At 39.0% G+C, this 283,414-nt stretch overlaps 4 protein-coding genes and 1 pseudogene across 5 annotated transcripts; 3 read left to right on the top strand and 2 right to left on the bottom strand.

The window, feature by feature from the left end:
* Positions 1-40,103: 40,103 nt before the first annotated feature.
* Positions 40,104-48,243, bottom strand: ndufa10 (NADH:ubiquinone oxidoreductase subunit A10). Its single transcript, XM_042494795.1, has 10 exons — positions 48,107-48,243; positions 46,028-46,196; positions 45,602-45,817; positions 45,313-45,399; positions 44,679-44,800; positions 43,485-43,564; positions 43,343-43,397; positions 43,143-43,228; positions 42,758-42,866; positions 40,104-40,306 (listed from the first exon to the last, which is right to left on the bottom strand). The coding sequence occupies exons 1-10, from the start codon at positions 48,179-48,181 to the stop codon at positions 40,238-40,240; spliced, it is 1,068 nt and encodes a 355-aa protein (XP_042350729.1). The 5' UTR covers positions 48,182-48,243; the 3' UTR covers positions 40,104-40,237.
* A 14,760-nt stretch (positions 48,244-63,003) lies between these two features.
* ahr2 (aryl hydrocarbon receptor 2) lies at positions 63,004-108,687 on the top strand. Of its 2 annotated transcripts, none has more exons than XM_042495063.1 (11): positions 63,004-63,448; positions 76,648-76,838; positions 94,196-94,305; positions 96,537-96,626; positions 98,041-98,155; positions 98,316-98,443; positions 99,652-99,854; positions 100,045-100,154; positions 100,826-100,967; positions 102,910-104,686; positions 106,322-108,687. In XM_042495063.1, the coding sequence occupies exons 1-11, from the start codon at positions 63,360-63,362 to the stop codon at positions 106,400-106,402; spliced, it is 3,036 nt and encodes a 1,011-aa protein (XP_042350997.1). In that variant the 5' UTR covers positions 63,004-63,359; the 3' UTR covers positions 106,403-108,687. The 2 variants fall into 2 exon arrangements, with proteins under 2 accessions (XP_042350997.1, XP_042350998.1); XM_042495064.1 differs by having other exon boundaries at positions 63,006-63,448; positions 106,325-108,687.
* A 2,038-nt stretch (positions 108,688-110,725) lies between these two features.
* Positions 110,726-163,672, top strand: LOC121949302 (aryl hydrocarbon receptor-like). The gene is made up of 11 exons (XM_042494957.1): positions 110,726-111,088; positions 122,698-122,885; positions 140,568-140,668; positions 146,518-146,607; positions 150,345-150,477; positions 152,525-152,658; positions 153,849-154,051; positions 154,306-154,415; positions 156,830-156,971; positions 157,680-159,288; positions 163,410-163,672. Exons 1-11 carry the CDS (start codon positions 110,919-110,921, stop codon positions 163,557-163,559), a joined length of 3,030 nt encoding a protein of 1,009 aa, XP_042350891.1. The 5' UTR covers positions 110,726-110,918; the 3' UTR covers positions 163,560-163,672.
* A 16,457-nt stretch (positions 163,673-180,129) lies between these two features.
* Positions 180,130-279,576, top strand: LOC121948647 (kalirin-like). The gene is made up of 37 exons (XM_042494046.1): positions 180,130-180,434; positions 227,215-227,289; positions 232,853-232,967; positions 235,276-235,468; positions 239,452-239,625; positions 239,752-239,835; positions 240,037-240,168; positions 241,525-241,647; positions 245,330-245,452; positions 246,440-246,631; positions 248,860-248,991; positions 251,602-251,700; positions 251,844-251,975; positions 256,743-256,865; positions 260,866-261,057; positions 262,420-262,589; positions 263,206-263,380; positions 264,459-264,711; positions 266,071-266,237; positions 268,340-268,459; positions 270,517-270,585; positions 270,806-270,955; positions 271,063-271,212; positions 271,932-272,046; positions 272,273-272,388; positions 272,637-272,759; positions 274,157-274,330; positions 274,458-274,579; positions 274,911-274,977; positions 275,064-275,173; positions 276,734-276,803; positions 276,939-277,028; positions 277,797-277,889; positions 278,483-278,591; positions 278,889-279,079; positions 279,200-279,301; positions 279,424-279,576. Exons 1-37 carry the CDS (start codon positions 180,368-180,370, stop codon positions 279,574-279,576), a joined length of 4,845 nt encoding a protein of 1,614 aa, XP_042349980.1. The 5' UTR covers positions 180,130-180,367.
* Positions 279,577-281,758: 2,182 nt separating this feature from the next.
* The window catches only part of LOC121948646, a 23,687-nt pseudogene continuing 22,031 nt past the window's right edge, over positions 281,759-283,414 (bottom strand).

Below are 283,414 nucleotides of genomic sequence, written 5' to 3'. Positions count from 1 at the left end.
ATCTTTGGCGTTCTTTGGCAAACGGGCAGCAGTTTGGTGTGTACAGGAAGTGTTGAGCTCAGCAACTTAGAGAAATTGGTTTAACCAGCATGCGAGTCGTTTGCAGTAGTATGGAACAATCACAGCAGCAAGTATATGGGTGCTTGTGCAGCAACAGCAAGCTCCAGGGTCAATGTGTCAGTCAACCTTCTCTACTACACTTTGTCACAGTACTCGAGAGAATTTGTACCACTGTTTAGGGTTGTAACGTGTCAGTTGCTAGCTTATTGCAGGCTGTTCTCATGTACTGTTTGTATGTTGTCCTCCAAAAAGTAATGCAGGACAATGCGAATATAACCTACAAGACCATGAGCCAGTAATTTGTGTTTAATGCACGTAATCATGTAGGCTGCAATCATTTGATCAATGTGACAGCAGGGAAGAAGGAAAGAAGTCGCTAAATAAAGAGTCGCTTAAGAAAGCAGATTGGGGTGGGAAATGGGTCAAACAAACACAGGACTTTCATCCAGGAGACTGGTGTCCTGTGTTTTATTTTAGGTTACATCGTTACCTTCGTAACTTAACTTTCCTATCCCTAGCCTACGTAACTTTCCGAGTACATAACTTCACGTAAAGCACATACAGTGCTGACGCTCAACTGTGTTTTGTTTTCTAGACCTAAACTATGTAATTTTGCATTAAGTACATACATTTACATTATGTACACAGCGTGACAACGCCCATCCATGTTTCTTCTTCTAAACCCAAATCATATATCTTTCTTTTTCTTTATGTAACCTATGTAACTTACCATTACGTACCTTTATGTTAAGTACATAACTTTGCGTTTCGGTCCATACAGTGACATACAACCATGTTTCTTTTCCACAACCTAACTTTACGTAAAGTACGTACTATGCTGACGCCTAACTGTTCGTCTTTTCCTAACCTACACAATTTTGCGTTAAGAACATAACATTGTGTAAAATATATACCATAATGACGCCCAACATTGTGTCACTTTTCCTAAATCTAACCTATGTAATGTCACATTAAGTGCATAATTGTACGCAAAGTACGTAACTTTGCGTTAAGTACAGCACATGACGCCCAACCATGTCTCTCCTCCTAAACCTAACCTTCCCAACTTTACTTTCCTAAACCCAACTTTTGGAACTGTACTTTAACTTACGTGACTTTACTTCAAGTACTTACTGTGACGATCTCACATTGTTTCTTTTCTTCACCCTAACCTTTATAACTTCACATAAAGTACATAACGTGATTACGCCATTTGTGGGACACATATTTGTTGGATATCATACAAACTGCTGGATGAGAAAACGTTGCCTGTTGTTGAAAAACCCAAGTTGGCGGCAGATGGTCAGACTTTAATTATAGAGCATCGCAGTGTAGACCCCGTGTGTACCAAACTCAAGAAGTACTGAGACAAAAGTTTAGTTTAGTCCATTTTTTTGCAGCGCTAGCCAGTAGTGCTTAGAGCTTTTTGCAACCAAGAAAAAGACCACTGTGTCACCTGACATAATTTTATTTATTAATTTATTATCTGGATTACAGGGATACGTGGTGTTTTCTATATTTCAAGCAGAAAACTTTTTTATGAACACCGTACACTGGTTGATCCTAAGGAAAAAAAAAATCCATACACACACACACACACACACACAACAAAGGCAAAAAGTCCAGAGCCAAACTAGTGGACCTATAATACACATCAAAAAACAAGAATTAAAGCATGGATGAAAAATGGAGCTTTTTTAAAGATCCTTACCACTAGTAGTTTGACCTGCAGGTGGTCAAACAAATGTCAGAATCAGCTCTACAGATTTAGCTTATTGGCTTCAGCTGCTCTTTTCGGCAGGTTAGCTGCCTGTGTCAGCGTCAGTTGTGCTTTGAGCTTAACATGCGAAACATAAGCCCAAAGAAAAGCTGAATCTGAGGCTGACCGGACTGGGTAATTGTTGTTTTTTTTTCCTTAAATATCCTTTCATGAATGAATGAAATCATTATAATTCATCTTCTTGGGATCATAAATGTCTGTAAAAATTCAAGGAAAGCGATCCAACAGTAGTGAAGATATTTCACTCTGATTCCAAGTTTTGGACCAATGCACTGATGGACTGACGGATGGAAAGATGGACGGAAAGACTGACGAACAATACCGCTCTTCCTGGAGCTCCACCGCTTCCATCTGGCTTAAGATTATGTGACTGAAAGCGATGCGGGAAAGCGGCATGGTCTTAAGATGGGGTCTCCGGGCCCCGTCTGTGCATGTCCTTGTTATCTAAGTATGTCTCATGATGTGATAGTCTGCAGATCTCCAGTTACCAGTGAATGAATACATACCTCCCAGAGTGTTTTGGTTTTCTTGCAATGGGTAATATCGCGTGGTTACTTCTTAATGATTTGTATAGCTGCAGTTTTATTAAGGATCTATTGTATAGATGTATAATTTAATAATAAAAGTGAATATATTGATTAATGTTCTGCTGTTAAATGGTTTGACTTCAACAACAGGCATTATGGTATACCAGGGTATTTAGTAATGCAGAAGGCATTTTGGTTGTATATTGATTAGATTTTGAGAGAAAAACAAATTTTAGATTGTGATTTCGGTTAACTATGAACGGTATCACCATATTTTTATTTTATTTTATTTTGGAGCAATGCTATTGGTAATTACTTCCTTTCAGCACTTAAGAACGTTCTTAATTGCAAATGAACAAATGACTGCAATTTCATACATCATTTTCCAGACCCCTCTTAAGGTAAGTTATAATAATGAGGTGCACTCTGTTATTTAGTAAAAACAGCTACGGTTGTCACAATCTACACTGTTTCTGCTCTAAAGTCATGTTTTCTTTGGTTCTCATCATTTTTTCTTAGTTTCTGTTTGTGTGTTTCCACTTCTGTGACTGTCCGCCCTGATGTGTTTCACCTGTTCATCATCAGCCCTGCTGTCTCCTGTCCCTCGTTATCACCTCCCTCCCTGGTGTATTTAGTGTGTGCGCTCCTCTTTGTCTGTGTCAGTTCATCGTTTCACCCAGTGAGACATGTTTCAGCCTTTGTTTCCTCGACGTTTAGTTTCTCTCAGTGTTTAGGATTTACCTGCCACCCACCATCTGCTGCCTTCCCTTGTGTTCTCAGCTTGTAAACCATTTTTGCATCAAATCATTGAACTTTTTCTGCATTCTCATCATTTCTTTGGCAAACCTGCTATTTCTGAAACCTGACATACAACTCCTTTACCACATTCAGTAGCTTAAAACCAGAGGTGTGGACTCAATTTGGCAAAATCAAGACTTGCACTTGTTATTCCCTGCAAGTCGACACTTGATCCTCCAGATCCGCATTGTTTGAACCAATCAGACAGCATCCAGACAAGCTGCAGGAGACAATCGTGAAGCAAATTGCTGAACGCCAGTTGGAAAAAGTGATATTAAAGATAATTTCACCCCCCAGTCAGTGAGTCACCCCTCGATCCTCCACAGTGCCTCCGTCTCACCAAAATATGGCCACTTCTGGCTCCATAAAACAAGATTGCAATGGCTAAAAGGCCAATCTTGAGGCTTCAAAACAGCAATCCACAAACCAGCAGTTTATATAGCATGTAACAGTATATTCGTCCATTATTTTTGCAGTCTATGAAATAAATACAATTTTTAAAAGCATCGTGTGCATTGAAAGTGCATTTAAGAATCAACACTAGTTGTAAATAAATCAGGGAATTTGCTGAAATAATATGAGTTCAAAGAAAAAAGTGAGATAGGGATTTATATGTTTTATTTCTACCTACTCCTTTTCGGACACTGTACATTTATTAATCAGTTCCTTTATTCATGAAAACTCAAAGTTCATGACATAGGACTTGTCTGTCTTGGGACTTGAATGCAAATACTTGAGACTTACTTGCAGCTAACTTGCAAAACAATGGCTTGGTTCCACCTCTGCTTATAATTTTAACAAATCTAAAATACCATATAACCAACCAGTCCCCTCTAAATACAAAAGCCCAGTGAATGAATTAACAACCTTTAAAAATCAGCTGTCATGAGCGTTTGTTTACACACTGTGTCTCCTCTGCTGCATGTGAGGAGTGTAACATACAGAGGGACTTTGAAAAGCATCTGGCAGACTAAACCAGGCACAATTTGTAGCTTATGTAAATGTATTCATTTTGTACTGCTTATCAATTCAAAACTGCCTGTGCAGATATTTTCAAAGAAAGCTATTCGGTATGTGGTGCCCCTGAGTATCTGCTACTCCAAGCTTCCCTTTTATGTTGTGTATGCCTCCCAGAGCCTCTGCTGCGTGCACAAACAAAAGCAAATAAAATTTCACACTTTTTTTTTTTTTTTTTTTTTTTTTGCATTTAATGGCTTTTTTGGGTTTTTTTCTGAAGTTGACCTACTTTTCCTGTTTTTGTATCTGGTCTCTGGTCTTTCAGGTTTTGAGCCGTGTCATGTTTTGCTCAGCATTACCTTTCAGTTTGAGGCACATGTTCACAGACGTCTGACATGAGCACATTTTCAAACTGCCTCTGATAAGAAATGATCACTCTGAATGATGTTGGATTCAGTCTGTTAGAATACTGATGCATAAAAAGTTTCAATAATCAATGATACCATTCTGGTGTAGTCACAAAGCTCTGGTTTGTCCGTCAAGGTTTTTACATCAATAAACAGAGAAAGCTGTTTTCTTTTTTGAACTCTGAAACCGAATTTGATGAAGAATTTCATGGTAAAAACCTCAAACTCAATCACCACAAAAAAGTTTGGAATTGTATTGAATTGAATCGGAATTGTGCAAACTATATTTACATTACATTTGTACGTTATTTTGTAGTAGATACCTCAAGATTTTATGTTTCAACCTTAACTGAGGTTTATTTGTGTATGTTAAGGTATAAAAACCACTTGGTTACGGTTAGGAAGAGATTATTTTTTGACTTAAAACACGTTGTTTTAAGGGGGCAAAATCTTGTCAGGAAATGCAGCAATGATTCAGTAAAAATTAACTGGTAGCCGTCGTACTATCCAGGCAAGGATTGAGTGATGTTTCAGTAAAGAACGTACTTTCTCGTGGCACTATCCGGGCAAGAAACGCCATAATATCTTAGTAAAACATGACCGTTATTCATTGTACTATCCCAGCAAAGATCGCAAAGATGTCTCAGTAAAAGACAACTGCTTTTCTTCGTGCTATTCTGGCTATAGGCACGACAACGTCTCAGTAAAAAGGAAAACGCTGTTGGTTGCACGATCTCAGCAGGAAACACAGCAATGTCTCATTAAAAAAACTACACGTTTGGTGGTTCTATCCCAGCAGCTTTTTGTAGCACTACAAAAAACTGCTTCCCTGCTCCCCATGCTTTTACATCTCAGCTCCTGTAGAAGATTGACTCCTCTCCTCACAGCTTGCCATCACTTTCTCATGTGTCACATGGAAGCATCATTATTTCCTGGGTTATACAATCCACAATCATTATAAAGACAATGGCAAAAAAACGATATTACCTGGTGACATCTCTAAAGATGAGAATTCAAAAAAAGTAGGTGTCCACACCTGATTTTAAGCCCATGTAAAGGTGAAGGAAGGACAGATCTTTTCATTTAAAAAAAAGTAATAACCGCATGTGACCTTCTGTTGATGCACTGCAGCACGAAACTGCCTATTGGTGCTATAGGCGTCACGTTACACATGGCATATGATGAGCTGCTGCGGCTGTATGTTTCCAGCTTTAGTGGACATTATTTGGGATTGTTTTTCCAAATTAAATGACAAAATAGTAATAGTTTTTCCCTCTAGAATAAAAGATAGATGCTTCACTGATGTGTGGGTTTATTGGATTGTGTGCGCTGCACTCTGGGACATGACAAAGCTCTCCAAGGTATTGCATTATGGACACTTTGCATGTGCCTCCTTGCCACGTTATTAATTATTCATGTAAGTTTTTCAGAGCTGCAAAAAGCAAAACTATGCACGTCACAGAATTTTTCAATATTTATTGATCTGAGGTCTCGATCCGCAGCTTTTAGCCCTCAAGACAAGCTGAGCCTTCAGGTTTTTCAAAGCAACATTTTCACAACCTGAGTCCAGCAGCATAAATATTCTGATGGTATTATTGTGACAAACACTGCAGCCCGTCTGTGACACTATGTTATATGCAATTATACATTTTCACTTTCTTTGACGGCTTTCTGTAAACAGGTTAGCACATGTAGGTGTGAGAGGGCTTTCACCTGCTGCACTACACATGTTGATGGGCTGTGAGGCTCAACTGTCGGCTAACAGTTTCTCTCACAGTGTCTAACAGGTTTCCCCTTTTGGCCCAGAGTTCATTAAAATGCTGTGGATACAGAAAAACTCTGTGCCCGGTGACTTAACGCAGCTCGACTCTATTAGCAATTATATTTATTGTGGCAACATCCGGCCGGGTGTGAAAGTGGAGTCAAGTTTGTGTCCAATATCCAATCATAAAGATGTCACTGTTGACGGTAAATAGGAGTATGCACCCACATCCGAACCAAAGATGGCAGGCGCTGAAAGGAATCACACTTTAGGGCTCCAACGTCCACTTATTTATGACACTGCGGTGACATTTCAAGCACTACCGCTCATCATCAGACACTGTGTCACTGCCGACAGTATCATTATTTGAAGGCATCGTAGCTATAACTTTATACCGGTATTTATTATTTTTATAGCCAATGGATGAACAGAACATGACATGTACTCCTTTTTTTACCACAATTAGCGCCTGTACGCAGGTTATTTTAAACACGGCTCTGCAGCACACGAGTTTGCCACATTTGCTTCGGTGTAGTTTCACAGATGGTGACCCTTCAAGATCCCGTCTTTGCAAAATCTTTTAGTGTATGACTAAACCCTGTCATTGTTTTAGATGCAAGAGGCTGTCAGACTTTAGTCTTTTAACCCTTTGAAACTTGGATCAACATCAGCTTTCTTGTGTTGTACTTTTTTCAGAAACATGGGAAAAAAGGGGGGCGCCCAGTACAGAGTCCCTGACCCCATGTGCAGAGACTATGTCCTCGCTGCAGCGGCTGTGGGTTTGATTGCAACCTCGGCCCTTTGCTGCATGTCATCCTCTCTCTCCTCCTTCTCACGCTTAAGCTGTACTATCTCTAATAAAGACAAAGACACATTTTCTCAGGTAATTTCTTTTCTTTTACTTTTCCTACTTTTTCTTTTGTTATTTTCAGTTTTTTTGTACCTTTTTTTAAACTAATTTCTTGCCATTTTTTTGGTCATTAATTGATTTGCTTATTGCCTTCTTTCCATGTTTTTGAAAGAAATCAATTTACCCCTGTTTTTTTTTCCAGGTTAAAAGTATTTTCAAAGTATTTTAAGTTGCTGATTTACCCATGTTTTAAAGGGTTATTAAAATTTTTTATTCAAAGTATTTTAAGTTACCTATCCAGCTGCAAATAAAGGAGCAGACAGGTAATGGTCGCACATCAAAAGAGAAGATAATTAGACAACATTGGTTATTTTAGCACAGCATAAATGCTGTTAAGTTATTTTCAGCTTCTTTCCTGTCACAGCAGATCCAGCCACTCCCTCTCCACCCACCTGCTCCTGATTCCCCTGATTAGCCCAGCAGCAGTATATATACCCACACATCTCTTCTCCGAATCTCCGCGATTGTCTAGTTTGCATTCACCTAGTTTTCAGCCGTCATTCTGCCTGCCTCAGCCACAGTTTGATGATTCTCTGCTCTGCCTCTTATTTGCCTGATCTGACTGTGGTTTCTTTGCCTTTTAACAAACACAAACATGAACTTTCATCTTTCACTGAGGTTTAACTTGTGGCCTTGAAGTCAAGACAGTCATGCTACAAATGCAATCTTTTGTTATGCGTGTTAATTTTAACCTTCATCTTTGCGAAAGAAGAGCTGTGCAGACTGTAGAGCTCAATGAGAGGGCTCCATCTGCGCATACAGAGGTTACCCTGAATAATTATCCAAACCAATCACGCTAAATTGGGCAGAAAATATACAGTACCAGACACAAGCCGTGATAAGTGAGCCTCTATCAGTTTGATGTTAATGAAATGATAGAAGTAAAGTAATGACTCCATGTTGGTAACGGCCTCACAGCTGCTGCTCATTTTAAATCACCACAGATGGATTCACATGTATCCCATTCACCAACTGTCGCCCTCCATGTTGCTGAATCTCTCCCCACCTTTTGTCTCTGAGACGCTGACGCGCGCACACACACACAGACACACACACACACACACACACAGACACACACACACACACACACACAGACACACACACACACACACACACACTTGTCTAACAAACCAGAGAAATGAGATGAAGTGGTTAGAATCACCTCCACTGCTTATTCATTAGATTCGTTACTTTCTGTTTTGACTTCAGGGCCACCTACACAAACTCCTGGGAACACATGGAACTGTTTTTAGCATTAAGAAAAAGTTGGAGACAAAGTTTCTTTGCACCAAACTTCTGAGTTAATGAGCTGTGCTGTATGGGATGCTCTTTTAAGGACACTTTTAACTTCCTGCATGAGAGCTGCTTGAATGAAACTGAAATATTCGAAGATTCAATATGAACACGTGTTATAATGCTGCTTGTGAAATAATCAATTTTACATCACGAAGCTGGTATGAGCACATATATAATGCAGCTGCACTTTATATATATGCACTGGTTCATGGAGAGGTTCGTGACTCATTCAGGCAAGGAATATTTCGGGGATTGCTGCTGTTGAACAATTATTTCAGGTGCTCATTGTGTTTCTAATGACAGGCTGCAAAAACTGAGCCAGCAGGGCTAAGACGGAGGCAGACTTTTGAAATAAGACTACATAAAAAAACATGCAACAGCGAGTACAATGCAGGCTAATTTAGGCTTCAAGGCAGAAAACCACGGGAACTTATTCCAGCTTTTCAGTAAGAATGACAAAAGAAAGCGCCTCATGCAGGTGGAGCCGAGTCTAACCGAGTGACAGGGTGGGACTCCAGTACTTTTCTACCAAGTCTGCCCGCAGTCATCCACTGATGAGTTGCCTCCACACTTGGGGTAGAAATATACAGAACGCAGCGAGGCCGCCATGAACCTACGACAACTCCCACATTTGGCTGCCTGTGGGCAGATCCATCGAGCTGTCAGTCCAAATGCAGCTCGCTGCTTCTTCCACTGTTGTTTTTTTCCAGCTCGCAGTGAAAATAGACGAATGCAGGAGCTGCATCTGATTAAGGAGTAAAAAGCAAAGCCCAAATTACATTTATTCATGCTGAATTATATGAGACTCTTCTGCCCTCATTTTGTGTGCAGGCGCAAAATATGAGACGCCAACAAGAGAATAAATATTTTTTAGGTTGCCTTCATGCCGAAAAGAAGTATCACAAGAAATGATTAAGTCCCAAAGCGAAACCCAACAGAGTAGCAATACACGTCGGCAGGGCTTCCATGGTCATGGAAAACATGGACAAGACATGGAATTCCAAAGTCATGTTTTCCAGGCCTGGAAAAGTTATGTACTTCTGTTCTGCATAATAAAAGTGGTTGTTACAGTAAATATCTGCAGATAACCTTCCACGTAATGTAAATAACGGTACATTTGTTTTCTCTAACTGTTCATGTAATGGAGTTGATCTGTGGCGTTTTGTTTACCATGTTTGTTTTTTCATTTTCTCCTCATGTTCTGTTTCTCCCTCCATGTTTGACAGCTAGATGAAATTATGTGTAAATAGAGTTTGAATCTGATCGAAGCTGGCGCCTGATGTCAATACGACATCAGAAATATGTTTGTTGGACTTTTATGTTGAACAGACATTAAATTTTGGTTGCAATGAAAATATAAATTAGAATTTTACAGTGTTTGGATGTTAACATCATTTGATTTTGTTTTTCATACTCTACAACTAAATGGGTTTAGTCTACATCAAGCTGATGCTGGCATCAGACATTTGGCAGATGTTTTACCAACACAACTTCAAACCAACAAAATGTCAGCGTCATCTGTCGCCAGTAGGCTACATCAAATTGACGTTTGCATTAGACGTTGTCCTGACGTTGAATTTTGGTCACCTGATGTCACAACCTGAATTCAACTAAATATCAACATCTAACAATGTTGGTAGTTGGCTGGGATGTTTGAATAACGCCTGGCAAGTTGGGCATAAAAAATAAGGTTGTGTCAATGTGATTTAACATGTAGGGTCATGAAAACAAAGTTTCCAAATCGATGCACCATTACTTAAAAAAAGGGGCCACATTTTAGCAATTGAGCAATCTGAGCAAATGATTGAGTAACTGATATGGGCATGCTAGTTTAATTGTAGCTCAGAGCGCAAATGTTCACTTTGTTTTTGTTTTCATTGCTCTGAAATCGCAGTAGTTGTCACTCCGCCTCTGCTCCATGTCAGCGGATTACCGATAATAATATAATTAACACTGTGCTGTACAAACCATACAGTTCTGGTTGTGTTGTGACTAGTGATGGACATGTTCATTATGGGTCCTTAAAAAGTCATGGAAAAGTTTTGAAATTTCGTCTATGAAAATTTGCAGGAAACCTGCATAGAGTGAAAACACAAGAGTTTCATACCTTAGCCCAAAAGACTGAATCACAGTGTTGGAAAACCCTGCGTCACATGCAGAAAATCAAGCACTGAGCAAATGCCTCCTCAGCTGTTTGGTTAAAAGAAAATTCAAAATCTCTCTTGTGTTCGCTATATGTAGAATATTTTTACCACTTTACTTGCTGTCAGACAGCCCTTTCAGACTAGAAATGAAGCCATTGTATCACTTACTTCAAATCCACTGGACTTTATTGACAAAAACAGCAATGTCAGTACTTTAACAGTCTCAGTTGGTTAGTTAGTTGGTGTTATTGTGTTACTTTGGTCTGTGAAAGGGTTGGTTAAAATGCATCAGTCACAAAAACATGAACAGATTAACTGATCAAGGTTGTTAAACTGATAATGGTAACTTTAAGTTGCAAAATACGTTTTGCTGCTGCAGCTGTCCATAGCAGCAGACGCTAAGCTTCTGTGGCGGTACTCCTGTCTGCTTCTGTAAAATGGGAGCATGCCGACCCTCATCTATTGTAGGTAATGCACTGACTATGGATAATCACTACAAAAAAAAAAAAAATCTGAACTATCCCTTTAATGGTTCTGGCTCTCTAACCTGCTTTTTCTCACATTCACATCAACCTCCAATCAACTCCATCACTGTAATGATAGTAATTACAAGTACAGTGTGGACAGCAATTATAATTAGCATATACTAAGACAAATACTAATGGATCTGGTACGTGTGTGTGTGTGTGTGTGTGTGTGTGTGTGTGTGTGTGTGTGTGTGTGTGTGTTTGTGTGCGCCCTGCCCCTGTCACTGTCCGACATGTCTCCTCTTGCTGGCCAAGGAAAAAAAAATTCCAATTAACCAACGCCGTGCTCTCAAGTGGAAGTGAGAGATTGAGAAACTCAGACAAAAGCATCGGCAGAGAAGTGACTGGAATAACAATAGTGCAGCTAAAACACATTTCAGTAACAACTACCGCTATTTACTCAGGATGGACTCTAAAAATAAAAATAAAAAACTGTACCAATATGGTCGAGCCTAGAAGAAAATGCTGCCATTGTATGTTTCTGCAAAAAATGGATATGTTAGATTTATACGTTTCATATGTATCATGTCAGCGTTTCTAAAGTGACGTATTTCAGATCACATGTATATGAGCTGAGTTTTTCATCAAGTGGAGGGTATGGTGGATGGCATGACAGTTAGCGAGATGATTTCAAGATTATTTGTCCCTAAAGAAATTGTCCACCACACAAAAACACATATATAGTGCAAAAACAGACAAAAGGTGCACAGCACAGACAAATACAACATGAAGTGTGTTCAAATACACACGACACTGCCCCTCGTTTTACACCCTCATTTTCTGAGCTCAGGAGAATGATGGAAAAAGAAATATACCTGCTCAGGTGTCTCCTCTTGTATTTAATAGGAACTCTTTAACGTCTACCTGATGGGGGCACTTGGTATTCTGAGTGCAGGATATGAGAGGGGTCTGCAGTGTTTTTCCGAGCCTTTTTAAACTCTGGATACATGTGCATGATCAGAAAATAACATGTTGGAACACACCTGTTTTTAACAACAACAAAAAAATGCCTGGTATAATAAGTTGCTTAGGAAAAGTTAATGTAGACAAAAATTAATTTGTAAATCTAAAATATCTAAATGCAACTTTCTACAAACTTTCAACAAACTTCATCAGGTTTTGCCTGAATTCGAAGTACAAAACCAGTTTTTTTCTGGCTTTTTCTTTTTAAATTCTGGTATATTCATTATTCATTACCAGGAATATTAAATGTAAAGTTGTGACTGAACCTTGAGGTTCTCCTGAATCTGATGATGTGATGATGTGGTATTTGATGCTTACTGCTAGAATGGGTTAGGAAATCAAAATAAATACAGCAAAGACCCGCACCCCCAAAACTGCTCAGTCTTTAAGATGGTTAACAGCAGTCTTTTCGAAGAGCATTTGGGCAGGAAAAACACTTCATGGTTCATGTGATCTAATTTCAAAGGCCTCACCACCTTCACACCTTCCAGCGTTGGCTGGAAGACAAAATGATGCACCTCAAAATTAAACAACTTAGATACACCACTGGTGTGTTTACACATTAAAACACCCAAAAAGTCAGAACAAAATGGCTTTTTCAGACTGAAGTAAACATTTAGTGTGAAACATGGAATTACACAACCATTCAAAAGGTAGCTCAAACAAATAATATTGAACTTTATTTTTTTTAATTTTCTGTTCCAAAAGAAAATTAAAGCATTGATGGCAGAAGACATTTGTTCCACATCTACAATAGTTTCTTTTTTTTCACCATAGACATGGTAAGAAAAACACAGATGTCACTAATAAAAACAGCTCTGTGCTGTTCAGGTGTCCCAGTAAGCAATGACAGTGTGACAGTACACTTGCATGCAAAATATTGTGAAACTGAGGAAGACTAATGGAATTCAGCCGTCATTAATTTTATTTTTTACACCTGCACTTGTCCGACTGTGACATGTCAAAATATCTGCTGTGTAAAGAAACCATTGTTTGCATCTGACAGTTGGTGTATTTCAAGTCATGCAGGAATCAGCGACAGCATAATGCAAATAGTAACAGTGAGCTCAGCTTGGGCCTGAATAGATTTTTTTTGCATATCCAGTTTTTGGCCACGTGTCCCAGGCAATTGAAATGCCATTTTTATTCTATTTTTAATTAAATAATTTGCTTTATTCAGTATATTGTCTTTAGATAATTTGTGTCTCTGGTGTTTTGTTTGCTTTTATTTTTAACCACTACCTCTTTTGAGTTTCACCGCCTACTTGAGAATGGTGCTGTTATAAATGTGCACACATGAATTCCTCAAAGGAAAAAAAATGTTTCTTTTCCTAAAACTAACCAAAGTAACTTTATATGTCAAACCACTGTATGTGCATCATCATAGGAAATCATACAAACGGTTGTATGAGGATACATTGGATATACATGTTCTTGTCCCAACTCTTCAAATAGCATCACTTCGTCTGTGGACTTTTATGTCCACACATGACCCGCCAGGTGTCCTCCTGTGTCTATTGTTGACGTTCCAGGACGCCGTGTCACATGCATTGTGTCTTTTAAAGATACACCTCAATTTTCACAGAAGTTTGTTACATGCATATAGTGTTTTTCAAAATACTCCTTGAACGTTGATAAAGCTAACATGTTCTCATCCCAACTCCTCACACAGTGCTGCTCTGTCAGTAACCTTCCACGTTTTTGATATCCGTCTGCGTTAGCTGTTTATACTTTGCGATGCTGTTTTGGTGATGTCAACAAATGCATTTCACAGGAAATGTGCTATTTCTGCTGGTTACATGCATATTCTTTTTCAAAATGCACTGAGATCGTCAGTAAAACATCTCATATTTCTTGCGAATCAAAAGCGTGTGTTTAGAAAAAACATCATGGTTTGGCTTTACATTTACATGGGTGGCAAACAGGGAGCTCCCGGGTGAATCTCTGGGGTTTGTTGGACCCATCTGCCACCTTTCTCACCTGCCCTACAAGGACTTCCAGCTCCTTTTATTACTTTGTTCTTGGGGAGTCAAACTGACGCCGTCCAGTGGTGTTATAACTGGCGTCACCCTGCAATGTATCATTCCAACCTAAAAGGAGAATTTTTTGCATATCTCTAACAAAGCAGTGGTATTTGATGAGTTGGCAGCGAGAACAGGCTGTATATGCTTCACTTTGGCTACGTTATCAGCAAACATAACACCAGCTACCATAATTATGTAGATGACACACCGCTTCTCATCTCACTATCCAAAAACAACCTTAACACATAAACTCCCTTGTCAGCTGCTGGGAAGAAATCAACAACTGGACTGCATAAAAATTCTTTTTTAGAGAGGAAAAATTAGAGTTTGGTTTTGGGTGCTAGAGCCCAGAGACAGCTGGTCGGCAAGTACCCGGAGTCCAAGATCACTAAAAATATGTGACCAGATTACAAACTGAGGAGTAAATCAGTTTTAGGAATCATATCAGCAGCATCACCAGGGCTGCCTTTTCCCAATTCAGAATCATTTCCAGGATCAGAAACTTTCTGAAACTGACTCAAAAAGAAATCTCATGCTTTTCTTATGAGCAGGTTACATTATTGCAGGTCTGCTTATTGGTTTTTCAAACAAACTAACAAACTTATCCAGAACTCAGCCGCATTAGTTCTGACCAGCACCAAAAGATCAGACCATATAACTCCAGTCCTCTTAAAACCTTCATTGATTACCTATATTTTCTCAGAATACAACTGAACATCTTCCTTTTGGTTCACAAAGCACTCGCAGGTCTGGTTACGCAGTACATTTCTCAGACATGCTGTCACTTTATAACCCCAGCAGATCTCTCCAGTCACAAAGTGGAAGTCTTCTCCATGTGCCTCGAGCGCTTTTCGAAGCCTGGTGAGATAGCATACAGTATTTATGCTCCAACAGAATGAAACACTTTGGCCTGCTGATCTTAGACTTCCTCTGACACTCTGTTCTTTTAAAACCAAACTAAAGACCTTTTTTTGTCACTCGAGCATTTCCTAAGATGAACACTGTATTTGTGCAGTGGGTTTGTCTGTGTTTGTCTGTGTTTGTATGTGTGTGTACGTCCATGTGTTTATATATATATGTATATATATATATGCATGCACAGACTTCTATTATTTGCAGTTTTATTTTCGTTTTAATGTAAATCACTCTAAACTGTTTTTGCATGATTTGATTCTTTACTAATTTATTTGAATTGAACTGATTTTTCACAAAAAAAGCAACTCTTAAATCTGCATGTTTCATTAATTTACATGAGAAACAAGACACAAATACACTAGTCACTACTGATAGGTTGCGCAAAAATAAAACTGTGACCAAAACAGAAACTGACACACAAAAAGAGAACATTATGACCAAAATAATGAAGTAAATAAATGATTATTAGTAGAAGTAGCAGTAGCTGCAGTATTAGTAGTAAACATCCGATTATCAGGGCAAGACTGTGCAGTTGAATCTGGAGTTTGTTTTTTTTGTTTCTGTAATATTTTGTTGTTTTGATTATCACGTCATGTTAGAGTTACTACTAATTATCCCCTACCTTTAATGCATAGCAGGTAGCTCATTCCCAGCTTTATGCTGGAGTTTTGTTGGTATGTTTATTTCTGCCAAAATATGCTCACAAGACACGCAGGTTTTCTTTCACAGTTTGGTTGCTAACTTTAGACAGGAAAATAATTATTCTGTGATTAACATAATTTAAAGCTGTAAAGCTGTTTTTTGTGATCATGAAAAGCCTTATTTTTCCTCAAAGTAACACCAGACTGTTATGGTAGCCCAATTATGATGCAACACCAAACAAAGTCAAAATGTCAAACTGTTCCTTAAAACATTCAGTATGTTATCTTAAGAATATCTTTGTTACTCTGTTGACTGTGCTCGTGCCATGGATGTAATAAGAGACCTGGATACAGCGTTGAGGCGAGACCGCATCCATGCTTTTGAAAGCTGCTCAGTGGTGCATAAAGCTTTATTTTTGCAGTATGAAAAATCCCCGGATGATTGGCACTGCTTCTACATGATTAGGCCCATAGAGTGGGCACAATAGAAACTTTCACTAGTCAGTTTGCGAGGGTTGTGACACTCACGCAGTGTGATTTACAGACAGAATCAGTGACAGACTCTAAAGTTGTAATTTCACTTTTTGGCAACGTTAAAAATTGGCTTCAAATCGCAATGCTCTTCCTGGGGGCCTAATTGTGGCACGCTGTTAGCTGTAGTGGTGCTGAAGAGAGGCAAGGTACAAATTCATTAGTCCAACAGCTGTTTTATGCAACCAAGAAAGTCAGCAAAGGTCTCTTTTTTTTTTTTTTTTAATTATCTTACAATCCATTAACACATTGGCAAAAAAGAGAACAATAAATGGTCTACATGGAAAAAGTTACATACAGCACCTTAAATGCCAATCTGGCACTGTATGTTAAAATGACATCAGGAAGACTTTTAATTATTACGTTGGACAAATGCTAAATTCTGTCTGGAATGAAAATGACCTTGACGATATTTGAATGTGAATGTCAGAATTTTCACGCTGTGTGGATGCTAATTTTATGATGTTTTCATATGCTAGGTTTTGTTCTCCATACATCACGACTAAATGTTGTTCTACATAAAGATGACAACTTTCGAAGATGATAGATTTTGGTTACTTAGCAACACAACTTCACCCTTTGAATCCTGGAGCAGTACCACTTTTCTTGTGCTGCTACATATGCCTTTTACAAGTATATAAAACTTTACACCCTGAAAGAATGTGTGCAATTTCATTCAAAACCATGGAGAAAAAAGGCCATGAGCAACTTGGTAAGAATTTTCCACAAACTGTAAGACACATTTAGAAAAGTACATTAAAAAATAATAATTTTGTAAAATTACTTTAAAATATGCAATTATATGCAATTAATAATTAGTTCTAATTAATAATTGATAATTATTTAATTTAATTATTTGTTTGTTTATTGTTTTTGTTTTTTTCCCCCAGATAATTATCTTAAACTTTTTTCAGATTTCTTGCTAATGTTATAGGTCATTTTTTCTTTCGCAGCTCATTGCCTTCTTCCCATTTATTTGAAAGAAATCAAGCAAATTTTCTCTTGTTTCAAAGGGTTAAAACCAAAAAAATATCAATGTTATCTGTCCTCTGTAAGATTTTTCTACCTCAAAATGACACTTGTGGGGCACCCACTAGCTCACCTGGTCAAGCAGGCACCCCATTGTACAAAGACCGGCCCTCGCTGCAGCAGCTGCAGGTTTGATTTCACCCTTGGCTCTTTGCTACATGTCATCTTCTCTTTCTCCCCCTTTCATGCTGAAGCCGGCCTGTTAAATAAAGGCAAACAACAGATTATGTTTGCAGTAGCCATTATCGTGATATTGGCTATTGCAATTTGCCAGTATTTTGGTCACCTGATGTGACAACCTAAATTCAACCAAATAACAACTTCTAACAATGTCGGTGGCCAACTGGGACAATGTTATAATTTTCATAACCATTGCAGTGTGTTTGGCCTCGGTTTAGTTCACCAGTTCATCTTGATTGGGTTTCTCGTTTGCTTGATGACCTCTACTTCCCACCCCAATTTCCCCCAGGAAGCTATTATCCCTTCTCCTTTATCTAATTGAATTGTTCACGTTTGGATTGAATTTAGATTGGATGAAATCGTAGGCAAATTTAACCCAACTTTGTCATATAGACGAATGAGATTTCACCTAAAATTCTTCCCCTGTGCAGCTTAAACATGATGAGGCACGTCCTTACGCTGTCTAATTCCCAAACTTGACTTCTTATTCTTAGTGAAAGGGCAGTAGGTCCAGCAAGATAATTCCTGCACTCGCAGGGGAAGATTAACAACCCCACAGAGGGCTCGGCTGTAGCTTGTCAATCAGGAAACTCACTGCTCCTTTTCACTGCTTTGTTCTTTGAGCTGATGCAAAGGGCACCTAGTCATGTCCATCACTTGAAACTCCTTGAGAATATCCTTGCTGAAATGCTCCAAGAGAAAGAGTTGTGGATGAAGAAAAAAAAACTGCCACAATTGTAAGATGAAACAAACGGATAGTTGTCATTCATCTCATGATCTTATTGCGCCACAAGTATGAGAAACAATGCTTTTGTAAGGGAATGCAAGGCAAAGATAAGGAAATGGCTTGGAAATTACATTTGCTATGCAACCATTTGTACCAGTCACAAGATAACGAAGGAAATTTCTATTCACATTATCGTCCTCTGCAGACTTATCAAGAACCAATTGCAAATGTATCCTGCAAGCCTGTTTCACGCACATTAATTAGCAGACGATTCCAACACATGCACTGTGTGTATAGGACCATTTGTTAGATATATGCTGTGCAACTAATGCAATGAAAATTTCTCATCTTCAGCTGTTAAAGGTTCTCTATGTGACATTCAGAATGTTAATACAGCAGCAAACAACTATTAGCTATGTAAAGATATAATAGCGTAATGGTGTCGTGAGCAGAGAAAAGTCACACTCCTCTGGGTGTGTTGAACTTCTGTGTTCTTTGTTGTGATAGTTGGCAGTGTGTCTGGAGTACTAAACTGCAGGTTAATAAACTACATTTTGCAGTAACTTGCTGGTAGTTTAACCACATTCATATTTGCACATGATTCAAGTTGTTAAATGACTTTTTTTTTGTAATATTGTCTGAAGTTAACTACTAAAATTACAACCAATTTTGAGTTATAAATGGAAAGCAATGTTGTTGCTTCTCTACTCTATTTGAACCCCCTGTGACCACAATTAGTCATAAGTATTGATTATTTCCTTTCAGTCACAAATATTCAAAGAAGGATGGATGGATCCATCCACCCCAGACTTTCATGCAGGAGTTGGTGCTCATTTCATGTCTGATTTCTTTTCCTCTACACCTTATCATGTGCCACCTTCTCATAATCTTAACCATCTGTGCAAGGATGTGTGTTTGTTGACATTCAAGTGTTGGTTGCCATGTGCACATAACCACATGCAGTGTCATCCCACCACATGTTTGTGTTGACATCACGAGTCAACGTCAACAGCCGAAGCAGAAGGACACCTACAGCATAATATGTAGATGCTCAAGTCCACTGCAAAGCTGTAACATGTGATGACTTTGGATGAGAACATGTTGAAAATACTTGTTCTGTTCATAATTTTTCAAGTTATCAGTTTACCAGTCATTCTGAAAAAACACTTCTGAAAAATCATGATGAAAAAAACTGAAGCCGACAAAGAGGAGACAGTTTACACTTGAGCCAAAGATTCTTTGAGAATACCAGATGACATATCGTCGAGTTATCGTCTTGAAATTGTGTCCAAAGAGGTTTCACAATGCAGTGACTGAAGCAGCTCAGGGACGGGCGGCACAGGAGGCGTGGACACTCAATTACAGTTTGAAAATGGCACACAATGGTGGTGTTTTGCACAAAGGACTAGCTACATTTAGTCCATTCTTCTTCTCATGTACTGTGGGCTGCATCCAGAGCCATTTGGACACTCTGTTTGTCCCCTGCCAACACACATACACAGTTACACAGCAGGCAGGAAGTTGGCAATTGTGACACATACAAAAAGAAAAGTATTGCAACACTTCTTAATTTATGGTCTTGGCTTAAATGTTTTCCAGGAATTGGCAGCAATTGCCCACAGGAGAAATCATCGATTTTGGGAAAATACTCTCCTTATAACATTGCCATTTTGACAAGGAGACAATAAAAGCCAGTATACAACATAGCAGCTCTGGTTTTTATTCAGATCAACAGCAAAGAAGCTAAAGGCTCCCTGCATACCTGATTTTAGCTCTTTTTTTTTGACTGATGCTGCCTGGCCTGGTAGCTGGCCTTGTTTTTAGATATCAAAACCAAACCCACACAGCTCTTCAGGCACGTATTTCGGTGAAAAATATTGGTAACACTTTTGGAAATCAGACGGGATGAAAATAACAGGTCAGATCAATGGTGCACAGCTTCCAAAAAGTATGTAATGCCGGTGGAAACATCCACGAGTGCTGGAGGCACTTCCACTCAAATCTCACACTTGAACCACAGCAACACATAAAGTACAGGAGGTGACAGATTGTCAATAACCCTATTATATGACCTGTCAGAGGGTGTGACAGAGAACTCTGTCACCTTGTCACATCACATCATCCCACAAACATGCTTTTTCTTTGTTAGTTCTTTTACAGATTGCAATCCAAACCAATGGTGTTACATTCACACATTCAGTGTTAGCTGAATGTGTGGATTGTGTTTCTGTGACAGCAACGTGAAGCAGGAAGCTTTCAACCGAGAGCAGGCGCCTTCAGCACATCAAAAATAGAGTCCAAATACAGATGTTAAGTGGGAGGTGTTTTTTCGGGCAGCAGGAGACTGTAAGTTCATTCATTTGCTGCTTCAACAATAGGTTCTTTCTCACAGCAGACATTTTGACTTGTCACTGCAGGGGAAGCACCGGTGTAAATGATGAAATGAATGATGGCTGAATTTAGCTGCTTTGGTTTCAGGGTCCTGGTATTGTGCACGCTGACTTGCCATCACTGGAACACTTGAATAGGAAGGAGCCATCAGTAGTTTTATTAGTCACATCTGTGCATTTCCTTCTTTGACATGTCAAAATGTCAGCTGTGAAAAAGCTCCATTGTTTGTGCTTTAGCACTCCAAAGGCAAAACTCATCAGTACAAATGTAAAGAAAAGGCTAATAAGTATGCTAAAGGTAGCCTATTATTTGTTTACCTAAGGCCTGATAAAGCTCGGTCCTCTCTGTCATTGATTAAATTATTGTCCAAAAAATAAGCATAAACCTCTGAGGCTGAAAAATGAAACCAATACAGTTGTGCCAAAAACTACATTTCAGAGACAGTCACTTGAGGCTGCCTCCAAAACAGAGTCAGTCCTAATCAAGGTTCAAGGTTACTTTATTTGTCTCACTTGGGAGAAAATTATAAAGGGAAATTTCTGCTTCAAACCCAACATTACATTACAAAACATTAACTAAAAATAACAAACAACACAGTAAAAACATTAAATATTAAATAGGACATGTGCAAAACATTTGCTTGTGATAAAATAGACACTGCAAATTGGAATTACAGGGCTTACTACTTCTACCTGGGTACTCAGACACAATTAGCATGTGTACTTACATATTCACACATTCTCAACCATAATTAAATACTGTAGCTCACATTCAACTGTACGTACTAATGGACTATGCACAGTATGAATCATTATGTAAATATGTGCAAGTGAGTCCCTGAGTAAACCCCCATGTTAAAATGTCCAACTTTACAGCAGAAATAGTCATGTTTACAGCCTGGTAAAAAAGTTTTTTTGTCTCTATGTCAACTTTCAGCATTTATCACAAGTGCTGTTGTTATATATAACTCACCCATTCACATTTCATTAAGGCTTAAAGTTAAGCATATGTTTGGGCGAGGCTGCTTGACTGACAGTCTTTCTGCAAGTCGCACCACTCTGTGAGTCAGATCCACCTCTCACTCCTTCACAACTCCAACCTCTCTTTGAAAATCGTCACCTTTGGCTCCAAAAAACAAGATAACGAAGGCCGAATGCAGAACTCAAGACTTCACAATGGTAGTCCACAAACCAATGGGTGACGTCACGGTTGCTATGTCCATTATTTTTCTCTTATGTTCTCTTATTTTTGCCAAAAACACACAATAAATTGTATTGTTATACTTTGTGTCGAGTATTCATAATCATGAACATGGGTAAGGTAGTTTATGTTTTAAACATTTGCAAATGGCCTGCATCATCCTGTTGCTCAGGACTGCAGTATGTATGAGTATGTATTCTTGTTAAATCAGTCAATGTATATGTATAAATATCTATCTCTATCTATACATGAGCAATATCCTCAGTACTTGCTACTGAATTACACGTTTGCTGATGTTCAGCACATTAGCATGACCTCAAGTGTGATATTTATTTGATACAACAGCTCCACAAGAGTCATTTATTAGATATTTATTACAGAAACCCTAAGCGTAAAAACATTAACACACTATTTTTCCTCTGTTTTCCCGAGGTAATGGGATAATTTACTCGAGATCTCGAGATGACAAAACTGTGTTTTCCCGAGATAACGACATAATTAATTTTAGATCTTGTGAAAACAACTTAAATGTAATAGGCATGAGATTTCTGTCAAACGTCATGATGATGGATGCCCTGCACGCTGATGCAGATAAGCCATTTGTTGCATGTTTTTATGCTGTTTATTCTAAAATATTTTTTAAACAAAAGAATGAGTGAAGGCTACAACACAAATATTAACATTACAGCAGCTGTCGGTCAAGCTAACTTGATGGCTCGGGACCTCATGATGCTTATCAGTCTGCTCCTCTCACTCAATTTGTCAAAACTGGACAAAAATAGCAATCCCCTTGTCACCTCCATGTGATGCGGTGGTGAACATTTTCCTGCTCCTCTGACACTGTTACTCTGTGTGATGTTTTAAATAGATTCTTTGGATGAATTGCTTACTGTTTCAATATTGTTTTGTTATCTCCAGATCTCAGATTAATTATGTAGTTATCTCGGGATAATACACTTTTGTTGTCACAAGATCTCCAGAAAATTATTCCATTATCTCAGGAAAATGAGAAAAAAAAGACAAAACAAAGTTTGGCTGCTTAGGGCTTCCATAAATTTTTATGATTATTATAATTTCTTTATTTTATCTTCTTTGGCTTCATCATCACAAATAGTTCCACAACTGGACACTTAAATATTGCTGCACACTAGCTTGCTACTTTGTTTATGTCTACACGTTACTGTAGGCCAGTTATTTTGTATCATGTACATTTATCTGTATGTTTTCATTTATCGTGCAGCCAGTAAAATAAAAGTCTGTTGACTCTTGCTCTGATGGCATACGTGTGATTCAGATGAGTGAACAGCTTGATCAGATGGTACGTTGCAACATCAGTTGATGTGAGCACACCAGGAGGTTTCCTCAAATTGATCAGAGAGAACCACATTTCCATAAAAAAAACAGATAAAGATTCCTCTTCATTCATGACTTTTTATTGCCAAACCATATGTGTGTATGTGTAATTGCACCATGAGAAATGTCTTGATGAAATAATCAAAAGGCAGGGCAGAGGGGGAATATTATGTGTGGGGAATTTTACTTTGTTTTTGATGAGCGAGCATAAAGGCTACAAAGAAACACCAAGGGGCTTAAATCAAAGTAACCATCTTTATTCAACACTACTTTTTTGCACAGGCAGTTTAGTGATATCCCTGCAGTTGTGGTCTTAAATGGTCTTGAAATAAAATCCTCTTTGTCTGTGACCAAGAAAAGAAGTAAAAGCAGTAAAAATATGGTTCAAAAAGTGGTCTTCTTGAGACTGGTCTTGAGAGCAAGATCGACCAATATATTGATCTATGGTGAGTGCGGTTTATTTCCAAACCATTCAGCTGTAGCAACTGTAGATGTTGACTGAAGTGATGAGAAGGTTGTTCCAAAGAAATGGTACTCTATATTTCAATGAATATTGATTAAATAAATTAAACTTTAAATGCTGGGTACATTTCCAGCCCAGTCGTAAGAAGAAAAGACTGTTATTGTATGTTCCTGCAAACCCCAGATAAGTTACATTTGTACATTTTATATGTATCTATTCAACATTTCCAAAGCAATGTAGCGAATGAGCTGACTTTGTAATCGGGAGGAGGAGATGGTGGATAGCATGTCGCTTAGGCTCAATGCATGCAAAGCTGCAGACCCATAGCCGTGTTTTCAGCCAGAATAGTGCACAAAAAAGCTTTTTTTTTTTTACCAAGACACCACTGTATTTCTTGTTGGAATAGTTCCTATAGAGGCAGTCAGGATTTACTGAGAAATCGCTGCATTACCTGCCAAGATATTACAGCCCAAATTTGGTATTTCGAGGGAAAATATGATCTTTTCCTAACTATAACCAAGTAGTTTTTTTCCTTAGACATAACCACACCACCACCACCTGCTTTATCAAATATGATGTGGGGAAACTGCAAAAGGGGATCTAACGTAGCATACGGAGATGACAAACCTCCTCAGGACCCTTCATAGTGTAGAGGACGAGAGAAAAAAGAGAAGAACGGGACAGGAGGGAGGGTCTCAGTCACGGTTTCAAATTATGTCATGTTATTGGGGTATGCGCAGTGAAACCTTGTCTGCAGCTGCTGAAAGGCTCACTAACTGGCGTGGTATTTTAGAACAAAAAAGTCTGTAATGAAAGACCATAAACAAATACTGTCTATAAAAACACTCCATTGTATATCAGCCACAGTCAATTTGTGCGCACCTAAGGAAGTTAGGAACCCAGGAAGTTAGCATCGCACTGGTTCCCTCGTCAAAAACCTTAAGGGATTTTTGAATGGGATCTTCAATTATCGCCAAAAATAAGCTTTGATTTTATGAGACTTACACATTTTGTTTAGCATGATAATCTTTACAGATGAACACCACTTCTGTGTGTTTAGAAGCATAAATTAAATTGCCAGAAGCAAAAAGCTATTGCTAGGCTTTACACGAACTACATCGCGGTTGCATGACTTAAACGTCACAACTACAAACACTGTAAAAATATATTTAAACACAATCAAAAAATATTATAAACAGATAAATCTACAAGTTCGAGTGCGACTTGTTTTCATAAAATGGTTCGACTAAAGCTGTGGGTTTAATGAGTTTGTGATGACGTGTAATGTCCCCGACAAACACTGTAGTCCCATTTAGCCACTTGTTAGCAACCACCTTTTTTAAGACGAGTAAAACCTTAAAAGTTCAAAAATTGTGTTTAAGTGGACGTATTTTATGTTGCAGAACAAAAAGTCTAAATATCTTTAGCCTGCGTTAACCACAGGCCTTATTAAAGGCATTTTACCAAAAGCCCATTCAAAGAACCCAGAGACTTTAAGACGATGAAACCAGAAGTGCTAAAATGCTAATGGAAAAGGCTAATTTAGGACTCATTACTTGACCACTCTATTTCTAGCCCCGTCTGCTGTAACCCTCTGACACGGCAGCTCCAGATACACTGCACGTGTCATACCCCATAGCTCCCAGGGGGTCACAGAGTGTGTCACAGCCTTCGAGCACAATTTAGGCGGGAATTTATGCAGGAAGTGACACGGTTGAGGTGTTATCCTGCTCCTGATATTCTTCTAGAAGGCTTCAATCAATGAAAAGAAATGTAAAATTTCAACGTATCCACTAAAAAACTAATGTACAAATGTTTGGTTTGTAGAAACGTTCAATGCCAATATTTAGTCTGGTAATCGGGTTGCAATTTTGGCAGAGGGCAGCAACTGTGGTGCAGTCTTTACTTACAAATTGAGAAAACAAAGCACACTGAAGTTGCCAAACCTCTGATTTCACAGATGTCTGGCTGCTTCTCCATAGCAACAGCTGCCAAGGTTCATGGGTATTGTATTATTTAGAGCCATCTGCCATGAGAAACTCTTTAAAAAAAGATGATTTCTCAGAATCATGGTTTTAATAATTCAGACTGATGAACATACAGTATATACATATCTATAGTATGGGTAATTATCCAGGAGCCCCCGTATGTTTCTGTCTATCCATCCATCCCTTTTCTATATCCACTAATTCTGTGTCTCTATGAATATTGAGTATATCAGTAAAAGAAAATATTACAATGGGAATATGCAGTGGGGAGAAAATATTTCAGTTGCCAGGGGCTCCGCTCACACCCTGACTCTACACACCTGTCTTCCAAACAACAGCTAAAGTGAGGAGAGAAAGGCATTTCACCCAAAGACTCAGGATTCTGTGAGCATGTGTTACACCATTCACTGGTGTTACTCAGAGGCACATATGCCCAGAGCATCATACACACTGTCTCATTGACACTGTCGTCACACTGTGTGCATCCAGATAGCAACACTGCCATCTGCTGCCCTCAGACTAAAGCCTGATGCGTTATCATCAGACCAGCTTCATTTTTAGCCTTTGACATATGAACAGACACCCTGAGAAAGACATGAAGAAATGATTTCAGTAAGCAGTCATGTTGAGGTGCTTAATGGTAATTAGGCTTGTTGATTACAGTGACTTAACCTCCCGTTGCCTCCTGCTTTGGACCTCTGTTCAAGCTCAGGGGCTCCCATGATACCGTGCAGCAGGCACAGCTCACTGCGGCTGAGAAATGAACCCCGGCACCAATAATCTTCCCTCAGCTTCATCACTGAGTCATTGCAGGGACTTCCCAGGGCATTTCTATGGAGCCAAATTTGCTTTCTGGTGCAACACGTTCAATATCAGCCTGCTGTATAGCGTTAAATTAGTTTTAATCCTGGAAGCTGTGAGTTTTAGATGAAAGTTTAAAGTCGGCTTTTAGTGAAGTGCTCCGCAGGGATGGGAGATTCCCAAATCCTTAACACATGACAAAGCTCCAAAAGCCATCATTTGCCTCCAAAAGCCAGAAAATCATTCAGTGTGTTGGTCAGGTCACTGAGTAATGACAGGATCCTTTTTTAAAAAACACCCAAATTCTAAATTATATTTAACTGTATATTCCTCAATCTCTTGTGCCAAGGCAGGGCAGGAAGGGCTAGATAAAGTACAATAAATTAAATACAGTGCATATGTTTAGATTTTGATCTAAAAAAAATAATAAATGAACACTGGCAGGCATTTGTTCAAATAAAAAAAATCTATGTTTCTAAGCTCTATATAGCACATAATGGGAACTTGAAAAAAGATGTTCACCAGCTTTGAATTTGCTTAACTGGGATGGACATCGCTTTTCTTGTGATGCATTAAGATGCCTTTTACAAGTATTTAAACCTCTGAACCCCTGAGCAAATTGATGTAATTTTTTTCAAAAACATGGGGAAAAAGGCAATATACAACTTGGCAAGAAATTTCCCACAAATTGTAAAAAAATAGTTGATTTAGAAAAATTATTTCAATGGCCTGACAACTATATTTATAATTATCATGACTATATATTTCATATTAATTTTTACTGAATTAGGCCTACTATAATTTCAAAGTGTTTTTCAGATCATGTCTTTTTTTGTTCCTTTACTTTCACACTTCTTTTTTTGTTTCTTTGTTTTTTGTTAAATTACAGGTAATTTTCTAGGAACTTTTTTACTAATTTCTTTCTAATTTCTGGGTCATTTCTTCTTAAGTTTGCTAATTGCCTTCTTCCCATGTTTTTGAAAGAAACCAAGCCAATTTGCTAAAGTTTCAAAGGGTTAATATGACATGGCTTATGCTAGGGGACTAAAATAATGACTCTGAAAATGATTCAAATTGTTCCAGCACAGGCCTTTGTCTAAATATAGTTGATCTTTCTGTGAGAAGAAGAGATCCTAAATTAATTGCAGCCCAAGAAATGAAAAAAAAAACTATGACAAGTATGAATTTATTGAAATAAAAACCAACCAAAAGAATGAAAAATGACTAATTAAGGAGTAAAAAAGAGGTCTAGCGTCAGGCTTAATTCACATTTCTTAACATGTTAAGGTTAGGGAAAAGGTCAAAGGTCATGTTAAGGTATAATACCCATAACAACTAATTAATCCCAACTCCAAACAGATTAAGTTTAGGAAAATATTTTTGATCATCACTCCTCAGTATCTCATGTAAATATATCTGCAGGGAGAGATGACACTGTGGCTTAATTCCCCAAACTAACTTTGTTCTGCAGCTGAAATAAACATTTCAAACATGAATTGTGTAACTGAAATCTATTTATGGCTCGTTCTCAGATATGTCTTATGCATTGATATGCAGAGTGAACCAAAGTTATTTTAGGGAAAGAGAGAGACAAGAAAGTGGCATGAACACAACGGCAGATTGAACACTGAAAAGGGGCACATAAGATCTTGAGGTACATGCGTTGTATAGTATGTAAAGTAGTAGTGTTTAAATAGCATTAAGTAGTACTGGAAAAAGAATTGGATCTGCATGATGGTTTAAACCAGTGCAGTAAGAAATGATTTAAACCCTAATGTATCAATCAAAATCAATCAAAATTACCCAAAAATTTGCAAGAAAACTGCACCAAAATTAGCAACAAAAAGGACTGAAAAGGTAAATAAATTAATAAATATTAAATATTCTGTAAAATATTTTGAATATATAATTTCGAGAAATATATAATTTCTAGAAATTCCTTTTAATTAATTATCTATCTCCCCACTTTTTATCACTGATTTGTTTTTGCCAATTTCTTGCAATTTGCTCATTGCCTTTCCCCAGTGTTTCTGAAGAGAATTAAAAAGCAAAAGTATGCATGCACATCCAATCCAAACTTGGAGCAGATGTTCAACCAAACATAAGTAAAGGATAAAAAGGCAAAAAAAATGTTTTAAAGGAAAAATACTTGTGAAGGCATCTAAAAGCAGTACAAGAAAAAATTATATACATCCAGGTTTCAAATGGTTAAACCAGGATGCAATGGTGACTCTCAGAACCCGTGACTAACAGGGTCCCCCCAAAAAATATTTGAACATGAAAAAAAAATCAATGGCAAATTATTAACCTTTCATCATTAACATTTTATTAGGAATGCGCTCATACTAATGCTTTTTTTTCTTCTTCTTTTGTTTTCCATAAAAAGTAAACATCCAGAGAGCCTTAGCACTCCCCCACCCCCTTTGTTTTCATAAAATGGTTCAGTCCGGCCGGTTCACCTGGCGCAATTAACGGCTGTTGCTAGCAGAGAGTGAAGCGAGGAGTGCAGGTGAAGCTGAGCCAAAAAAGAAAGCTTTTGAAAGAAAAGTCTGGCTCCTAGAAACCGGACAAAGACGAGAAAGTGTGGGAGTGTTTCACCCAATTCAACACAGACAGGTGAGTCTCCGCGAGTGGAGGAAACGAACCTGTTTATTAGTTTATAGTGACATCGGCTACGTTTGCTCCTCTAACATTACTCAACATATCTTGACAGACAGTTCAGTGACTTTGCTGCTCTTTAAACCGTCATTAAGTTAATAGTCGCAGACGATTAGCAAGCTAATCATATCAGAATCCGGTTTTAGAATCACAATCCGGATTATTGCCAAGACTTTTACATATACAGGAGTTTGACTTGGTGATTTGGTGCAACACAATTAACAAAAATGAAGAATGGAAATATTGAATTTAAATAGTATAAGACAGAAAAAAGTATATTATATTTAATAAATACCAATACGAACTGAAATAAATATTAAATCAGTTGTCTTGTACTTCCCTTTTACCAGGTTACCAAAGTACAGATGCAGCTTCAGCCTCAGCAGCCCCCCCACCACTGAACCAGCCAGACTCCCACCTGAGGAGCAGGTGAGCAAATGCCCTGTTACGTAATCAACCATATTTTGATTTTGATGTTTTTACAATAGTGGAAGAAACGCTCTGATGTCTTACTAAAGTAAAAGTAAAAAATAACAGTCTCAAAAATGCTCAATTACAAGAAAAAGTTCTGGATTCAAAATGTTTCTTAAATAAAAGTTCATAGGTATTATCTGCAATATGTAGCTTATTAGAGTATCGAAAATAAAAAGTACTTCTCATGCAGAATCACTTTCAAAGTATCATAACCATAGAAATGTTATTTCTATAATCAAAACATGAGCTCCTTAGGTTATAATAGAGTATTATGTAATTCTGTTTGCGCGTTAATGTTGTATTTTTTCAATGTGAAGCCAATTTTAAATTCTTTGCAAATTACCGGGAGATTAATAGTATAAAACTGCATCATATCACATGAGCAGAATATACAGTTTAAATTAGGCTTGAGTGGTTTGTAATATTTCATATCTTCATACCTGCCTGAAATTTCATTGGAGTATATAATAGTATGCAGCGCCTACATCCCAGACCCCCAGACAGTGAGTTCGCTACTTACTTTAAGCTTTTCAGTTTTGTAAATGCACAATGGAAACCCACAAAATAAAAAAAATGAAAAATGTCGCACTTATTTTACAATTAAACAGAAAAATACAACTATACACTGTTTTTGCTTCAACTTTCTCTCAGTCACGGAAGACTGACAAGGCTTAATTTTTGCCTTAGCTCACTTAAAAAACAAAAAATTACAAGTGTAAAATAAATGTAGTGATGCTGTGTGGTTACAGTATTTGTGCAGGATTTGCGTGGCCTGTGGTGGTGTGGCCCAGTGTGATCTCTTTTCATGGGGCCCAAAATCACTAGCAACACACCTGGCAGGATGTAATAATAAGGAGTTAAAGGAGCTGTTGAAGAAAACTTTATCTTGAATGCCTTCAAGGTGCACGAAGAATCTAAAAACTGAGAAAATTCTTCATGGATTGAAGTGAACAGGGACCTTGTTTAAAAACAGCAAAATTATATCCAAACATCTGTTTACAAACTCTCACAGAACTTGTGCAGTATCCAAGTCTGATTTATCCATTTGTATGCTCAGTACCTCCCAAACACATGCATTTTTGCTAAAACATTGCTAAACACTCCTGTGCATGTAGCTTTTTTTTCTGATTCTCCATTCACCATGGAGGCATGCAAGAAAAACACATTTTCGCCCATAAATTCGAGGCAACATATGGTTAGTAACTGATATATAAATGGTCATCTTGCAAGTGAAGTATTCCTTTAAAGACATGGAGTGTAGCTTTTTGGTATCTCACCCTGTTACAGTTGGCCAGTTGCGTCCTCTCCTCAATATCCCCCGACATCACTGATGTTGCATTAATTTTCTCTTCAGCCTGTAGGTTTCACTCCACCAATATGTTGTTCCTGCTTCCAGGTCTGTCCCATGTCTGAAATGTGACCTTTTCCCCGACCCGATAAGACCTCTGTGTCACATTATACCAGACAGGATAGTGCGCCAGCCTCCCCTCTCCAGACTTCATGTTTTTCATCCTCCATTAGTTCAATGTGACTGCACTGGGCTGCTGTGCTGTCAATTATTCACACCGCCTTTGTCTGAGTAGCCCTGGTGCTCTGGCACCGGGACCACAAGTAGACAACCTCTTTTCAGCTCCTGGCAGGCGTCTGGCCTCCTCTGTCTGCTGACTGTCCAGACTTGATTTCTTTCTTTGTTACACTCTGAGTGACCTGTGAAGTGCTCTTTTTTTGTTTTGTTCATACTTAAAGTCCAAGTGAAATGCCATTTGGAGGGTGTCTAGCTTCAGTATTTTGAAGTATTGCAGAAAAAGGAAACAGGATAGGCAGGCAGGATGTAACATTTGGAGGAATTTGATTTGATCACAGGGAGGCTCCAACATTGTAATGTCGACGAGATAGTATCCAGAGAAAGAGAGATGAAGCACACTGTGTGCTCCATGTGTCTGCTGAGCAGTCCACTTAAAAATGCATTTGTCATAGTCTCGAGCGGACACAGATACCACTTTCCTCAGAGTGAGGATTCAGATTCAGAAAACTTTATTGTCGGTCGTGACAGAAAATCGTCTAAGACGTGGCTCAACATGCAGTGCAAAACAAGCTCGGACAATAAACACACAGCACGTTTTCCTGAAAAACACAGTAGATACCTAATAAAATAATTTGGACAGAATAGAAATGACAATATGCTACTGTGTGCAAAGTGTTTGTGTAGACGTGTGGATCATTACCTTTTATTTAAGATGTGTATGGCAGTTAATTTAGGAGTTTTTCTTGGCCAAGGGACGTTATAGCGGCAACCTGATGATAATAGTTAGAAAGACTTACGTAGAGGGTGAGGAGGATGTCTTGTAATGTGATTACTTTCCTTTCAGCTGCTTGGATATGAAGCACTGACGATGGAGTTTGAGTTGCTTTTTCCAGCTAACTTAATCTTAACTCTGTGCAGCTAAAAGCTGCAGACTGTCATGATATTAATGGTTGAAACTGTTTGGTACTAGTTTACGTAAGCACACATTGTATTTTGTTTTCTGGAAAGTAAACATGATTGAATTTTGATATGATTTTGTAATGTTTTTGGCATGCATTGTTAAATAGTAGCACAATACTGTATTGCCGGGGATGTGATCTGAGCTGTCGTGTTAATGTTTGACATAAGACTGCATTTCCCATGAGCACCACCGTCTCGAAAGATTCAAATTACTTTTAATATGACCTTTCTTTTTTAGACACAGCTTCGTTATCATAGATTTAGAACAGGAATATGATGACGTTAAAACAAAATAAATGTTTTTTTAGTAATGTAACCGTCTGTTACAGTAATGTTCATACACCTATATGTTTAGGACGTGTACAGAGATGCAATTATCGATATCTGTTCAACCAACATAATTAGAAATTGAAAAAAAAAGTTTTTAAATTGAAAGATTCTGTTTCGCATGTAAGTAGAAACTGTTTACAGTAAAGATAGAAATTCAGTTGAAGGGAATAATCTTAAATTCCAATAATGCTGCATTTACCTTTATTTATTAATTTTTTAATAAAAGGAGAAAATTAACACTTATTACAGCTAAAAACTACAAGCTCTAAAGCTTCATTTTGTTGTACAGGTCACGAGGTGTGAAAGAAATCCAGCCGCCAAATGAGATTTTTTGTCTTACTACTCTTGAGTTTAGAATTATGTGATGTGTGTCGACCCAACAGTGGCTTTAAAAAGCTTTTTAGAAAATAACACTGGTGTGGTTAGGTTTGTCAAAAAGTGCAATAGTCCACACTTTCCACATTCTTAATTATCCCTTTAAGGCCTCTTACAATGTTCAAATGAGGAAAAATTACAATTTACAACCCGTGATAAGTGGGTCTTGTAGTCATCCAGAGTGATGTGAATCCATTTGAAGAAAGGTGATGGCGCACAAACATGTCAATCATGATTTTTCCCCTCGAATAATAACAACAAAAGTTTGGATAGAATTAATATCTGAAGAATTTAAGTCGTATTTGAAGGTGACTTGTGTTTTTCCCGTGCACCATGGCTGTCCCTGATAGCTTTTCTGTACTTAGCTGAATTAATTTCTCTCTCTGAGAGAGTATAAACAGACATTTCTTGTCTGTGTGCCATAAATTGTTTTCATCGGATTTGGCAGGAAATTAGACCCGAGGACAGGAATCAGTGATGCCAGATGTACGGTAATTATCGTATTTGTACGATAATGTTTGCCCTCTGTAAGGTGTAGGATCAGTAATTCCAAAACTGCAGTAATGTACGAGAACTTAACCATTGTGACACTTAGAATAAGCACTTAGTTTAGTGTACACGCCTCATTTTAACTCATTTCCTGGCATCTGCATCTGTGTTTACTCATCACTTCTCAAATCATCTCCTTACACCTGATCACGTTTGGTTTAGGCCATGACGACATAAACAAGCACGTAAACACTCCACGTTAAAACGCTCGGCTGCTGACATGACGTCAGCTGTGTAGAGCTGTGTAGATTGAGAAATAGCAGGCAGTGGGTATGGGTAGATTTGTCAAAAAGTCATTTAAATACTTGTTTATTAAAGTTATTTAACCTATTCCTTCTTGTGATGGTGACTGGCGTCCGATAATTTTTCTCAAAAAACGATAATTTCGAGCCTCTGGTACGACAGTTTAACACTTCCAATCTGGCAACGCTGACAGGCATTAAGAATAACTACATGGAAATACCAGTTTTGTTGATGATGCTCTTGTTTGCGTGTTGGTCATTTAAACCAGATTAAAACTGAGATTGTTTCATAACCCTTCAAAACTCCTTGTAGCTGCTTTAACTCTTATTTGCAAAACAATGTTCAGCAATTGTGGTCTTAAAATACATATAGCGTTTAAAAAAATATATTATTGCATGTTAAGTGACAATATAAGAGATTTGGGGACTTTGTAACAAGCGCATTTATTTCTATTTTACTTCTGCCTTTAGGTTACCTTTCCCTCACTATCATTCCTCGCTTCTTCACTTCCTCGGGCAGTGTGAGCTTGTTATAAGGGATGTAACTGTCTCCCAGACCTGAAATATAGCAACTGCTTCGACAGAAATGTCTCCACTGCTCTAAGCAACTTCCCATTGAAGACAGAGTATTTGGATTCGTCCAGGAACCCTCTGACAGAGCTCCCCCTGGGCTCCTTTGGGGCACTTCGGGGTCTGAAGTGTTGGAAAGAGAATAACATCATTTCTGTGGCAGGCAGAACTTTCATCAACCTCCAAGGTTTACAGAGGCTGAACCAGCTCTCTGTCCCGGGGGAGACTTCTTTCTCTGGGAGTGGAAGTCCTCACAGAGCTCGCACTCGCTCCAAACTTGCTCACTATCTTTGGAAGCAGAACTTCTGAGAACCTGGATCCTCTTGTGAAGCTGGACTTAAGTGCCTTTGTCATGCAGCATATCAAGCCCACAGGTCTGAGCAGCATGTTACGTGTCGGAGGAAGTGTTGGGCTGGAGGCTTGCTGTGATAAGTAGGAAGCGGTCATTTATATGACAGGATAATGAGAGGTTGAAGTTTATCACTGTTTCTTCTCAGTCCATGGCTGCTCTTTGAATATTTTGAGGCCTATTATCATAATAGCAGATCTCTGTCGTTGAGGACTTATATATGGGGAGATAATGGATATAATTTCCAGTGAATGAACTACAGGTGGCAGGGATTTGTTTCATACTGCAATCATTATTGCAGTAATGAGCATGACACTCTGGTGAGTGGTTGCTATGCAGGAACGTACAGGAATTCAAAGAAATACACTTGTGATTTCTCAAAGAAGCTCACCAGATTCAGAGTCTTTTTGATGATAAGGAGGTGGACTGTCTGGGCAGCACATACTATCTTACATAGCTTTTGTCTGTTCCTGTGAGCATGATACGGATGGGTGATCGTGACAGGAGCTTTCTTCATGCTGGAGAAAATTGGGATTCTGGATTTAGAAAAACTCAAAAAAATAAAAATCCCCAGAAGAAATCGCAAAAGTAATATCTTAGAGTTTATATTGGTTTTACAGTAACACGGTCTTGATTAAATGGTGACTTTTGGTGTTTTTCTTTCTGAAGTTTTTGGGGTCAATCTTTGCGATTAAACACTTTTTCAGAGGACTTTCTATTGTGTTTTACCTGGATTTGGGGTACTACTACCTAACAACCAGTTTTTCCCCTAATATTCCACATACAGTTTGCACCACACCACTCTTACGTGTGTAACCACATCTAAACTGGGTATATGTTCCTTACAGACATATGTTTAGCATTTATAATATCATCATTCAACATAGGTCTGACATGTAGGGGATAATTATAATAATAACAATAATAATAATCTTAATTTGTATAGCACCTTTCATACAAGAAATGCAGCCCAACGTGCTTTACAAGAAAGAAATTAAATGCATCAAGTGCTTCACATTAAGACACATAAAAACAAAAAGACATAATAACACCTGCATGTAAAAATAAAATAAAATCAGAATAGAATACACAGAATGCATTTTCAAATGGATAAAATCCACTTGATAATACTAGTAAAAGTAAGATAAAATAAGGATAAAGATTTAGTGCACAGAATGCATAATATACAATGGAAAAGAAAATAAAAACATAACAAACTGACATTATTAATAAAATAAGCATAAAAACAGAGTATATAAAATGCGTAAAGTCAAGGGAAATACAGCATTTTAAAGATGTGCAGCAGTATGCAAGTGTAAAGCAGAATGCAAGGCAGCTGAATCAGCACTCGTTAAAGGCTAAAGTGAAGAGATAAGTTTTTAGTTTTCTTTTAAAAACAAATAGCGTGGGGGTGCAGGTTTGGTGTAGCATGAGGTCCTGTTGGTCTTCAAACAGCTCCTTGTATAAAATAGGCACATCCACTGTGACTGGCTTATGGACAGTGTGAAGCCTTGAGATTGGCTTTTAAATTCTTGAATTTTTGGGGCCAAATTACTATATTTGGACCAGAGGGTGGCGATAACCCTTACACTGACTGCTAGGTTGCACAGCATTGCATGTACAGTTATTTTGTGAAAAAAGTACTGCTTTTTGTAGTACTATCCTGGCAGTAAATGCAGCAACATCTCAGTAAAAAACGAAAAAAGGAAGAAGAACTGCAGTTTTTGACACTTGTGTGGCCAGATACTTGCCCACAATACTACAGGTAGAGACAGGTAGAAATGCCATTTTCACTGTTAAAATACTCGACACAGACTATGAGGTTTTGAGCATTTTCCTACCACTCTCCTCATAACATATTAAGCCCTGTTCAATAATAATAAAAGCAGTATGCAAACTGCTTCCACTGCATGACAAAGAAAAGTGCACTCAAAATCTCTCTGTATGTGTCTCTTCATGTGCTCTGGGCTTTTGATGTCCTGAGCGGCAGCCTCGCATTTGCATCTTATCAACTATCATGTGCCCAAAAACCGAGCAGAGCGTCATAATTCAGCCTCGGGTTAGCAGGTGTTGAGTAATTCCTCTTCAGTTCACATCTCATAATAAAGTGTGATCCTGTGTGTATGTGCTTAACAACATTCCCCATATTTTACTCCTCCTTCATCATCGGGGACCTGGAGGTTGTATGTGTCTCCAGCTCTCAGAGGCCGTTGATATGTGGGGTTTTGGATATACTGCAACCTGTTCACTATCCACTGGTGTGCAATTTAATATAGCTAGATTAGATTGTACAGTCTGGGGCACTGTATCGGACTGTTGTGGTGAAGAGGGAGCTGAGATCTGGCAGCAGGAAGAGTTATTGGAGATTTCCCCGCCTCTCTTCTGTATACTCTGCTGCTGAGCCTGGTTATCACTGTATCTGTGCTGGTGATCAATTCTTGATTAGAACAAAAGCCTCCTACAGCAAACAGAAACTAATAATGTTTCTGAGAAAGGGGGGAGCTCTGGCCCCAGTTCGTCTGAACGAAACTCAAGACCCAACAACAGAAGCGAGACGCTGTAGAGCTTTGAAGCTTTGGAGATGAGGCTGTGTTTGGCTGTGTGATAAGGGACGGAGATTGGTTAAACCAGATGTGTTTTCTGAAGATGTCACTTGTGTATTACAGCCAATTAAAAGCCAGAATAACAGTGTTGTCAGGGCTGACCTTTGACAGTTGTGTATGAGCACTGTGAGCTCACTAGCTGTTGCGTGCTTTGAGGAGATTCATATTTAAACATCCTGACACTTTGGTGAAGTACAAAAAATGGCAGCTAAGTTAAATAATGAACACGTTGAATATAGGGAGGATGAAAGATGATTTACGTATCAATAAATAAATAAATACAGGAATGAATAAATACTGAAATACATAAATAAATACACTTTTTTTAAATCAAAAAAGAATAAATGCATGAATAAATAAGAATCCATAAATGTAAAAATAAATATATATATATATATATATATATGTATAAAACAGAATACACTGCAATACATATATATAATACAGAAATAAACAAATGCACATATAGACCTTTAAATGTATTTCTAGATTTACAGGACCTGCTACTACATAAGCACACAAACAGAAATAAATAAATATAAGTGGGGGAAAAAAATTAAGTAGATTTAAAGCTTTTGTTTATGTCCTATTTAGTTTTAAACGTTTGTATATTTATTAATGCATTTATAGATTTATTTTTTATTGTTGCATTTATTTTCTTATTTATTTTTCTCAGCTGTGGGTCTAATAACATTTTATCTTATGTTATTTCTGTATTTTTTTTAAATACCTGTATTTATTAATACCTTTATTTATGCATTTATTTGTATATTTACTCACACTTTATTCCTTTCTCCTCGAGCAGTGGTTTCTTGTTGTGGAGGATGTAAAATTACAAAATTTAAACAAAACACATGAGGATTTGGCTCGTTCAGATGAAATTAACATTGAGAAGAAACTGCTGGTTTGACAGGCGCGATCACAGCTCCGGCAAGCTCACACAAGTCTGCTTCCACTGAGACGCTATATCGCAAAATAAAATCAGGATCTAATCTTTCATCATGGATGTTATTGACAGCTGCCCCTAAGATTTTTTTCCCTGAATATAAATTTATTCCTTTGGGTAATCACAGAGCTTGTAATGAAATCTTACAGTGTGGACAGATTGTTTTCTTCAACAAACAGGATTAAAAACCAAAGACCAGACTTCAGCTGGAAGATTTATTGCATTACGATGAAATCCTCAGTATATCCAAATGCAGCCTCACAGCATGCACCTCGATATAAGCTGAGCAGCCTCCCCCACAAGCCACCCATTAGATAAAGCACCACTTTTATGTTTGTGTCAACATGTGCGCCCCGTGTTGATTTTGCTTTCAGAGCGGTTAAATTAACCTGCTTCTACAAAGATGTGAGAATGTAAGCTGCTTGATGTTGTTTTTTTGTTTTTAGGTTTAGGTCTGATTGGTTTTCCTTTAGCTTTGTTGTTCAGGTCTTTAGATCTCAGCAACTCTGAGAGCTCGTACAGTTAATATACTGTAGGCATACCAAGTGCATTATAGAGAAATATTCATAAATAAATATATTTTTAAGAAATATAGTTTATTTTGGCATCCCCTTGGAAAATGGAAACTCTGGAAAAACAACACAAAATATAGCCCCCCCCCCCCCCCCCCACACAACATATTCTTATTCTCTCCTTCCCCCCCCCAGGTCTAGGGCGTCCGCGTGAGCAAACAGGAAAAGTGCTATCAGGAAATAAAAAAAAATAAATACATAAACATGACTACTCAATGAAAAAGAGAGAATTTAACTTTGGCCATTGGGATTAAAAATACTAAAACTTTACCTAATATTAGTATTCCTTGTACTTAGCTCTTCATTGGACCATGTCTGTGCTTTTAATTCAATATCTTAAGTTATTCACTTTTGGCTATTTTGGACTACAAGCTAATACAGCAGTTTTGGAAACAAAAACTACCTGAAATACAAAAAAACTACCTGAAAAATAGCTTTGTTTCAACACAGCTGGAATATAACTTTCCACGGCTGTGTTCATTTTAAAGTAACTGATATCACCTTAGATTCTGGATATTATAACATCCTAAGTGTTGTCTTTTCCTGATTTTAAAGGCTGCATTACAGCAATTTGACATAATTTTCTGAATTTACCAGAATTTTCTAGCTGTAACATTATTTGCCCTTTACCAACTAAATCATATTATTCCTATTACTGATTATTATTTATCAATAATTTCATTGTTTAACTATATTGTGAAAGCACCAACAGTCAACCCTACAGTGTTATAATAATGTTAATATTCTGGTATTTCATCAAAATATCATTTTATTTTGTTAATGTCTCTAAGTAGGGGTCGACAGATTATCAGGGCTGACATTTGGGCATTTTGCCGATTATCTGTATTGGTGTTTATTTGAATCATCACTGATAAAACTGATTAATGAAAAAGTGTGTGTTTTACCATAAACCAAAACCAATGACGTCAGTCTGCAATACATGCAAATAAAGTGTCAGCATGAGAGGGGCTTTTACTTGTTAAACCTCAGGGAGCTATTTTTACTTTCTTACATTTCTATTTAAACTTTCACCAAACTTCATTAAAAAAAAGTTGCTGGGAACTTGCTGTATGTGATGTTGAAAGTCTCAGTTTTCATTAAACATTTGCTAAAGGCATTCAAACAAAGTTTTGTGTTGGAGTTTGTTATACTCCAAATTTTAAATTTCAGCAGAAATATTTTCATGTTTTATTGTAAATGCATATGTGGGGTTTACCCGGTGGCTCAGTGGATGGAGTGGGTGCCCCATGTATGGAGGCTGTGTCCTTGCTGCAGCGGCCGCAGGTTCGATTCCAGTCTTGACCCTTTGCTGCATGTCATCACCTCTCTCTCTCCCCCCTTTCACACTTAAACTGTCCCATTGAACAAAGGCATAAAAAGCCCAAAAACTAATCTTTTAAAAAAAGAAAATGCATATCGGTTATCGGTCTCATTATGTACTAATAATCGGTATCGGCCCCGAAAAATCAATATTGGTCGACCTCTGTCTCTGAGTTCTAGTTTAAGCTGTTTCCCAGTCACAAATGCATAAAAATCTTTCCATCCTGCTCAGCATGCAGAGTCAGAAAGAAAGACATTTTGTAGATTCAAAATTTATTCTTTTAATACATACATATTATTTAAGATGTACAACAGGAGATAATTGGATCAATAACGGACGAGTGGTCCAGACTTCGCTCAGTTTGAATTAGTGACGAAATTTGAACTCAATCACTTCAGCCAGATGTATTTGTCCCCGACATCTTCGTTATAACCGGGAGCGTACTTCTTCCCAGGGAGCTACAAGGACAAAACAAATTGACAATTAAACCAAAGAGCTAAACATTAAAACAAAGTCATGTACAAAACAGCTTGTTGAAAAATGACTTTTTTTCCTGATGCATTAGTATAATTTAGTGTTTCAAATTCACTTGTCCTAATTGAAACCGCTGAAAGCATCTAATCAAGATAAGTGGGTTGCCTGCAGAGTTAAATTTGATACTTTTAACACTGAATATAAATATATTTAATTTAAAAGTAATGCAGGAGGGTTGTGAATGTGATTAGCAGAAAAATCCTCAGTTTTGATAACTGATTAATCAGGGAACCCTTTTAAACCTGGATCAACATCACTTTTCTTGTGCTGCTTTCAGACACCTTTCGCAAGCATTTAAACCTTTGAAATTAAGCAAATTCGTTTGATTACTTTCAAAACCATGAGAAAAAAAGCTAATGAGCAAATAGATAGGTAACGTCCCTCAAAATGCAGGTAATAAGGTTAAAAAAAACTAAAAACTAGAGGAAAATTTCCAGAGAACTACACTTCTAATTATCATAACTATTTATTTAAAACTATTTTACAGAGTTATTGTAATTTTCAGCAGTTTTTTCAGGTCATTTTCCTTTTTGGTAATTCTCAGATCATTTTCTTGTATTTGTACTAATTTATTTCGAAATTTTGAGTCATTTCTTCTTAAGTTGCTAACTGCCTTATTCTCATGTTTTTGAAATAAATCAAACTAACCTCCCCAGGTTTTTAAGGGTTAAATCATGCAAGCAAAAAACAAACAAAAATCAACCCTTTACTTGTTACAATTAGAACACCTTCAGGTTTTTTGAGTGCAAAAAACAACGATTTTTTCATAAATTTAATTGAAGCTGTAATACATCAGTGTTGCAAACATCTATCCATGTATTTTCTTTGTCAACTCAAGTGTGCTGAGGGAGATTACGCCACCACGTGTCACAGTTCTCATTCTCTCCACTGAGATCCGAGCTAAGAACTAAATGTCAGGTCACAGCCTCCTGTAGCATTACGCAGCCTGATTTTTGCAGCAAGGGGGGACAAAAAAGTCTCCAGTCAATAAACAGAAAAGGTCATATCCAAATGTTTCCCTGCAAGACTGATGATACCAAAAGCCCTGTAGAATATTCCACATCTGGCATTTGCCTTCTTGTAACCGCGAGTCGTTCGATATTTCAGCGGAAGGAAATTAGTTCCATCACGCTGCCGGCGCTGCATGAGTTTCACGTGGCAAAGGGCCTGAGACAAAGGCAGGGCTCCTCAATGTGATTTTCAATAAAGTGCTCGTCGCAAGATAATGTGAATTATCCTCAGATAATGACAAAACATAAAAGAAAAGGGCAAGTCATACTCCTGCATCAACGCTAATTAATGTTACCAGTCAACAGCAGCCAGCGTCTCATTAATCCCTAATGATCAGCTGGAACATCCCGTTCCAGCTGATCTGCGGCATCAGCATAAAGGCAGAACGACCTCTTTTAAAAATTGATTGGTGCTTTTCTGATCTTTTTTTTTTTAACTTGTTTGTTGTGAATTAGAGGCAGTAAACAGGTCGATATAAGCTTATACGATACAGTGCAGCTATATTTGTGAATGTCCGATAGGGATAGGCAATATATTGATTTTATATTGATGTTGTGATATGGCTAGATCTTAGAATTTGGATATTGTAAAATAATAAGTATTGTCTGTCTGCAGTCGATAACAATATTTATTTTTTTATTACATGACAATGGTGGTATTTTCATCAGCAAAAAAAACTTCTTCTTTTTTTGTCTTTTTTTGTCTCTAAATTTGGACGTTTTGGCAGCCCTGAGCGGCAAAAGTCATCATGAGTTGTTTTATCCCTTGGCAGCTGTTTGAGTTGCGGCGTGGATAACTGATCAGTTGCTCTGGTCAGAACTGATCAGATCAGTGGATGAGAGGAGAAGCAGAGTGAGTGAATTCAAACTTTTAGACCGGACACAATGAACATTTCACTTTGACTGCAATTTGTGATCTACTGCTCAGTTTGTGACAACAGTATGCTCAGAGCTCCGAGAGTGTGTTGCAATGATAACTTAACAGTATATACATTTCAGTAGCGCTAGAAAATTTTAATTGTGGCAGCCTGCCACAAAAAAATGCATGTGTGATGATTTCTACAGATAAAATAAACAAAGAATTTGCTAGCACTCTCATGCTGACCTTTATATCGCTAAAAAATAGTTCTCTGAATAGCCTGGTTGCTGAATTGTTCTGCATAAACTCGACTTGCTTTAAATTTAAACCAGTAGTCTTATTAGATGACGACACCAAAGAGACTAAAATAAAAGCCAGGAATGAGGTTCCTTGTATAAATATACGGTGTGCATATAGACAGATACAAGGTGGAGAGTGAGAATGGTAAAGACGTGCAGCAGAGTTAAAGGTCAGACTGTAAGACTGAGCATCTCGTCTCTACGTACCGATCTGTAGGCATAGTATTTTTCATCGTAGTCGTGTGCTCCGATGGTTATTTCTGGAAGAAACTTGGGTATGTGGGTCAGGGTGGCCACCCTCTGTTTGTCTTCCACGCTGTAAAACACAGACAAAAAGAGCAAAAAAAAAAAAAATCAGCTCACATGAAAGTTTGATGAATGCTGATGTATGAGCAGAGTACAGCATATAAAAGGCAATCAGGATGAATCTGCATTTTAAGTTATCCGCGTGATTCGTTTCAGGTGCTTTGCATATTTATCCATAATGAGAGTGACAAACGGAGGCTGAGAATCTGACTTCACCTGGTGCAGATCTTCCTCTGTGTAATTTGCATTTAAATGTGGGAACCTGTGACATTAATCAAGAACTCACAGCATCCTCATGTGGTGGTAGGTGACATCATCCTGCTCCAGCCACGGCCCCTTCTCAAACTTCAAATACTCGATATCCTCTGCCACCTGTGGACAGCACACCATCAATAAGCTGTCTATGCTAAATAATGAATATATCTTTAGGGATCAAAACAACATCTGAAATAAAATGCAGCTTGCTCCTGTCTACTGTAATCTTACCTTTTCAACATCTTGAGCTTGAGTTGCATCATAAGCAAGCAGTTCAGATGTTTTACTAAAGGAAAGAACATACACAGTCATGTGAACTGAGTGTGATTCATGTATAGTGTGACATTTGTTCTGCATAAGATAAAATACTCACCTGATTTCAGGGAGGAAAGATTTCTTGTAGCTGTTCTCGATGCCCTTCAGATATGTCAGGGGCACATTCTGAAGATAGGACTGGGAGTAAAGAGATTACATTTGGATTAATGGTTATCGAAAACACACACCTTTGCACTATCCCACTTTATACCAGGGTTCGACATTCACTATGGCCTCATGGCCCGTGGCCACAAAGAGTTACTCTGTGGCCACTAAATTTTATCGCGTCTTTTAGGTGTCTTTATGCTTTGTCACTGGGAGGAGAGCTGGTGAGCTGTTAGCAGAAGGTGGGCACCTATAAGAGCTAACCGGGCTAATAGAGACAGAGCACATTTAATAGATCTCTCCAAGACAGAAAACAATCCATCACTCTACAATGTGTTTATTTTGTGTAAAGGTTCCTCCTTCTCATTAGGGCTGGGTGATATGGCTTTAAAATATTATCCTGATATATTTAAATGTCCTTTAAACTGATGTTACTAAAATAAAAAAAAGTGCTAAATGAACTGCAGTTACACTAAAATTAAAGTACCATAAATTTAAGTAAAGTAGCTACTGTCGAATAATAAAGTTTACAACTGTTAAAATAACACTTCAGAAAATACGGTTATAATGAAGTTAAATAAAGTACTTTTCTAATCAAATTTTAAAAAGTATTGTTCTAATTAAATTAATCAAAGTGGGACCCATTATGCTTTTATTATGAAGGACCCTGCTTGTCTAAGGCTGGAAGTGTTGATGTTTTTTGCTATGAAGCTTTAGTAGACAGTTTAACAGATACTGCAGCGCCTTTAACTGTAAGAATTAATTCACTGTCAGCTGGCAACAAACAAACAGTTCTCCAGTATATATATATATACACACTATATATTTATTACTACTACTAAAAAAATGTGACTAACTAGTCGCTTAAATTGACATCTCTGTAGGCTATTTTTTTAAATACTCTTAGATTTGAATACGTAAAAAATATAGTATTCATATTAACAATGCTCGCATCTACCCCGGAATACTGGAAACATTTAATGTTAATCCGTGTATCCGATCCTCTGAGGTTTTAATTTTCCGATTGACAACTCAATGTTGCGATCTCTATTGAAAGTTAATGAGTGAAACTGAAATGTTTTGACATAATTACAGTTTCCTGCAGAGATGACAACATCCTGTGGTGTCAGTGACTGCGTCTGAATACCTTGCCGCTCTGTTTCAGCTTCTTCTGCACCTCCTCAGCTGCCACATCGATGTAGATGACGAGGTGTGGAGGCAGGAACTCACAGAGGCTGATGCCTTTAATCTCGTTGTAGTGGTGCACACCTGCAAGCCGCGGGACATTTCTGTGAGTAATGTGAAATCTGTCGACCACGTTTGTTTGTGCACCACAAATCATGACTAAATTTTACATCTGAAAACAGACTTGAGAAATCCCTGTCAATACTTTTTTTTTCACAAACCTGTACATTAACACATGATGTGTTCAAGGACCGTCAAATATTGGAATATCCACTTGTGTTTCACTGTGATATACAGTGTCATTTTGGAGATTTTTACAGAAAACATGCCGCCGTTGGTTTCAAAGGCATGTTTTCTTAAAAAATACAACTAGACAAAACATAGGTAACAGATATTTTAAAAAGCTGTTTATATTAGTAATGAAAAAGAACCAATAAGGAGTATCAATGGTTGTTTCAGGGATTGTATAGTGTTGAAAATCTGCCTCAAATTTGTGGAAAAGTTGTGGAAATTTATTGGTAAAAATGTGCATGAAGCAATGGTTTAATCAAGAACATCTGCTGGCATCTTTGTTGTTAGTGACAATGAATACTCACACTCCTTCCTGATGTATCCCTCTTTGGCCATGGCCTCTAGGAAGACCATGTCACTGAAGGGAGAACGCTCCAGGATCACTCCTTGACCTTAAACACAGAATATCAGCATGATTAAATACGCTATAACTCCAGTCACACATACACCAATGTCTGCTACTGAAATCAATCCGATATCCCAAAATGAATTGTATAACTGCATATGACAATTACAAACACAGTTTTGGCTGTTTGCCCTGTAAATGACCTGACAGGACACTTGGCTGAGTGCAGGACAATGCAGTCGTGATACCTGTGGTGAGCAGGTGTTCGAGGGCGTCAGCGTACTGAAGCAGCCTCATGGTGTACATCCACAGCTGCAGTCTGTAGCTGTTTCCGTCAGCAGCTTTGGGGTCCGTGTAGAACTTCTCCAAGCTGCACATGCCGTTAAAGTCAACAGAAAGTGGCTCCTTCTCCCCCGTCATCTTGTCCAAGTAGAAAGTGTCGGCCTCAGGCATGTAGAGCATCCCTGTTCAGACAGAGATATGAGTTACTGTTTTCAACACAGACACTGTCGACTTTGTCTTTGCATAGAAATACTGAAGCCATCTGGTCAATGGCTAAGTTTACATGTATTGAGGAAAAGGAGGAGTAACTCGTGGAGGTGTAGAGTGAACCTTCATGGTTACACCTTCATGGTGTAAACTCCAGTGAAGGATCCGTCCAGTGAGATAGTTACCCAGATTGTCAGCCAGCTTCTGAGCCAGTGCTCCTTTCCCCGAGGCCAAGTTGCCATCCAAGGTGATGATTTTACTGTATTGCTGAAACCGTGGTGTTGTCCTCTCGCCCAGCGCATAGGCCCACCAGCCGTACTGTAGGCTTCTCACGGAGCTCGTGTGAACGCCTGCCTGGATGACGAAAAAAACACAGCCGTTGACTAATTAATAACATGAGGTTAACAGAAACCAAAGACGGATTTCCTTCAACCCATTTTGCCCAAAGTCCGTACACGTCTGTACACGGTGCAGTTGGTATTCCTGCCTTTACAAAGGCAAGACAACAGAATACACAGCTTCTTTTCGTTAGTGTTGTAACACTGTGCTGGTTTGTAGTTTTAAACATTAGTGAGGTGGCTGTTGCATTTCTTAACACCAGCTGTAGTTTACAGCAGTGTTTTTGAGTTCTTGTCTCCCATGCTGCTTCTCACAATATGAATTGATTTGTACAAACAGAAATGTCAATCCTGAATAATAATGAGCAACTCCTGATAGCAGAAATATCTTATTTCATCAAATTATTTATGCTCTCCTGAATAACGTATTCTGATATTCCCTGTTAGCAACAAACCATACGCCACAGAGCTCACTGATAATGCAGTGAATTCCAATAAGCAGCAGTAAGGTGCTGGTTTCCCAGGTGCACCAAGCCAACAATAATGCAGTGCAACATTACTGCAATAAATCATATCTTCATTAAAGTTATAATTCAAAGTATAAAAGATGCGTTGATTCAACTTGAAGTTGTTTAGTTTGAATTTTGCACAATTTAAAATGCACAAAATGACAAGAATAATATAGCACACAGTGTAGGAAGAGGCAAAAAAACAAGTGGGTTTATTTGAAGCTTGGTTAAAATTGGTTAAAAAGGTTGAAATTTTGCAATGTTTTTCAACAACTTACTGCTTATTCTGCAGTTTGTGATACTGTTTAGTTACATTAAATCATAATGACAAGTGTTTAATGTTTCCTACTATAACAATTACCACTATTTATTTCATCCTATACCTGCACTGTCCGCTTTTGTCCATCATTTGTATTGTACATATCTAGTGTATTTATGCCCCTTACTGATTATTCCACATTATATTTATTCTTTTTTATATTCTGCACATTACTGCATTTTACATGAATCATTACATGCTAAACTGCATTTCAAAAAAAGTGCAATAAATTCCATTAAATTTAAACTGCTATAATTTATTATTGGTCCATCTCATCCTATCAACGAGAGTAGACCAGTTGCTACTTAACAACCAACTCAGTATAATTATATTTAACCACAATCACAGTTCAGTTCAAATTCTTTATCATTTGCACAACAACATTAATTAAATATGAATAAAGAAAAGCTCACAGATGTAAAAACGGCATAAGAATCTAAACATTATTAATGTGCAACAAAAAGGAAAGTTGTAAGCCAGTAGTTAAAAGTATGAAATATATAAAGTGACAATGTGACATGACACATTTTCTACATGTGTCTGCGGTGGTGTTGTGAGTATACAGTATATATGTAAATAGCTGTATATAATTTGTCCTGCATGGTTTTGTCTTTTTTTTTTTTGTTTGCAGTATCCTATTTCCTATTTGTTTCATAACTGGATTGGAAAAATGCTTGAGCTATGTATGGAATAACTAAACGACTAATACAAAAATAATAATAATTTAATTTTAAAAAAGAAAAAGGAGAAAAACATGAAACTTAAGTCCGCAAATTTATGGTTGAAACTTAACATTTGGTAGTCTGGAGACTGGCTAGCTTAACTTAAAGGTACAAACACAAGGCAATTATCGATGTGCTTGACTGAGTGTCATGTATGCATCCATAAAAACAACAGACATTACGTTAGATGTACTGACAGCTTATTTTCTCATCTGTCGACTGTCAAACTACACGATAAACAGCAGCAGCCTGCAGCTCGTTTAGCTTGTGATGCTAGCGGCTAGGAAGCTAGTTAGCAAAGTTAGCATGTCCTTGTAAACTTGACACGTTTTCCAGAAGAAACTAAAGTCAAACTCCGTGTATTTTCTGTCCGTACCTTCTGAGCAAAGTTCACAGATTTAAATGCAGCTGCTCCCGATGGGATGACCAGTCGGATCACCCTCAGGGCCATGATTAACCGTCCTCCAAAAACCCTCCGATCTGACCCGAGAAATCACCGCTACCCGGCGACTGAATTACACGTCAGAGGGACTAAGGACCTTTGCTTAATGTAGTCTCTACGCCTGAGTATGTCTAGTCGTTGCCTGATTTTATTTTCATTGATGAACAAAACATGTATGAAACTGCAAGAATTAAGTATTTCAGTTGGATCTTAAAAACATATTTATACGGGAATTTTCCTGGCTTCCTAACTTCTCCGACAATAGGTTATGTTATTATGTTGCTGATTATTTAAGCCTAATTTTACATCCATAAAACCAATTTATTGAAGAAATTACCAATTTATATTGCATTCAAACAAACAGAGAAGCATTTATTTTCGAACATTATCACCTCTAATTTATTCCAATAAAAATAGACACAACTATTAATTTATGGAAATTATCTTAATTTATACCTAATTAAGTAAACACTTGCTTAAAATGTAATTTTATATGATAAACCACTATGAAATTCATTCTGGTAATTTGATTCGCGTCATGGACCTCACCCTTACCCTTAGTATCCTTGTGAGGGTCTACTGTGACTACAACAGTTTATTTTATTTTATTTTTTTTGGGCGGGGGGGCTGTGACAGTAGATGAAATAGATCATACCTGGTGTTTTGTCTTTTCACCAGCAGGTGGCAGTATAAATTTGTTTTAAGCAAACCTGACTCCACTGATGTCAGTCAATCCCAAACTGACCACACATAAAATAAATAAATAAATACCCGAAAATAATAATAATAAAAGACAAAGAGGATTCATGGCAATGTCACTGTCAGCAAAAAGAAAAAAGCAAACAAAAAGGCAGGAATCAGTTGTGGAAAGTGACTACATTTAAATAAATAACCTAATCCTAAATTATATTTTGATGCTGATACTTATGTACTTTTACTTTAGTAAAATTATGAACACAGCACTTTTACTTAAAATAGTTCAGTTCAGTTCAGTTTTCTGTTGCAGCAAGTGTTAAAAAGCATAATAAAAAAACACATAAAGCAAAAACAATATGAGACAGAAACATCAATCTGTCCACACAGTGACTTTCAAACTCCACAGTAGCAAATTAATAAGAGTCCACCATAACTCCATAGAGCCAATAATAATTCAGTGAGCATTAATCTGACAAACAGCTAATAACGCTGAACGTTTCTATACCGTAGCATCTGAGTGCTTCTTCCACCACCGGCAGAAATACAAATCAGCTCCTCCTGTGAGCTGCACTCAGGTTTTTTTATCGGCACAGCTAAAGCTGGAGCCCTGGCGTGTATGAGGCTCATGAGACAGATGGGACAAAAAATTTAGGACTGACTTCCCACAAGAAATGTAAACAGTCATAGCATTACACTGAGCGACCTCTCTGAGGTTTTGCATGTGATGGTGTGAACAGCAGGATTTATACCACATAACCCTGTCGGATACAAACACAGTGTATGTGTGTGTGTGTGTGTGTGTGTGTGTGTGTGTGTGTGTGTGTGTGTGTGTGTGTGGGAGCTAAAGCCCCCTCATGGCCTCCTTTATGGAGCCTGAAGTGACGAGATTTTTCTTCTGTTGCCACCACGTCGATGTACATGTAATTGCACCTGAGTTAACGATGTTAACCCTGGAGTGACGTGACTTTTCTGGTGCTGCGTTCAGAACCCCCCAAACCCTGAGCAAAGTGGCTTGGTTTTTTTTTTTCAAACACGTGGGGGAAAAAAGGCAAAAAAGCAACTTGGCAAGAAGTGTTCTGCAAATTGCAAGAAATCAGTAGATTTAGAAAAGAATTTTTTCGGAAAGCTAAGGAAATTGTCCAAAAAGCTATATTTATAACCATCTTAATTATATATTTACAAATATTTTATAGAATTATTATTACTTTTTTACTTTTTTAGTTTTTACTTTTTCTTTGTTTTTATTTATTTATTTCCTTATTTATGCTATTTTTGGTATATTTCTTGTACTTTTTTTCTTTCTAATTTTTGGGTAATTTCTTCCTTACTTGCTCTGTAAGAAATCAGGCCGATTTGTACAGGTTTTTAAATGGTTAATAGGCATCCTAAAATAATTCAGCATCACATCTAAGTGAGTAATTAGACAAATGCTTCTGATTCAGCATGAAAATATGTTTTTAATCTTCATGATCTGGACTGGAATTTACATAATGTAGGTCGAAACAATGCTTGACGTGAGATCTTTGCAGCACAGAGGTGACTCACAGGTGTGGGACAGGTGCAGGGTGAGAAGAGATGTGAGGGAGATGCTGTTGGTTAGATTGTGGTAAACTAACTCTGATGATAGTAATGACTTCACATAACCACTTCATGATTTGGTCATAGACTTGTTTTTTTACTGCACTTAGCCTCACAGTGACCAGCTCTTTATGTTCACACCTGCATTCTCAGGACTTTACATAACACCTCCAGTCTGTCAGCATACAAGTGTGACTCACTGACTGTTTCCTCTGTAGGCTAGGAAACCACCAATGTAAACATGGCTGACAGTCATCTGCACCGCTTCATATTTCAGAGGCCATTCAGTACGAGCACTATGTGTTTCAGCTCTGCACAGTCGAGTCTGCTCACACCGAATCCACTGAACTGCAGATCTAAACTCAATTAAATCAGCGAGGACACACCGACAATACATCTCTTTCTCCGTTTTCCAGCTTTTTTTCTCTTCCTACTCCTCTGTAGATTTTGATAAACACACTCTTTGGATGCTGAATCATGTAGGAGTATCATGTATCATGTATTTCTGATTATTTTGAGACATAATATGTTTTAGATTAACCATCCTCACAATGTAGTGCAGGGGCGGCACGGTGGCTTTGTGGTTAGCACTGTTGCCTCACAGCAAGAGGGTCCCTGGTTCAAATCCCTGTTGGAACGGGGTTCAGTCCAGGCAGGGGCCCCCCTGTGTGGAGCTTGCATGTTCTCCCCATATCTGCATGGGTTCTCTCCAGGGTCTCCAGCTTCCTCCCACAGTCCAAAGACATGCAGCTCAGGTTAATTGGTGACTCTAAATTGCCCTTAGGTGTGACTGTGAGTGTGTATGGTTGTTCGTCTATATGTGTCAGCCCTGCAATAGCCTGGCGAACTGTCCAGGGTGTACCCCACCTTCCACCCGATGACAGCTGGGATTGGCTCCTTACAAGGACAAGCAGTTACAGAAAATGACTGACTGACAATGTAGTGCAATTTTACTAAGAAAACTAAAGCCTCAGCAGGGACCCCAAGAGGCTACAGTGTTTATTACACCTCACAACAAATACGGAGAATGAAAAAAATGAATAAATAAATATTAAATAAATAAATAGAGAAATACATTAAAAAATAATACCATAATAGTTGCATACATTAATAAATACAGGAACAAATAAATATTGAAATAAATAAATACAGAAATATATTTTACATAGTAATACTGGCAAAAAATTAAATACATGCACGAATAATTAAAATGATTACTAAACAGGACATAAATAAATAAATGTGTTTCTACCTTTAGAATGAAATTAGGACCTCCTGCCTCATTAGCATATACACACAGAAATACAGAAATAAATTAATGTAAGTGAACAAGAATGTAGAAATACATATAAAGCCTTTATTTATTTGTTTTTGTTTATTCTTGTCCTCTTTAATTATCAGTGTTTGTATGTGTATCTAGCATTCATTCATTATTTATTTACGTTTATTTACATATTTATGATTTATTTCCCTGCATTTATTTATTTTTTCCTGTATTTATTTATCTATCTATTTATTTATACTTGATACATTTTCTGTCCTCCATACTCAATTTATTTTTAAGCTATTCTAAAATGTTACCATCAGTGGGGTTAATCTGCTTTTTGGAGGATGGAGGGGGAGATAAGATCACTGGGCAACCCTGTCTCCCTAAAATGAAATTTAATATATTTTTATAAATGTAATAAGGAAATATTTTTAATGACCTGCAGTGTTGCATTACGTTCATATGGAATTGATCTATGAAACGTTTGTTTTCCCAACCATATCCACTTGTGGTAACCAAAGCATGATTAACTTTTTAAGGTTATGTTTAGGAAACTTTAAGTGCTCGGTTAAAGTTTGGGGAAAGTTTGTGGTGTTTGTTGGACATGACACAGGATGTGTTTTCTTTTTCAATATTTAACCGAAATCGTCATATTTCCCAAACCGTAACCAAAGTGTTTCCATTGTCAAAGCCCTGTTCTTTGTACCATGCACCCAGCCACCTCTCTATGACGTCTGTGCGGTACAAGTTTGTGGACTGGGAAAACTTTCCATGCAGGAATAACATTTTCTCTAAAACTACATTTGATAAAACTATTTAGCTGTACGTAAACATACATTTTAGGAGACAGGGTTGCGCAGGGGTCATCATAATCAAAAGCGTTTATCCTCTAGGGAGTGAAAAATACTTGTCATCAAATTTTCATTAATATCTTTGAGATATCTTTTGTGAGCAGAAATTAATTTGACACTACAGGAACAGTCAGGGGGATCAGCGAAAACACTGGCATTAATCTTCTAAGGACTATTATTATATCTAAAATAGCAGTTAAGCCAATAGCTGTCAAGATTTATCTTGTTTGGGACTGACAGATAGATTGATAAACAGTCCAATTTCTTATTTTTGCCAACAAATTTTGAATACCATTTTGTTTTTTAAATTCCACCGATGAAATAGAATTGGGAAAAACAGTTTACTTTAACAGACGACACAGCCAAAGCAACCACCATAAAAAAAAAAGGTTGGCATTGTACGTCTCTGCAAACCACGGATACTTTACATATGCATGATATTTTGTAGTGTATATGTTAAAACTTTCAACCATGCTGTGGTTAACGTGTGGTAAGGTTTTAGGCACAAAAATACTTTATTATGGTTGGATGAGGATCATGTTAGGGTTTAAAAAATAACTTTTGGTGGCAAAATAACAGCTGGAGAAGATGTTTATATTTTCGCAAAAAAACAACTGCTCCTCATGGCACTATCCCAGCTGGAAACACAGCAATGTCTCAGTAAAAAAAAACCAAACAAAACAAAAAAACTTTCATTGCACTTTCTTGCAGTGATGTATCAGTTAAAAAAGCCTTTCTTGGCTTAATCCTGGCTAGAAATGCAGCAATGTCTCAACAGAAAACAACTGCTTTTAATGACTCCCAGAAAAAAAAGGTTTTGTTGCCTGCTGGTCTCAGAAAGTGGTCTGCAGCTTGCTGCTTCTCACCTTGGTGTCACACCATCCATCATCCCCTCTTCTGATGACCAAGTCAGTTCATAAACTGCAGCACTTTAAAATCATTGATATCATACGTATGAAATGTACAAATGTAATGTAGCTATTTGTGGTTTGGAAATAACTTTGCAGGTAAAGGACGGAAATGTGTGCGGGCAGTAGATCTTTGCAGCCAACGCCGAGAGATGAATTCATTCAACACACACTCATACACATGTGTGACTGTGTGTATATGTGCTTGTAGATTACATACACACAGTTACGGTACAGTACCAACACTTTCCTGTGTACACATCCTGACACACAGGCACTCACACATACACACAGGAACCGGAGTAATTAGTCAACAGTAAAATAACAATACTCCGCATTCAGGTCTCACGGCTGAAGCCCTGTGAGGCCAGCTGAGGGGTTTGGCAAATCTATTGGTGCCAAATTTCCGCTGGTTTTACAGCAGGTTTTATTTCACTCCTCTGCAGTTTGGCCTGGCTTTTACAGTGCCAGCAGGGAGGAGGCTTGCCTGCATTGTTTATCATTAAAACAACTCAAAAGCATGGCAACCGAAAGAGTGGCTCACATTTTCTGCTCTATTCCACACCTGCCTTAAACCATACAGAGACGCATATATACGACAGCAGGCGTCAACTTTACTTCATGAAATGTGCGTTTCAGTGTTTTTATGGTGTTTTGCATCTATATTGCGTCTCACAATTGAAAAAAAGGACTAAATAACAATAACTATTTTCTGAAATGTATTTTACCATTTGAGCATTAACATTTAAAATTTCCAGCAGTGTCCAAGCTATAGCTTGGATGACAGACACTGGCTCACACCTTGTATCATTTCCTGCTCGACATTTCCAGATATTTCTGGTACACTAACTGCTATAATAGTGAACCGTCAACGTGCACTGTCAACACATAGTTACGTAAAGTGTTCGTGTGAAAGTGAACAACACAGGGGAACGACTGCAGGGTGTTTAATATGAAATCATTTTGCAGAGTTGTGCAATTTACCTGGTATGTGCGGCTGTTGCTGCCACAAAGGCATCACAGCGTTTTGCAACAGTCTTTGATATGTGAGTCATATTAACCAGAGCTCGACGATTCATCTATTATTAGTCCACTAGCAGAAAATAATTGGCAGTTATTTTGATGGTGGATTCATTGTTTAAGAGATTATTAAGCAAAAATGTCAAACATTCTCTGGCTCAGCTTCTCTGTTTCACATATCAGCTGTTTTTCATTGTCTTTAAAGCAAATGGAGTATTTTAAGGTTCTGAAGTACAATATTACATACTTTTCTAGGAGGAAAAAGGCAAATTTAGGAATTGAATTCTTTTATATCCCACAGTTACCTCCATTTGTTGAATATGGGCCAAAGGAGGACTCTATCTATCACTGGCTCTTGTACCTTTCCTTTTGTTCTTTGGCCAATTCTTTTCTTTTTTTATCTTTGCTGATTCTCCTGCAGTATTTGCCGTAATCACCAAATATAACATTAAAAATAAAATTCCCCAGAGAAAATGCTTCTCTGCTTTCTTTTGATTAGCTAACATACTACTCAATGCGAAACTCTGCCTCAGAAGATGTAAACATAGGCTCTTCCGGTCTGCCTGCCATCAGTTGTTTTGTCTTATTTTGCAGAGAATCAGACTTGTGGACAAGCCTTAGAATAAAAAAGAAATAGTAAGTCTTCTGGCTGATCATCTCCTCTGCCTCTTCAAGTCAAATAGAGGCATCGGTATTGAATTTAGACTGTTTCATAATGAGTTAAAAACTCCCTGTAGCTGCTTTAATGTAGATTTTAATAGGATACAGATGAAAATCAGTGACACATATATACTTACTATTGTATAGTATCTGCTCCAGTGACAAGATTTTCTACTCAGAAAAAGAGCATTTCTGTGAGGTCTCTCCCTCTGGCTGCCAACCAACAACACAGTAGTAACTTCCATACCAAACTAATAACATCACACATGAAACTAATTGCCCACACAAGTGCGAATGAACAGAAATCATGACACTCACAGGGTGCTTTATACGACCCTCTGTTCATTTTAAGGGCGCTGTGGTTGAGGGTATAATGGATCTCAGTTACATCTCACTGTGTTAAAACTGCCCTCCTGTCCTTCACACGCGATTCTTCCCTTCCCAGAGGGCAGCAGTCCTGCTTCTTGTCAAGACTCTGCCTGTTTGAAAAGGACTCTGCAGCTCACAGAGTGCTGATGGCCAACAGAGAAACTGACACTCGATGCTTTTTTTTCCTTACTTCAGCTGCAGCATCACATCAAAACAAACACACTAAAACAGTTAGAAGGGTTAACATGTACTCTCTTGAGTGTGTTTGTTATAGTAAATCAGAATTTATATTTAAAGAACATTGAATACCACATTAATTTTATTAATGTAAAAATAACAACTCTTAAATGGGTAAACACGTACAAATATTTTGTTGCTATTTTCTAATTTATCCAAGCTATAATAACAGATTTTTTTTTTTCAATTTCAAAATATGACCTTTAGTTTCCAAATTACAGTGCTCATTGTTGCCAAAATAAAACTGCTTACCCCACCTTTAATATCTATCAGTTATGATATTGACATCTGATTATCATGGATGTTATTATTGTAATCAAAACTCACTAATTATGACGACAAAATTCTTACATACCATAATTTCTCCTTGTCGTATGTCACAATCATAGATTAACCCCTATTTATTTATATTGAAACTATGATTATGTGTTTGCATATGTATTTGATACAGTCTTAAAATGAAATATATGTGATAAATTTGACTTAGAAAGTAATCAAGAAATACTTTTGACTTTGATATCCAATTTTGTTTAATGAGATTTTGTGATTCCATCGTTGATCACTCTGTACAAGTATTTACTTGGTTTGATGAGCTTCCATAAACGTTGCTTAGAGCAAAGGAAAGACTTAATCACAGAAGATTTTAACACTTCCCTCAAAGTGCGCACGGCTCATTACCTCGGCTTTAAATACTTTATCTCTGAGTGCAACAGACCCCGGGACAAGACCGAACCGTTCGAAATGATGAAATCAAAACAGTAAAAACACAGTGTTGTAATAAGTTTGAGGGAAGTTATGCAGTGGGTGGAGAACAATAAAAGGGCAGTGAGGTAGCTCAGCCTTTCCTGAATGGAAACCACAGCTGGGCAGAATAAAACATTGCTCTAAAGTTAGTGTGAAATAAAGACATTGAGCCGGGTGTTGATGGCTGTGCACCGGTGGCTGTCACACAGGAATGCACCGGGGCCAAATAAACAAGCACACACAGCGGATTAAACGCATGGGAACAGTTGCACGGCGCTCACCAGCAACCACACGTGAAATTCGGTGGCACGGCAGCTGCCATGTTCACATTTCCCAGTTTCCTCAGTGCCTTGTTATCCTGCTCAGTGTGGGGGTCTGTCACAGCATGTGGGTGGGTAGGCTAGCTTGAAATAGCTCTCAGGGGGGCGACCGGATGGAGATAGACATGGCAGCATTTTGATAGCGCTAAAACCCTTTAACTCGATTTATTGAGGTTTTTTTTCAGGTTTTCAGTGTTAGAAAAGCAAGATATTTCATAAATTATAACAGCATTATTAATTACTTTATGTTACAGTTATGATCACTGCTGTGTTTGAAATTTTCGTGACATTTGGTGATTCTGCATTACACATTTTCTGTGCTTCTGACTCTTTACTTCTCCTAATCTGACCTTAACTTGTTTTAAAGGTGCCGGTTTCACAGAGACTGATTCTGACTGTGGTTAAAATCGAACTAACAGTCATCTGTTCAGCAATGTTGTTGAGTCCTTAAGTATCTTAAAGGAACGGTGTGTAAGATAAAGGGGGATTTAATGGTAGTATATAGCCAGTGAGAATTGCAGATTGCAACCAGCTGAAATTTTTCCCAGTTAGAATTATGTAGGGGTTCAAAGTTCAGGAGGTTTTTATTGGGGGCCAAATGATCTGCGGAGGTTTCTTCCACTCCAAAACAAGCAGACCAGGTGATTAAAACCAGTGAAAACTATCTAAAGCAGTTTCATGTTACAAATCAGTGTTTCTCCTACGCTGTTGAGCATGTCGGGGACTGACTGCTAATCCAGCACCTGCTAATGTGTGCTCACCTATTTTCTCTGATAAGTTAATGTGTGCTCACCTATTTTCTCTGATAAGTTAATATGTGCTCCCCTCATGTCTGCTCCACATATTCAGTAGGTTTTTACCGGGAGCAGGATTATCTGCAGAGGTCTCTTCCGCTCGAAAAAAAAAAAAGAACAGGTGATTTAAAACTAAAAACATGAAATAAAGCCATTGCACATTTTTAAAAAATTGTATTTTTCTGCGGCTCTCGCAGAGGAGCTACAAACAATGGTGGCCAAGGCAAAATCATGAATGGCTCTATTTAGAGCCAGTATTTGGTTTGTCCATTCTGGGCTATTGTTGAAACATGACAGTGCAACATGACGATCTCTGTAGACAAGGACAAACTACCTATATGTAGATATGAAGAGCTCATTCAAAGGTAACAAAAACAGCAGTTCTTATTTTAAGGTGGATTTACATTAAACAAAACCTACTCATTATGTTATATTCTATTTCTGCCGTTCCATTTCTAAATCCTATACACTAGACATTTAGGTAGGGCCAATTTTTTCACGAATTCTTGGTAAATGTCCATAAGCAATACTGTGCGAAGTCATAACAAAACAACTGGTAATATCTTTTAGCTGCCCCTGGACTCACAATTTGTCACTATTATACCACAGCAGCAGGATGTCGCTCTTTTCCCGTCATCGTGAGCATGTTTTTGGATTGTTTGCTTACGAATGAGTTCATTACCTGTGATCAGAGCAGCATACCAACAAACAAACAAATGAACAAAAAACAATAACTTTAAAGCAAGAGTTTGCCCACCGTTTACACAATATAATGTCTGCAGTTGGTACCAGACCTCAAAATTAGGAGAATGTAACTATGACTCTGAACGTGTCCTTTTAGAGACCTTTATCAGACAAAAAGTATCCTTCCTCAGAGACAGAGACATGGCAGAGCTCCCATGTCAAAACCTCCACCCCAGGCAGCTCTCCGTCAAACTGTCAGAGATACACTACAAACACAGCTGAAGCTCCCGATCAAAGCATGACATGTCGGCTCCTCTCTCTTTTCTTTTTTTCTTTTTCTTCTTCTTTTTTTTCTGGATGTTTTGCACTTTTGACATTTGTTGCCTTGCGTTTTTCTCTTTATTGAGATGTAAATTAGGAAACAGCAGTGCGTGTTTTGACAATAGTGGCACAAACAATAAAGCTGTGTCTGTAAAAACACTCACTCACTAAAGACAGCAAAACAAGAAACAACCCTCGAATCAAGAAATTGCATTTGGAGGTGAATTCAATCGGCTGTGACACAAAAGTTAGTACACTTTGTCACTGCAGAGATAATGTGTGTGTCAACAATGTCATGATAAAGAGTAAGAGTGCTTTCTTTGGCGCCATCAAGGAAACAGTTTAATATTTGAAACAGTGACAAACTTCAAGTGGGGAATGTGAACATGACTGACGGCTGTTATGAGGAAATACAGTGTACCCAAGATAAACAGGGCTGTTTACAGAGGAACGCTGTGGAGAGCTTTGGGGCGTGAATGGTCTCCATAGCAACTGTTGGGATCACATCCTTAACCATCACTGATGTGTGGCGAGGTGAGGTCTCAGGCTGCTTTTCAAACAACTGGGGAAATCAAAACATCAAACAACTATAAAGAGAGGTGTTTCTGTGTTTGGTCTACCGTAGCGATCTTAACGGGGTGGACAAAATAACAGAAACGCCCGTCAGTATACAAACCACCCACAAAGTGATTATAAAGTTAAATCAACAACTCTCCAAAATAGTTTTAGCTAAAACTGAATATTGTAACCCTCAGAGCTGCCGGGCTGCCGTTTTAAAGATTATTGTTTTATTATATTTATTGTTTTTTTAAAGATAACAGCTTTATAGGCATCCAATGTGGGTGTTTGTGCCTACCCATCAGTGTGTTTCCAGCAACTTTTTAGGCACCAAATGTTGGTGTTTTGTCACGACCTGTTGATTTTTTTGACTACGTTTTAGACACCAAAAGTGAGCATTTTGTAGCGACCCTTTGCTGTATTTCCAACTACTTTTCAGGCTCACAACATGAGTGTTTTGTAATGGCTTATTACTGCTTTACCAGCAGATTTTCAGGCATCAACTGTGGGTGTTTTGCTGCAGCCCTTTACTGTTATTTCAGTGGCTTTTGAGGTACCAAACATGGGTGATTTGTTACACTGTTTTCAGCAGCTTTTCAGATACCAGATGTAGATGTTATGTAGCGACCTAACACTGTTTTTTTACTTAGAAGCACTGTTTTTTAGGCACCAAATGTGGTTGTTTTGTAGAAAGCTGTCTGTCAGGCACCAAATGTGTTTTGTAGCGCCCCATTGCTGTTTATTCCAATGGGTTTTTTAAATTTTAAGCCCCAAACATGGATGTTTTGTAGCAACCCATTGCTGTTTACAGCAGCTTTGAGGTACCAGACATGGGTGTTTTGTTTTGACTTGTAGCTGTATTTCTGGTGGCTGTTGAGGCACTAAACATGGGTGTTTTATAGCCACATGTCGCTGTGTTTCAAGCGGCTTTTTAGGCACCACACTTGGCTATTTTATAGCGACCCATGACTGTTTTTCAGCGGCTTTTGAGGCACCAAACATAGGTGATTTGTAGTGTGTCTCTCTAGCAGATATAATGACACGAAAAGAGGGTATTTAAGCCAAAAAGATGTTTCTTTAACCATAAGTGGGCTCTCAGCCTCAACCCTTTCATGTGTTTACGACGGCATTGTTGAAACATAATGTTTAAGTGTATTTGCTGCATGATACCACGTAAATGAAACATATCCACATTTAGCAGAAATGTACATTGCCAACATTTTTTTGGCTTTTGGGTTGTGTGAAACACAGTTGTAATAATATAAAATGTATCCTTATATCAGAAGATGTAGCCATTGACAAATACTTTACACAAATAAACACTACAGATGTCTAATAAAAAACATTAAATGTTTAAATACTGCTCATAGATACTAAATCAGGGCACTTACAGTGTTAACTAACAGTGTCCATCACCAGCACATAAAGATACCAATAATGCATATGCATATTAAATAACTTATGTGAACACACTGCATACTGTACTCAAAACCTGCTTAAAAATTCATTTTGTGGCCAAATGTATGTGGACACATCTGTGAGTACTTTTGGTCTGGGGCTGTTCTCCATGGTTTGGGCTTGGCTCCTTATTTCCATGAAATTAAAAGGGAGTTTTAATGCTACAGCATACTCTGCTAATTTAGACAATAGTGTGCTTCCAGTGTCGTGGCGGCAGTTTGGGAAAGGCCCTTTCCTGTTTCAACATGACAATACCCCTATGCGCAAAGCCAGGTCCGTAAAGAAATGGTATTGCAGTTTGGCGTGCAGAGATTTAGATCTCACTCACAAATGTTCTTGCGGCTGAATGGGAGCAAATCCAAAATCTTGAAGAAGGCCTCTCTAGAGGAGTGGAGGCTGATATTAGCATGTTATTGCCCTTTGTTTTTGAATGAGAATCTAAATCACATATGTATGTAACATTTGTGTGTCCACATAGTTTGTTTGAGTGATAACAGAGCTTTGGCCATGTTATAAGGTATGTATCCAGCTAGTAGCCATACGGGACATTGTCTTGCTTGTGCTGAAATGTAAATCATTAAAAGACCGTTCTTTACCTATCAGAGGAGGGGGACAGCTGGGGTGTGACTTTTTATTTTTTAAATTTTTTTATCTTCACCCTCTCCAAAGCTTCAAATATTTTTCCTTGAGCCAACCTAAGTGATTTTGGTGACTTATAAGGAAAAATGCATTTCAAACCAGCAGTCAGGGTGTTGTTTCTTTTATTAGTTCATATAAATCAGTCATCATAGATGCATTTATATTATTTAAGAAGCGAATAATGTCCATTTGAGTATATAGAAGATGAATTAAAGCATACAAAAGAATACAATAAAAAAGTGGGGAAATGATACTAATGTCAGGTTGTGAGTTACAAAAACAAGATATTTGTGCATCAAATGTTAAGATCAGATAAAAATGTAGTTATCCAGAGGAAAATTGCTGTGCAGCATTTTCAATAGTGCAGATAAAAAAGCGTGCAATAATAAAAGGATTAAAACAACAACAGAAAGAGCCAGTGTTTGGCCAATAAAAATTACATTAGGTATATAATAATTCAGAGTAAATGTAAAAACTAGCTAACAGTAAGGTGCAAACAGTAAAGTCAGATAATATGGATACTTTTTGGTACTCGTATAAAACACTGTCCCATTAACAGTATATTGTGAAAATATTTTGATAATAATTCAAAGACTGAATAAAATGCAACATCCTATAACCATTTTGTTGTTATACCCTTATTGTTTTAACTGCAAAACTCTTTTCACCAAAAAGAGAAAATCAACTACACATAGTTTTCCTTACAAGTGCTTGGACCAGTGATTTTTGACTCTTTGCTCTGCCCATTCTTGTTTTCTCAGACCAATAAAACTAATTGTTTCATTTAAAGCACATTTGTGGAAACAATGCAATAACATGTTTGGGTTCTGGCTGCTAATATGTAAAGAGCCCAAGATGTAAAACCTTTTTTGTCTAATTTTACCTTATGTCCCACATTACCTTATTTCACCATATACACAAAAAAGTTAATATTAAGGTGCAAAATATCATTAAAATGGCTAGCTGTAAGATGCAAACAGTTACATACAAATAGGTGCAAACCAATATATACACAATATAATAATAATGATAAGTATAGTATAGTTGCTTATAAATATGTTTACACTGTGTCAGATCTAGGGGTCAACAGATACTGTTTTTTCAGGGCCGATACAGATTATTAGTAGGCCTAGTTAATGAGACCGATAAGCAATATGCATTTACAATAAAAATGAAACTCTTTCTGACAATATTTAGAATTTGGAATATAACAAACTCCAACACAAAACTTTGTGTAAATGCCTTTAGCAAACGTTTAATCAAAACTGAAGCGTTCAACATCATATACAGCAAGTTTCTGGCATCTTTTTTAAAAAATAAAACTATCTTCCTGAGGTTTTACACAGTCAAAGTTCCTCCCATGCTGACATTTTCTTTGCATTTTTAAATTAATTTATTTTATCGGCGATCATTAAAATAAAATGCCTGTACAGAAAATCTGTCAACCCTTATTCAGACATGTGGTGTAAGAATGCAAGAGTGTGTGGTAAATGGAGTGGAAGTTATTTTGGAAAACTTCTCTGCTTTGGTCTGAAATCCTAGCCACAAAACATATTTTCCCAACTGAGTCAAAAAATCACAGCACACTCTGGATGTTACAAAAAAATAACCGAGCATGCCTGACAGTCACAGAGTCCAGTCCACCTTAAAACACAGCTCTGACAGACTGTTCATATACATTTCCTGAAAACGCCCCGTGCGCGGAGAGGGAGGGGAAAAGGAAAACTCAAGTGACTCTGAATAATAATAATAAGGCTGCCGTGTTTATCCAACGAAGGGGGGCTGGACTTCTGCTGAATTCTGCAAATAACTTTTTTTTAAATTTCCCTTTTCCTCCCCCCTCACAAAACTTCACCGCTTTGCATTCAGTCTGCTGCCTGAACCGCACCGCCGACCAAGGTCAGCGTCAGTGACCGCCAACGGGAGCTGGTAGCGCGGCATCGAACCTCCGCGCACCCGGCAGCTTTTTTTACGGAACATGGGGGTTTGACTCACAGCCTGAGTAAACTACGGACTAACCGGCCGCGGATGGAGGAAGCGTCGGTAACGAAGGAGTGAATTAGCTTATCAAACGTTTGTGAACATGTTTGAGAGCGTTAAACGAAGTGACACCATGTTGGGAAACCCAGGGTCTTACGCTAACAAGAAGAGGAAGAAGCCTGTTCTCAAACAGTAAGAGCTGTCAGAAACCACTGTGTGACTGAGGAGCTTCCCCCTCTGCTGCGGTCACTCAGTTTTGGGGATTATTTCGTTTACGAGCGAAACTACAGGCAAATATTTTTGAAGTTAAAGTTAAATGCGTAAACGCACCATGTAACATTAGAGAGCCTAACTTTTAGTTAACCCTTCGAAGCCTGAAGCTACATCACTTTTGTGCTGCTGCTTTCAGGCGCCTTTTATAAGAATTTCAACCTGTCAACTTTGAGCAAATTGGTGCCATTTCTTTGAAAACTATCTTTTTTGAAAAGATAGGGAAAAGAAGAAAGGGATAATTAGACTATCGTAATTAAATATTTGAAATTATGTTAGAATTATTATAACCAATAATACGAGTCTTGATTGCGTTGTTATTTGTTTTGTTTAATTTGTTTTATTTTTACAAATTTTCAGGTAAATTACTCGTACTTTTTACTGTTTTTTGCAATTTTTTTCATTTCTTTAATTTCTCCTTAAATATTTTAAAATTTTCTGCATTTTGGGGGTAATTTTCTTTATTGGTATTGCTTCTTTTTTCTTGCTTCTTTTCAAGTATTGTTTAGTGGATACCTTTTTGTTAAAGTAATTTCTTGCTCATTTTGGTTCATTTCTTATGTTGCGCATTACATTTTTTCCATGCTTTTGAAAGAAATCAACCAACTTGATGTTTCATGTTTCAAAGTGTTAACTCAACAGTCAACACAACTTGACCTAAGTGATGCGCGTTACACGGACGGACTGGCGTTATCAGAGTCAGAGAGTGAATGTGTGCTTTGTTTTAAAAAGCTGTAAATGAAATCAGCTCATGTTAAATCAAACTAACGTTAGACATCGTTAACATATAAAATGAAGATAAACCGAGTTAAGGTGGACCACATCCTCGTGTAAATTTCTACCATCAGCATGTCAATGATATATACATTTTTAGATTAACGTGTAACTCTCGGTAAATGTTGTCACGGTTAGGGTTACGTTACGGTCTCCTCCGGTGCTGTTTCCCGTTTCCTCTGGACCACCTTAAGAATGTGTCTAGCTTGGATCTGGCATGGATATCTTGCCCTCGCGCATTAATCACAATCAAGTTGGAGAGTCGGCTGCTGCTCTCACGCGATGCTCCGAGGAGGGCGGAGGGGGAGGAGGGCGAGGGCTCGCGGGCCCCGAGTATGTTATTGTAATCTGATACGGCCTCGCGCTCCATCTTTGTGGGATCAACTGCTGGCTGTGGTGTGTGTGTGGTGTGTATATGTGTGTGCGGTAGTGCCTGTTGCTCTCTTTTTTACCTCTCCTTTTACAAGTTTATTTCACAGCAAACTTTGACATTACACTGGGTAAACCTGCACAGTTTTGAAGTTCAAGATATGTTTGAAAGTATAGTCCAGTTTTTAGATTGCTACTTTATCAAAGTGGTCTCTTTTATCAACTGAAGCTGTTTTCAGAGTTAAATTGTTTATACTTTGACTTACAAGCAGTATTTTGATGTTGGAGTGTGTCCAGGTGTAGCCTGTGTATTGCATTACAGTATTTTGTGAGGCTTTTTTGTACGAAAGTGGACCAAATCGTTGTTTTGCAAGCCTCAATTAATGCTAGTCTCAAGTCTTTGCACTCAAGTCCAAGTCAAGACAAACATGTCACAAGTCAAGTGCCAACTTCTAAACTTTAAATATAGATTTATGATTAGGGTTGCAGTGATATACAGGTTTCCAGGTACACCATAGTAGGATAAACTGACAGTTGTCATACCATCTACATTTGCTTATTTATGATATTGGAAAAAAGATCGATACAACATAGTATTGTGATAGTATCTGTAATATTGAATTGAAATACAGATGCCAAGTATCAATTTTAAAAAAAAAAATGTATAGAAATCATTAATATTTCAAATACAAATTTAACTTTTTGTGGCCCACTAGCATTAAAAGATAAATTAATTCCTCTATCAGTCCATTAGAAAAAAATGCTGGACTAAAAATGATTGAAATGAGAAACTTTGTCTTTAAAACTTTGTTACAGATAAAATAGATGTCCTATCCTCAGTTTGTATGTGAACAAAATAATCTTTGGCATCATTTTAGATAAGTTTTTAATGCATTTCTTCATGGTTTGAGTCTAAAGTAATAAAATCTGTGACTCAAGTCTGACTTGAGTCTGAGTCATGTAACTCAAGTCCACATGTCTGCATTTTAATAATGCAGTGCATTTGGGGTTGCAACAGTTTTCTTGCTATTGAAAAATGTCCATCACATTCACAAAGGACATGTTGACAAATTCATCTGATAAACTCACTGAACCGGTAAGGCCAGATTGTTTTTTTTTTTTTTTTTTTTTTTTTTTTTTTTTTGAGGAGTTGGTGGAGACCAAAATAGAGTTAAACGGAGACCTAAGTATGAAATTTGAGTATACGGTTTCATCACAGACATTGCCCTCATGTAAAAATTCGAAACACTGCGTACAGATATTACTTTTAAATGTACTGGTTTAACGGGATTAACAACAGATTACCTAAACAGACAAACTAAATCCATGTCGTGGTTTGTTTACATATGTAATATTTGTAAACATGTGGCGGCACTTTTTAAAATCGTATTGTCAAACGCAGACACACTGTGAGTCAACAGAGTGCAGATACGTGTCCTTATAGTGATCTGGCTGTTTGGCTGTTCCCAGTGTAAATCCCAAAATAAAAAGGTGGCCTGTGTGCAGACGTCTGTGTCTCTGAAGATGTGGGGCTGAGCAGCGAGGACTGAGGTTTCCTGGACAGCCAGCTGGGCTCAGCTGCACAAAGGCACCATTGAGCCCGACTGTAAAAAGCTGTGGTCACTACACAGGGGCATTCCACGGCAGATCTGGCCGTCCAAATTCTCTGTTTTTCATGACCGTGGACGCCCTTCTGTGTATGCGGCCAGTCTCCTTCACTGTGCATCCTGCTACATTATCAAAATATAATGTTTTCTATGCATTAAGTCTTTCATTCTCACATCAGCCATTTTGACTTAATTTGCAGTTTATTCATGCATTTATCTACGTAAACACTTAAAGCTGGAGTGCAGACCTTTTTACTGTGAGAGTAATTGCATCAATACACTTAACACATGATTATAACATCGGCCTGCAGATTAGCATTATCTTCAAGATTTTTTTTGTTTTTTAATTTTTTTTTAACTTAAGTCCTTCCTCTGAATGCTTGCAGATACTTTTCTTGGATGCTTCTGAGGATTTAACCGTAGCGTCCGCCATTCCAGCCTGCACCGGACATCAGAAAGGCATTTGATTTTTACCTCGGAAACATACTAAATTTCAACTGGATTGCAAATTTGGTTGACAATATTTTAAATCTAAGGACATACGAATTTCAAGTTGTTGGCTTCAACATTATGATGTTTTTCTCGACGTTGAGTTTTGGTCTCCATACCTCAAGAATAAATGTCGTTATTCTGCGTTAAGATGATGTCTGCATGAGACGTTTGAAACACGGTGGAGTTTGGTTACTTAACAAGACAACTTAAAACTAACAAAGTATAAGTGTCATCTGTCGTCAGTGTTGTAAGTTGATTGATATTGGCATCAGACGTTCTGCTGGGATATTCCTGGCTGCTGATCCTATATGCTATAGTCTATTCTCCCTTCCTTAAAAAAAAAATTGAATAAATAATATTATAATATAATATTATAATATCAGGAGAGAACAACAGAATCAGGCACATAAACCACAATGAAATGCAGTGCTAAACAGAAAAAGGCAACAAAACAATCGTAAAATAAATCTAATAATTTCTCTCCCCTTCTGCTCTGGGTAGTTGACCTCAATTTCATTGCGCATGCCCGTGAAAATCACAGAAACCTGACACCAAAACTCTGGCATAATGTGAAATACAGAGAGCTTTTGCTCAATCAGCATTGTGTGAACTTGTTTGACATATAAAAGTCCCACAATCCAGCTTTAACTTCCAATGTCATAACACTAACTAACAAGCTCCAAACAGGCGACTTTCATGTTGTCACAAGACCATAAAATGATGAGAACTGACGCTGATTTATTGCTGTGCTTTTGCTCCAATGTCTTTACACAGTATACCTGCAGTGCAGCACTGCTGAAGTAATACAAACTAGCAACAGATAAATTAATTAGGAATCTGTCCTTTTGCTAGCCTTTGACTGTATTGTTTTCAACAGCAGCAGCACTCCTGCAAGTTTCTGTGAAAATATTAGTTAATTATAGTGCATAAGGCTCATTAAAGCCCCCCGAGAGAATACAGTGGCAATGTGGACTTAACACTGAGTAAGCAGATTATAAATTAGACGCTTTATAGTGTGACTATGCATTTATTTTAGCAAACAATGGTAGCCTTAATCAGAAGGGATAATGTGCTTCACCAGTGCAAATGTTTTTTTGCACAGTAATCTAAAGGGATTGTGAGAAACACACACACAGGCAGACATGCAGATAAGAGGTTTGGAAGGACGCCAAAACACTACTGGTGAACAGCAACAAAGTTGCCCTTTGTTCTTTGCCCTTTGTTTCATTTCAAAGAGGAGTCTTCACAAACAGCAGCTAAACACTTTTGTTTTTATCATCGTCTAACACTCCTACAGGAAAAATGTCTCCATTTAAGTCAGAAATAGAACCTATAAGCACAGCTAAAATAATATGGTAAAGCTGTGTTAGAATACCAAACAATGTGGCTTAAAGGGACAGTTCACCCCAAAGTAAAAAAAAAAACCATTGTTTTCCTCTTACCTGTACTGCTGTTAACCCTTTAACACCTGGGTCTACGCCAGTGTTCTTGCGCTGCCCAAAAAAAAAACAAGGGAAAATGTCCAGATAGCTATGTAATTCTCTTAATTGTATATTTAAAATTATCTTTCAGAAAAAAATGAATTGAATCATGTAATATTTAACCAGTTTCAGGTATTTTTTTGTAACTTTTTAGTAATTTCTTGCTAATTTTGGACCATTTCTCGTTGCTCATTGCCCCCTTTCCATGTTTTTCAAAGAAATCAAGCCAATAGATTTAATCAGTCTAGATTGTTTTGGAGTCAGTTGCCAAATGAAGATACTGGCAGCATAGATGTCTGCCTTTTCTCCAATATAATGGAACTAGATGGCTTGTGGTGCTTAAAGCACCAAAAAATTACTTTTGAAAACCTCAGCAGCAATGTCTCTTTCCAGAAATAATGACGCACTTACTCAAGATAATCCTTGTTGCAAACAGTTTCATTTGGGAGCTATTTTCTTTCAGCATGCAACTACACATTGGCAAGAGGCTTGTGCTCGTGACAGTGTGAGATGTAAACATCAATGGCGTCCACTTCAGCTGAGCTGTATTAACGAGCTCAGCGGTGATCGGTGAGCTAACAGTGATGCGGTTGGTGGGTGTAGTTTGGCAGAAAGAAGATTGGTTCTTACATGAAACTGCTCACAACAAGGTCTGTGGATTATCTTGAGTAACTTGAGGTCATGATTTCTGGAATGAGACATTGTTGAGTTTTTCAAATGTTTTTTTTCTTTTGGCACTTTGAGCATCACAAGCAGAGTGCTATCTAGTTGCATTATATTGGAGAGAAGGCAGACATCTCTACAGCTGAAATCTCCAACACTTAGAAACCCACACCAAAACCATCTAGACTGATAAACAGCACTTTGGGTAAAAGAAAAAATGTTTATTTGGGAGTTTCTGTTTCTTTAAAGTCAAATTCGTACATTATAATTTTCTCAATAAAATTTGAAAGCTGTTGTGTTTCTCAGTCAGTCTAACATATCAGGTTGTCAAAACAAATGAGGCAGGTGGGAAAGCTAGTAGGTCTAACAGTGTTGGAGATTTGATCCCTGGCTTCTTGTCCACATGTTGAAATGCCTTAAAGGAAAACAGAAACCCAAATTGCTGCTGGTGTCTGAAGGTGAGGGGAAAATGTGTCCTTTTGTACAGAAGTGTTTGCCAAAGTGATGTAATGTAAACAATGGCTCAAACAAGGGATTTTTTCTCCTGATGTACATAAGTACTGTCCGTGCAGAATCTCTAAAATAAAAAATAAAAAGTTGCATGCGTGACACTAAGACAGAAACAACCAGCGTGCCTCGCTCTGTTCCCCATTGGACAACAAAATAGACAGCTTTCCAGAGCACTACTCTAGCCAGAAAGTTCAGCCCAAACCAGTCCCAGCCCAAGAGCTTTGGGTGCAAACCTGACCTGACGCCAGTGTTCGAAAGTTCAAAAAACTCTAAAAAGGCTCTAAACAGTTTGTGGCTTGCTCCCTTCCTGACGATGGCACTTATAATGATCTCCAACGGTTCCCCCCCAAGAGTCACAGCCAAAAACTCCCCATGTAAAACATCTATAGAAAACGTCTGCATCCAATTCTCCACTGTGTATCCACATGTTTCGAACACTTTCCGAGGTTTCTCCAGAACATAGCTGAATACATTACTTCTGTGTCACGCTATTGCCTCCGCAGATCTCTGAAGCTTCTCTACAGATTTAGAAGTCTATTGGCAAAGTGATGCCTCAGATTGTATCTGTCCTTGATTTTTGTATGCATTCATGCCGCTCCATAATTTTGTTTTGTGCCACATGATGCAACCAGAAACGGGCATTTACCACATTTTCTGTGGTGTAAACAAGAGTGGTTTTGGTCTCAGCGTGAGCATAAAGTAACAAAAAACCTAAAGTTTGGATTGATTTCAGAATGCCGCTCTGTAGGATGTTGTTAAAAAGAGCTGCCGTCCATGTTACCCATTCATCATCCTTGTTCTTGTGCATTTATGTGCAACATATGTTATTTTGTGTGAGTTCTCGATTCTATTTTTTACCTCTCTGTCTGGAGAGCCCTTTGTAGGCTAAGGCCTAATATTGTAAACTATTCTACTTCCAAATTTGCAGTCTGTGTTTTCCAGCAGCCAAACATGTGTATAGAAAGCACGCTTTTCCTACTTTTGAGCCACTGAGTCATCCCTCTGGATCTGGCAGTAGCTCCGCCTGTTTTGAGCAGACAAATGTGTGTCAGTGTCATTACAGCAGACTGAGAGCAACATGGGCTGCCTTGACTCAGAGACAGAGGTGACTGGGTTCACATCTCTGCTCTTTTGCTCTGGAGATAAGGAAATGAAATAGAAACAGAGGGATGAGGTACAACATCTGCCTCCCGTACAATGAACGTCGTGATGTCTGCTGCTCAACCCCGTGATCCATAGCAAATCAAGGTGGAAAAAATGGTTCTGAATGTTGGCTTTTGTCTGCTCTCGGCATTTCTTGAGAGTGAGATCAGTCCTGCTCCATTTCTGAGAAGGTACAGCTTGGGTCTGAAGCCAGCAATCAAATTCAGGCTGCATTCCCTGCAGACTATTCAGTGGCAGCGGAGGAAACTTTATAGCCTATCATTAACCAAAGTTTCGGTAAAGAGAAAAATTTAGGGAGGAATTTGGTTAGGGAATTTGCAGCCTGAAACTGCAAAAATGCTTTGTTTAGAACAGACCTGGATAAGTTGTTGCTGCTGTGTTTTAGGGTTGAAACCAACTGATTTTATTGATTAGATTTGCAGAGTCTGATGCAGATCACAGATTTGTCCTTTTGATAAATCTTTGCAGAGAAAACCCTCGCACAAGGACATGTCAAAGAGCCACGGCTTATTTCTAAGAATTAACCACAAGGCTTTGCAGTACATTGATAACAATCACGTCTCATCTATTACACATTCCTATCTCCACGCAGTCAAGTGTAATGATCAATTACACAAAGTGACATGTGATTTTGTTTACCTAAACTAATTACATTATTGAGTAATCGTATGACACATGCACATGACCCCATTCATCTTACTGACCTCCATATTGCCCATCGTGTTTACACGTGTATGCATACACAAGAATTAGCCAACTTAATGCCAGCATAAACAGCATGGTTTCTCTCAACCATTATCAGACATAAGTGCAACGATTATCCCTTTTTTCTCCACCCCTTCCTTCAAAGACGACACAGCGTAGCTTACCGGTAGCCTGCAGCTGCAGTTTAAGAGTGGAAGAAGCACAGTCCTGATTGTTATTTAGCTTGCCAGCCTCTGGCGATGAGCTTAAAAGTAAGTCTTTTGTAGTTTTACCCTCCAACAACTTCATCCTCCATCCTTCATTTTGTATACCACCGCCCATCTCCCAGGCCACCCACCCCCCTGAGCTGACTTTAGTGAACACCAGCTGCTAACTGTGGTGTGCCTGGTGCTTCTAAGTCAGTCTAATAGTTGCAAAAAGCATCACTTAGTTTTTTATTGTTGACCATATTTTGAATTAAGTCAGTTAAACTGAGACATAGTTGTGGATTACACCTACGAAGGTACTATAATTTTATATATACATTTTTATATATTGTTTATTTTATATGTTATTTACTTTTTTAAAAGATATGTTAATATTTTTTCGTATTCCAAAGTCTACTTTCAGGTCTATGTAACTTGGCCAGTATACCGCAGTTGTCTCTCAAGAAGAGTGTGTGGCTTTACGGCACTACACGCACGCACGCACGCACGCACGCACGCGCACACACACACACACACACACACACACACACACACACACTAGCCTTTAGCTAAAAAGAAGCCAGTTAGCTCGTCTGTCCTTGTCGATCCTTATAAGTAAGCCTTATAAGTTTGCAACCTACCAAACCTTTCTCACTCGCATGTAATAAATTACAATTTCCAAAGTGGCCATTTAGCCAAAGCCCGTAGACTTCATGGCAACAGTTTGCTTGAATATTTACATACTGATGAGCTGTAGACGCTAGCAGAGTCGTGTCTATGTGAAGTCACTGTAGCTTGTAAGGCGGTTCTGGCGGACATGGTTCTTCATCCTCTCACGTCTTTTCTGGCACTGCATCCCTCACCTTGTTAACAAATGCAAGTTTTCTATGACAGGAAGGCGTGTGTGTTTTACGACAGTGGTCTTGCAGTCAGAGACCTTTGATGTCCAATACGTCAGACAGTGCTGTCCACCACCCTCTCCATGTGACCAAATGATGTATAAACGTTCATCTACTAATCTACTTGGTGATGTCTGTGGTTGTCTTTGATGCCATATGTCCCTCTTGTTATGTCTGGCAACGTTTGCTTTTCTCTTTGTTAGCTGCACTCAGGTCTCTCTTGCAAAAGAGATATTGATCTCAGTGCATACTGAGACATGCATGTTGGTTTTTCCTTTAATCTGTCAGTGTCAGCATCTGAAAACCTGCCCGATCATCAGTTAGAGAACGGCAGCCATTACAGATAAGGCAATGAAAACACTATTTGAGGGTTTTTTATTTACTTGCCAACCAGTGTTTGTAATAAAAACGAGCATTCGATCAGAGCATGCTTAGTTGACACCCTGCTGTTCAGTATGCATACATTTAATACCACCAATAATCATTTTAAAGTGCAAAGGTCTTTGATAAAAACAGATTAAATCAAATATATACAGATTTATTCTTGTTAGGTCTTGACCGTCATTGCTTGCTATTCTTAGAGGGATGCAATGATTTGGTGTCCACTCCATGTACATGTATGGGATAGGACAAAACACAGCAACAGTCCACAGCAGGGATTCACTACTTGCGTTGCTCAGGGGCCACTTCTGTAAAATGAGAGGAGGCCGGGGGCCAGTTTCCAGGATTTGAGGACATTCAGGGCTAAGCCTGGAACTCAGTCTGGCTTTATGGAGGATCCTCCCCTGGCACTTTTTAATAAACAAGCCCTATTTTGGTGCTTTTTTGTGCTCTCTGGCACCCTTTTTTTACATTCACAGTTCCAAAAGAAATTCGATGTCAAGTCAAATCAACTTTATTTATATAGAACATTTCGTACAATGTAAGCTCAATGTGCTTCACAAACAGCAAATATGCACAAAATAGAATAAAATAGGCCGTTGACTGCAAATTGAAATACATATACAGAGAAGAGAAAAGAAAAAAGTAATTGTGATATTCATAAAAGAAATACACATTGTTCAGTCCCTGCCCATCCTCCAACACAGAGAGATAGAAGGAAAGAGAGACGGACGGAGAGATTAATGCACTATTTAACCATTTGCCTGAGAGAACAAGTAGGTCTTAAACTTGCTTTTTTAAAAGATAAGACAGTGACATGATGTGATTCAGTATTTTCATCATGGCTTGGAAAATGGTTGGTGGGCCAGCTGGTAACCCATTGTGGGCCACGGACCGTAACTTGAGTATCACTGATCTAGAGTCAGCCTGCTGCTGTCAGCTGGGTCTCAGTTAAAATCAGATGTTGACGCTTGAATAATAACAAAACTGTGACTAGAGTCTGAAATCAGTCTCACACCCAGGATTGTCATGGTGGCCTAGTAAAGATACGGTCAGACCATAAAATTACGACCACAGTTACCAATTAAGTTGTTAAGTTCAATTAATTTTATTGATAATTTCTATTCCACAATGTTAATGGTGTTCACAGTGCACACAAAGACGCTTTTGTCTTTATGGAGATTAAAGACATGTTTTTGGCCGTTTGGCACTTGTCAAGATTCAGTGATTAAATGTGGTTAAACTAAACAACAAATTACGCTTATTAACATTACTTTCATCTCTTTTGGTAAATAATCTCGTTAGGCTCTATTCATCTGCACAATGCGACCTCAGAGCTGTATATCAGCGATGCTGGTCTGGTAGAGCAGCTCAGTTGGCAGGAGAAAATGTTGGCATTGTACGTTTCTGCAAAGCAATGATACATTAAATTTGGACATTTCATACATATATCAATATTTCTAATATGGCGAAATGTATGACCTCACTTTGTCATCAGGAGGTGCAGAGGATGGTGGATGGCATGACACCTGCCAAGCTGCAGATCACTGTTTGAGACCAACAAACAAAATGTGTTGTTTAAAGTGAGTCATTGTTGCGTATCCTGAATGTGGGTGTTTTCAGGGACATTTTGCTCTTTTTCCACAGAGGATAGTAGCACAAAAAGTGGTTATTTTTTTTATCAGGACAGATTTTTTTTTTTTTTAATCCCCAGCTGGGATTCTGCCACCAAAAGCAAATTTTTAATGTCAAAATATGATCTGTTCCTAACCTTAACAAAGCGTTTTGTTGTCCCTTAACCAAACCACATGTTAACCTCAACTGTTGAAACATGAAACATTAAGTTTCAATTTATCTGCTACATGATAATGTACAAATGTAATGTGTCTGAGGTGTGCAGAAATGTACAATGCCATAATTTAATCTGTTGATTAGGTTGGGCAAAGGCAAATAGATGCTAACTAAGCTGCCAGCTGGTGCTTTTATAGAGCTTTACATTTGCCAGACTGGACTGAGTAAAAAAAAAAAAAAAGAAAGAAAAAAAGTTCAACAATTACAGAAATGACACTATAAAATTCTAATTTTGACCTAAGAAGTAAAAAATGTTAGATACTAGGATTCAATACACTATAATTATGCTATCATGGTTTTGGTTTACTATGTAATAACAGATGTGTATCATACTCTTGAGACTTATCTTTTCCTGGCAGGACTGAGCTTCCATACATCAGCTGTGGTGTTTTTCCTCAGCAGGTGTGTAGCGGAGGAATGACAACAGTGGTGTTGTGTGTCGTCCCGTTGCACCCTTTCACTCAGACTTGGGTTCACTCCCGGTGTAGCATGTGTGTCTGATTTGTGAGTAATGACATGTATCTCCAGCGAGCATGGGTGGTCTCAAACCTTGTCGACCTTAAAGTGAAAGTCAAGCAGAGTAAACAAAGCTGCTGTCGTGGTAAAAAAAAATGGTTTCCATTTTGATAAACTACACAAGTAGTCGATGGAATGACTTGTGGTAACTCTGTATATTTTGCATGTTGGGATCTGTGCTGTTTAGTCTAGTCCGAGGATTGTGTCCTTGAGGAAAAAAACCTGCTCTGTATTGTTTTTGTGTTTGGAAAGATAGACAGTGGACTGGATCTTTTTGCTGCTCTGAAACTGATACATTTTTCTCATGCTCAATGTCCACTTGATATCCTGTACACCACCGCAAAGACAAGGCGAGGGGTTTCATTCCTCTTACTCTAGCTTGGTGGTGCAATTAGAGGCCCTTTAAAAAAAATTCAGTTGTCAAAAAAGTTGCCAAATCTTAGGTTGAACCATCGTCTTTAACAATAAATCTTTGAATGTCACAGTTACGGCTAAAAATGACGACAGACAAAAACAAGTTTTCTGATTTCACATACCTCTGAATCGAAATCAAATGCCCAGTATTGACTATTGTTGTTGTTAGCACTTAGTCACACTGATCTGCTCGATACAACAGTTCTACAAGCGCCATTTATTAGTCAACAGTGAAGTGACACAGATTATGATTGGTTTGTTTATTTAATCATTTATTTGGCTCCACTAGTGCAAATGGTTCCAGAAATAGACCGGTACTGGTTTGTTCCCAAGCACATTAACATTCCTGAACACTAAGTACTGCTTAACCCTTTAAAACTTGAGCAAATCTTCCAAAAACATGGAAAACAGGTAATAAGAAACTTTAAAAAAATGACTAAAAATTTGTAAAAAGGAAAATTAACCAAAAAAAAGGAAAAGTAAAAGAACAAAAAAACCCACATATGTGTGTGTGTGTGTGTGTGTGTGTGTGTGTGTGTGTGTGTGTATATGTGTGTGTTTAGTGTTCTTGGTACTTACCAATTAGAAAATTTTCTTATGATTCATTTTTTAACAGATTTATTTTGATGAATTTCTTCAGATAAGATTTATGAACGCTTCCATTGTTTTTACCAAGGTCTAAAAGCCAGATATAGTAAACGAATAAGTAGAACACTGGCTCAAAAATATTTTTGATAAAGGATAGAGTACAGTTTAAAACAGGAACATGAACAGTTCTTGTTCCTTAAAAAAAAAACAACACTTTTTATACTCACATTTCTTACACTCATCATGGAGACAGATGTTTAGTTGACTCACCTAACCTGCAGTGTTTATTAGTCACATTTTCGGCTGCGTCTGTATTCCCTTAGTTGGTTTGAAGCTGTTGCAGCATTGCTAAAAGTTGCTATGTCTCATGTTTAATTGGCTTGTGTCACCATGCACACCCCCTACAGGTGGCATGCTCTGGCAGGGCCGGTTCGTCAGGCCTGATCTGAATCAGTCCTGGTTCATAGTCTTAATCACAGGCTGCATATTTAACAACTATATGTTTTTCTTTTTACTCTGCAGGAAGAAGCCCGCTGATGGCAATGAAGTTGTCAAATCAAACCCTTCAAAGCGCCACCGGGATCGGCTGAATGGGGAGCTGGACCGGCTGACCGACCTCCTGCCCTTTCCCGCGGAGGTCCGCTCACGTCTGGACAAACTGTCGGTCCTTCGCCTCAGCGTGGGTTACCTGAGGGTCAAAAGCTACTTCAAAGGTGAGGATGAGTCTGGATCAGATAGCAGCCAGTGCTAACAGTCGGTGAAACTGGAACTGATTTGAGAGAACATATGCAAATGTACCGGCAGTGACAGCCAAGGCAGGAATGAGAAGCATGCAGGAATCTGGTTTTAGGAAACAACACATCCTCAGTACTTGTAACCTTACTCCACCCTCTCTGTTAGCAACACCTACAATAGTACCTATGAAAAAAAATGTTTTTAAGATTCAAGTCTGCACTGTAAGTTGATTAAACTTACAGGCACCCTGGCTTTGAAAACATGACGAGTCATGTGTGAGTCAATTATATGTGAGTCACGCATATAACATCTCCACCACCCGCAGATGATAGTTTTCTTTGAGTTAAACAGACATTTTAGCCGAGGTGTTGGCAGACGGGCTGCTGAGTAAGTTGCCTGGTCGCCTCGGGCTGCACTGATGTTGTTAGAATTTATGCGTCTTGTCTCCGTTGCTTTGTGGTACATTTTCTGTGCATTGTTTTGCTTGTATGATCTTGTAGTTGGACCCGTTGCTCTGAATCTCTCTGCCAACAAAACCCGACTGACTCTGAACTGAATATTATCAGTATAAGATATCTTTATAGTTTATCCATTTTCATTTTTGAGTAGAGCTGGGTTTGGCAGAAGTCTTGAAAAGGCAAAAAACAGTACACCCTCCTCCTGCAGCTCTCTTCTCTCTGTCCTAAGCCCCTTTGTGACGACCACAGGCAAATGCACACACAGACACATACAGTAACCCAGTGTTTTCTATATACTTTTAATAATTTAATCTCATTTCATTAAGTTGCCTGCAGTGTATTAAGTCAGCCCCTTCTTGCCTTGCTCTCTCTCTCTCTCTCTCTCTGTCTCAGACCACAAAAGAGATAAGAGCCGCTTTTTCTCTGATAGTGCTCACAACAACCCGCATCAGCGTCCCACCTTTATACTGCCTTTGCTTTTTTTTCTCCAGTGTGTGATTATACACTGCATCGTGGCATCCAGCAATCAAAAGAGGCATGACAGGGATGACATTAAACACACATGCGTCTGCCTCTAGTATGACATATAATGTAGGTGTGGGCAGCGCAATAACAAAGGCGTAATATGTCAATCACAGTTATTTACCGTCTCTATTATATGACAGCTGATCTCCTCTTCTCGGAGGGCATTGAGCTCCTGAATCTCATTGTTTTTCCAGTTTGCGGACATTTGCACCCGCTGTTTTTCTTCTTTGTATTAGCCGTTATGCAAACAGCTGCTATTTAAATTTCCTGCAGTGGGTCGCATGCATAAACATCAATCGTTGTCAAGATGTCACACTCGTGCCACCCATGGTCACAGCTTTCCGATTTAAACAGACTTTGTTTTACTACCTCTGTTCCCCGCTCAGAGGCGAGACCACTTTGTCCCCCCTTTGTCCATGATCGGACATTATACACAGAAGGGTGAGCCAGCATAGCGGCGTGATATTCCGCCTTGAACAGGCAATGTAAATGCGGCTAAGAATTAGCTGCTAAGCACCCCACGGTCCCTCTTCCTTGCTCCCCCGGCTGCGGACTGCAGCTCTGGAGAAGCACCCTTGCTTGGTGACTATTGTATTCAGCCGGCTCCAACCCCCCCAGCACCAGGTGTCAGTGGTGGCCAGCAGCATCACCAGGTCTAACCTGTGTAACGACAGCAACTGAAAGTTCGTTGATCTGGCGGAGAGACGGGGCTGTCCATTCTGTATGTTCCCCAGAAACTGAGGTTTGCACTGGCTGGATTTGGGTTGCTACTACTGCTGATTGGAGGTCATTCTGCGGAGTTGCTGCCGGCTGAACTGCATTTGTAGAGTAGCCAATAAAAACATGCTCTTTCTAAAATGATCTGTGATTGGCTGAAGTCTCTTTCACTGGCCAGAATTTCTAAAGCCTGAAAACAGAGCCAAGAGGAAGCGCAAAAGTCTAGTTTTCGTACGGTAAACTTGAATTACAATATTCTCAAAGTTCATAATGGGACTTTTTGAGGGTTCTTCTGAATAATGTATTTTGTGCAACCTGTTATTACACAACTTGTTTATGTATACAGTAGCTCACATTGTTCACCCAGTGAAATGATGAATGAAATGAAAGGAAGACCTAAAAGAGCCAGAATACAAAACGTTTGTAGTTGCAGACTGTAATTAGCACAGTGGTTTGCAGTGTGAACATCCAGTATGAATGGACGTGTTTCATGCAGACAGAGGAGTTGTGACATTCCAACGCTGCTTGTTCTCACACCCTTTTGCCTACTTTCTTTCGCTATGCAGGCGAGATAGGCTGAAGAGCTGTAGTTGCACCATTGTGTAATCATTTCAAGTAGCAGTTTCCATAAAGTTGCTCACCTGCATTAACAACTTGACATTTTTAACCTTTGATAAACTTTCCCCAGCTTTGTTTATGTGCTTAAATTCCATCTGTTTTTCTACTTATAGACATTTTTCTTAGGATGTTTTCTCGATGTCTCAGAAATTCTTTATGCCAATTATCTTATTGTGTTAACCCCAGCGTTTGTAACTAATGACATATGGCTAGAAGTTTAGAAGTGGAACTCGGGCTTGTAAACTTTGGTTCTGAATTACGTGCATCCAAAGAGATTTTGATCTGAATTGGACTACCTAAAATATAGGTGAAATTAAGTCAATCAGTCTACATACGGTGTATTATTTGTGTGGCTGTGTGCACCAGACAGTGGCATTCTGTCCACCACAAACCACTACAGCCCTAAAAGGTGCATCCTCTCTGGTACAGGTTCTGTCATGCAGTTAAAGAAATGTTTTTCTAGTCTTCCATGCAAGACGGCTTCTATGTACATGGTTTCCCTCCACTGTATTTATACATGGACAGACAGCACATGTAGAATATCAGCAGTCACGTCAAACTCCTATGAAACACCTGGGACCAGATGCTTTATTGTTTAAACTCGTAAGCTATGCACATGTCATTTCTTAACATAAACTGGTGCTGATAAACGAAGAACATGCAGAGCGAATATGCGCACCTCACGCCTCACCGGATGAGGTTCATAAAGCTGACATGAAGAATTGACATGCATTTTTCTGGTGTTATGCATTGTTGCCTTGAATACTATTGAATGTTTTCTTTTGCAGTCCTTTACCAGTCACTGTTGTCCTTATCTATCTCCGATTTTTCATGTACTGTCCTAATTTTAACCCACAGCACTCTCTAGTCAAAGGTCAGCCAAGTCACTGCACCAAAGTAACATTTGCAGACACATACAACCACAGAAAGCAGAAATGAAACTTTTTCTCTCTGCAGCACTGGGTGGACTAAGTGTGTAAACAGCAGCGCAGTTGCTATATGAAAATGTTGGCATTGCACATTTCTGCAAATCATACATAGGTTGCATTTGCCTACCTATTTTATCAAAGTTTCTAAAGTGATGTAGTATAAGAGCTAACTTTGTAACTGGGAGGCGGAGGGGGCGTTGGATGCCGTATCATATAGGCAAGATGCCTGAAAAACTCCACACCACTGTTTCAAACCAACAAACAACAAAACTGGTTGTATTGAGGGATCCGTCAATGTTTTTACTGTGGCTTTTAAAGCAGCAAGCGTGGGTCTTCTTAGGAGACCTGCTGATGTTTTTTCAGTGAAGATAGTTCCACGAAAAGTGATTGCTTTCCACGAGACATTGCTTCGTTTCCAGAGGGGATAGTGGCGCCCAAAATAGGTATTTTGAGCCAAAACATGATCTTTCCTGAAGTAATTGGTTCTTTTTTTTGCCTAAATTTAACCACAGCGCTCTTGAATACTAAAGTTTCATTTTAGCCGTTACACAATAAAATAATGTAATGTATCTGTGGTTTGCAATGCCAATATTTTTTCTCAGTCGACTAGGTTGCAGACAGCCTTTCTATAATTACTCCTTCCCCACCTACATTTTTTTTTAAGTTTATTTCACATCCAAAATATATAATTGCTGTTGAAAGTGTCAGGGCTCCTGCAGTCAAATAAAACCCAGAAAAGTAATATAATTAGTAAAAATCATTTGAAATTTTGGAAAAGTTACGAAAATATGTTGTGTTATGAAACTTCCACATAATGTAACAGCAAATGCATTTTCTTTGGCTGTCAACTAACATAAAATGCATCAATTTGTGACTTTTTATTTACCATCATGTACGTGATGGTAAATAAACGCCCCTAATGCATGCCAGCTAGCTGAAATCATGTCAGAATAAAGTTTGAATCTAATCTGTTTGAAAAATGTCGAGGGCAAGTGAGGCAAGAAAAAAAATGATATTATGGGTCCTTGAAAAGTTATGGAAAAGTTTTAAAATTTTATCTACGCAAATGTGTGGGAACCCTGAGGTGTGTGCTGATTTAAAAGTCCCTGGTAATGATGCATTCTTGTGCAGCCATTTTGGAAAAACATTACTTCTCTAATCAGTTTTGGTCGTGAATGCAGTGCTGCTCTCCTGCTGACTGAGTCGAGTGTTTTGACCACAAATAAACTTTAAACTGTGGGAAACGCTAACAACTGCACATTGGAAATATCCAGTGGTTCGTTGGAGAACATTGAACTTTACTGAAAACCTTAAAACTACCAATATAGTATATAGTAATAGTAAAAAACTCAAAATTAGTAATTCTCATGGAGAATTTATGTCTCTGTGCAGCTGTGCACACCGCAGACATCTTCCTCTCTGTGTTTATGCCTCTGCTCGTCTGCTTGACACTGCCTTACTCTTCACCCGTCTCCTTCAGTTGATTTGACATCAGCAGCAGTCAGACACACTGAAAAGACAGTCTGTGCCCTGTAGCAACTGAGGGCAGGATCAAAATCACATGTCACAACACACTACCCATGTGCAACCCATCACCCCATAAATACTGCTGCTCTGTCACTATAGATATACACTTAGTGTAGTTCACTTTGCTGTCTCAGTAATAACAAATAATCTTTGACCTTAGTTATTCATTCAATGGTCTGTTAATGATCGGTTTGTGCTGATGCACATAAAATAATCCAGCATGGCTCATAATCAGACAGGGTTACTGTGGGTGAGATGAGTTGTTTACAGAATCATCCATTAGTACTTATCAGTGCTTGGAGCCTGTCAGTCTGTGGGATATTGGCCTCCATTTCAAGATAGTCTTTGTTTGCTGAGGGGAAAGATTCACCACTCAGTAAATAGCTGTTAGCAGGCTGTTAGCTGGAAGAACAGGAAGTTTGTTGCAGCCTTGAGAGCATTTAGAAAAATGAGAAAACAATGGATGAGACAAGTTTGAAGGATGTCATTAGCAGAGCATCTTTGGTATGTTTACATTTACCGTGTGAAAGCTGATAGAGAGTCAAAGATGGTTCGGTGTGTTCGCAGGCCCTTTCATGACTCTGACATCTGAGTTCTGCACGCTGTGTTTGGTGCATTACATGTCAGAATATGGGCTGCACTTCACTCACATTGCTGCCGTACAAATTTTACACATAAAGGTCAGTTTAGCAGTCAGAAGGCGTGTTGCACAGCCTGCAGTATAATGTCCTCTGTTGATCTGGAGTTTGTCAAGACTAATAAAATGATCTCAGCTTCAACAGAACATTTTAGTTACTAAGTGGGAACATGGAGTTATAAAGCTGTTGGCGTTTTCCTGGCAGTACATAGATGCTATTGATGATAACATTTTGAAAAATGTACGGTCCAGTGTTTTTGAAGTCTGACCCACACGAGGTAATATGAAGGATAGACAGGCCTCTGCTGCTTTAGGTTTTGCTGTTGTGTCTACTATAGGTTTGTCACAATAATTAAGTTATGTTAAGGATGTATGGGCATGACCTTGATATTTTGCAGATCGTTGTGTTGACTTGTGTGCTTGTTTGCTCATGGATATCGTCAACATTTAACCAAAATGATGCAAGAATAAACAGCGGGGTTTTCCTGGTGGTTATAGGACTTGGACACAGCCATTGCCTTTTTATTTTCTCTCCACACCCGCCTATTTAAACAAATCAAAAGAAAAATAAAACTTTGAGGAGACACAGTCACTAGCTTACCAACCCCTTCAAACAAGCCAAAAATGCTGTCATTTGTAGTTTTAGTTTCTAATAACTTCATTCTCCACTCTGTAAAACCACCAGAAAACCATCTGTTTCTCAGGCCGACTATAACACACCTGCCGTATTATAGTGGTAAGCTTGTCTATTGGCCAATTTGTATTGTCTGACTGAGTAATTTTTGGCCTCTCCTGTTAAGGTACTATAATGTTATATGTACTTTTTTGTATGTACAAAACCATGTTAAATATTTCCAATGTCTAAAAACAGTAGAAGTATATATATATATATATATATATATATATTCCAATAGCACTCCTAATGAAGGTCCATCTCTAAAAATAAAAAATCTGTACTTGGTGACAGATGTTATAATTGCCACTGCCGCAAATAAATGGATGTTTGAGAAACCATGAATGCTATTACATTACTTTATACCAATGGCATGAAATAGTCTAAAAATGACCATAATATCATTTATCACTATCATTTTTTTAAACCAATTATTTCTCAACAAGAGTAGTAATTGTGACAGGCCTTTTACACGTTTCTCTCTAAGTTTCTGAAGATCTAAATCAATGGACTGCACCTGTAAACGTATTATCTTTGATGTGTACGTGACGGTTGCTTCTCATTGCTGACAGTGTGATGTGGGTCAAATCTGGGTCAACACATAATCAGCTGACACTTCCTCATTAAATTCCTCCTGACCTGGTTGAAAGTTGGTGGTAACCAGTGTTGACCAGGCTTCTTAATTAAATCAATAATAATGATGTTAAAAGTAGTTTTAAACTTGAAGAGACTAAGAGAGGGGAAGAATACATGCGTGAGAAAGAAGAAGAGAAAGGAAATTCAACTGGTAGTTATGTAATGTAAATTGTGCATAATTTCATGGTTTAGCAGTAAATTGTAGTAAACTGCAGACTGGTGTCTCGCTACTAACAGTTAACATAGATTATACATTCAATAGTCGTCCCATATTAACATTAACAACGCCTGTCCTGTGTAAAAGTGGTATTGAGGTGTGAATTAAAACAGACCGCCCCTGAACGCTTTCACAGGCATCAGACACGTTCACATAGACAGACACTCATTCTTTACCTGTTGGCACTGGCATGGATGTGAGATGTGATACGTCTGTAATGACATGGAGTGTCAGCCAACTTTCTCCTTATGTGACACGGCTGGTTGATTAGTGCCCAATCGAAGCCAAAAAAACTGTGTTGTTCATTATTAGGAAAGATATCAGATTGCAGCATGGAGGATCTCAGCGTTGCGTTTGTCTACTTTTAATAAAGTCATCAATCTTCTTCAGTATCACCTTTAGATGGCCACATACAAGTAAAGTTTGGACTAGACCCTTTGTTGTGTAATAGAGCTAATTTTAATAATTGAAAAGAAAGCGCATTGTTAGCATGAGTGCAACTCACTGCATGTTTACTCATGAGTGTAAGCTTCCTTTTTTATTCTGAAACAAGCATTTACATCTTAAAGAGGGTATTCAGAGCATATTAAACACGGGTCTTAACATGGAATTGGTAGGATTGTAATGATGCATCAAATCTGGATCAATACAGGGTTTCCCACATTCTTTAACTTGTGGCAACCCGCCACGTATTGATTCTGTACTTTCGGAGCAGGACCTACGTTAGAAGTGCTATTTCTCCACACTCTTGTAGCAAAGAGGATACTCTGGGCACAGATGGAGCAGCAGGACATCAGATGCATTGAAAGTGAAACTTAACTGTTCAGTGCGCTGGGTCTTAAGGTTTGCATTCACTCTCTTCTGCAGCAGCTGCTCCTCTCATCCATCAATCTGGTCTGATCAGCACTGATTGGATCGAAGGATTAATTGTCCAACCCACAATGCAAACTTCAGTGGAGTAAAAAAAATAACTCATGAAGAGTTCTGCCTGTGCCGCGTTCATGGACCTGTGTAAATATTTGAATTTAGAGAGGGGATATAGAATGATAGCACAAATGGAATTACTGCATTATATATCAATTAAATGATCAATGATCCAATATTATTGATACAAAGTGAAAAATCATTATATATTTTTGTCTTTTAAACCAAATTTATTTTGAAATTCCTGTTGCACGTCTATGTCACCATTTCCATCCACCTCCTTCTGAATCATTCAGACTGTGCTGACAGTCTAGCACCAGGCAGATCGTGGTAAGCAGCCAAAAAAGAAGACCCCTAGGAAGAGTATCGTGGCAGACTTTGTGATATAAGAAAATATCTTATCAAAGAATCAATGTAATATCGTATTATGTTAAAACTTCTCCTAGCGACTCCTAGGAGGTAACTGAGCAAGCTGCTACCATGTAACGACACTAACTTTATAGCAGTTTTAAACAATGGCAACAGTGCTAACAGAGTTAAAAGTTACAATGCATACAATGCAGTCTTGATCAGTGGTAACCACTTTAGTGTAGTGCAAAGTGGCGTCAATAAGCTAGCCGGTAGGATACAGACATTCACTAACATTAGAAGTATCACTGGCCCAGTTTACCACAACAAACCACAGATAAACTCAGATTACAGCATACTAGGGTAGCAAGACTTTATTCTCTACCCAGGATACTGTTACTCTTTTGTATCTTTACATCGCAAATAGTGTTTTCCTGCTATATTAAAGAAATACTGTTTCACAGAGATAATGGCCCCAGTCACTGTTTGAATCTTGTGAGAAAATGTTTTATAGCTGAAAGGTTTTGTAAAATGTTTAAAGACCTCTGCATAATGTTAAGTTAAAAACACCGGGTCAATGCTGTGTTGTACCATTTCACCCAAAAATAAGCTCTTGAAAGAAAGTGTAGAAAGCAAACACACATTTCCAGATATACACACATAGACAGCTGTGCAGTCTGATAAGCTCTAAACTTCCTCTATTTAGGAAACTCTGTAGAGTTAAATAACTTAAAGCCAGCCTTAGTTTCAGATGAGCTGAATTTGCACAACACATTTAGACAGAAAATGGTTTTATGCAGTGATAGATTTTTCTTTGCTGAACGAGATCACCGTGGTTGCCTCTCAGGGGTTATCCCAGTCAAAACATCAGCCTAGGACGTGTATTCAAGTGGGGACATGCCCAGAACTTAAGATAATGATCCCATAAATTGTAAGGTAAAAGAAAAGGCTTTAGAGAAAAGAACAAACATAAGCAATTTCAGGGGATACGAGTGAGATTTAAAGAGCTGATAATGAAACTAGCTATTTATGGCTGCCTTGAAAACGGCAGATCTTTTTTGGAGAAAGCTGGACTGTTCGCCTCATCGCGTGACTTTATGAGGCAGTACTGGATATTTTGAAAGGCTTGTGGCTCGCTGCTGCTGAAAAATGTGGATTTGCTTTCCAAGTTCATTGAAAACATCCAGGGCCTGTTAGCAATCATAGTTGATGTGGTAACACCGTATCATGTGCTATAATTTGATATAATTTGGTATTCGGGATATCTGAACCATGTACACAGAAACCCATACACATGACACAAGTGTAACAGAGGGAATAAAGAGGTAAGAAGAACGTTTTAAGTCCTGGCAGACGTTTGCAGCTCGGAGGAGAGAAAGTATCAGAACGGGGAAGCCCAGTCTTGTTTGTTATTGAATCCTGATGGGCTCATTATGAGGATTTTTTTTTTTGAACGACGTGTGTTTTACTTATACATGCCCTTAAAACCTCAGCATAATTCACCTGTCATCTCCATATCATAATATGTGAGAGGAGGACATCTCACTGAGGTGACAGCAGTTGCCTGTTGGCTCTTGATTCATGACTCGCCTTTCAGTATGTCGTGAGAATGCAAGCAACCGCTGGGAGACAGATTTAATCATGTTTTCATTTTTTCCAATTTCCATTCTCTGGAAGGTTTGTTCTCAGTCTCTCCTCCAGCTTTAAAACCACAGCGCTACATCTCCCTTCATACCCAAACCTTTTCCTTTTTTTTCCTGTTGGCCGGAGCTGAGCTCGCCCACCAACGCTTTCTGTGACATTTAGAGTCTTCCAAAACTGCTCGTGTTTGTTTATGTGTCGAAACAAAATCAGCTGTCGTCCCACTCAGAGTTTGGTTGGGGGATCAGAGACACAGAAGATGTATTATTTCATTTATTTAAGGGCCTTGATTAAAATCTGTCAGGATTCGGAAGGAATCTGAAAACATAAACAGTGATTTTTATCCAGGATTGTGGTATATTAGCTTTTAGTGTTGATTGTAATTTGCATATATTTACAGGATTCAGACATTCATATTGCAAGTACTCACTATATGTGGGCTAAATTTAGCAGGCAAAGTTGGTATTTGTGCCTCAGACTGTTGCCTTACATGATTCCTTCCCTCTGAGAGCTTTGATGAGCGCCTGGAGACTGATAAGAATCATTTTTGCGATATGATATGTGAGGCACGCCTAACACAGCGACCTAAATTTTGCTTCTTTTTTTTTTTCTGTGTCTGTGCCCAGTACCAAACCGATGACAATACTTATCAAGCAGATAAAAAGAGTCCAGACAGCCAAAAATAACTGAGCGGGTGTTGATTAAAAAAACAGATGCCCTCAGACTCCACTACCACCAGCACTACCAGCAGCAGCAAAACAGACATTGTGTCTTGAATGGTATATAATCACTGTTTATTTTGATCATCAAGGCCTGCTTGTGGGTTCTGTGCTGCAGCACACAAACCTTTTTAAACCTGCAGTACAACCCTGGCTCAAGAAAGCTTTTGAAGGCCATAAACACAACTAAATGGCCAGAACAAATGTTTGCATTGTTCGTCTCTGCAAACCACTGATATGTTTCATTTGTACGTTGTTAAATAACACATAGGTTGAAAGTTTACATTTCTCTATGTTTCAGTAACACTAAGGTTAACATGGCTAGGTTAAAGCACAAAAAACACTTATGATTTGGAAAAGATTATGTCTTGTCTTACAATGCCTGCTATTTGTGGCACTATCGCGGCAAGAAGTGCAGTATCGATATCTTGGTAAAACACAACTGCTTTTTGTCGCACTATGACGTCTGGAAACACAGCAATATCTCAGTTTACAACAACTGCTTTTTGTTGTACTATCTCGGCGAGGAATGCAGCCGTGTCTCCATTAAAAACAATGATTTCAGGGCATCCGGTGGCTCAGTGGATAGAGCAGGCACCCCATGTATGAAGGCAATGTCCTTGCCGCAGTGGCTGTGGGTTCAACTCCAGCTCACGGCCCTTTGCTGCATGCCGTCCCCTCTCTCTCCCCCTTACATGCTGTCACTCTGTTCTATCAAGTGAAGGCAAAAATGGCAAAAAAAAAAAAGTTTTTTCGTGGCAAAATTTCACCAGTATCTAGGCAGGAAAAGCAGCAATATCTCAGTAAACAATCGCTTTTTCATGGCACTATCCTGGCTGGAAACGCAACAATGCAAAAAAACAAATGCTTTTTTATGGCACTATGTAAGCTGGGAACACTGTGTTGTCTCTGTGCATAATAACCACTTTCCATGGCAACCACGTCTTGGAAAAAAATAATCTTTCTCGTTGCACTATCTTGGCTTGAAATGCTGCAATGTCTCTGTAAAAACAACTGCTTATTGTGGCACTCTCCCAACAGGAAGCGCAGCGATGTCTCGTTAAAAAAAAAACAACTGCTTTTCGTGGCACTATCCTGACTGGAAATGCATCAGTGTCAACAATCGGTTTTCGTAGCAGTTTCCTGAGCAATTATTTGCTTAATCATAGCCGGTTTTGTTGTTTGTTGGTCTTGAACAGTGGTCTGCAGCTTGGCAGGCGTCTGGTCCTAGGTGTCACGACATCCACCATCCCCTCCGCCTCCTGATGAGAAAGCTCATGTTCCAGGTCACTTTTGAAAGGTTGATATGATCGGTATAAAACCTTCAAAATGTTAAATGTATTCGTGTTTTGCAGAAACATACAAACACTGCAAAATGTACATGGACTTTTAACATACACACACACCCCCCACCCCCAACTTTGTAATAACACTTCAAAATCCAAAAATTTGTAATATAAATTATTTTATTACAAAATAGCACCTCCATAGCCATAATAAGCATGTGCAAACCTCTGTTTTTCATCCAAAGCTGCTCTTTACTTCCGTTGCTTGACATATGAGATGACACTCTTGTCTGATCATGGAAAAAAAAAACATGAGGCTGTTTCCTTCCCCTAAAGTCATGGAAGTAAACGGGGACATTAATCAAAAGACTAATGGGAGGTTGAACCTGTGGACTGAGTGATCCAGCTGATTGGCTGCTAGTTGTTGCAAGCACTGCCCTTTCCTGCACATCTGCGTGAGAACACAGATCTCTGTACAGGATCTACTGGAACTAAATGTTTTCAAATCAAGATAATATTCCCCTATGCATTGCTGGCATGCTTTATTCTCTCTCTGAACCTGGCAGTCTTCCAACGCGTGACAGCATTTCCTTTTTCTCTCTTTAGTTTCAGTGTGTCCTAACTACTCCGTGCCACATGCTAATACTTTAAAGTAGAAACTGTAGTTTTTCTAGTTCAGCTTCAAGCATTTCAAGATTTAGTTTCTGTTTTATTTTCCATTGTTTGAACACGACCCCAAATATATGACTTAAGCCAGTTATGTCTGTGTTTTATTCTCACTATTCAGGGCTTCGAGCTTCACTGACACTACTTTGTACTTTGACTTGTTTTTCTTTGCTTTAACTTGTTTCCCCGAAAAACTCCTCCTCGGCTCCTCACAGTTCTTTGGATTTCACTTAATTACCCCATGATGAAAAGACGTCAAATCCGTTAAAGGCTACCTCATCCCCTGAGTGACAGGGATGTTTGCCTGGAGTGAATCTCGCATCAAAAGCATGCTCCACATTTCACAAATCCCATAATGGCCTGTTTTCTCTGAAAGAGGAAGCGACAGTTTGATGCTGAGAAGTGACCTCTCGTGGTGTCAAATTACACTTTGGCCTGAAAAAGTTTTTAAAGTATTGGAAAAAGCTTTTAGGGCAGCAGTAAAATGTTTTGTATGAGTGCGTAACATCACAGCTGGATATGGTATATGCTTTAGTGACTGTTTTGCCAACAGCCATAAAATGTGAATTTCCCAACTTTGTTTTTTAGATATCAGATGTCAAAAGCAAATCTAACCACTATTACATTACTATTCTTACATTAGACTTTTTTTTTTGAGAATACCTCAGTAATCCATAATAATGTAATGTGAGAACTAGAAAATGGACATAACTGTAAGTGTCTATTCACACCATCAGATGTCATCAATTTATAAAAAGTATCGAAAAATTATTGTGCAACAATATTTGGCTCATATATGAAAACCCCTCTCCTGCTCTGTGAGGGCATTGTGTGTGTGCGTGTGTGTGTGTGTGTGTGTGTGTGTGTGTGTGTGTGTGTGTGTGTGTGTGTGTGTTTGATGTTAGTGGGAATCTGTGTTTCTGTTCCTTCACTACCTCCCACAAACTTACAGGAATGTCTTTCCAACTTCTGGTCAAGCTCTGGCCAGGAATCATCAAACATGTTTCTCCTGCAGCCGCACGGAGAACTGTAAGTGCACACGAACAACTCCGCAGCGCCATTAAGTGTTGAGCCGTTCGCAGAAAAAGAAAGGGAGGGAGAACATGATGCAGAGTCGACCACTGGGGAAGAAAAGCCTAATGAAAACAAACAGACGGCCACAATGAGGCCCACTTACTCACGCAAACACTGAATTAAGGAAAAAAAATCAAAACATGAGCGATGTGGCGGATAATCCAGATTTGGACTTCATGAGGCAGGGTCTACGCTTGCTTGTGTATGTTTGGCTGAATGTGTGCATGCCTGTTGATTGACGTGATTTTAATTTTCGTCTACGTGGCTGCACATGTAACTCAAATTTTATTCCGATTGTTGTTGTGTGCATAGATTACATTGTGTGTCAGAACGGCAGCTTTTTGTGGTGCAGACTTGTGATTGTCAGGCTGTGCAGGTCTGGATGTTGTTGTAAACACTGTGTGAGTTCTCGCTAAAGGGTGGGGAGTGTCTACTGTATGTGTCTGTGTTTGAGGGGGAGTGTTCAGGGGCCCCTTCCCTACTTAAAGGAGTTGCGTGACAGGACTGGACAAACGGGTTGGGAGAGGCCATATCCTGGGATTTTCCTGTAGTGGCCGTCCAGATAAGGGAAGCGCTCTTGTCGGCTATTGCTTACAACAAACCCCCAGGGACAGATGCAAGAGGACACAGTGTGTTTGTGTGTGTTATGTCTGTGTATGTGTTATGTGTGTGCAGATATGCAGGCTGCCAGATCAGTTCACCGGCAATGAGAAAACCTGTCTTTTGGCGGGGGATCAACAATTGAAGCTCAACTCGAGCCAGACAGCTGATCCAGCACACTCATGATCCTGCAGTCCGATTTTATATTGATCCCAAAAGAGTACACTGTGTGGCCACATGGGTGTATCAGTGAAAGGAACAGTATGTTATTTAATACGCCATATAATGTGGATATACCCTCTAAATCAAACATATCATAAGAATTCAGCATAAATCCTAAAGTTACATTATGCAAAAACTGTCGGTCACGGTTTGTAAACGGTATCATTAGCTAAAGTAAAAATGAAAGCCAACTCCATATTCAGTCTTCTTGCAGAACAAGCTTTGTCTGTTTGCTGTTTTCTACGCTATATTGTTTTTGGCGCTGTGTCCGCTATAGGGTTGCAAATTGTAAGCACTTTCCTTAATCAGTTATTGGTTAAATTGACGATCGACTAATCAATTAATCATTACTTGAAAACATAAAAAGTTTGCTCATTTCAAACAAAATACCTTTTTTTATCCTCAAGTAAAGCCTATAGAACATATTGCATATACTTTTTAGTTAACTGATTAAATGCCACATGTTCAATTAAATTCTTAAGGAGCGATTAATAAATCTTCAGTTATTTGTTTTTCCTGGATGCGTGCTACTTACAGTGTGGCACCTGGTCACTTTGGTAAAGTTACGAATTCGCCTGCACACTTTGCCCAGGAACAGCCTAAACACAGAGAAAAAGAAGAATGATACCTTGGCAGTTAACCGCTGTCAAAACTCTGTTTTTTGGCTTGCTGTGCCACATCTAACTTATACTTTAGTCGACTTCTGCATCGTATCCAGCCTTAAAGCTTGCAGCTTCAGCATGTTCAACCACTTGGGACCTTAAACCTGCAGAATTATTCCAATGTTAACATCTCTCAGAACAATAGCATGACTCTTCTGAATGTGAGAAGCATTTTAAACATGACATGACATGTCGGGGCTGCTCAGAGAACAATGACGAACAGTGAGACGACTTTCAGCAGGGACTGAGTGACTTTACCCAGATGCCAAGGTAAAGCCAAAACAAACAGCGGGGCTTGTTTGTGCACTTGGTGAAGGCCGTCGTTCCATTTGGACATGCACACTGCCTTTTACAAAGTGATGCAACTCCTGCTCACACTGGGGGTTTGATTATGTGTCTGCACCAAAGGTACCCAGGCTCCTCACACATCTCACTATTATAAAAAACACAACAGAGACGTTGCCAAGTTTTCGTAATCCCATACCTGGAAATGGTTGTCTAAACTGGCTTTGTTCTCTAGCTGACATGTTTTCAACACTCAGCGGCTCTAATGAATGTCAGCAGTGTCCTGTTACTTCAGATTCTTTCAGTCTGAGGACCTCTGAAATAATGCTGATGAAGGTGGGGATCAGTCGACAACTTCGAGTACAGTCACATATGTGATGGGTGGACAGACCTCTTAAGTGGCTTCATTATATTAACAGAAGAGTGTGTATCTATAGCCTCAGAGAAGAGACCCATTGTGCCATTCTCATCCTTCAACATGCCGAGGCAATGAAACCGTTTCTCAGACATCAAATAAACCTTTTACTTCAAAATGAATAATCAATCAAGCTACATGCTGTGCATCTGGAATGTGTATGAGAGACTACAAACAGTATGTCTTCAGGCAAGATGCAAGATTTGATGCTGTTGCCATATGATATTTTGCCAAGTGCACTATATAAAAGGCCCATTATCTGCTCCCCTGCACAATGCTGTGTATACAGTGACAGTTTTGAACCCAGAGACCCCGACTACTGCCATTTGTTACAACCAACAAACTTGCTTGCGTGCATGGTTTGTGCTTAAATACCTGTCAAATAGAACGTCCATAACTTTTCCACAGTGCTTTAGGACTTAAATGATTCCAAAACATATAATTTATTTCAGTGGAATGGTAATAAAGTCATATTTCAGACTTTATTGTTTGTCTTACTCTCTGTATGTGGTTATGGCTCTCTACTTTATTAAAAAGTCAGTGATGATTGATAAGAAGCCGCTCTAAGAAAAAACTTTAGAGTAGAAGAGATAAAAACACTTTTCCATTTACTTTATTGAAATTACAGGGAGTCCTGTATAAGGGATGGTTGGGATTTTTTGAAGTGGGGTTGTATGAGGTACTTATCCATATTCAGTATATTACATACAGCAGATGTCTGTTGGCACGCCCCCAGTTTGGAGCTGTAGTGCTGACACGGAAGCTAAGCAATGTACTGCTGTGGACGGAGGCAGCAACATAATGTCCTCCCTTAAAACATCTATAAGCGTACGTTATGTTGAGAGTATTTTTACTGCTTTACCTTTCTGTCGGATAGCTTGTTTTTACAGAGATGCTGTTAAAGGCTTAAGTTCCCCATCTACGCTCTAGTCAAAGCCACCAGACTCCATTGAGAAAAACACTAATTTAAAATTAAGGAACATGGACTACTACTGATGATTCGATCAACGAATTACTTTGTGTTATTGTGTGACTTGGTAAATCCAAACCAACGCTTTTAAATGCCAAAGTCACACAATAACACAAACAAAATAGCCGGTTGAGGCAGCTGCAGACCAGCATCTCCTGCATTCAGAGATGTTAAATCATTGTTTTTCTCAATGGAGTCTGTCTCAAGAGAGTGATATAAAGTCTGTAGTTCCCCACTGGGAAATAGCAATCCGAAAGTAAGGTAAAGCAATGAAAATACTGTAAGTTGATGTTGAATTTTCTTAATATGTGGCTAAAATATGTCTTGCTCCTCACCCATCCACAACAAGAGGTCCTATGTTGCTTAGCTTTTGTGGCAGTACTTCTGCCAAACTGGGGGTGTGTAGACTACCATCTACTGTAGGTAATACACTGACTATGGATAAGTACCTCAAACAATTGTACTACAAAAATTGTCAATATTCCCTTTAAACCAATAGTTTTTGAAAGAATAGTGTTGTAGAAGTGAACTGAACTGAATTAAAATGTTTAAGATGTTAATGTAACCTCTCCTTTGTTTTGTGCAGGGGCCATGAAGAACACTAACAACAGTCTGATGTTTCCTGGAGTGAACGGGCAGAACGGGAACAACAACGTGGACACCGCAGACTTCTCTGAGGGGGACCTGCTGCTTCAGGTAAAACACTGACAAGTTCTTGGTGAATTAAATAGTGAATATAAACTATTCCCTTTTCTCCCGGGGACCTCCATGAACTCTCTCAAGGACCCCTGAGGGTCTCCAGACCTCTGATTGACAACCACTGCTATGGAGGACAACATGGAGAACAGCAGTCTGAGACATACGCTGAATTAAAACGGTCTGCTGGCGGGTGTTACAGAGGAGTCCTTGACTTGATTTCACAGCGCGATTGTTTGGAGGACAGAATGATTGACTTCTATTTCTCATGCTTTATTCATTAACCCTTAAAAACCTGTTTCGTCATCAGTTTTCTTGTGCTGCTGATGTCAAACTGACCTCTTACAGCCATTTAACCCATTGAAACGTGAAAAACTGGTTTGATTTCTTTTGAAAACATGGTGGAAAAGGCAATGAGCAACTTGGTAAAAAATGTCTTACAAATTGCAAGACATTAGTGAAAGGTGACAAAGAAAATATATTTATATTTCTATATAATTATTCTAATTTTATATTTTAAATACTGGAAAAATACTCTAAAAAAAGATTTCTGCAGTTTTTTCTTGTTTTCTCTTTGTTTTTACTTTTTGTGTACTTTTTACTCTTTTTTTGTAGGGATGCACAATAATATCAGTATGTCATCAGTATCAGCAGATATTGGCTTTAGAATGAAATATTGAATATTCACGCTGATTTTTGTTGATATCACAAACCAGTATTTCTGTTTTTTTTTTTTTTAAGAATTATCGTTAACCATAAGTGTAAGTATTTTTTTAATTTTGCACAATGAATGAATATTACATACACTGAAAAGCTGAAAAGCATTGTATTTTACATCTCCATCTGCTGATGCACCACTGTGATAAGAGTATGTATAATATGTTAATATTCTAAAGTTTGGTGGGAAAAAAGTCGACATTTTGATATCTGTATTGTATATCTATTAAATGAGTTGTTATATATCGGCATATGAGATATCAGCAAAAAAATCCAATATCATGCATCCTTTTTTTGGCTTATTTTTGATAATTTTCTTGTAATTTTTTTATTCATTTCATGTTATTTTTGGGGATATGTGTTGTTACGTTACTCACTGCCTTCTCCCCAGGTTTTGAAAGAAATCAAACCAATTAGCTCAGGTTTCAAAGGGTTTAAAAGCATCGCCAACGTAGCTACATAATTACTTACACCTATGTTGATCACTGTTCACTTGTGAAAATAACGTGTGGACAGTCTGTCTGATCTGAGAAGCAAATCTGATTTGCCTGTAGCATAGCATAAATGTCATTTATTTGCAAAAAACAACAGATAAACGCGCTATCCCTGTAAGAAATACCTATTCTTACATACTGCCCAATTTTAACTGACGGCAGGAGGAGCAGGGTCATGAGGCCAGCACAAACTCAAACACAACAAATTAAATCCAGTAACTTTAAAATAGTATAAATACACCTTTAAACACTTTGATTGAATGCTATTACTGTGCGTTGAAGAAAAAGTCCTACAGCCAGATTGATAACTAAACCGCCTGAGGCTAGCAGGTGCATTAATGCACAGTCAGACTTTGTTTATTTGTGCGCTAGTCGTGTTGTATAGAGCTAATCCAGATCTCTCCATGCAGGAGGAAGTTTTGACAGGTGAGGCTGCTCCTCTCGGCGACTCTTGCCAAAGCTCGGCCACGCTTTGTGGCTCATAACAAAACCTGCGCATTGTCATGTGCTCTGCACCTTGTTTACTGAGCTCACCTGTACATTTTCACACTTTGTTCTACATAATGAGCACAACGGGCAGTGATTGTGTAATACAAAGGGCTGTTGAAAATCCGCAGCTGGTGGCGTTATTTGGATTTGTTCTCTGTACAGCTATCACTCAGCAATTATTATCATTATGAATGATAATAATTATATAGTTCTTTTAATTATTTATTTATATTTTTTTGACCGAATGTCTGACAGCATCTCACATCTAAAGACAAAGACAAATAAAGATGAACTGTGTTTGCTTACAAACTTTAAATTATGGACTTTGTCGCCTCAACTCGCTACCAGCCTCAGTTGGTTAGCTGTGCTATTTTAGTGAGACGAGATGCTGGATATGAGAGGCGAAGTGTTGCATAAATTAAGATATCTCACTAAAATAAGGTTTATCTGTGAGTGTGTCAGAAACATACCTGACATGTGTACGTGCATTTTAAAGGAACCTCTGAGTGCTGACTGACTGTTCCTCTGCAGGCGCTGAACGGGTTTGTGATCGTGGTCACGGCGGAGGGGTTGGTGTTTTATGTCTCGCCCACAATCAAGGACTACCTGGGCTTTCATCAGGTAAGATGCTGGCCTTTATAACTAGTAATACTACACACTTATATATATATATATTTTAAATACTTGAAGTGTGACTGTTAAAGGATTTGCATTTTCCTCCTTGAGATTCATTCACTTTCATGCCTCTTTCACACTGGACAAAAATCCCACTGACAGCCGCCAACATCTGATTTTGTCTATAGTGGGGAAGGTTACAATCAGCATTCGTTCCCGGAACAAATTATTCTGACGTCACGTCATTGAGCTGTTCGACTGCTGGAAATCACCTGTTTTTACAGTGTTTTCCCATGTGTAAAACGCCTGCATATCTGTGCTAATTTTTGATATAGTCAAAGCAGGGGTGACAAATTAAAAGAGAGAGTGTGTTGTGTAACACTTTGGTCCAAAAATATACCATAGAAATGGTTCCAATTATTTATCAAACCATTTATTGATCCTTTGCTCCCTGTTTAAAGAAGCATGTATTTGTTGTATTTTTCTGTTTAGTCATTTTGTCACCCAACACCAGTCCTGCATTACAAACCAATCCTGAGCTTTCATTTCGTGTGATCATTGTCCTCTAAACCAGTTATTTTCCATTAGTCAGCCATGGCTTACTGGTGAACCTCAGAGCGCCATCTAGTGAGCCACGGAGGTATTGCTAAAATTATATAAAAATGTATGGTAATTTATAAGGATGTTTTTTTTTTAAGACTGCAAGGATTCACATCCATAATTTCAATAACTAGTTACATTTGAATATCACCACACTACTCACAAAATCATTGGATAGAGACAAATCAGAGTTGGGCCTTAATTACAACAGGTTGAAAAATCCCTGTTAAAAAAACACTGCTCCTATGAAGGCTTTAAAGGGTTGGTAGCTCTCTGGAAAATTTCCAGAAACTTTCTGGAAGTTTTTCAGTGGAAGGTTAATCTCAGGAATTTTTAAAATATTCACATTTTTTCACATTTTCAGTATAAAAATTACACCTTTGTAAGAATTAAATGATTTTGGAGGAAAGAAGCAAAACTGTTGTAATATTTAATTGTAACATATTAAAGTTTAACTACACTGAACCTTTCAAAAAAATGTATGTATATATATATATCTGCTTATGATCTAGTAGAAGGTTTGGTTCTACCTGCATAAGATATATTAAATATGCAGCCTAAGCATACAATAGATAAAAAGTCAGCAATAATATGGTGTAAGATGAAAAAGGAGGGCATGAATAGAATATACATATAAATAAATAAATAACCCCTATATTTCCTGTCAGTTCCATGTTTCAGCCTTTAGTATTCCAGTTTTTTTAAACCCTACTCCGCTTTTAACACCAACTCTTTCACAGGATTCCTGAATTTATGTCCACCTCATGTCTGAATGATCTGAATTGTTGATGAAGTCTTGTGTTGCCTCTTCTGCCGACAGTCGGACGTGGTTCATCAGAGTGTGCTTGAGCTCATCCACACTGATGACCGGGCCTTGTTCAGACAGCAGCTTCATTTCGCTCTAAACTCCCCATCTGCCGGCGCCAGTGGAGACGGTGAGAACTGTGAATGAAAAATAAGCCATTTTCTTTAATCTGGTTTCAACAGGAGCTCAGACTCTCCACACCTGTGTGTGCGAACAGGACGGAAGGCTGACATGAATCAGTGGCTGAGGTAAATTGCTCTGACATGTTTTATCTCTACCTGTGCTCTCAGGCCTGCCGAGTTGTGGCAGTACAGTGATGTACAGTCCTGAGCAGCTTCCCCCGGAGAACTCCTCCTTCCTGGAGAGGAGCTTCGTGTGTCGCTTCCGCTGCCTGCTGGATAATTCCTCTGGCTTCCTGGTTAGTACAGTATTTTAAAGAGACAGTCCACCCCAAAACTAAAAACACATATTTACCACTTACCTGAAGTTCTATGTATATGTCTAGATTGTTTTGGTGATAGTTGCTGAGTGTTGGAGATAACGGGTGTAGAGATTGTCACCTTAGAATTTGAGTTATTTATATATTCGAATTCTGTCACATATTTTAACAACGTGAGATTTTTTTTTACATGCATTTTTGGACATTTTATTTAGAAAACGAAAAAGTTTCATGCCATCTTTGCTATTTGGAAATAAAAACTTTGAACCTCAGTTATTGCAAAACTGCTCCAAATGCAAATAGATCCTAATCATTTTAAGCTGGCGAGATGTCTGTTTTCTCTCCAGTATAATTGAACTAGATGGCACTCAGCTTGTGGTGCTCAAAGTGCCAGAGAAGTACACTTTTAAAAACTCAATAGCAATGTCTCTTTCCAGAAATCATGACCCAGCTGCTGAAGATAATCCATAGACTTTGTTGTGAGCAGTTTCATGTAGGAGCTATTTTCTTTCAACCAAACGACATCTGCCTGCTGTATCACCACGCAGCAGGAAGCATGCATCTACTCATGAATGAGAGGCTCATGACATTGCAAATGTAAACGGTGTGCTAGTTGAGCTAGCAGTAGATGCACGCTTCCTTCTGCATGGTGATACGGCTGGTGGGTGCAATTCTGTAGGAAGAAAAAATTTCCTTTTGAAAGTGCTCACAACAAGATCAGTGGATTGTCTTGAGTAACTGGACCATGATTTCTGGAAAGAGAGATTGCTGTTGATTTTTTTCAATTATTTTTTTGTTGGCGCTTTGAACGCCACAAGGCGAGTGCCATTATTTAATTCCATTATATTGGAGAGAAGGCAGCCATGTTACTGCCAATATCTCAAACAGTTGGCAACTCACATTAAAATGATCTGTATTGATAAATAGCACTACAGGTAAGAAGGAAATGTGTATTTTTGATTTTGGTGTGAACTTTCTTGTATATATTATCAAAAAATTGCTAAAGTTGGGTGCAATGTGGATTGATAACCTTTACTTGAATTGTCATCTCATAAATCTCATACAGTTCTGATGAAATACTGAAGGCAATTTCGGGATTTTTTTTTTTGCCTTGTTAAACTGTTTTAATGCTAACCCTCATAGGCTACTGATCTAATTTATTTATTTATTTTTTCAACTCATACCAGGCTCTAAAGTTCCAGGGACGACTGAAGTACCTCCATGGTCAGAGGGTGTCAAGGGACAACGGGAACTCTAGCAAACCTCAGCTGGCTCTCTTCTCCATCGCCATGCCCGTCCAGCCTCCAACCATTGTGGAGATCAGAGCCAAAATGCTCCTCTTTCAAACCAAGCACAAGCTGGACTTCACTCCTACAGGCGTAGATAGCAGGTGCTACAAATTCTTCCAGTCCTTTTTTATTTTGTTTTGTTTATTATTTATTCCAGTCAAATCTAAAAAAATAAATAAACTGTGCAACAGAAAATTCCAGATGCTGCATCTCACAATCTTCCAGTGTCGTCAGCTGAAGTGTATTACAGCTTTAACAAACTCAGTGTTGTTTTCTTTTGTCTCTCTCCAGGGGGAAGATTGTTCTGGGTTATTCAGAGACTGAACTGTGTATGAAAGGCTCCGGCTACCAATTCATCCACGCAGCTGACATGATGTACTGCGCCGACAACCACATCCGCAGTATGTTGGCAATTTGAATTTGACTTTTACATTAAATATGAATAAATATGAATATGAATTTAATATTTGATTGAGATGCAACAACATTATTTGTTCATTGCAGGAGGTAATTAAACAGGCAGCCAAGTATTCTTGAATGCATTAAGTATTGTTTCTCACAAGAAAAGACGTCCGAAGAAATATACTTGTTTTTAAGAAAATATTGTAAGATACTCTAATACTATACTTTTAATGGTGTGATGTTTTGGAGGTATCATAGTATAACAGAGATTAAAGTTGGATGCAGAGTGATATGTAAACTTCTGCCCATACTGACTTGAAATTTTGTTGTGGTTATTCTGTGCCCCCCCTTGAATTAATCCTTAACTTTCAACTAACTAAAATAAAACTGTTTTTAGTCCAGAAATAATGATAGATTAGTTGGGAATCCTGAAATGTATGCTACATAAAGGATGAAGCATTTTGATTTTAATGTCCCAGTGGTCTTTCTCATAATCCTACCCTCAAGAGAAACTTTATTTTTTGGTTCAACTTTAGTAAAGCTCAAAGAACAGAACATTTCAGTATACTGTGTGGTGAATTAACCATGACAGCAGTTACAGCATTTACATTTACTGCCACTTTAGTGGAAAGCTCTCATTGTGTGTTTTGTTTCTGTCTTTCTATCACAGTGATTAAAACAGGAGAAAGCGGTCTGACTGTTTTCAGGCTCCTGAGTAAGTCGAGCGGCTGGGTGTGGGTGAAAGCCAACGCCAAGCTCATCTACAAAGGAGGAAGACCTGAGTTCATCATCGCATATCAGAGAGCGTTGGTGTAAGTATTTGACTCTTAAAAGTTGCCATAGGCAGCGGACCTATAGGAGCTGTTTGAATTCAGCCAGTGCAAACCTCCCAGTGCTGGGTGTCACAGCGAGCTGGTGGCCAGCTGCAGCACCGGGTCTAAACTGTGTAACGGCAGCAACAGAGACTTTGCTGACTAAGCGGTGAGTCTGGGCTGTCCCCTTCGAGCTGGGGTTTGCACTGGCTGGATTTGGGTTACTGCGGCTCCTGACTGGGGGTCTATCTCTAGAGCTACTGCCCACCCTCCCCCCAGGGAGGTGGTCTGTAGAGTGAGGCGGAGGACACACTGGGATTTAAGGATCTAGCTAATGTTGGCTACAGAAATGTAAACTTGAAGCTGCAACTGTGAGCGTTAAGCTTCAGTTAGCAGCAGACTTACAGGGTTCCCACACTCATAAAAAACAACCCAGGAAAGTCATGGAATTAGTAATAAACATTGAACGTTTTGGAAAAGTCTGGAATTTTGTTGTGGGTACTGAAATTGTAACAGTATTTTTTCTTTGGATAATGTCCATGTAACACAATGGCAAATTTATTATATAATTTAACGTTGCTGTGTCTATGAAATTATGTTTATAATCACATTCTTAAATTTGTCCCCATTTTCCAACACTCCCTTCATGTGTGCCAGCTAGATGAAATTATGTTTGAACAAATAACTGAAGAAGAATGGTTTGCTATTTGTAAAACGCAGTGCACGGCCACCAGCTCCAAGATCTGGAGAGAGTTCAACTGGAAAAATATGACTAGATTTTTTATTACTCCAAAAATTAGGAAGGAATTGTTATCTAGCCAGCAGCCATGTTGGAGAGCATGTGGACACATGGATGTAGGTCACACACATATATTTTGGTCTTGCCAAAAGATAAAAGGATATTGGGAAAAAATATGGCGAGGCCTTAAAAAAATAATTGGGTATGAGATACCCAAATCATGTAAGATATTTTATCTAGGAAATTTGACACAGGATATAGTACAAAAAGAGGACGAGTATCTACTTAAAATATTGTTATCGGCAAGCAAAAAGGCAATTACAAGACTATGGTATAAAGTGGACCCACCGACCGAGGAGCAGTGGCTGTGCATTATGGAGGAGTTATTTGTTATGGAAAAATTGACACATAAATTGAGATTGCAGGAGACGCAATTCAATGAAAAATGGGAAAAATGGACTGAATACAGAAGCCAGGAAGAGGACACCACCATTACCACTGGACAATAAGGACTTTGAGAAAACTATAAATGACTAATGAACTATTCAGGATACACCTTCTAACTGTAATTGTTCAAAGAAAATGTTAATAAAAAATAAGTTATAAAAAAAAAAGAAATTATGTTTGAAAAGATTTAGAATCTGTTAATAATAAGGTCGAAGAAAGGTAGAACACAAACAAGAAATGACCCCAAAAAGGTGTTGATTTTTTTTTTATATGTAATTTTTCTGTAACATATTATATTTACAATAATTATGTTTTCTGTACATTTTTCCTTTTTTTAAATTTACCCCCTTTTTCAGGTGTTTTACTAATCTCTTGCAATTTGTGGGACACTCCTTGGCAAGTTGCTCACTGCCTTCTCACCCGTGTTTTTGAAAGAAATCAAACCAATTTGCTGAGGTTTCAAAGGGTTAAATAGTTTGTAAAAGGTGTCTGAATGCAGCACAAGAAAACTAATGTCTGTCTAGGTTTCAAGGGTAAATAATGCCAAAATAAAACTGCCTATCCCAGCTTTAAAGCCCTTCACTGTCAGTGGCTCAATTAGTTGCTAAAATGATGAATGTAGATGACATGCTGTCAACCAGGACAGGAGATGCACAAGCAAAATAGACGCCTCCTCTACCAAGGTTACTTATTCAGCTCAAAAAGATTCTTACCTTTGTGTCAGTAATGTAATATGTGCTGTTTGGTCTGTTTCAGCAATGCTGAGGGGGAGGAATATCTGCGTCAGAGGAGGATCGAGCTCCCCTTCAGCCTCACCACGGGAGAGGGCTTCCTCTACAACACCAGCCCCACAGTGGACATAAACCAATTTCAGTTCAATAAAATGTTTGGTAACGCAGACGACTTGAAAAAGGATGTGACCCCTGGCTCTCTGCTGGACTCTTTCCTGAACCAGGATGAAACAGCCTACATACAGCCGGTGGAGCTGCCTCTACCTGTGGATCAGGTGTTCATGGACAGCGAGGCCCTGATTAGCGTTGGCAGTGACGCATGGCACGAAAATGGAGCTAACGATACAGCAGGTGACGCTGTTGTGAAAGAGGAAGCCAAGCAGTCAGTGATGGCTGTGATCGACAACCTGGAAAAAATGGCTCAAGACGGTGACTTCTGTGCAGCGCTGCAGAATCTGGAGGTGGGAGACACAGAGCTGATGGAGTGGGAAAACACCCTCAAGTCATTAAGTCAGGGTGAGGATCAGCAGAACAGCGTCAGGTCTGAGCTGGACAACATCCTCACCAATGACATATTTGACTACATAGATAGCGTTTTGTTTAAGGAGAAGGGAGAGCATTGTCTGAATGCCAGCACTCCCAGCTGCCTCACAGCAGTCAACAACAATCAGCAGGACCCCTTCACTCCGGCTGCTCGGCTCTCTGCAGCTGGACTCCCTGAGCCTCAGTTGTTTCAGACGGATAACGCTGCCTGTACGTACTCTTCAGTGAATGGTCTCTATGCTCACCAGCAAGATGCAATGAACGGTTCAGTTATTCCAGAGCAAAACTTAGCAGAGTCTGCTCAGATATTCAGCAGCACCCAGAAGCTCTCTCACCACGGCCCCCTGATGACTCAGGCTGACACCAGCCTGCCTTCTCTTCAACAGCTGCAGCTCCAGGACATCTACAGCCCCTCTATAGAGCTCCCAGAGCTCACTGTGCCGGGTGCCTCTGCTGGTGCTGCTTCAGCCCCGTTTCAATCCTGTGGGCAGACATCTACCAGCCACATGGGCTACCCGACTGCACAGACGCAAGCCGGTCAACTTCTACGGGGTCCTCAAAACAATCTGCAAGCTCCTGCAATGTCAGTAAACGGACAGATGTTGCAGAGCTCTGTCCAACAACCAAACAATGTAGCACCTGGCGTAATGGACATTTTGCCGCCCCTGATTCCCTGCAATGACTTTACTTCCTCAAACACAACTGATATTTCCATTTCCTTTCCCACAAATTGTCTGCAAGGAAGCCCCGCTTTTGAAACGCAGAACCACCAAGTTCAGCAGTGGCCGCAGAGCCAGCAGCAGAAGCTGCCTCATGCTGGCATCATGCAGAATGGACACGGGCTGATATCGGCATGCCACAGCCAAACTCCACAAAGCCAAACATTCCCACATGCTGGCCTTTGGCCAAGAAATGTCACCAGACTGAGCCACACTCAGCAGGGAGGGCTGATGTGTGGCCAGGCAGCTACTCAAAGCAGCTGCATGTTTGATCAGCACTTTTCTTCCAGTCCAGCAGGAGGCGACGTCCTGGCTCTGTCTGGGTCGTCAGGCCTGAGGGGGGCCGACATGTCTCTGGATCAGAGTCCCCCTCAAGGTTCCTGCTACTTCCAGTGGAGCCGCAGTGAGCCTGTGGTGGGCACATCGGCCATTAACCAGGAGAACGTCAACATCAGTCCTCTGACTGCTCCGCCCAGCATGTCCTTGACAGAGCACACACTCGACATTCTGAACGACCTGGAACACCACAGACAGACACAGGTAAACTCACCAAATCACCTACACTCAAAGAAATGATCTGGTCTAATATCAGTTTTACGGACTATAGTTACATTTAAAATTTCCATCCTATTGAGTGTCATGTAACTCTAGCAGAAACCAAGAAACAACATTTATGCAATTAAATCAAATAAAGAAGAGAATAATAACTTAGAATAACAAAGACTGTTTTAACATTAATTACATAAACTTGATTAAAGTCTATTATGTAATTTTATGTGCCATTGTTGCATAAATTCCCATTGTCTATTTATCTGATTTTATTTGATTTAATTACAGTTTGTTCTCTTAGTTTATGTTCATGAAATAGTGTTATTCAATTCGATGGAAATTTTAAATGTTATTGAAATACATAAACCTAAGAAATATGCCAAATAATTTCTTTAAGTGCAATAAGATAAAAGGACAAAAACTGATGATAATAAATGTTTTCAGACAGTAATTAAATGTAGAGCCTAAGCTAACTATAATTTTTATGATCAATTCTGATGATTATTATTTGGATTAACCCATTAATTGTTTAAGTCTGAACAATGTCAGAGTATAGTAATAAATTAACTTTACCATTTAAAGTTCCCAAGAACCCAAAGTGATAAATTCAAGTTGTTTTTTCTTCAGGTCAGCACTTCAAAACCCAAAGACAAATTCTCTGTCATGATATGAAACAAACAATTTGAGCAGCTAGAATCAGAACATTTTTGCCATTTTTGAAGATAAAAATAGTTAATTTTCTGTCATTGGCTCTGTAAACAGTAACTTTACTAATTGTTTCAGCAGCAATAAAATGTAACAAAGTTGAGAAAACTGAAAATTAGATTTTAGATTGATACTGACTCATTTCTTTACCAATATGACTGTACAACATTATCTCATGTGGTTGAGCAACTGTTGTAGTCTAAGAGGCTAGAAAGTCTGAGAAATGCGGCTGGGAGGGGAAGTGAAGGGGTCAAACAAACTCTGGACTTTCACCTGGAGAACTTCTGTTCATCTCCTGTGTAAAACCAAGTCAGCTGACTTATTTAGATAACAGCGTGTTATGTGTTGCATACTACAATAGAGACGTATATCATGTGATGTCTCATGATGTTAGTAACAGATGTCAAACTGTGTTTTTATTTTCTGAACATAACCACGGACTTTGGTTGCATAAACCTAAGTAAACCTAAAAACAAAGTGTTTAACCCACATTCAAAGTTTGTTTTGAAACGAAAGTATATGCTTTTAACGAGCTGAAACTGTACATTTCCTGTGAAAATTGAAGTTTATTGTCAAATATCACAATGTGTGTAACCAGGGTAAATTGACACGCTGTCCCCCAAGTGCCCAAAAGTGATGCTGAAGGAGTCCCTAGAGTGTCATAGTTTGATGTGTAGGGCATCTGACTGAGCATCGGTCATTGACGGATTGGGAGTGAGAATGTGTTAGTCTTTATGAATTTGTATTGTCTTTATAACATTTAATTTGTGGCTTAATATTGTCAAGTTGAAAATGATTACTTCACACCTTCTTCTAATATTTCCATACACTGTTTGTGTGTGTGTGTGTGTGTTTGTGCGGTGCCAAAACAACTCTTAACCATAGTTTTCTTTAACCATGTGTCCTCTCTGCTCTCTCAAGCAGGACGACAGAGTCTCAGCTGAGCACGGTGGGATTTTTGCCGCACCTGCGTGTCATGTAGCCATGTACCTGGCAGAGTAAAGCCGCGCGCCATATTGTCATTTCCGACAAAATCCAGGACAAGGACAAAACTCAGTACAGTTTGCCTGTATCAGTGCTTATCCACGGACTCTTGAGCTTAATTGTCATATGTTTTATATCACTCTGTATCATTTATACTTTGTCCCGTCTGCAATGTTTAAACGTCTGTTGCTTGTCAGCTTTTAGTGAAGATACACTATAGTAGTGATGAAGTATAAAGCCACAAGTGCGCTTAACCAGGATGGAGCTTGAGCCAGCTAGGAGGATTGGTCAAGTAAATCCAAATAGCCAAAGAAATAGGCTTTTATAAGGGAAACCAGGTGTCGTCACTTCCTTGTTTTCAGCCAGGGACATTAAAAATCTCTCAGTGAATCGAATACCTGAAAATAGTTTAAAAAAAAAAAAATAACCCAAGCATGCTGTTGTTTAAAAAAAAAAAGTAATCATTTGATGCTAAACAGAGTTGACACTTTATATAAAAAACTTTGTCTTTGTAAAAATTTGTGTAAAGAATCACTTAAAATGATAACTACCTGAGCGCACAGCTGTACTTTCAAATTAATAATAATTACAGATAAAACAATCTGTATATTTCAAATGAAAACCTTAAACAGGGTTAATTTAATTGTATAAATACAATTTGTAATTGTTTGTAGCAACAAAAGTTCTGCTTTGGCTCACAAAAATGACACCTCAGCATGTGATGTGTTTTTTCTTGTGCGGGATGCAGAGAAATATCAAATCCCAAATTTTTAAGTCTAACCATCAATAGAAACAAGCAGAGAAATCAGGAAAACTTTGCATCTGAGGGTCATATTTACTCTGTACTGACTATTTTCAAAACTGAGAGAAACATGGCTGCATTTGAGTGTCAACATGCATCTTAAAATGCAGTCTTTAAAGGATGCAGTCCTTAAATTTGGACGTAGCAGATGAATAAAAACAGCCTCCAGACCTAAAATCAGCAGAGTCCTTCATCCAAATAGACTTCTTTTATCCATTCTCCCGTATCATGTGATCCTACATACCCTAAAATATATATTGCCTCAACCCAAACATTAAATTCTATTTTAGCATACAGCATGACCATATATGTTAATCAGGTGCCTTAATGCCAAATCAGCAGCTTGAACGTATCCTCATATAGACTGTTAAAAACTTGACAACATAAACGCTCTTTAAATGGGTCCCTTTGTGTTTTCTTCATGTGAATGACATCAGTTGACAGGAAGCGACCCAAGCTGTTGCCTTGTAATGCAATTCAAGGGAAACGGTCTATAAATATATCTGTGCCTTCTCATATAAACATCTTCAGTAGTTTTTGTTTTTCTAAAGTAATCCTTCAGAGCTGCACTAATTCAGGAGAAGCCCTGTCTATACGAGATGCAGTAATCTTACTGTTAATTAAAGGTTTTATCCGAAAGTGTATTTCAAGGCTCTGAAAGTCCATTTTCCATTTAACAAACGTCCATAACAAATGGAAACAAGGGAAAATACTTAACTTGACCTATCTCTGTAGAGATGGTATGATTTCTTTCACTGATGTAGTATCAAGATCGTGGAGATTTAAACCAGTCTAACAATGCATTCAGATCATATTTACTTTGCTTTGTTTCCTGTTTGTGCTCTTTCATTTTGGCTCCTTTTTTAAAAAATCTGCTTTTCAACAAATCTTCATAATATTCACACTACCAAAAAAAAAAAAAAAAAAGAAAAAAAAAAAAAACAGCATTAATGGTTTGGATTAACCTGAGCGAAAACATCATTAACATGGCAGCTTTACCGTATTCCTGCTGCACTGTGGGAAATCACTCAGTATTTTATCTTTCCTTATGAATCTATCATGTATGTTTTTGGATATACCTTTCCGTACAATGCTCATTAATGGAAAAACATTACCACCTTAAGTGAAATCTTAAAAAAAAAAAAAAAAAGTCACACCAGACTGTGGAGGCTCTAAGGACAGCCTATAAATCGCCTTTGATATCAAACTTTAATACAGACATGCCATAAATATTGCCACTATTAAAAAATGAATAAAAATGGAGCCAAATGTTTTATTCACAGCAATGTTGATGTTTTTATCCTAACATGTGCCTTGCCATATTTCTGTTATTTGTTAAAAAAAAATAATAAAAATGGAAAAATTCATCACATATTACGTTTCATGTAATCCACTTATATTTAGCCAAGTAGTTATAGTATCTATATCATAATATATGTTAAATAAATAACCAGCCTTTGTCTACTGTTAATTCTTTTTCATAAATACACGTGTGCAATGACTTAAACTGTGTGTGGCTCAATTCTTTGTAAATCAGATAGAACTATATTGAAGCATAAAGGGAAATTTGGTGACGCTGAAGCAAAACTAGTTGGAAAGCAAGGATTTCTCTTATACTATGTGTGGATGAATTTATTGTCATCTTGCTAATTTATCTGAATCACCATCAGAGACAGACCATCAAGTGTCTGAAAACATGGAAAGGATCCATACAAAGAGAGACAATTTTGTTTAAAAGTAAAATCTTTTTTGTTTAACCAGAAACAACCCCAAAATCAAATCATTTGACAGTGGCAATTTCGGGGTTGTTTCTGGTAAAACAAAAAAAATCTTATGCTTTAACAAAATCTATCTTTGTAGAGATAATTTCCATAATGTTACCAGACACTTACACCAATAATCTGAGCCTGTCAGTGGCAAAAACAAGCACTTTTGTTGGATGTAAATTAAAGGTGCACAGTTGCCCAGAGAGGTTACATTGCAGCCTGATTTGCTGCTGTGGCTGCAGTGCTGTCCCTCAAAACTGGACCAATTTTAAAAATATTTGTCTCCATTAGTCACTTGGACACAAAGATGAGAAAAAGTAGGGTCCAGGTTGAAAAAAACAGAAGTTCCCCTTTAAACAAAATCTGTTGTATACTGTTGAAGTAAGCATCTGTCTGCTGATTATATTTGTTTGTCCTCCTGCCTGTTTCCTCTCCCCCAACGCATGCCGACTTGTGTCTTCTTTGGAGGTGAGAGTCGGGAGGAAGGAGTAAAGCGACAGAAGTGAACAGAATTGGGTCAGCTGTTCGTTTTTTGTTGTCAGAGAAGGCAGTTTCTTTCTCGTCTTTTCTGCATGTAAATGCATTTGAAGCAACAGAAAAACAGCGAAAGTCAAAACAAATATGTGGACTCAACAAGAGAGAGAAGCATGTGAGCATATAGAGCCGAGCCTGTTAGAACCTGTATATATATATATATATATATATATAACTAAAATGTACTGTTTCATCACCTTGGGTTTAAAGAAAATGTCATTTTTTTACGCCATGATGTTTTATAGATCAAATATAAATGGTTAGTCCAGTCTAGAAAAAAAACACCTGTGGGGACTGAAAAAATCACTCTCAGCAAAAGAATATCTGTTTATTTATCAATCATTACACAACATGATCAGATGTATGCAAAATATAAATCATAAGTTGGTTAGAAAACCACCTGTGATCATTAATAATAAAAGGAGGAGTTGGTAAAAGGGGAAAATGAGTGTGAGGGTTTGAAGGAGGAAATAAAACGCAGCAGTGGTGAGAAAAGATTGTGGGCTGCACTTTTTTTTAGGAATATATTATGTTTTGTCCACCAGAGGGCTCGGTTTCCTTCTCATCACCCATCAGTATGTCATGTAAACAAGACCAATATACTGAGGAGGTTAGGGTGTATAAATATTGCAAAATAAATAATCATTCAATCAATCAGACTTTATTTGAATAGCTCTTTTCATACAACAAATTGCAGTGATTAAGTAAAGCATGAAAAGCACCAGAAACTAAGGAAACATAACCATAAGTGAGGAAACACCAGAGGCAGGATAAAACTTAAAACTAGAAAGATAAAACAGCAACAATGCAAGATAAATAAGTAAAATACTCAAACTGTAAATAAGAGGTAAATTACAGGATAAAAGCAAAAAGTAAAATAATAACTACATATGCTGAAAAAATAAAATGATACAGAAAATGGTAAAACTGTGAAACAGACTAAATGTATAGATAAACAGTCAATATATAAATTGATAAAGATAAATTAAAAGACAAACTAAAAAGGTAGGTCTTGAATACATTATTATTATTATTATTATTATTATTATCAATACCATTTAAGATCAGTGGCTGATATAATCCTGATTTAAGGCCTTGCTATGTGGAGGGAAACAACAGTGCGCATGCTCACAGCCGAGCTTGATTGTTGCACGCGGGCATTCACCTGCAGCCCAGCTGTAGTTTGATTGGCTGTTTCCCAGACGTCACATCATTAGCGTTTCCTGTAAGGAAGACAGCAGTCACCGCGAAATATACGGAGTACTTTCCACAAATTTCAAAGTTTGCCTTTCGAAGAAAACCTTCAAAATTGAACACCTCGGTGCTCGCGGGCCGCGGGATGTTGTTACGGACCTCAGGTAAAAAATAATCAGATTTAAGGCGGAGTGGTTCACCTGGAAATAAATGGCTGACTGCTAGCTTGCCCGAGAAGATGTTTTTCGGAGGACTTGATGTTACCTGGTCCAGGAGAGACTTTCGGGTTTATAAGCATCTTTCTGAGCGGATTTTAAACCTGAAAGCAGCCGTAAAACTGGGACAAACATGGCGACCTAAACTAACAGGGAGTGGAGCAGCAGCGCTGCCGGACGTTGAGGAGAACAGGTATGTGACCAGTCATGTTGACGTGTGTGGAAAATGTGAAATACCGCATATGTCAAATTGTAAAGTTGTGTATTTTCCGGACTTTATATATCTCTAAAGAAGTTGTGGCCCCATCATTTTTCCTAGCACATTTTAATGTGTGACGGTAAAAGCAGCTGATGTATTATTCTAGTAGGCCACTAAAAGCTTAATTTTTTATTTGTAATATTAATAATTTACATAATGGGAAAAAAGAGATCCCTATACGATATCGTCATGTAAAAATATCACAATTCTCTGTTGTATCAAAATATCAGCCCTTATTTTTACAGTTCAATCAGTGTGATTGATTTGATTATCATCAAATAAATGACTGTATTGCATGTGAAAACATTGGCCAGTGTCAGCTGTGTTTATAAATCAACACTGTTTTAATCATGCATTTAACTGCATATAGAAAACATTATCAACTTAGTCCCTGTATTAACCCTTTGTACCCTGATCAAACTGGCTCGATGTTTGGTTTTTAGGCCCCCACCTTTATTCTGTTACTGTAAACCAATGTAATTTTCTTTTTTAAAAAATCAGCTTTTCCATGCCTGAAGAATATCCGTGGTTTTCTTCAGACAAAAAGAATAATAAAATTTTGTGGCCTGCGTATTGATGTTGTTTTACTTTTGTTAAAGGAGATGGTGACAATGTTTTCACCACCAAAGTTATTAATTTGTATTTTCTTGAAAGCAGTTACATAACAGGCCCCTTTTCCCCAGATGAGCCCCAAACCACAATTCTTAAATGATGACTTACAAAGCCACAACCCTCATTCATTTTTCAGTAGTTTATTGTTTTCCACTGCAAAGGCACATTTTAGGGTTTGAAGACAAAGAGCCTGCATGCTAATGTAATATAAAGCTCTTTATATGAATTATTTCCCAGTTCTCTTTGAAAGCATGTCCCTCTCATTTAGTCATGCTTACTTTTTTATTTCCTTGGAAAAATGAATACAGTTAGAAAACGAGTCCAGGCAACGTGATGTACAAGTAAAAGATCAAATAAAATAAACCCACGCATGTTATCTGTCCAGCTCCAAACAGCCAACAAATTACTAATTATTTTGTTAGGAGAGCAATCACAGCTAAAATGCCCAGAGTTAGTGAAACCAATTTGAGAGTGAATATTGAGTTTACTTTTCTTATATGATTCTATGGATTGACATTAGTCAGTTGTTTAGCCAAAATAGATAACATTTGAGGTTCTGGGTTAGTCAACTTATCAGTTCTTCTGGCGTGAGTCATGCATTAGCATGCCTGATTGATAATAGACACTGATAAAACTGATAATAGACAGTTTACTGCAGATCAGACTGACAAATCCACTTGTCTTTTTCCATGTAAACAGATACAGTGAGTGATTGTTTTTGTCGTCAGTGCATTTTTTTGGTGGACTACACTTCATTAATGCATAAGCTATGTTGGCTTTTTGCTCACATAGCTTTAAGAGTACTTGTAGCAGACATAAGATAAGACAAGATAAGATAAGATAAGATAAGATAATCCTTTATTAGTCCCACAGTGAGGAAATTTGCAGTGTTACAGAAGCTATGAGGCACAGAATAAAAAGAACAATATAATAGCAAAAATAGAAAAAAAATACAAATATAAAAAAATAGTGAATATTAAAAAAAAAGGTGCAAAATAGTAACATAAAATGACAAGGTGCCAACAACTCACAGTCTAGGAAAAAAAATAAATATATAAAATCTGTACAAACAATATATACACTAATTGCACATGGAGGATAATTGCACTTGTGTAAAAATTGCACTTTTTGTGTAAGTCCGGTTGGTCGGCGTGTACGTATGGTCTACTTGGAGCAGTGGGGCAGTTGAATCTATGGTTGTAGAAAGCTCATCAGGCTCTCCTCCGCTCCTCTTCTCTGAGCAGGGAGCAGAAACAACACATGCTGTAGTTGAACACAAGATGCGAGATTGTCTCATACTAAGTAGGGGAGAGTGGACAAATGGTGCGCTCCGTATTGTTATGCACAAGATTAAAACATCTGTGTGACAGCCAAAATTGAACAAAGGATCAGATTGCTTTTTTTAAATATAGCAAATCTTGATCAGTGACAAAATGCCTTGATTAGCCCCGAGTCTGATGTTTAAGATCAGATCGGGACATCGCAAATCAAACAATCACACCGCTAACTACATCAATGTGAACCTTAACTATGCAGTACTTGTTGTAGTTTACTGGTTCTAAGAACCACCTCGGTGTATAATACCTGGGAAGACATGTGGCAGCTTTTTTTGGGTACATTTTTCGAAGCGGAATTTGGTTTGGAAGAAACACTTTAACAGTCCCACATCCACAAGCCTGATGTGCTCCTTCCAGTCTGAATGGACTCCTCTGCTGAGTGCTCGGCTCCCCTGCGGGCCGACAGGACGACCTTGACTCGCAGACAGACACAAAAGACCACAGCTCTCTTTCTTCCTCGTTGTGTCGTGTTTAGAGCATGAAAAACACATTTACAGCTGTGGTGGCGTCTGTCCCAGGGGACACGCAGTGTCTAAACAAACACGAAAACCTTTCTTGTCCCCAACCCAAAACTCCCGGAGGAATGAAGGGCAATACCTACAGATTTCTGCAGTGGTGTCTACAGGCAAAAAATCCAAAAAACACAATGTAAATTCAAATTCAAAAACAAGCCTTATGAATGAGAGATTCATGTAAATAAGTGTTAAACTAATGTTTTTGTTTGTCTTAAAACTTGTGATCTGAGCAGCCAAGAGCTGAAAAGGTAAGGCGACCTGGATCTAAAAGTGCAGCATAAAAATATGGTTTAAACTGGACAAAAATGTGGATTTATGAGAGAGCTTCTGGTGGAAAACCACGATGCAGACGCATGCGCCCAAACCACAAAATTGACATTGGTGGTGTTGCGTTGACCCTGAGAGCTCAACACTGTGCAGAATTAGAAAACAAGCAAATGAAGAAACATCAACTCAGCAACACATGAAAACATCAACTTAATACGCAGCACGTTTACATATACATTGTGTAGTTGATTTTTAAGTTTTTTGTCAGTTTGATGTTTTAGTTTGTCATCAAATTGCTGTTTTAGTCTGTCGCAAAGCTGATGTTTTCGTGTTTTGTCAATATGATGTTTTAATGTGTCGTCAAGATGTTGTTTTGAGTGTGTTGTTAAGTAGGTGAAGATGTTTTTTCATTTCCATGCGTTTTCTTAATTTGCTTTGTGTTGAGCTTTAGGGGCCACAGTGGTCTGCACTTTGTCGCTCAGAATATCAAGGGCGTAAAGTAAAAAAAAAAAAAAAGCACCTTAGTTATAAATTGTTCCTCCGTATGTTGTTGTCATCTATGAAAAGACTCAAAGTACACCGAAGGCAGACTAATTGATAATCAAATTATTCAAACGGCATTTGTATAGAAAGAGAATCTTTCTATACAAATGCCGTTTGAATAATTTGAAGCTTTTTACAAGCTTCAAATTATTCTTTTTATAAGTTGTTGAACACTGTAGGCGCTTTTCACTGTATCTATGAATTAGACACTAAATAAATGTAGTCGACTACAATACAACCGATCAGCATGTTGGCCTAGTTTTCTTCCTCCGTGTGTTGTGGGGGTCTTCGGCACCCTCAGGGAGTCTGATCTGGTCATGTGACTCAATGTATGCATTTATAGACATATCTGTCTTTGTCTGCTGTCACAACACAATTGCATCAAACCTCTGCATCTCTTGTTTTCACACAATGTGACAAGACTGAAGTCTCCCCGAAGGCAAATAATTTGAATTACTTATATTTCATTTATTCTGTAAACTGTTCAGTTATATTTTCTGTGAAAGTAATTTACCAACATTAAGGGAATTTATGCTTGTTAAATGCATTATGTCTTTTCAGAGAGATATTGGCTTAAAGTATCTGTTTAATGTACCATCATGTGATATACCTCACATATGTCAAGTGACATGCATCACTACTATAGAATGCTACACATACTAGAACACTGCGTTTTAAAAACCCCCCGACATGATCGACTTTTAGTGTTGTTGAGGAAATCAACAGCAGTCTCCAAAGGTTTGATCTATCCCCCCTCCTCCAGAGCTTTCTCGCTGTTTATGCTACAGCAGTTGCTTAGAAACTCAAAAAATTGTTGCCGCCCGCTGCGTCTCATACTGCGGCTAAAGGGTGCTCCAGTACATGATGAGGTCTAAATGAGACAGGGTTGGACCTGCTGGAAAAAGTCAGCCCAATATTCACTCTCTTTTAGCTCTATTTTTGGTCCCCACCCAACCTAATCTCACAGAAGTATGTGAAAGTAAGTGCATTTGTTACTTCCACAGTTTTCTAGTCCACAAAACACCTTGTCTTTTCCCCGTGAAGCTCCGGCACTGTTTTGTAGGACAATAAAACTTCACCCACCTTTCCATCTGCATGAGGGTGAGCAGATAATGACAGAATTTTCATTTTTGAGTGAACTATTCCTTTAAGTTATTTCAGAATTCTTATATTACCTTATTACTGTTAATTAATAATTGTTCGACTTTTTGATCTATGGATGAATTGCTGCTCTTTTTTTAACTGGTCTTGTAAGATGTCCCTGGGTGCTTTGAGAGGTGCCTATAAATGCAATTTATTATTATTATTCATATTATTATTTTTATTGTCATTACGATTAAGTTTCTACAGCGCATCGCCAGTTTCTATGTGGAGTGGGTTTAGCTTTTTTTTACTTAAAAACAGCGGCAGCTGAAATTGAAAGCGGTGAGATTGAGCCAAATCAGTTGTCGGCCGGACTATCAAACAATAATTAAATAATTCTCATAGGTTTGCATTGGAAGAAAAATAAAAATTAAAGTTGCTTTAAGATCTAATTCCCAATAACACTGTTGCAGATAAATTATCATAATTTTTTGCTTTGTGGTGATTTCAGGCCGTCGGTTCTTCTTTTTTCCCAGCACAGGAGCAAAGATAAACATCTCTGCAGGTAAACGTCCACAGAGAGCTCTCCTGGATGTTGAAATGAATTCAGTTACATTATTTAAAAGTCTAACCCCTGACCCACATTCAGCACGGGCCACCGGCAGGCTCAACATAAACCGTCGCTCATCTGAGCGCTGATTGGACGGCGCGACTCGCTCGGGGACGCGCCGGCGTGGACACGCTCGGCCTGTGTTTCCAGGAGACTCTCCCCCGTGCCCGCGCGTGCCTCCTGCCCCCGTGCTGCAATTTGTAAGAAGCTTCTGGAGCGCGCGCCCGTGCGAAATCTGTGTCGGGCGTGCCCGCCGGTGGAATGCGCGCACCCGGTGACCCCCCCTCCTCCCTTGCAGCTCATGTCCGGCGCTAATTGGAGTGCAGCACTGATGTAGATTATAAAATGTAAATACTTGAAGCTTTTACTGCGTTCATTTTAAGTTTTCAGTTGTATTTATAATTAGAGGGATGAGGAGGAGGATTTCTCTGCAACCTGCGTCTTTTCTTTCATAATTTCATCCTTTTTTTTCCTTCATAAGGATGGAAACTCAACATCGCCTTTTTACTTGGAGCAACTTCATCTTTCCGTGAGGGCTGATGGGACAACAACTGTATTTTCGAAATTGTCCTTATTATTATTATTATTATTATTATTATTATTATTATTATTATTTTTGATTTTCCCCATTGGTGCTCCCACTGATGGGAAAAGACAGATGCACATTCTCTTGTGCATATTCCCCGGGCGCAGAAAGCGTCCCGTTTAACTTATTTCGTTCATTGTTTTTTTTTTATTTTTTTTTATTCGTTGTATGGGATTTTTTTTTAAGAATGTGTTTACAGTCTTGATCTGGAGGATTATAGCAGAATTTTGTTGGTGGTTTACATGTACGGAGAAAGAGGCTCTGTGTGTTTCTGGGGGATTCATCAGAGGCTTATATAAGAAGAGCCGTCATGTATGCAGGACGCAAGAGGAGAAAACCAGTTCAGAGAGCGTAAGTTTGTTTTATTTGAGTTTTTATTGTCAGTTCTTATGATATTCACTCTTATTAAAAGGTAAAATCATGATGTCAGTTTTTAAAACGCACAAACCTTCTCCAAGTAAATAGCTTTAAGAAAAGAGTTTCCTAATCGATTTAAGAAATAGATTTATTTAAGATTCCGCTTGCTTTTTAACACAAACTCATTTAAACGCACCCGCGAGGCGTTAAAAAATGTATATTTTCTTACAGGATATTTTTTAAATTCTATAATGAAAAATATGTGGAAATTTTCAGTGCGTTGTAGATGTGCACGGTTGCTTTAATGCCTGCGGATTATTGCAGGCCTGCAACCGCGGCCTGATTTTAACCTTCACCATTTCTCTCTTTGATTTCTATTCATAGAGTATTTTTTTCATAATATGGCAAATATTCTAAAAGAACACAAAAACAGTTTTTCTTTTGCATTGTTTTATTAATTTCGAAATGTCACTCGGCCGCTGGGACCCTGATGCGGAGTGTTGCGCCATTTTCTGTCAAAACGCCCTTCAGAGGATCAGAGGGAGCTTTTTTCTCGTCAGGTTGTTGTGATTGGCTTGGGACATTTAATGATCTATCATTTCTTCATAAAATTGTGCATTTTTATATTTTTATTATGCTAGAAATAGTAAAAACTGGCCCTATTTAGTCTATTTGTATTTGTATTTTTTTAGATGGAACTGTTTTTTTTAGGTTTTGACTTAACCGAAAAACCCCACAAACATATTTTTTTCTGACATAAACATTTTATTAAATCCTAATCATAATGATAAGAACCTCCAAATTAAAAATGAACATTTCGACATTAATAGGCAAAAGTCCGAGCAGCTGCAGTAACTGTTTTGGTGTGACATCATGGTCAGACAGCGTCAAACTGACGCCATTTCCCTGCCAATATTTTATAAAAAACAATGTCAAACATGCAAGTAAAATACAAACGAAGACAATGCATCCAAAGCAGGCCTTTGATCGTCTTTGTTCTGTGATGTGATCACATGTGACTGACTTTGGAAAAGCTCCAAACTGTGCACAGTAAGACACAACAGTCTGCTGCCTGATGAGGACATTATTGTGGACAGTATGTGATGCTGCAGCTCTTAAGTTTTACTCCACTAAGGAAGTCATTTTTCATAAAAGATAGGTTAATACTTAAGCAACTCTGAGGGAACTTTAGAGGCATCTGGTAGCTTATATGACACTTGCAAAACTGACACACAAAGGGATAAAAAATAGAAACTTGAGAATAAAAACACACAGCAGTGAAATGACATTCACACCAACAGGACTACCACAGAGAGCTGTCACTATTACATGGGTGTATTTTCAGAGGGGGACCGGGGACATGGCCCCCTTAATATTCAGAACATGTGCATTTATAAACTATACAATGCTGTGCAAAGGTCTGAGGCCACCTTAAACTTTATTTTAGCAATGTTATAATGATCATGCATATTTATTTCTCAGCAGCCTTTTTACTAAAATACTACCAGAAAATACAGGAAATACGTATACAGTATCAAAAATGCAAATATTTCAGAATGAAATGACTTCAACAGGCTGAAGTTGCACATCTTGAACTCTCTGAGGCAGACAGTGTGAGATTTACAATGCTAATCATGTTGTGTATTTACACCTGGTTGCATTTCAGACATGTCCAAAGCCCAGTTTTGATTGTTTGAGCTACATTTTGTTATGGTTGTACGATTCCATGTGCGACTGTAAATACTGACATTATTCCGAAGACGACAACAAAAATCTTTGGTGGCCTAAGACAAAATGAGGAGGAGGGAGGGAAGGAAGGAAGACAAAAAGGAGAAATAATAATAATTATAATAATAATAATAATAATAATAATAACAACAATAATAATAATATATTTTACCCTCTCAAAAAACACATTACAGCAGCAGAAGACTTATATTTTGACAAGATTAAGCATATTTCTACCATAAATTTATGCCAAAAAAGGCACATAAAATCACCAGAATGAAGGACATTTTTTGATGCTCTTTTCTTTCTTTTTTTTTTTAACTTACTTAACTTTAAGTTTTTCCAATCAGTGAAAACGGTGCAGTTTGAGTCACAGGTGATGTTTTCAAGTCTGAACCCCCCTCCCCATTCCCACCTTCAGTTACGAGGTCAGAATACAAAAATACATGTAAATTAAATTAGCAATAGTTGAAATAAAAACTTGGAGCTCAAAATATTTTTGGTAGAGCATCCCCAAACCTCCTGTGTCATACGTGTCCCCCCAATGTTGAAACAGAACCTACGCCTTTGTGCTATAATTTACAGTATGTGCTAATGGTGGTAGTGCAAATGTAAGCTTGTTTTATGGTGAAGGTATTGCATATGTAAGCTGATTAAATTTGCTTTTCTTAACAGTACACAAATATTGAATATTATAGATAACATTAAATCCAAATTAAAGATAAATATACAAACAAATTTGCAAAAGTTATTAACCTGTCATGAAACAAGTTACAGACAGTGAGACCGTTCCCATTTAAAATGCTTTAATCTGGGACAAATTTAAGGCAGAAACTGATCTGCAGTACACGATAATTCCTAAAAACTCAGCGTCTGCAAATGTAGGACTCACGAAAAATCCCCATAATCCTCCTCTGTGACGAGACAGACTCATGATGGACTAAAAATGTAGGTGAGACACTTTTGGGTATAAAGAAGCTAAAATATGACAGAGTGGATCAGATTTTGAGGAGGACTGAAGATTCTGAGTTGTGGTTCATGGCAAGGCCTTTAATGTACACACTGACACACATTGATTGATTAATGAATGTTTTCATAATTGATTTATTGCTTGCTGGCTGCTGTTTTTCCAATCTGAACGTGTTGCTTTTCTGCGCTTATGGTATTTTGTGTCAAGTTTCAGTTCATCCATAAAAACAGTAGAATTTCAATTATCCTGTTTCAACCATTGTGAATCCTCATTGGTGACTGAGAGTTTAGAGCTCTCCATAATCTGAAATCTCAAAATTGAGCAACTGTTGGTTTTTTGGATTGGTAATCAGATTAAATAAGTAGTTTGAAGGCATTACTTTGCACTCTGGCAATTTATGATATATAGCCGATGTGATTTCATGGCATCATATAATTCTGTTTTTATGGGTTTAAGTGAACGTACAAAAACACGACACCCAACCAAATGAACATGCAGACCTTTCAATCATGTAAAAAGGGAAAATTAATAAATAGATAAATATGGAAAGAATGGAAAATAAATGATAAATAACTACATAGAAAATAAAATACAATCTTTAAATTAATGAATGAGGGGGGAAAAGAAATGAGTGGTGGAGTAATTGAATAAATTAAACTAAATTAAATTAAACTGAATTAAATTAACCAAACTTAACTTTATTTAATTTAATTTAATTTTATGTAACCTTTTTTTTTTTTTTTTTAACTTTTCATTAATTCAATATGAAAAACAAATCAAAACACAAAACACATACAACATACAGCACGTTGGAGATGTCACATACCATATTCAGCATTCATGCATCTTATAGACTGAACAGTTAATAGAAGAAAATAAGTGGTGTAATTATTATGAAAGTGCTTGTTTATTGCAGTATAGCACATGCACACACACACACACACACACACACACACACTGAAGAACATCCAGCACTGCAGGTCAAGCACAGTGACATCCATCACTTTACAGTGTAAACACATCTCCGTTCATATTCATGTCCAGTGATAACATGTGACAGTGTGTTGGTGTGTATGAGATAGGAATACAACTGTATACTGTCAACTCTTATTGCTGCCATATTGTTGATGTTTGTGCAAACAAACAAAAAGTGAACAAACATAATCCAAATTATTAATTTTCGGATTCAGTTAAATGCTTCTTTACATTAGTTGTGGTGTGAAATGACTAGAAAATAAATAGAATAAAGACATGCTTTTTTTTCAACTGAGAAACAAAAAATTCTTACTTTTCATTTATATAAAGGTTTAAATGATGTAAATATATAACTGTTGTTATTACAGTCAAAATTGCGATTTAATACATTCAGCTATCAACACAGTTAATCAGTTAATCACATTATGTTAATTCTGGTGTATGTTGTTTACATACTGGACTTGCTGCTTTAACCACATCATGTAACTTTAACTTGTAAGTATGTGCAGATTACAGGCTTCTGGCCAGGTCTGCAAAGAGTCCCACTACGATTTATGATCAAGACATACAAACTCTGTAGAGTTTTTGCTTCTTTTTGTAGTTGTTATGCAATGTTTTGTGGTGGTGTTTTGTTTTGTTTGTTTTTTTCTTTGAGGTAATTTTGTGTCTTTTTTGTCGTTTTGAGTCTCTCTCTGGTCGGAAAGTGTTAATTTCACATTTGAAGTTTTGCAAGTAAAGGCCAGACACTTGGGCCCCTGGACTGGTGCCCAATAGGCCGGTTCAGTAATCCATCCATGCTTATAACTTTGTCGTTAACTGCTCTGGTTTAGGTAGTATTTATACCTGAATGATGAATTCAGTTTGATCATTAGTAACCTATTAGCAAAGGTAACGCCCCCTTAACACTATATAAGTGCAGGTGTGGTGTCATGTGCACATATTCTTGCAAATGCCCAAGAATTGGAGAGATACCATTTTAAAAAACAAACAAACAAACAAAAAACAGCTGCAATAGGAAAAGCAATAAAATAGTCTTAAACAAAATGAATGTGATTATACAGAGTGTAAGTACTGGCTTTACAGGAGAATTAAAAAAATGTCAATTTTTGTCTAGTTAGTGTGTAAAAACACACAAATGTCCTTTCTCACTTTGCTGTATATCAGTTGATTTAACCTAAAGTTTGGTATATTGAATTTAAAAATGCAAAAATTGAATCTTTTAATTCCAAACTTACCAAGGTGGACAGTAACAGATAATAAGAAGTAACAAACAAATATACACCTGCTCCTTTTTAATGTCCATTAACCCTTATCTGCCCCTTCCCATAGGTCTTTCTCCAACTTCTGTTCTATGTCTTGCACATGCACTGTAGAATTAAAAGAAAAAAAGAGTATGAAATACAAATTCATGTCATATTGCTCGCTAAGTTGAGTACCTCCTCCCTGGTCTCAAGCATAACATGTCCTGCAACGTTCATCCTATTAACAGAGGATGAATCTCAGAGAATGTCAATTAAAGAATAAATCCACTGTTTAATAGAAAGAGTGTTAGGCAGTTGTCACCCAACTGCCAACATTTTTTTCAGCATGCTGATAGCCATAGCAGCTTTTGAGTATGGCTAAAACTCTGCCTTGAATCCTCATTAAGTAGCAGACATGCAGGAGGATGTTTTGTTATTTGTTAAAAAAATTTGAACTGATGGACCCTCCCATATTATATTTAAGAAAGTCCCAGATTGATTTAAATTACACAGGGTACATGTTTATTTCTGCCATAAAGTTGGGCATTTAATCATCGGGGTCTATGGGGATCAACTCTGTTTTGGAGTCAGCCTCAAGTGGCCATTAGAGGAACTGCAGTTTTTGACACTTAAGGACTGGTGTCATTTTTCAGCCTTGGAGGTTTGGTGGCGGCTCATGATTTAGTTGTAACCTTTTTTTCTTTTATTATGTTCATCAGGGTGAAGCAGGCACCGCCCGAAGGAGCCAAGTCCAACCCATCTAAACGGCATCGAGATCGTTTGAATGGAGAGTTGGAGCGGTTGGCCAGCCTGCTGCCTTTCCCCGAGGAGGTCACCGCCAGTCTGGACAAACTCTCCATCCTCCGCCTTAGTGTCAGCTACCTGCGGGCCAAGAACTTCTTTTCAGGTAAATTTACTAGTTATGAGAGTCATTGAATCCTAATGTTTGCCATATAACAGCAGTGGCTCTTTGTGTTGTGTGGTAGTGTTCTCTGTTGACAAAAGCATGCAATACTGCTCATTTATCATATAGTCTTGTGCACAATAGCAGTCACATGGATGCATTGATCATGTCTGTCACATAAACTTGTTTCCATTTAGTGGGACAGTTTGGGGGACATCATTTTGTGTGCTATGAAACTCAGAGAAGATCAATATCAAATTAATGAGCATGTGTACGTGTCCAGCACACACAGAGAGGTCTGCAACATGCCGAACTTAGCTTAGCACAACAACTGAACGCAGAGGGAAACTGCTAGCCCAGCAACATCACATGTTAAAAAAACACCTCTTCAAAAGCGCTGCTTTTTGTGAGTGTGTGTCTGCGAGAGGCAGAGAGCCGTAGGAGAGAGAGGAAAAAATAAAACGCCAAAGCCAGTCTCTTGCCGGTGGCTAAAAAAAACAATTTATACTCTGTGTTTATAATGAAGTTATTTTATACATTTTACGTGGAACAAACCGGGATACATCAGCTATATTCAATTCATCCCCCACCCCTAAATGAACATAGCTATTTTCGTATGTCAAGTGTGCACATGCCTTTTACATCTACGGCAGAGCTGTATCTTTAAGTGATAAATTCAAACTTGAGAGAGCAGGTTAAAGTGGGTGGCTGTTCCTAAATGCCCTCGCTTTACAGCTTTGGTCCCTCCGACCATTACGAGGATGTCACAGCAGCCGAGTTGCTCGTCTCTGTGTTTGTGCTGGATGTGTTTCCCCACATCTCACAGCTCATCTCATCAACCAGAGATGTGGAGACCACCACAGCAAGAGAAGAGCAACCAGCCACCGCCTTATTCAGATGATTTCATCCGGGGGAAAGGCCCTCAATATTTCATTGAGACCCGTGTGTGTGTGCTTGCGTGCGCGCGCGTGTGTGTGTGTGTGTGTGTGTGTGTGTGTGTGTGTGTGTGTGACATCACTTATTGGAGGATCAGCAAATGGAGCTTTGCTTTGACGTTCCATTAAAACTATGCGCTAAAGCATAGGACAGAGTTGCATGCCAATGGATGGATGTGTACGGTCTTCTCTACTATGCAGAGTGAAGACATTGTTATTTTAGGCGGTGATCTTTCAAAGAGAATGCTGCAATGCGGCCGTCGGATGCTCTTGAAGCATGAATAATTGAGAGAAACCCCGGAGTTTAAAGAATTTATGAAATGGAGGCAGAGCAATGTTTGTTTAAGGCAGCGGCTTTTTGAGATGGCTGTTTGGGGTGAGACGGACAGGATACAGCAGCGTTGATATGAGTGTGTTTTAGGCCGATTTCGCAGATGCATTCCATATTTTTATTGTGTGTGTGTTGGTGTGTGTGTTTGTGTGTGCAGCTGCTTGGTTCATATGTTGTGTATATGTAGAGTATGCCCCGAGGAAACAAAGTGACTGGAATCTGCAGCTTTGTTTTCCTCTGACTAATAGCTATTATTACCATTTAATCAATGCAAGTCATGTCTATTATTCCCATACAATAACATATGGAAGTATTCGCTGGCTACTCGAGCTGTCAGAATGAATTATTGATAATGGATTTCAGTACCAATAGGTCAAAGTGTAGCCTATAGACGAGCCCTCTTGTCTAACTGCATTAGCCTACTTCCTGGACAGTCTCTAAGTAATTAACGAGCTCAGGGCTCTTACATTAAAGAAGCAGCTCCGCAGAGAGAAAGCTGCGTGGACCCCAAGGGCCCATCGCTTAGGGCCGCCTCTGTGGTCAGCCATAATTGTTGTATGTAAACAGCGCAAATCCTGCTTGTCAGAGGCGACCGAAAGTGGGTGGTCTGCGGAGCGATGACTTAGCTCCAGTACACTCTGGGAACGCTGCCACTGCTTTCAGCTCTCAGCTCTGTTTGGATGTTTAGAGGAGCTGTTAAATGCCAAGGGAGGCTCATGAAATATTAAAATGCATCAGAATTGCTTTGTGTGTTGGAGAGTTTACTTGAAAAATCATTTTATTGTTTGAAGTTTGTTGCATCCAAAAACTCATGGCCAAGGCTGTGCGTGTTGCTGAATATGTGGGAGCTGAACAAAGCCCTGGCAGAGCTCGGTTAATCTGGCTGACAGTATTATCCAGCCCAGCTGCCATCTTTGTTATTGTCAGGAGCTACAATGGGCTCGTCCCTCTCAGCCAGTCTGAGGAGAGGGGCGTTAACTCTCTTAAAACCGATAACGCCGGGATCACCCCCACTCTGGGTGCGAAGCAGCTCTCAGCCATAAGAAGCATCTTCGCAGCTGTTGTCTGCCTTTTGGATCATTTATGCTCCATGCGTGACAGCAGAGCTGTGATCATTGACGAGCTGAATATGGAAATTTGTCTGTTAATCATTGTGTGTCCCTGGAGGTGCTGGAGCCCTATGTTGTGCTTTACTCTAATGTGCCATGTGCAGCTGTCAACAGCAACATAATTCTGCAAGATTTACACTTTGAGCTGGCAGCTTTACACCTCATCACTGGTAGTTTGTAACAGTTCTGCACCGAAAGGCCACAAGCAGCGTTTCCAGCATTGTTAATGTTGTCACAGATAATTAAGTGTGGAGAATCAGTGATACGCTTACTATGATTGGTATGTTCGCTCCTTCTCATCCATGTGTGGCGTAAATTTTACCGTCTGTGTTAAACTAGAAACACTTAAGTCAACAACTGGTGGTCAGATCATCATAAAATTTGGATGTCTACAATTCTCTAATGATTTAAGAGATGACTCCTCCAGTATTTTGTTCAAGTAACTTGAAAACTAATGGCCATATTTGCTGCACACATTCATACTCTTCAGGGGAAGAACATTTTACATCCTCCAGTTAATTTGCAGGCCAACTACTATGCAAGACTACTATTTTTAGGAAAACGTTGACATTGTATTTTTCTGCAAAACACGTTACATTTGCATTTGTCCATTTACATCATCCATTTATATATATCCATTTATATCCATTTACATATACATATATATATATTATATATATATATATACATATATATACATATAAGAGAGAGAGAGAGAGAGAGAGAGAGAGAGAGAGAGAGAGAGATTAAAAATGCTGTTATCAGTCTGATAAAATATCGTATCCATTTCTGCATTCTTACATGCAAAGAGAAAGTAACCTTTTCCATCATAAATCTCCATCATCGCATCTGTCTACTTATTTATGGAAGGACCATCTTAATATTTGTCTTTCAAATATAGTGGAGTCAAAGTAATAAGTTTCCCCCAAAAAAAGAATACTAGTAAATTACAGATACCCAAAAACTGTACTTAAGTACAGTACTTAAGTAAATATACTTCGTTACTGTTCACCACTGCCATCAGCTCTGGTAGATGAGCAAAGGTCAGTCTGGATTGGTTGTGGAGGGAAATCGTTACGGTGAGAAAACTCTGACAAGATCCTGAATGACACAACTAAGCCAATAAGGGCTCTCATGGGTTTCTTGGAAGAGTCCATTGCCTGTAGCCAAACGCCTCATTTAACCCTTTTCCTTTTCCCGTCCGTCCTCATGCACACCCAATGCCTTCCTCTTCTTTTTCATCTTCTGCTGCTTCTTACTGACTCCCGATCCCTTTTTCTTCTTCGTCTCTTGTTTTTCTGAAAAGGTTCCCTGAGTTTTTTCGAGGCAGGCTGCAAGAATAAAACCTGCCATCACGTGACCGCTGTTGCATAACCAGCACTCTCACAGATGCATGTCAGATGGTCATTATTGTGCTCTGAGCATTAGATACCACTGTAGTTCACAGTTTAAACCTTTAGTGGTAGTGGACATAAAATCATTATTAATCCTGTGATTTTATCAGCACAGCATTCCTGTTGTTAAAGTGAACCGCAGCTCTTTGAGATACTCGCTATTGTAAATATAGATGGAGATTAAGAGAAATAATCCCTGCTGTGACTCCAGAGGGATTCATTTCACTGTGGTTTGGTGTCGGCTGTGTGTTTGACACTGCGGGACAGTGTGGGACTGCTTTAAAAGTGGAGCCCAGATTGTTTGAAGTTTTAGCAGTATCGCAATTAAAAGTACCTGGAATATTTTACATCTTTTTTACCTGATTTCCACTAGTGTTTGATGTCAACACACATCATGAGGTTGTAATGTTTGCCAGAGGACAAAGTTCAGCACAGTTTACATGAAAGTGACATTAATTATTGTGTAACACTATTAAAGCAATTGTGTAACGTAGAAAAATGTCACTTGTATGTACAAACCCACAGAAAATGATCACCTGAATCTGCAGCTCCCCTGGCTGATGATTTTGTTAAATGATTATGATATTTAAACAACTGCTGGGTTTAGGTGGTTTACTCAGAAAGCTACAGTCTTTGCGAGTCGATTGATACGGATCATTTCAAGATCTTTACTGCTAATTTCTCCTCTGCTCCAGTTTCTTAAGCCTGGTATACGTTGTGCGATTGTGGGCTTTCCCAGACGAAAGATAACCATCGTGACAGAAATGTGGAGATATCTTTGGTTGTGCTGTTTAAACAGTGGTCCTGTGCAGTCTTGAAATCAAAGCCAGCCTGGGATAAAATTCTGACAAGATCAGAAATTTGGGATGACCATCTCACTCTGTGACTGCTGTTGCAACCTACGTCTGCTAACCCTCTTTTCCCCAGCCATGACCACATCCACATTCTCCTCCTCTTCTTTAGATTTTAGGACATACATAAATGCCACTATAGCAAGGGCTTGATTTGTTTGTTTACATAGGTATGCATAGGTGGATGACGCACGCTGATGTTGTTTTGTTCTTGCATATTGATGTCAATGGACGTAGGTTGTGGCCTGCGATTCAGTAGGCGATGTCATCATACATCCTGCATACATCAAACTGTAATCTGCAGGAAGCTTTACACTTGTCTGCTCTGAGACAATTGCAAAGCCTCCAGCCATCGTCAAAACCATCATCATGTTTTCTGTCGCCAAACCACACACATACACACAACGCACTCACTGAGGCGCTAAACTTCCTGTGATTAGTCTGAGAGTCCAAACCATCTAAAAAATGTTTTCACACCAGAAACAAACCAAACCATTGTGTAGTTCCTTTTGGACTGAGACCATCTTCCTTCATCAGAAAAAGTGGCAGAGTCTGGATCATGGTCCCGTGAAAGTTTCATACCTGTAGTTTTGGTTTAGACCAAATTGAAAAGTCCAAAAGTACAAGTGAAAGGGCCTGTTGAGAGCATCTGGCCTGCCAAAGGGCCTAAGTGGACTTAGTTTGTGACCTGGCCGCCATGTGTACAACAGGCAAGCAAAAAAACAAGCACAGCCCACCGACTGTAGCATTTTACAGCTAAACAGTACACTAAAACATGTTTCTGATAACATATGAGTAGAAAAAAGTCAGTGCAGTAACAGAATCTTGATTTGTATTCGATCAGTGCTGCCGCAGTTCACCAGCAGTGATTGACATGAGAGACTCAGTTTTGATGTTGTTTTTGTTCACATGCTGCAAGGCCATTAGGCAGAGGAATATGATTTGATGATCTGTTGTGATATATTGACAGTTTCAGCAAATATGACAATGTTATTTTTACAAAAGTTACCAGCTTCAAGTTTATATGGTAACTATATAATCCAATTTTTACCTAAACCCTTGCATTTTTGCTTGAAATTCTCTTATTGTTTTTAAATGATCTGATTTCTGATCTGATTGTCCTCATCGACATATGGCAAAATATCAATCCCCAGTTGACCGTGTTGACATTGGCACACTTTTGATTCTTTTGTTTTACATGTCCTTTCAGCGGCGGTGGAGGAGAAATGAATTTTTCAGAAGTTTCCATAAGGCAGACCATTATATCTATTATAAAAGCACTGGCTTCAAACGTCTTCCATTAATAGAGAGACTGCAAACATGGACCTTCACAGCACACACATTATGCAACTCCCGCTGGATCAGGACATGAATATAGAAAATGAATTATGTAAAACACTATTCTGATCTGAGTAGAGCGTGGCCTTGTAGTTGGTGTGGACTAATTTAATAGAAACTACACTAAAGCAGCATCCTGCATCTGTTGTTTTCCTCCAAAGTGTCTCTTTTGTTAGATGTTTTATTGGCAAATAATGCAGCTGAATTCACGTCAATCATTTCAGATTAATGTGCTGTCAGTTTGTCTGCAGAACGTGTTGCTACAGGCCTGATGTCTGAGAGAGAATGAGGCCAAATAACTCAGTTTTAATGAAATTAATGTGCATACATCGCTGCTATGGCACGACACGCATAGAACTGGCACACAGCTGGAAGTATCTGTCAGAGCTGCAGTCGTTTCTATAGCATGCCGTCGCCGCCGCCGCTGCTGCTCCAGGATTGGTTATGTAAGCTGTTGTGAAAGTCTTGTGACATGTCATGATACCTGTCTCTGTTTTGGTCTGAATGAGGGTGATGATTTGTTATCTGAAATGCCACCTCCCCTCCCCCTCCTTCCTATAGGTCATCTATCCGCACACAAATGAAAGGCAGAGCTATCCGGGCTACATGATTAGCAGCGGGTCATCCCTTTATGACGACCCTGCCTCCCTCCCTCCCTCCCTCGCTCTGTCCGTCCTTCTCTCCGTCCTTCCCCTACAGGGCTTAACCCCATCCCCCAGCCCCGCTGATCACGATACACCACAGCGAGGAATGCAGGCCACCAAAGGGAAAACCTGGTAATCAGTAGTGACCCCTCCCCACCCTACCCCGCCCAAATCCCATCACTCCTCACCTCCTCCTCCTCCTTCTCCACCTCCCACCTCTCTGGATCGCCTCTCATAAGCAAATATGCAACCATGTGATCGAGAAACCTCAGGAGACACGAAAGCAGCACAGGGTGCGTGCTTTCCCCCTGCATTAGTGACCGCGTGTTCATGTTCAGCCTCTATATGTGTGGCCGTGTGTGTGTGTAGCGTGCATCCATGTGTATGTTAGTGGATGTGGGGGTGGTTTTGTGTGCATCGCGTGTTCATTTACTGCAGTGTTTGGGGGGTGAAGGAGTTGAAACGTTCTATATTTACTCGCTGCCATTCACACTCTGGTAGAATAATTAACACACAAACACACTCACATACATACTGTATGCATGCACTGTGCTGTAGCTGTGTGTGGCTGCATGTGCTGACACACACGTTTACTCTGCTACTCTTCTGTGTGTCCTGCACAGTGAGGAGATGTAGAAATATGATCACTGCTGTGCTGAAGTGAAGCTTGTTAACTTTTAAAGGTTGGACGATGTGGTTTTGTTTTGTCACATGATGATGTGTAGTTTTTTAACTCACGTTTACTGCAGGTCCTTAAAAAGTCTGAGAAAGTCTCAAATGCAGTATTGGATGTCATCGGACGTAAATGTCTACAATGTAAACATACTGTTTATTGATAGCATGACTGATCAATGGTGGAGGAAGTAATCTGAGGTGTTACTCAAGTATAAATAGCAATATCACATTGCAGATATACAAATTTTAGTAAAAATAAAGTGAATTGGCATCAAAATATACTTTTAAGTCCCAAAAATACTGAAAAGTCTGACCTGCGGCAACATGAAAGACATTTACTCCATAAATTGATGTAGAAAAAATCTCAAGAATGCAGGAAATTAAATGTTTGATGTTCTAACACTTAAGCATCCTTGTCCCCCAAATCCCTGTTTTTGTGTCCCCTGACCTCGTTGAAACAAAACTGTCCTTGTTCTGAATTGTAGTGAAGTACAAGCACTAACAAGCAATAAAGTAAATGTGACTCAATATTGTACTTAACGTTAGTAAATATACTTAGTTACTTCCGCCCCTGCTGGTGCAGAAAGTAGTGGACAGTAGTAGACTAGTTGTGGACAGAGTTTTATTTGGATTGATTGACAGAGCACGGCATTGTAAGAAGAGAACACACACACACACACACACACACACACACACACACATATATACAGCACGCCAATTGTCACTACTGATCTGCTTCTTCTGTGGCCACAGTAGCAACATCCTGACCTGCACGTCCTGATTAGCTGCTAACATGTTACTGTACAGATTAACACCTGAGCTGAGCAGACAGTTTTAAAGAGTGTTGCAGTGAATTTAGACTTCCTGGTGACAGTGTGATGCTAAAAGAGGCTCAAATCATTCAAATGGTTTTCGCAAGTAAAGCATGCAAACTGAAAGAATCCAGGAATTATCTGAGTACTGTCGTCTAAGATCCCTCATTTCACGACAGATTTTTAAAATAATTGGGATACATGTTGGAATGTTTTTAGTCATTTTTTTGTAATTAAATTGTGGGAGCAGGTGAAAACCGTCAAAATAGTTGTGATTTGTTTTAGTATAAGTAATTCAAAATTAAAGGTAAGTTATTCTAGTGAGAATAAAACCGCACTGTAGTGAGTTTGTGATTCGCTCTACACTAATGTTAGTGATAACCATGCAGATTTAATCTAACTCACCTTTAGTCCTTCAGCACTTGCAGTAGATCTTGATGCAACAGTTTCTGTCGCGGTGATTTGTTGTGTTCGTTGTCCACGCGTTTCAGCCATTCTCCGAGTGTGAATAGTGGTAGAAAAATGTTTGACAGTTTGACAGTGTTTCACCACAACGTTGCATGTGGTGCAAAACAGTTGACTCCCACTTTCATTTCAATGAAACTGTCTTGCCCTTTTGGCAGTAATTTTATTTAAATGGCAGATGTTTGTGTTGCACATATCTGCATCTTCACAACCAAAAACAAGGAAGTGAGTTTGGTAACGTTGTGCAGGGGACTGCTATGATTGGTGTCACTTAGGGGAAACTATGATGATGATGATGAGGATGAGCTCACCATTGTGGACTTTAATGATAAAAGGTAAAACCAAAACGAGCAGACGGTGGTGTCAGCCACAAATGATTGACAGCCTTCCAGTCAGTAAACCTTTTGGTCTTTGAATTTTCCTTTCAGAAAAAGAAATGAAAAAACAAATAGTTATTTGATTTTCATTTCAAAATCAAAAAATGAAAAATGAAAAACAAGCCATTTTTATTTTGGGGGGTCGGAAATGGAATATATAGAATAGAAATGATGCTTAATTTTCCTTTTCTCCTATTAAAAACCCTCCAAAATAAAATAAAATCGTCCATTTTCAGTGCAGAATCTCCTGCACACCTTGCAGGAAAACCCCTGACTTCCCATGTACTCATGCGACAAACACGCAGAGATTTCTGTAGGTGACAGATGTTGTTGTGACGAGTCAAAAATGAATATGGGTCCAAAGCCATTAGTTATGCCAATAAGCTCAGTCTTCACTACTTCACTTGCATTTACAATGTTATTTTTTTTCCCGAGACAACTTTTGGTTTCAGGATATTAAAAAAAAATAAAATAAAATATTTAAAAAAACCAACTAGTTTTTCATCTTTGTTTTCTTGGTGTTTTGTTTCATTTTTATGACAGGAGAAAAAGGAATTTAAATGGAATTTTCTGTATATTCCATTTCTGACAACTAAAACTTATACTGGCATGTTTTTTAATTTTTGTTATTTGCAATGAAAAGTCAAACAACTATTTGTTTGGTTTTTTTTATTTCTGAAAGGAAAATTCAAAGACTGAAAAGTACACTGATCCCTTCCCAGCCTTATAAGTAAAAGTAAGATTGCTCTCGTCCTCGCTGCCCGCGGTCTGAATCGGTCCTGGCATGGATCCAAAATAAACTACAGCTCTCTCTTCACCTCCCTGCACTACGTAACCAGCACGGGTCATGTGGGTGGGGTGTGTCCTCTAATCATCTGCTTTAACAACAGCGGCTGAGGATGTCCAACACCACGGGTCCCTGTCACCACGGCCCAATAACCCCCCCACCCCCTGCAACAGGCTTAATACGCTGGGTTAATGCTGTCCAAATATAGCACTGTTTCATGATTCAGACTCCTGCTATTGTTATTCCGTCATGTGACCTGATAGCAGAGACATGCAATGTGTGGTGTAAACAAACAAGTTAATTCTGAGTACTATACGCTTTGCTCAGTCACTGGCCGTGAAAAGAAAGCAGCAGTTTCTATATAATGCTATTTTTTTAATTTATATTTTTTGTTTTTAAGTTGCAGATATTCCATAATACTATCACTATAACACACTGAAGCTTGTCGTTTTGGCCGAACTCACTAAAGTCTGTACAACTACATCTACCTAAAAATAACTCCGCCATGACCAACAAGCGAAAGTGTAACTCGGTCTTGGTTTTAACCGCAGATCTCTGGTGTTAAGTAACGCTTTATCCCAAATCTGCCCTGTGATTGGTTGCAAACACTTTAAGTCTCTTTTTGGCAGCGTCATGTGTGTGTTTTTTGTTATCAAGTGTACATGGCGGCAACACAACAGGACGGCATGTAGGGATTGGGCAGGAAATTGAAGCGGCGCAGGCACAGAACATCCCCGCTAATCCCGTTGTAAATAGCATGATGGGACAAATTGAAAGTGGTCAAATATTTGATAAATATTTGCAGTGAGCTAAATGTTTTTTTGGGTTGGGGCTTCCAGCAAAGTAAAGCCCTCAGTGAGATAAACCCCGGCGCACTCGGCCCATGTCTGGCTCTCTGTGGAGCGGTGTCAGTAAGCTTTATGCTGGAGGCTCCATGATGAAGGCCGGGAGCAGAGCCAAGCTGGCCTCTAGGTCACAGTCCCGGGACAGAAAGATTTGTCTGCTGAAAGTGTCGACAACTGGACGTAGTTTGGTCTTTAAGGTCTAACTTCTGATGATATCCTGATGATTATGAAGTTGCATGAACAGTATACTGATCAGTATTAAAGTTCATGCGGTTTCTATGTCACCTCCATATGAAAAATTGACCCCATCATTTACTATAATTTATTTTTGGTCAGACTGCAGAGTCTGCTGCACAGTTGGAGTTAAATTAAATATAAATATAAATATAAATCTCTGGGTTCTAGCTGCATACCCTCGAGAGACACCGTGCTATAAAAAATGCCTCCAAAGGCAGCTGATGTATAACAAACTGTCTGATTTTCAGGGTCACTGCTTGATTGTCAGGTTTGATCTGTCAAATACTGGAGCAGATACGTTAACTGAGGGCCGACATGGGGCCCAGTGAGAGGAGGACCCACAGCGCCTCCAGCACTGTTCATAGAGTCCTCTCTCCATCACTGAACTGCAGCTCCGCAGCAACACCAACAAGTCATTTCATGTGAGGTTGAGTCTTAGCCAGTGGACTGGGTTAATTCTGATTCTTTCCACTGCAGTTCCCCTCGTTTCAGGGATTTTCTAGTCTTGAAAGAAGACAGCAGAACTGCTGATGTCTCCCAATAACAGCGAGCTTTGAATTCTGAATGATTTGTTCTTGCTGTTAATTATCAGATGAAGACTTAAGATCAGGAAGTACAGGGCATAGATCACCTAAAAATGAAAATTCAGTCATTATCTACTCACCCTCATGCCGATACAAGGTTGAGCGAAGTTTTATAGTCTGCAAAACACTGCCGGAGGTTCTCGGGGAAAAGGCATCTCCCACACAACCGAAGCAAATGGCGATCAAGATTCAAACGTCAAAAAAATATACAAAAAAAAAACACAAAATGTCTCCATACTGCTCATTGGAAATAATCCAAGTGTTCTAAAGCCCAGACGTGCCAATTTGTTTTCAAAAACGTCACTGGTGTGATATTTTTAGCCTTGTTGTAGCCTGTTGCTCCTAATGTGGGCTCTGCTCATGTATGCAGGCTCGTGCAAGACTAATGAGAGCTTGCGGTATCTGCACACAGTGTTTACATGTTACCTGGAAGCCCCCCCACACACACAAAACACTAGCTGTGCAAGGTGATGCGAATGAAAAAGAAATACAATGGTTTCATCTGGACACACGGTATAGGGTGGGAATGTTACAATACCAGAAATGTAGTATTTAATACCATCAGTGAAATTTCACAATTCTTGATACCCAGTTTGCTACAGTGGTAAAAAACAAAAATGTCCTCTAAGCTACTCTTTTATTAAAAACATTTAAATTAAATTTAAATTGTATTATCAATCCCTGCAATGTACTACTCTATGTGGGTTCATGAGATTTTGTAGTTGAGGAAATGTATGAATATAAAGTCTACAGTATATTATAGTACATATTTTTCCTCTGTTGTTGTTGTTGTTTAACCTATGTTTGTTTAAGATGTGAAGGTTGTTCTTTAAGATAGGCTATTTGTCCAGCCTTTCCTCCATTGTGATAGGACAGCTGGCTAAAGAGTGACAGTAACATATTTTTCAACCCTTGGAGACCAATAAAAAAAACAGCAAATGTGCATCTCTTAGAGTACATGTCAACAGCATTTTTGGAGGCAGAATTGGACGCTGAAAGAACTTCAGTCTTTGGCACTTCGGTGTTAGCTTCATTTTTCAGCCCCAGAGATTGGCGCTTGATGGACATATGACCTTTGGAGCAGAATAGACAGTCAGTGCCTTGTCTGCTGGCGTTTGTAGCGTAGTGTAAATGTGCTGCGCTTCTATTGCAAAGAGTTAACAAAATACACTGGCCACAGAAAAAAAAGCTTTTCTTGAGATGAAGCATAGCTGTTGCTGCAGCTGTTCTTATCTGCATCTTCCTCATGTCGCTGTTTTTAATCCCTGCTAGTATGCGTTCTTCTTCTTTTGGCATTTAACTGCACACTGGAACAGTTGTGGGTGTATGTGCTGCCTTTTCATGTCTGGAAGAACTGCATCCTCTGTACTTAAAACATTGAAAAAATAATGAGTATTCAGAATTATGGCATTGATGATACTGAAGTAGTGATTTGTGTGACATCTGTTGAATTTTGTTGTGTGTTTTTATGTATTATTTTGCCGTAACTTTGGAGCTCTATCATGCAAAGATAAGCATGTTTGGGAAAGCCAAGCTGTTCTCTTCAGTTCACTGGAAGCGCCTCTGGGTGACTGCCGGAGCGCTATTATGCCACATGTATGTGATGGCAGTGGGAATGTAAATTTTTCATTATGTACACTTGTACCCACTGAAGCTTGATAACAAGATCTGCTCTTTGTCCTCCACCTGGCCATTCAAGAGGCTTTGTGTTGGCCCACTTTTTCTGGATGGATTACGTCTCTGACATTACTGCGTACCTGTGGTTTCTGATGTGTAAACTCCCAAAGTAGAAACGCAGTAAACACAGCCGTAATGCACACACAGATAATGACAAAAGGTCGTGCTCATTGACAGATGAGGCAGATGTACAGAGGGACTGTGCATGTTGGAGTAATGATTTTTATCTGATCATAACACTGCAACCTACAGAGCCCCTAAAGGGACTTGGGGAAAAAAAAACATTTGATGGTGGAAGGAAACTATATGGTGGAAAAAACAAGTAGTGTTTGTTGTTAACATTCTTCTTTCTTGGTCTGTTTTAATTGTTTCATTTAATTGTGTTGTCATTTCCCTACATTATTAAAAGTGTAGTTGTGAACTGCATGGGTCAAAGATTTAATTAAAAAAAATGTATCCTCACATTGTATTTTCAGAAATGCGCTGCGGTGTGTCTGCTGGAATTTCAAGAAGTGCCTAGAGCAGCGCTGATCACTTCGTGCAGCTGAAACTTGACCACTCTACTGAGCTCACATTTTTTTTATTATTTTTTGGGGATTCTGCCTTTATTATAATATATAGCAGAGCTGATGTGTGAAGGGGGGGATAGAGGTTGCAGCAAAAGGCCGCAGGTTGGCAGATTAGCCTACTAAATTCACTTTTATAGTCTTTATTTTTGGCCATTATAGATGTTCGCTAGAATTCCCAAGTCCATTATCATATCACATATTACCACTGTAAAATTCACAGTTTGCGCCTGATATTTTGACGCGTGTGCACTTTATGCAGTCCGTATAAAAACAATTGAAGGTACTGTTTTAACTTCATACATGTATTAATTGCTTTTATTGCCAATGTGTCAACAGAGGGACAAGAAACCCTGGTTGTAATTACACTGGTGATATTGCAATGACATAATACACAAAGCAACCAGTAGGCCGCAAGTATATACCAAATTTATTTATTCTTTGTGTTCCAAGCTGCCTTGGAGCCATTGCGTCAGTGTTTTTTAAATCATGTTTTTCCAGCTGTTCTGCATTTCTTTGCGGGGCAATAACGCCACTCTTAACATATCTAACGCATGCGATACATCGCCCACGCCATCTCCTCACCAGAACATAAGATTATGTCCCACATTGTTGTCGGAGATCCTAGAAAAGTCGATCCAAGGTTTCTGTATGGGAACAAGGTCAGGGGTGTCTAACCAAAGCTGTGTCTCGTGTGAACGTCCAAGCCACGTCGGACTCTCCTCACAAAGCCCATATGCCATCCAGTGTCTGTCCTGACACTCCTAACACCGCCCCGCCCCACAGATGGACTCCTTGTTAACCCCCTTAGCAGACAACAAAAGATCTGACCCAAAACCCAGTCACCCAATCATGTCATACATCACCCTCGGGGTCAAAGGTCATCATGGGTCGCAGCACAGTGCTGCTGCGAGGGTCAGAGATTAATGTGCTTGACCGGTGCTCTCTTTCTCATGACATCACTGCAGCTCATCATCTCACATTATAGAAATAACAATTGATTATGGTGATATCAACGGCAACTGAAAATCTACTTTATTTTCATTTATCAACGGACAATCACAGCTTTTCAGACAGACTCAGTCTCTCGGGATGTTTCTAAAGTCCAAAGCGACAACTTTTTATTCTGATCAACAGACCAAAATCTCAAAGTCCAGAAACTCAGAAAAGAGCTGTAGATCATCACTGTGGAGAGACTGAATAGAAATGGATTTTTTACTTGATTATTGAGCTAAACAATCAGTCATTAATACTTTAATTCAAGTAATTTTGTTTCAAAAGTTGTAAATAAATAACTTGTATTTTTACAATCATATCCTGTAAGTCTAAACAGCCATTAGTAATGTAGCGAGTTCAGGAAAAAAACTAAAAGTCATTGATCAGCTGAAGTTGGGCCTGGTTTGCTTTGTCTGACACACTACTAAAGAGGTTTGCTGAGACCCAAAAAAAGTATTAATGAAAAAGATCAACTTATTGTTCTGTTCACAAAATCATAATCAGAAAAATCAAAGAGATCATAAGATAGTGGCAGTCAATAAACAATACTGCAACCCACTAACCTTTGCTCCGACTGACTGCACACAAATGAGCAGGTGTTTATATCAACGTTTGAGATTTACCGCCTCAAAGTATGGAAAAGTAGAACAGCTGGAGCCGCTTACTATGTAACTTTTTTGCATCAAAATAGGATTTTTTTCCCAGTTTCCTACAGGTGGCGGACTTGTTGGACTCTTTTTTTTTTTTTAATATCTTTACCTACTTGAAAAGTGCAACGCTGTGATATTTATGCATATCCAAAAACCTGTTGATATCCACGTCTTTCATAAAGTTTAAAAGCAGATTCTCCTTCAAACCAGAAAACGTATTCTGTCTTACTCAGAATACGCTTAACTAGAAAACGGCCTGATTTTTTAATATTTGAACAGAACATGCTGTTTTTCTGACCCCCATCAAATTCAGAGTATTGTCATATTCAGAATAATAGGGTGTGCTCGTAGCCAGTGTGTCATGTCACTTCCATGCTGATGGCATGCACATCCATGGAAACATGCTGGCAGGACATATGTCACAAACAACACAGAGAGCTGCTGCTGAAGATCGCTCTGCAGTGCCACTAGTGGTTAAAAACTTCATAGATTACTTTCATGTCAGGGACACATGGGAGGAGGGTAATCAGAGCTGTGTGTGCCGAGAGAGACTCACTGCAGCCATAATAAATGTTCATGGTTTTTGATTTTTGATATTTCTAAGCTTAATAAAAATAGCTTCAGAAACAAGTTGCTTAGTAAACATATTTGTCTTTTGATCCTTCAAATGCATGGTGGGAAAACATCTCTTGGACATAAGTTCACATATTTAACCCACCAGTTTGCCAACAGCTTCTCATGCCCTGAGCAGCAGAGCTGGATGAAAGAAAGAGTTATGATGTCATGCTGGGAAAAAGGAGAATCCCATTAGGATGAGAACAGCTGGGGCCACCAGCCAATGAACGGGGGGGGGGGGCAGAGGGGACAGGGGGGAGGAGCAGAGGGAGTGGTGAGACTGGATAGTGAGGAGGGGGCTGAGCAAGATGTAAAGTGCAAATATAGTGCCGCCTGAAGGATCTGTCGTCTCATCTCGCTTGAATGTGGCAACAACGTGTTTTTGTGGGAAAGATTGAAAGCTTTTCTCCAACAGTTCAGTTCCCTCATCATTTTGTTCATCATTGGTGCGCACACTTCAGTAAATGTTGGACTAGGTTTGCAAAATAATGCTTTTCTCATACAAAGATCTGACTTATTCTTCTTCATTTGATTAGTTAATCCTTGATGTTCGCTTTACATCTTATGTTGTTTTGGGACTCAGGCACACACTGCTGTGTGTAAAATAGTAATAATTGAAAAATGAGACAATTGCGTTACTTATAATATATATTTACTTACTTCTGACTCTTCTTTAAAAGAAGTAATTATAATTTGGATTAACATTTTAATTTTTTATTATTGCCACATGGACATTGTGGGCTAGACGCCCTTCTTCAGCGTGAGGATTGTATTTCATATTTTTAAACCCAATCAGTTGAAAATGATTAAATTGCTAACCCATCTCTTTGCTACAAACTTAGCTTGCACATTTGATGAAGGGGACAAGATATAGGACGGAGTATAAAGCATCAAATACAAATATATTTCATGTTTTATTAGTATAGTGTAAGCAAGGGAGGACTCTCACAGAGAAAAAAGGTATACAGACTAGTGTCCAGAGTCAGACTTTTGCACTGAGGAAATGTTTGCACTTTTGCACATTTTTTCACTGTCTGTATAACTGGGGTTAAGATGGGTGTGTTATGTAGGCCTGCGACAATTATTAATCAATTATTATAATTATTTATATATCAATACCTAGTGATTAAAATGCTGATTATACTCTCACTTAATTGCTTGTTTGGTGAAAAAAAACATGTCCAACTGTCTCAAAATTGTGTAAAACAATCTTCAAATTACTTACTTTGTTTAACCATCAGTCCACAAATCCAGTTATACTCACTTCACTATCAGATAAAACAAAGGAAAGCAGCAAATACGCAAACAATAAAAATAGTAATTAAAAAATTACAAATCTGTAATTGTCTAATAGTTGCAGTTCACTTCATTAGTAGTTTGTTTCAGTGTCGATGTCAAATATTAATATTCATTCACTTCAGCCAGTCGCAGTATATACAGAATATCAAACTGTGCACAGTGTTGCACAGCTTTAGGTCTGCAAAACTCAGGACATTGAAACCACAACAACAAGAGATTTGTTTTCTGTTGTAATGTATATTACTGATGTTTCAGGAATCACGATACAAGCAAGTTTGACACAAAAACAATGTCTGGATTTGGTGAATTAGACTTTCAGATTGCATGTAATGAATGTTTAATGAGCTGGGATCAGGCGCGCATGCAGCTATTCTGTCGTACTAAACATAAGGCAAGCTGACAGTCACAGCAGTGTTTTGCAAACATTATTACAAGACTAAAAACCTTCCTCTCCCCACCTCGAACTCAACCTCCCTCCCTGTCTGTCCCTCTGTACAGTCGCCCTGAACGGAGTGACTCCAGCTGGTGGGAATGATGACGACAGCAAAACAGCAGGATCGGTGGAGACCAAGATTCCTGAAGGCGAACTGTTGCTGCAGGTCAGTAAAAAAGCTGTGTTTAGTATTTTTCATTTTCTTTTATTGATTTTAGCTTTTGTTTGTTTCTATCACAAACACTTCATTTCCCAAACTGCTGTTCAATCCGTTCAATACGGTTTGGGGGACAGCGATTGTTGATGGGCAACTGCCCTGATTCAATTTGTGTGTCTGGATTGCTCTCGTGTTTTCTGTTTTTTCTTTTTTTTTGTTTATTTTTTCCTCTTGACAAGTTCCCAAATTCTATTTAGGCCAATGACAGAGGCTCAGAGGCTCAGGGCAGCTTACCACTCAATACGTCTGGCACTGTCTGCTGCGCCCTCATGAAACATTAGTTGACTGTTTAGTGAAGCCAGTCGTCTGCTGAACTGGTGGGTAGACCTTGTGTCTGGGACTAATCTGAATTTGACCTAAAAAGCTCTACATTTGAGATAACTTTGAGATAAAGAATACCCGCCTAAAAGTGGATTCTTTTGAACAGAAATGTGATATTTAAAGAAGGATTTGTGAATCAAAGAACCGATTTCAGCTGGTTAGTCCTCAAATAGCATATGGATGAGATTTGAAAAGATTATCACTTTCATGCTAAAAGGGAATTTCTGGACTTTTTTTGTTTGTTTTAAAACTTGGGTCATATTTTTGAAGTTTTGGCCATCATTAATGTCAGATATAGTCTATTAAAAAGGAACAGATTTATTTTGGAAATATTTGTTTTCTTGCTGAGAGTTAGATGAGAAGATAAATACAATCTCATTTCTGCTGTCATAATCACCACAGCTGTTCAAGGGCGTTGTCGCTTTAAGGGACAGTTCACCCCTAAAATTCAAAAATACAATTTTTCCTCCTACCTGTAGTGTTGTTTATCAGCAGTGTTAGAGATATCGGCTGTAGAAATGTCTGCTTTCTCTCCAATTTAATGGAACAAAAAGGTAAATAAAAAAAACAAAATGGCAATGTCTCTTTTCAGAAATCATAACCTGATTACTCAAGATAATCCACAGGCCTTATTGCAAGCGGTTTCAGTAGGAACTACTTTCTTTCTGATGAACGAGAAGGAAGCGTGCATCTCCTCATGGATGAGAGGCTCGTCCTCCTGTCATTGCAAAATGTAAAAATTATTGTTGTCCTCAGCTGAGATGCAGAGTTATCCAGCTCTGTGGTACAAAGTGAGCTAGCAGTAGATGCATACTATCCTGTGCAGTCATACAGTTGGCAGGTGTAGTTCAGTTTAAAGAAAATAATTTCTACATGAAACTGCTCACAACAAGGTCTGTGGTTTATCTTGAGTAATTGGGTCATGATTTCTGGAGACATTGTTGTTGAGTTTTTCAGATGTAGTTTTTGATGCACCACGAGCAGAGTGCATTATAGTTCCATTATATTTTAGAGAAGGAAGACATTTTTACGGCTGATATCTATAATCAGCACTACAGGTAAAAGGAAAATGATTGATTCTTAAGTACAAACTAAACAACAACTGTTTGTGTCCAGCTATTGAGCTTAGCATCTTAAAACATGTCAGCGGTCACTTTACCTGCAGGCATGGACTCTCCTCAGCAGCAGAGGGAGGAGCACAGAGGACAGGAGAATTACTGATGTCTGTGTTTTTTGATTCTGTCTAAAACAGTGTGTGTTGTGATGGCAGAAATATGATTTATTTAGGGTTTTGGGGGGGGGGGGGGGGGTTCCTTTGCAATGTGAGGGTCTAAGGACAGAGGGATGTCGTATGTAAAGCCCTTGGGGCAAACTGTGTTTTGTTTTGTGTTTTTTGGGCTTTATAAATAAAATTGAATTTAATTGACATTCTAATTTTGTTTCCAGTGAGATATTGTGTTTATATAGTAATATTGCTGTTTTAATATTTATGTTGCTGCTCTGGAAACAACATTTAGTTATGATATTTTACTTCTAATCCTGTTCTGATTTATTATTTATTGAAGTAATTCCTTGTAATAATTCCTAGTAATTTACAGCATTAGTTCTCTGAGAATCTCTTTCCCATTCAAGCCAAACTGGTGTTATAACTGAAATATCCAAAACTGAATCAAAATTGAATTGAATTGGGTCGGGACCTTGAGAATCGAATCAGTTCGGGAAGTCAGTGGTGATGTTCAGCCATGTTGGAAACACATCTCTTTGTAAAACGTGACGTTTTTCTCTTTGAAGATCTGAAGCATTTCGCTGCACTTTTGGGTCACAGTTCAGCTTTTTAAGAAAAGGCGATCAGTAGAACTGTTTTCCAGAAAAAAGTCTCTCCTGGTTCACGGCGGTTATGTGCCCTCTGCACTGTATGTGTGATTGAGTGGAGAGCTGCTCGTTGGATGCCAGATCTTTTTGGGATCGGCTGGAGTCATTGATTTTCCAGTCCAGTTCCTCCCAATGTGCATCACACTGGCATTCCAGGAGAGGAGAGGAAACAGCCTGCCCGCCGTACCCCAACCCTACCAGGGAGGTTTCATTATTATGATAAGCCTACATTTCCCCAGCTTGTTAGTAATGAGAAATGAAAGCTCATTTAGAGAAAAAGCGAATGAGCGTTCCACAGGGGGCCTCTTCTTCCTCTTCCTCCTCCTCCTAATCGTCGGGATGAGAGGGGAGATGGACGGCGAGCGGTTCACAGGCTGAGATATGTGAGGTTTATGTCTGAAGCAGTGTCTGAGCTGGTTTCTTTGCTGTTCTTCACATCAGACGCTGGTGAATTATAGAGGAGGTTTGAGCATATCAATTATTGACACTCCAAAATGGAGGAAACATGGCAGGATGTATTAATTGTGCTTTTATGTGGTCATTATTGCAAATAAACACGCAGAATTGGCCATTTTTGCTATAACTGATAACAGCTGGCTCTAACAATGTGGAGCAGCCTTTACTTATTTATCTTTCTCTTATGTTAATGCAACATTTGGCAGCCATTGCTCTTCTTGTGCTCATGACTGATTCTAATCATTTGCAGCTGGGAGGTTAATGAGTGCACATGAGTAGACTATCTGGTATTAAAAGGTATGGCCTCATTTCTGATGGTTGAACAGACGTTCACATCACATCAGGCTCCAGCAGCAACAGAGCCCTTCGCATTCATTTTCCCTAAATTTGAGCAAACATATGTGGGAAAGAAGCAAAAATATTTCAAGCTTAGTGTCTCTGGAGTAACTGAAAAAGTTAAACCATCATATCATGAGACATGATTTAGCCGTTTCTTGGTGGCTGTTTATGTGAAACACTCAGCCTTGACATTTGGGTGTTTGTGTTTACTCTGGAGGAAGTGCTGCAGATAATTGTGGTGAATCAGGGGTGCAGTATCAGAAAGAATAACATCTCCAGCATTAGTCATCGCTGCACCCGGCGGGCTGATTTAGGAAAGAGATGACTGTGCTTGTGCGGATGTTTGTGGCTGTGTGAGGACAGTTGTGTGTATGTTTGTGATGCATGTCTATTTGTGTGTTTGTTTATGAAATGTTAGCATACCGGGGGAGGGCACGTGTGCGTTAAGTGAGGTGGAAATGTTGGACCAGCTGTTCTTCTTTGAGGAGAAACAATGAATGTGCTCCATTTCACTTAAAGGAACAGTTCATCTCAGAATTGAAAATGCATATTTCTCCTCTTACTTGTAGAACTGCTTGTCTATCTAGATTGTTTTGGCATGAGTTGCAGTGTGTTCAGGATATCGGCCGTCTCTCCAATGTAGTGGATCTAGTGGGCACTCAGCTTGTGGCGCTCAAAGCACCAAAAAAATACATATGAAAACTCAATAGTCTCTTTCCAGAAATCACGACCCAGTTACTCAAGATAATCCATAGACCTTGTGGTGAGCAGTTTCATGTAGAAGTTATTTTCTTTATACTGAACTACACCTGCCAACTGTATGACCACACAGAGGGAATTGTGTATTATTTAATTTTGTGGTTACAGATGTTGATGGCTTTAGCTCACCTGAGGATGCAGGGGTGGAATTTTGATTTAAAAGGTGAGGGGTCACAAAGTTAGTACAGGAACAAATCCTTAAAAGAGCTTTAGTTTTGCAGATACTTGATCATGTTTTTTTTTTATTATGATTTTAATATGTCCCCTTCTTGAAATGTATGGTCCTAAGAATTTTATTCAGACATTTTATTTAGCAAAAAGGGATGAAAATGCTCAATATACTGACTAATCCCATTAAAAATACATAACAAGCGTGAGTTTGCAGTAGCTGAAACCTGCATGCCAAATTTCAGGCTCCTAGGGTAAAAACTGTGGCCACCAAAGCCTGGGGAATTTTTGTGTACCAGACAACAGAAGAGCTGTAGTGCTGATAACAGCACAAGAAACTACTCTGATCGATTCTCTCAATTCATTCTCAGTGTAATTTCCTACAACTTTCTGGATGCAAACAACATTCCAACTTTCATACCTTTATTCAAATATAATGTTAGTTTTCGTGCCGCAAAAAGTGGAAGGGTCTAGCCCTTGTGTTGTCCTTGAGGTCATTCTGACCCCAAATGAAATCTTTTGCTGTCAAAATATGTTTTTGATACTTATGTAAACATGTTATGTTATGAATTCCTAAATGAAGGGGAAAATGTGAGGTAATGGGTTGGACTGATGTAAAACTAAAGGTGTAACACAGAATTGATTGACAATTACATGCTTTAAATAGCAGTCAAACCAGGCGGGGCAGGAAAGACCCCAGAGGACAAAAGGTGTATGGCAATCGGGAGGACATTATAAGGGCTAGAATTACCTTCTGAAAAAGTGCAGGGGGACATGTCAAGCCCTTGTGAGGAGGACACTATTACCATTTACATCTCACGCTTTTGCGTCCATGAGTAGATGCACACGTCCATCTGCTCAGTGATATAGTTGGCAGGTGTAGTTTGGCTGAAAAATAATTTTCACATGAAGCTTCTCACAACAAGGTCTGTGGATTATCTTGAGTAACTGGGTCATGATTTCTGAAAAGAGACATTGCTGCTGAGTTTTTAAATGAATTTCCCTTCTAGTTCCATTATACTGATATATGGCCAATATCTCCATCACTCTGTGAGATTGATAAATAGCACTGCAGGTAAGAGGTAAAATACACATTTCTGATTTTGGGGTGAACTATCCATTTAACATTTTTCCTCACTTTCCTCTGCTCTCCTTCTATCCTTTCCTTTCTTCCTGTACTTCCATCTGTGATTCAAGCAGTTGTTTTACTGTAGCGCTGCTCATCTACTCAGATAACACAAAAGGGAGTATCCACGCTGCAGCTGTGGTGAACAAATGAGGGAAACTGTATGTTTTCTCCCTTTTACAGAAATAGAAAGAATTGAATAATTCATATCAATAGAAAGGCTATAAAGGGAACGGGTTTCACATTATATATGTATGCCTATATGCGTCAAATATGTTTGTTGACAAAGGTCCACATTTATTCTGCCTTGATGCTTTTCTGCTTCTAGGCGCAAAAATAATAGTTATTTTCATCGCTGCATTATGACGGTCTTTTAACTGTTGGACTGAGGTTTGTGACAGTGCCGCCTAATCTTTTGTGACAATATAATCAAACGACCCTCCCGATTCTCTTCTTCCCTCAACTTTTCCTTTCCACACTTCTTCATGATCACAGTGCAGATCATATAGAGGGTCGTTCAGGGGGAATACTCAGAACTGGACGTCTCCACGTGTTCAGAAAACCTGAGATGACCTCTGTCATTAAGGGCCATCATTTCATATACGACATTTTGTTTCTTTCACAGCCATAAAAACACGTGACTTACAATAGCATTACTCAGGTGAACTTTAACAACGAAAATATGGTTGAAAGTTTTCAGACAATGAGAAGTCTCTGCTAACTGTCCGTGTCTCTGTGTCCTCTGTTTGACTCACAGGCTCTCAACGGTTTTGTCATGGTGGTCACTGCCAGCGGGACCATCTTCTACTCCTCTCACACCATCCAGGACTACCTGGGCTTCCACCAGGTGACGTATCACTACACCTCTTTTTCTATTTCATTTCTTATTTGAACTCCTACCCTTGGTTTTCAAGTGCCCCTTTCCCCCTCACTAGTGGTTGAAATCTTCTCCAATGAAATGGGACAAGCCTTCAAGCCCCTCTACATCATTAGTATTGTCATCGACAGTGTTCACATAAACTGATGTGACTATAATATTATCACAATGAAATTTGCCATTTATCTGATGAAGCTGGAAAAACATGGACACTCGCATTTTATCACAATTTAGTTTCCACGCCATCAGTTGAAGTCATCAAATAAGAAAGAAACACTGATTCATTGAATCTTTATTAACAAAAAAGGGTTTCTTCTGTTTCTTGTGCAGCCATCTTGCTGAAGATAACACTCGGTTTGAAGCGTGCTTCTAATAAACGTTCATTTAGAGGCTTAAAGGATAGCTCACCCAAAAATGAAAATTCAGTCGTCATCTTTTCACTTTCATGCCGATGAAAAGTCAGGTGAAGTTTTACAGTCCACAAAACACTGCCGGAGTTTAATGGGGAAAAAGGTGGTCCTCTCATTTCCCAAACAATTGAAAAGAATAGTGACCAGGATTCAAATTTTAAAAAAACAAAACATAATAAAACCACAAAAAGTCTCCATACTGCTGATCTCAAGTAATCCAAGTGTCCTATAGTCCAGATGTGCCTATTTGTGTTGAAGAAACATCACTGGTGTCATGTTTTTAGCCTTGTTGTAGCCTGTAGCTCCTCGTGTGGGAGCCACATCCATGTATGCGAGCTAGTGCAAGACTAACGAGAGCTTGTGTTATCTGCACACAGTGTTTACATGTTACCTGCAAGCTCCACACACACACAAAACACTAGAAAAATGTCACTGGTGTCATGTTTTTTGCCTTGTTGTAGCCTGTAGCTCCTAGTGTGAGAGCCCCGTTCATATATGCACGCTTGTGCAGGACCAGCGAGAGTTCAGTCGTATTTGCACACTTGCACACTGTATTTACACACACACACAAACACACTCACACACACACACACACACACATACACATACACATACACACATGTAAACACTGGCGTGCAGATACCGCAAACTGTTGTTGGTCTTGCACAAGTGCGCATATGTGAATGCAGCTCCCACACTAGGAGCTTAAGGCTTCAACCATGCTAAAAACATGGCACCACTGATGATTTTCAAAACAACTTGGCATGTCGAGGATTCATTTTGTGTTTTTTATTATGTATTTTTTTCAACATTTGAATCCTGGTCACCATTTGCTTCAATTGTTTGGGAGATGAGTGTCATGCCTTTTTCCCCGTGGAACCCCGGCAGTGGACTATAAATCTTCACCCGACTGTCCATCCACATGAGGGTGTATTTTCATTTTTGGGTGAACTATCCCTTTATGTTACCGTACACCTCTATCTCTCTATCTCTCCGTATACCTCTATCCCTCTGACTTGGGACTGAACCTTGATATTAGGAAAAATCTTATCGTTCTAATGTGGCCGGCCTCCAGAGCTCAGACACCACCAACACCTCCAGCTTCACTTCTGTAAGTCTATGTTTATTAGCTTTGCCTCTAAGAAGAGTCTGAGGTGTTTCCAGAATCAGGAGACTCTTGAGGTACTCGCTATGATGAGTCTGAAGAGGATCAGGCAGTCAGTAAGAATAGGGCTGATGCTAGCTCAGATACCTTGTATATACACACACACAAACTTGACGCTTATACATGAGAGTGTGATTGAAAATACTACTAAAATAGTGAGACACAGAGAGGTGCAGATCTATAGAGGCACATCTTTTATCATATTAAACATCCAGAAGCTCTTTTTTTTAACAAATTGACAGATGGGTCTGGATGGATGGCTTGCGTGCAGCATCTGCAGGGAGCGGCTCGGGGGTCTTGTTTGATCCATCGGTCTGCTCCCTGTGTGGTGCAGAGTCAGACGCTCAAACAACAGCAAAAAGACCTGACCTATTTATAGCTTGGCCTTTAGTGCAAACCACCAGTCACAGCAGAGGGCTGCAGTGAACAGCACGTCTCTGCCCCACAGCTCAGCAGAGCAGCACACGCTGAGAGTCTCTGGACAGCTGTGTGCACCTGTGCACGCGGGTTTCCAAGAAATACAGGGAGAGTTTTTTTAGACACACTGTACTGATGGAGACACACACACTTATTACGATTACATGCAAAAAAAAATTTGTTTTTGCACAGAAAAAGATTATATTCCTACTAAACTGTTTACATGGCTCATTATATATAGTACTGTATATAATATATAGTAGTATATATATATATATATATATATATATATATATATATATATATATATATATATATACAGTATATTCTGCTAGAATTTCTGTTTTCATGCAGCTGTGATTGGCCGTGTTATGGCTGTGTTTGACAGGGGTCCGTGTCCTAACATGTCGTTTATCACAGGACGGCAATCCAGCCATTCCAAAAATATATAAATAAGGAAGGAAATATTTTTTTTAAAAAAACTTTATTGTAGTTGCTACATCATAAAATGAGTCAACATGTTTTAACCACCGTTGGTCTTAGTTGGGTCCCAGATATGACAGGTGAAATAAACTGACAATAATGAAAACACAAAATAAAAGCACAAAATAACCTTAGATAAGAATACCCAGAAAAAAATAAATAAAATTCCACTTATTTCACTTCAAAGAATGAAAAAGTGGAACAGCTGAAGCCAATTGTGCCAGTTTGCTTGTTTGTGTCACTGTGTTAATGGCACATTTCTAAAAAGCTGCTTTGATAATGTCTAAAAGCAGGTGTGTTTCTTCTTACAACCAGAAATGTGGCTTTTCTTTTTGGGCGTGCATCTCTAACTCAGCCTTGCAAACTGTTGGAGAGTTTGTGTGTGTACAGCGCACATAACTGACCATCAAAAGGCCTTACAAATTGCTGTAATACCCCCAGATGAGACGCATATTCTAAATGTGCCGCAAACATGTCCAAAGAATGCCATTAAAACCTGAATAATATGGGCATATCTCACGTCTTAATCGGATTATCCTACATTTGGAATAAGGCCTAGTTTGAAATATCCAAACTGAATATAGTGGTTACATGTCCTGTATCAAACACAGAATATTGTGATGCTCTGAACTATAGTGGAATACTACTATGCCATTAAACATAGCCACTGATGGGCTTATGTGACTGCTGCTACTTATCCTACTGCTGTGGCTTCTGTTAATACTACTACAACTAAAGCACTACCTCTGTGGCTGCCAAAACATTTAAGTAAAACATGCAGGTGACTTTTTCACAGCAACCACCCAACATCTCCACACTGTACCATGCAACACAACAAAAACCAGTACCAGTGCAAACTGATACGATTTATATTTTCATGATGGGTTTGTTATTTTTTTTTTATTAAAATTTTTATTGGAATTAAAATTGGCGTACATTATGCTGCTCAGCATACTTACATATTTTTCTGCTTTTAACATTAAAGTGGGAAAGAGATAAAAAAAAATCAAAATAAATAAGAAGAATATGTTGTAAAATTATTTACACAGGCAACGGTGATATTAATAGTATGTTTTTCTGAAAAATAGAAACAAAAAAAGAAAAAAGTCCCTCTACTTTTGTATTTTTACAATTAATTATAAAATGCCATACTTTTGTATATCACTGTTTAAATTAAATTGCCAATTAATTTATTTTGGCACAACTAAATCTTACTCTGTATCTTTTCTCAGACGGATGTCATGCACCAGAGTGTGTATGAACTGGTCCACACGGAGGACCAGCAGGAGCTCAGGAGAAACTTGCACTGGGCTTTGAATCCTCCTTCTGCCGCTGCACCTGCCATCACCCAGGACTCCCCGCAAGGTGATCACTCTCTCCACCTACATGAGTCTGTTATTAAGACCACAACAAATACTCACAAATCCTGGTGGGACTGAATACAGGTTTCTAAACTAAAATTTTTATCTGAAGGCCAAACATATAAAATGTATTTTTATTAACAGGCATTATCATATTTGAAGCAAGGAAGTGGATTTGTTGAGATGAAACCCCACAGTTTTATGTGACCATGGTGCTGAGTTGTGATGCTGAAAGATGGCTGTTAAATATGTGCGACTGTTTTTTCTTATTTAGAAAATTCCCTAGAATTAGCAAAAAAAATGTATGAATATCTATTATTTTCAGTACGCACTTGCAAGGGGTTCCTATCTATATATTCCATGTACGTGAGGAGATTTCAAGTGTTTCAAGAGTTTCAATGCATTTTGAGGATGATTGTCTGTTTGCTTCTATTAACTGTAACTCCAGGGTTTTGCAGGCTGTTTTGGGGATTGTTGTTACCTTAACTGCCTGATCTCACAGCAGCTTGTCTAAAAAAAAAAGGGATACATATTGCAATGTTTACAGGTAGTTTTTTCAATGCAGTTGCAGGAGCAAGTAAATGACAAAAGTAGTTGTGATGCTGTCTCAGATTCTGATCTTAATATTGTGAGCTTTCAGTGTTTCAGGTAGAATTACGATCTTTTGGTGATGACTTGACCAGCATTCACATGGCAGCAGCAGCAGCTAACATCCAACACCAAGCTGTTAAACAGTCCCAACAATCTCACACTGACACAGAAACCGCTCCACTCTGTCCAATAGAAACTGCATTTACCAATGAATATTTAACAATTTCACTTGCAGGCATGAAGGGGTTAAACATTGCTTTGAAGAAGTGTATGTGTAAAGTGTTCAGTGCTAAATGTGCATTGCTCCCCTGCAGCTGCCAGCCTGTATGAAGATTCACATTTGAACATCAATATTAGACAGTTAAGTACACACAGTTTTAGGCAGTTAGCTATAAGACCATCCTCAGGTCAAGTCACGTGACCCGGTAATCTTCACCGTGGCTTAGGAGGTGAAGTGGTCCCAGATCTGTATTTGGGTTTTAAGATGCTTATGTCTATGTGCTTTGGTTCTGGGAAATGTGTTTAGGCTAAGACTCACAGCTCTGACACAACTAACCAACTCCTGCAACGAGAAGCCGTTAACAGGCTTCACCCCTCGACCTGCAGCACATGCCGTCACTCAGTGTGTTAAGACAGAGATAGCTGCAGGCCTCATTGCATAAGTGCAGATGATGTTGTGAGACAACATCATCGTACAGTTCAAGAGTACATGTGGAGGCTGACCTGATAGTTTCACTCTTACTTTTCACATTTGTGACAATATTAAAGCAATTAAATGTACCATAATAATATTACTTTCCAGAATATACTTATTAATTCGGCATATACCTCCCACTTTGCCTTTCACAGTCTGTAGGAGAAATATAAAAGTATTGCAAAACAGTAATAATAATAAAATATAAACAAAAGTCAAAAACAAAAACCATAAAAAGAATCGAACAATTAAAAACAAAGAAATAACAAAGACAAAAAAATAAGTAACTAGATTTCTGGAAACGCCCATATTAACAAGGACCATTGCTAATTAAACCTGTCCATTTTCAACTGTAACCTTGCTGAGATTTTTTTCTGTATTACACACATTCCTCACCCTGTCTCTCCACTAGTTCATACTGGGGGGCTGTGGCTTTAACCAAAAGGCCATTATATATATATTTTTTGCTCTCAAGAGCAGAATCTTAAGTAGATTTATCAATTTTCTTTCAGATTACCCGTCCCGATACCCAGTATAAACAGTGCTGGGTCTAATATGACGTCAACACCTAATAACCGTCAAGAGGAATTTGATCAAATTATTTTTTGACAGCCTCATTCAAAAGTGGACTTTGGACAAATCCAGAACGATATGAACCTGTGGAGGACTGTTAGTTCAGTGGGCTTTCAATGACACATTCTCAAGTTAAAGTTACTATGTTTTTTTTATTATCACTGACATTATCCGATATTTTTTGTAATTACAGAGATGGAACCGGACAGCAGCTCATCTGTGGTGACCTACAACCCCGAACAGCTTCCTCCAGAGAACTCGTCCTTCCTGGAGAGGAGCTTTGTGTGTCGCTTTCGCTGCCTTCTGGACAACTCATCAGGCTTTCTGGTAAGTTAAAACTTTCAACAAAGAAGAGAAAACCTGCAAGCTAAAGGGTTTTTTTGTACAAGAACTGGAGACATGATGCTTTTGACTTAAATTCTACCTGTCTGCTGCAAGTTGAAGTCTGCGCTTCACTGTTTAGTCCCCTCCCACAAGATTTCTCACTATTTCCACCTGCTACATCAGATATACAATCCCAGTCCTGCCACATAACTTCTACCCAAAACGTCTTTTACTAAAAATGTTTCCTCCTTATTGTGCATGATAAACATGGCACGATTAGCTCTTAAAAAAATCCTTCTACAGTCACTACAAAATTTTTAAAGCCCCTTTCCCAATGGACAGAAACCCCACTAACACCCGTCTTTTGTCTTAAGCTGCAAAGGTTACAATCAGCATTAAATCATTAGTCACATAGTTGCAGGTATTTATCGGCTCCATTTCCGATCAGCTCTGATCAGCAGTGATGGAAATACAATACCAAGCTGCACATGCAGATTTTCACACCCTACGGTGGTTTTGGCTGTTTTTTGTTGTTATTGTTTAGATTCTCTTTGTAATCATTTGTTTTGTCTCTTTGTGGTTGTTTTGCTCCCTTTTGTAGTTATTTTGTCTCTTTGTAGTTTACATCCCTTTCCGGTATTTTTTAGTCTCTCCCTGGTTTACACTCTAATTCTTCTTCCTGCTATTTGTTCGTGTAGAGGTGTTATGAGAAAAAAAGTGTATAATGGGTTTTTGTTATTGTTTTGGAAATCATACACTGACATGAGCAAATAAACCAAATATAAATGAATGAATGAATTGATTCGAGTGACATTTTGCAAGTGAAGGCCAGGGTGGCCCTGACACTTTGAGCCCCTGGACCTGTGCCCAGTAGAGTGTCTGTGGGTGAAGAAAGCCAGTCACTCTGTATGTATATCATTCAAATGCACAAAATGTCAAGATTTGGACCTGAATCAATCAACAACACTAAGTACTCTTGTACATTATGTTTCAGCTGAAAATGTGGTTTGGGGATTTAGTTACTCTTTAATAGAAATACAGTTCAGTAGTATTATCTATTTTCTCTAAAATACAGCCCCATCAAATTTATTGGGAGACTCAGAGTAATGGCTTCCAAAAACTACTGTTGGGCTCTGCAGTCTCTCAGATCTCAACACAATTGAAGGACTTCATTTATTTTCCTTTCTCTGCAGGCTTTGAACATCCAGGGCAGACTCAAGTTTCTGCATGGACAGAACCAGCGACAAGAAAACGGGGGAAAGGCCCCGCCTCAGCTCGCCCTGTTCGCCATCGCGACTCCTCTGCAGCCTCCATCCATCCTAGAGATCAGGACCAAGAACATGATCTTCAGAACCAAACACAAGCTGGACTTCACACCGTTGGCCTGCGATGCAAAGTAATGATATCTTCTAGTATTGTCACTTGCATTGATGATTTTTTTTTTGTGGATTAAGCAATTTTACCAGGTGTTAATGTTTTATTCATGTAGGAGAAGCTTCACGTACGCTGATAAAAACAGCACGTGTGTGTGATATATACATTTTTTTCCAACACTTTGAAGACCATTCACTATAGATATGGATGTAAGATGTGGATGTGGCGTGTACCATGACCAATGTCTTGAAAGTTAATTACGATCTTTTTGTGCAGGGGGAAGATCGTGCTGGGGTACACAGAGGCTGAACTGCGGGTACGAGGATCTGGCTATCAGTTCATCCATGCAGCAGATATGTTGTACTGCGCAGAGAACCACGTCAGAAGTAAGTTCTGTTAGTTTACAACAGTGGTTTGTTGCATCTCTTTCTCCCTTGTTTCCTTCAATCTCTCTATTGGTGCAGACAAAACCTCAAAATATCAAAGCAGATCACTGTTTAAGTTCATCCAAAAATTAATGTGTGTCGTTTTATTGTTTCTAGATTCTAGTTTATGTTGTGAGCTGCCGAGTGTGGGAGATATTGGCCGTAGAGATGTCTGTCCTCTCTCCAATATAATGGAACTAGATGGCACTTAACTTGTGGTCCACAAAGCACCAAAAAATAAAAACTCCACAGTAATGTCTCTTTGCAGAAATCACAATGCGATTACTCAGGCTATTCCAGACTTTGTTATGAGCAGTTTAATGTAGGAGCTGTTTTATTTCTACCAAATTACCCCAACCAACCATGTCATCATTCAGAAAGTCAAGTCAAGTCAAGTCAATTTTATTTATAAAGCCCATTTTCACAAAACACGGTTTGCCTCAGAGGGCTTTACAGCGTACGACATCCCTCTGCCCTTAGACCCTTACATCATCTAAGGAAAAACTCCTGAAAAAGAACCCCTGTAACGGGGGAGAAAAAAAAGAAGAAACCTCGGGAAGAGCGGCAGAGGATAATGAGGGATCCCTCTTCCAGGACGGACAGACGTGCAATAGATGTCATAAATAACAATTAAATTACAATTATGACAAAAAGGAAAGATAAACAGATAGAGAAAGAGGGAGGGGGAGAGCTGCACAGCAATAATGGAAAGAAACGCATTTCATATTACAATAACAACAGGTATAAAATTACTAAATGCACTCTATGATAATATTGTGAGTGTGGGTGTAATGTTTACATCTCGCCCCGTCAGGAGCACTAGCCCCTCGTCCACAGGCAGATGCATGCATCTTTCTGCACAGTGATACGGTTAGTGGGTGTCGTTCAGGACGAAGTTTTTGTGAAAGTTGGTAGATCTGTCATCACCTTAAAATTTGCACAAGAAATAATTTAATTTATGTAAACTGTGCTTAATCATTATTTTATATTTATCACCGCAAACATGTTTTAATGCACTGTTCAGCTGTAAATTGAAAAAGTTTGTGACCTGGCCACATGCTAGAAATGAAGAGAGCATATGGCAAAAGGAATTCATCCATCTTTGATATTAATCTCACAGAGACATTTTGCCATTTTAGATTTAGTCCTGTCAAAAAAAAAGTTGTGGATGTCTGGTCCAACCTGGTCACAGAGTTCAGACAGCTTTCGCAAGTAATCCCGCTGGATTACGGAGCAGATTGAGCAAAGCTGCAGAGCTGCCAGGGAGAGGATAGGGCCCACAAATCCACTGCATGAGCAAAGCATCAGAGATGATCCATAGAGCAGCAGCAACACATAAACACTGCAGAGGTCAGATGTGTTACTGACCACTCTCTGTTCACTGCAGCGCAGCGATCAGTGAGGATTAATCAAGATGTAAAAGCAGGTTAAACTTCTGCACAGAAGAGCCAGCTGATCTCCATTCAGCCTAACAGTATATTGTAGATACATGCGCTGTGTTGTCATAGTCGGGAGGTGTTGTGAGGGCGGAGTCAGCAAGGGAGAAAACAATCCTTTCCTCTGGCCTCTAAATGCTGAGAAAGTGCTTTTTTTTTAATATGTACTGAAGACGTGACTAATTAAACTTAATATAATATCAGAGCCCTACAGCTGTAAGTGCTATAATGTAATAGACTAGTATGTTTTAGTGATTGCCTTGCACGTTTAGAGACAATAGCAGCGCTAATGTTAATTACGCAGAGATTTGCAACCTCAGGAACTACAGGTCCTTTGAGACTCACAGCCTTTTTTTAACAGTGGCTAAACAATCTAACACTATTTTGATAAAGCTTTAGATCCTTTTTGTTTAACCAGAAACAGGCTCGACATTACCCACAAGACTCTATTTATCCATGCTTTAAAATTCAAATAATTTTGCTACATAATTTAAATTATTTAAATATTATGTTGAAGTTTTTCCCTTGACATTTTTCCCTACCTTTTTTTTAAAAAAAATCTATATGTACTAATTTCTTGCAATTTGTGGAACATTTCTTACCAACTTGCTCGTTGCCTTTTTTCCTATGTTTTTCAAAGTAACTGCAGCAATTTGCTCAGGGTTCAAAAGTTTACATAGTTGTGACAGATGTCTGAAAGCTGCAACAACAAAATCAATGTCGCTTCACGTTTCAAAGGGTAAATTGTTGCTATTGCTGCATTGCAACATCCTTGAGGGACTGACCAATATGCAAAAATGCAAAGTACTGCTTTTGACTCTGTCACTGACTCTGTCACTGACTCTGTCACTTTCAGCAAGTTTATTTATATTTTGTTAATTCTGCGATACAGTTAACATAATAATATAACACCACCACTTTTGTGTTCTATCTTCGTAGTGATGAAGACCGGAGAGAGCGGTCTGACTGTGTTCAGGCTCCTCACCAAGGAGAATCGCTGGAAATGGGTCCAGGCCAACGCCAGGCTGGTGTACAAGAACGGCAAACCAGATTACATCATCGCCACCCAGAGGCCCCTCCTGTATGTTTTACTATCAGTTTATGCTGAGCCTGAAATGAACAAAATTTGACAGATATATTCAAAGATGAGCAAAAGCAGTGTGACATAGTATCAAAGTTTATATGGGGACAAATTATAATTTCCCTTGTTTTAAATCTGATTTATATTGGGAATTTTTATTCCACGTGTAGATGCATGTGTAGATCCCATTTTATAAATGTGACTTTTATGAGACACCTCCAATCATGGATAATTTGGTAAGAAACAAAGCTAATAACTTTGTGAACAGGTAAGCAAGACTAGTCAAATATGGCAAGTTTTTGTAGCTCACATTAGCAGAGCAACATCTTAGGTGGTGAAGGGTACTAGGGGACAAGATGTTTACGTATGTACGTGTATACTGTATTGTGTATTTGCACGTTTGTATATGTATGTCTACGAGCCATTGGACTGCCTGGGTGAGTTCTATGTGGCTGCCTTTAAGTTTGGTGGTTTTTTGTGTTTGTTTACTCTTTTATTTTGGTTCAGTTTGTCTTACTTGGTTTCATTTTTTAATTTTTTTTATTGTTTATTATTTTATTGTTTTATTTGTATTTTTACAAAGTCTTAAAGTCAGTATGTTTAAATGGTTGTTAAAGTGAATAAAAATTTGAACGACAAAACAAAACTCCGTAAATGAACTGCCCTTGTCTGGTATCCAGACAGTAATCGTGTTTTCCGTCTTTACAGGGATGAAGAGGGAGGAGAACACTTGCGTAAGCGCTCCATGCATCTACCTTTTACCTACGCTACAGGTGAGGCTCTGCTCTACCAGTCCAACCATCCCATCGCAGCCTTCAGAGATGGGAGCCATGAGAAAAATGGCAGTAAGTCAAAGAAGAGCCGGACTGAAAGGCTGGTGAGGGACGGTCTGGACCCCGGCTCTCTTCTTGGGGCGCTCATGAGTCAGGATGAGTCGGTGTACGTTTGCCAGCCTGCTCTGGAGCCCAAAATGTCTTTCCATAGCTTCTTTGGAGACCAAATGGGCTTCTCTGACTCTGAGCCCTCCAGCATGCACAGGAGCTGGGATGAGCCGAGCAACGGCGTGCTGGGTGCCAGCGTCACAGAGCCAGGCACCAGCTTCGACCCGCTGCTGGCCACTCTGGACTCCCTTTCTCTGGAAGGACAAGGCGTTGTGGATTCGGAAGACAGCGGGTGTTCAAACGGCGAGCTGTTTGGAGCTCTGGAAGGACTGGGGCTGAGCGCCGAGGACCTGGAGCTGCTGCTGCTGGATGAGCGGATGATCAGAGTCGAGATGGACCCTGAACGCGTGCCCACTTTGGACGACCTGTTGACAAACGATGAGATCCTTTCATATATCTACGACTCCATAGAGGGGAAGAGTGATTCCACGGAGCACGGAGGAGGACAGGTGCCTCCCAGTACGGCCTCAGCGACAGCCACCACAGTGTCACTACCTGAAAGTAACGCCACTCCTGACACTAATGTGCAAATGCAGTTTCCTCACCATAAGCCTCCCCTGGTGGGGCAGGCTCCCATCGTGCAACTGTCCCAGCAGATGCAGCAGCACCTCAACATGCGACCAGGTAAAGTGGCGCACGAGTGGGGCCAGCAGAGCGACCATTTGGCGAACACGGTAGCTAACGGAGATCGGCTGGGGCAAAATCAGTCACTTCCCAACGGACAGTGGACAGCGCAGGACATTCTGGTCAGTGCGGGGATACAACTGGAACACTTTAACACACAACAGACTGTTTTTAACGGCAAGGCGTCAGAGCTGGATGGAGAGTTTCATCAGCAGCAAACGCATCAACGCTTCCTTCAGCAGCAGCCGAGGATGCAGAACCATCTCTCACAGCAGTGCCATGCCAAACAAAAGGCAGCCAATCTCAACGGACTGTGCGGAGTCTCCAGCATGGAGCACTCGGTGGGGAAATCCCAGTGGCAGGACTTTGCATTCAGCGAGAGTCTGGGCAGCAACCCCTGCCTCGATAATGGCCAAAAACCTCTGACAAACACCTCACTAGATACTTGCATGGATTTTAGCATGCCTGATATTGACAATGCGGATTACTCGATCAGTGGAAGTGGTTTGTTCGGTAGGAACGAGCATCAGCTCGGGGCCGAGTCCACGGTTTCATCCTTCCAGGGGGTGAACCATAAACGGCAGCAGGAGCAGATCCCAGTTCCTTTGGCTCAGGTCATCTCCAGCCTGTCGCAGTGCCCTCCTCCCAACGCCTCCCTGGAGCAGATCCTCGGAGTGGCCAAGCCCTGCCGGCAGCTGGACCACTATGGCATGGTGACCTCTGAGATCCCTCATGACCCCAGTCCCAATAAGGTGAGGTTGCTGAAACACTGAGACTACATCCACACTAATACATTTTGTGTTTCAAGCTTAACTATTGCTACATATAGCGTCCACACTAATCCAGCGTTTTGGAACACCTAAACAGACCCTTGAAAATGCTGCTGAACCTCTTTTTCGTTTGAAAAATCTAGGGTTGCGTTTAAGTCTGGATGAGCAGAAACAGTGACATAGACACCTTCATTCTCTTCTCAGTTGGGTCTTATCAGTCACAGATTATCAAATCGAAACATTATAGCTAGGTCTACATACCTTGTGAGATTACATCCTTGTGTTGGTACTATTTTTCCCATCCCCACTGCCTCCTCAGGCAATTTTGTATTTACATTGTAATGATTCCCAATCTGTATTCAGCTGCCTTGACCACCTTATACTCATGTGTTTCTTTCAGTAACAGTCCTACTTCTTCATTGGTCCAAACAAAGAATTTCCTGGTCTTACTTTTCACTATCTCCATAGTATTTTCGTAACTGAGCAATCCCCAACAACCTGCTTTCTGTTTAAATTAGCACACCCCAGTGTGATGTGCGTCATTCTGAACCGGTGTTAATTTACTCATGAATACAGAGGTAGGTTTCATTTAAAATGCTGTTTTTGTGTGTGTTGGCCACTCTGCTGAATTTGTGTCGTCTGCATGTTGTAATCTCGTTTTTTGTTTGTTTTTCTTGGCTGTCTTTATTAAGGTTTTGCTGGATCAAAGAATGTATTTTACAGCAAAATTTTATGCTTATTTATTCATGTTATGTCCGAGGGAAAGAAAAGGCACAGATTCGGCAGAATGGCCCATATAACAGCATACACTCAAAAGCTAAACTTTCTAGCTTTTAGGAGCTTTCAACTGCCTCTTGGATTGTTTTTTAACATCCCGCCAAAACATGACCTACACTGCTGGGGATAAGGTTTGCAAAATTTCTTAAATGACCATGAATTATTATCATCATTACCTTTAGTAACATTATTTTTTTTGCTGCATTGGTAGTCTAGGGGTTGGTTTGGTTGGTTGGTATTGGTCCAATACTTAGGTGTAGAGCTTCAGCTGTTTGTATCCTAATTTATCAAAAGGAAATTTATTGGCATCATTGACGACATTTTTCAACAAGAATGCCAAACATTAGTGAAAATTTGTTGCCTCTCATGAATTTTTAGATTGTCTGTCAAACGTAACATATAAAAACACTTGAAGGATCTGTATACGACATTCAGAGCATACTGAATGAAATGAGCGTGTGAGCCAAGATTGTCTGCAAACGGCTCTCAATTTGAACGTGATGAGACTGTGGCTAGCAGCTAATGGTGCTAAAGGCGCAAACAGTTCTAGTCTATAATATAATACCTTAAAGACTAATAAAAAATATTTTCAGGTTTGCTGTGGATATTCATGACATACAGAAGATAAGTCATGGTGATTTTGGTGACACTCTGACCTTTCCTTTCAGTGGTGAGCCTAAAATTACCAGCTGTGCCACCTGCAGCGTGATCTGTCAACATTTTATACATGATATCTCTGATGGGCAGACGGCCATGACATTTACAGAGAAAATTAACTCACTGAAGGACCCCTCAGATTTGAACGATGTTTGACCAGAACGTTCTGTCAATACTCTCTCCTCAGTGGCATCACAGGAGAGAGAGCACATCGATATGAGGAACGGTTGAATCCTCGGATAGGAAATGTAGACAATTTTAACTGAAAAGTGTTTACTGTTAAGCATTTTGCCTTAGTTAATGGTGTTTTACATTTGAATCACAGCATACGTACAGTATATTGTGTTGTCAGGTTCATCCGTGCATCTAAATGTCGAGTAAAAAATTGTAGGACATGCACTGAATTTTCTGAAGCTTCCTAATAAAATTATTTTCTAAATTCTTAGAAATATGTTGCACCTTTGCCTTGCAGTAAATGAGGTAAAATAAAATCATGTTTATTTAGTGTTATCATGGGAGAGCTTGTGATTCCTGGTGTTTGGGTTAAATAGATTATATCTCATGCCCCCAGACTTCTTACTTAAATTCTGTCTAATTAATAGCTTGTGTAAACAAATTTACAGAACAGCTTTTTATCTCATAAAATATGTGTAATGCATTTCAAATACTGTATATACAACATGTATGATGAGTTAAAATCCATCAGGTCTTTGCCAAATGGATCAAACTTGAATCAAATCAGATGATCTATTCCTGGTAGGCAAACATGCCAGAAGAGGAAAATATCTGAGGCAGAGATCTAAGAAGACGTACAGCGCAGTGTTTTTTTTCTACATCTGTGTCTTGTTTGTTTTGTTCATTTAGGGTCATTGCTCAGTATTCAGAGACTGAAAAGACTTGATGTGCTGTGACCTACAAAAACTGGAAGCGCTGCGCTGTTGTTTTTATTTGCTGCAGAGGCTGAAAGAGGAGATGCAGCAGTGCAGAGTTTCTCAAGCTGAAGGGCGAACAATGGTGCAAGAGAATTCAAAAGACTGATTCAAATAAATAAATCCAACAAATGAAAATATAGCCATATTTCTACATGATTCTGTGCAGAATAACGAACCCCACGAAGATTAAAAAAATTAATGGTTTCATGGATTTGTGAATGGAAAGGACACAACGACAGTATACAGTATAATGAATTGATGATTCGTGTAATTTATCTAGTTAGCTAAGCTTAGCTCCTTTCTCCACGGATTGTCCATGCAAGCTGCTACAGTAGCAGCTGTCAGCTCCATAATTGGGATTGTAGCAGGCCTTAAGGGTGCCACCTCGGATTTTCCCATTATGGCACTGTGTGTCTGAGACTGGTCGTTGTGCAGCAGCAGATAGGTAACAGTTTAGCGTCTCTAATGTCCGGGGTCTCTGTGGGTGGTTGCATCACTTTTAAGTAAAGAGCTTTTAGAATTTGGATTTCTGGTAGTGCTGCATGATATATTGTTTATCATCATTGCAATGTCAAGTTGCACAATAACATAACGTGAAATGCTGCAATATACTTTCAGCTCAAAAATTCTGATGATCGTTAAAGATGCATTTTCTGCACAGACTCATACTTAATGTATGTGCTTGTACATTCACAGAGTGGATGACTTCACCCACTCTGAATGCACAAAGTGGGTGAAGTCATCCACTCTGTCATCACATGACACCATAAGATCTGTATGATTATATGTAGAAAAAAACTGGGCTTATTCCAACTGTTTCCTGCATCCATGTATCAAAAATGTTTTTCCACTTCTCCTTTCAAAATAAATGTTAAACGGCAATTAACAGCCAGCCCAAACATTGGGCATCATGCATGAAGTGTAATATGACCAAATTTACTTCACAGTATTCACAATTTATTCTTATTTTGTTAGCATCAATTTATTTCTTTTCCTTTTTTTGCTCTACTCTTAGGTCAGAGAAAGTTTTGCGAGTGGTCAAGAGCACTCTAACCAAGATTTTTTTTTTTTTAAATGGCAGAAATCAGGATATCAGGATTTGCTGTATTTCTTTATCCTATATTTAATGAAACTGAAAATCTTTGAACTGTTTTTGACTGATCGTCGAGCACAATGAGACACCACCATGAGACATCCCACTCGGTTTTGGGAAATTGGGAACGTAATTGCATCATTTTCTTGAGACAAAACAATTCTGCCCCATAAAGGTTGACCACAGTCACAACAGTGAAACTGAGAAAAATTGCATCTAAGTTTCAGCAGATCTGGATCATTAAGAAACATTGGGTGCATCTGAAATGACTTCCCTTTTTTTGTCTCTTGGAAGAAAATTGAGGGAAAATTTAAAAGAAATTGAAGAGAATGTTGCTTTGAGGGCCTTAGTTTAAATCCACAGAACATTATTTTAAAGCCTAATAATCCCAAAGGGGAAATACTGTATGCATAAAATAATGCACATTTCCATTTAATGACACAATACACCACAAAGAATTCATAACATTTTTACAAAACTGCATGATGAAGGAATAAAATCTGCATAACATGGGTTGTTATTGTTGTTGTTATTATTATGAATATATTTTTTTATTTATATATTTTTTAATTCCATTTATGACTGTACTTTATACTATGACTTCCAGCAGTCTGTGCTCATGATGTCCCTCTCGCCTTGTGCAGATGGAGAATGGCTGCATCTTGAACAGTTCTTACCCAGGAGGCTGTGCTCTGCCCAATAGAAACGGAGCGGCGCCCCCTTCTGTCCAGATGCCCGTACCTGAGACCTTGTCCAGCCTCCCCGACCCGCCAGCCACCGGCTTCTACCTCTGACCAGCTGACCAGGACCAGTCATGCAGCGGGACTCTGTGAAAGGCCAGAAACACACAATGACTGGACCAGCCTTATCCATCTAGATAACACAACAAACAAAGCTGAATAAACGTAGGCCTATATGTTTTTTTTTCTTTCTTTCATTTCCAATTTGTCATTTTTTTTGTGTGTGGGATGGGGGGGGATCATTGTGTTGTATTTCAAGTCATATTATCATATGAGTCCTTTGTTTACAATAATGCAGTCAAGAGTGCTCAGTGGAGTATATTTTAAGTAAAACAGAGAGGTAAATATGACTTTTTAAAGATGAGTTTCTCAAATCTGCGTTCAGATACAACACGAAGAAGAACTTTAAACAAAAAGTATTAGTGCTCCACATCTAAATTTAAAGAATAACAAACATCTGTTGTTTTTCATGTAGCTTTTTGTCATATACTGTGTGCAGTGAAAGATAACACGAGGAGAAGATGTCCTAAAAAATGACGTACTGAGTTTCTATTTGGTGCTGAATATATGCCCTTAGATATCACTTTCAGTAGATATTGAACGGCTCAGTCAATCGACAGAAAATTAACAATATTTAAAGAAAAAATGCCAAACATTTACTGATTGCAGCTCCTCAGATATCAGGTTTCACTGCCTTTTTTCGTCCTATGTTGAATTTATTTGAATACCTCTGAGTTTTTGACTGGCGGTACAACAAGACACATTTGAAGACTGTTTGGTTCTGGAAAACTATCACAGACATTATTTTAACATTTCTGACCCTACAAGAGCTAACCACAATAACTACGGTAACACTGAACCAGAGAAAAATGGCTGATTGACTCTCCAGCCAAATGTAGGAAGAGTATTGGTGATGCATTAAATAGGTATTCATAAGTGATTTTATTGCCTAAATCCCATCATCAATGATTTGGCGTATATCCCCTAAAATTTCAATTTGTCTTTTTTTTGTCGCTGGCCTTATTCTCACCTTAACAATTCCTCATAATACACTTCTGCTTGATTTAAGATCAGTGAGTGCCACAAGTTTTCGCCTGCCCGTGCACCTCCGACACCTCAATTTTGACCAAAATTTGACCTGCGGTTAGCCTTTGTAGGGCAGAATAATTAAGAGAATAACCAGCAGATGGAAAATGAGAGTGGTCGTAGTGTAAGAACAGATGAGGTGAAGAGAGGTTGCTGTAAGTCTCCACGTATGAATGTACAGAGGGATATTAGTATCTGACTGAGCATCAAATGCAGTTTGTTTTTTTTTCTCATCACTTTTTCTTCCATCAGATTGTCCAGTTGTTCATTATAATTTGGATCTAGGCTTATTTGGTTCGCTTTGTATCTGAACGTACCTAAAACACACATAAACACACACTCTTATTTCCATTGGTGCAACTCTAATGTGATTACAGGCTTTTTTTTATTTTTAATTTTGTTACTGACAGTCGACAGCATCGCTCATAGTTTTCCGTCATGCTACAAGAATGTAATCTCTCAGCGTTCAGCGATTTCTTTGTTGAACTCGTCAACAATGAGATTAATCCATAAATGTTTGAAAAAAAGTCTAGAATCTTGAAATTATTGCTAGAAATATCCTGCACTTTATTTCAAGCACCCACTTAATGCAGATGTGTAGTCAGGGATAAAAAACAACCTGTTTATCTTTGAAGCTACTGATGCAACACGGACCAGTTTGCATTTTTTTTATTCTTATTTTGAGGCACATTTCAGGTGATGGGTTAATGTCCTCACAAGCACAAACACTTCTGTACTACTGTTAGTGTCATTTTTATCTTTTTTCCACTTGAATTATTTGTTTTGTCGTCGATAACAATCTTGGACCTCTGGGTGAGTTTTCTTTCTTTTATTTTGGTTAAAAATTGAATTGACTTGATTAGAAGAAGTTTAATTTTCTGTATTTATTCATGTCCTGCAGCAAGTACGCAGTCTTGATTGTTTTGAAGTTGATGTGTAAGACATTCTCTTGTACAAAACAAACAAACAAAAAAAAAAAAAGAAAATGTAACGCTTTGTCATCCTCTTAGCTAAGCAGTGGTTGCACTTGCTCTCCCGAGGGAATCAGTGAATCCAGACACAACACAACAACTCCGTCACAGTGCAGTCCGAGTTTTTAAAGGAAAAGTCCGACATCTTTGGGGAATCCTCTTGTGTGGAGTCAAAGGAGAAGACTGATTTAAGCCCTTTTTACACAAAGATCGCGCTACAGAGCCATTACACCGTCCCTTTCTTATGCCGCCTTTACAGTTTTACGCAGAATCAACCAACAGCTGCATCATGCTGCTCCAATGTGTGATTTTAGACAGCATGCTGGCATCGCAGAGGCAAATAAGGTGTGACAGGAGTGATACTGAACACAACAATGTCAGCCTCTAATGTGACATAAAACATAGGCATCAGCAGCACCTAACAAACTACAACAATGGCATAACATGGCAATAACAATCAATTACCGTATCGGTTATGTGGCATCTGATATCATCTTCTGCTCCAAGGTTAAAGAGCTCCCAAATCTCATTGTTTCATTTGTCTCATTTGCCACTTCTGCCTGCAAAAGCAGCACCTGACAGCTGCCTCGTTGAACTGCTACGTCTTGCAGTTGTGCGGTGTTCACACAGACAGTGTTGCTGCTGCGCCGCTGAATATGAGAACTGTATTTCAACAATTTAAAGCACACACTCCACTCGTTTATGGAGTCCTGCAAGCCACTGCATTATCAACCCCATCTTGCAAATATTTCTTAAAAAGCCTAGTTTTAACTAATGAAGGAATTCTGTTCGTGAAAGTGTTGTCATAGGGCTTTTATTTTGAAACTGAAACAAAAGAAGTTGAGTTTCAAGGTACATATTGATTATATATATTACCGTGATAGATAGACATTGAAACCGTAGTGAAGGATGTCATGATATCAATATATTAACAAAACACCATTTTCACTGTCTGTGTGGAGATAAGAGGCCAGACTCCAGCCCAGGACCAAGTGTGGCACTCAGACTCATTTTTAAACAGCCCCCGACTTGTTTTTCAAAATATCCTATATTTTTACTACTGATATAGTGATATCAGTAGTATGATGATTAATCCAATATTGGTTAATAAAGCAAGACCACTTTGTTTTTTTAAATTACCTCACAGGACAATCATACAGTTTATAGACACCAAGTAGGAACTATGTTGAATAATGTCTCACTTTAAGATTTGACAGTTGCATTTGTGTCATGTGTATGTGATTTTTTAAAAATGTATTTATTTTTAAATAACCCATATGATGCGAGATACAGCTGCCCCCTCCGCCCAAATATTTTCAGATTATCTTATCTGGCCCCCATCAGACACCGCAGCAAAGAAGCGCTGCTGCTCCGTCCTGTTGACATGGGTGCGACACACACACACTCCACACACACTCCACACACAGGTAGTGTGACCCGGGCATAACTGCTGATAGCTGCTGTCTTCACACCCGTCCCGTCCATGGTCTCATCCTGCCCGTGCTGTATCAAAATGTGCTTTGCAAATAGCGTTGTGTTGTGTTGTTGAGCTGTTGTTGTGTGGAACAGTCAGCTGTCGCTAACTTCGCTGCTGGCTTAAAGGCGACAGAGACAACTCTGTCCCCGATTCTGCGGTGGTACCTTTTACATAACAAAGCGGCATAATGGCGTGATATTCCAGCTTTTAACAGGCAGTGTAAAAGAGGCTGTAAACACACAGAGGTGTAATCTCACAAAATGTGAGACTTTTCCTTTTAAATCGTAGAAAACTCGGCGATATATCAGGTCAGTAATTTCAGGTCACACAGCATCTCCGAACAGTTACCGAATGGCAAACACTGAAAAACCAAATGTGAGTATTAAACCGAGATCTCGACTGGAAGGATACAGATCTGAATGTTTCTTGTACATAGCAAAAAAATAACCGGAAAATGATGCAGAGTAGAATTATTTCCTGGCGAAGAGATGCTGAAAAGAGATTTCCATTTTAATTGTTCGAATAATGTCATTACTATTGGTATTAATATTATTGTTCTATGTTTTATGTTGAAATGTGATACACACGTGGTTACATGTCTTTCGAATCTTTCCCTTTCTTTTTACTACAGCGGAAATGTTTGCTATATTTAATATGATTGATGTGACTTATTAACAATGTGAAAAAAAGATGTGTATATAAAGGCAAACAAGCTTTGACAAATACAGGTATGTACATAGTTTTACGTCAAGTCACTCGTTTCAAGCACTATTTTTAAAACACATGCTTATCAAACTCCTTTGTTGATTCATTTTTTCTGTTTTGTTTTTTAATTGTAAATAGTACTCTCATCACAAAACACTGGACTCTATGACAGCCTGAAAATGGTGCCATACTACTGAGACTTGTTCAATAGGCTATAATGTTGGAGAGTTTTAATTTTGTCTTTTTGTTTAGCCACAGTAACGTTAACATGCTAACAGGACAAGGTGTAGGTGTTGCAGATTTGACCCGTGTCCTTTGACTGCTTGTTTCAAATGTATTATTTTCTTCCTTTGAAAAAATAAAGGATTTCCTCAATCACAAAAGTGAAAAAACACAAACATCTTGCAAGCATATTATAACTATTACCACTCCGTGCATCTCCTTCTCTGAGCCCTCCGGTTTTCTATTCACGCGGACAGCAAACGGCAAACAGCAGGGATTTCCAACCTGTGTCAGTGACTCCTAACTGTGGACCCCTGACATGTGAAGGTGCTATGTGTAGCATTTTAACATCAATAAATCATTACCACAGTAACTGGGAGAAGTCTGCATAATTACTGGCAATAAAACCACTTGTAGCTAACAGACCACACAGATACATTTTTTTTCTAACAAAGGGTCACAGACAGCACACTCCTTTAACCCTCTGAAACCTGGATTGACTTCTGTTTTCTTGTGCTGCTTTCAGACGCCTTTCACAATCAGTTAAACTTTCAAAATCTGACCGTATTTGTTTCCTTTTAAAAACATGGGGGAAAAGTGATGAGCAACTTGAACTGTTCCGCAAATTGCAAGAAATTAGCAGCTTTGGAGTCGAGAAAAATAGTGAAAAATGTCCGAAAAGTTATATTTATAATTATCATTTTTTTATATTTAAAATTACTTTACAAAATTATAATTATTTTTAAGCTCTTTTTCCAGATCATTATATTTAATGGTTTTTTTCCTTCTTTTTATCTTCCAATTTGAATGCATTTTTTGTAGTTTTTATTTGATTTATTTTTTCTGCAAATTTTTGGGTCATTTCTTTTTAAGCTGCTTATTGCCCTTTTCCTGTGTTTTTGAAAGAAGTCAAGCCAGTTTGCTTAAGTTTCAAACGGTTAACATATTGTAGAGAATCTAGTTTTCCCACCACACATCCCCTTTGAACGTTGTTCTGTAGGAAATGCATTGAAACATGACATTTCAACAACGCTGTGGATAACGTGGTAAATTTTTGACAAAAAAAGCCACTTGGTTGTGGTTATGAAAAGCTGTTTTGGCTTGAAACTGTCCACTTTTCTTTTCGCAGCACCATCTTGGCAGGAGAGGCTGTAAACATGTTTATTTCTGCTGTAAAATTGGGCTTTTTAACACAGAGGTCTACAGGGACTGACTCTGTTTTGGAGCCAGACTCAAGTGGTCATCAGAGGAACTTCAGTTTTTGGCACATCTGCTTCATTTTTCAGGCCCAGAGGTCACTGCTTGATGAAAAAAATAAAATAAAATGTCATTTCTTTTAACAGTTTAACAGACACAGGGTACATTTTTCTGCAAAGACTATATTTAGTATGAACATAGTTATTTTTCTTGTATTTTTACAGTGTGGTATTTGTACTTATGTAAAGGATCTGAATACTTGCTCCACTGATGGATGGCATCAGACCTTTTTATTCCGTGCTGCTGTATCAGTCTGTTGTCAGTCTGTTTACAGCTAACATGTCAGTCCAGGAATCACTGAGGTTTATCTGAAAATTCAGGTTGTTGTTCTAAAGTTTTGTGAACATTCGTTCCTGCTCCTTGAAAAGCTTCTGACTCAGTGTTCAAACAAACAGAGACTTTTGCGTCCTTGTAGCTGCTGTTGATGGAGTCAGTCCGACATTACAGCTGCTGCTTGCAGACTTCACTGTAATTCACTGAGACCAGCCGGCACGAGGAGGCGAGAGAGGACACGCAGTCACAATATGCTCCTTACACCGAAGCACACTTCTTACACTTCACTGACACGCTGTCACACACACAAACATTGTTATTTATATCATCAGCGCTGCAGCAGAAGATGAGGCTTTCATATTGTGTCAAATCACAATTAACCCTTTGAAACCTTGATAGATGTTACTTTTTGTGCTATGTTTCCTGTTTGTTTTGTTGTTGCTGATGCTATTTACTTTCCCTTTTTTCTTTTTTCTTTTTTGCTAACTTTCAGGTCATTTTTTTGTACTTTTCAAGTTTTTGTTGTTTTTTTTGCTATTTTTTTCTTTTTTTTCTCTTTTCTGAAGGTCATTTCTTCCAAGGTTGCTCATTGCCTTCCACCCATTTTTTTGACAGAAATCAAACCAATTTGCTCAGGTTTCAAAGGGTTAAATGCCTACTGTTTAAAGAGAAAGAGCTACATGTGAAACTTGTGAATACTGTTTTACACAAATGGTTAACATTGTGCTCAGCGTCTCATGAAGTGTTCCACTAATGTGAACTTTGTTTTTGTCTCCACAGACAGTTTGATGAATATTTGGGTGAGAAACAGGTGAGAGAATTTTCAGAAATCATTCATATAATATATTTCCACCAAATTTGTTTTAATAATCCCAAACTTTTTGACATTAACAGGAATGATTTTGAGTCTTGTTCAGTCTAGCTGAGCTTTGTGCTGGCTGGATTTGGGTTGCTGAGTTGGTGAGTCTGTCTTCCTTTTTCTGGGTTGCTTTGTAGTGTAGGAAGTTGTCTCTGTAGGATTCTCCTCCATTGAATCGGGTTTTCTTCTATGTGCTTCTGCATTTGTAGAACAGCTAGAGCTCCCTGTCTCTGAAATGACCTGTTATTTGCCAAAGTTTCCCATCATGGCTAAATTTTCTTAATCCTGAAAAGAGAGCTAAGAGGAGGTACACAAGTCTAGTTTTCTCTCAGTCCACTTGAATGAATAGTAGTCATGTTTTGTCTCAATGTTAAGAAATCTCTGGAGTTTCACCAAAGACTAATGATTTGCTCCTGATTAAAAAACAGAGACAAAAGCATTATCTTCTGAGTAGAGATAACTTATTTACACAAAAACTGAAACAAAAACATTAATTAACTGACCTAAAAATGAAGCAATTCATGATTTTTCATTAAACTTTTTACAGAAATTTATGTTAAGCCCTTTGAAGAGAAAACAGCTGACGTGTGACCCCAAAAAGCAGGTCATTTAAGAAGTTATCCCTCAATTCACTAAAATCTCCTCAAACTGCAGCAGAAAAGAAAGCTGCTGTAATAATCTGTCTTAAATTAGATCAAAGATGCTAAAAAAAGATATTATTTTCTTTGAATATGGAGGCCCCAGGCTGTCTGACATCACTCATTGTTAAGAGCAGAAGAAGAGGGCCGAAAAAGACTCAGTGTGCACCAATAATCCTATCATTAGCTCCCCCGGATTTATATTTGACACACAGCTTTGGGAAACTTGATATTGCATCGTTATTACTCAGGGTAAAACCTGTAATAGTGCAAATTAATGTAAAGATTTTGAGGGGAATGTCAGAAAGAGACAGTGGAGACGTCACTTTGAGTCTCCTGAGGGCGCGGCAGCATATTTCCAGGGTGAGGCTGGATGGTGGTTCGGGGGGGAGGGGAGGTGGGGTGATGCAGTCGTTGTTTATGGAAAGACACATCTCGCTTTATTTCAGTCTAACAAGGCAAAAGAAAGAACAATGAGACTGAGTGTGCCCTGGGGATATTGTTATAGATGTGAGCTTTGTCAGGCTCGCAGACTGCAGACATATTTAGATAATAACTATCCAATTAGTGTCGCTCTGAAGTGGAGGGAGAAGGGACTGCCGCCTGCTCGGGACGAGTGAATCATCACCCCAGTACATCTGCTTCTCTGTCATGATGTCCACGCTGTGGTTTTCATGGACGTCAAAGAGAGAAAAAAAGAGCTGCCAAAGAGAAACAATCCTGCACGCAGAAACATCTCAGAGTACACAGTTTATCTTAATTAAAGCTGGGAGTGTGGAGAGGTGGAGAGGTTTATCTTGTGGATAGCAGACCTTTTTTCACAGTTTGATGAGTCATAGTAGGAAAAGCCTGTTTGTTACTTGTGTTGAAACTTTAAGTACGTTGGAAATTGTAAGTGCACTCTTTACTCAGCGACATTTATTCGACAGGTGTAGTGCTTTTATACTTTGCAGTTTGTGTTTTTGTGTCTTCTAAATGTCAAAGTCCCACAGCAGCTGTCGACCAGCAGCTCCTGTGTTCAATGATGTTAAATTACTGTTTTTCTAAACGGAGTCTGACTTTCAAGAGAGCAATTTAACCACTTAAGTTCCCCGTCTGGAACTGCTGTCTGACAGCAAGATGAATTTAGCTAAATTCTTTTCTTATCAACTGACTGGTACGGTCTTTTTTTGCCTTGATATGTTTCGACTGCTGTCTTCCTGCAAGTCTTCCTCAGGAGAGTCCCGGGATGTTGTTGTGATTTGTCCTGTCAGCTGGTTTTTATGCAGGTTTGGTCGTCCCGTCTGGTTTGACGGGACGATCCAGTGGTGATGCTTGTTGATCTCTGGCGAGTGACTTTGGACTTTTCGCAGTCCATGATGTGCTTTTCTATTTAGCAGTGCTCAGATATGGCTGATTTTAGGTTTTCCTTTGTGGTTAAACTCCACCACTGCAACAACAACATTATTTGCAGAAAATGTACAATTAAAATAAAATATTTTCACATTCATATACTTATACATACATATAAACACATACACATAAACATACATACCAATACACATATACATATGCACGTGTGCGTGCACACACAGACACACACACACACACACACACACACACACATATATATATATAAAGAAAAGACTGATTGTAGTCATGTCTTTTTAATTGATTGTGAATGTTTTGCGTGATAATTTCGGCCTGGTACGATGTCAGTGCATTCCTGCAGAGCCTCACAGGTGTTTCCACTTACTCCTGCCCGCTCAGATCTCTGCTGCGGTGGAGGCTGGGTGGAGCTCTGCAGGGAACAACATGAGCTCATGAAGCAGGTGCAACAAAACTAACAGCAGAGTGAAGATTGAAGATGTCAACCATCTCCCGTCTGCACACCCACACGGTCCTGCAGAGCGCTTTAATCAGGTAATTAAGTGAAAGCACCTGTGGGTGCAGCCAGGTCTGGTTCAGGCTTTAAAATGTTTGTTCAGAGACACATGATTGCTGCTCAGGATTTTATACTAGGAATGTTCCTAAACCTCAGTACCTCCGGGCTAAAAAGGTGCACTGACTTTAAACTGTTTCGATAAGCAATAGAAAGTCTTTGTAGACATGATGATCCTGAGCTTTGTGGGGTTTCCTTTTTTGGTTGTTTCGTTGTTTGACTTCAGCACAGTTGCCAAAATAAATGTTGGTGCTGCAGGTTTCTGCAAACTGCAGATACATTTGTACATTTCATTTTTATCAAATGAAAGTACCTAAAGTGACAAAGCAGCTGCAAACCGCAGTTGAGGACAAACAAAGAACAAGTTGCCTTAGTGAGTCATCGCTGTATTTTAAGTGGGCTTTATTCACTAAATGTGGGTATTTTTTAGGCATCTGTCACTGTGTTACCACTGGAAAAAGTGACACAAAAGATTTTTTTAACAAAAACCTCAGTGTTTTCTGCCAGTGTTGTGACACCAAAAGTGAGTAATTAAAGCCAAATCATAATAGTGTTTTTTTATGCCCAAACTTAAGTACACATGAACCATTTGTTGTTAAAATGAAAATAAAAGAAAAATGAAATGAAAAGAAAATGTAAAATTTAATCAGTTATATAATAATAATAATAATAATAATAATAATAATAACAAAATAATAATAAATAAATAACAAATAAAATAAATGCACAATACCAGGCCAGCATTTATTCTTCTGGCCATTAGGCTGTTTATTTCCAACAGGATCTACTTTACGGTGCAAAGTGTGTTAACAACTCTTTTATCCAATACAGTATTTTGCATATTAATTTAGATTAATAACTGTATGTGCATGCACAAAACTTTATCTTTACTCTTATTGCCAGCTTGTGTCCAAATATATGCTTGTTTGTAGTAATTCATTAGAGTTTTTCATATATTTTAATCATGGCTTTTTACATTTTTACACTATAAAGCTGGAAACACTTTTGAATATAGAAAAAATGGAAATAAAATTGTTGGTCTGAGTCTCCCTCAGTTGTTCACTGTGGGTACTACACTGGCTCCCAAAATGTTTCCTGTCCTTAAAGGCCCTGCACACCCACGCATGTGGTACGTCAGGTCATCAAAGGCCATGCACTGTAAAACTGGTAAATACTGAAGTTGTTTCAACACAAGACTAAACAACATCTGTACACACCCACACAGTCCTGAGAGGAAGGCTAATCAGGCGCAATACTGTGTTCACACTGCAGGCCCAAAACATATTTTTTCCCCGTTATATGACCCAGATGTGATTGTTTAATGTCAGTTTGAACAGCACAAATCACGGAAACTGAGCCTTTTCTCTCAGATTTGGGCCACTTTCATATGTGGTTCTAAATAAGATAAAAATCTGATTTTTTAAAGTGTGACTTCAGTCTGAACACCCATGTGACCTGTATTCAACACTCAAAATAAACATCCTTCTACAAAATTAAGAAAACTTTGTCCTTCCATCCGTTCATCTGTCCCTCCGTCCATCTGTCCATCCATCTGTCTGCATCAGTTTTTCTCCTCCATGTGTTGCCCGTTCAATCTGAAGTTGCACATGGGTATTGAGAATTACCACAGGTCGAGACAGATGAAGCATTCACCCACTGCCCGTGCCCGTTTTGTTTAAAAATACTCCATATACTTCTGACTTTTCCATTTTCTGCTACTCATCATCTACTTCCACATTCACATGCACAATAACTTAAAAATTAAACTGTTAACAGTCACAGTCAGTGGCCTTCATGTTTATTATAGACTTCTTCTCCTTGTTTACTTCTGTATACACAACGTGCTGTGTGAGACGTCTTGATCTTCAGGGCACATCAGGGCTATGACCAGTTCACATTGGAGTCTCATTTGCCACATTTTTAAACAGTAACAATACATTTTTAAAAATCGGATCTAGAAAAAATCTGAATTGAGCACTAAGACTTGCAGTGTGAAGTAAGTGTTAACACCTGAAGGGGTTAACCCAGCGTGTGAGCAGCAGTGGCTCCGGCACCAAAAGTTCTCTCAAAAGCCCCAAACCTTTTAGGTTTTTATAATACTTTGTGTCATTTACGCTCTCTGAGTGGACTGGTAAATCAAAGAAGGAAGATTTTTCACTTCTCTGTTAGTAAAGCTGTTTTTGCCAAATTCCTGCCTCACCTATGTTACGTAACTCTGAACTAGCAACATCAGATCAATGAAAATCAGTCCTCCTCAACATTTTTTGTTATTGTTTCATCAGGATGAAGACAGTTTCAGATCAGTTACATATGAAATAGAAAGTAAAATGATGCTTTCACTAACGGAGAGGTGTTGTTCTGAAATCTCGTGGACTTTTTAAAACTTTTGTCGAAATGAGCCAAATATTGAGCCACGACATCGAAGACCTTTTAGAAAAGACTGAGCTACGCTTTCTGTACGCCATTGCAACAAGCTATTAACAGCATTTCTCTTTCCAGCTCTTTCTCACGTTTCCATCGTTGTTTACCTGCTACAAGTCGCCTCTCGTGAGATTCCAGAAGAGACTTCCTGTTAACAAGATTTGAACCCAAAACAGACCGGAACAAAGCAAAAGGTATGACAAAAATGTTTTTTCCCCTTTCACACTCATAATAACAATCTGAACCTGTGAGTGGCAAAAACAGGCTTTTAGTGAACATAAATTAACTGTGAGCATCTGACCTGTGTGATTAACCCTTTGAAACCTGAATCAATATCACTTTTATTCTGCTGCATTCAGGTGCCTTTGTGCCTCTCGCAAGTACTGAAACCTTTTAGGCCTGAGCAAAGTGACGCAATATTTACATAGGAAAAATATATACATAGGAAATAAGGTGATGAGCAACTTGGTAAGAAAAAATTGCAAGAAATAAGTAGATTTAGAAAATTCTGTTTAAAAAAGCTGGGGAAAAATATAAGGAATGAAAACACAAAAAGCTTAGGAGAAGTGTCTAATTATCACAACTGCATATTTAAAATAATGTTACAGAATTATCATAGATATTTTTATGCACAATTTCCAGTCCTTGTTTACATTGTCTGTTTTGTTTTGTTGTTTTGTTTTTGTTTTTTTTTTTACTAATTTTTTAACAAATTTATTGTTAATTTCTTGGTTATTTTTCACTCAGTAAGTTGCTCATTGTCTCCTTTGCATGTTTTTGAAAGAAATCAAGACAATTTTCTCAGGTTTCAGAGGGTTAAATTTCAGCCTGTTTTGCTGCTGCTGGCTGCAGAGCTCTATCTCAATATTGGACTGATTTCAAAAACTGCTCTTGACTCAGACACAGCAACATGGGAAAATAGGGCTCAGGCTGAAAAGTACTGGAGTTTACCTTTAAGGCTCATGAGCGTCTTCTAGAGTGTGCATTCATAGAGTGAAGGACAGTAATTTCTCCTGGACTGTTTCTGCATGCTTCTTTCTGGAAAAAGAAAAAATAGGACGAGATCAAATACAAGAAACTGAGGAGTTAGAATCGATTGCAAAAATACAACAATTTAGGACCAAAAAGAAAGGAGGAGGGCGAAAAAACAGTGAGTTTGTGATCGTCTGTTGTGATGGACTGTAGATTGTCCTCATATATCACTGGACAAGTCAGCAAGCATGAAAGAAGTGTATTATTTAGCAAAACCCCAAACCATCCACTCAAAGTGACCTGGCAGGGCTTTACCGAGGCCCTCTGCTGCCGTCAACTGAGACAAAAATCACACGACAGCAATATTCCTGCATTACTTATCTGCTATGTGCAGCCGTGTCCACTAGATGTCAGCAGCACACAGTGAGAGGAGACAGACTGCAGCAGCTTGTGTTCGGCCTCCATGCTGATGAGGTGATGTGTCAGTGAGAGGAGGACAGGCTCACTCTGAAACCAGGGTCAAAGGGAGTGACAGGGACATGTTGGACAAGTTTATCTCTGGACGAAGGCCAACACACAGGCAGCCTCCTCCAGAGTGGTGGTGAAGAGGAGAGCAGGAGGAGGAGGAGACAGATCGCTTTATGTTAAAAATTTCTCCTCACAAACCGACCGGAGATTTAACAGCTTGAATAAAACAGTTTGTTGATATGTGATATAAAACTTCCCTGAATCGACAAAACTTAATGAACTGAATATTTAATTTCAACAACTTTTTTCTTGTACAAAGATATTTCACATTTGTTTGCTTTTAAATACATTCTCCATCTGTGGTTGCTACTCCATTTGGGCGGGCACAACAAGCTGACTCACATATTTTTAGCCTTATAACTCAAATGTAATCATACATTTACCTGTATTTGCAAAGGTGGCATAAATTAGGCATTTTGTGGAGTTTTGTTTAGACTCCTCACATATTCTCCCTTTAGCTCCGGTTTTGTCTCGACTTATTCCGTCGTTTGCGTGCAGTTTTGGTGCTGCTGGTGCAGGTGGCATGAAAGTGAATTATTGAAGCTTTGTGGTAATGAGTGCTGAGATTGGATTGAATCAGATGTGCCGTAAAATCGAATTAATTAGCCCAAAAGATACTAACACGCTCAATAAAACTGCAAACTTTGGTGAGAATTTCTATGAGTTTGTCACTGTAAGAATCTCCTTCCCCATGCCATAGCTTGATTCATTGATAATATAAAGTTTAATGGAGCTTTAACACGGGTGGATATCCTTCATCATGGTTCAGATCACAGTTTTGACTTAAATGAACAGGAAAAGCTTCCCCTCTATTTTCAAACTGGATCTTTATTGAACATGCATTTAATGTCAGTTTGTTCCAGCTGCATTACACCGCCACAACCCAATCGTCAGAATAAATGTGTCAAAAAAGTTTAGAAAAATTAATATAATGTGTTCCAAACATATGCAAAAAAATGCTGCAAACTATGATATGTTTCATTTGTATGTTTTTATGTTGCAGATATGTTAAAATTTTGCATTTCAACAGTGCTGTGGTTAACACGTGGTTATGTTGAAGCACAAAAACCACTTGGTTATGGTTAGGAAAAGATATTGTTTTGGCTAAAAATACCCACTTTTGGTGACACATTTCCTGCTGGAAATACAGCGCTGATTCACTAATTATCAAATGTTTTTGTGTGTGTTGGTCTTTAACAGTGGCCTGCAGCTTGTCAGTTGCTGACTAAAAATGTAAGAAACATTCATGTATGAAAAGCACAACTGTAACGTATCCATGCTGGGCTGTGCTACCAGTCAAGCACTATCCAATAACTTCATCAGTGAGGTCACGGTTGAGTCACTTCTTTGTGTTTGTGCTTTTGTGATGCATCTTGGTGAAGTATCAACTGTAGAACAACTGAATCTTTACTTCCGTCCTTAAAGTAATGCGTTGCTTGATTGAAGTTTCTGATATTTATGCAAAAGTGGAACTTTGGAAAACTGTGTAAATATCTACGTTTTTTTCTGTAACAGATGCAAAAACACTTGTTTAAATATTTCCAGTTTGCCTCTTGAAGTATATTTATTACCCTTAACCATTAGGCTGCCCCATCTACTTCCACCTCAAGACCCATATTCAAAGAACTGCATTTCAGCCTCCACATGTCATAGCTTTATTTAGTCTGTTTCAGAGTATGTAAAGTCCTGCAGAGTGTTGTAAATGCAGTAAGAGACAAAACTCAATAATACTGTTCACACAGCAGTAGAGGATGTGACGGTAAGACAGGATGAGGCAGTTTGCAGATAACATACATGATACATGAACAAAAACCTTTATTGCCCCATGGGGAATTTGCTTTGCACAATCGACCATAAAAGAAAATCAAAAACACATCAACATCAGCACACGACATAAAACAAGCATCATAAAAACATCATTAAGTGTTGTAAAAAAAAGGCATCATCACTGGGTAATAAATTAAGGACATAAAGGCCAAGAATTGCCGGTCACAGTCACCATGTGATCAGAGCTTGTTCAGCAGCTGAATCCTGCTGAGATGAATGATGCGAGTCCTCATCTTGGGCGTGCTCTACCTGCACCCTGAACATAAGAGTGCATATTCAGACCATAGAGGGCGCCGTGGATCTGCAGGGATCTGGTTGTCTCGAATCATGCTGTGCTGGTTTGTCATGTCATTAATACTGCACATTGGTTCTCCAGTAATATTGTCACCCAGTTTAATACCCTTGACCATTTGAATAGATAAGGTCAATATACTCTGGATGAAGGTTTATATATATATATATATGTGTGTGTGTGTGTGTGTGTGTGTGTGTGTGTGTGTGTGTGTATAAAACCATAAAAATGAGTCATAAAACATAAAAAATGACCAAATTAGAAATAGGATAAAAAAGTAAGCTATACACTTCACTTCCACAAGATACAATCGATGATAATAAATAAAAGTAATTTAGTAGCAGTAGTAGTAATAATAATAACAACAACAACAACAACAAAAACAACAACAACAACAATAATAACAATAAAAGAAATTGGGAAATGTATTTGTTACAGCAGAAAGAAGAAAAATATTGAGTGATTTAAAAAAAACAAGATAAAAACACAAATAAGATCAAATTTTATATATAAACTACAAGCTTTTAATTTATATGGATACAATATGATGATAATGATGGATAATTGCACAGGATGGCTTACATAATAATAATAATAATAATAATAATAATAATAATAATAATAATAATAATAATAATAATAATAATAATAAATAATCAGCATCTTTTTTTCTTTTAATTTTTTTCCCATCTACAAAATGAATTTCCCCAGTGTGGATTAATGATGTTAATCTTGTAATTATCACTATTATAATTATTGAGTGACAAATAAAACAAGATAAAAACACAACAAAAAATACAAACAAGATAAAAAATAAGAATAAAAAAAGCTACACACCTCTCAGATACGAACGATAACGGTTAATAATAATAATAATAATAATAATAATAATAATAATAATAATAGCCTAATAATAAAATAATAGGCTAATAATAATATAATAGCAACAATACAAGGATAAAACATAAATTGTTGTTTGTGTTTGACAATAATCTTAAAGTGCTTTAATGTCACACACACGTCTTGCTAATAAAGGTCAATGGATTGAATTGGGAGAGAGAGCAGGAGAGAGAGCGGCAGAGGGAGGGGAGGAGCGGGGGGAGAGGAGGAGGAGGAGGAGGAGGAGGGAGGTAGAGAGACCCTGGCGGACAGCAGCAGAGAGGGAGGTTGGACCGGGAACAATAGAGAGAAACGAAGCCAGCCCTGAAACACCAAACAAACCGAGAGGGCGACAGAAAGAAAGAAAGCCAGCAGCACACCACACACACACACACACACACACACAGAGGGATGGAGGGAGAGAGAGAGAAACCGACAACATGTGAGGAATAAAGACGCGAGGATTTAACCGGAGCGGAGGGCTTCATTTCTCTCTTTCTTTTGTCGGTGGATTGTATTGAACCGGATTCCGATATGAACCCTGCAGAAGCGGCCGAGGAGGCGCCCAGCGACCCCGACACTGATGCCTTCTACAAAACAGGTAGGAAGAGCTTCTGCAAACCGCACACACTCACTCACAGACACACACACACACACACTCAAATGTGGCACAAAGGCAGGAGAAGTGTGCTGGATGTCACCGGGAGCGGTCTGAACACGAGCACAAGTGATCGGCAGCAGAAATGTGCAGAAAATCACAAGAGGTCTGCTGTGTGCTCCTCACACACATACACACGCACACACGCACACACACACACACACACACACACAGAGGCACCGGATCACACGAGGAAGCGTTCAAATCCAGTTTAAAAATCACAAGAAATGCTTCTTCGCATACAGATATTTGATGTTTTACACGCATTTAGTGTGATCGTGTTTGTGCACGCTCGTGCACGTGTATATCAGTGTGTGTGTGTGTGTGAGAGAGAGCTCGTGTGTCTGATGCTGATGGGTCTTTACAAAAGAAAGAGGAATCATGGAGGAATGACATCAGATCTGGAAATCTGGTCGATATGCGACTAAAAGACGATTTGTGCAGAGCTTTAATAAGCTTTGTGTGTGTGTGTGTGTGTGTGTGTGTGTGTGTCATACATTGATGCATTTAGATAAAAAAAGGCAGCAGATGACAGCTGAGTCTGACTAAACTGGTCTAAAATGGTCAGAAGGTGAGAGAAAGTGAGATATTGTTGTGTGCAGAATACACAGTTTAAAGGTGGAGTGTGTGTTTGTGTGTGTGTGTGTGTTGTGATGTCTGACACTTCTACCAGAGCGTAATGGCTAAACACACAGCTGCAGCTGGCATCATTGATTAATCTCCTGCTCCATCATGTCCCCTAACAGCCCCCCAAAATCTGCCCTTTTTCCAGCGATATGAATCACAGAAAACAGCCTCACTGTGTAGAAATCAGATCATGTTTGGTGGTTTCTATTTTTTACAATCGCTGCAACGATTAGCGGATTTATCAGCTGGTAAGAACAACAGAAAATTCGTCAGCAGCAGCTCTGATAAGTGATTTTATCTTTTTAAGTCATTTATCAACCCAAAACACCAAATATTCTCCAGTTCCAGCTACCTGAATGTGATATTTTGCTGCTTTTCTTTGTTATATGTGATTATATATTCAGTATCTGTGGGGTTTTGGACAGAACATGCCACGTTGTAGTCTGAGAACTTGACGAACACTTTTTCATTTTTTCTGCTATATTGACAAAAGAAATGATGAATAATCATATCGAATGGAAATTGTGAGTTGCAGCTGTGATTTATTTTACTTAGTATTGATATTATTGATTTTTTCTCTGTTATTGTCTGTTTAAAGGTCCAGTGTGTAGGATTTAGGGGGATATATTGGCAGAAATGGAACATAATGTAGTATATTTGTTGTCTTTAGTCCTGAAAATAAGAGTTTTTGTGTTCTTGTTACCTTAAAAAGAGCTGTTTATATCTACACGGGGAGCTGAACCTCCTCTATCACATGATGTGCTGCCATATGTCTGCAGTCGCCTCAACACTTTCTCATCCCAACTCACAAACTTCCGCTTTGTCAGTAGGCCTTCATGTGTAAATATGATGCGCTAGGTATCCTCCTGTATCTGTTTTGGACATTTGGGGACAGCATGTACGTTTGCTCTTGGCACATGCATTTTGTTTCTTTCAAAATTACACTTGCACATTTTCTTCTTGTTTCATAGATAGTCTTTTAGTCTTTTTCAAAATACACTTCAATGTTTTCATGCTTGTTTCTTTACATTTTGGCAAGAAAAAGCACATTGTTAGATTTGTAATAATGTTCATACAGGAGTCAGAGCGTGGGCTCTAGGGTGAAAATCCTGGGTTTGTTGGATCCACCCACCTTCACCTCCACCTCCACCTGCACTCTTCTCAGCTCTTTATATCACAGCAGTTGCGGACGGCGTTACAAGCATGCGTGTCTGGTGCGTATATTACCGCTGTGAAAGGTGCCTCTTTGCATCAGTGTTTGACGCTGACATCACTGATGAAACACTGACTCCACATACAGCCATTCACGTTTTTTGGTGACTGTATTTAGAAGCCCCTCTGTAACAAGAGCTACATAAAAACACAGATTTTTCAATTTCTTTACATGACACAGCTTAATTCAGGATTTTCACTGGTTTCAATCACCTAGTCTGTTTGTTGCGGAGAGGAAAACATCTTCATACATAATTTGGCTCCCATCAAAAATCTCCTAAATGTTTGGATCCCAAAAAAAGTGAGCACAAAAAAGCAGTTACTGGGCGAGCCTCCAACATGCCTGAACAGAGTTGAAGAAACAGATTTGTAACGTGATGTTGATTGTTGACATATTCATGTTTTTTACTGGTTTAAATCACCTGGTTTGTTTGTTTGTTTTGGAGAGATCTCTGCAGATAATTTGGCTCCTGGACAATGAACACCAAAGGAATTCTTACCAGGAGAAGTTTCAGCTGGTTGTAGTTGTAGTTTACATGCATTTTGACCATAAGCTTGTGGGTGTGTGTTCAGAAAGATGCAGTCATGTTCTGTGCATTGGAAGATGTGTGTGTGTTGGATATTAACGATCAATAACCGACATGCATGGTCATACAATGTGAATTCAGGGTGATATGCATTTAAGTGTGTGTGCTTTTGTGTGTGTGTGAAAGAGAGAAACAGAAAATAACAAGTTTTGTGAGTTTAGGGAACTGGTGAGGCACTGGTGACATGTTTCACACACCCACACATGCACACACACACACACACACACACACACACACACGTGCACACGCACACACACACAAACAGAGCATGCAGTGGTGCTGGAGGGGGACACACCCTGACTCTGTCTCTGTCAGTGTAATTCAGTTCAATAACTTTATCATGAACAGTCCTGCCAAGGTGCTTTATTAAATCAAACACATGCACACACACACACACACACACACACACACACACACACACACACTGTGAGACACTGTGTGTACTGTATAGAGTAACAGGCATCTATGTGTGATCTCTTCATTTTTTTTCCCATAATATTATATGACTGTCAGTTGGAACGTGTCCAACACGATGGACGTGGAAATGTACCGGTTGACTCATCAGCACAAACAATGAGACACTGTGCTGAAAAAAAGGCGGATTCATTGAAATCTGGTCAAAAGTACAACAACTGTAGGAGGGAAGTCAAGTGTGAGTCCTAGAGAGAGCTGATGGGAGAAACTATCAGGTCTAACGCTGTTGTAGCACTGCTGATGGTAGAGTGTTGTGTCTTTGCATCAACCGTCTGGATGCTTTCTGAATGTGGTAGATATTTGCTGGATGTCTTTTTTGCAGCAGAAGTTCCTGAGGCTTAGGTAGTGAAGTATTTACTTTAATTATACCCATGTAGTACTCTAAACAGAGGAGAAAACACGACTTAAAGCTGTAGTTGGTAAATTTTATTTAAAAAAAAAATATCGCCAAATTTGCTAAAACTGTCAGTATATTGTGAGACAGGTTATCTGTGGAAAACAAATCCGCTCCTGTGCTTGTAATGGCATTTGCTAGAATTCACTAATCAGAGCTGAGGAGTTTCTAACTCAGCTGTCAATCACTGCACAGGAACAGCAGTCAAACTGTCAAACTCGGCAGCGCTGATCAATCAAGACTCTGTCACTGCATTGCCTTTTTCTCACCTCAAATGATTTCAGAAACATGTTTTAGCTTGTTGTTTGAAGAAGAAATTCACTGCTGGAAAGATGGCCTTTTAATAAAATTTTGCAGTAGAACGATGCAAATACTTTTGAAATTGGTGCTCTGTGACCAAAGAAAACAGTGAAAAAAGATGCCCAAGTGGAAGAAAAACTACAACTACCAGAATGCACAGTGCAGCACCAGACCAATAAATGTTCCCGCTGGTTGCTGACGTGATGCTCTCCCGTCCATGTGAAACAATAGCAGCCGGCTGATGAGAAACAATCTCGTAGTAAAGTTAATCTGTAAATGAAAACATGTTTCTGAAAACATTTGAAGTGAGAAAATTGCAACGTTTTAGCTGATCAGCGCTGCTCGGTTTTACTGTTTGATCTCTGTTTTTTTTCCCACATTTTTTTGACTTGTTCCTCTGTGCAGGAAGCAGTATGACATCCAATTTTTGGTTTTCAAACTCTTGCTATTACAGCTAAAGCAGGACTAGAAAATGTCTCTGAAAACATTTTGAGAGAGAAATATGGCAGTGCAGTTACATAATCTTGATTATATTCGTTGAGCGCTGCCTAGTTTAACAGTTTGATCAGATTTCGGTCCGAGTTTGAGAGAGAGAGGGGCGGGTGGCTGCCGTTGTGTCTGTACGTTGTGTGACATCACCGACCAGCGGGAGCATTTATTGGTCCCGAGGTCCATTTGTACGTTTTCTACCTCGTGAGAAAAAGCAAACACCACAGTCCTTTATCTTTGTTTTCACTGGTGATAAAGCACCAATTTCAAAAGTATTTGCGTCCTTCTGTACTGCAGACAGCCCAGTTTTATGAAAAGACCGTCTTTTGAATGGTGAAATACTTCTTTAAATGCAGGTTTTTATCACCACACTCACATTATCGTCTTTATTATGTCCATATTTTCTTGTTACCGCAGCGCTGAACAGAGGCCTCATAAAAATGTTTTATCTCATATGGAAATAAAGAATAATGTCTCTACACCTGGTGTGCAGCAGGACTTCAGATTCGGGTCTCTAAAGGCGTGCCCCCTTCTCCCTCTGCTAAATGAGTTTTTTATTCTGTATCAAAATCATTACTCCTGCAGCGTGAGCTGAGATCTGCACCCGCGTTTTGTCTCGCTTTAGTCACTGTTGTTTGCTTTGTAGTTTTCCTTGCGGTTCAGGACACTTTCTTCTGAGAGGATGATTCACAAACAAGAGCCGAATTTAATGTTTTTTTTTGTCAACAGTAACAAAACCAAAGCTACCTGCCCACATTAAAATGCAGCGCTGTGTCTGACAGCTGTGAGAACGATCTGTCTCCATCAGCTGAACGTCTCTGTGATTTCAGCACAGAGGAAATTAGAGATGGCTCTGAACCATTTTTCATTTCTAAAACCAATTCCACATTATTGAGTATCTGCCAATACTGATATGAATCTGATATTATTCCCAGCTGTTAATAAGCAGTTTGCATGTTCCTGACATCGTCTCATAAAACTAAATCCACCGTTCTCTTTTAAATCTGCCGTTCATTTAACATCCCCTCCACTATCTGCTGCCATAATGGATTCCTCCGCGTGAAGCGCCGCTTTTTGCAAAGCTGAATTCAGTCAGAGTGCTGTCAGACTTAGTAATGACACGGGACACACGTGAGCCTCATGCCGACTTCTCCTCCCTGTGCTTTTTGCTTGTACTGTAAAACTCTGCCATATTTCAGCCCGATCACCAGAATAAATGTTGACATTGTATGTTTCTGCAAACCATGGATACATTACATTTATTTGTTATGACGTAGCGGATATATTGAAACCTGTGGTGAGGTTTAGGCAAGAAAACCACTCGGTTATTTGAAGGAAAAGATCATGTTTTGGCTTAAAGTATGTGCTTTTTACTGTGCTAGTAACACAGTGATGGGTTGCTAAACACCCATGTTTAGTGAATAAAATAACAACCGCTTTTATTGTTTGTTTGTCTAAAACAGTGGTCTGCAGCTTGGCAGCCGTCTCGTCTAGTTAACATCCACCATCCCCTCCACCTCCAGATGACAAAGTCAGCTCATACATCACATCACATTAAAAAATGTTGATTTAATAACATATGAAATGTACAAATGCCAAGTATTTGTGGTTGGCAGAATCGTGCATTGCCAATATTTTCTTCTGGTGGCTGTGCTGTATATTTCTCTGCATGATGCCTCTGCAAGTATTAAATCACATTTTTGATACTGACACTTAGAGCCCTGATTCGGCCCTCAGATTTTACACTTCGCATTCTGCTTTTTTGCTTCCTTTATGACACATATACATCATATGCCACATAATGTACATAATGTCACTGTTGCTATGCCTCGCGTTTTATTGCTCCGTCAGTGTCCAGAGCATGCTCTGCGCTCCGACAGTGTGGTGCAGTGTATAACCAAACAGTATATGAACACTCCAATAGCACTCCGAATGAACAGTCCACCTCCATCAGTATAAAATCAGTTAATGGCAGCAGTGATGCACAAAGACATGAATGCTGCAGTCAGCGGCCGCAAAACAGCTTGTGATGTAACTACTCGGGGCATGTTCACCCTCAGTGTAAGTCCACTCCAAGTGCAGGCTGAGATTGTTATAATTGTCTGACAACATAATGAAAGGGATTCCTACAGAGATAGACTTTTGAGTAAGATCCTTTTTGTTGGTCCAGAAACAGCTCCATAATGTGGCCATGTGTGCAGAAAAGGCAAAAGACATTGATGGAAACCTTGTATTTGGATAAAATGTTGGATGGAGAGAGAGTGACGAAAAGGCCTGAGAGTGCCGGAGGAGAGGGAAGTTCACCAGAGTGAGGTCAACTTCAGCTGAGCTGCTGGCTCTGCACTGAAACCTGATCGACCGGATTATTAAATCAGTCTTGGTCACAGCACGCCATTCACCCTCTTTATTATTAGTTCCAAAGCTCAAATATTATCTGCCCCAATTCCAGTTTTAGAAATTAGACTTGTTTAAAATAATGTTAATGTTGCGATTGACAGCGATCGTGTATCAGAAGACAAAGACTTTGCATCCTTTCAGTATCACAAACGACTACGTTACGTTGGTGCCCATAACTTATTCTGCTAATGCAGCATTAAAAAATAATTGAAAGCACAGACATTCTCTGCGCTCTGGTTCAAAACATTTTTTTAATAAGTTTTATAAAAATGATATTCTGCTTTCCCCTTGTCTCATATTAAATGTCTGATAGCCCACCGTGAACAGTTCAGTTCCGTCTCGCTGCGTCATGGAAAACAAAACATGCGTTTTGTCTGCGGATGTACAGTATAGTATATATGCATTAGAAAAGAAAAAAATTAGAAAATCAAAATTTGGAAGGTGAATGTTGACATTACAGCAGGTCATCACAAATAAATGAATGTAAAGGAAACGCAAAGCTTTCATTTTTGTATTGAGGGATGCACTTACTTCAAAAGCTTGCGTATAATAGGTTGGCTAGTAAGTATTTTTGTGAAGATTTTTGGTTTTACTTAAAAAATAGTTTTCCGTTGATGTTAGTCAGGTTTGATTAGGTCAGAGCTATGGAATTATAAATAATATTTTCTCACTACATCTTAGCCTTTTTTACTCTCAGGTGTGAATGAACTACAGTTCATGAACTTATTTGAAAATACAAAAATGTGAAATTATCGGTCATCATTTATCGGCTACGAGAAGCAGGGATTTACCTGTTATCACACTGGCTGAAAGAAATCCATATACTGCATCTCTAATTTTGTTATAGTTTTAATGATCAAATATCTATTTTTCAGCACGTGAGCATCCTGTCTTTGTCAGGAAAACGGTTGTTGACAAACATTTTTCATCATCAGTTTTCTTTAACGAAATGAACACTACTTTGTATTTTTCTATATTTTATGTAGAAGCTTGAAAAGCTACAATCAGCTGTATTTTATTCGTGTGTTTTACTTTTTTATTTTGTGTTTAATCTACGTTTCCTTCCCCTGCGTATGGCTCAGGCAGTTACAGTGGTGTGTGTTAAAAAGTGATATTTATGTACTTGAATTTTGCATGTAAAGGAAACGGTGGTGGCACAGGGAGAAGAACATTAAATGGAAATGAGACACTCAGAATGCTCACATTTTAAAAACGCAGCAGCAGAGAAATTCAAAAAAGAGCAGAAAAGAGTCACAACACTCACAGGAAAGTGCAGGCGGCGCGGCTGCTCTATGTTATGCTAATCAGCTGTGTATAAATAGGACCCTAAATTATCAGACGGAAACAGGAAGTGACACACGCGCATTCATACCTACACGCACGCAATCAGAGTGCGGCGTCTGAGTGTTTCACAGACAACTGACGCCAGCTGTCTGTCAATAGCTGCTGCTGTTGCTACGCAGCCAGAATAATCGCCAAATCACTGTTTTCTGTTTTTATTAGAGTGACAGACAAAACAAGCAGGGGTTAGTGATGTCATTCTGGTGTTTGTCATCGGAGAAACAGGTGAGGCACAGCAGATCCTCACACAGGCATGCTGGGAGATTAAGAAGCGGCATCATGGCAGCGTCCAAGTGCTAAAAACAGCATCAGACTCTTACTAAATGTTGTTCCTTATTAATCTTTGGAACATCTTGGCTAAATATTCCAGCTACTTCTCCCTTAAAACACACATTTTTATCTTTTATGCTTTTATTCATGCCGTCTCTGCTCGGCATTAATAGCTGTATTCTCATGAGATTGAATCTCAGTGTGCGTTCTTCATATTCCAGCTGTGAGGAGTGAAGCAAACACTCGCTGCGTGCATGAACAGGTAATTAGAGTTAATTTTCTCAGTTAATCTGCTGAAAGCTGTGAGTAACGTCTGTAGCCATGGAGATGTTTAGTAAAGACAAAAGGTGATGACTTCAACGTTATGTTTGCACCCGGAAAACGACTTATCGCAGCGATTGGCCAGCTGTGTAAAAGTAGGCAGGGTTTGGCCTTTTCTTTAACGGTTTCTTATTTTCATTCTGCACACCTCTGCTCTTCATGTCTGAGGAGAGACTCTCTAATATAGCTTCGAAAGTTCATTTAGGACGTTGACATTCAAAGTCTAAATCAACATTTAAATGTTGCACAGCCTTTTTTTCTTGTCTAGTCTATGTCTGTTGTTTAAACCCGGTCTTTATGCACCATTACAGATAAATATTAGGCTCCGCTAATATTATTATGACAACAATATGGTCATGATGACTGCTGTAACCTCATGCAAATACTTCTGCTGGAAAGACTTTAACAAAACTGTTCTGTGTGTGCCTTAGAAAGATTCAAATGCTTTTATTGTTGTGGAAAAGGTTTGTGGTGGGTTGCTTTTGCTCAAGAGGTAGAAAACCTGCATTTACAAGAATGCACCATACTGCAACGGACCAATGGATGGTCCAGCTGGTGGATGATGATTTGTGAGTTTCCACTCTGCAAACAATATAGCATCCGGCTCATAAGAAACAATCTGGTATTACAGTGAAACAGTTTTATCTGCCTAGTTTTACTGTTTTATCTCATTTTTTTGATCTGCTTCTATACTCTTGTGTCCTGCTAAACTGCAAAGGCCTTTAGAGTTCCTGGAGACATATTGGGGGACCAGTCAGATGCACCAAGTAGGAAGGTTGATGGCTATTTGGACACGTATAACACTTCCACCTTTAGACAAAATCAGGCAACATGTTATAAGATCATAAGATCCAATCATTGTAATGAATGTTTGCATGTTACTTTTTTACATTTGCTGTGGTTAAGATGTGGTTATGTTTAGGCACAAAAAACGCTGATGGTATTCTTTAAATTTTATTTATAAGGACAACACACATTAATCAGCATTTCTGCAAATATGCCAGTATTAGCCATCAGGCTAATTTTCAAATGTAGCCCTTTGGCAAGATGTTTTGAAACTATAGCCCGCTTAGTTATCGTGATGAAAAGATCATGTTTTTGCCTAAAATACCTGGTTTATGGCCCATTTCTTATAGAAACAGAGCAATGTCTTGTTAAAAAAACAAAAACAAAAAAATAAAAAATAAAACAACATTTCTTTGAGGGTCTGGGCTAAAAGATAAAAGATCCAACTTTTCTTTTCTGCCAATGATTCCTTAACTCAAGGTGCCAAATAGTCAGAAATTTCCCCTTTTCATGTCCCTTTTAAAGAGGGAGAGGCTGTGCCAAATATCTCTACCCTTTAAGGACCAATCTGACTCCAGTGCTCTCTTTTCCTCAAATTAAAAATCTGGATACCTCACTGCGAGGAAGTTACTGGAATTATTTTCATAATAGGTAACGTGATGCCTAGACCGCTGTGGCACTAAAACGCTGAGTCAGCTACTTTCTGTGACTGATTGCATGTAACTGATACAGGGAACTATGAATCTCATAATGACTGATGATGAAACTGTATTTAATGTGGATCAGTTACATCTGGCGGATTCCTGATCTGATAAATTAGGTCATTTTCGATGCTGATTTACTGGATCAGACTGGTACGTTTTGTTTGAAGTACAGAGTCCTTACAGGAAACCTTATTTCAACTCAGAGAGAGACCTCATTTCACCCCGAAAACAAACTTAAGATTGAGGATAAAAAGTCAAGAGAGACCTTATTTCACCTTTAGAGGAAACGTGCAGCCTGAAAACAGCCAAAAAAACAGACCTCATTTCCACTTTCAAAGGCTTCTGTCACTACTGAAGGGAAGAGTTGAAAGAATGAATACTTTTGGTTGATATTAATGATATTTTTTGTGTGTGTAGGACATAAGAATAATATTTTTGGCCAGTGGATGGATGTGGAGAAGCTTGTGTGTGTGTGTGTGTGTGTGTGTGTGTGTGTGTGTGTGTGTGTGTGTGTGTGTGTGTGTGTGTGTGTGTGTGTGTTTGAGTGCTTTGCTAACAGGGACCTAACATGGATGAATGACCACTAATCCATTAATTCACTATGATTCAGACACACACACACACACACACACACACACACACACACACACACACACACACACACACTCTCTGCTGCTTCCAGGCTCAGAGCCAGATTAACCTGCAGTATCAGCGCTCGAATTCAGGGAGAGGCAGAGAGAGTTTTTGGATAAATTGTAACGATAACGATGTGTGGTTTTTGTTTAGTCGGTTTAGTTTTGCTAATCCCGCTCTCACCCAGCTGCAGTCTGGACAGAGGCGTCATTAAAATTAATTATGCAGCGGGATTAAAGATGATGATAAAGACTGTTGTTAAAATAAAGCCTAATGAGATCACACTGTCAATAACACGACTTGGACGAATACTAATCCAGCAGTGTTGCCACTTACACTGATCGCTCTGATCATGTCATGAATGCATATTAACGGACCTCATTATTCAATTTGCTGAACATCTTGTGCTCGCGCTCTCTGTGCGCGTTGGTGCGAGTGTAACACACTTCAAATAAGGCCGCAGCAAATTATCTTTCCGCCAAATAGTTCATAGCTTTTTTATACGTGTGTGAGGCTGTGGACTCCATGTGAAAGCCTGCTGAGGAAGTTAGCAGCAAACAAGTGAAGTTTTTAATGTAACTCAGATAAATATTGAAGTGATTTACGTAAGTAGAGTGATAGAGTAGCTATGTAGTGTTGAAGTGTTTCCAGGAAACACTTTTGTTGGAGAAATTTTTTTTTCCTTGACTTTTTCTTTGAGTTCACGGCAGACCACTGTTACACTTTTCATTTGAGAAATCATCATGTCATGCCTGCAGTTCACAGCAGGGGCATACCAGTACCAGCTGGGAATATCATGTCATTAAAATGCAATTTCTTAGAGCAGCTTTGGTACGGAGCTAATCCGCTCTACTTATATGATCTGTCAGTTAACAGTTAATGCAGCTGGTGCGTCTACATAATCCACATGTTGGGTCTTATGAGCATAGTTTTGTGCTTGATTACAGTATTATTGGTAGAAGCACTAGTGTAGTCCTGGTTTAACTTGATAATCTGGCAACATTACGCTATTCACACTAGATGGGGAAGGGCTGCAAGGTGTGCCAATTTTCTATGGAGCACTGCTCACTTCTTTTCGGAGCCCATCTTAACCAGCTCGACTGTTCACACTGGACAGTCCGCAGTGATGGTTTCGCTGTCTGATCAGAAAAGAAATAAACTGATAGTCTATGGAATAGAAAGGATATATAATATAAATCATGTGGGGTGGCACAATGAGACAGTGGTTAGCACTGTCAGCTGGGGCCCTCCCGTCAAGCGGTTTCATGTTCTCCCCGTGTCAGTGTGGGTTTTCTCCGGGTTCTCCGGCTTCCTCCCACACTACAAAGACAGACCGGTTATTTGATGACTCTAAATTGTGTAAATGTGAGCATGCATGGTTGCCCGTCTTTATGTGTCAGCCCTTTGTCTGGCGACCTGTCCAGGATGTACCCTACCTTTCACCCAATGGGATAAGCTTCAGTCCCCCTGGGACAAAATGAATGAATATACAAATTTGATTTTTTGTTCCTTTTTTCCATTTAGAGTTTTAGAGGTGGAGCGAGGTTCAGCAGGAAGGTCAGGGTAACAGCAATGTCCAAGTAATAAAGTAAACAAGCTAAGTTAGATTGGAAATGTGCAACAACCTTTTTTACAGACACTAGATATCAAACAAAAGCCACAGACTATCCTATGAAGTTTTCTGTGAGCTGTACATTCGTCACGTCTCAGCAGGAGGCAGAAGATAATGTTGTCTCAGAGCATGACAGAGTAAAGCTTCTCCGTCTTCAGGAAGCTGCCTCCATCTCTCTCAGCCTCTTTGTTTTTTTCCGCAATGCTGGTATGCTGTCTAAAATCACACGGTGGATCAGCATGATGCTGCCTGTGTTTGGTTCTGTGTAAAAATACTAAAAGGTGCTGCGAAGAAGGGACTCCAGACTCCGAGAGTGCAATCTCTGTGTAAAAAGGGCTTCAGACTCACCCTGGGTTTTCTCAACTGGAACAATCTCAGATGCCTGAGGTTCTCCGACTGATGATTTTATCTTCGACTTTCAGGGGGGCAGCCCCAGGAGCTTTACTGTCATATTGACAGTGTTTTCTCATTGTTTATTCAGTATGCAGTTTCAAATGCTTGAATTTTACAGTTAGAATTATGGCCAACAAACGGGGGGCCTGTACCTTTAAATGAGGCCTCAGTCCTGAGTCATGGTGAGGAACCTTGGAGGGAGGAGCTACACATCTATTATTGAAGAGTGTGTGTGTGTGTGTGTGTGTGTGTGTGTGTGTGTGTGTGTGTGTTTGTGAGGTGGAGAGAGAGTCCCTCGCCCCTGCTGTCATCAGGAACAATAAGATGCTGCTGCTGAGGAGAGAGAGGCAGGGATTCCCTCCCTCCATCTTCCCCTCTTTGTCTCCCGCTCACACACCCAGAGTCAAGACCAGCGGCAGATGGGTGTGAAGAATGAAGTGTGTGTGTGTGTGTGTGTGTGTGTGTGTGTGTGTGTCTGTGTCTGTGTGTGTGTGTTTGTGTATGTGGGGATGTTGGGGTGACAGACAGGAACTGGGAGAGAGAGACAGAGAGAGAGAGAGAGAGAGAGAGAGAGACACAGCTTAAGTGGATTAGCCCTTATTACCCACCAGGGGACAAACGAGAGAGGGCGAGAGAGCTACAGGGAGAGAGAGAGAGAGAGAGAGAGAGAAAGAGTGTTAAATAGATAAATACAAAGAAAGGATTTCCTCTCCTCCTCCTTTTGTCTCCTCCCTCCCTAAAAGCTTTCTCGTCTTTGGACAGCTGCAGCCATATGGTGTGTGCATGTGTCTGTGTGTGTGTGTGAGTGTGTGTTTGTGTAATGAGCATCCGTTTTAAATATAATCGATCACAAAGACATTTTACAGACATGTACGTGAGTGTGTGTGTTAGCGGCTGATAGACTGTGATGTTATTAACTGCTATGAACAGGTGTTTGTCTTTGTCTTTGTGTGTGTGTGTGTGTGTGTGTGTGTGTGTGTGTGTTTCTACAGAAGAGACAGGAAGCTTTTATCCTGATTGACACAACTATTAAAGGCCACAGATTGTCCAACTGTTAACCCTTTAAAACCTGAGCAAATTGGCTTGATTTCTGTCAAACACATTGGGAAAAGCTAATAACCAACTTAACAACAAATAACTGCAAATTAGCAAGAAATTAGTTAAATTTAAATGTCTTGGTCTGACAATAATAATGCTGATGCATAATGAATAAGGTTTAATCATTAATATTTTTTAATTCATGGACTCTTTAAGGTAATGCATATACTTGAATGCATTAAAAGGAGCATTCAAATACTGATTTGGACGTCGATTTGCATGTCCCTAAAATCACTTCACATAATAATTCTCTCTTGTTGGTAATACTACAACACTTGGAAAGAAATAGTATTCAATAAATTCACTCACATGCAGTGTAGTGTCCCCCCAATATTCAGGAACTTCGTCGTGCTCAGTGTTCTGAGAATACATAGACAGAGACCTTTAAATTATTAAACTGCTGTCGATGAGTTTAGTCAGAATTTTGTGTTAATTTAGAACAATTCAAAATTATATGATTTTTAAAAAACAACATTCGCAAATTATTCTGTGGCACTTACATCACTTAAATAAATCATGTTCTATACACGATGACAAGTGTTTTACATCTCTTTCTCCACCATAAAGCTGTTAAAAATGGAAAGTGTGTGTTCAGGGATGCATGAAGCTGGAGGCGGGAGAAAAAATGTAAAGTGATGAAGGTTAGCTTCTTAATACTGGCAAGAATTTCAGTCTACTTTCACCCCAGCCTCTAGCCTAAGACCCTCAATTCAGACAAGAAGATTGAAAAAAAATATATATTCAGACATAAACTACTAAATAAACTGCACTGCTTGCTTCAATGTGTGCCCTGGTGCTGCTGCTTTAAATTATTCCAAAAAGCCTCGTTCCATCTGCGGAGGTGTTTTTATTCTCTTTGGCTAGTATGACCTTCTTCAGATTGACTTTGAGCAAAACAACAAATGCGCTGAGTTTGCCAAACTCCATCAAACTGAAAGAATCGTAAACGAGGAAGCTGTCCTGTCCGAACAGGTGCAACAAAACGATCCAGAGACGAGGCTCCATCCTCTTTCCCCAAATCAGCATTTTCTAACTGTAACTGACAAAAGATGAGAGGGTGAGATGCATCCAAACACCGGGCTTTAAAGCGTCCCTTCAGAGAGCTACAGCACCTTTATGTGTCGTTTATGTAGAAACCAGATAGTTTTTGTTGTCACGGGCATCTCTCCAACCCCCCTGCAGCAGCACGGACAGATTTTCAGCTGCAGCGAAGACGCAGCTTCATCTAGTTTCATATTTTTGTTGGACCGACTTACTGCACTGCAGCAGTCTGTCATAAATACAGACTCAAATATATGTGGAGCTTTGTGTTTGTAGGTGCAGCAGCTGTTTATGTGAACAATGCGGGTGAACCAGAGTGCTGCCTGCACCTGCGGTAATCTGCAAGTTTAAAGAAGGGAGTGTGTGCGCCAACAAACTGGAGGCTATTTATGAATGGATATTAGATGGGTTGTGGGTTATAAGGCGTTGCGTTAAGCAGTTGACCTTTGATTTTGCTTACCAGCATCGACGCTGCTGTGATAGTTCTCACCAAAGGTGCTCCTCAGTGTCGACATAATCTGTCCTTGAAAGCACTGAGTTTGTTACCCAATCAAATCTATTGGGACTTTTTAGTTAAAATTTGCAGACTGCTCTTAGTAGATTGGTCTGATTAGGACTTTAGCAAGTTTCTAGAATTTTGGGGTGTTTCTCTGACTTGGGGACATTTCTATGATTTTAGGACATTTTTAGAATTTAAGGACATTTTTAGGATTTAAGGAAATTTTTAGAATTTAAGGACATTTTTAGGATTTAAGGAAATATAACGAATTTTGGCGCATTTTTTTTTGGATTCTAGGATATTTCGAGTGATTTTAGGATGTTTCAAGATATTTTAGGATGTTTCTCTGACTAGGACATTTCTAGGACTTCAGGGCATCTCTAGGATTTCAGGACATTTCCTAGATCTTAGGACATTTCTTGGGTTTTAGGACATTTCTAGGATTTTCTGACATTTCTAGGATTTTAAGACCTCCATTGCTTATCCAGAACCTCTGTCATGGGGTGAGGGGGATTCTCCCCTGGCATTTTTTTTTTGATAAACAAGCTCTATTTTGTCACTTTTTTGAATGGGCCCTGGCACCTTGTGTATACTAAAAGTACAAAAACAATTCCTAGCGTGAGTCATTTTATTTTTACTGTGAGTTAGAACATGGTTGGGGAGCCAAGCGGTACCCTGTTAGGGGCTAGCTTTGGCCTGTGGGCCTTTAGTTGAGTATCAGTGCTATAAAGGGTCCACTCTGACCGGCCCTGTTTGATCCTTATGTTTTTGTTGAAAAGGAAAAACCCTCACAGAAGCTGCAAGAAGCTGTATGTTTTTTCACCTTGAGTCCCTTGTGAGGCTCCATCCTCTCCAACGGACCAATCAGAAAAGATTTCAGTCACAGCCTGACACACACACACACCCACACACACCACACACACTTAATAGGGCATCCTTGGAAATCACCAGTATGCTTGACCCTGGGTAATTACTCACCACCCATCGTTTAAGTGTGTGTGTGTGTGTGTGTGTGTGTGTGTGTGCGTGTGTGTGTGGGTGAGAGCGATGGCTCCCCTGCGGCTGGCTGAGCTGTCGGAGAGCAGATAAGAATCCAGCGAGAGTCAGTCAGACCTGAACACCGTGTTATTGATTCCTTTGTCTCGCTCTCTTTAAAGCAGAACAATATCACACTGACCGATTTTGTGTTCGTCATGTTTTACCGCTGAAGCAATTTTCAGTCAATTGATTAGCTGATGGAAAGAAAATGACAAATTACCACATCTGTCACAGATTCATCGTTTCAACCACTGACTTCTTTCAGCGTCTCAGATGTGAGGCTTTGCTGATTTTCTCTGGGTTTTATTGTTAATTGATTTTTTTTTCGGTTTTTGTCAGACAAATTAAGCAATCTGAAGGCTTGTTTTATGCATTTTATACTCTAATTCATCATTTTAATTGGAAAACAACTGCACATGACTTGATAACAAAATGGCTTGTTGCAGTCCTGCCATATTTTGAAGATGCATCGACAATTGTTTTTCATCATCACATCCTATCTGTATGAATCAAATCAAATTTAATTGTGAGGTGCCTACATATTTCCGTCCTCAAACTGGCTCTTCTGTGTGAAACCGTCTTTGTATAAAAGTGTAAAATAGGAAGAACTGAGCTCATTTTTGTCTTGTCCTTAGTGTACCATCATCGATGGTACAAAAGTCTCATTCACATTCAAATTATGATTTCAACTTGATATGCAAATTAAAATCATGGTACTGCAAAGTATTTTTCTATTAACCGTGTATATTTTACCATATTTAGTTTAGTCCCCTGTGACACTTAAATTAAATAATGCTCACACAACCTGCTTTTGTTCCTTTTTTACTGGCGTTGCAACTAATTACTGTTTTCATTATCAATGAATCTGCTAATTGAATTATGCTCTTGATTCAGTCAATTAATTGTTTGGTTTACAAAATGGCAGAGACTTATCTAAAGCTCAGCTTGATGATTTCAATTTTTTGTAATTGTTTTGTCCAACCAACGGTCTGAAACACAAAAAGTTAATTGTCATAGGATAATGAAAAGCAACAAATCCTTACAGCTGATCAGCTTGAACTATAAGATGTCAGTCAAACATTTCAGCTGTACTTATTAATATAATCACTTGATCATGACGGCATGAGGGTCATTTTGTTATCTGACCATTTAGTCATTAATATAAATTCATATTATTATGCTGAATGTTAATGGCACAATTCAAAAAAACAAATACCAGCTCAGTTGCCAGAGGAAATTTTGGCATTGTTCTGCAGACCATGTTACATTAGTATCATTGTGGCATTTTTACGATGACGTAGTGTGCACTGACTCTGTCATCAGGAGATGGAGAGGATGGTAGATGGTGGCTCACCAAAGCAAGAGAATGTTTGCAAAGTGGCAGAGCTCTGTTAGAGACCAACAAACAACAAAACAGGTTGTTTTTTTAGTGAGTCATAGGTGCATCTTCCTGCATCATTTTAAACACCAAACCTGGTTGATTTTTGTGATCTGTTGAAGGGACTTCAGGCGGAGGAATCTCAAGTTTCATCATGATGTGATACTATATTGATACATTGGATGATATGATATTTGCTGGTTTCGTGTGATGCGATATCAGTTTGACTCAATTCAGGGATCTGCATCAATATCGTGCAAAATCACTTAATATCATCATTGTCTTTCTCTTGGTGGCTTGCCATTGTCTACCTGTTTGAATGTTTAGGAAGGAGGTGTGCTTGAACAGAAATATTGAATATGTATTTATGTTTTCTCTTTATGCTGATAATTTCGGATGCTCATTGATCAATGAATCAATATATCGACCTAGATTAATGCCAATCCAAACATGACAGTTTTCCATAAACATGTCATTTTTTGTGCCCAAACCTAACCACACATTGACCACAGTGTTGTTCTAATGTAAAGTTTCAATGTATTTGCTACAAAAAAATGTTCTTGTTGGTGGTTTGCAAAAACGAACAATACCAGCATTTATTCTGGCGATTGGGTTACAGATGCAGTGAAACAAAGATAGCTGCTAATAAGACCTTCATCACATTCAGATAACCCTGAATACATTTCCACTGCAGGATATAATCATAAATGGGAATCGGCATTAGAAATGTGACCTTGCTTGGAAGCACCATGTAAGTAATTACTGTATTTTTTACAGTTTGCATGAACACATTATCCCGGTCACCAACACAACTTGGCACAAAGGGTATAGTCCAATCATGTAATCTGTCCGTGGCCTCAGTGAGACAATTTTCCATTTGCGTTTGGTCTGATTCACAGCTCGATCCATGTTCTAACATCAGCCCCGTTCATTAGTTCACTGCAGTCACTAATTAGCCTGTTATTCTACACTACAGCAGTAAAACACTTTATGGGCTGAAAGGAAACTACTGTGTGTTTACATGTGTTTAAATTGTGTTTATGTGTGTTTGTATGTGTGTGTTTGTGTGGGAAAGAGAGCAAATGAGGTCAAAGAAAAGCATGTGTTCTCAGTAAAATGTGATCACGGTGGATAAAAGTAGGGACTCGTTCTGTGTAGTTCGCCGGTTAACTTTGGCTGAAGAAAACCGACAAATGGATATAAAATCTAAATATGAAGTAATACATAATTGGTTAATTTGTGCTTTTTATAAGACATTTACAGCCAATGAGAGATTTGATAAATAGACATTTGTGCTCCTCTACCAAAACTTGGAACTGTACTAAAACCATGAGTGAGACAGATGTCCTCTATTTCGGGTGCCCCTTAATAACTCTACATCATATTTTATTATTGTTATAAACACACTTATGGACCGTGAGCAAAACAACCATGTATAGGAACTCCCAGAGGTGATATTCGTCATGATGTTCTCATCTAAATCTGAAGTACAATGACAGAGGACTCTTTCTAAGGTCAGCACACCCACTTTAAAATTCAGTCTAATTTCCACTTGCATGTCTGACAAATCCAGGAGATTTGGGGGAGAATGCTGCTATGTCTGTTTTGAGTTCATCAGTAATGCTGCTTTTATTAAGCATGACAACAGTTCATGAACTGACAAGAGCTTGCAAAACAATTAGAGCCAAAGATTATAAAAACCATTCTGGCATTTCTTTGACCGCCACATATTATATTATTGTGACTTCCAAATAAGTGACTAGACAATGTAGGTTTTGTGTTGTTAAGGATTATTTTCATATTTTTGGCCATAAATGTTTTCGTTATGTAGCTGTCTGGTGTGACTCATTTGGTTCTGACTAGTCACTGTCTTACTGAGTCTCTGAAAAAATAAACCAAAAGACCCAGAAGAGTAATATCCATGCGCTGATAAATTACTGTTTATACGAGTAATTCTCAGAGTTCCATGTCAGAAAATCTGATGTGTACATTCAAGCTAAAGCTGGAGAAGGCAGCTTTATTTTGGCATCATTGGGCAAAACAATAAACTTTCGGCAGTTGATCCAAGTGGTCTGAGAGAAAATTAGACTTCTGCACCTCCTCTTGGCTCTGTTGTCTAAAAATCTTGCCAGTGACCGGAGACTTTGGCCAATCACAGGTCATTTCAAGAGTCTTGTGCACGTCCCTTCAGTAAAAGCCTGATTCAGTGGTGGAGAATCTTGCATATTCCAGCATTGGCAACAACTGCCGACACTGCAGGAAAACCCCAAAAAAAGGAATTTAAAAAAAGTCTTAAGAGAGTCTGACAGCAAATGAAATAACACATGTCAATATTGGCGAGGCATTTCGGAGATGGAGAGAAAATGTTGCTAGTTTAGACGCTAGCATGAGCTAAAGGCTCACAGCTGCAGCTTCAAGTTCACGTTTATGTAGCTAATGTTGGCTGGATCCTCGAATCACAGCGGCGAGGAGTGAGACGGAGGGACTGTAGGGTGGCTAGCTGACTAATTCTTCTCTCATTTGTGGTCTAATAAACCGAGAGAGAGCGGGACATGGAGAGGCTGAGAGAATGAGCTGAACTCTACAATGAAGTAAGATTAAATAAATCAATGTATGGGAAACACTGGGTGTCTCTGAAAAGCGAGTGCATATGCCTGTGGACGTACATACAGAGAGGGGAGAGAAGCAGGAAAAGGGTGTTTCTTCAGATCCTGATTTTTTTTTGGCTTGTCTAGAAATCTGCCTACTCCAGCTTTAAGAAAGACAAAGCTCCAAATGACTTAAAGATTGACTGATGAAGTGACTAATTTATTTAACCCTTTGAAATTTGAGCAGTTGGGCTTGACTTGAAAAACATGGGAGGAAGGTAATGAGTAACGAAAGAGGAAATGACTCAAAAATACAAGTACAAGAAAAGAACTTACAAATTATTTTTTTGAAAAATTATTAATAAATTTTTTTTTAATATTTTTTAAAAAAAAAAGAAAATTAATTAAAACAAAAACAAACAAGTAAATGGCCCACAAAAAGCTCTTAAAAATTAAAATAATTCTGTAACATAATTTAAAAATGTAATCATGATATTAGTTTTTTTTCCTTTTTTCTTTTTCCCTGAGCGTTTTCCCTTAGCCAATTTGAAATAATTTTCTGTTTTTGAAAGAAATCACACCAATGTGTCAGGGTTCAAAGCTTTAGATGCTTGTAAAAGTTGTCTAAAAGCAGCACAAGAAAAGTAATATTGATCTGCAAAGGGTTAAATGTTCACTGACTGGTTTACTCACCGTCTTAGTTTACCAGCTTGCTGACGGATTATTGTTTATTGAGCATCTGTTTTGCTGTAAGACTTATTTACTAGCTGCCTGATCGTCCTCAGTTTAACTCCAGCCCTAAAACTTTGAACCTCTCAGGCACATGAAGATTGAGTATGCTGTGGTTTGGCCTGACTCAGTGTGTGTGTGTGTGTTTGTGTGTGTGTGTGTCATAGACGGTTGGAAAACACTCCAGTACAACCACAAGTAGCTCTTTGCAGGAGAGTCACAAACTGCAGTTGTGTGTTTGTGTGTGTGCACGCATTTAAATGCTGAATTTCATTCATTTTCAAAGTTCTGTTCATAGTTTCCATTCAGACAGAATGAATGAAGCAGCTGGGACTGATTCACAACACTCCTCCATTTATTCTGTCTTTCTCTGTGTTTCAGAGTGGTTTCTTTGTGCGGTGGACTAATTTATTTTATTCATTTCTACATTTTAATCCTTCCTGCACTGTTTGGTTGTGTTTCTACCTTCTTCTGGCATCTTCCCCTCTCTGAACTAAGCACTAATTAAAGCTCATTCGCCCTTAAAAGAGGCTGCACACACACACACACACACAGGAACATTTGTGTCAGGCTGTAATTGAGCGAACAGAACCTGGCTTACCGAGGAGTATTAATAGAACAGAGAGAACAAGAGTGGAAACATTAATCCTTAATATTCCTCAGTTCAGGGTACAATTATCATCTGATCTTCTGGGCTTTACATCCATGATCTGAGAGTTTAGTCTCACCGTTTCCTCTTCCTGTGATGCTCATCCAACATTCATCAGAGAATAAAAACACTCAATTACTGAGACATGATGTGAACAGAAAAGGGCAGCTTGTGTTCATCCTGCCTGCTGGCAGGTAGGGTTTGGAGATAAGCCAAACTCAGCCACATATTCTCTATTACTGGCTGGTGCTCGGGCACTGGGAAAAGGTCTGTTGTGTCGAGTGTGTACGGCTGCCTGAAGGCATGAGGATCATCCCAGTTTTGACTGCTGCTGCACAACATCTGTACAGATACTGTCATCAGAGGAGTTCACTACAGAATCAAGAATTGAGATGTCAAAGCATCACTTTAACAGCTCTGAACTTAGACTACCACCACTGATATTCCTTTTAAAAACATAATCTAGAGTACTGATTGCCATATTTAGGAGCAAAGTTTAGTTTGGACTTGATCAGACTGCAAAAGTCAAGGGTTGGAAATATTTGCTTCCAATGTGATCTCATCCCTTCTCCTCATATTTTGCCTCTTGGGTAGAAGTGTAGCATTACTATAATGAGGCCGGGGATCAGTCTTTTACACTGTATCTTGACAGAACGAGTCAGCGATAAGAAGGGGTCAGTGGTTAGGTTTAGGCAACAAAACTACTTGGTTACAGCTAGGAAAGGATCTTGGTTGATGTTATGCTTGTGCGTCACATGAATGGTTTAGTCAAAAAAGAATCGATAATGCTAGGGAAAACACCTGGCTTTGGCAGCACAAACATGGCTGGAAAGTCAGCAGTGTAGAAAACCAGATAAACTGGCACAAACACAGCTGAAAACTGGTGGTGTGTTGCTAAAAAACACTCCGCTTTGAGTGGCAGAAATGTGGCTGAAAAGGCAACTGTGTGCAAAATAAAACCTGGCTGTAGTGGCATTAAAATGACTGGAAAGGTATTGGTGTTTTACTAAAAATCACCTGGCTTTGGTGGCACAAAGAAGGCCGGGAAGGTAGCAATTTGTTGCTAAAAAGACCCAGTTTTGGTAGCAAAAATGTGGCAGGAAAAGCAGCACCATGTTTCTAAAAACCACCCAGCTGTAGTGGCACGATCGCAACTGGAAAGTTAGCAGTGTATTGCACAGAACAGCTGGCATTAGCAACAATGTATTGCTAAAAAAACCTGGCTTTGGCGACAGAAAGTGACTAGAAAGACAGCGGCGTGTGGTTAAAGAACACTTGCCTTTAGTGGCACAAATGCAGCAGATGTTTTTGTCTCCAACACTGGTCTCCTGGGTCAAAGTCCTGTTTTTTTTGACCAATCCACCTCCACCTTGTGCTTCCCCGAAGCAGACTTTTTCACTCCTTAAACTACATCTGTTACACTGAACAGCAAGTAATGACTCTTGCTTATGTTGGAGATTGTGGGAAGCGCGGTGCTTCTCACAAAAAAGCTTTGATCGGGTGCCAAAAATTAGGCAAGACGCTACATGAACCCGCACAGTTTCTGTCCAAGCCTGAACCAGTTTTGGACCTAAGGCAGGTTAAAAATCGGAATTTCGAGTGTAAAAAATGTATTTTTTAAAATATTTTAATATATTTATTATAAGCTTGGGTCTGACATGTTTCTTCAAAGCATTTCTCCATCTTCTCTATAGCTCTGTGTCTCACGTACAACAGGTTCGGCAGAACAGGCCGTGCTCTGCGGTGCGTCTCTGTGTTAACTGTCAGTGTGGTGTGCTGCGTGCCTCTAATCACTATGGCACCCCTGAGCATCAGTGGCCATCCGGAGAAACACCACCCACAGCTGTGATCAGTCACAATCAGAAAAACACAATCAGCGCCCAAACACGGCGCTGTAATCACTGAACAGGCTGATTCCAGATGATGAATTCATCCATCAAGATCTAATAAAACTCAGCCTTCATGTTCGGCCTGTTAGAGAAAGGAAAGATTCCCACTTTCAACATGAATGCTCGCTGGTCATAAACAGTCATATAATTGTAGAGTTGGTCCTGTGAGGGTTAAAAGTACGCTTCATTGACCGTATAACACTTTGTCTGTTAGATTCTGGTTTAATTACCTGGAAGGACCGACTCTGGCTGACGTGAGACAGCTGTGTCTGTTTGGTGCCCTAGATGTAATCATGACATGGATTTACAAGTTGGAGTTTGGTAATTACGATGACGCCAATATGACATCAACCCAGGATTAGAAGCAGAGACAGAAAATGAAGCTCTCTCTGTTTGGCGGTTCCTTACCTCAGTCCTTTCTGGGACTCCTACTTCACCTCCTCAGTAAAGTCGACACAGTCTTGTATCTTTGATTTTCTGTAATGTAGATTCTTTTCATAAATGGTTTTATTGTTCCCCTGATGACTGATCTAGTGAAGTTGTAGCATTAGAAATGTTCCAACAGAGGGTCACCAAATATTGTACACAAAACGACACAGGACTTTTACCTGCAGAATCCTATAGTCGCCTAATATAACCAATAATCCATTAAATATTTGAATCATTTTTTTTCATCACAACAAATTCTGATGCTATATAATCAAACCTGCAAATGGTTAAATACGTTTTCGGATTCTTTACTTCAAAGAAGAAGCACTGAATACAAAAAGAGATGAAATTGTAACGCACAAGTTGAAAGAGATGAGAAAAAATCATCCACTGGCCTCAAAGCAAATGTAACAAGTAATGAGAGCCAAAAGTACAATATTTATGTCAAAATGTCATGATTTTACACTATTTATTGTATGTGATGCTTAGTTTTTTTATATGGACCCTGAGTTTGGAATAAGGGACTGATTAAAGTAGAGATACTCAAAAACTGTACATAAGTACATAAGTAAATGTACTTCGTTACTGTCCACACTGGCTGCTACTACCTGGTTGCTATGTTTTCACCTGCGTGTTGAACATCCTGACCACAAGAGTCTCTGCAGAGAAACACATCACAACACACTTCTAGTGGGTCCCAATTGATGATTGAGAAGAAATACTTTGTATACATTACTATACAGTTACTTTTTAGGGGAAACTTTGCATGGTATGCCTTTAAGTACATTACTGACTAAATGTATTGAAATACTTTCCATCACTGCTGATAACTTCATAAATCACAGATTATAAGTGTGTTCGTTGTTACAGTGAATGTGGCGCCTCTAAGTACCGAACTGTCACCAGGCTCTTCACACACTCACACGCTCACACACACACATTCCATGTCTGACCACTCGGTCTAAGTTTTTCCTCTCCACAGACAGCTGCTGTCTGGAGACTGAAAGCTGATCCAGAGACAGCGAGAGAGAGCGAGCGTTTCATCTGATAGCTGAAACACGTGTTCCATGTTTTAACATTTGGTTCCTTTCTGTCTCTAGCTCGGTTTTTCCTCGAGGAAGGTACCCCTGGCTTCCTCTTGACCTCTGCCCTCTTTGTTTAATCATGTTCATGTGTGTGGAAGTGTCTCGGAAGGATAAACAAGTGTGTGTGATGGATATTTCAGTATAGTATGCAATGAATGGATGCTAAAATGCCACATACTCTCGTCCAGCAGCACCTTTCATTTTCAGATTGCACAGTGTGTAAGTGCATTTGAGTGTGTAAGTGCATGTGAGTGTCTAACTGAGTGGCAGGTGGCACCCTGAGTGTTATCTAGCAGATCGTTTTGATTGTATTTGTCGAGGTTTTGTGGTAGTTTCCTGCCTTCAACCCAATATAGTGGAACTGAATAAATTTCATTTTTGTTGTTTATAGCAATTAAATAATTTATAAAAGGACTGGGCGATAGGGCTTAAAAATAATATTGCGATATTTTAAAGAAATACCACAATACACAATATATATCGTGAGATTTTTATATGTCCTTAAACTAATGTTAACTACTAAAATAAAATTAAAAAAAAAAAAATTGAATGGACTATCAATCTATCAAACCGGTTAGTCTCAGCCTGGAAGTGTCGATGTTCTTGCTTGCGTTAGCAGACAGTCAAACAGACACAGCGGCGTCTTTAACCGTGAGGATTCACTTCCTGTGAGCTGGCAACAAACTGACAGCACTCCAGTTCATGTGTTACTGATATTTGCAAGTCGCACTGGTGCACTGTGGTCGCAAATGCGACCAAGTAGTTGCGTTTAGAGCTCTGCAGATAAAAACGCCTCACCAGCTCATTCTACTGCCACCACCACTCTTTAAGTTCACTGTAAGTTGGAAACAAACTACTAGCTCAAGAGATAATATATTAATAGTGTTTGCAAAACGCAGTAGTGCTCCAAAATGTGACTGGAGTCCTGCAGAAGCCCTGCTCTGTGTGTGTGTGTGTGTGTGTGTGTGTGTGTGTGTGTGTGTGTGTGTGTGTGTGTGTGTCTGAGGCAGAGAGCTGCAGGAGAGAGCTAGAAAACCAAAACGCCAGTGGCTCAAAAACAACACATTTTATAGGCTACTCGATAGTCACGATATAGTCATTTTATACATTGCATGAGGAACAAGCCGCGAATTATGGAATATATTCGATATATCGCCCACCCCTAATTCAAAACCATCTCTCATCAGAGATGATGTCTCTGTTCGTTGTCTGGATAACCCGCAGATCTCACTGTGAACAGTTTGCATTTGTACTGCAGTCCTCTGAAGAAACAGTTGACACAGTGAAACAGTGAAAATTGCTCACAGCTCTTTTGATTATTCAAAGTATGATGTTGCTTCTGGAGAGATGATGCTGCTGACTGATGTCATATGCCTTCATCATAGATGGGTGGGCCTAAAAATATCAAAACCTGTCTGCAACACAGCACTGAAAGTATGAGAATCACTTTTTCCATACTTTATGTGAACTTCCCATTCAAACCAGTGAATCAGAATCACTCATCCAGTCTGCTTTGACGGAGACCAGAACTGTTTGATCTCGAGCTACAATACTAAAGGATTCTGCTTGTACTCGTGTGCGTGTGTGTGTGATGTGTATGTGTGTTGTGCTGAGTCAGCACCCTCCAGATGGCATCTCTCCATGTGGTTGGAACGCAGCACAAATGATGTCATCACCCCCAAACCGAAGCTTCGATTTGATTGGTTGCTGCTGAATGAGTCAGATGGTGGCGATGGACAAGAAGGAGAGAGAAACTGAGAAAGAGCGAGACACAAACATGAAGATATATGTGCAAATGTAAGAACACAAACACAAGGTCCTGCTCAGTTAGTCAGCTCCTTAGTAGGTGAGAATATTTAGTTTTTATGGCCTTCTGTGTCCTGTGCCCTGTGTCCTGTGTGTGTGTGTGTGTGTGTGTGTGTGTGCGTGTGCGTGTGCGTGCGTGTGCACGCACGCAGTGGCCTTGAGTCTTTAATAGGAGGAAGAGCTCATTGTTATCACTGTGGAAACAGCAGGCAGAGTCTCAGTGAGTCAATTATCCAGAAATGAGAAGTAAGTAGTTAAACTGACCGTGCAGATGCAGAGAGAAAGACAGAGACAGAGACAGACAGTTGTCTTTTTAATAATTGCATTGTCTGTTTTTCTTCCAGCAACTGTCCCTTTATGAGAAGAAGCTTCCCTATGGAGAATACATCATCTGCTGTGTCTCTCTCTCTGTGTGTGTGTGTGTGTGTGTGTGTGTGTGTGTGACCTGAGTGTGATGCCTGGCAAGCACTTAACTATTACAAGCTCTCTCTGTCTGTCCGTGTGTGTGTGTGTGTGTGTGTGTGTGTGTGTGTGCGTGTGTGTGCGTGCGTGTGTGTGTGTGTGTGTGAGCGAGTTTGGGAGTGTGGTTGTGAGAGACAGAGTGAGAGAGCAGTGTGTGGTTTGCATTGGAAGAGTGATGGATGTGGTTTTCCTCTGCAGGGGAAACTGGAGCCGGCTGAGACCATTAAAGTGTGTGTGTGTGTGTGTGTGTGTGTGTGTGTGTGTGAGAGTGTGTGTGTATGAGAGAGAGCTTCAGATAGGAAATGTATTCACCCTGCAGTGTTAAGGAATATATGCAGGTGATATGTTAAAATAATGAGACAGCAATGAATTATTCATACTCAGTATGATACTTGACATTATACAACTACTGACTCCTGCTGCAAGCTGGACTGAGCGTGTTCTAGTCTGGGTCAGTTGCTGTTGACAGTCAGCGGATCAAATCATTGAAATCACACTATTAAAAGATATGGATGCCAGTTCTTTTCATAAAGATTAGCTGCACCGTGGGCATTAGCTGCAGTTTGATGGTACAGGCTGGAAAAAAGGCCGGCGGCAGTGTGTTCAAAACCAGCAAAGAGACCGAAGAGATTGGGATAATTAAAAATAACGAGCCGTGCGGGTCGTCTTAACAGTCACAGCAGCCACTGATATCATGAACTTTGACACAGTTTAGTAACTTTACCAGTTAAATGACAATTCAGCACTCTGCAGCCTCCAGACAAAGACAAAATAAAACAATATAACAAATTGTAACAATGCGACACTTCTGACACACCGAACTGACACCAGCAAACTAGTGGCGATGGCGGCCGCCTGTTGTCGCCTCACCTCGTCTGTGTCTCGGCCTTAACATTCACTTGAACACACTGCATTTTTAATGCTAATGACCATTAGCACGTATGCCAATCAACTTTTCTCGTGGATCTTACGATTATCCCAAGAGCCCAAGAGAGAAAAGATTTTTTTTTAAATAAGGAACGAGCTGGGACAAGAGGAAGGCTTTTTTTTCTCAGGAGCCGAATTTCAGAAATTTGAGAAAATGGTCAAAATCTCATACTGATGTTAAACTGAGCTCAGCTGTGTCGGGGAGACATAGGCTGGACAAAAAGACATCTTACTTTTAATGATCTTTTCCTCTGGGCATTGCCCTTTTCCACTGTGACTTTAACAAGCTGCAAGGGGGACATAGTCTCAGTCTCTCTTTTTCTTTCTGTATTTTAAGTTACTTTTTCACCCAATGAGAAATTTGGTCGATACCCTTGAAAATCTACAGGGTTTTGTGCAGGTTCAAAATCTTTGTTTCCTAACTCAGAGAGTAATTGGTCATCCAGCTCAATAAATACCAGGATGTTCTTTGGTATCAATTTGTGTCTGTCCAGACGGGGTTGTAAAGAACTTCTGATGATTTTACTGCTCTGGTAAACTTGTTCGTAGGCTTGTCGATGTGCAGCTGTGTGACATTGTTTTGCATGATGCTGTTGCAAGTGTCAAAGTGGCTTGTGGGGTTGAAACACACATGCTTTGCATACTGAGTTTGGCTTTTTTTTTCTTTAACTCAGGCAGCTGCTCTTCTGCTCTACTGAAGTTGTACTGTTAAATCCACGACTTGTTTTATTTTACTGATCAACAGTAAAATTAATTGATTGAAAAGTGCAAACAAAGTGTCAGCATGGGAGGAACTTTTACTTGTTAAAACCTCCTGGAGCTATTTTTATTCATTCATTTTTAAATTTAAAATTTCACTTGACTTTATGAGAAAAGCTGCTGGAAACTTGCTGTATATGATGTGGAACGTTTCAGTTTTGGTTTAACATTTGCAAGTTTTTTTGTTGGAGTTTGCTATATTCCAATTTGTAAATATTGACAGAAAGATATTAATTTTTATGGAAAATGCATATTGGTTCCAAATATCTGTTATAAATCTCATTAACTACTAATTATCGGTATCAGTGTCAACCCTGAAAATCAATATCAGTTGGCTCCTTGATTCAAGGGCACATAACTGTGTGTGACACAATACATTCACATGCAACAGTTTCAAGGTACTCCACTGATCAACAGTCGAGGTGGTAATGCAGAAACGGGTCAGAAAAACAATGAAGAAGAGAATGGCTGGCTCATAAACATGGATGCAAACAATGCAGGTTTCAAAATACTCAAATTATCTTTGCAAATGTTTCATATTGAGGAAGGAAATGTATTCAACATGTTCTGAGGCCTCAAGAATACAAACTGTTCGTTTGAGTGAGAATCACTGTCGGTAAACATAACTTTGTTTACAAGAAAACTCCGCCGCTGAAGTTCACCTCACTGTTAGACAGCCCGCTCACCTCCAGCTCTCTCACAGACTTTACTGTCTGTGTTGCGCTCCTTTCTGTCCGTAAGACCTCAACATCTGTGTGTGAAGGTGAAGGTCAGTCTGTGTGGGATGTCTCTCTGTGAACTTGTGTGTTGGTCTGCAGCCTCAAAGTGTAGAAGTGAAGAATGTATACCTGATAATAACATTGGATCTGCAGCTGATAGATTATCTGTTTTGACAGCATCTGATCACCAGTATTAAAAAGTGGTCTTATCATCTTGAGTCTGCCCCATTGTGATCAGGTTTCAGTATGCAAATGATAAAGGCTGGGCTGGTAATCCAACAAGCCAGGAGGAAAGCTGGTTTTATCCTTCCTTACCTCCTAAAAAATGACACCACTGGCCGGCAAGACCTGCAATTGGCTGCTTGTGTTTTCTCTTTACGTGTTTCCGATGCTACAGGAGTTTGTTGAGTGAAGGAAGCCATAAAGGAAATTAAAGAAGCACACAGTTTTGTTATCTTCTCATCAGTAACAATCTAAAGCCCCTTTTACATAGAGATCCTGCAGTACTGAATTTAAGACCCTTCATTATGCCGGCTTTGCTTTTGTGCACAAAACCAATCACTCGTAGCATAATGCAGCTCATATGTTTGATTTTAGATAGCATGAGGCATGGGGAGCGTGATGTGTAACCCAACAGCAGTGGCATCTAGTGTGACATATAACATAAGCATTCAGTAGCTCTTTCTAAATAATAACAACATGGTAATAACAGTCAGTTAATGTCCCTGTTATATGGCGGTTGAGCTCGTCCTCTGCTCGGAGGGTAAGGTCCTCCCAGACCTCATTGTTCCCCCAGTTTGTAGATGTTTTGAGTTGCTGTTCCTCTTTGTGTTAGCTGGTAACTGCTGCAAGCTGCTTTTTTAATCTCCTGGCGGTGGATCGCATAAAAAACGTGTCGTCAAAACATCACACCAGTTCTGTCTTTTATTAGGGCAGAAACTAATGCTCATTTTCATTGTCAGTTGATCTGTCAGTTATTTTCTCGACTAATTTATTGGTTTTAAACAATGCCATAAAATGGCGAAAAATGTTGATCAGTATTTGCTGAAGCCCGAGATGTTGTCCTCAAATGTCTTGTTTAGTCTACAGCCCAAAAATATTCAGTGTATTTTCAAAGGGGAGTACATAAAATTGGAAATATTCACTATGAGTAGCTTGAATGAGAGAATTTGAATTGCTTTTCTTTAAAAATTTATCAAAGTGCTTAATTGATTTTAAAATTAGCTGGTGATGACAACGAATCGTCCAGTCGTTGCAGCGCTTGGTCTTACCTTTTATACAGCACAGGGAGCCAAAATCAGGATGCAGGATTCCCGCCTTGAAGAAGCTGTGTAAAAGTGTCCTAACAAATTGATTATACTGCAAACCTTTTGATCATCACAATCTGCACCTTGTATGAATGAATGAACTTAAGAACGTGATTGCACGTATGTAGTCTCCTATTCAGTAACGAGACACCACATTATAACACAATAAGTCACCTGGATGTATCTCCAGTTCTATAAATCTGTTTTTGTTATTAAAGAACATTACTGTGGGGAATATAAAGCAGGATGCGGCATAATCATATACAGCAGACAAGTGTAGCTTTGCAGAGGTGATCCGACACTCAGCTATAAATCGAATCTTAAGCCATAGGTATCTGCAGTGGGGCTCAGATTAACCCATTGCGTTGACTGTAAATCCAGTCTAATGCTGCTTTTGTATGGACTCTACTTAATGTTATTCCCTTTGCTAAGAAAAAGGCTTTTCTGCAGCTTTTTGCTGGGCTTGCTTGAGAAAGTGTCAGTTTTCAAGATATCCACATAAAGACTGTGTGTTAACAAGTATGAATGGGGCAAACTTTGCACATGATGTAGCACAGCACCAACATTTTATTATGTAACACTTGTTCTGTGAAAGGAACAGTTCAGATGTACTTTGAGGTACTTATCCGTAGTCAGTGTATTATATACAGTAGACATCTTTCGGCATGCCCTGGATTATGAGAAGCAGACAGGAAAACATGCTTAGCAATGTGCTGCAGCAACAAAATGTATTTTAGCTACCTAAGCAAATAAATATCAGTTTAAGTGTTGGGTATATTTAGAATATTTCCACCTCTCGATGATGTTCAGTTACTGTTTTTGTCAGTGGAGTCTGGTTTTTAAGGGACTAATATAACAGCAGTCCACAGAAGTTAGTTAATCCACAGCATTAGGCATGTTTCCATTAACATTTAAATTGTGCAAAATACAATTGTGAAAATACAACTAATGGAAACACGTCAGTTTGGAAAAAACTCAATTTATAGCAAAAAAAGTTTGTTATGCTCGTATGAGGTGGTATTTCAGCTGATTTGAAAAAGCCATGTTTCAGGAAACTGCAGCGGAAACACTTTTGCTTTCATAAGTCACATGATGCTGTGGCTGTGTGCTTGTAGGCAGGAACTGGCTCCCTCGGGCATGATGCAGCAGGCGATACAAGAGGTGTTATTGCATTGCATTACTCTTCAAAAGTTGAGTGGATCATCTAGAAGTTTTGGATCCACAGTTCCTCTGTGAAGTCGTGGACTATCATCACCCAGAAATCCCTCATATGTGGCTGCTCCTATGTATGAGCGGCTTGCCTTTCCATTGTTGCTCGCATAACACGCCTACTTTGCCTTATATTGGAAATAATGATGGCGATTGCGGTGGCTGCAATAGAAATAATCCTGCTAATGTTTTGAACATCCATCGCCATGCTTCTTGGAACATTATCACAAGAGGAGAAGTCACATAACGTCACTCAGTGGAAACGCAGTCGTCTTGCAATTGTGTTTTTCGACATTTCAAAATTATCGCTTAATTTTTGTATAAATGGAAACCTGCCCATTGATTAGCCTCCCCGTTGTTACTCCAGCATGCTTCTCCAAACTGGGGCGTGTTAAGCTGCATCTACTGTATTTAATGCGCTGACAATGAATAAGTACTTCATACAGTTCTGCACTATCCCTTTTAAAGATGTCAATTTCTTTGCTGCATTCACTTTCACGTTTACATCCCTGATTGCTCTCTGATTAGACATCTCTCTCTGCAGATGTTTCATGGTAGCCACTTCACACATGACTAAAGGCTTTACTCGCTGGGATACTCCTGCTCTGTGCTGTTGGAGCTTAATAAGGACTCAAACTCAAATGCAGTAATAGATACAAACAGCTGATGCAACCCAATCCTGACAGTTAACACATGCTGACGTGACTGGGTGACAAGTGTCGCTTTGATCAACCTGTTGTAACCCGCGGCAACGTCATTGATCGGCGTAAATGGATAATAACTGCTCGGCTGAAGCTGCGTGGATTTAAGCTTCCACAGCCATTAATCCACAAATACCACACAGTGTCACTTTGAATTCTTTCAACATGTAAGCTGAGCAACATTAGATATGATAGACTCCCAGCCCCTGTCGCCGTGGTAACACACGAGGCCCGGCAGCCGGTTTTCGGGACAGCTGTTGCTAGGGGTGCAGATGGCCTCACCTGTTGCCTTCTAAAGACATTTAGGCACATACATGACCTGTGTATGTGTGTGTGTGACATGTTATAGCCTCTCACACTCAGTCATGGCAGTTTGGTTTTGCATAAAGCTGTTAAACTGTGATTGTTTTTCAAAAGTAGGTGGAGCAAACACATACTGGCACTCATTTATCCGTCTAATGTACAAACTAACGCACAGACATCGTCTAACAATAGGGTTAGAGCGTGATTCACGAAACATTCTTATCTCGCTGATAAAACGTCGGACTGAACGGGTGTTGTTTAAAGCAGCTGAAAATAGTCCTTCTTTACATATCCTATTTTGTGTCAAGAGGCCTTGTTTCTAGAGTGCACGATACAGGGAGGCATACTACGACGTCCTGGAAGAGGGATCCCTCCTCAGTCGCTCTTCCTGAGGTTTCTGCTACCGTTTTTTGAGGGAGGAGTTTTGCCTTAATCGTTGTGAGGGTCGAAGGACAGAGGGATGTCATATGCTGTAAAGCCCTCTGAGACAAATTTTTTGTTGTTTTAACAGGCATTTCACACGTTAAGACATATTTAAGGGGGCGCCCATTAGCTTACCTGGTAAAGCTGGAGCCCCATATACAAAGGCTTGCCGCTGCAGCGGCAGGTTCAGTTCCAACCTCGGCCATTTGTTGCAGGTTAACATTATACGATTATTCTCGATGTATCATTGCTTGTTCCATGTGAGTTATGAATTGTTACATTGTTTTTTTTTTTTTTTTATGCCAATGGCATGAAACTATGAGTACTACAAATAATTTGTTTGTGTCAAGCTCACAGTGAATAAATCTTAATGTTTAAAGGTGCCGCTATAACAGTTTAACTTTCTACTAACTGGTAACTGTTGACTGGAAGCTTGATTTATTGAATTATATCAGTACTTTTATTTATTTTAATTAAAACGGTATTTTATTAAACATTATTATAACAGTACTTTATTTAACTTTATTTTAACAGTATTTTATTTAAATTAATTATAACAATACTTCATTTAACTACATATTAGCAATACTTCATTTAACATAATTTTAACAGTCTTTTATTGAGCATCATTATAACAGTACTTTATTCAACTTTATTATAACAGTATGTTATTTATATTCATGAAGACAGTATTTTATTTAACTTTATTATAACAGTACTTTATTTAACTTATTTTTCTCAGTGTTTTATTTAACTCAATTAGGAAAGTACTTAAAACTTCATAAGTTTTTTACTAAATTTTATTATAACAGTACGTTATTTAATTTCATAATAAGTGTTTTATGCTTTATTTTAATAGCAATTTATTTAACTTTGTTGTACAGTAGAAGCTACTGCAGTTCATATAATAAATATGTTTTTTAGTAGTTCATATTAATTTAGAGGAGATTTGAATGTTGAGATATATATTGTGTATCGCAATATAGCTCAAAATATTGTGGTATTATTTTCAAGCCGTATTGCCCAGCCTTTACGAATGGCAGTTTGGTTTTGCATTAAGCTGTTAAACTGTGTATGTTTGGTTGTTATTCAAAAGTAGATGATTCATCAGGCTCCTGATCAGGCTCCTGTGACCTTTTTAAATTCTGGCTTCAGTTGTGCCGATCCAGGAAATGAGCCTCTCTCGTCTTGAATAAAGTACGTCGTACATACAGTGATTTATACAGCTTTAATAACTGAAACGGTCGTCTGTTGGCTGTCTGAGCACCCTCAGTGTCACCTTCACCGTCTCGGCGAAAGCTTTCTCTCACTGGCTGACGTGAACAGAACTTAAAACTGGAAGCATCTGACTTGCTTATCTCAGACCCCCAACTGCATCATGGGTGCATTTCAATGATGGTAGCAGTCCTTCCTGTAAGGCTGGGTCATCGTTTGGTTCCTGTGTGCTGCTTCTGGCAGTGTTAATGGTTCCAGCAGGAGAACATGTTGACCTTTAACATCTACACGTCTGGAAACACTGAACACCAGTTATGTCTCTTTGCGTGTGTGTGTGTGTGTGTGTGTGTGTGTGTGTGTGTGAGTGCGTGTGAGCATATTGTGACCTTATCCCTGGAGTTATACATAAGAATAGACATAGATAAAATGGATGTGACATCACTTCCTGGCTGCGTGACCTTGCTATGACAAAAGAAGCACACTGTACATACCACAGTACATTCATGGTTTACTGCTTTTTTCCTGTGGTTCAGTGGGATTAAACATTTCTGTAATGTCTGTCGTTGTGACATGTATGTTCATATCCTACCAGGACCAAATGAATAATAATAATAATACTACTACTACTACTACTAATAATAATACATTTTCTTTATATAGCACTTTAAAAACAGTGCTTTGATTTGAATAATGCTGAACGAAGGCCAGACAAAATTTGAAGTAGAATTAAACTGGAGAGACAATTGCAAAACAAAAATAACAATAACAACCCATGCCCTTTAGAGTAAATACAATTCAAAGAATATTAGCAGTAAACACAGTAGTAATTGTACTAATAATAGAGTTAAACGTGATTAAGAGAGAGTAAAAAAATGAATTTAAAGATGATTTAAACACAAACTAAAATAGATGAATTAAATAATATATATATATATATATATTATAATTTTAATAAACCCATTAAGACAGCAGCATATGTATTAACCAGTCAGATAGACCTATGTACATAGAGCGCATGGTACACACACCTGCACACGCACACACACACACACACACACACACACACACACACACACACACACACACACACACACACACACACACACACACAAACTTAACAAAGAACTAGACATCAGAGCAACATTTATTCCCACTACCAAATGAAAAAAACATGAACACTGAAAAACTTCTAAGGACTGCTTTGTGTGTGTGTGTGTCTGTGTGTGTGTGTGTGTGTGTGTGTCTGTGTGTGTGTGTGTGTGTGTGTGTGTGCGTGCGTGCGTGCGTGCGTGTGTGTGTTTGTGTGACTGGTTGGTTCGGTCACAGTGGTTTTTGTGTATCCTTACTTCTTTGAAATACTGTAAGGCACTAAATCAGTGATCACAAAGACATGTGTGTCTCTGTGTGTGTGCTTCAGTGTTTTTCCCTTGTAGAAACAGCTCCAGTACCTCTCTTTACACTACATTAACTTCCTGAGGTTGTTTTTTTCAGCAGTTTTCGGAGCTCATTTCTCATATCAATGTGTGAAACATCTTGTTGCACTATGTACCCTTTCATACCTTTTATATCCATCCATCCATCCCATCCAGGTATCTCATATGACTGTTTTACATTATCTCCACAAAAGAAAGAACAGGCCACCCGGCAGCTAAAAACAGTGCGCCTCACTTCACCGCTGCTTGGCGTGTCTTGGGGATTAGACTTAGAATGTAATGAGCGACAGAAAAAATAATGCTATATTTCAGAATACAGCTTTCTGTCAGCAGTTCACTAGACCTAGAGAAGCATCGCTAAAGAAGTGTTGCCAGCAAAACCTTTGTTTCCTATGGTACAGCTCTTCTCCTGCAACTGCATGATGCGTTTTTTCTAGCGGTTTTTGGGCGCGTATAAAAGTTAAACTACTTTCAACTTTTCCGCTCGAGGTGCGAAGTCGCACCGCTCATCAATATCACTTTTGGCCATGTGCAAGCAGTATGCACGCGCAGCCCCGCTCCACAGGCGCTCCCAGCTGTTTTTCCAGATACTCTTCCAAGGTGTTTTTGGAGCGGTTGCACCATGCGTCTCTGTGTGATCACCCCTTAAGGGATCTCTTTCCCCATCAAATAGGATTAGTCCAATCTATAATCACACTTTGAAATGGTGTTAATGTGAAACTTTTGGAGGTGTTGACCTCGACTACCTCACATTGGAGAGTGAAAACCCTTTTTATTAGATGCTTTACCCTGGTAATATTTACAGATTATATACATATACATTAGAATTTTCGAACATTTACTTGAATTTAGGAGAGAAACAGGGACCAAGAACCAAAGATTCAATTCGAATTTACTGTTATCTATAGTGTATAGTCATTTAATCACATTTTAGTTAGCACGAGCAGACAACAGGCCATAACCTCTGAAACCTTACTTTTGATGTTGACAAAATCAATTATTTTTTGAGAAAATTCATTTTTGGGGAAAATTGTTCTGATTATGATGTTTACATGACATACTATATTATTATTCTGATTAGGTTGTAATTGTGATTATTCGTTAAATAAAAGGCTTGAAGCTGACTTCCATGTGATGCCTGCTCCACACACTCAGAGGCAGTGTTTTTATAAAAGTGGAGTTTGCAGACTGTGACCTGCCCCGGCTCCAGTGGGTGTGTGTGATGACTGAAGCAGGCTTAATTTGAATTCATTACTTTCAACCCTTGCTAGCATGTAAATGAGTCAGCCATTCATGGTTATTAGAGGTTTATTCACTGAGCGTTTTCATGCTAACAAGCTGCTGCAGAGTGACGCGCGGAGACGGCTGTTTTTATGCTGGTTGCTAGGCAACACTTGCTTAGTCTGAGGACTTAAAAACCAGAGTAGACATCTCTGATGGTACTTCAGTCTTTCCCATTTCCTTAGGTATTGTGTTTTTATTCTTCACGACCAAATCTGTGTGCACTTTCTTCAATTTTTCTGGCAGTTTGTTGTTACACAGGTCTCATGTAGCTAGTATGTATCCACTCACAATTTTTGGGAATAAACACAAGTTGTAAAGAAAACATTGTTGTTAAATTATGTAGACTAAGGCTTTTCTTGCATGCTTCTTTTGTATCAGACATAGTGAAGTAACTGACATGACTTTTTAAGAAACATTACCCCTTGACCCTTGATATTAGTTTAATTGACTTTTAGCTTCTCAGCTGTCACCATGGAGCAGCACCATGGTTTCAGCTAAACATTCTGTTGCCAGTAGCAACTGTTGCTAATACAGTTCCATAACAGTTTCACTGACATCAGGTGCATTTAAATGGACTTATATATTCTACTAATAAACATATTAACAGGCATGATCAGCATGATCTATATTGATTTTGAATGGTATCGACATATAAGAATGTAGTCGTAGATATATTCGTAGAATTTTTCAAAATAAGAATAAAATCACCCCAAGAGGGAAATTTTTCTGGAACTCAATTGGCAAAAAACATGGCTTTTATCTCGTAAATTTTGTATTCCTCACACAGTCAAAGATGTTCTCAACATTAAACTCTATAATTTCCAGATGTGCAGATGACAATAACTCTTGTTCTCTCACTAGCAACTACTACCAGAACTTCCGCGTCAACTGAAAATTGTCAGCGGGACAGATTCGTCACTCGATATATCACTCGCTGCTGGTCAATTTCCAACTAGAATTTGAATTACGAGGGCTAAATGAATGACATAAAAATAAATAAATAAATAATAAATTTTAAAAAGGCCAATTCTGTATTTTATTTGTCCTTTATAACAATTCAGTCATCACAAATAATCCTATTTTTCCACCAGCATTTTGGTCTCATTTGAATGTCCTGTTGCTCATAGCAACCATTATTGATTTCATGGCTGCTGGGGAAGCTACTGGTTCTGGCTTCAACAATACGACTGGAACAACCAGACTCAGTCAGTCCGACATTTGCTGGTGGAATTAAATCTCACTCTTGTATGGATGACAGAGAGTTCAACTGAACACACACAAAAAAACACCCACACACACATTAAAGTCTTCTTCCATCAGTGTACCAATGGTTAGCAGATGTCCCCACTGGTTTGTGGATGATGTCAGCCTCAGTGTAAAGGCACACACACACACACACACACACACACACACACACACACACACAGAAGGTGCTCTGCCTTATTCCAGGGCAGTGTGGCAGCAAAAATGAAGACTGTCGAACCATTCAGGTTTTCCTCTGTCTGAGGACTTTTTGTTGGCTATAGGATGAGTCTTCCTCCTTTGTGTGTGAATGTGTGTGTGTGTGGAGTCAATTCAATGGCCCCAGGTTGTTCAGTCTGGTGCGTTTAACCAGCCATATGCTGCTGTAATCACTGCTGTATTGCTACTGTACAAACACACGCTGAGTATGCATATGCGGTGAACATCTCTGATGGAGAAAACACATGTTGGATCAAAGGTGTGTGTGTGTGAGAGAGAGAAAAAGCAAAGAGGAGGACAAGCCAAGTAGGAACAAAAACATGCATGGCAGTTATTTTAATACTCAAGAGCCAAACTATAGTTTGAACACTTTAAAAATGAATTGAGAAAGCTCAAATGTTCGCGCTGTTCTTTTCATAATTAAAAATATGTTTTATGTGTGTTTAAGAAGACAGAGAGATGAAAGGAAACTCAACATGTTCTGTCTTTATTTCAATTCTCTCGGCTCACGCAGACGCTTTTAATCTTGATGTAACATCCTCTGCTTTCTTATGATCACAAGAATAAGAAATTACGCAAATCATCTTGTGTCCATGAGGATGCTGATTTATTTATTTATCATACGGGAGCAGGCGTTGGGTTGGCCACCGTTCTGTAATGCAAATGTGATCGTATAAAAGGGCTACTTTTCTCTATATAAACAGAGCCACCTGTAAACACCTTCAACTTACATCTTCACCACATCCTGCTGACTGTATAGAAACACCATCACGTCTGTCTAATACATCTAACACACTCAGCACTTCATGAAAGATCACCATATCCTTTTTCCAGACCTCTGAATTGCTGCCTTCATTTCAGATTTTTCAGAAGTTCAAATAGGTCAGGACTCATTAGAGGCTGTTTTCCAAGTTGGAAAAACACCCAAGTGATCTATGCAGAGCGTCATAGGCAGGATTAGGAATGGCATTTTAATGTGGACAGAAAGGACAGACAGAAAAAAAATGCTCTTGTTATGGCTATACAGGTTGTGACAACTCTTAAATTGTCATATTTATTTGATGCAATTGAAAAACTTTAAATTAACCGCTACCTAAGCTTCTTTGTTGACTACAAAATTAGACTGGAAAGATACATTACTTGCCACTGTTTCAGTGTGAATATCAGGTGAGGATGTTAATAGATGCAGATCCTCAGGATCTTCTTATTCATTGTTTGTATGTGTATATACAAAAAGTAATGCACCCGAATTCGTATATAACCGACTTAATCACGAAGGCTCGTATCTCATGTAAAACTAAGTGAACTTTGAGTTTTTTAAGGTATGCTATTGCGTAAGGTTAAGTATGTAACTTCACGTTCAGTACATAATATGACAACAGCCAACCATGCTGCTTTTCCTAAACATGAGGACGTACTGAAATCATACACCATGGAGCTGTGATCAGAGCAAATGTGTTGCCCTCTGATTCTCCCCTGTCTCCACTCCTCTTTACCACATCTTAAAAGTTTGAGTTTTGCCCAAGCAGTTAAAGATATACTATGCAGGATTTTCCTCAAAAAAACCCCAAAACAACACAAACGGGGCGCCCTGTAGCTCACCTGGTAGAGCAGGCCCCCCATGTACAAAGGCTGGTTCAGTTCCGCCGAGTGCTCAAGTGCGATCTTATCAAAACAAGGCAAGAAAAGCCCCCAAAATAGTCTTAAAAAAACAAACAAAAAAGCAACGTATAGACTCATCCAGGAGTGATTCTTCCTAATCATCACTTATGACCAACTAGAGGTGTGTGGCACTGTGTTTATCTGCAGAGAACCAACTCGGAGTCGTTTACACTGCAATTGCTCTTGCATGAAATGTATAACTTTTGTTGCGGTTTGGCCTTTCGTTCACACAACAAAAGATTATAATCTGAAACCGGGTTCCAGATTATACTCTTTCTGTCGCTGTGTAAACTGGCAACATGCAGATCCTGTGAGAACAGTGACATCATAGCCGCACTTTGTGCATAAGCGCATTTTTCTTCTATGTCATGCCATTACAAAGTTACACCGCCAACTACTGGCCTGGCATGCATACTACAGCGTCTTTTGTTGTTTTTGCAGATCTTCGTACATGAGGATCGTTTTCACAATGTTTTAATTTGAAAGCAGATTTTTTGCGCAGATTAAAACACAAATGAAAGACTTTTTTAGCAGGGCCATTCTCATCTAAACATGGCCTAAATGTTTTAATGCTTTGTTTAGGATTCCCATTGGTTTCAGCATAGCTGCAGCTGTTCGTCCTGGGGTCCAAACTCTGGTTTGGTCTAAATAAACCTTTAATTCACTGAGTTAGATATGAAAATATGCTGACTCAACACACTGTTTGTTTTGCAAATGTATCTCTACTGCCTGCTGGCAGCCACTCTCACTTTTTTCTTTGGATGAACGCCATTTAATTAGCAAAATAAAAATGACAAAAAACGCCTCCAAAACGAACTGCCAATGTACTTGGCCAGTCTGTGATAAATGATAAATTCAACCATGTGATCAACCCTATTATAAAGCATATTTAGAAAGTGATGAGTTAATATCAACAGCAGCTGAATGCATCAACATTATTTTATAGCATCTAACGAACAGAGCAGATCATCACGGAGCTCCTGCTGTCACAATTCTGCATGAGTGACAGAGTGACGGCTGGCGGAGGCTGATAACTAACACCATATTATGCACAGCTGATGCTAAAAGTTCAGACTGAATAAATGCAGTGAGAATGTTGCTGTTATTACTTTTATTTACGGGAGACTAACAATAAAAAATGACTTTACAGACGGTCAGGATTGTCCTAAGTCCAATCACAAGCACATTTTGACCTCGATAACTACATTTTGACTTGGTGAAGAGAAATCTTTCACCTCCTGTCTGAGCCTCAGAGCCATCTGAGCCATCAGAATCTATCAGACATGTTTGGAGCTAAATGACGATGGGACAACTGTGAAAGTCATCAAACTAAATGTACGAGTCCTTCCACATTCGGATGGAATTTTAATTAAAAAATGTATTCAGATGTTCTCTGTATCACTTTCTCTCTGCAATTTACTTTTTCCTTTCAGTTGATGGATTATTGACACTGTCAGGGACACTGAGGAGAGTGACTCTGTGTGTGTGTGCGTGTGTGTTGGCATTGTACGTTTTTGCAAATCACAGGTACGTTAAACATCTATGATATAACATTGTGGATACATTGAAACTAGATATATTTTTTATTATTAATTATTTTTGCCTTAATACAGTACAGCTGAAGAATGAAAGGAAAGGGGATGACAGGCAGCGAAGGGCTGCAGGCTGGAATCGAACCCAGCCCGCTGAAAGGACTCGGCCTTTATGGGGTGCACACTCGACCTGTTGAGCTAGAGGTCGTCCGTGAAACCATATTTCTTTGCATTTCAACAACACTGTGGTTAACATTTGGTGATATTTAGGCACTAAAACCACTTGGTTATGGCTAGGAAAAGATCATATTTTGGTTTTAGATGCTTTTTTTTGGTAGCACAATCCAGCTAGACAAACAGCAACAGGTTACTAAAAAGCAGCCGCTTTTGGTGGCACTGTCTCTGCTGTAAACACAGCTATGTCTAGGTAAAGAAAACTACACTTTTTGGTGGTGTTATACCCCGTAGAAAGCAAATGGTCACTAATAAACGCCCTCAATAAGTGCCTGAAAAGCCGCTGAAAACACGGCAGTGACTCACTAAAGAACAAGTGTTTTTTGTTTGGTTTTTGGTCTTGAACAGTGGTCTGCAGCTTGGCAGATGGCCAACCCCTCCACCTCGAGATGACAAAGTCAGCTCATAAACTACATCACTTTAGAAACGTTAATTTGATCCATGTGAAATGTACAAATGCAACGTGTGGCAGGTTTTTCGACTTGCGACGTAGCTAGTGTGTGTGTATGTGTACGTGGAAATGTTTTTGTGGCGACAAAAATGTATTCACACAGTCACATTGTGGGGCCTTTCTTCCCATCTTGGGGAAAAACTGGTCCCCACAGTGTAAACCCTTATATTTTATGAGCGAGTTTTGGTTTTTGGTTGGGATTAAAGTGGGGGTTATATAGGGGTTTTGGTTAAGTTTAGGATAAAAAATTCCTTAGGGGATGAATGTAACTCAAAGTAATGTTCTCCTAAGTGGCAAAACCGACTCTGTGTGTGTGTGTGTGTGTGTGTGCATTTTGTGCCTTTCTGCTTTGTGTCTGACTTTAGCGACAGTTGAATCCATTTGCATAATCCTCTTTATCTCCTGGTTCTTGGTGAGAAACAGTTACAGAGAACTAAAGCAGTAAAGAACAATTAGCTATAATGATTAACTGTAAAGGTAAAATAAAGTTTGATCATTAGGACTGTAGGCAGTTTCGGCTTTCAATACCTACACATTCATTTTTTTTCCTAATAAACATTTGATTTATTCAATAGAATTGGAAATCTGTTGAACCTTTAATAGGAAAAAATATAGGAAAATACAGGAACATCACCGCAATATACATCAAAATTGCCTTTAAGTGGAACCCCCCCTCCCTTTTTCCGAGTACACTTGTTTCAAAATTATCTATGAGCTACAGTTCGGAAAACGGCGCTGCAGACTGACACTGCTGCCTCAAGGACTGAGCAGGGATTGGCAGAGCAGTGGGGCAGATCTCTGCTCCCAGCCGGAGAACGAGTAGCTTTTTTTGGGTGCAGAGCTCTCCGCCTCCTGCTAGAGCTCTGACTGCAGGTCAAATGTGTCCAGGAAGCTGGACCTTGGTCTGTCTGCGTTGGGCCACGCTGCTGTGTGATGTAGGGGTATCAGTATTAAATTAAGGCTGTTTCATAACTGGTTAATAACTCCTTGTAGTTGCTTTAAATAGAGGTCCACCTCCATGTTTTGGTACAGTTTTGTTCACACTTGATGCGTACTGTACTGTACACATGAATGTCCTCGAGAACCCTTTTCAATTGGAATTGGGCACAGATCTGCGTTCTGTGCCAAATTACACAGTGTTCACACAAATCAAACAAGCAGGATTTGAGCCCCCTAACGAAAACCAAACATTATCACCTTTAAAATCATATCATGATTAGCTCAGAGGAGTTCTGTGAGTCTTTATGGTTCCTCTCAGGAACAGAACCTCCTTTGGTGAGCAGAAAACACTGCAGAGCTGCAGCCAAACCCCACTCTGACTCACCATTACAAAGAAAAAAGGGTGTGTGTGCATGAGTGTGTTTGTCCAGAAACAAGACTGACAGCTTCCTGTATGTGTTGAAATGACAAAAGCTGTTTCCTCTCAACAATAATGGACAAATGAGTCTCACTCACTCACCGACCCATCCACACACGCACTCATTTCCTCTGCTGTGTGTGTTATGCTCTTTGAGAAAAGGCTGCTGATGTTGGCAGCACACTCTTCTTAATGTTCATTCCTTCATTTTTTGGATCACAAACTGTTTTTCTATGCAAATCATTTAGATTTTGATATAAAGACACATAAATACAGAATCATCTGCTCTGGGCTGGTGTGTCTAACCCCCCAGCTTTGCCTCCATCACAGAGGAACATTGTGAAATTGTTGGAAGAAACCACAAGCTCGCTGAGACAGCTTTTTGTGGTTTTGCAGATCCATTCATTAACATGATCAGTCAAAGCGAACAGACACTGATTTGTTTCTAAATAGAGTGTACTGTGTTTAGCTCACACTGTGCTCAAAGAGGAGCAGACCGTTGGTACAGTTCATGTATGTGCAGATTTGAAAATAAGAAAGCTGTTTTTTCTGCCTGATTTTGATCAGTACAGGAGTGAATGAATCAGTCAGCACTTGTCATTGTGTGCAGGTATTTTAATATTTCCACGTTTACTGTCTATTTTTTCTGTTTAATTGTGGTTGTCTGAACTTTTCTTATGCTGCTGTCTTGTCTTCCTTGAAAAAGGGATTGTTGATCTCAGTGGGACATACCTAGTTAAATAAATAAATAAACTTGCTCCTATTTGTATCCAAATGTGCACTTACCTGTCACACAGTCTTACAAGGAGTACATTTTGTAAAAATGAAGCAAAATGTATTTCACCCACAAAATTACTCACCGTGTGTGTCGATGAAAAATGAAGAATCTGAAAAAGATTCCCACAATTACGATAATCATTTCGACCATAATCACGCAGTCCTAATGTTCTCCTGATCCCTTGTGGCAATTACGTGCATGTCTAGCTATCTAGATTCAATCCAGAGTGTGTCAGACCAGTACGGCTCATTACAGGTCAATTTCCTGTTCACACTTGGCATCAGTTTGCAGTCTAGATATCTAATTAGCTGCAGCACATTAAACAGCATGTAAACATACCTGAAGTGTCACCAAGGTGTTCCTGCCAGCCACTGTCGACAGTACATTTAAAAACACATTTTTGACCACAGAAGTGACAACCAGATGTGATTTCAGTCGGATTTTAAAACTACACAGCATGCATTTGGAAATAAGAAGCACAAATGTACACATATTTTGTTCTTAAGGAGATAAACATAGTAAAAACATTGGTATAGTCCTTTAAATAGCACAGAGCCACCTGCAGCTGGATTTAGTCCCTGTGTTTAGTGTAGGTTAAACTGCTCCATCAGGTTTAAATCAATACTGTTTCTGTAAACCACTGCTGCGCTGTTACATGAGCCAACATAAAACTGATCAATTAGATCATTAACCTTGAACGACATCAATGATCGTGACTAATCGCTCAGTTGCTGAATTGTGGACAGCTCTGATTGGACACGTGTGCCAAGAGACAACCTCTGAATGTGGCTGCTCCCAGTGCATCATTCACACGTCGGCTAAAAAGCTGTTCACTTGGGATCAAATCACCCAAGGCGGATTTGAAATTTGTCAAAAACTACAAAAAAACTCAACAAAAACCCCCACATATAAAGACATTCTCACACGTTTCCAACCTGAAAACGAGGGATTTGGACATTAAAAATTGGCCCCTTCAGCCTCTCTTTTTGTGTTATCCCTTTTTACGTATCATGAATATAAAAGAGGTTTGTGTTGATGTCAGCACTTTAAAACGTGGAATTGACTTTTCTCTGCCTCTTTCGGTGTCCTGAGATAGATTTTGCCGACTTAGCAATCTCACCATGGAATGTTCTTGGAATGTGTGTGTGTGTGTGTGTGTGTGTGTGTGTGTGTGTGTGTGTGTGTGTGTGTGTTTGTGTCAGCCAGGACAGTGTATCACATGCACATACACACAGCAGGACACAGACATTTGGGCTTGTTTTTTACTGAGAAAGAGAGAGAGAAAGAGAGGGGACAGAGAGCAGCATTAATGAAAATGAGAGAGAGAGATTTTACAACATGGCAGACGGATGTCCAGATGAACTGAGAGGAAAGAAAGAGAATAAGATGAGGGGAATGAAATCATAAAGAAATTATGATATTAAAAAAGGATGAAAAAAATGAAGATGAACTGTATTTTTTTTTTCTTATTTCACCGCTGACAGTTGATTTTGTTTTCGTGAATGGAAAAATACTTCTAATTTTTACCCTGAACTGTTGAGAAAGGTGCAAAATGCTTTTAATGCCACTGAGTGTTCGCAGTATGTTAAACACAAAAGAGTACCTTTCGGAAAACTGTAAAAGCTACATATCTGTGTGTGTGGGTGTGTTCCTCCTCACAGGAATGTTGATCTGATAATGGGATTAATACTAAAAGCTCCAGCGACTGACTGTTTCTCTCTCTGCGTCTCTCTCCAGGGTCACTGAGGACTGAAGGCATCAAGGCGTCCGACGTTCTTCCTGTGTTAAAGGAGAAAGTCGCCTTTGTGTCAGGTGAGTGTCAGCCCATGTTGTCGTTGAATCACCAAAGCTTCTGTCAAAGACAGGAATCTGATGTCATTTACGGTATCATGAGTTGCTTGAGATCCAAGGCACTGAGGTCATACAGAGCTTTATTAAAACACATCAGAAAGTGGAGCTACAGGGGCTGCACTCACAAAGGATCTTATCCTCTAAATTATGATAAATGTTCTTAACTTAGAGTTTCATGATAAGAGCTATTCACAAAACTGCTGAGAGTGACTTTTAGTAAAGAATGAAGAAAACTCATAACCTAAAAGATATTGGGTACATCAGTCGCTTAAATATTCATGCCATCTCTTTCAAGTTGAGCCTGACGATAAATCCGTCAGCTGATTTTATTGGTAGATATTGGCCCATCAGGGATATATTGGTATACGTTTTCCTGTGTTCACGATATGAATAGTTATAGTTTTTTTTTAGTTTATATTAGTTTATTTTTAACAGAACATAATGCAGAAAAAGATTCCTAGAGTAAATTATAATTGTTAAGTTTCAAGATGGAGTTTACTATTTCAGTGCCCTGATGTCATTTTTGCTAATAAAGGTTATTGTTAAACTGTAAAATACTCTGCCTCCATTACAAAAGTTTTGCGCAATTATTTTATTACACTATTTTAGAGATAATTTCATTCTGACTCCCCAATAATATCCAAAATATTGATACTGGTGGGTTTTTTTTAACTCCCTAGTATAGGTATTGGTATCGCCTTCAAACATCCGTTATTGGTCGGGCTCTGCTTCCAACCACTAAGTGCAAAAAATGCTGCATTTAATAGGGTTTGTGTTGACCATATTCACAAGAAAAATACATATGAACGTCCCTCTCTTGTTGTACTCAAAGTCGCACATGGAAATTTTCAGAGATCACCAAGTACACATCTTCGTGTACACGACTTCCCATGTCGTAAACATGAGTTTACGAATTTCAGTTGAATGCAGCAAAATAACCATAGCAGTCTAATGTGAGCTAAACTTTGGAAATCAGGCTAACCATTTATTAATTCAGACTGACAGCTGAAATATTCACCAGTGCTGTACATGGATTTTTTGTTTGAGTTGCGCAGTTGCGGATCTTTTAGATTAGCTTTTAAAAGTTATAGATGTATTATTCCAAAACATTGACCTGACAGCACATTACAGCAGCTGAATGATCTGATTTTGAGCAGGTCTCAGTGACTTAGAGGTCCTCTAATCTCTCTTAAACCTTTTTTTTGCAGCTAAAATGCCTTTTGAACTTCTCTTTAAAAACGTAGGACTCTCAGGGTTTGGACTAACACAGCCTTTTATTTTTAGGAGATTCAGACAACTCAGACAGCTAGGAGCTACTTTTAGCCTCGGGATGTTTTGTAAAAACAGCCCCAGGTTTCTGTACCTGTCAGTGTTCCTCCCTCTGCTCTGTGGACCCGCTCTGTCAAACTCCTCAAGGTCCTCGGTTTCATCCCAGATCGTGACAAGTCTGCATACAGATGGGAGGTCTTACAGCTGGGTCTCCTGTGTAGTCACAACAACTTGTAGCTGAACACACTGTGGGTATGTCAGTGGATTCCCCCTCAGTGATCCCACTCATACTAAATGGGATTATGTCGGACATGAAAACCTTCAGGACTGCAGAAAAGATCATTGGTTCGGACCCCGACTTGCACACCTCCTGAGACCTCCTTCACACCCTGAACATGACTTATGTGAACTTCTTGCCTCTGACAGGCACTGCAGCCCACCGTGTGCCAAAACAAGCAGAGAAAGCAGACACATGAGCTGTTTCAATCCACAGGCCGTCACACTCACAAACACTCAGCCGTGTGATGTATTTTGATTCTGAACAAACAAGATGTACCATCACATGACCTCAGAAAATGATTGTTCCCCAAAGTATAGAAAATCTCTGTTTTCTTCCATTTTAAAAGTGCCCGTGAAATGAGAAGATCCGAAGCACAGATCACTAAAAATAAGAGTAGGACTACTAATGAATGTGTGACTCAGAGCTGAGAATAAAAGCAGAGTGATGCAAGTTCACAACAAAAGCACAAAAAGACTGTGTTTAAGGCCTTCATTAATCCAAAATTTTAGACTAGATCTGGAACCAACTGTGGGGAAACCTACCTTGATCCAATGTGCTTAAATTATTTCCAGTATAGAGAACTGATCAGAAAGGGACACGAGGACAGTCACAATGGTTTGACATAAACTGGACAAATAAGAAACGCAATCTTTCTCATCTTATCTATTGCTATACTTTGTTGGCCATGAAAGCGGATAACAAGTCAGCATGGATCAACTCAGGCCCTACACCTCTTCATAACATACAACGTGTGAGCAAACTCTGTAGGACGGAGTGCGATCAAGTGTCCAGATACACTACAAGCGGCCAGATTTCAGCAAATCAAATGTATGTTTTAGTTAAAGAGGGGTGAAGTAATGTTAACAAAAACAATATTTTTGGTCTGTCTCGGTGTCCCTTGATTATCTTTTGGAAATTATCCCCATAAATGGCCAGTAGTAAAAAACTCTAACAAGGATCAAAACCTGGCTTTGCTTAGTTTGTCTAGCTTCAATGTTGCACAGTAGTGTTTAATAGTTTACATGTTTTTAGATATGTTTCATGACTGCTATTTTATTTTTAAAAAAGTAGCTGAAATGATAAGTGTATTATTTGAGTAAGCAATCAACAGAAAATAAATAAGTAACTTTTTAAAAAAACAAACTTATTAAAAAAAAAAAACTACTCTCGAGTTCCATCTTAATAGTTGTGATATTTGCTGCTTTCATTTGTCTGATGTGATGGTAAACTGATTATGCATGTTTTTGGAGAGTTAAGACATCAACTTGTGTTTTTGGAAATAGTAATTAATTGCATTTTCATTCAGTTTTGTATATCCCTGATATTTTATATACCACAAAATTATATGAGAAAATAAGAGAAATTCACTAGTTTCAGCCCTGACAATTTAAAAGCAAATCTGTCCTCTTTGTTTCCGATGAATCAAATCATGTGAACCCATAACACTAAACATAAATTTTACACCAATAAAGTCCTGGCAAATACAAATACCTTGGTATATTGCACTGCAGACTCATACTACAATATTGGAATGGGATAATTTGTTAGTGCTAGCAGCACAATATTTAATTTGCCTGGGTCCAGACCTTTGAGTCTACACACTCCACTGAATTGGAGATCACTTATTTCGATGGAAATGCTGTGTGCTGCTATAAGGCAAATATTGTAGTACTTGTTGTAGAAATGTGTACCAGCGAAAAAGCGGAACTCTGAATTGGAAAGAGAGAATGGGAAAGAGACCTAGAGACAGAAAGTGCGACAGAAAGAGAGAGAGCATGTAGGAGACAGTGCCAACAACAATCTGTCATCAAGATTCCTCCTTAGATTACAGCAGCGTGCTCCCTCCCAAATCACACACTCACCCACACACACACACACACACACACACCCACACACACACACACACACACATGCGAACTGATTTTCCACGACTGAGTAGCAGTTTTATAAACAGTGCGGTTTGTGTTTCTTACATTAATCTAACCAAAACATCTCTACACACATAATTTATCACAGAGAGGGAGAGCGATAGTTTGTATTTCGGATGGCTTTCGGAGCCTTCGGAAAGTGTGTTTACTGGCTGATGTAGCTGTGATGGGAGTTATGTTACAGATACAGAGATATTAAAGCCATTAGTGTAAAGTAATGTGCAGATTAACACTGATACAGTCTACTGGGTGATAATGGAGTGACAGTGGTTGTAGTGTAGAGTGGTGTCTGCCCTGTAATTATAGTGCTTCAAAGGTACACTTTATCTGAAGATGTATTTTATATTAGATTTTTTGTTTTAATGTAGTCTACATGTCATGTAGTGCAGAACAAAAATAACATGTACATATTCTACTTTTGAGAAGGCTAATGCTGCAAAAAGTTTACAAAAGCATGCATGTCTAGACAATAAATACCAGACACTGAACAGAAGAACATACACACTAGACGGTGCTCCCATGAACAATATAATAACACTAAATGATGTTTCATTTAAGAATCAAGCTAAAGAATAGCTTGACTTATTTTTTTATTACTAATATGGGTCACTACTACTACTACTATTATCACTAGGTAAGGCAAGGCAGCTTTATTTGTATAGCACATTTCACACAACAGGGCATTTCCAAGTGCTTTACAGAGCAATGAAATATAAAACATAACTAAGGATACAGATTTCCAATAAGAGTAAAGAGATAAGATAAAAAAGGTAGCATTAATTACAAAATTATTTTCAAAAATTTAAAATAAAAATCACCATTAAAAATAGCAAAAATGCAGACAAGAGGTGCAAAGATAAAATAATTATTTTTAAATGATTTTAAATCAATTTTAAAATAAGTTTGTAATCATCACTGGGTGGAGTAGGCAGTGTAGAAAGCCTGCTATGCCTACTAATACTACTACTAAGACTACCACTAGTACAACTATTTGCTGCTACTGGCATTACTTCTACTACTGTTGCTAATAGTACTGCTAGCACTAGTACTCTTTCACTATTAGCACTATTACTGCAACCGCTGATACCACTCCTGATACTTCAACTGCTGCATTTACTACTACCCTTACTACTATTAACGTACTACTACTGTACAACTGCTACTAGGCCTACTACTGCAACCACGAATACTGCAACTACTGTCTTGCAACGAAGTTGTACTACTGCTCATTGTAATTAAGCAATATGCCACAGTTTCTTCATGCCTTGTGGACTCCTGTTTTGAAGCCACAAGTCTGGCATATCAGCGATCTTGGAGTTTTAGAGCCAATAATGGCCATATTTGGAAAAGAGAGCGGAGGAAACTCTAACGCTAGCTACTAGCTTGGTTAGCACGGTGCATTTACAGCTTTGGTTAACTGTGATAATGCTACTGATATGTTTAGCCAGCAAAAACAGACTTAATACCATGAAAATAAAGTTATTACTGGAAAGACAAAATATCATTTCGTACAACTATAATAAAAAATGACCAAACTTATTGACTTTCATGAACTGAAAACACGCTAAATTAGCGACAGCCATGGCTATGTCTGCACTCTGTGAATCTAGGGTTGATGCGTTGTTATGTGACCTAACCAACTTTGTTGTTGTGCAACGGGTCAAGAGGTGGCACCACCTATTACTCAAACTGGCTCTGCTAGTAATAATGCGCAACTTTAAACATTGATGAAATTTAAACAGGAGAGTTGTTTAAAAATTCCCCCCAGAACAGTTGTCATGAATGGGGAAATAAGCTATTGAGATCAAAGCTGGTTATTGTACTAGACTTTAAACATGTTTATTTCTGGGACTAAGTTTGACATTTTAACTCACTCCTAGAGTCAGCCTCAAGTGGCCATTAGAGGAACTACAGTTCACACTTTGACAGCTCTTATTTTCAGCCCTGGACGTTTCTGCTTGATAAAAACAAAAATACATATGAAACACTGCATACATGCTGTATGTGGCAATGTTAAACATCAAGTTCATTACTTGTATTTGTGCAGGTGGGCGAGACAAAAGAGGAGGACCAATCCTGACATTTCCTGCCAGGAGTAACCACGACCGAATAAAACAGGAAGACCTGAGGAGGCTGGTTACCTACCTGTCTACTGTTCCCAGGTACACACAATTCAATCGTACACAAGCAAATACACACACATACGCACATGTATATAGCAAGTGTATTCTTTTTTTTCAGATTAGATTTTATTAGGGGTCGACAGACTGGCGACAAGACTGGCGGTTTATCAGGGCTAATATTCGGTATTTTGACAATTATCTGTATCTGCGGTTTATTTTATGATCACCGATAAAATTAATTAATTAAAAAGTGCAAAGAAAGTGTCACCATGGGAGGAACTTTTACATTTTAAAACCTCAGGGAGCTATTTTTATGTATCCATTTTTTATTTTAAATTTTCACGTTTTGTGTTGGACTTTGTTATATTCCAAATTTTAAATATTGACAGAAAGATTTTCATTTTTATTGTAAATGCATTATTGTAAATGCATCCAAGCATTATTGGCCATTGTAAATATGCACTTTGTTACCTTTTTATTAACCTTAATATTCAGGACAATAGCGTTTAGTTAACTAGACTTCCTATAAGGAAGAGGTGCAGGGTGAAGTGCATGTGGAGTGCTTCAGCGCAGTCCAGACTGCAGAGTCAGACTGGAGAATCAGTTCCTTTCTTCTCCATCACAGCAGCAGACTGAGAGCAGTGTTTGATTTGCATCAGCATGAAAGCTGCAGTGTTTGCAGCAGACAGCAGCGAGTCTGTCACACTTGACTTCAAGTCCATTTATTCCTGCTGCTCCTCATCACAGTCTGAGGATGTTAGAAGGAAGGAATTAACTGTTCTAGAGAAAACTGATCAATAATCAGTCACAGTACAGCCCCTTTGACTCTCCTTGCAAGAAATGTATGATTTGGCTTTTCATACGCTGACTGAATCATCAGGCATCAGACTGTCCTTGAATGCATCAACAGACACAGTTTTTAACCTTGCTTGCAGCTGTATACAAAGACTAATGTCCATTTTAACACATTTACCTGGCTGACTGGAGCAAAAATGATTAAATCAAACTAGCCTGAAATCTGTAGTATCATTTGATCCCTATCAGCCCTGCTCTGATTCTTCCTGCTAATTGAGCTGCTGTTTCCATGGCGACAAGTGGAGTTTGTGCTTCCCCGAGGCGGCCTATAATGGATGTGCTTTTGTTGAATTTATATTAATAGAGGTTGTGTGTGGAGGTGAAGTCATTTCAGTGTATTTTTACTCTCCAATCAGCAGCAGCCGAATTTAAAGCCCATTAGACTCCAGTATACACAGCTGGCTCTCTGCGCTGGTTTCAGAGCAGCTTCTGGCTAACAGGAAATATAAAAATAACATTCACCAAGAACACAGATAACACTTTCTTGAACTTGAACTTTACCCTGCAGTATTAGACTTACATTTTTTAAAATTTACCCTTTATCTAATTTATTTGTTTACATATTTACAGACACTTATGTACAGCATGTTGCATACACTTTATACAACCCACATGTATACATAAATTAACATGCAACAAGCACAGCCAAGTCACCATCTGGAAGGCATTCTGGTGTCTACATATCACATTTATTTTGCATTTTAACGCTTTTCCTTGCTTTACTAATATATGATCTGTACTAAATATGAACAAAGTTATTACCAGATTAAATTGAGGTGAGATCAAAATATCGAAACTACTCTTATGTCTTTCCTGTAAATATAAGGCCACAGCAAGCAGCAATTTGGGTTAGTTTAGCATAGTGGAGACTTCAGGAATTGCATAATTGCAAAAATAGTTATGCTTACCAAAACACATATTTAAAAAAAAATTGTATTCCAGAAAAAATACTTAATGCAAGCACACAGGCCTTACGGTATTGACTCAACTTACGACGCCTGGAATGGTGCCAGGCGGCTGCCCAACCATTTTCTAATTCACAAAAAAATAATTCACACTAAAAAAATCCTACAGCCCTAGAAATGTCTAAAAATCCTAGAAATGCGCTAAATATCCTAAAATTCTAGAAAAATCCTGAAAATGTCATAAGGTCCCATAGAAACATCTTAAAATCCTGAAAATGTCCTAGAATCCTAGAAACATCCTAAAACCCTTAAAACATGTATGGGGCTGCTGCGACTGCCCTCTGGCCTCCTGTCATTTTGCAGAAGTGTCCCCCAAACAAAGCAATTTGAGTATCCCTGCTCTGCTGCTTCCTTGTAGATCAGTACAGTCTGATCAGACTTCACTGAAGGTTTCCTTTAGTAATTAGTCTGATGTAACAGTCTGTTAAGGATTAAGCAACATTAATTAATTTCTCTGTTTAGGATTTTCAAGATACCATGTTGTCTAAACGTCTCTATTGTCTTTCTCTCCCTGTCTCTCCCTTCAGTGAGGATGTATGTAAACGTGGTTTTACCGTCATTATCGACATGCGTGGATCTAAGTGGGAGCTGATCAAGCCTCTGCTGAAAACACTGCAGGAGTTTTTCCCAGCTGAGATCTGTGTGGCGCTCATCATCAAACCGGACAACTTCTGGCAGAAACAGAAGACAAACTTTGGCAGTGCAAAGTTCTCCTTTGAGGTCAGTGAGCGTCCTGGCTTTCTTTGATTGTTTCGTCCAACATACCATCACCTCAGATTCCATGTTTTTGGACAGTACTAATGTTCACCATAGATCAACATAAAAGGGTTGTGCGTTTTAGGATGCAATGAATGTAAAAGAATCTCAGCTTGTTTACATTTAGCTGCTAGCATTACGTGTTTGGTTTAGGTTAGCCTCAGTTTGCAAATTGTGTGACTTTTTTCTTTTTTTCTCTCGCATCAAAAAAACAAAACAAAAAAATCAACATTTTCTGTTTTCATACTGTACATGTGTCAGGGCCTACTTGGTTCAGATTAGCTAAGAGTTCAGTTTAGCCAATGAAAATATTTGGGTCAAGGTTCTCTTTTGCAGTTAAAAAAAGTTTCTTATCACAAATACTGTGTACTACAACTATATTTCCCAATAAATAAGGGTAACAACATGTAAATATGTGATTTTAAGGTGGCTGTGGTTCCCTAAGCACCCCACTAACTGTATCCATGACCGTTAGTTTAGCAGATGAAAGAGTTTTGTTTAGCCCAAACTAGTGCACTAGAATAAAAAGAGTAATGACAACGGAGGTTCAAAATGCCCGGGCGTCACGTGACTCATGGAGGCTTTGAAAAGTTCCAGAAGTGTCTGGCAGCCATTTGAATACATTATACAGAGAGACAAAACTCAGATTTTCTTAAATCTCTACAATCAGTGCTGTTATTGACTGCTTAAATAGCAGTCAATAACATCACTGACTTACAATATACACGGAGCACATTGTCTTTAATTTAATTATTATATTGTTTTTTAAAATAAAACTTGCTTATATTTGAAGATTAATGTTGACAGCCAGGGTTGGATTAGACTGATTAATCTCACACTCGAGAGATTCACACATTTCAGCAGCTCAAGAGTCAGAGGCAATAGAAAATAAGCAACCGAGTACCAAATAAGGGTTAAATATGATTGAAATGTAAAAAATAAAATATATTGTAAAACATAAAATATATAAAATAAATATATAAATATATATATATATATATATCAGTTGATATATGTCCTTCTCTTGTGGTGTCCTCTCAGATAGTCTCCACCATGCTTTGCTGTGTTGCACATGGACGATCCAGGAGAGAAAAGGAAAAGGCTTGCAGAAGACAGGGAGCTGACACTCAGGATGAGGGTGCTGTCTTAGTGCAGGGAGTCTCCAGGCTCCATTAAATCCTGTGTAGCTCTTTTGCTGAAAGAGAGAGGGAGAAAAGGACAGGAGAGAGGGTTAAACATACCTTTATAGGCCTGGGAGGGATACCCCTTTGGGAGATGAGGCGTTTGCTCCCCAACTTCAGTTAAGAAACTTTGTTAGTTGTGTTAAGTTTGCGCTTCTCATAGTGAATTACATGCTTGGAAATTAGCTTTTGCTATGCTAACCTCAGCATTTGTCTATAGTGTTTCATATGATAGGTCTACAATTACTGATCCTTTTTTAATAATTTATCAGACTTTGATCCTTTGTCAACCTGCCCGTCCGTGTGTCCAAGCTTTTTCCTTCATTTAAAAAGGTCTAGGCTACTTCATTGTTCTATGCCGTCACACTACTGTTAATATAAGAGAGTGATTTTAATACAAAGCGTAAACCACTGCATGTGAATGCATGAATTCGTCAGATCTGCGCTCCAGAGGAGAGCCTTCATTAGGCTGTGTAATATAGCCCTCTACTGGATTGATACATTAATGAACTGCATTAAACTAAAGCCTTCTGCGTTTTTATAACCCGCTTCGAAATAGTTCCTCCAGCACCCAGTGCTCCTATTGTAAGTTACCAATATACAATAACAAGATTACATATATAACAACATAATAAAATATAATATAAAACAGCAGTGTAACAATGTCAGTGTTTAGAATAATTCCCCATTACGCCCTGTATGTTTCATTTTTCTAAATGACTTACCCTGTGATCTCATTCAGGTCTTTCTGTTTCTCTCCCTTTGCCATCAATGGAAAATCAGCTGAGCTGAAACATAATAAAGACACATGGAGTCAATAGAATCACAAAGCTAAAAACATTCACCCTTAAAATTACGTTTCTGTTTACAGTAATGTTTTTTTACATTCTGTTTAGATGTCTCAAATATGTACTCTTAATCCACATCAATACTAATATATCACAGAATAGCACTGCTGTCAAGCACCATGTTATCTTTAACAAAGCTGACATGTAACTCACACTGAGCTGTAAAATAAATCACACAAGCCTTTTCTCCTCTTTAACTCCTTAATGTTAGATGAAATTACTCAAGAGCTTGACATTTTAAATTAACAGGCTGTTTGCGGCTAACGAAATGTGTTCAGTATATACAGTACACTGTACTTACGTTAGCTCACTCTGTTAGCATATCTGTTATTGCTTCGTAATTCCACTAATTTAGCAGCAGATAATCCAATATCATGCTTTAAAGCACGTGTAAATTTAGCTAAGATGTGCTGATAATATCAAAAACGATTCTTTAGATGTCTTACCCCTGTTAAAGCCCATAACAAATGGTCTTCTCTGCTGCAACTCCATTGCGCCGCTAGCAATTAATGCTACTTCCGGGAACTATTGAGACGCCATTGCTGTGAAATATCGGTCATTGGAGCGAACTGAGATGAGGCGACTCTCTTAAAGGGCTCTGGCCCAAAATATTAGACACAGGTGACTTAACTGTACACTTTTGCAGGTAAAACTACTTGGTTTTATTTAGCTAATAGTTCAGTAGTTGAGAACTTGAGGATCCAACTGGTTGGCTCAGACTAGCTAACTTCAACATCTTATTTTAGCAGGTTGGTTAAAACGGTTTCCTACAGGTTAGCTAACGGTACATTTTAGCATTTCGGTTGAAACTGTTAGGCTAATTAGCTAATGGTTCATTTTTGCAGCTAAAACTATCTGGTTGTATTTAGCTAATTGTTCAGTAGTTGAGAGGTGAGTAGGTAAAACTGTTTACTTAGCTGTTTGCTAATGTTAACAGCTCATTTTAGCATTTTGGTTAAAACGGTTTGGTCCAGGTTAGCTAACGGTTAATTTTAGGTTTTCGGTTAGTACTGTTCAGTTCAGTTTAGCTAACGTTAACGGTTAATTTTAGCAGGTCAGTTAAAACTCTGGTTCATTTTAGCTAAGTGTTAACAGTGACTTTTAGCAGGTCGATTAAAACTGTTGGTCAGGTTACTTAATGTTAACAGTCAATTTTAGCAGGTCAGTTAAAGCTTTTTGTTTTTTTTGTTTTTTTTTAACTAAATGTTACCTTTCACTTTTAGCAGGTCCATTGAAAAAGTTTGTTTAATTCTAGCTAACTGCTAACCGGTAATTTTAGCAGGCCAGTTAAAGCTCTTTGGGTCAGGTTAGTTAATGTTAACAGGTAGTGGTAAACTTTTGCAGCTAAAACTTTTTGGTTGTATTTAGCTAATTGTTCAGTAGTTGAGAGGTGAGTAGGTACATTGGTTCAGGTTTACTAATGTTAATAGCACATAGCAGGTTGGTTAAAAACTGTTTGGTTCAGTTCAGCTAACGTTAATAGTTAATGTTCACAGGTTGGTTAAAATTGGTTCATTTTAGCTACATGTTTTTTTTTTTTTATATAAACACACCTATCTGATAAATATTTATATCATATAGTGAGAGAATGTTCGTTTTTCTGAAAAGTGAAACAGGCCTCATTAGCCCATGAGAGAGTTGCCAATCTTGCCTTCTCCCAATGCCATATTTTGGTATCATGGAGTTACAAATGACAAGTGCAAGTCTAAATTAATCAATTTCCAACTCTGAAGGTCTTGACATTTCAGCCTGGTAGTCATTAAAATTAGACATATGCTCAAGCCACACTGGTATACAGATGATATTTCTCTATATTTTTGTTTCTGCGTATATAAGACCTGCATGATGCCACTGAAACATATGGTACAAACCGACATGATTGTTACCAACTGAAATTTTTTCTGTTTGTTTGTACCAGACCAGCATGGTGTCAGTTGAAGGTCTGGCCAAACTAGTGGATCCCTCCCAGCTTACAGATGACTTTGAAGGCTCTCTGGAGTACAACCATGAGGAGTGGATGGAGCTGAGAGTCTCTCTGGAGGAGTTCATGTCCAATGCTGTTCACCTGCTGTCCAGACTGGAAGATCTGCAGGTGGGTGCTGGACAGATAAATGGGCAGATGAATGAATGTTCCATCAAGGGAAAGATGAATGGAAGGTTCAGAGGGACTGAAATTGTTTTTCATCCCAAAGTGATAAAGTTGCACTGTGTGTTGCAGGAGCTTCAGTCCAAGAAGGAGTTTCCTGCAGATGTGGAGGGATCTCGTCGGTTGATAGATGAGCACACACAGCTGAAGAAAAAGGTGAGCGAGTGGCTGTCAGAACAGTCTAGTACCAAATATAGAAACATCCAAAGAAATACACAATTGGTTGCATTTCCATTAGCTGGGCTGAAGCTAACCTGAAGCTGGTGGACCTCTGTGCTAAACATCATAGTTCTGTCATCATTACATACAACTTTGAACATATTAAGTAACTAAAGTAATTTTTACGCACTTCTGTAGGTGCTGAAGGCTCCAGTTGAGGAATTGGACCGGGAGGGCCAGCGGTTGCTGCAGTGTATCAGATCAAGTGATGGTTTTTCAGGGAGGAACTGCATCTCAGGCTCTGCTGACTTCCAGAGCTTGGTGCCCAAGGTGAATACACGCCAGCTGCAATTATAGCTGGCTGATGAGTTGCCACTTCAAAATCATCTCTTAAAATATCAGATTTTATCAAGGAAAAGGGCCTCCAATTAGGCCCACTGTGACACAAAAACAAAATAATTGACAAAAATAAATGATTTATTATTGCATTTTGTTCTAAACTTTAGCTGCAGATGCTTTCAGAGACCTTTATAAACATAGAGAGATAACTGAATGTCTACATTGACATTGGCGCTTTTCATACACACAGACTGCTGGAATATTAAGAACACAAACTGAGATTTACTCTCACTAGAAAGTATGACAGTAAACACCAAACACAATATAAACAGAACCAATACAATCCAGGAAAAAAGGCACTTTTGCCAATTATGAAAATTTATTTTGATGACTTTACAAGGAGATATTTCGACCAGTCTTCTGCATATTCTATCATTACAACATCTGAACACTAAAAGCACACTATACCATAATGCATGTTTAAATCTTTGCATATTCTCATGCTTTTGCCAGCTGGTCAATGCCCACAGCTTGTTAGCATCCCTCATTACGGCTAATGAGACGTATACTCACTCCATGTCTGCTCGTTAGCTGAAGGACTCCACAGGAATAGTTGTGAAAGAGCATCATGAGTTTCATTGCACAGGTTGTTTACAAAGAGAAACATTCATTTTTATTAATAATTAATATGATTTTTTTTACCAAAAAAGATGTCTACTTATGAAGAATTGCCAATTTAGAGGTATTTCAGGGGAAATGACGTGTTTTTTCATACACAACTTACTGTTGCGGTTCAAAGACCTGCAAATACTGAAGTGCTGTCTGGGATATCAAAGGATAGATATGATGAAATATAAAAAGTCTGAGAGCTTTAAAAACCTTCCTAAAACCAGCAACACAGATCTGTCATTTTTAAATAAAATAAAAGGTGTTAATGTACATTCAAGTCAGCAAAAAAAAAAAAATTAGAGGGAGGTTCAATGCATGCTGTTTTGTATTTTTGTATGTACTTCTGAGGATACAAGATAATTCTGATAATTATGTTACCAAATACCAAACCATTTAAAATATGTCAATGGTCGCAAACTGGTGATGTGAGCTTATGTTAAAATGCATCTTAACAAGTTAAAATGTGTTACAATTTGAGCAGTAAATTGAAAAGCATTTCACACTGGGATTTCCACCAGACATTGTAAATATCAAACCTTTAATAGCATGGTTCTCTGCTTGTTTTTAAAGAAATTGTCAAACCTCAAATCTCTCAAAGGAGTTGGAGTCAGCTTCAAATGGATAAAACTACCATGAGAAACATAATCTAAATGAATATTGATCCTTGCTTTTTGATAGGTTGCCAGTTTACTGGATAAGCTCCACTCCACGAGGCAGCATCTCCATCAGATGTGGCACGTCAGGAAGCTGAAGCTGGACCAGTGCTTTCAGCTCCGTCTGTTTGAACAGGACGCAGAGAAAGTGAGTCTAACTGAGAGGTCATTATCCCTAGCTGTATGATACAGATGAAATGTGACAAGTGTGTTAAACTTGTATTATTAGTATATAATGTACCACAATGGCTGCATAAGGTATGATAAATCAAAAATTAATGACATCTAGATTTAAATGCAAAAGGTAGTGTAACTCAACACTTCCTTGTTTCATTACTTAGTCTGCTTCACAGAAAAGGTCCCCAGTGATGCACTGTACAGATATCCAGGAGGCCTTTACTTTGAAGCAGCCTCCACACACAGGGAAAGTGTGTAACTAACCATCATCAGCAAGCCTGTTGATCATCACAAGCTCCTCTAAATATTTGTTTCCAAGTTTGAAGAGGCACATCCAGTATTTGAACTTTTGTCCAATTTACCTTCCTCATGGACAGTTTCACACCTCTTTTCACTTGACAAGTGTGACCTCGTAAATTACTCCAGAACCTCCCTAGCCAAGTGAATGAATTTGCCCGTTTATCTCAACAGAGGAGCACAGTTAGTGGTTAAACCAGAGGAAAATCAGCCAGCCTTGATGCACTTCCACCAGGGAAGTGATTAGCTGCGGTTGTGACTGAAAGCTTGGATTCCTTTCATCATTATCATACCAGCCTGTTTACAGCAACATGCAAAACTATTTCAGTTTCTTTCCAAGATGCCATAAATAGAAAGATCACGCTCTCTGATGTTAAGTGGTCGGTATTTGAGGAATACAGGTAATTGCAAACTCAGGAATGCTTTTATTTTGTAAACACCACTCCATAGCCAAGAGAAATACTGCAATAATACTGCATTTTAAAAATTAAAACCTACATACATCACTATTTACTGCAAACTGACCTCCTGAGTAGCTGACATTTGCACAGCTGACACATACCAATATATTTTCAAGACAAAGCATACATTTTTTAATAGACAAAATGTATGAAATTTCTGCTGAAAATGTCTTAAAACGACTACAACTATGTTTTATACTTTGTTCGGTTGTGTATGTATATTATCTCAAATCCCATTTACCCCCTCTAATTGCTCTGGCCTGCAGGGAAACACAGGAATCACTAGCTCATACATTATTATAAATCATACAAAAGGGTAATTCATGAAGAACCGGGCCTGTACAGAATCGATCACTGACAAGGCTAGTTTTTGGTGATTTACATGCTGGCACATGCTGGTCAAGCCCTCAGAAAGAGCAACGGGCTTTGAAGTCAATTTGACACAGTGGTCAAACTGGAGAGTTACAACTTCTGGGCCTGTCATGTGATGCCACTGGGACCAAAAAAAACCTTTTTTACCATGGACTTACACAAATTACACAAAATTACTTGTTCCACTATTGAGATTTGATCCACCCGGTCCAATAAGATTAAAAAAAAAGCTTAGAGGAGCTACAATACTAAATAAATGTATCCTGATCCAAGTTAGTGGAGTGCTAAACCAGACAGCTGCATAGCTGGGTGACGTCTTTTTAGTATACTTACTCTATGGGCTGAGTTCCAGCCAACATTTGTATTTGGGGCCTATGTGGGAGGTAAATGAGCTGAGAAAGGCCCCTTTATGGTATTGTCCATTATGGCCCCATGCCAGTTGCCCACATGGGTGGGTTTACCCTTTGGCCCCAGATAAGAAGCCCAATTTGGGTGCATACCCACATGGTACCCAGGTAGCTCTAGCGTGTTCGGCCCAGTTGAATGAAGTTCATACGCATGCTGCGTCTTTAACCTCCTGGAAAACTGGAGGTCAGTCACTAGGTATTACTTATGTTTCTAATCTGTGCCAACTTTCATGAGTGTGGAGGCAGGTTGCGTCTGAGGTTGCTAAGCAACAGTAACCAGCACTTTACCTTAGCCCTCTTACTAGAAATCCTGAGTGCAAAGCTTCCAGGTGTTTCTTAAGTGTGTATTGGGAAAAAAATAAAAATTTAATATAGACTGTTGGAGAGAGGGAGCCGGCTGTGAGTGGTTGTTCCTCGTCAAGTGACATGCAGTGTGCGCTGCTGCATTCCAAAAGTTGAACTCTATTCATTTCAGGGCACAGTCATTGCATCCTGAAAAACAGGTGCTTGGAAATGCGTGTGCATTGCCACGGTGTCGGCATGGCTATCTGCTGTGTGTCTCTGTTTAAAACAATAGAAATGAACAAGCAAAAAACACATCAACCTATCAATGTGGACAATTGACTTTGGGCCATTATGGAACCTGTGGACAATCCCATCTAGGAGCCCATTTTTCATCTCATTTGCTACCCACATGAATCCCACATACAAATGTTGGCTGGGATGATGTGGAAGATTGGGTAATTTTCTACCCAGGAAGGTTTTGGCTACATGGGCCACTGAGCAACTTTCACAGAAATGAATGAAGCCCTGCCTCCAATGCTGTATCTAGTCCTCTTTATACATCCATGGTTTTAATTGAGAGACCCCTAGCAGTAGACATTACATGCTGTATAAGATGAACGCATGACAAAACACCAGTTACTATGGCAATGGTGCTGTATGATGACGAGGTCATGTACTTGGATCCAGAATGGCTGAACCATGTCAGCCTGTTGCCCTGCCTTTTGTGAGCTGCATGTGTTTGGTAAAACCCTAAGTGATGTTGATAGGAGTGCAGCGTGTACTCTCAAACTCACACATAAACTCAGAATCGCACAAACACAGATGGGCGTCAGCTGACTTGGTGTGTTGTTCCACACTGAAATCCACATGCAAGAGCAGTAAATATTTACTGTAGAGCAAATGGAGAGCAAGAAAGAAAACAGTTTTGTCCACATCAGTGTTGTCATGCTGAGGAACTGCGGGGGTGTGTGGATGAGTTTACACTGTGGGAAACACTCGGCGCGCACAGTGGAGCCAGGGAAACAGTCAGACCTGACGAGGTGTCCGCTCAGTGGAAATCACTGCTGGAAGAATGACTGTGTGGATGATATGGTAACCATGGTAACCACACGGCGCCACAACCGGCCTCCATCTGTCTGCAAAGATTGATTGAGATGGAGAAGCAAGCGTGAAGGTTGTCCTGGTCTCTTCAGCTGTACACTGAGCAGCTCGCAGAGATGACATGAACGAGAGAAAATGATATTTGTGTTTTTAAAGGAATATTTCTTTGTTTGTTTACAGCCTGGGTCGAGTTTATTTCATTTTGGCCACAGTTTCTCTCAGTTGTGGCAGCTTTTTACTCACCAACTTTATTGTAGACACACACAAGATTAGTAAGGGCAGCTGCTGGAAAATGCTAGACATACTGTTATGAACTTCAAAACACAGTACAATACAATCAGCTGAAAAATGCATCACGCAAAGGCTTATATTAAAGAGTAAAATGTAGTTTTAGGATCTACCAACTAAGCAGTAATTGTCTCTGGTAATAAGAAACTAGTTTGACAAATGCATTTCAAGTCAAAGTCTACTTACGAGCTTTTTCAGCGCTTTCAACTGCAAACAGGCTATAACACTGTCGAAGAACTGCTGTTAAATTGTTTAAATGGTCTTTTACTTGCACTCTCACAGCAGATGGTTTCTATTTGTTCCTGAAGCAAATTTCAGTTCCAATGCAATGCTTTCTGTGCTTGCAGTAATTCCAAAAATGAATGTGTGACATACTTCGCAATGTTATTAATCTTGCTCTGTGTGTGTGTGTGTGTGTGTGTGTGTACGTACGTATGTGCAGATGTTTGACTGGATCAGCCACAACAAAGAAGTATTCCTGCAGAGTCACACTGAGATCGGCCGAGGTTACCAACATGCTGTGGAGCTGCAAACTCAACACAACCACTTTGCCATGAACTCCATGGTACCTAAACTTATTAAAGCCATAATTCTCACATCACTGTACATAACAGCAGAGATAAGAAGAGGTTACCAGCATGATAAACACACAGCCAGGCTCTGTGCTAGCTAACCTCTTTATCTGTGTTAAGTTTTAAATACTCTCAGAGTACAGTAGTGTAGTTATGTGGAGTTAGTTTAGATTGAAGGGACTGTTCACCTCCAAATCCAAGAGACATATTTTCCCTGTTACCTGTGGTTACCTGAGTTGCTGTGTGATGGAGATACTGAATGCTTCCCTCTGTGCAGTTATATAGTTGGCTGGTGTAGTTCGGTAGAAAGAAAACATTTCCTACACGAAACTGCTCACAACAAGGTTTGTGGATTATCTTTAGTAAGATTTATGGAAAGAGACATTGCTCGAGTCTTTTTTTTCCTTTTTTTTCAAATATATTTTCTGGCACCTCAGGTACCACAAGCCGAGTGCAATTATATATATATTATATATCGAGAGAAGGCAAACATCTCTATAGCTGATATCTCCAACACTCAGCAAATCACACCAAAACAATCCAGACTGATAAACAGTACCACAGGTGAGATGAAAAGTGTGTATTTTTCACTTTGGAGTGAACTGTCAATTCCGCATAGTATGTCTTAGAACAGCTGTTTGAAAATCAACAAGAGGAATTATTCAAATTTAGCAAAAACATCACAGGCGCACAAGCCATGACAAATAAAGTAAAATACATTTCTTCATTCTTCTTTGTTGAGTTTAGTTAACTACAGAACCGTAAGACACTATGTATGTACTTATTAAAATTGTTATGAAAGGACTTTTATAGAAATGGCTAAACTTTAACTTTCATTACAGATTTAAGTGTCTTGATGCAGTATTTCATGCAAATAATTAAACACAGTTGTACTAAAGAAAGCAAGAGGATAAGCCAGTTGGTTGCCAACAGCACTGTTGTTAATATTAATGTCAATTATTATTTTCTTCCCCATCCAGAATGCCTATGTAAATATCAACAGGATCATGTCAGTGGCGAGCCGTCTGGCCGAGGCCGGTCACTACGCCTCCACACAGATAAAACAGATCTCGAGTCAGCTGGATCAGGACTGGAAAAGTTTTGCTGCTGCACTTGATGAGCGCTCCACCATCCTCGCCATGTCATCTGTCTTTCACCAGAAGGCTGAACAGGTGAGAACAATTACCTAGATATCTTGTAGCAGAGATTTTCTTGTGAACTGACATCAGTGAGGACAAATCCATTTTCAGGTGGAAACACATTGGATGTGTTTGTGGAGAAAAAGTAAACACCATCTAACCTGATGTAAGGACTTCCCCCTCACTTCTTTGTCATTAGAGGAAAAGCGGCTCCACTTACTGTGAGACTGCTGATGCTTGGTTACTGATGTGGTAACTATCTAATCTAGGAATCTCCACAGCAGACACATGTCCAGAATGTAAAATGTAAATGGGACATTTTTAGTGTCTGATTATACTGAATAGACCAAACTGCTCTGCTGCTGATTCTTGGAAGGTTGACATGGCAACAGATGGGACTTGTTTGATTCCTGCTGGGCCCTTGACATTAGCTACAAGTGTACATTTGAGAGAGCCGGAGATGAAAGACTAAATGAGGGAGAGAGTGAGTGGTTGGGAGCAGAGAAAGGATTGGCTGAGTTTGAGAGAGAGCCTAATAAAAAACAGAGAAACAAAAACGTGTCAGGATAAAAGATGGAACACAAGATGGGAGGAGAGACACAGGCGAAAGGAAATTGGCAAGGCTACAGAGAGAGTAAACGTTACAGAGTGTGAAAACAAGAGAGATTTAGAGAGAGAGGTATAGGCTGCTTTCATTTTTGCAGCCTATTAACCCTGTTGGTAAATTACTACAAAACTTGTAACAATACTAACGTCCTTGAGAATTTGCAGTGTCCATTCATACAGTATGTGTGTATCTATATACCAGATTGCAATGTTTGTTTACATTAACTCCCGGATGTGAAACCTCTGTATCATATATGGAACAGCTGAGATTTCAATAGAAGATGATTAGGTCTTGTTGTGTTTTGGGGTGCTAGATACCAATATAATATGGAGGAAGGTTCAGATTTTTTTTTAACTGTTGGGCTGCAGACTAGCTTAAAATACCAACTTTAATTTACTTTCTTCTTTAACCATGTTTAAGAAAAATGATGAAAAATCAACCTTTACCTTGTACCTTGTACAATCACAGCTGGAAATGCTGCTTTGTTTTGCTGAAAAACATCCCATTTCCATTGCAAAATGCCTAATGGAAACACCACCAGAAGTACAGCAATGTGTTTCCAAAAAACGCCTGTTTTGGTTATACAATGGCTGCTTGAAACGGTGCTGGAAATACAGTGATGTGACACTAACCAATGTGTTAAGTGTCATGATGGCCATTGAAAATGCTGTGCAATGCCACTATGAATACAGGGATGTGTCACAAAAAAAACTGTTTTTTGTTGCACAATGGCTGCTGGAAACACAGCAAAATGGTGCTAAAAAGCATACCAGAAACAACAGATAGATCAGACCACTGGCGTTATATCTGTATCTTTAAATGTTACAGAAATAAACAAGTTTGCCGATTCACATGTAACTGAAAACAGTTGGCAGTTGTCTACCTGTGAATGATTGTTGTTGTTAGTGGGATGTCACAGTGATTGGATCCATATGTATCTATATTCTTACAAATACAGGGGATTTAAATGTAAATATGTAGAGGAAGGATCATGCGTTAAATAAAATCAAAAAGATTTGAAGCTGTGGTTCCCAAAGTGTTTTTGCTCTTGTGATCCAATATTGATTAGCAGTGTTCTACCAGGGACCCAAGCTCACAAATACATAACTGACTACAACCTCTACATGTACCTACATTAGCCTACTACCAAGACAGGCAGAAACACTGTTTAAACTAAAATGTATCGAACAATAAATCCTCAAACAGGGCACATTTTTGAGAGAAGGAATTTAAATGAAAGGAGGCTGACATGCACGCCATGCACGCAAACGGTGAAAATGTTGCAGTAACTGACAGTTGTCAATACACATTAGAAAGATGATTATTCATAGTATGAGCGTGTTGAGTATTTAAAGCAATCGTCCTGGCAGTGTGACCTGCACTTATTGAGATATCTCACTCTGGACACAAGCGTTGGATGGACTGGATGTGCCTCCACCCTTTGGCCCAGAACAGTGATACATTGTAAAAGGGTGAAAGCAGATAAAAAATGTGTATAGCTGTTAATTATATTAGCAACTACAATGTAAAAAGTCAGCATTTCATTATAGACAAACCATCTCAGTATTTATCTATGTGTTAGCTGTGTTGTTAGATGGATTCATATATGAATGCACACGTTTTATGACTTTTTATACGTCTGTTGTTTCCTCAGTTCTTGTCGGAGGTGGAGGCCTGGTGTAAAGTCTGCAGCGAGGGAGGGTTACCGTCAGAGATGCAGGAGCTGGAAATCGCCATCCACCGCCACCAGAGCCTGTACGAGCAAGTCACCCAGGCTTACACTGAGGTAAACCAACAGCACACCTAACCACATAACCTGGTCACTTAAATCTACTGCTGCCACCAGAGCTTTTATGATGACATCATTGTAAATGAGGGCAGGCCCCCAATGATTTTTCGAGTCTAAATAAAGAGAATAATAGGTCACAAAGGTTTAAGCCAGCATTTTACTGCAGCCAAACTTAAAGTTGACACTGACCTGTTGTCTTTGGCTTCTATGTAATCAACGTATTGCTTTAAAACTAAAGATATGAATTCCAGAGTTTGAGTTTACTGCTCACTGCCGTCTCTAACAGTTTTTTGGCACCAGTTTCTTTCATTTTGTTATTTGCTTACAAAACATTTTTTCTCCACTTTTCTTCATTATAAATTTGTATGTTGCTACATGCTTCAGTATCCACTTCCTTGTGTGTGGTTTAGGGTAGCTCCAATATGTGTCCCTTATTTGTTATTGTGTCAGTGATGATTAAGAAAGACAGTTACACTAACTATACTACCATTTCTGTTTGTAACACTGCATGCCCTGGAACTCTTTGAGATTTGAACAACTCTGCCTGAAGTGCAACAGAAAATATTTCAGCTTTTTGGACAGTGGAAACATTTTGAAAGCATTCTTGAAAATAAGTTCTTGAATAGACTGAAAAGTGTGCACTATGTTTGCAAAGTGCAATTTACACTTCTAGTTGTTTGGGAATGGTGATGTTAGTAAAAATGCTAAGGTGGAAAATCTTAAAAAGTTTTATCAGTACGCCTCTCAGGATAGGATATGTACTTCAGAATACATAGTCTCTCTTTTGGGTGCTGTTAGTGCTGCGCTCTGGCAGCTCAGTGATGCTGGCTGTGACTTGCGGTGATGACAGGGTGGCGTTGGTCAGCTGCCACACCACCAGCGTATCCAGATCCGCTGTCTGAAAACCCCCTGCGTTCCACTAAATTTAGTCTCTGAACACTCTCACTCCTCTCTGCCCCTTTGCAGCAGTCCAGTTTGCGGCGTTTTATCTTCACTGGCTGGCTGTTGCAGTGTTAGCTTAATTTATGCTTATCTGTGAAAAGATAAGTCCATATATACTCACACATAAAGCTCTGGGCAGAGGCTCACACTGAAGCAGTTAGGTTTGGCAGGCTATGACAGCATTGTTTCCTGTTGAGCACGCTACAAAAAGTGACACGCTCCTAGACTGGCATGTTTTTTTTCTTGTTCTCTCAAACTTGATGCATTTATTTAATGAGGTGAAAGTGCGTTACAGTGTGGCAGTGTTACCTCTAATTTTCCAGAAAGTATGAAACTGAAGCAGAAGCTCTTCTTGTTTGATTTAAATTAGTAAAGATAAGTTACAACATGATGCTCTCTGTTCTGGGACTACAAACATCTTTGAATGCTTAAAAGCAGAGAAGATGAAGATGCAGGTGTCTAGGGTGCCAGGTGTGTGTGTGTGTGTGTGTGTGTGTGTGTGTGTGTGTGTGTGTGTGTCTGTGTGTGTGTGTGTGTGTGTGTCTGTGTCTGTGTCTGTGTATCTGTGTGTCTGTGTCTGTGTGTGTGGAGGCATGTGCTGGAGCTGCTCTTTCCTCAGTTGCTTTCAGTAGACAGAAAGTGCCTGTAATCTCTGCAGAGCGTTTGTGTCATCGCTGCTTCAAAAGAACAAACTCCCTCATGCAGTTTGGTGTTCTACCTCCTGATCAAGGCTACAGCCTGCACTGGACCTTGGTTTTGAATCGTCTTTACAGCTAATTTTATAAAAAATACTGTTTAGCTTGTTGCCCTTTTGCATCTCATTATGTAAATCATCTTAATGTTTTTCCATGTTAGTGCCAGTCCTGCAGTTTAGCAGCTCAGGAGCCAATAATGTTTCTGAGGGGGTTCTCTGCTCAAGTAAAAGCAGTAGGGCTGAAACAATTAGTTGATTAGTTTTCAGATATATATTTTATAAAATGCACATAAACACAGATGAGTCTGATGTTTGAACCAGTTTCCAAAAACTGCAATAACTACCACATTTTCAAAGTTCATTACCGTTTTGGTTGTAATTGATAAAAACAAAACAAAAAAAGATCAGATAAAGCAGGCACATTGCTTTGTACAGCACCTTTCAACAACAAGGCAATTCAGAGTGATTTACAAAGGACATTATTACAAGCTATAAAAGAAACACAAGGACATGAGACATAAAAAGACACACAGGGCTCATTTCTTGCAGAGAGGAAACAAGGGTCACTGCTTGTGTGTGACGCAGAGGTTTTAGTGGTGTGTTTCCACATATAATTTAGCAATTAGCAGTGAGAAAAGAAATGCTGATTTAGAAAGTATATATTTGTTCCGGAGAGGAGACAGAACAAAGAGAGGAGAGAAAAAGCATGAAATGCTTTAACGCAACATTGAATTTTTCCTAATTACAATCTCTTTGTAAAAAGAACTTTTACTCTTTGTATTTTTCTGCCTGATTTCCTGTCTTCATTAAACAGGTTCAGCCTTGACAAAACGTAGCAAAACATTTTACAAAGAAAACAGTGGTGCTTTGGACACCCCATTGTCTCAAACGCACTTCTTCTTTCTTGCTTTATTTCTAATTATTATTATTTATTTATGATCTCTCTGTGATCTATCTGTCTGTGTTTCCAGGTGAGTCAGGATGGCAAAGCCCTATTGGACGTCCTCCAGAGGCCTCTGAGTCCCGGCAACTCTGATTCGCTGACAGCCACTGCCAATTACTCCAAAGCGGTCAGTGCCATTGTTTTCTTTTCTTAGGGTCAGGCTCCTCCTGCGAGCCAATAACAACAGAGAGACAGCTTTAAATGTTTTATTTCAAGTAAAAACGGAAAAAAGAACAAAATATGTTAGTTAACATTTATGTTAATTCTCAGGTACACTGCATCCTGGATGTGGTTCATGAGGTTCTCCACCATCAGCGGCGTCTGGAGAATATTTGGCAGCATCGAAAGGTCCGACTGCACCAGAGACTGCAGCTGTGTGTGTTCCAGCAGGATGTCCAACAGGTACACATACATACACACGCACACAAACACATACAGCAGGCAAGGGAAATGACAACATTAGGAGTGTGTTAGAGAGAGAAGAATGGGACTATATTGTTGCTTTTGGATGTAAACCTCAAAATGACAGTTTTTTATGAACTGAGAAAAACAACATTGCAAATTGTTTTTGCAGTTTTTATTTTACTAGAGTGTTTGGAAGAATTTTACTTACTCACGAGGTCAGAGAATTTTGTCAAACCACAGTGGAGCATGTAATCTTGTATGCAAGCGTGTGATCATGTGAACAGACGTATGTGTTTTTGTGTGTGAGTAATGGACTTTGCGTAGCAGAACCACCACAAAATGTTCATTCATCTCTGCTGTCCTCTCGTCCCAGTTAAACGGTGTGTAATGTGAAAATTCCTGAGATGAAACGCTCAGAGCGGATCTCTGCTCTGCTGGTAGCGCTGCTCATATTTCACAGACAAGCAGACTATGTGGTTTTGGAAAGGTGTCAGCCCAGATTCCTAGAGGTTTTAAAGATATTCGGGAGCTCAGAATGTAATATCAGAGCTATGTTTTATAAAGGATATTTTTAACCAGTAGAGTTTCATCGGTGGGGAACGAGGGGGAGGTTTTATTTATGACATTACTTTCTTTAATGTGATTGTGGGTCGGACAGTAATACATTAAGAATGAGGTACACCAGATACTGTTGGCATTACTAAAACCTCTGGAATCTCAGTAAAGAGTCGACATGTGTATGCTCTGAGGAGTTTTTTTCTCAGAAATTATGAAAATAAAGTACAGTAACAAGGACAAAGAGAGTCGCTGATGCCAAACTGCTGAAGCGAAGTCCAGCTGCAGAGATGCAGCCACCGTAGCTCAACACCTGCAGTTTCAGTCCACTCTATGCCCCCTCAGGACAAAGGCCCCAACAGTAGCAACTGTTTAGACCTGCAGATGTAGACATGTTGAAAAGCTCCACCTGCAGGCAAGGAAAGTAACAGATATATGTATACTTGTCTGGTACAAGTCGCTTGTGATACTTTACAGCCAAATTACATGGGACAAGGATGCTGCGTGACACGCCTGCCGCAGCATTCTCACAGCAGGGCGTGTCCATTATAATCAACTGAAGCTGCTACACTGACAATGTGCTGCTCATCTCTATTTTTACGTGTCTGGTCTATTTTTTTCTCTCAATGAGTGGCTCCCTGGTCTCCCAACAGATGAAACTACACAAAACTGTGTAAAAAAATAAGCACAATCTGTTTTAAAAGATTAAAATGGATACCTCATCGTTTCAGAGGCAATGCAAAGTCCTTTAAATTAAAATGAATCATGTAACACTGTCTTATATTTTGACTAATATTTATGTATATGTAAATAATTTGCTCTGGGTAAAGTAATTGAAAAAGGAAGGACAGTGCATGAAAAGTACTTGAAAGTCCATGAATTTCATTTTTTAATGTCTGCAGAGTATAAGCCCTGTTTTAAAATTTCACATTAAAATGAGTCAATCAAATGGAGTCATTCTGTATTTAAAAGGATCCATTAATCAATAAAGTAGTGCCAGTTTAAACAGCTCACTCTGCCAACCCTTGCATAACCAACAGCATTATCACTTGGCAAAACTCACTATACACACAGGAAGCTGCAATTCAACCGCACGCTATTAAGACAGAGTCTGTGTAGCAGGTAAAAATAAAAAATAAAAATAAATAAAATGCCCCGCCTTTGTGCACCATGCATTTTGGTTGTGATAATGAAAATCACATGTTCACATGAGGCTGTATTCACATACCCGCCCAGCAACTGCCTATTGCAAGAGCATTGCCCTAAAAAACAAAGCCGCTATGGTCCAGAGCTGTGATGACAGGCATGTGCTTCACTGAACGTCACTGTTGGAAGTGCAAGCTAGCTTTGGACTGTGCAAAAACCTGCATACTGTAGCAGGACAATGGGAATCACTAAAATTATTAAAGATTTTGACATATTCCAGCAATTTACCAATCATCTGACATTTGGTTGAAATGATATCCCAGGCCCAGTTTTTCTTCTTGTTGCGCCAACAAGTTACTAGTGCTGCATCATAAAACTATTCAGACATCATCAGCACCTCCATCTTCTATTAAATCGTTCAAAGCCAGGAAGCTGCCACCAGAAGTTCAACAAATTGAACGCTTACTAGCGGAGCAAAATCTGTGCACGTTCACATCGGCAGCAACCACATTTTACTCCTACGGTGGTGCTTAAAATCGCTTCCCCTCTGCCATCTTCTCCCTATTGAAATGACTTGAGGTGGCATATTACCTCATGGCATTGTGAAAGCAGCTTTAAGCATGTTTCTGCTGTATAAACACAGACCCAGTTATTTATCTTGGTAAGAGATTTTAGCTAAAAAAAATTGTAGGTGTCCACTCAGAAAAACAGAGCAGATGGATGAAGTGTATCCATACTAATTTTCTAGCACAGCTGTTAATCCTTTGTACTGATTACTTTAACAAGAGAGTTTCACTGCAGTGCAAAATGTAGAAGTGCTCTAACTGTAAGTCATGTGACATTGTCTTTTTAAAACTTAATGAGGAATTTTACTTTCGAAATCAAGGGCTTCAGAAGGAACTCCTCCCTATTCACAGTTCTATTGGGTTCAGGTTTAATTAAATATATAGACACACAATCAGAGGAGCACATTGAATTAAGTTAAAACTGGTCCACTTTAACTTAAGTCATTGTTATGTGCCTTATTTTTTAAATGAATGGCCAAGACTTTGAGAGAGATTTTGAGCATCAGGCAGACTACAAATGCAAAGATGGATGCTCTGAGTGCGGGAGCCATGCGTACATTTTTATGTGACCCAGGAGAGAGTGTGAGAAAGTGTTTAAGAGAGCTAAAAAGACAAAAAGAGAGAGAGAGAGAGAAATAGTGAGTTAAGAAGAGACTGTATCAGTCGGTTATAAATTCATTGAAAACAGAGCTTTGCCAACTGTACTCGTCATGCTTCAGTTTCTATGAGACTCCAGAGAGAGACAAAGAGACACACACGGAGGGCGAGAGACGCACACAGAAAGTGAGACAAGGAGCAAGTGAGAGAGTAAGCTCATACCAATAGTCTATAAATCACTGAGAACAGGGCTATTCCAACCAGAGTTATAATGCTGCAGGATATATGTGACCCCAGAGAGGAAGAGGCAGAGATGCAGGAGTAAAGGCTGATAGAGAACATATTAGGTGTGTAGTTTTATTTGGCAGTTTTAGCTGCACATTCAAACAAAGATTGTCCAGCTGCAGTCTCTGGGCTCTGGCTTGTGTCTGATGTGACCTTTCGCTGACCTCTTTTTGGCTCCAGCTGGACTGACCACACTACACTGACGTCATGAATGACAGCATTGTTCATCCTTAAATATGAAGTACAACCAATCCCAAAAAAGTGGGGACGATGTGTAAAATGTCAATAAAAGCAGAATGCGATGACTTATAGATCTTTTTTGACCTATGGTCAGTTAAATACAACCAAAGAAAAGATATAAGGGAACTTAAAAGAACTTAAATCGAAAAAAGAACTAGTATAAAAGATCCAGGTTAGGGTTGCAAATTGTAGGCATTTTACTCAATCAATTAATCAGTAAAATTAGCAAAAAATGAATTGTTATTTGAAAAAAAAACATACAACTATTTAAAACAATACCCAATATGTCTTTGCCTCAGTGAAAGCTCACAGCAACAAACTGTATTTATTTTGACAACATTTCATAGCCTGTGGATTAATTGATTAAATTTCACGTTAAATTCTTAACACCTGATCAATTGATCATCAGTTGATTATTATACTTAATTCAGGTCCAGGTTCTCAGGGTGGTTTGAAAAATATATAAGGCTTTTAATTCATAGGGCTAGAAACATTAAAAATACACCAACCTGTATTGGCTTGCGCCTTCTTTGGGGTGTAATGACACACTGAGACAAAGAGAGTGATTATAGTTGTCAGTAGTTTTATGCTTTTCTAACCATCCTCAGTGCCTGGTCCAGGATCTTTAATACCACTATTTTTTGGTTATAAGTTCCCTTTTTTTTGGAATTATTCTCCTCTATAAGCACTGGTGGTTTGAGGGACTCTAGAAGCATTACTGCTGCCTCTCTTTTTCAAAAGGTATTCAATAATAAAACTAATTAACTTCATTGTTTTTTGTAAATATACAGTCATTCTCAATTTGATGCCTGTAACACGTTCCAAAGAAGTTGGGACTGGGATATGATAACCACTTTGTGACATCACTTTTCTTTAAAAAAAAAAAAAAGTAAATGTGGGGCACTGATTGTTGAAATTTAGACAGATTTGACGCTATATGCTGCTCAATACTAGTTCTGTATTGTGAAAGATGCATTCCAACCTACATCATAGGCAGAAAACCCTATAAAACAAAGAACTAAGAGCTGAGATACGATAACTGAAAAAAGTACCAACATTATACCAATTAAACAACAAAGTGACTGATGTTGCCTTGCAGTCGTCACATCTGTGATGACGTTTGGCCTCCAGTAGTCTAATGATACAGAATATTTAACGTCCTTTTCTTCTCGACCGCAGTGACCTAAATCATGAAGGTTTCATCTGTTCCATTCTTAATTTATGAGGTCTGAGACCATTTTGTGCCACTGATCTGTATGTACACTTTAAAAAAAGTGCGCAGCGCCAAGAACAGAAAGCTCAGCAGGTGATCTTTAACCCTGAGTGTGTTTGAAGAGATGTTGTGAAGATGATCTCTGTGTTCTCTCTCCTCCAGGTGATGGACTGGATAGAGAACCACGGCGAGGCTTTCCTCAGCAAACACACCGGTGTCGGGAAATCCCTCCACAGAGCCCGTGCCCTGCAGAAAAGACACGACGACTTTGAAGACGTAGCTCAGGTGAGTCTGTCTGTCCATATGGGTCTCCATCCAAGTATTGTTAAAGTCAGGCCCGCACTACTGTAGTTTTGGTGTTTGACCCAAAATGAAAATTTTGTCACTGTCTAAACTCCTTGAGCTCAGGAGTTGGTCAGTGCATATCTGTACTCTCATTTCCAATATCAACACAACATATAAGAAATCCACTTGTATCACGGAAATTTTGAAGTTTGTTTTTACCAAATGTTTATTTGCTTGCCTTACACACATCTGCAAGTAATCTTCCTTGATTAATCCCAAATTTTCAAAACCACCATGCCTGGTGGCGGCAGGAAGCATGAAGACCTCTACCTAACCATTTATGGTCACGAGCCTCTCCTGAAAGATCTGCAGAAGATGTTATCCATTCCTGAATTCCAGCGCTACAGTCTATCATGTAGAAAACACTGGAAGTGGAGTTTAGCCATAAAAATGGAAACAAAACAAAGAAACATGTTGAAGCTTTCAGCAGAGATTTAAAAAAAACTGAGTAAAAATGTGGTTTGTCTGCAAAGCCAGTGCTGCAGTAGAAATTGTTTAAATATTCGCCATAATGAAAAAATAGAAAGATTATATAGAACGCACAGCAGAGAAAGTTCTCTGTTCAATATTGAATAGTACACAGGCCATATTACTGCAGGGCCCTCAGTGTCTTTGAGCCTCGAGTTGAGCCCTTAAGTTATGCAACATTTGCTGTTCAACATTGTACAAAACTGTCTACTTAAAGAAGCGCTCACAGAAATATTGGTTCATATACAGTTGAAGCCTTGAGGGGCTTTGAAGTGGGTTGTTTGTAGTAAAAGTGTGTGATGTACTTCTCTATTGAAGTTGTCAGTTGTCTGATTTGATTTGTTTGAAAGTCAAGTGAGTGCTCCTATAGCAGATGATGTGTGTGTGTTTGTGCATTTCAGAGGATTGCTTTGGAGACCAAATGTGATCACAATCATCAAATCATAATGTCTCTGCTGTTGTTAAATGAACACACTCACTGACAGTCAAACTGACTTTCCTTTCTCATCTCGTCATTCTCCCTTTGTCTTCTTGTCATTTTTCTCCCCTCTTTCATGTAGCTGACATCCCACCACCTTTCCACACTCAATTGATTTTTTCTTAAAGGCTTTCTTAACAACTTTGCAACTAGAGATCTGATCGGGTCCAAAATATCAGGCCTGACCCGACATGAACCCTGCACAGTTTCTGTCTAAGCCCGACCTTAGCCTGAATCATGGCAGCAGTTGTGGGTCCAAACCCAATTCAAAACTTAAATTTCCATTTTAAATTTTGATTTTTTTAATATCACATAATATTTTACTCATCAGCTAAGGGCCGACATGTTTCCTCACTTCTCCTCCATGTCTGTCTTCAGGAGACTGTCATCAGCTCTCTCTCACACACAACATGTTGTGCAGAGCAGACTGCGCCTCGTGGTGCGTCGCCATCTTTGAGTGTTCACAGCGGTTCATTGTGATGCACAACATGATGATGATCACTGCTTTTCACTGCAAGTTATGCACATCTCTCCCGCTGCTGAGGAAGCAGAGGCAAACACTGTCAACCAAGTCACCTCTCTTTCTCTCATTTTCCCTCAAGTCCAATGTGACTTATGGAGTTTGTGTACTGTATGTGTGAAAATGAACTCCTAATTTTAATGTTTTTTTCACTTTAAATCTAATTCTAAATCTCAATATTTTCATTAGTTGTAATGGGTTAATGGCTGAACAGCTCATGACATTACACAGACTATTAAGGGAAGGGAATTTTTGAGAAGTGACAGCCCGGTCAGGATTGAAGTGGGTGGGTCTGGCTCAGTCAGGTTGGGGCAGAGAATCACAGCTAGACATCATCAAGTGTTTTCTCATTCTTAAAAAAATGCTGCATGCTGTGGTCTAATACAAGATAAGATAATCCTTTATTAGTCCGACAATGGGGAAATTTGCATCGTTTCATCTGCAAAGTGTGCACATGATACGTAAGCAAAAGAACAATCGAAACAGTAAAAAAGGTGCAATAGTGAAAAACAAGGTGCAAATTCAACAGCTGAAAAATATTTACATCAATTGCACATGGAAGATAATTGCACCTGTGAAAAATAGCACTCTAGTATAAGTCCAGTTGATGTGTGTGGCCTACTGGGAGCAGTGCTGGTTGTACATTCTGACTGCAGCAGGAAGGACGGACCTGTGGAGCTGCTCCTTCGCTCGCTGTGACTTCCATTGCTATCTCAAATCAAATAACACAGTAAGACAGGTGCCTATTCAGAATCCATGGCAATTGATAAACCACAGCTCAGCGGAGTTTCAGTGAAGTGATAATCCTATAAGCGAATAAATGTAAATCCTATAAAGGGTATGTAGTTGTGTAATCTGATGTTTACACTCTGGATTAGGATTAACCTTCATAACCTGCTAGATCTGCATTATTTGGGTCAGGCGCTCTCTCTCTCAGTTTCTTCCCCCCCATTAGCATTTTCATGTAGTTTGTGTGTTTTGCTGGTTAAACTCTCCGCTTAGCAAAATACATAACATTAATAAATTAAGCATATGTTTATGCTACATGCCAAGAGATGAATATGTAAGCATGCTTGCCCACATTACTGTTGGACTGTCTCTCACACACAAACTTAAAGACGTGCTTATTTCATTGATGGCATTTAAATAAAGATGTGTGCACTTGGTGGGATGTATGTTTAACTGGGTGAATTTCTATGTCATATTAATGTCCTTTGACCATCATAAGTTCCAGTTTATTTTTAGCTCTCCTCGTTTACATTTGATTTCTTCTCCATTTAAACCAACCAAACATCAAACAGAAAGACTTAATGAAAACCCAGAACTCATTTACTCTCATTAAAACCTTCTTTCTCCAGCTTCTTCTCACTGCCTCAGCCTTGGGTCTGAATGCCAGACAAGTAGGTTATGAACTTAACATGGGCATTGGTTTAACAAGATTAGCTAGCACTGTATCTCTACAGGTTTGTGAGAAATGCAGATAATGTGGGTTTTATTTATCCAAGTTTTGAGATATCTAATTCAGGCATTGGGAGTGGATGGGTATATTAAATATAAAATCAGTATTTACAAATCATATATTTAAGCAGTTTATTTATTTCTTAAATTGTCTTTATTCATTTACTTATGAATTGTCATTCATCCATTCATCTATCCATTTATGTCCTTTAATGTCAGGTAAGGTCTTAAATATTCAGGTGACAGGGATGATCCTGCTTTCCTGTCATCTCCCCGTTTTAATGCTCACCCTGAACCAAACCAGTCATGCAGTGAAGAGTAAAAATCCCTTGTAAATTATAATCTTTATCTTTTGACTAATCCTTATAAAATATCCAGACTGTAAGCTTTCACCCAAACTCATATTCTTGAATAATTAGGATCATAACACAACGTTTTTTTTTCTCACACTAGCACCACACCCCCAACCTCCAGCCGTCCCAAAATATCTGTAATATATTCCCTGAAGTGAAATATTCCAGTGGTAATCTCTCATACTTACCAGAATAGACCGACGCTAATCCATTTTGTCCTCCTGATGAATGCAGAGAGCTTTAACACTCAGACAGGATTTAGTCCCGTTTTGGTAAAGTTAGAGGTGGAGACAGGAAACCTTACACTGTTGATTTACAGACTGGAATTAACATTTTAATATTACGTGATCTGAATGTCTGTGTTATCTTTGTGCCGCTCCAAAATCTAATGAGTTCTTCTTTGGCCCATGCTACGCCCTTCCCCCTAGTTTCATGAAAATCAGATCTGTAGTTTTTTCCAAAAACCATCTGACAAACAGACAAATCAAACCTAGTGATGATAAAAATAGCAGTAATGATGATGAAAAATGTGAAAGTTATGATGGAGGGTGTGAACAAAGTAATGTGGCATGAAACAAAAAAAGACTAAGCTAATATAGATATTGATCATGTTGATAGTCGATTACTGTGGATAATGATGAAGGTCCCTCCTCCTCTTTACAGAACACATACACTAATGCAGACAAGCTGCTGGAGGCAGCTGAGCAGCTGGCTCAGACCGGAGAGTGCGACCCCGAGGAAATCTACAAGGCAGCCAGGCACCTGGAAGTCCGAATCCAGGACTTTGTCCGCAGAGTCGAACACAGGAAGCTGCTGCTCGACATGTCTGTCTCCTTCCACACACATACCAAGGAGGTGAGGCACGCAAACACACACACACACACACAAACTAAAAAAGAATCTCAGATATATTGCTTTGCCTGGGAGTTGTACCTAAATTAAATAGGAATTCATCATTAACCACTGATGAGCAAATTCATAAACAATGATTGCAGCTGCTGATGGCACAATGAGTTGCGCATCACTTGCAACCAAAATCGTCCCCATCTCAAGATCTGATTTACAAAGATGTTGTACTAATGACATTAAAGTGCAAACATGCCTGTAAAGTTTTGCAGCTGAGTGCAATTTGCCCTTTTTTATCTGTGTCTGATTGCAATTATTCATGTGACAGGGTTTACATGTTGCCTTTGCTCCAAAAACACAGAGGGCAGAGAAAGTTTTCATCTAGTAGAATTATTTTATGGAATGAAAATGCATATTTAATGAATTCTTTTGTGTCACTGTCTATAATGTACAAAGAGAGAGACTTAGACATGCTCTCCTGTCAAAAAGTTTCTATTTGGAAACAAAATGATTATGCTTAGAAAGTGTTGCTTATACTGTAAATATAGCAATTATTCCTGTTTTCTCCTTTTTTAGCTATAGTTTTGATTTTTTTAACACAAATATTGAACACTAATAGTGCTCTTGTATGTTTAAATTAGTTTAAATTTTACCTTTTGTATGCTCTTTGGGTGTGTGTGTTTTTTTTTTTTTTTTTTAAAGACGCCATTACTGGTTTCTCCCACACCCTCACACATACATTACATGTATTCTTTCTTGTGATTTTTATTGTGTGTGAAACAGATAGAAAAACAATCAATACACACACGCAAAAAAAAGGAAAAGTGATTGACGACAAGCAGGTGTATTCTTTAAAACTTCAGGCAGGGCATTGAAACGTGACTGAGTGAAACCATATTTGCGTCAGTGCTGGACTGCACACCCCTTGTAAATGTGCTTTGGTCACCTCCAACTCTTTGAAGATGCTCATAATTTTACTACAACTGCAAAATCACACGTGATTATTGGTGCGGATCTTTGTGAATTTCACAGCTTTTGCAGTTAGGCTCATTTGCATAGAAAGGGGCCAGTTTGCACACAGGAGCACCAAGATGCTATAAGCTTGGCAGTGCATTTCAGTCTTTGCAGGTGCTTTCACAATCACACAGTCTCTTTGTGTGAGTTCGCACAGCAGAGTCAGATAGTAGATAAGTGTGTAATAGCAGGTTTTAGTCCCAATAGGTCAGTTTCTGCTGGCACTACACACCTGAATGTGTTATGTGTTGTTTTCTTCAGGATCCAGTTTTCCATATGCAGCAGTGTTCAGTTTAAGGAAAATTCAGATTAATCACACATCTACTAACCTGCCCGTCTGTCTGTCTGTGTGTCCAGCTGTGGTCATGGATGGAGGAGCTGCAGAAGCAGCTGTTGGACGAGGTGTGCTGTGATTCGGTGGATTCAGTTCAGACTCTGATCCAGCAGTTTCAGCAGCAGCAGACGGCCACACTGGAGGCAACGCTCAATGTGATTAAAGAGGGAGAGGAATTAATACAGCAGCTCAGGTAATAATAAAATTCATATAATTATTCATGAGCGGTGTTTGAAAGGCTCAGGTAATGATATTAATATTTATAATGTTATTAAAGAGAAAGAAGGATTAACACAGCAGCTCAGGTAATAATATTCATACTTAAAAGGTTATTAAAAAGTCAAATTCAAACAACCACTCAGGTCAGATAAGGAATAATAATTACCATATTGACACAAGTGTATGACAGTTTTTTTTCTGTGTCATCTCTCCTAATGTCACCATCTCGTTGTATTTCCTCTTGTTATAATATTTATCGAAAGAGGAATAATGGATGTAACTTTACCAGCTGGAGTGTGAATGTTGCTGGTTCACTACTCTGTTTTGGTCGATTTTGGTCCACCTTCCATTCAAACAATTTAAAATAAAATTCTATACTTTCATAGATTTACTTACTTTGTCCTCATTTTCTGTTTTTGTTTTTATGAAACATCTTTAGATCATGTCAGAAAATGTACTTGTGCCTGCCTCGCCTCATTTAAAGTTCAATTTCTCCTCAAAACATGTTGCTGAAGGGGTCCTCTAGCAATGACAATGGTCTTGTTTTTGGGCCTGTATGATATAAAATCTCCCTCTGTCGCTCTCAACAGAGATGCAGCCATGTCAACCAATAAGACTCCACACTGCAGTTCTATCGCACACATCCAGGGGGTGCTGCAGCAGCTGGACGAGGCGCAGGGACAGATGGAGGAACTGTTCCATGAACGCAAAATCAAGCTGGACATCTTCCTCCAGCTGCGTATATTTGAGCAGTATACTATAGAGGTAAGAGAGCTCTGTGTCTTAAGAAATAGAGTTTTCTGTTTTATATTGGTTAACAAACAGCTAAGTTTCACTCAGCTTGACACTCTGGTGCTCCGTCTGTGCCCGGAGTACACTCTGCAGCTCTGAGAGTGTGATGCTCTGAATAACTAAAATGGTACGCTCTAAAAAGTATTTCAGGGGACCTTTAACCCCTGCCTAATTAAATGCATGCTTGCAGGATAAAAATTCTAATTGTTTTGATCTAGATAAACCTTTTAAGTTGCAAGCATAATTTTTAATGAGTTGTGTTGACAAGCTAATGTTGATAATTATTTCAACTAACTATATTTGGCAATTTAAACTCAAATTTATGTGTTAACTGATTTAAAACAAAATATAAATTGTAGTAATGTAATGAGATCGACTTGATAATTTCATTCACCTTCAGTTCAGGATTTTACGTCCGCTCCCATGACCACTTAAAATACCTGCACAAATTCAGACAGTTAAGATCACAAGCCAAACAAACAGCTATGACAAAAAGAAAAAAAAATCTTAATTTCTTATTTAAAAATGTGTTTTGCTATCAATTATTTAGTAAGCGCTAACTTAAAATGATTATGCCTTTGATTATAGAAGAGTGGCTAATTCCCCTAACTTAATGTGGTGCTCTCGTTACACGTGATTTCATTAGAACTCAAACATATTGATGTTAATTTTTCTTTTTTTGAGCCAAATAATTTGTTTTTAGAGTATAACTGCACTCAGAACAGTCCAGAAGTGAATATTTATGAGCACAACCGTGTTTCTGTGGGCAAGAGAAAGAGAGAAAAGAAAGGTGAAAGATGTGTGTGAAATTGCTGATTTGCTAAGCTGAGCAAGTATTCAGAGAGCTCCTCCTGCTCTCTTACAGCCTACACCGCTGATTCAACATGCCCAGTTGGCCCAACAGCCACTGATGAGAGCTAATTAGAGCCAGTCTTGATAGACACATCACAAAAACAACAACGGCCCAGCAGCACCCACTGGCTTTTGGCGTGTTGAGTTGTTGACTGTGTCTCCATGTGTCTTCTGATCCCACATCATTCTGCTCCTGCAGGTCACAGCCGAGCTGGACGCCTGGAACGAGGATCTGTCTCGTCAGCTGAACGACGCCAGCCGTTCTGGTGCTAGCAGTGGCAGCAGCAGCGGGGGAGGTGGCGCCTCCTCTGGCGGCTCAGAGGACATAGGCTTGGCAGAGCAGCGACTGAAACGACACGCAGAGAGGAAGGCAGCCATGAACAACATGACGTACGAAGTCATGCAACAGGGTCAAGACCTGCACCAGTACATTATGGAGGTCCAGGCTTCAGGTAGAGAACACACAAACATATATTTACTCCGAAGAGGGAGAGAGAGGCAAGTCAAATTAATAAAAAAAAACAGAAGCAAAGGACAGGGATACCCTGTTGGATGCTTTGAAATGAGTTTCTGAGCTCCCAGAGATAATTTTCCAACCATGCCCTTGTGTTTTGTTTTTGGACGAGAGTTCACACCTGCTATCATTTTGCATCTAACATGCTTCTCAAGTGACCAATTTTGAGCTTCTGCTGAACAGAAAAAAAACACAGCCATGCAGCCAGAGCAGAGTGCTGTTTGTTTGGTTAAACTGCAACTCCTTAAATAAATTGTGTTTGGGAGGTTTGTTGTGTGTATGTACACTACTACTAGGCAGTCGTGGCTTTCAGGGATGCATTTGCATCCACACTCTACTTCAGATGTGATCCTATTCCCCGTTGAGCAGGCTCACATATGGATTTACAGCTGGCCACTGTACAATGAAAGAGAGAGGGAGCCCTGATGCTTTGGCAGAACCATGAACTGGGATCCCAAAGAAAAGCGTGTTGAGTGGAACAGGCAGAGAATTAGGTTAAAAAATCGTCACAGCACAATCCTCTTACTGGGTGTAATGTTTGTGTATATGTAGAGGTCGCTGCCTCAGTCATGCCACCCCCTGGAGTGATAAATCTCTCTCACCCAGTGCGTGCACACACACACACACACACACACACGCTCACTCCTCCTCACTTGCAGCGCCAACCACTGGTGAAGAGGGATATTGGTAGTTGACTGATTCTACTGACTAAGTACAGACACCTGCAGCTCAAACATAAATACCATGAAATATTAATGGAGTAATCAGCTACAAATATTATAACCAAAAAATATCAAATCAATATTGGATGTAAACTAGAGAGCTAAAAGACTTTCATTCAGTACATGACCTTCCTCTAAGCTAAATTTCTGAAAAGCTGCCTGGTGACTGTGTCTGTCAGAAATCCTCCCCTTAAAGGAACAGTTCAACCCAAAATCAAATACATAGATTTCCTCCCATCTGTATGGCTATTTCAATGTAGATTTTTTAATGAGAGTTAATGAGTATTGGAGAAATCAATTGTAGAGATGTCTGTCCAGTACACTCCTGCAGTCAGGACATGTTCAGCATAAAAAAGTAGTTCATACATGAAAAATAATGTAAAAGTGATGGTTTATGTATTGGTTCTCTCTAGTGAGAAATGAGTCCTGTTTACACAGAGCAGCAGGGGAATTAGAGTTAATACGACAGAGATCATCTACAATATCACCAAATATTCCCTCTTATTTGAGTGGAGGAGACAACATTTAGTCGGAGATGACGGAATGTGATGCTCAGATGTGTGTGTTTGCGTCAGGGATCGAGCTGACGGGGGAGAAGGACATGGACTTGGCCTCTCAGGTTCAGGAGCTGTTGGAGTTCCTCCATGAGAAGCAGCAGGAGGTGGATCTCAATGCGCAACACACGCACACACGACTGGAGCAGACCCTGCAGCTGCGACACCTCCAGGCCGAGGTTAAACAGGTAAACGCTCAGGCAAACTTCATCATTCATTACCTCTCATTTGACTTTCTTCCAGAGAAATTGGAAAAGTTTTTTGCTTAAACTGCATGTATCTATAAAATACCCAGAGCATTATTCTGATCTTGAGCCAGAGAAGATGAAACATTTCTAAAAAGGAAATAAGAAAGTGCTTTAATTAAGAAAGTTGGACTGGCTTTGTCTTGGCTTTTGTCCAAAAGACAAAGAACTGAAAATCTTATGTTGAAAGGACTGCTTTATGTTGGAGAAACCACAAGAACAGCACCCAGCTCTTTTTTACTCGGTTCAAGCAAAGATGTTTTGTGTTTTTCTGTGAAGAAGCTGCTGCAGATGTGAATGTGAACACGCTGTGTGTTGAGACAGGAAGCAAACTGCTGCTACAGATGGATACAGCTGAATAATTTATGAGGTTTATGGCAATGTGCTAATAACACACGCACACACACACGCACACACACACACACACACACACACACACACACACACCTCTACTGCTACAACCTCACTCTGTCTTGCTACAGTCTGTCCTATAGAGTTGTTGTGGTTATGAACCTGATGCAAACCAACACTCACTTGCGGCCACAGTTCAGTGAAGTTCATAATAACTGTGTGCACCATGTAGATTAAGTGTGGAATTAAATATTGTATGTAATGCTTGGTAAAAGTGCAAACAAAAAACAAACTAAAAATGACCAGTAACTTCAGCGTAAGTCTGAGTTTTGACATTTTGGACAAAGATTGCGCTCATGTGCTGTTATGTTTAACAGCTTTTTTAAATAACTTTTTTTCAGACTGCTCAGAATCTGTGCTCTTCTTCTTGTGCTTCTTTATCTCTAGCAGGTTATGCTGCCATCTACTGCACATTAGTTAAACAACCCTCAGTCACAATGTGGGATGTTTATCCTCCTGGACCGCCCCAAATTTGTGAAAAAAAAAAAAATTTTTTTTTTAAATAACAGTTTTTCAGAGGAGGAAATGAAGGAAAGGAAACATCACTGACACTATTCTTCCTAAATCTAAAATACATTACTAAAACATGTTTATTGTCGCTTGTATTTGTGCTGCTAAAACTTGCACACCAATAATTTCTGCATCCATATTATCATTGATTTTGCAACAGTATGTTGGTCCTGTTCTTCACACTATACTGTTTACATTTTTAACCTCACACTGCATATCAATCTCACTCTTATCTTGTGTATCTATTTTTCCCATTTACACACAGAAATTGTGTAGGTGATTTTAAATAAGTGTCCTACAATTTTATTGGTATGCTATAATATATGCAGGATTCTCCTTAAAAAAATGTCAGACACAGAGCTTAAAAAAGCAGATACTATTAGTACCAGGGCATCAGTATCCAACACTGGTATTTTGCACCCAGGGTGTACATAGCTAATGTGGCTATTTGCAAATTCCTTTGGATCCTAGCAACATAAAAATATGATGTTAACATGAACTTGTCTATTCAGCTATGCTGATAAAGTTTATCTTCACATCATGCATTCAGCAGCTTTATAAATCCCCAAAACTAATAATGATAACTCCACTGAGTCTGATATCACAAGTCAGCAGTGACTCACATGGGACTTCCCATGTCTTTTGTGAAAATCCTGTGCTTGACCCGTTCACCTACCACATCTCATTTACCTGGTGTTGCTTTTATACCAAGTCACACGACTTTCTGGCAGTACATTTGTGAGTTTTTCTTGCAAATTTATCACTTTAATTGTAGAGAATATCACTAACACCAACACTAACTGCCTCCGACATTGATGCGTTGACATTACAAGTACCAGCCAATCACAGCACGCAGCGGGACCCATAATAACGTGTTAGGGATGGGTGTAAATAGCAGAATAGCTAGAGTGTGACCATTCTCAAATAGACAAGTGCAAATATAGCGAGGCGAAACACCAAGTGGACTAAATCTGGGGCTGGCACTCACTTTTGCTTTTGCTGGTGATGCTGGTGACAAAAAGTAACTGATAATTCCTGCATAGTATACCTTTTAATATTTGTATTTTGTAATTGCTTTGAATTTCTCTCTCACCCTCACTCTGTCTCTGTCTGTGTCTCTTTAGGTGTTGGGTTGGATTCGTAACGGTGAGTCCATGCTGAACGCCAGCATGGTGAACGCCAGCTCCTTGTCTGAGGCTGAGCAGCTGCAGAGGGAACATGAGCAGTTCCAGATGGCTATAGAGGTACACACTCACTCACACACACACACACACACGCACACACACACGTCCTAATTATTGCTGCTCAAACCAGGCTTACTGTACTTCAGTAATAATTATTTCAGTATGCATTGGTTTGAATAGTAGCAGATGAGTGCGCACGCTGATACACACACACACACACACACACTCTTTGTCATTTGTGTGTGTATCAGGCTTGCCACAATAATCATTTGATTCAGTATTGATTTTAAAGAGTCACAGATGCTTACACACACACACACACACACACACACACACACAAATTTAGTGCCATTGAACATGTGTGTGTTTTTTTGTGTGCATGTTTGACTTTGTGTGGTACTTTAAATAGCTGACTCCAGAAGTGTGATAGCACTCACAGGGGTAAAAGCCCCTTGGTCAGCACTCTACTGTGAACACAGTCACACATACACACACACACACACGCACACACACACACACGCACGCTCACACACATAAATACATCACTTTGGCCCAGACCCAACATGTGTGTTCTGGCCTGGTTTCTGCTCCTGTGGAACTCTTATTGGCGGGTGCGTGTGCGTGCATGCGTGCGTGCGTGCGTGCGTGTGTGTTCCCTTAACATAAAGTCTTGCATCCTCAATCAGGCTGATGTAATATAATCGCTTAAGCATACACACACTGACACGCACAAACACACACGTATGAATAATAAAATTCCTACGCTGGAATTTACAACCTGTGTGTTGTGACACAGTTCTTAATAGAGTGCAGAATGTTGACTGAAGAAATGGGCGCAGACTATGACGTCACCTTTTAAATATGATTTCGCTCTCGCTGCCATTTTTGGCGGTTACATTTGAGAAAAGGAGACAGAGCCTATTTAGAGATGCTCAAATATAACTGACTTTGACAGGCCTACGCAGCTGTCATTCAAGAAAACACAAAACAGTTCCTTGTGTTTTGAGAGAAAACTGAGAATAGCTTCTAATTGTCATTTGGGCACTTGCACATGCATGCTCTCTGAATCTCTAAGTCATCATGGTAGCTGGTTAATGCACACTTCTGCTATGGTCTAATAAACACCAGCTGAGGGCTTAAAAATGGCTTAATTTACACTATATGTAAGTGTAAGACTGAACACTTTAAAGTCCCATAATATGCACATTTTCAGGTTAAAAAAAAAAGATTTTGGGTTTTTCTTTGAACATTTTAACATGCTTTAATGTGAAAAAACACTTATTTTTTCTCACACTGTCTCTCTGAATATACTTGTCTTCAACCTCTGTCCAAAATGCTTGGCCTCTTTAAGCCCTCCCTCTCAAAAAAGCCACATCTGCTCTGATTGGGCAGGGTTTTAGAGTGTTGATGGATCTGCGCTCTCCGCACCTTTGCAGTCACTGCAGTTGGGTAATGACTGTAGTAGAACTGTTGCATCAGTTTCTACTTTTATATAGTAAAGTTGTGACATCACAATTTCACGGAAGTCCTGACGGTTTGTTCAAAGCCAAAGTTTTTGTAAAAGTTTAGTGTGCATTTCTCTGTGAATTGAGCATTTTGATGCATTTACAGTATTAATAGAATACCTTTATTGCTTTATAATAAATAAAAGGCATGCCAATCTGAATTTTTATAATGTGGAACAAATAAAGGTGCCTTTTTCTAGTTTGTTTACATTCTGAGTTACTCACCAAAATATGCTGTTTGTATCCTTGAAGGTAAACAAATGTAATGATTGCATTTTTCTCCTCAAAAGGACTTGCAAAGCAGATTTTTCTGAAGAGTTGGAAACCTGTATTGTTTACACGTATGCTAACTGGCTTATGTGTCTTGACATGTTAACACAATCTGTAGATCAGTGAAGTAATGTGAAAACATTTATTGGAACGTGCACGGGTGCTCGAGTGCTTGAGTGCAAACAAACTAGGGACTCACACATTAAAGACATTGCTCCATGACTTTATTAATGGCCAAAAACTCCACAGGGAACCTTTAAAGTCTAACTAATGAGTCAGTGATTTTAATTAATGGTAATTACCTCTCCTCTATCCTCTCACCTCCTCCTCCTCTTCCTCCAGTCTCTCTTTCATGCTAACTCTCTGCAGAAGACTCATCAGAGTGCTCTGCAGGTCCAGCAAAAAGCTGAGGTAAATCCGTGCTTCTTACAACTGTTACTTTATTTTCTGAAATAGACTGTAACACACTTATAAGACTTACTTCAAACAAGTAAAACTTACTCCAGTATTTATCTTATCTTACCCTGCACATTTTATTTCTACATTCCTGGGTCAAAGAGATGTTGCAGGCTGGTCATCATGACCATGTATTACCTCAGTCTCAATCTCTCTCTGCTCCTCATCTCTTCAGATGATGCTTCAGGCAGGTCACTATGATCCAGAGGCGATCAGAGGCTGTGCTGAGAAAGTGGCAGTTCACTGGCAGCAGTTGATGCTGAAGATGGAGGACCGCCTGAAGCTCGTCAACGCCTCTGTGGCCTTTTACAAGACGTCTGAACAGGTAAACGTCAATCACATGTCTCACACACATTCTCAGAGTTTGTGCTTTCTCGAAGCTTGGAGCAGGAGTGCTTTTAATGGTGTCACCAACTCTTTGTGTGTGTCCAGGTGTGCAGTGTGCTAGAGAGCCTGGAGCAGGAGTATCGCCGGGACGAGGACTGGTGTGGCAGCCATGATAAACTTGGAATGTCGGCCGACTGCGAACACCTTCTACCTCTGATTAGCAAACATCTGGAGCAGAAAGAGGCCTTCCTCAAGGTGATTTATCTCTCAATGTGTCACAACAGAAAACACACAGCTGTGTCACTATATTGAAGCTAACAACTGTACAGAAGAACACAACAGAGCAGAATGTCTAGAACAGAACAGAAAATTCAATTACAAACTATTGCTACAGCACTTATAAATTAAATCACATTTCCCAAAATTTTAATAAATCAAAGTCTCTTCACCTTTGGTGGAATAAGATCTGCAAAAAACTTTAGGTGGGGCTGCTAGTAGCTTATTTGGTAAAGCAGACACCCCATGTACAGAGGCAATGTCCTCGCTGTAGCAGCTGCGGGTTGGATTTTGGTTTCGGCCCTTTGCTGCACGTCATACCCTCTCTTTCCCCTGTTCATGCTTATGCTGGCCGACCAAATAACGGCAAAAAGCCCCCAAAAAAAAATCTTAAAAAAAAAACCCCAAAAAATCTTTAAAAAACCCCAAAAACTGATTAAAAAAAAAAAAAAAAAATTGATATATATTGAATGAATATGAACAATTACAATGTTCGAATTACAATTTTTCACACGAGCTAACATAAAAGAGTTTCTTTGAAATGCAAATGACAGATTATGTATGAAAGCAGCCTAATGTTTTTTAATAACTAATAATGTTTTGTAAGGGGTAGTGAAGTCCTTGAGTGATGGGTTTTAGAAGTGTGTGTCTGAATGGCGTCAGTTTAATGTATTAGGCACCATGTCTCTGTACTCCAGGCGTGCACTCTAGCTCGGAGGAATGCTGAGGTGTTTCTGAAGTACATCCATAGGAACAATGTAAGCATGCCTGGAGCCGCCGGTCACACCAGAGGGCCCGAACAACAAGTTAAAGGTCAGTAAAGTAAATATAAATAAATATTTAAAAGTACCGGTGTTGTTCATGTCTGAGTCATGGACTCAGTTAACTTTAATTTAGCACCTCAGCTGTCTTCATTCAGATGTATGATATTATGATGTGTACTTAACCTGTGAACGCAGCTGGGTTTCTAAAACCACATGGGTGAGCTGGGAGTACATTTAGGATTAGGGAGGAAGTAATTGTGTGTTTTTGTGTGCAGCCATTCTGAACGAGCTGCTGCAGAGAGAAAACAGAGTCCTTCACTTCTGGACATTAAAGAAACGAAGACTGGACCAGTGTCAGCAGTACTTGGTGTTTGAACGCAGTGCCAAACAGGTCAGTGTGTGTTTGTGTGTGTGTGTGTGTGTGTGTGTGTGTGTGCGTGTGCGTGCGTGCATGCGTGCTTTAGTGAAACAAAAGTAGAGTTCTGGCTTGATTTTGACTTTGGGGAAATGTGCAGCACTAAAGGGACATCTGGTTTATTTTATCAGGGAGCGAGTTTATTAGGGAATTTATGGAGATTAAGGATAAACTTTATCGGTTGTGTGTATTTGTGTGTGTGTGTGTGTTTGTTTTGTTTGCAGGCACTGGATTGGATCCAAGAGACAGGTGAAGTTTATCTGGCCACACACACGTCACCTGGTGACAGCAGCGAGGAAACGCAGCAGCTCCTCAATGACTATCATCACTTCAGACTTTCAGCCAAGGTCTGTATGTGAGTGTGTGTTTGTGTGTGTATAAACATCAGTTACTGGCAGCTTTATTTAACCTCAAAGGAACTGCTGGGAACATCAAGCTGGTAGATGTAATATATAAAAACTGTATCTTCTTTATAAACTTGCTAATATTTAGTCTCATGTATTACATTCATTCAAACATTCATACATTTGCGTAAACTTTGATTTATCCTTAGGGAGTTTTGCACTCTGAATGAAACATTAGAGTTCTGTCTGAGATAAATTATGTTTTGTTTTGTTTTTTTAAGAGGCAATAATACTGAATTTCATCCCAATATTTTAAATATAAAATATATATGTATCGTTCCCTCTAGAATTGGGTCTGTTTGGGCCGCCTGGTAGCTCACCTGCTGGAGCGGGTCCCCCATGTGCAGAGTCTATGTCGACTCTGACCTGTGGCCCTTTGCTGTGTGTTGTTCCCTCTCTTCATGCATAAGCTGTCTTATGAGTAATAGGAGCAAAAGCCAAAAAAATAATCTTTAGAGTTGGGTCAATTTCCGGTCTTCCTGGCAAATCAGCCTAACAGGCATTTCTTATTGTAATGCATTCTGCCTAATTAAAAAGTAGATTACATCAGCAACTTGTGCTGACTGCATCACAGTGCGTAATCTAACTTGCAATGCATCAGTAATATGCAAAATGACAACATGATTAACATAATATTAGCGGAGCCACTAGTGATTGACAGGCAGTAAGCCTAGCACACAAACATGATGAAGATCAAATTTCAGTAGAGGTGAGAGGGGGGATAGAGAGGTGATGGTTTGGTTTGTTTACTAGAATGTTAATGTGTTTTTTTGGGGTGATGAGATGACCAAAGGGGAGCCTTTTAAGGAAACTAAAACGGGGCCAGTATGGCAACATTTTGAATTTGATGCCAATGAAAGAGGTGTCCTCACTGGCCTTGGGTGACACATAGAGACCTGATTTGTTTACTTGTAATAGAAGTGCATATTTAACAGATTCAGTGATGTCAGAGAGCTCCGATGTCATGTGATTTAACAGCTGGTGATGATAATAGTCGGATGCAATGATTTAATGACAGTGTCATTAAATCATTGCTTGAAACATTTTAAAGATAAGGAAAATGTGTGTTTTATTTCCTTTAGCTTTATTTTGCCCCAGTGCACACTATTATCTTAGCTCTTAACATTGTTTTATTTATTGTTACTGTATATTTCTTTGTTTTATTCTTATGCACTTTGTGAAGCACTTCGTAGATATAGATGTAGATTTGTTTAAATAAGTGCTGTACAATTATTATTATTATTATTATTATTATTATTATTATTATTATTATTATAATTATTATTATTTCTCCTTTTTGTCTTCCTTCCTTCCCTCCCTCCTCCTCATTTTAAACCAAGGAGAAGGTGAAGCTGCTGATCCAGTTGGCGGACAACCTGGTGGAGAAAGGCCATGCCCACGTGTCAGAGCTGAAGCGCTGGGTCAGCACGGTGGACCGCAGATATCGAGACTTCTCTCTACGCATGGGCAAATACCAGGAGAGCCTAGAAAGGAGCCTGGGGGTCAGCTCTGAGGTGAAAACACACATATTTTCACTGTAACCCCTCCTGATATATCAACCAGGTTTGGACCCTCTGATTTGGGCCAGAACATTTTTGTTTCAGATCATTGTCAACAATGCATGTGTGCTCCTCTGTGCAGGACAATAAAGACTTGGAACTCGACATTATCCCTGCCAGCCTGACAGACGACCCCGAGGTCAAACTGCGTGACCCCAACCATGAGGTCAATGAGGAAAAGAGGAAGTCTGCCAGAAAGAAAGAGTGAGTATATGAATGAAGGCAGGAAGAGTGAGATAGAGAGAACAAAGCCCTTTTTACACAGAGATCCAGAGATAGAGCTGCAACAAAGACGATTCATTAAGTTGGCTTTGCTTTTTTATACAGAAACAAACAACACTGTGAAATCTCCACTGAAATAGTTTTGTTTTGTATTTAATTATTTGTTGTTGAAATATAAGTATTGGGGGAGCATCAATAGCTTCATGTGGCCATTGAACAAGCAGACACAAAATAGGAGCAATTATATAAATAATAGCATCTGATCCTTCCTCGCGGGGTCTCTTCATTGGTGTAAAGTTTTTTCTTGTCTCAGGTTCATCATGGCAGAGCTGCTGCAGACAGAGAAGACCTACGTCAGAGACCTCCATGAGTGTCTTGAGGTATGAAAAACTGTTCTGCTTGTCCGATTTTGTTTTGACACAACACATATTTTGCTGTGTGCATCACCTGTCTGTCTATCTGTCAGACCTACCTGTGGGAGATGACCAACGGTGTGGAGGAGATTCCACCTGGCATCGCCAACAAGGAGCATATCATCTTCGGCAACATGCAGGATATCTGCGACTTCCACAACAAGTGAGAGACACAGAGTTTTGTTAAAAACTGAGCCCAGTAGTGAGTAGTGGGAATGCTCAGGGGAAGAAGAAGTCTGGAAAAGGCAAAAAAAGAAACAACAGCAGAACTTGACAATACAGCCATTGCTGAAATTGCAGCTTTCCCTGCAGAACTCTCTGCTAGCGAATCAGGCTTTTTTTTTTTTTTTTTTTTTTTATAGAACAGCCAACAGGGAATCCTTCTTTTTAAAATGACCTATGATTGGTTAAAATCTCCCATCAAGGGCTAGATTTTTTTTTTCTTAGAGGTGCAGTCAGGTCTCATTTTCTCTCAGACTACTGAAATAAATATGCGCTCAAAGTTTATGGGATTTTTGCTACAAAATTAAATTCCTTACCCCAGCTTTAACTGTTAGAGATTTGCTGTGAAAACTCTGGCCACTTAAAAAAAAAGAAATCAGAATCAGAAACACTTTACTGATCCCTGGGGGGAATCTGTGGCTCATCACAGTCGCTCTGATGCCAGTGTAGAGAATTATCACAAGTAGAAGGTACAAGGAAGATTTATTTGTCTGTTTTCTTAAACGTGGCTTAAGAAGAAATGAAATTAAATATGTATCAGCACAATATACAGAAATAGAAATGTAAAATGAAAATATAAAATAGAAATACAGTAATATTAGCACTAGTATCTAAATATTTAAATAATTTTAAAAACAAATATATGCATAATATGCTGAGCATGTAAGTTTGGAAAAATATCAATGTAAAGAAATACTGATAATGTGCTGAGTGTGTAAAGTGCGTAAATATAAAACTGTGCCTTATGCTACAATGCAATATATAAAACCAGTATGTAAGTGTAAAAATAAAAATATGTGCGCAATGCTACCATGAACAACATAGATATACATTAGTAAGACTAACAATAAGAATATAAACAATATATACAGTATGTGTCACATGTTAAATATAGCCTACATTCAAGAGTTGGAAGAATATTGCACATTTGAATGACTGCACAGAGGAATGCTGTGGTTGAATATTGCACCAAACATTGCAGGTAAGACAGTGATATAAAGAATTATTTCACATGAGAAAACCCTATTGTACATTTAAAGTATAATACATAAATTATGAAGTTTTAATTGCAGATGTGCCAGTGCTGGTCTATTGACTCAGGGTGTCAGACACTCTGAGGGAGGGAGTTTTTTTCTGATAGTGTAGCTGTAGTGGAGATGTGTCTTTGAGATTTGCCTTTATAGACAGTTCATGTACTCTTTTTGGATTCCCTTTGTTTCTGATATTCCTGTGGTACCTCGGTTAATTCCGGAAACTTTTTCTTATACTCATCGATTCCTTTTAGATCTTAAAGGAGCGCTTCACCTACAGGATATCAGAATGAACTTTTTAGGGGTTTCAGGATGTTCATTTTCATGTTATAATCAGACATCCTAAAAACATTGATTGTAATTTATCAGGTTTTCTGTTTTTATTAAAGATAAAAAATGGCTGATCCATATAGGAGAATATCAAGCACACATTGTGATCCTTTGCTGTGTGTGCCTGTGTGTGTTTTCAGTATTTTCCTGAAGGAACTGGTGAACTATGAGCAGCTACCAGAGGATGTTGGTCACTGCTTCGTCACCTGGGTGAGTCTGAGTCAGAGCTTCACAGCAGATGGTGTCAGAACAAAATGACAGTGACGTCAGTCCTCTGTTGATAAGGGTGTGAGCTTGAAAAGAGCATCATGAAATGACCCTCTCCCATCTTCTCCTGTCTTCCAGGCTGATAAGTTCCACATTTATGTAGATTACTGTAAGAACAAACCAGACTCCAGTCAGCTCATACTGGAGCACGCTGGCACCTTCTTTGACGTAAGTAAACGCAGCATTATTCTGCCAGAGATTCATTCACATAATGTCATCACATACATGAAACTAAAATAAATAAAAAAGCTTAAAAGAAAAAAAAGTAGTATCGATGTAATGCTGGTTTAAAACAGTTTCAGTCATATCAAGTGTATTACTTGTAATACAAAAAAAACAGTTGTGTCCTCAAAAAAAAAAAAAAAAAAAAAACAAAACCTTTATTAACTTTAATCTTATCATTAGAAAAAAAACCCTGCTTATTATAAAAGAAGAATGTCTTATGTTCTGTGTGTCTAAACAATAATTCTCATATCAACATAATGCTTCCTCTTGGACAGGTTTCGGGGAAATAAACAGCTGCCAAAAGAGCAGTTTATTATGATCAAAGTGTTACTTCGGTACAAAACCCAGCTGTTAACCACCAAAGGCTTGAATCAGGGAATGTGTTGTGGATGCTTACTGTGGAGCTTGAACAAGATAAACAGGACTCTAATCTATCCTTTAAATGAAGCACTCCCTGAGGTACTCTATCAAGTACATTACTTAGATTTTGAAGGGAAAACTGGCTGTGTGCAGCTGCATGTTTTTAATTTCCCCTCTGCAGCTGGATATGGTGATGATTGAGTTGTTCACATGATCTGTCAGCAGATGGCGTAGTTGGTTATTGAAAATTTTAGATTATGGTGAGTATCAGGTGGAAGTTTACTTTGAGGATTGACTTTTTTAATGTTATTTGGGTATTTGTTGTAATTTTGTATTTTTGTGTTTAAACAGGACATTCAGCAGAGACGTGGACTGGCTAACTCCATCTCCTCCTACCTCATCAAACCAGTCCAGAGGATCACTAAGTACCAACTACTGCTTAAGGTAGATACACCAACATGCATGCAAACACTTCACTTTTAATTCTTACACAAAAGTTGGTATACAGAAAAACTGAAAATATGGGGTAAATTACCATATCAAAACTGAGAGTCAGGAAGCAGCCAAGGCTCATGGAATACACAGTCTCTAAATGTGGAGATCCAACACATGGTGTTACTTATTAAGTTACATTTTCCTGCAAGGTTATGCCCTGTCATCACAGAATTTTAATGTATACTTTATATATGATTTGTTTTCCTTTGTAACACATACAAACTAAAACAGAAATCAAAATGACAGTAGAAATAGTGCATAACCATGCCAGTCAGTACCATGACCAAAATGTGGATTAAGGTCAGAAAAAAAGTCTCAAGGCCTCAGACCTAAGACTAATATGTTTTTGTTTTAAAAAGCATGACTTTTGCTATGTTTCCGCCTAGCATCCACACTACTTAAAATCACTAACTAAAATGCTGCTGACCCCATATTAGTTTGAAAATTCCTGGATTGCATTGAAGTCTGGATGGGCAGAAACACTGACTTTTGAAAACTGTTACGTAGACACCCACATTTTCTAATATCCTCTCCATCCGCAGGAGTTACTGTCCTGTTGTGAGGAGGGTAAAGGAGAAATTAAAGATGGTTTGGAGGTGCTCAGTGTTCCTAAGAGAGCCAATGATGCCATGCATCTCGCCATGTTGGAGGGTAAGATACTGTTGTTGACATCACTCATGTTCTTATTAGCATTTATATTATCTGTCTGGAAAGTAATTTCTAAACATTTTCCAGTTTGATGCATTTTTGTTTGCCAGGACTGTTTTTTAGATTGAATCATTTAAAATCTTTAAATCCATTAATTGCTTTACCCTAGACCATTATCCAAGAAATACCATAATTTTTTTAATTAAAAATAAGTTTATTTCACATTCCACCTCAAGACTGTCTGTACGTTCAGACTTTGAGCAGCTTGGTTGATAATAAGTCTTCGATCCTCGTCCTCAGGCTTTGAGGAGAACCTGGAGGTGCAGGGCGAGCTGATCCTGCAGGACAGCTTCCAGGTTTGGGATCCACGCTCGCTGATCAGGAAGGGGAGGGACCGACACCTCTTCCTGTTCGAGTTCTCCCTGGTCTTCAGCAAGGAGATCAAAGACTCAGCTGGTAGAACCAAGTACCAGTACAAGAACAAACTACTGGTGAGTGTGTGCATGTGTATGTTTGTGCTTCCATGCATGGTTTTAACTGTTTGGTCGTCAATCGCCTTGTAATTATCAAGGTTGATAATTACACGTTCTCTCTTCCTTGCTGTCCTGCAGACATCAGAGTTGGGGGTGACCGAGCACATTGAGGGCGACCCGTGTAAATTTGCTCTGTGGGCAGGAAGAACTCCCTCCTCTGATAATAAAACGGTGCTAAAGGCAAGTAAAGCATTTTGTTTGAATGGAAAATGTGTTCTGTCCTGTCATTAGATGTTTACATACTGGTTTGGTGCCATTAGGAGGTGTTAGTAATGATAGTCATTGTGTTGTTTCCCCTCTAGGCGTCCAATATGGAAGCTAAACAGGAGTGGATTAAAAACATCAGGGAGGTGATTCAGGAGAGGATGACTCACCTGAAGGGGGCGCTCAAGGAGCCTCTTCACCTGCCAAAAACACCAGCACTGAGCAAACCCAGGAATAACGCTAAGAGGTGAACAAAGACACAAACAAACACAATTTACACTTGTTAAAACAAAATTTATTTTTGAATTAATAGTTTGTGTATTGATCCAAGAGATTAGTGTTAACAGTAGTGTTTTTAAATTCAGTCCCAGTTTTGGTGTCTCGTCCCAAACACATCTCTGCTTTTTGCATCTGCCCCAAAGAGGTGCAAAACCTCTCTGATTTCAGTGAATCCTTTGTCAATTTTACTGAAAATCAATCCATAAGCTCACTTCATTTCTTCTAAAGTATGATTCTCAAAATCACTGTACCACTGTTGTTCATTTCATAAAATTACAAAGAGTTCACTGAAATATAGAGTTTTGGCACCTCTTTGCAATCAAAAATCAAATGTGTTTGTACGTAACACCAAATCTGGACTTGAATTTAAAAACACTACTGATAACACTAATCTCTGATCAAACTCAAACTATTAATTCAAAATAAATTTTTTTTAACAATTTAAATTGTTTGTTGTTCTTTTCCCTCTAGCGTTATTCCTGTTCTCATCTGTTTTTGCTTAAAGCTCCTTACGCCACCCTTCAGTAGTCATCCTCTCCGAATCACCTCCCTGATTTTTAATCACGCCTTTTACTTCCAAATGACCCTAAAAAACAACACAATACTATCATTAACTAACACCTCCTAATGCACCAAACCATATGTAAACATCTAATGACAGTACAGAACACATTTTCCATTTCCAAACAAAATGCTTTTACTTGCCTTTAGCACCGTTTATTATCAGATGAGAGGAGTTCTTCCTGCCCACAGAGCAAATTTACACGGTCCCCCCCTCAATTCTCGGTCACCCCCAACTCTAAGTCTGCAGTACAGCAAGGAAGAGAGAAACGTGTAATAATCAACCTAGATAATTACAAGCGACTTGACGACCAAACATTTAAAACCATCATGGAAGCGACAAACATACACATGCACACACTCACCAGTAATTTTTTTCTTGTACTGTACATGTTTCTACCAGCTGAGTTCTTTTGATCTCCTAGCTGAAGACCCAGGGAGAACTCGAACAGTAAAGGTGTCGTCCCCCCCTTCCTGATCAAACCGAGCGTGGATCCAAACCTGGAAAAGCTGTCCTGCAGGATCAGCCTCGCCCTGCTAGCCTCCAGGTTTCTCCCTCAAATGCCTGAGACGAGGGATCGAAGACATATTATCAACCAAGCTGCTCAAATGTCGTGAACGTACAGACAGTCTTGAGTGGAATGTGGAAATAAACTTATTTTTTAATTAAAAAAAATTATGGAATTTCTTATAATTCTAGGTAAAGCAATTTATGGATTTAAAGATTTTAAATGATTCAATCTAAAAAAACAATCCTGGCAAACAAAAATTGCATCAAACTAGGATTTAAAATTTTTAGAAATTACTTTCCAGACAGATACATATAAATGCTAATAAGAACATGAGTGATTTCAACAACATATCTTACCCTCCAACATGGCGAGATCATGGCATCATTGGCTCTCTTAGGAACACTGACATCACCTCCAAACCATCTTTAATACTCTCCTATTACCCATGCGGCGCGCCTCACAACAGTGACATAACTCCTGCGGATGGAAGGATATGAGAAAATGGGGTGTCTACGTAACATTTTCAAAAGTCAGTGGTTTCGGCCCATCCATGACTTCAATGCAATCCAGGAATTTTCAAACTAATTATGGGTCAGCACATTTTAGTTAGTGAATTTAAGTAGTGTGATGCTAGCGTAAAACATAGCAAAAGTCACTTTTTAAAACAAAAACATATTAGTCTTAGGTCTGAGGCCTTGAGACTTTTTTTCTGACCCTTAATCCACATTTTGTCATGGTACTGAGCTGGCATGTGTATATCACTATTCTACTGTCATTTTGATTTCTGTTTTAGTTTGTATGTGTTTATTTACAAAGGGAAAACAAATCATATATAAAATACATTAAAATTCTGTGATGACAAGGCAAAACCTTGCAGGAAAAAGTAACTTAAATATAACACCATGTGTTTGGATCTCCACATTTAACTGGTATTAGCCATGACCTGGCCTGCTTCCTGACTCTCATTTTTGATATGTAATTACCAATATATTCATCTTTTCTGTATACCAACTTTTGTGTAAAATTAAAAGTGAAGTTTTGCATCATGTTGAGTGTATCTACCTTAACAGTAGTTTGTAACTTAGTGATCCTCTGGACTGGTTTGATGAGAGTATGAGGAGATGGAGTTTAGCCAGTCCACGTCTCTGCTAATGACCTGATTTAAACACAAAAATTACAAAATTACAACAAATACCCAAATAACATTAAAAAGTCAATCCTCAAAGTAAACGTCCACCTGATACTCACCATAATCAAAATTTTTCAATAACCAAACTACGCCATCTGCTGACAAGATCATTGAGAACAACTCAATCATCACCATATCCAGCTGCATAGGGGAAATTAAAACCATGCAGCTGCACACACCAGTTTTTCCCTTCAAAATCTAAGTAATTTACTTGATAAGTACCTCAGGGAGTGCTTCATTTAAAGGATATATTAGAGTCCTGTTTATCTTGTTCAAGCTCCACAGTAAGCATCCATCAAAACACATTCCCTGATTCAGCCTTGGTGTTAACAGCTTGGTTTTTGTACCGAAGTAACACTTTGATCATAATAAACAGCTCTTTGGCAGCTGATTTATTTCCCCAAACCTTCCAAGAGGAAGCATAAATGTTTATAATAGAAATTATTTTAGACACACAGAACATAAGACATTCTTCTTTTATAATAACAGGTTTTCTTCTAATGAAATAAGATTAAAGTAATTAAAGGGGTTTTTGTTTTATTTTTTTTTTTTTTTTGAGACACAACTGTTTTTTTTTTGTATTACAAGTAATACACTTGATATACTGAAACTGTTTTAAACCAGCATACAACGATACTACTTTTTTTTCTTTAGCTTTTTTATTTATATTAGTTTCATGTAAGTGATGACATTATGTAATTAATAATCTCTGGCAGAATAATTGCTGCGTTTTACTTACTCAAAGAAGGTGCCAGCGTGCTCCAGTATGAAGCTGACTGGAGTCTGGTTTGTTCTTACAGTAATCTACATAAAATGCATCGAAGCGAAGGCACGAAGCAGGAACCTGTTAACGCTGTGGAGTATGATACCCCGTAGCCCGACGAGCCGACAACACGTGTGGGAATGTTGTCGGGGATTACGCTGAATCGTGGTCGGGGACAGGCAGAGGATCCATAGCCGGGAATACAGTCCGAAATAATCACGGTACCGTTGAGGGGCAGGCAGGAGGATCGTCGTGGTCGAGCGGTGAGGTCTTTGCCAGAGGAGCCGTCAGATTTCCGGAACGCCGAGTCGGAACACGTGGTCGGGGACAGAAGGCAGGTAGGTACACAGGGAAGCAGACGAAGAGAGCTGGTCGAGAACAGGCAGGGTCGGCAACAGGAAATCAGGCAGAGAAACGCTGGAGAGTCATGCATAATCGCAGAGGAACAATCTGGCAGTGAGTGAACGTGTTGGAGTGTCTTAAATACTGGACTGATTGATGATGAGCTGCAGCTGTGGGAGAGAGCAGGCTGCAGCAGTGGGCGTGGCTGGCAGGTAGAGAGGTGAATGGAAAAATACTAGCAGTGAAGGGGAGGAGGAGAATGCAGGAACCATGACAGCTACACTATCAGAAAAAAACTCCCTCCCTCAGAGTGTCTGACACCCTGAGTCAATAGACCAGCACTGGCACATCTGCAATTAAAACTTCATAATTTATGTATTATACTTTAAATGTACAATAGGGTTTTCTCATGTGAAATAATTCTTTATATCACTGTCTTACCT

The sequence above is a fragment of the Plectropomus leopardus genome, chromosome 10 (assembly GCF_008729295.1).
Source record: "Plectropomus leopardus isolate mb chromosome 10, YSFRI_Pleo_2.0, whole genome shotgun sequence".
NCBI classification, from domain to species: Eukaryota; Metazoa; Chordata; class Actinopteri; order Perciformes; family Serranidae; genus Plectropomus; species Plectropomus leopardus.
This window is presented reverse-complemented; position numbering and strand designations above follow the sequence as displayed.

What these genes read in the sequence shown, in the direction of transcription:
- ahr2 (XM_042495063.1), top strand. Translation starts at nt 63,360, where the DNA reads ATGTTTGAGAGCGTTAAACGAAGTGACACCATGTTGGGAAACCCAGGG. An exon ending in ATAATTCCTCTGGCTTCCTG is followed by an intron (nt 98,444 to 99,651) that starts GTTAGTACAGTA and finishes AACTCATACCAG; the next exon opens with GCTCTAAAGTTCCAGGGACG. An exon ending in CGCCGACAACCACATCCGCA is followed by an intron (nt 100,155 to 100,825) that starts GTATGTTGGCAA and finishes TTTCTATCACAG; the next exon opens with TGATTAAAACAGGAGAAAGC.
- LOC121948647 (XM_042494046.1), top strand. Translation starts at nt 180,368, where the DNA reads ATGAACCCTGCAGAAGCGGCCGAGGAGGCGCCCAGCGACCCCGACACT. An exon ending in CTGCCAATTACTCCAAAGCG is followed by an intron (nt 251,701 to 251,843) that starts GTCAGTGCCATT and finishes GTTAATTCTCAG; the next exon opens with GTACACTGCATCCTGGATGT. An exon ending in TTTACAAGACGTCTGAACAG is followed by an intron (nt 270,956 to 271,062) that starts GTAAACGTCAAT and finishes GTGTGTGTCCAG; the next exon opens with GTGTGCAGTGTGCTAGAGAG.
- LOC121949302 (XM_042494957.1), top strand. Translation starts at nt 110,919, where the DNA reads ATGTTTTTCGGAGGACTTGATGTTACCTGGTCCAGGAGAGACTTTCGG. An exon ending in CGCAGAGAACCACGTCAGAA is followed by an intron (nt 154,416 to 156,829) that starts GTAAGTTCTGTT and finishes CTATCTTCGTAG; the next exon opens with TGATGAAGACCGGAGAGAGC. An exon ending in ATGACCCCAGTCCCAATAAG is followed by an intron (nt 159,289 to 163,409) that starts GTGAGGTTGCTG and finishes CGCCTTGTGCAG; the next exon opens with ATGGAGAATGGCTGCATCTT.
- ndufa10 (XM_042494795.1), bottom strand. Translation starts at nt 48,181, where the DNA reads ATGGCCCTGAGGGTGATCCGACTGGTCATCCCATCGGGAGCAGCTGCA. An exon ending in CTGTGAACTTTGCTCAGAAG is followed by an intron (nt 46,197 to 48,106) that starts GTACGGACAGAA and finishes TTCGTCATCCAG; the next exon opens with GCAGGCGTTCACACGAGCTC. An exon ending in AATACTATGCCTACAGATCG is followed by an intron (nt 40,307 to 42,757) that starts GTACGTAGAGAC and finishes TTGTCCTTGTAG; the next exon opens with CTCCCTGGGAAGAAGTACGC.